General features: G+C 35.4%; 1 protein-coding gene and 1 long non-coding RNA gene across 2 annotated transcripts; one reads left to right on the plus strand and one right to left on the minus strand.

The window, feature by feature from the left end:
* Positions 1–6,195: 6,195 nt before the first annotated feature.
* Positions 6,196–8,836, plus strand: LOC127946064 (uncharacterized). The gene is made up of 3 exons (XR_008151012.1): positions 6,196–6,561; positions 7,660–8,007; positions 8,099–8,836. It is a non-coding gene; the product is annotated as an uncharacterized LOC127946064 (long non-coding RNA).
* Positions 8,837–20,450: 11,614 nt separating this feature from the next.
* Positions 20,451–200,141, minus strand: LOC128017734 (VPS10 domain-containing receptor SorCS3-like). The gene is made up of 27 exons (XM_052603204.1): positions 199,308–200,141; positions 129,701–129,768; positions 110,537–110,636; positions 104,221–104,379; positions 78,584–78,657; positions 77,155–77,219; positions 75,316–75,434; positions 70,774–70,863; positions 69,524–69,703; positions 66,150–66,296; positions 62,760–62,862; positions 60,950–61,026; positions 60,459–60,550; positions 57,818–57,925; positions 56,942–57,059; positions 56,728–56,861; positions 49,486–49,599; positions 48,219–48,390; positions 43,489–43,675; positions 39,372–39,505; positions 38,910–39,033; positions 37,785–37,897; positions 32,556–32,690; positions 31,421–31,520; positions 28,064–28,169; positions 26,767–26,927; positions 20,451–26,206 (listed from the first exon to the last, which is right to left on the minus strand). Exons 1-27 carry the CDS (start codon positions 199,998–200,000, stop codon positions 26,148–26,150), a joined length of 3,732 nt encoding a protein of 1,243 aa, XP_052459164.1. The 5' UTR covers positions 200,001–200,141; the 3' UTR covers positions 20,451–26,147.
* Between the last annotated feature and the right edge of the window lie 37,562 nt (positions 200,142–237,703).

Consider the following 237,703-nt stretch of genomic DNA (forward strand, 5'->3'; position numbering starts at 1 on the left):
AAAGGGGGCAGGGGCAGCAGCTCATTTGCATTTAAAGAGACAGGCACAAAACGTGTCCTTTAATTTCAAATTGGTCAGAAGGGGTGCAAATGTAATGGTAGGCTGGAGGAAATGTCCAGTACCTTTCAGAGAAGACCCCAAAGTTCTCCAGTAGAATAAAAATCCACCATCTCCGTATGATTGGAATGTCACACTGCAATACACAAAGAGAGATCTTTAAATATCAACTGTTACAACATCATAAGGTCAGTTACTTTAACTGATAACTACTTACAAATGTAAAATCAAAGGGTGCTCCCAAGATGTACTGGAAAATAACCAAAACTAAGAATATTCTCCCTGTGAATGGTACAAAAACCTTCCTTGTTCCTTATTTAACTAAATATTATTATTGAATATTTATTTAAATAATCACAAATAATCACGTCTCTACAAGAGATGAAGCCACACACAGTTATCTCAGTGATGACAAATGGGATCAAAAATAACTAAACTATGATGCAATATTAACACACAAACAATGCATATAACAGAGTATATTAAAGCAAACTATTTATTTTAATTAATGATAAATGTCTTCAAAACTTCACCGCAAGGCCCATTTATATCATGCGTATGAAAATTAATCGAAACATCCACAGAAAAAGTTATATTCTATGTATGACAACAAATTCAAGCTTCAATATAAGATAATAAAGCCAAGCACATATTAAGTACTTAGCTGATAAATGCTTAACGTAACATATAAGATAATTATTAAACATATTATAGCAAAAACATTATAGACTACTCACAGTGCTCTTTCATTGTCAATAACTCCGCCCCTCACTTCCGGTTCTGTGGCTGCGGTTCTGAAATATATCTCAAAATAGGCATTCAAAATTATATAATAAATTACCTGTGTGGTATTTGGAGCTGAAACTTTACAGACACATTTTGGGGACACCAGAGACTTATATTACATAATGTAAAAAAGGGCATAATGTGTCAGCTTTAAAATGTAATTTTTTGTCCTGAAAATTTTCAGCATCATTACTCCAGTCTTCAGTGTCACATAATGAAAAAAATAATTTGTTATTATTATCAATATAAAATATGTGCTTAACATTTTGTGGAACAGATCAGTTTGTGATCATTTTTATTTTCCAGGATTGCTAAATAAATGCATATATGCATTTTACTGATTAATTTTTCCCTAAACTTAATGCATATTTGACAAAAAAACTACACTTTTGTAATGTGAGTTGATTCAGAGATCTTATTCGTTTTGATGGTAAGGTATAGTGTAAGAAAAACACTCCACAGCAGGTGTAGACACTGGAGTTGAGAGTACCAGCAGTCTTCCAGGACTTTATCCACGCTTCATGTCACAGACTGATCGCAAAGAGCTTTAGTGTGTCTGAGAGAGAGAACGGGACACAGCCTGCATTCTCATTACCTGAGCATGCTGGGATGCCTGTTTATGTCACAACAGCTGTCGTGATGCTTCCCTGAGGTTTATTCACAACACCTTTGGAAACAGGAGAGCTTAAAAGATACAGGGAAAGGCAAGAAGTGCAGATGATCTTATGTGCACCCGTATCTTTCAGTACCAATGAGGACTGATGCAACATCTTTGCAGAAGTTTACAATCATGCTTCCTTGTACATGAAGTGCTCACACAATTAAATACTTTTATTTTTGTTATGTCTTACATTCAGGTATCCAACTAATACAAATATGTTAATATATATCCCAAAACAGTTTGGTAATTGACAGAAAACCATGTCTGTGAAGCCAAATGAGATGGAATGGTATATGGAAATAAATAAGTAAACAGTTTACTGCAGCTACGTTGCAGGATTAATAATCATAATCAATCAGCTTGTGACGTTGAAAGCATCCTCACACACAAACTTGCCAACACCTCTCCCCAGCTGGAGTACAGGTCTCTGTGGAACACTCATATCAGAGAGTCTACAGAGGACACATCTGTGTGAAGACATATGGGTGAGACCTGTGAGCACACACACGCTCACCAAACCATGGGCACCTGCGCTCCCTCTACGCTTTAATTACATTTACTACTCTATTTATGGGCACTGCAGCGCACACACCAGGTGATCAGAGACATCACTTTCGGCTCCTCATTTTATAGAGACAGATGCAGATGTGCTCTGCTGGATGGGACATGATGATGGCCTCAGAGGACTGGCTAGTATCACTACCCCCGTGAAGTGTTCAGTATTTCAGTTTAATTCAAGTTTATTTGTATAGTACTTTTTACAATACAAATCGCTGCAAAGTGACTTTACTGAAAATTGAGTTTCTACAATATTTTTAGTAGTCGCTTATCAGTGGTATCTGTCAGTTTATGTATATAGAAATGTATGGAAAAATCTATTAAAGGCGTAATCAATCCCGTGGGAAACACAGAGAAACAAATAGAGACATAATTAGCATAGCTATTTTCCAACCAAGTAAAATTAATTTGTTTAACCCAAGCTAAAGAACAGTATTTGCTTATTTGATCAGATATAACAGAACTAAATGAAATGCATGGTCATGCACCGCAATTCTATTTTGCATGCTGAAGAGAGTGGCAAAACTGGAGCAAATGAAAAACATAAAAGTGACATATATTTGCATTCACATTTTTGGCAGATTCTTTTTTAAAACAACTTTCAACGTAATTGAGGCTTGATGCTTGACCAAATGAAGTACATATATTCACTCGCTTTCTGTACACTCACTCAGTTACATATTAGTGGATTAATGTAGCCCTTACGAAAGGAAAATATATTTACCAATATATTTCTTAAAATATATTGTGATATATTGTAATATATTATTTTCCCTTTTTATTTCTAATATTTTAGATATTTTAATACATTTAATAATATATTGATGACACATATATTATATAATATATTGCAAAATATACAAATGATTGCCGCTTTCAATATATTGCAATATATTGGAAAAAATAAATATATGTAAGAATATATGCCTAATATATTACATGATATTTTCCAATATACTGCAATATATTTTTGTTTCATAAGGGAGGGAATAGTGAACCAGGGTGCAGGGGGTGATTTCAGACAGAGCCGCTGTTTGTGATTCATACAGAAATGAATGAGAAGTGCCATAAACTGAATCCTACAATCTTGCAACATTGCCTGCGACTCATCTTATAAAAAAAGCATTTTAGTGCACTGCAACAGACCAATCCAAACAAATGTTTACAGGCAAACATGGTGAAGATTAACCAGTGTGATTTTTGGATGAAGCCACTTTCTTAATGCGTGTCTTTATGAATTGGTCCATGTGGTGATATTAGGGAACATCAACACTTTTGCTTGTGTGATATTTCTTAAACAAGGCCTTGATCTAGACCTAGATGTATTTTAAGATGTAATTTCAAAATAAATATTGCATATGCTTCTTTGGTCTGGTTTATTCAAAGACCTCCAAAATGGCCAGTCATGGGACTAGATGTTTAGATTGCATCAAACATTGAACAGTCGAGAAGCACTGATCTCTTTATCTCTCCAAGGGCGCTTGTGTTGAAAATGTTCAAAATGACAGGCATTACTTGGCAAATACTTTTCATCCGAAGCGACTTATACGTAGTATGCTTACTACTGGAGACGGTCCCCTTTGGGCAAACCTAAAATTAAGCACTTCGCTCAAGGGCACAATGGTGATGTGGGATTTAAGGAGCTCTTCAGTTCATGGATCACCTTCTCCAGAGTTGGCCAGCTCAACACTAAGTTAGTGTTGAGACACTCAACACTAACTTTCACTCAACACTTTCACTCAACCCTAAATTAATTAACAATTTATAATGTATTCAGACATTTCAAGCATGAGAGTCATTCAGTTTTGGAGTATTTTCCCAAATTGCATGTGTAGTGGCTTGTCATGTAATGATTCAGCTCTCAGGGTCGCAGGAGGAGGGTTTGCACTCGGGTTATAGTGAGGACACATTAAAGTGGGCAGGGAAAATACTGCATTTTGGCGGTGTTATTTATATCCTTGTGATTTAACAGGTATAAATCAGGCTATCCTGCCTTACAGGCCATATCAAAGAAATACAATAGGTTGTGCGACAAAACACTACTTGAGGAATTAAACACATTGTTTAATAACGAGACTACAAGGGGTGAAAAGTACCTAAAGGCATTTTTTTAAAGAAAATAAGGTTAAGTGATCCTTTACTTTATTTATTTATTATTACATTTTTACATGCATAGTTTTCAGTTTGCATATTACAAATACAGTACTTCCTAAAAAACAAAAGAACAATTGTGCTTCTTCAGTGCATGGCTTGCTTTCGGCTTCGCTTTAATACAATACTCTAATTATTCTTAGTATTTCATGTTTTTTATTTTATTTATTTTTTTTATGTGTGCTGACCAATTCGTACGTATTTTACGAGGGGGCTTATTCGTACGAATTTGTACGACCTCACTCATACGATTTTAGACGATCCCAGTGATGGTTAGGTTTAGGGGCGGGGTTAGGTGTAGGTCATTCGTACAAAATCATGCAAATTGTGCAACTCGTAAAATACGTACGATTTGGCAACAATTGTATGAATTTGTACGAGTGTGGTCGTACGAATAAGCCACATTGTGAAAAATTTACGAATTGCCGTGAGATCGGGTTGGTGCTGACAGCATTTTCTTCCGGTCTATGACAAAGGGAGAAAATGCAATAGTGAAGAAGATGATGAAATATTCACTTCTTTTACTCCAACTGTTAAAATGTAATGTGTTCCCTTGTGTTTGAAACATTGGTTCTGACAGCTGGGATCTGTCCCATCCTAGCTCTCATCTGTGGCTTTCTGAGGCTAATACCAAACGTGTGTGTACACAACTGTACACACACGTCATACCATTCCACAAAGGGCAAACTGTTCTACACACATGCAGCTTTATATATTGCAGCTTGCCATATTATGGCTAAAGACATTACAGTGGAACTAAATAATTATAGATATACAACATATTAGTTATTAAGTCCTTAGAAAAAGTAAAATAGTTATGGGAGTGAATCTCTCTCTCTCTTGCTCTATCTTTGATAATAAATGTTTCTTGTACAGTAAATCAGTTTGAATGATTTCTGAATAATCATGTGACACTGAAGACTGGAGTAATGATACTGAAAATTCAGCTTTGTCATCACAAGAATAAGCTACATTTTAAAATATATTTAAATAGACTACGGTTATTTTAATTTCACAAAATTACTGTATTTTTTACAGTATTTCTGGTCAAATATGCTGCATTGGTGACTGTTTCAAAAACCTTATTCCAACAATTATTCCAAACTTTTCACTGGCAATTTTTCTATTTGAGCAATGATTTGATCTACACACACACACACACACAAATACATATGCAGCAATATTTGTCAAGGCTGCTAGACATACTGTTTTACTGGAAGCTTTAAGCTAATTTACATATAAGATAACATTATTTCAGCTCCAATCAACACTTCATGTGTAGTATTTATTATTTGCTAAGTGACTGTGTAATAAGTGGCTACTCTGCTTTGCTCCAGCGTCTTCATTAACCTGTCAGAGTTTATTTTGTGTTGATGTCCAAATGACTGTGATTATCCCTTACTTTGTCCTGGAGCCACATCCAGCAAGGCACTCCAGGGTTTACACACAATTCAGATCTCTCATCCAGATGTGTGATGTGTACACTCGCTGCAAAAACAGAGCTAATAAAGTTTCGGCAATACTGGTTTATGTGTATTTTTTCCCTCTTTCTCTGTTTCATAGTGGCTTTCGATTTTTGAAAAGTTTCATTTCACCCGTTTTGTTTATTTGCTTTTCTGTATTTTGTTCCGAACCAGCAGGACAGATTGTTGACCACAAACACAGGAGTCTACAGGGGATATTGACATTTACAGGCCACTGTTCGGCTGTGCCGGGATATTGAATGGAATCAAACGTTCAGTGTTCCTGCATAAGGGAATAAGGTGCCAAATGTTTTCTCCTGTGGAGCTGATAATGTTCACAAAAGAGACTTTTTTTATGGCCAGTCTTTCTGGTCAGTCGATTGGGACACACGCCTCCATCTGCGAAGCTCCACTAATTAATTCTTCTGTCCGTACGGAGTCATTTTGTATGGAATGCAAGAGGAAAATCAAACTTAATTGACCTTTGCATTGATATTTGATTTTGGCCAGATTTACGGTGTACATTTTAGGACATCCTCAGACCTCAGTCATCAAATGAAAAGGCGTCATGCCTCAGACTAAAAGGCTTCAGTCATCGGACAAAACGGCATCGCGTCTCCGACTGAAAAGCTTCAGGTCTCAGGAAAAACGACGTCAGGTGTCAGGTCTCATACAATTAACGTTAGGCATCAGACGAAACAGACTCAGAAAAAAAGTCATTAAACAAAACGGACTCGGACAAAGTGTCATCAGACGAAACGGACTCAGACAAAAAGTCATCAAACGAAAAGGACTCAGGTGGAGAATCGCGTTGCCCCGCCCCATGTGACGTCACACGCACGCCGTTAGCAGGAAGTGGTAATGGTTGATTGATGGCAAAAGGAGGTAAGCAGCGTCTGATATTTTATATTTTATTCAAATGTTACACTAATTAAGTTATATAGGGAAGAGAACATGCCTTTCGAGAGTCTTGTGTGCACGTTTAAAAAGCTAGTTAGCCATATTGCAACTAGCCAGCTTTTATTTTGGCCAAATAGTAAAATTACCCTTACGAAAAAAACATGATTTTACTATCAAAAACCACAAATAAATAAATAAATAAATAAATAAAACACATGGTCGATATAGTTAAATCATGGTATCCACAGATTAACCATGGTTTTGCTACTCACCATAGTTTAACCATGGTGTTTGTGGTAAAACTGTGGTTATACAAATGGTACGTTAATCATTACACTAAAAAAACTATGTTACTACACTTTTACTATAATAAAACCACAGTGCATTATATATAGAAAAACTGTTGTTTCATCTCATAAATAATTATAACAATTATACGTATAAAACTTATACTTATTTAACTTTATAATGGTTTATAAGTCTTATATCGTGACATTATTTATTTAAAATATATACAGTATCTTACTATCTTATTGATATTACAATAAATATTGTTAAAATCAAAAGTGCCATATTACACATTCATCTAATCAGATATTTGATATGATGGTTGTTTAAGGAAAAATAATATTTTTATTTTCATTATTATTGTTGTAATTATGTATAGTGGTATTTGCCTGCTTTGAGTAAAGTAACAAAACAACAATGCCAAGATATGAGACTTGTATTATATCTAAGGGAAACATTCTATTGTAAGTTAAGTGGATGCATTATATTCATTGCGTATTATAAATCATAATCTTAAATGCTATAACCACAAATAAGTAAACATTATAAGACATTAAAACTGTTGTTATGATTACTCATGAGATGATATGACATATTACAAAGTTTTTTTTCTAATACATTATGCATTCATCATAATGCCATAAGAATTCTCTTATAATTTGTTTTAAATACGGGCTTCATAGGAAGTGTTACCGTTAAGTTTAATCGATAATGTACTTCTTCACTGATGTTATACAATATCCTTATACAAATGGAAGAAAAATGTTTACAGCATCTAATGCTTTTATCTTGCAGTGAAACACATCTAAGAAGATGAATAAAATCAAGTGAGCCACAGAGATGGCATCGTCCAAGAGCACAGGCATGTATTTTTCTTTTCTGCATTGGTAAGAAAACTATTAACTCAAAGAAAGTATATGTAAACATTTAAACATCATATACTAATAATGAACAAGAGTGCAGATTAAGTAACAAATATATAAATGAAAACCACCCAAGATCAGTAAACGATCTTTAACTATTACTGTATTCATTTTATATTAAGGGAGTTCATCCAGAGGCAGTGAGTGACCTTTGTGTCCTGAAACCAGAATCAGTTGGGAAGAATGGAACCAAGTCTACCCAATTAAAAGGCTTACACAGGTAATTCACAACTCTGTTTGTGTGTGTGTGTGTGTGCGCACAGCTATAGCTTAATGTCTTCATGACTCATCATTTGTGTTCATTTCTTTAGGTCCCCTTCCAGATGCTGATGTCTTGGCTTCTGGTGCAAAACTACGTCAGATTAATCCCAAGCCTTTGCTGCCGTACATACTTGAGGGCATGTCAAAAGTAGAGTTGTACCTCTTGGCAGTCCACTTTCATACCAGTGTCCCCGTATAGCTGCAGGTGTTCCTGATCTTAATTTCCCCCCACTACCTGTGCTTGGTTTTCAGTTTGGCTGTAATTTAAAATTTGGCCAGACGGACGAGTGCGTGATCCATCTGAAACATTCGTTTGGACTAGTGGAGGTAAAAAGCACCTCTGCTGAAAACATTGCTCAGGTTCCATTTATGAAAATTCAAAGAGGACTAGCCAAACTTAAAGAGACCCATAAGTACTACTGGCAGGTACAAGGTCAGACTGCAGTGACTGGTCTACACTGGTGTGACTTTGTGACTGACACACAATCAGATTTCATAATACAGATGATCTGGCGAGATGATGCCTTCATAACATCAATGAAAGTACTGTTATAACGTTTATCTGGATGTGTATCTTTCAGTGGTATGAATGGACAGATTCTGTTCATATTATAGTATGAACCTAAGATTTATTTTTACATTCATAGTAAATATATACTTTATGTAGTTGAGTAGTATGTAGCATATTTTGTAGTAGATCTTTGATAACATATTAGATACATCACAAATTATAACAATAAATATATTGTACTTGCTATTAATTAGATAAATGTACATACCAAGGTGAATACTTTTTGTATTAAATCTTCTGTAAATGTATATGATATGCATATTCTTTTACTACTTGCGTATATTTACATTTGATACATTGTGTGATATAACAAAGATTTTTTTTTTCATGAGTTATTATAAAAATACTTTTCATTGTCAACTATTTCATTGTGTCTGTCAAATTATTTTCAGGGACATTTTATTTAAATAATTTCATTATACAAAATATACAATTTTACATTACAATAAAAAAAAAGGAAAAACACATTTAATGATGGTAGGTATGCATTGCAACTAACTGAAAAGGTAAAAAAAAATGTAATAAATAAAAAACTACTTTCAAATGTTAACACTGTAACACTACTATTGTAATAATATACATTCACTGCTCAAGAAACATTGGTCCCTGATAATAAACCATAAAACAGCAATTATGCCAGATCTGATTAATTCTTCCTGACAAGGTGAGTGGCACAACAGAATCCCAGATGTGTATTTCCTTGACCCTTCGAATCACTCTTTCCACCAGAAGTCTGAGGCGTGCAGTGGCCTGTGTTTGATCACACTCCTGTTTGCTGAACTGCTTGGCACATTTGAAAGGTGGAATGATCTGACTAGCACCAACACTGGAGAGCATATATTCAATAGTGAACCCCTTGTCTGCCATAACCACATCTCCACTGCACCACACAGAGCTACCCCAACCAGACCTTTGAATGTGGTAGTGCACTTATAACTTCAGAGTGGAGTTTCAGTGATGTAGGGCTTTCACAGCAGATTTCTGTACAGTCCAGGATGACATGCAGGTTTTGATTGAACGAACAGTAATTCTCTGGCATGGAGGAGCTTATTTGTTGCCTGGAAATCTAAATGGGTAGTGAATCTGGGTAATCGTCCTGCTCAGCATAGCCACGCTTACCCAGAAAATGTCAGCGATAACTTGATTGACTGAAACAAACAAATATATATTTAATTATAAGACAGAACCATTGTATTTACAAAATCATTTAATTCAACAACTGGTGTTAGACTCATACAGGTATGTTATAATTAGACCAAGATTTCAATCTAATAACTTGAAAGAATTTGCTTTACCAAGACGTAAAGTGACCATGGTTTTATTATAGTAAAAGTGTAGTAACATGTTTTTTTAGTGTTATGATTAACGTACCATTTGTATACCCACAGTTTTACCACAAACACCATGGTTAAACTATGGTGAGTAGCAAAACCATGGTTAATCTGTGGATACCATGATTTAATTTTGTGTGTGTGTGTTTTTTTTTTATATAGTAAAATCATGTTTTTTTCGTAAGGGTAATTTTACTACTTGGCCAAAATAAAAGCTGGCTAGTTGCAATATGGCTAACTAACTTTTTAAACGTGCACACAAGACTCTCGAAAAGCATGTTCTCTTCCCTATATAACTTAATTAGTGTAACATTTGAATAAAACTGTTAAAATATAAAATATCAGACGCTGCTTACCTCCTTTTGCCATCAATCAACCATTACCACTTCCTGCTAACGGCGTGCGTGTGACGTCACATGGGGCGGGGCAACGCGATTCTCCACCTGAGTCCGTTTCGTTTGATGACTTTTTGTCTGAGTCCTTTTCGTCTGATGACTTTTTGTCTGAGTCCGTTTTGTCTGATGACACTTTGTCCGAGTCCGTTTTGTCTGATGACTTTTTTTCTGAGTCTGTTTCGTCTGATGCCTAACGTTAATTGTATGAGACCTGACACCTGACGTCGTTTTTCCTGAGACCTGAAGCTTTTCAGTCAGAGACGCGATGCCGTTTTGTCCGATGACTGAAGCCTTTTAGTCTGAGGCATGACGCCTTTTCATTTGATGACTGAGGTCTGAGGATGTCCTAAAATGTACACCGTACAGATTGGGCCTTATCCTTTTAAATTGTAATTGCCTGTTCTTTTATATCAGCTTCTGTCCATAAATAACATCCTCTATCAACAGAAACTGAGATGAAGTGTGTGTTATCCCACAGAAACATGTGCAGTATGCTGGCTGGACAACTGATGAGAGATGCCTCCAGAGAGATCTAGTGTCCATGAGTTCAGTAAATGTCATTGCATCTCCACAGTAGACACACACCAACACATTGTGAAGAACATTTTCTAAATTTAACAAACTTTTTTCCACTATTAAGAACCTTCTGTGGAATAGAAAGGTTAAAGTTTCTTAATGGAATCATGCAAGCCAAAAAATAAGCTTTATTTTTTAGACTAAATGCATTTCATTTTCTCATGTTCATTTCGATTTAGTTCTACTTTGTTGCATTCAAATTTGATTTACAATTATGCTTCCTGTTTGCAACGTCATTTCAAATTCATTTAAAAGTAATTCTGAATTCAGGTTTATGACTGACCTTTATTTGACTTCACTTGTACCAAACTCAGTTCATTTCCCTCATTTATAAGTTACAGAATGAATCTTTTGCACAGGTGTAATTATTTAGCTTCAGCCTATAGCTAATTCAAACTATAACATCTAAACTAGACATTAACATAGATACCTATTTCATGATCCCCGTCTTTCATCCCTATTCACTCAAATTATTCCAAATATTTGTGTATCTGCTATGAGCTCATTGTTTTTTATTTATGCAAATTAATTTCTTGTCATACAAAAATCTTTTAATGTACAAGCCTCCACAGAAGCATGAGTAATCCTAAACTCATGCTTCTGTGGAGGTTCTTGTACATTAAACGTTTTTTTTTTTTTTTTTTTTTGTATGTTTAGGATTACCTTTAATTCTAAAGATATATGGCCTAAAAACCTGTAAGGGGACTTTGAGCAATCATCTTGTTTCTTAAATCTGATCGATCTTGAGAAAGATGCAAATGCGATTCAAGTTCAGTGACTTTCTCGCACCGCCGAATGTCAAATCTTAGATTTAGGAGACTTGGCTCGTTTGGTTCTGTAACACAGGGGAACTTAAGCAATCAGAGAAAACCAAATGTGGTTTTCCTTTGATTTTCTGTTGAATAAATTCAGCAGGTGCAACACTAGAAAGAGTTTTTATTTTATGATTATTAATTTCAGAAAAACAGGTACATTGAAATTCAATGTCAGTTACTGAGGATTTATCGTGGAAAACTTTAAATAATCGTTTCTAATGCAGGGACTGCCTTTTACAAAGTAATGTATGCATATAGCCACAACTGTTATTCATGAGTAATGGAATGAGCAGCAGTGTTTCCAATACAGCTCAGCATATTTTGGAGGCATAAGATATTAAAGCGGCCAAGACAGTTAGCCCATGGCAAAATATTCCATTACAGCTGGATAAATCAGGGTATTAAATGCATTATTGAGGTAATATTCTGAGGCTGTTTTTAATTTCAGATGTTAGATTCACCTTCACATCCTCATCTAATGGTGCATCAAGTATTAAAATGTGCAGCTACGCTCAGATCAAAGAGTCGTCAAAATGACAGACTCGAGCCCCAGCGCTTAGACTCGTTGACGTTGAGGTAAACACTTCTGCAACGGTGAGATGAAAATTCTGTGACAAATGTTTGAGTCAGTCTTTTAAACTGGCCTCCTGACATTCTGTTGTCATCAACTCCCCACCTCAAATTACAAATTTGTCTTTGTTAAACTTGTATCGAGGTTGTCAGGAAATGGTACCTCTGTATTAGAGCAGATTCTGTTGCATGCATTTGCCCGAGTTTGATTCGTCACTAAAGCTTAGCAGGCTAGAGTCTGGCTACTCTGTGGATGGTAGACCCTTTGACAAAATATAGTTTAATGCTGGATTTAGTTTTATTCTGGTCAGCGGGGGGGTGCTCATTCCCTGACATGTGTGGGTGTAATTTTCATAGTTTAACGATTTACTTCCAACTATAACATATTAACATTTGGATAAAAGTTAAACCACACTTTTTAAAAAAGAGTGTCCTTCAGATGAGGCATTTAACTGGCCTCGTGACATCCTGTTGTCATTAGTTCCCCACCATAATAATGAATTTGACCTGATTGTTTAAGCAGGTAGCGCATCCTGATAGCTGTATTGAGGTTGTCAGGAAGCGCTACCCCTCTATTAGAGTAGCTTTATTAAGGCGCCAACTACAAATGTAGCTGCTGCAGTCTGGTCCCTCACTAAAGCTAAGCAGGCCAAAGCCTGGTCAGTGCATCGGTGGGAGACTCTTTTTGAAAATGTAGCTTGCTGCTGCTGTAGCTACGTTTAGTCCAGACAGCAGGGCTGATACTGGCTTGAATGGGTGCAGACGTCCTAGTACAATGATGCAGATTTTAGACTCTAAAAAGGAGCATCCTTCAGATGAGGCATTAAACTGGCCTCGTGATATTGCCATCATCAATTCCCAACCTCAAATTACGAATTCTGCATTGTTTTCTTTTTGAAGCTGGTAACACATTCTGGTGGCTGGTAGGCCGCTGTGAAAAAATAAAAATAAAATAAGTACCTGCAGCTACTTTTAGTCCAGCCATCAGAGGGTGATCATTTCTTGACTTATGTGGGTGCAAAAGTCTTAGCATATCGTGCTTCAGAGTGTAAAAAGAAGTAAGCTTTTGATAAAGCGTTAGACTGGCACCTATTAACTGATAAAGCAGCTCTAATAGAGGGGTACGTCACTGTGTGCGAAGATTTGCATAACACCACCCAAAGGTGTAACTTTTATTCTGGCTGTTGTATTGTTGCTGCTGCCACCATGTCTTGTTTCATTGTGAAAGCAAAACTACTTAGTTTGGCCTTGTAAAATATGACACAACTAGAAATCAGTGCTTAGGTTGTATTTACAACACTTTTCCAGAACAGTTCAACCCAGGGAACACGGAATCACAGTATGGTATTGGGCATAACATTTCCGTCACACGCTTGAGGCATTTTGCCAATCACAACGCACTGGATAGCTGGCCAATTAGCATACATTTCGATTTTCAGAATGATGAGCTTAACAAAAATTGCCATGTTTCAGAAAGGTGGAGAATAGAGGAGATACAGTAATGTACGGTATGTGGAAAGGTTTATTATTAATATTTGTTGTTGTTTTTTTTACCTTTAACCGCATAAACACATTTCATTACAACAAATACACAAAATAATTTAAAAAATATCTTATTTTTAGCAATGTCATATGACCCCTTTAACCTAACTCCCACAAAGTATAAAAGTGGAGTTAAAGCTGCGGTAGGGAACTTTTGACACTCTAGCGGTTAATAAACAGAACTGCTTGCGTCTTGCTGAAGAACATCGTAGCCGGAACTACTTCTCTCTGTTTATGTCTATGAAGAATCACAAAGGTACTGGGTTACTCCGCCGCGGTATCCCCGAAGCAATCTAAAATAGTCAGAATATAAACACTTATTATAGGTGTACCCTAGTGATTCAGGACAAGCCAAAAACACGGTTTGGAAAATGGATTCATGGTGTACTCGCTTATTATATAAATTTTTGTACATTTTGAACACAAACAAAGTTACGGACCGCAGCTCTGATTGGTTATTTTTTACCGGGAGCGATGGAGTTTCTGCAAATGGCAATAGGACCACTGGGAGGAGCCAGAGGAGCTTGATTTTTTACAGATTATCTGTCTCATATTCTACTGTCAGGACATATTGACAGGTTTCATAAATATGTAAAAAATATTTTTTTTACAAAAGTTCCCTACAGCACCTTTAATGCAGAAAAACAATTAATACATTTAAATAAATATATTTATATGCAAAAAAAAAAAAAAAAAAAAAAAAAAAAAAAAATGCAAGGCGTTGTGGCTTCATGTCTTTTATTAATGTTAATTTATTCATGACCAAAATAACATATTCACAAAGAGTTCATTCAGTTGTCAGAGGGATGTTACAACATATTACAAAAACAGAACAATAGAAACACAACTTTCAAATATTTAGTATTTATATTCATGCTTCACCTGGGATTCAAGCCTAAAGTGACAGGTTCTGAAAATATGCCAATCATGTACACTAACCACTCCCCCTACCCACATGGAGGAATGACAAGCACAACATATATGTTATAGTTCATCAGTTCGCTTAACTCCTTTATTGTCAATGCTGTTCAGAGCAATACTTGAAAATGACCACTAGTTGTCAGTGTAGAGATGGGTGCCGAATTGTTTCGAAGAGTGCACATTTGCTTCGACTGTTTCAGTGTTTCATGAAGCCTCGCTCTGCCCACCACTAATTTAAATGGATCATATGATGTTGCTAAAAATAACATTATTTTGTGTATTTGGTGTAATGCAATGTGTTTTGGGGTTCATCAATGTTCATAAAACACTTTATTTTCCACATACTGTACATTATTGTTTCTCCTATATGCACTTCCTTTCTAAAACGTGTTGATTTTTACAAAGCTCATCGTTTGGGGAAGGTGTGCTCTGATTGGCCAGCTGTCCAGTGCGTTGTGATTGGCCGATTGCCTCAATCCTGTGACAGAAATGTTATGTCATTTACCATACTGTCATGCCATGTCCCAGTCAGAAAACACGTGCGACAAGACAAAAACATTAAAACCCATTATTAATGAGGCATTTGTTGCATCCAGTGGGGACATAATTACAGGTTATAATGAAAGGTGAATATGTGGTTTAAAAAAATAACATTACTTTCCACATACCATGAATAACTGTTTCTCCTTTATTCTCCATGTATAATGTGAATATAAATGCAAAGAGGAACATTTTCACTAAAACATCACTTTCATGTAATTGAAAATGCAGTTCAATAGGACTGACAAGTTCAAAATACTTCTAAAAAGTCGTTTTTAATGTATCCACTATGTAAGAGATGTTATCATTTTCTTATTATCGGTTCTAGAACAAGAACCTTTAATGCCCGAAGGATTAACAGTCTATTAAGATCAAGGTGGTTTGGGATTGTATTCTCAGAGAATACAATAACTTCAGACAGATTTCTTACGTCTGTTGTACTATCTGGAATGGAAAGTGAAGGGAGAGATGATGTCTGGAATCATTTGGGGATCCAACTTCATCAATAAGTTTTAGAACTCTCATGGAATTCCAAAAAAACCCTGTGAACTCACAACACATTTCCTGACTTAAATGTCTCATTACTGGTGTCTGACTACATGTGCTGAACATTTTGGAGCATTATTGACATTTTTGGGTCACCATCATATTCATTCTAGCAAGGAGTGACACAGCTATATGTCTTCTGAAGCAGGTGAACTGTTGCATGGAATAGTCAAGTCATTTTTGATAATTTGGATCATTTAAGAAAGCCAAAATTGAATTATTAATAGCATTGGATCAATATTATGTAGGCCGTCTGATATTTAAGGAGAGCTATGAGACATACAAAATTCAGTAATAGTGGCTGATAATATACTTCAATTTCCTAATTCTTCACACATGATTGCTCCTATCATTGTTAATATTTATTCTTTATATCTAAATTAAAATCAATGGGATGATGTTATAATCTGTACATCAGAAGAACATTTTCTTATCTGGAATCATCGATGTGCCTCCTACAGTCTGCTGAATATTACTTTCAAAGGGCATCTGCCAAGGTCATGTGTCATAGGATGAAACATCAATGAGATATTCAATGCTTTCCAAGAACCCCACTTATGATATTGAATATGAACTTATAAGAATAATGGACATTCATCATATAAACTAAGACCCTTTTGGTCACCTGTCACTCTGTGTTAATTAACACTGAATCTAGAGAAGTATTCATGTGAGTGAAACTAGGCCTTAGGTGAGACTAGGTCCATTTTCATTCAAGTATGTGTATGGGCTTGTGAAATGCTTCCACGAAATAAGCATTTCTGCATTTGCAAATTCTTAAACTAATGTGTGATGATAACTCCTGACTTTCCACTACTTTACCTGAAGGTAAACAATAATGATAAATATGTAATTTGTTGGCTGATAAATCATCGTTGGCTGATGGTGGTAACTGATCAAAAAGATTTACATTAATTTTCATGTTGGGCATATGTTGAATATTTAACACTTCCATCTGCTCTGTAGACAAGCAAGTATATAGTCATAAATAAATGTATGAACCCCCCCACCACCACCACCATCCCCGCTTCCTGACCTGTGGCAGAGATGATTGGAAATATGACATTTACATGCTTTAATCATATATTTCTGATAAACACCCAACACATTTTATAAGATCCAAACACTGTGCGATGTATCAAGCTATTTATAATCTCTTGGGAACCAGCAAAAATATAATTTTACCTCATTAGTGTTTAGATCATATAAAAAAATGCATCTGGATTTTTGGCAAAGAAGTCTCAACTTCAAATAAATATGCACTAACCTTTGCACATAGTTCCTCAAGTGTTAGGAAAGATATTACGATGTGATCTGATAGCATATCATTTACTTTCTGATTTATTTACGAAAGAAAACCATTTTGTGTTTTGTTTTTTGAGATGTTTATTTAAAAATGGATATAGTTAAAAGAAATACAAATAATGATTTAATAATAATAATACTAATAATAATAATAATAATAATAATGTACTCTTATGATAAAAAATAATTAATAAATAAAAACACACAACAATGTCAAAACAATACATAAAACCACAAATATAAATTTACTTATGTATTCCATGAAGAAAAACAAAAACACAAAGCATATAAATAATGATTACAAAACATTTTATTTTATTTTATTTTGAATAAATATATTCTCAAAAAGACAATTTCACACACACACAAACAAATAATAATAATAATACACAATGATTACAAAATAATGCCTCAACAACACTAACAATATTACACACTTTAAATAAAAGCCACAAAATCTTCGGATGTGATGTCATGGCTTCTTTAAGCTATGTCACAGAAAGCCCCTCACATGATCATCAAGCGTTTCACAAAGACACCACACAGATTCATGAGATCTTGAGTGTTTTCTCTCAAGGTTCAAGGTGAGCGAATAATAGACTGAGAGGGGAAAGAGGGAGAAAAGAGAGACCGAAGGGGCGAGAGGGACAGATGGAGGAGTATATTGGATATGAAAGGCGGAAAGCTATTGTGTGACTGTATGGGACAGAGAAAGAGAGAGAATGAGTATGTGGATAGGAGAAAGAAGGAAGGACAGATTGAGAGATTAATCTAACCTATGGTGTAATGAGGCCTCGGTCTGACTGTCTTCCTCCGCAGATAGAGAAAAATCGACTGTATTTATGCTAACTTGCCATCTAGCATGTCTATTCCATGTACTGTCAGCCAGTTGTACCCTGTACCCCCGCCCTCAAAAATATAAAATAATGAAATAAACTTTAACAGAGGTACGCCCTATTAACTGAGATAGACAGAGTACTTTCTTAACCTGGCAAGAGCTATCTCTTGGGTCGAGTTCTGAAATAACAATGTTCAATGACAATGCTGCCAAATTCCCTGACTATTACCAAGATCTGTGGAAAGCCATGCCCCAATCATTTCATTCCTGGAACGAGAAAGATAGTAAGCAACAGAGCAAATGCGGATAGGAAATCCAACATACACCCACATAGATTCAACTTACTTCCTGTTGAGGTGGATTTCAGCTGATGCCATGTTTGTGTGAACATGAAGAGTGTAAATTTCTGGCAGTAATCATCTGTTGAGGTTTGTCTCGTGCAACCCAAATTGTATGTTTTAAACATGTTTTCAACAAAATTGTAAATATTCAATGAAGTGATAAATAATGACAGCACTTGTTTTTTGTCATTGATCCTAGACAAAATATATGGGGAGACATATATATGTGACCTAAAACTAAACTAACTGTAAATAATTTTCAGTATTTGAAATAAAATATAAATATTACATGAAACATTTTAACCTTCTGAAAAAAGTACCCGCTTAAAGTACCAAAATAGTATATATATATATATATATATATATATATATATATATATATATATATATATATATATATATATATATATATATGTACACAAACACATTACAAAATCACTGAGACTAAAATTAAAATTTAAAATACAAATATTGAAGCTGATTTAGATACTATAATATAGGAATAAATAATAATAATAAAAAAAGAAATACTGCCACAGGCACTTTTGGCCCTGTGGGCTTTTAGAAAATGAATCATTAATTCAAAGTTTTCACACTGGCATGGCTACAAAAGTGAAATGAAATAGTCACATTAATAATAATAATAATAATAATAATAATAATAATAATAATAATAATAATAATAATAATAATAACAATAATAATAACATCAATAATAATAATAATAATAATAATAATAATAATAATAATAATAATAATAATAATAAATACACTGTATATATTCTGCTTGTTTGACAGAGTGTTGAAGCAAAATCTTGGACTAATTAGATTTTTCCAGTGTACTCAACAAAATATTTAAGCCTGGATTTAAGATTTATGTTTTTGAATTGCATATAAAATTTCCATCCATTTCTTTGCATTACACCATTTTTTTTTTCAGATTCTGTTGATTGGAAATGGCTCATAATAATTCTTCTTCTTCTTGATTTCCTTTTTCTTCATACATATTTCACATCAAGCATGTTCTTCACTGACACTGTTGTATCCATGGTAAACAAGTACAAAACTGGTTCTCCATGGTGCAAATTAATTGAATAAAACAAAACAAACAACAACTTAATTGCATATTCAAAAAAACGTAAATACATATTAGTCATTTGACACAGTTTACACACACACACACACACACACACAAAATAATAATAATAAAGACTGGTATTAATGGTATTAATATTACACTAAAATAAATGTGGTATAAAAAGACTAAAATACTCTTAAAAAGAAATTACTGGTACATTTCACAAACAAACACAAAGAAATAGCAAGTAACAATTTTAATTAAATGTGAAATTTAGACGTTTGAAAAACTGAAATAATAGTTTATTGTAAAATTTACTCCTTTAATTTTACAGCTTTGATTTTTTTTTATTTATTTTTTTATACAGAGTAAAACTAAAAAGTTGAATCACACAAACTGCTGCTGTATTTCAAGAAACACCCCTGGCCGAAAAGACGGAAAATATGCAGCTTTGATGAATGTGTTTGTTTCTGTGTTTGTTTCCCATATGTTTAAAGCTCCAAACTAAAAAGCTCTAGCTAGTGATAATTAAAGCAACACCAGTGGGAGTATCTTTCATAAATCAAAGTTTGATTACTAAATTCAAATCCTCTGCCACTGGGAGAATTTATGTATTTATGTGTCTGCAGAGCTACATGGGAACACAGCCTTGGGCTAAATATAGATTCCCTTATAAATAGCAACTATCATTTACACTGTATCAGAGTGTAGACATCCACTTGTCATTCCACAATTACAATTCCCCAGTCAGTTGGTGAAGGACACCTTTTGTGTGTGTGTGTGTGTTTGTTTGTTTAGATGAGTGAATCAGACCAAACACATTGAATCTGTTCCCTGATTCGCTGCTGTACCAGACACTGATTTTCAGTCATTTTCAGAAAGGACTAAGCAAATTCAAAGCCATTTCACCCTTTCACAGATCTAGCCAGCAAACATGTCACGCAGTCGCATGGCTCCAAAAACCCAAAGCACCTTTGTGCCTCTGTTTATAGAAAGACTTGAGAGGCCAGTGATGGCATTACAATTTGTCGCCTGAAGTTTTCCTTGTGTAGCAGCTCAATTTGCCCCCAGCTCACACCAGCTGTGCACATTTTGCCCAAAGACACTAATGACAACAACATATCATTAGAAACTCAGGATCCACAACTCTAGTGTGAACATGTAGTGTGAATCCCAAAATATAACAGACGGGAATCCATATCTGATGTACAAAAATACATTTATTTGAAACAATTCCAAAATGACAGTAGTTTTCCATAGAAATATTGAAATAAAGATGTAACAATAACCATGAGGCATGCAGCTGTAGATGCATTTGTGCGACGGGAGATAAGTTTTACAATTATTTGCTAGTCAAAACATTTCTGGTTTTCTATCACTCATAAATCATATGGCGAGTCTCGTTTCAACCAGCTTCATTTTGCTTTAATGCTTATAGTGTTGTTATTGTTACAAAGCCATGATTTGTATTACAAAGAGAGTGTCAGTGGAGCCAATAAAACCTGATGGATATCATACAGCTCCACTGAATGAGGGAGAGAGGGCTCATTAACACACAATGGCACTCAATAAATAAGCTTAAAGAACAGAGATAGTTGTTTAATGTCAGCAAATGCTTTTCTACATTACAAAGAGATTCTCATTAACCTTAGTTGGCAGGTTAGAACAAGTGCTCAGCTCTCCAGACTAACCAGAACTTTTACACTGAAGGTGAAAATGCTGCATGTGCGACAAAATCACAGCCAATAGGAACCTTTTCCTGTTTGACATACAGCTGTGGAGCTGTTGTCAATGCAACTGAAATGTTCCCAGGCCCAGAAAGGTAGTAATGTTAAAATAGTCCATGTGTCATCAGTGGTTCCACCTTAATATTATGAAGCTGCAAACATACTTTTAAACGCAAAGAAAACAAAAATAAAAACTTTGTTCAATGATTTCTTCTCTTCCGGGTCAGTCTCTGTCGGCATTCACGAGAGCTCCACGAAGCATGCGTGAGCATTCCTTTGCTTGTAAACAAGGAAGGTTCAAGCGTAATGAACACTTTTTTTTCTCACTTTCACTGACTGTCATATGTGGAAGCCGTTCCGGTGGATGACGTAAGACATTGACATTGCAGGATTAGTGACGAATGCAGAGACAAAACAAAGCAAAAAGCTTAGAATTAGAAACAAGGATTTGTAAAGAAAAATGACGAAGGATTTCGATATATAAGCCAAGAAGAGACTGGTTTTCCTTTACTAAAGTAAGGGAACTTTCTCAGAGGCACGGGTATGACGCATCCATCCTACGTCATCTGCCTGAACGTCTTCCGTATAGCACAGTCAGTGAAGTGAGAAAAAAGTATTCATTACATTTGAAATATGGATATTTATAAAAAAAAAAAAATGCAGGATTTGCTAAAATGATGACTTTATTCACCCACTGGGGCTGTGTGAGGGACGTTTTATCACGGATGTGTTCTCTTTATTTAACATCTTCTGAACTGTTGACAACCAACACCCACTTCCCCCCATTGAAAGGATCGGAGGGGCCAGGACAATTTTTAATATAACTCTGATTGAATTTGTCTATAAGAAGAAAGTCACATACACCTAGGATGCTTTGAGGGTGAGTAAGACACAGGGTTGAAGGGGTGAACTAACCCTTAAATGACATAATTTACATTTTTAGGTGAACTATACCTTTAATTGTTGGCCTTTTTTGAGTGTGGGTGCATCAGAACCTAAGGGGACAACAAAACACCTTGCTGCTTGTAAATTTTAATAGGTGAAGTGAACTAGGACACATTGTTAGATTTAGGTGAGTGGGGGACATGAGTAAAAAATAAAAAAAATAATACTAATAAAAAAATAATAATTGTTACTATTAGAGTGAGACAACAACTGTGGTGAAAGAGGGACACTAAGCTAACCTCAAGAGAATATGCGACAGGATGGTAAAGTACCAGCTTTCCACCGTTCCCTCAGCTCAGGGCCTGTGCGTAATTGCATGCTGACTTCAGCAAACTGTAGAGCCTCTGAGAAGTCGAGATTAAGGGTAAAACACTGTTTCATGTCACATGGCTTTAGACTATGCAGACGTCATGCATTAAACAAGTCCCTGTAGCCCATTTTAAGTTCTTTTATGGAGGATAAGCATATGTGTAAAGCATAAACCGCACGCCTGTATGCATCTGTAGAGACTATGCTCATGTTTTCAAATGCAAAGCTGTTTTCAGAGGCTAGAGTTATTCAAAAAGCTGAAAACAAAAGAAATGCCAAGTTTACTTCCTTAAAGGGTATGCAAAGTTGGCCTAGATCTGTAGACTTGAATTTGCACATACTCTACAGTTTGGAGTCAGTAGGTCTTTTTATTGTTTTTAAAAGAAGTCTCTGATGCTCACCAAATCTTATAATATTAGTATAAGTTATTTTAAAATGTCATTTATTCCTGTGATATCAAAGCTAAATTTTCAGCATCATTACTCCAGTCTTCAGTGTCACATGATCCTTCAGAAATCATTGTAATACGCTGATTTGATGCGTACTTAACATTTCTTAATATGATCAGTGTAAAAAAGAGTTGTGCTGCTTTTTTTGGGGGGGGGGGGGGCAGTGACACATTTTCTTTCCTGGATGCTTTGAACAGAACAGATTTGAGATATTATGAATAATATATAATTTGTTCCAAAACCTCGCTAGGTAGGCAGCATTTTAAGGCATCATAGAGCTCTGATTTTTAAACCCATTAATGCCCATTTATAACCCATTCATCTCAAATCATTATTCATTCATGACACTTCTGAACTGTAAATATACCTAAATGAAACAGCTTCTGTAAACAATGTTATAACCATTGGTATATTGTAAAATTAAAAAATGTGCAATAAATAACTCAATTTTAATCACCTATGAGTTGAGTGTCTTTATGGAGGAGCCCTATTTTATGACAGACACAGAAATGCTGCCTGAGGAGATAATTCCAAAACAAAGGTTATGTTTAAGACAGCTCAAAAATATAGTATAAACGTACGGTGCATCCACTAATTAAAATTGTAAAAATAAAAAATAATTTCATACATGTTAACATATGTTTTATACTTGTTCATATTTTTTAGTATAATAATTTACTTTTTAATTTTTAATACTATTACATCTGATTATTCTGTCTCTCACGGAAAAAAATAAAAAATAAAATATTTTTTGAATAGAACTTTGTACTCAACAGTGTTGGGGAAAGTTTCTTTTAAAAGTAGTCCATTACAACATTGCGTTACTCCATAAAAAAAGTTACTAACTACGTTACTTAGTTACTTTTTATGGAAAGTAATGCATTACGTTACTTTTGCGTTACTTTTTAAATCTGGACAGGGCTTTCTTGTTTGTTTTTAAAATACAAAAATTCAGTTTTTGGCAAATATAAAAGCCTTTTCACACCAAAAGTGAAATGAATACACCTCGGGCTGAAGGGAAAGTAAATTTACGTCTGTGAACTGTAAATATACCTAAGATTTCTCTCAACATGGGAAAAGGAGAGATGTCAATCAATAAATTGGGAAAACAAGTAAATAGCGTTACTTATTTGAAAAAGTAACTCAGATATTCTCTTGTAAATTAAAAAGTATTGTGTTGCTTTACTAGTTACTTGACAAAAGTAATCTGATTACGTAACTCGTATTACGGTTACTTGTAATGCGTTACCCCCAACACTGCTCATAAAACATTTTTTACCTGAAAATGAAGAAGCACAATGTTTCAGTTTGTACTGTAATATATCACTGATTGAGTAGAACAGTTATTAATTGTTTGGAGAGTTATTTTGGCCAAAGTCACTTATATGCTGAAATATTGCTACACATTTACAATGGGATCTAAGAAACCACCCGCTTATTATTCATGAATTAGATTCATTTTGTGTGACACAGGCGATCAACTCCTATACAAAATGTCTGACGATATACTGAAACACTGGTCCCTATAGATTCAACTTTAAATCTGAGGTCAAAATCCAAAATGGCAACATTGAAGCATATGCAATACGTATTTACTTTGTGTGTATGTGTGTGTGTTTGTAAAATGAATTAATAATAATAACAACAACAATAATAATAATAATAATAATAATAAACTATTTACAGCACTGGCGTATCTACAGCACATCAATGATTCACCCTCTTTCTGAAATGAATATCAGACTGTGTCCAGTGAAGTCCAGTCTTCACTATTATATTTACAGTATAAGATCATGAAATGAAACACACTTGCTGTATATACAAATAACTTAAAACTTCAGACCTATTGATAATATTGTACAATTCAATGTGTTTTTTTCCCAATGCCTGGGAGATGAGACACATAAAAAATGCATGTAAAAAAAAAAAATTAAAAATAAAATAATAATAATATTATCTAAATCATGGCTGTGTTAACATTTGAGCGAAGCCAGCTATCATGAGACACATTATTGAAAAGGCATTCTTATTTGTAAGGCATTCACTTAAAAAGCAAAATGATTCTTTAAGCCATTTATCTAGAAAATTTTCAAAAGAACAAGCTAAATGTAAAAAAAAAAAAAAAAAAAAAAAAAAAAAAAAACAGACTCATGAAGTACACATGGACAGTATATATGAGGAGCTTACAAGAAATTACATTTATCTGAAGGCATGTTAGATTTATAACATTTTCCAGAAAAATATCAAGCTCTTTTGTGTCTATGGTTGTATATCAAGAGATTTATTCCACAAAACATTCTCAACGTTTGATATTTCATGGACTTTTAACTAAATTTGAGCTCCAAAAAAAAGCTTTGCTATAGAGACGTGATTCTTAATAGTTATATTCCTGCTTTGTAGAGGTACTGTACAAAAAGCTTGCCTCCAAATTGACATTTTATCACAGTGCTTTTGGAAAGGAATCTCACATCTGGACTGAAAAGTTCCCATTTGAGTCCACATCTCTTCACCTTTATGTGAAGGCTAGATAGGCAAGAGAAATGTGTAATTAAAAGTTGAAATGTTTCAACAACCACCAATTTAGAAGATTGCAGTGTAGAATTGCTCACATGAAGGCAAAGCTGTAATATAGAGGGGTATATAAACATTGTTGGCTTGTTTGCATGCTTCAGCTGCAATTTTGTTCCCTCAGTTATAACAAATATAAAAATGACATGACCTACTGAAGAGATTAAAAACCCAAAATTAATATAGACACTAAATGTACTCTTCACAATGTGTGAAAAATTAGTTTGAACAGTTAAACGAACTTGGCATAAATAAGTTCTGACCCCCCAAAAAAATCACAATTGTTTGATACTAAAAGTCACTTTTTTCCTCCACAATGTCAATCTGGAAAAACCCATCTGACTCAGGCTAACAAATTCAATAACATTCAAAAGGAATGCACTGGGAAAACCCGAGAGCGATGTAGTGGCTTTCCTCCCAATTTTCCATTATGCTCATTGCTCTGTAATATTCAGAACAAAACTTTTGGAATTTCAAATGTTGGCAAATTTTCCTCATTTCTCAACCAAAAAATGTTTTCAGCAACTTGTACAGTTTAAGTCGATCCTTATATCCCACACAGATCATAACAAACAAGACACCCATGCACATCCGAACTCCTTAGAAAACTATTAACAATGACAGTGTTTTGAAATTACAAAAAGAGCAAAAAAGGAAAACTGTCAACCTTTAAAATTGTGATACCTCTGTACACATTATTACAATATGCCTCCAGCTTCTTTCCTGAAGTTTTCAGACACTCGTGCAGTTCGGGATCTCCCTTGTGCTTTCACAGGTGTTGATCACACCGCCTACTTGTTGAAAACACAGAAATGACACATTAGCTTTCAAAATTTAACTTCAACGAAACAAAACGGACTGTATGTATTTTCTTAACACATGTCCCTGGAAGATTATTCAGAGGAAAAAATATGAAATAATCTTGCATTTAATCTAAATAACTTTATGAAACAACTTATCTTCTACTTTTAACTCTGAATGAAATCTCACTGGATTAAATCAAGTCTTAACATGACTTCTAGTTGAATATATGGTTTTCCATTTTGAATGCCATTTTGTGTTATTTTTAAATGCTTGATTATACGCCCAACTATACATTACTCAACTATAAATAAACAAACTAGAATGTTTTTTTTTTTTTTTTTTTTGTGATAAGAGTCATTAAACATTTATCCTGGTGAAGGCAAGCAAGAATTATGTATATAATATATATAATTTTTTTTTTTTTTTTTTTTTTTTTTTTTTATTTAAAAAAAATACTGAATTTTAAGCTTAAAACAAAACAAGTTTTATCTTGCACAAATTATTTTATTATTATTGTCATTATTACTTTTCTAAACATCTCACTCACGTTTGGCACGGGCCTCCAGCTCTTTCTCCATCAGTTCTTTCTGGGTGGAGAACTCACTCAGGGTGATTTTTGGTGTGGCGTCATTCTGGCCCACCGTACTGATCATCTCCTGCTCTTTCTCATGGTTCACCTCCGCGTAGATGTTAATCCAGGGGATTTTTCTGCAGAACAAGTTTTTGTTGGGAAAATCAATCTGCGTTCTTTTTCAAATGTGTAGAGTAATTTATGTGCCACTGGTGGCACCAAACTGCACATTTGTGATCATTTTGCGTGAGCAGAAATAAAAAAATCTCAAATCCAATTACCAAAAAAGACAAATATGAAAAAAATGTGTGCCTATTTCAGTGGCAAATTGACATAATATGCATGACAGCACAAGGTGAGGGCTGTGCGCATGAAAACTGGTTAATCTGCAATAAAAGAAGTTATACAATATCATATGACTGCAATCACAATCCTTTATTGTTTTCCTGAAATAATGATAATAGTGATAATTGCTGATTATATTTAATAGAATTTAATTTAACACTGCCCAGGCAATCAGAGGTACCAAGAAGCAAAATGCATTCGCCACTTGTCTTGATAACACTGCAGGATAACCTGAAAGGAATTAGAGAGGTGTTTTTGTAATTCCCCCAAATTTCATTGTGTACTTTTCCAAAACACTGACCCCAGTGTAATGTGTTTGCTATTTTCAAAAGCTCATTTTATAATTTTAGGAATTAGAATAAGTGTCTCTGTTTTGCTTTTTTTCTGCTTTCAAATTGCTATTAATTTTGGGAGCTAATTGCTTTGTTTTTCCAAGTGTAACATTTCCATAACTACACTTCCTTGTAGAAAATGACTTGGGGAGGAGAAAAATTATATCCATTATTAATGATTGTTTCAACATTTCAATACAAGCCTTTTCCATTTGAATTATTTTGAGACCAAATAAATTATTCAAAGAGCTACAAAACAGATTTCCAGCAGAGGAACCATGGCTGCATATTAAACAATTCATTGATAATTTCCGGCACTTTCAGGAAACTGATTTTTATTTTTATTTATTTTTCTACCATATCCAAACTAATAACTACATTTTACAACTTGAGTATGAGTAAAAATAGCACTCTCGAAATATCCTATGTACAAAGGAAAGTTGTTCCTGATTCCTTCCCATCAAAATCTTACTTTATATTTTATCTTATAGAAACAAGAACTATGGTGTGCATGAAAATAAATTAAGTTCAATGGCTCGTGTCCTGGTAAAAAAAAAGAATAAGTGATGTAAAAAATTTTTTTTGCATGTATGTACCTCTTAAATTTGTAGATAAGAAATACAGCTAAACCCAAAAACACCACAGACAGAAGCATCAGCATAGCAGAACTGCTGTGTCTCGGGATGGAGTCAACCAGTGGAGCTGTGACAAAGACAAACACAAGTGTTAAGACATTTGGTGCAAATCTAAGACCTTTTATCATGAGCGAATTAAAGAACAACTGAACTCGAATCATTATAGCAAATCTTCTGTGACATAATTTCCACAAATACCCTTCAGCTTTCCCAGGGATTTCTGCCAATTGTTGGCCTGTTGTTGAAAAACAACATGGATCCTCTGACCTTTCCGAACGAATCCTGAACGCTTTCCAGAACTTTGGCTCACAAAAACCAAGAAACTGGCCAAGGAGGTGGCCAATGTTTCTCTGTGAGAGTGCATGGGTACTAGCACAGACCATGAATCATATAACAGTGAGAGAGTTTGCTCTCTAGTAGTAGATGCTATTATCACTGCAAGGAATTAGTGACCATTACCAAGTTCTGGCAGACAATGTTACAGGAGCCAGGTTATATAAATGTAGTACATGTTGGTAAACAAATTAGAGTGAATTCAGAGTGAATTTGGTAAAAGCACACATGACATATTTTTAAGATATTTTGGTTTCCAATTGAAATTATTTATTCATCAGTATGTGTATTCCACTGGCATCAAACAAATGACTCTTTCAGCCACCAGTTTCTACCAGTTCAGCTCCAGAAACGGATTCCACTTCATTTGGCTTCTGAATGAGTCATTTAGTTCTTATAACATAGTCAAAACACTTAATTTGTGTTAAAATTATCATGTGAACAACAATGATGATCATTACTGAAAGTTCAGTGAGAAAATCAACTCTGACTCAATGAGGGAGTCGTTAGATTGACTCAAACTGAAAAATATTGTTTATATATTTAAAAACATAAAAAAAAACATATTTAATATGTGTGATTACAAAGCTTAATTTCCAGCATCGTTACTCCACTCTTCAGTGTCACATGACTCTTCAGAACCATTCTAATATGCTGACATGATGCTCTTATTATCAATGTTGAAAAGTTGTGCTCCTTAAAAAAGAATATATATATATATATATTAGTGCTGTCAAAATTAGCGCGTTAACGCATTAGATTAATTTGAAATATTTAACGCGTAAAAAAAAATAACGCAATTAACGCGGTTGCAGTTTTTTTTTTTTCAGTTGTGGCCTATGTGTGTTCAACGTGCAAAGAAATATGGATAAGACCAAGGAAGGACTTTTAGACGGAAAGTTTCAGTATAAAACTCTGCCGGATTACTCTTCAGTCTGCCACAAGAAACATTACTCTTCATTTAGTCTGCCACAAGAAACAGCAACATTAAAATCATGAACTCAAATGTCATTGTTTAAAATAAAAAATAAAAAACAATGACTGTAACAGTGCGTAAATCAGACCTTTCTGTAACGCTAACGTTAATAAGCTTAAACGAAAATAACGAAATAATTGTGTAGCGGAGTATTTTTTGTACACAGTGCCGCGAACTGTCAATCACTCCTGTACGCGTGCATCAATGTCCTCCTCGCAGCTGCAGCAACTTGCGCTCTCTCTCTTCATCAAGCTTTAAAACAAAAAGGGGACAAAAAGATCATATTGTCTTTGTGCAAAGGCTATAGATTAATTAGATAAATGAATATCTAAATTTGTGCCTTGCCGTCTACGGTATTTTTTTAGAACTTAGAAAAAAGATGCTGCAGCCAATGAACAGCCAGCGGGGGCTGCAGGACGACTCAACCTCCGCAGACAGTTTTTAATGTTTATCAGACAATAAATACTCAAGATTTTGCTTTAGTATAACTCACAACGAGTTTCACACACCTTCTCCGGCCACGTTGAGTTGTTGACACTTAACAGTGGGAAAAGCGACACATGCGCTATTCACTTGTATAACTTAAGGGTGAATGGGTAATGTAGTTTCTGCTCTGGGTGGGATGAATTAGGAAGCTTGCATTGTGAAGGGCGCTCTGAAAATCGGCAGTGCAGGTAAAAGATTAAAACCTCTATTAAAACAGATGTCCAAATGAGCGTACCGGTACGCTACAAGCACGTTCTGGGCGCACGGAGAGGTGGCGGTACGCTCGAGAGCTATATTTGGAAGTGGCGGTACTGAGTACAGGTGCATACCGGCCCACTTAAAGCACTGGCAATGACTATACTTTGGAATTTTTTTGCAGTCCACTTAGAATTCAACATGGAAATCATTTTTGTTTTTTATTGGCATTGATTGTTTTGGAATTCAAATGGTACTTACATGCCTGTGTTTTTATTTCTGTAATAAATATGGCTTTCAAGCCAACAGTTAATTTGGAGGATATTGATGGTTTATTGCAGGTATGTTGTTTACATGAGAAAATCTGTGTTACAAGTTAAACAAAAATTCCAATAAACAATCATATTTTGAATTTAAATAGTTTCTTTGTCTTGAGTTTACATTAATTATTTACATTTTACATTTACATATCCAAAAAGTTTCAGTCTTTTAATTGCGATTAATCACGATTTATCGCGATTAATTTAAAAAAAAAATTGTGCGATTAATTAGTTAATTTTTTTTTAATCGATTGACAGCACTAATATATATATATATATATATATATATATATATATATATATATATATAATTTATGTGTATTTAAAATAGACATCATTTGTAACATTGTAAGTGTCTTTACTGTCAATTTTGATCAATTTAATGCACTATGACCGCATAAAAGTATTGATTTCTTTAATATAAGAAAAAAGAAAAGTTTTGTGATTTATTTATTTTATATTTATTATTATTTTGATGGTTTGTTGATTGTGCATTGACTTATAAACTGGTTATTGATTCCCAATCAGACTTATAATGCACAAATTTTTTTGTAGACTATTTACTCTACGAAACAACACAACATTTTTTTTTTTTTTTTTTTTACATATGGCCAAATCAAAACAATAGACCAGAAAACCCAATTCTAGTGGAGACCGTTTTTTTCCCCCTCTCTCATTCAGAAGAGAAGAGATCTTGCAAGCCATGATTGCTGGAAAGCAATTATCCAATTATCTTCCATAAGGCTTTCAGCATCATTGGTGGAGCATAAAAGCCCAATCTTTCAACAATATATAGTGCTGACAAGCTTCTGGTCTCAGGAAAGCAATCAACATAATTCCGTAGAAGAATCGAGGAAACAGTGTATGGCACCCAACAGAGGCTAGAGAGGGAGATCAACTGAAATACCACTATGTAATGTCATCAAATATAAACAGTTGAACAGTAGCAATGTCAACTAAATCATTTGAAAATAGCTACATACAGTATGTAGCACAAAGTTTTGTTACCTAAAGTTAATTGCGTGATGTAAACGATGACCCGGGAGCCAGGTTTCAACTCGAACTCCACAGAGACCTGATTCAGTGCATTAACCAGGATTTCTGAGATCTAGAAAGAAAACCACATACATTGCCTGAAGAAAATATAAGTAGTGTTCACAAACATGATATGTAGTTTTTGTATATCACTATGCATGTTGCTAAGATGTTCTAATGTGGCTAAAATTAAATGTAATGAAGTACTAATATTTATATTAAACAAAACAGGTCACAATTTCAGGTATCATATATGTCCATACTGTAGCAAAAACGTGCTGGATGTTTGGTAGCATATGACATGCTAGGGTGACCATATGCGCCGTTCATTTGGGACGCGTCCCGGACAGGATTTTAATAATGCCTAAAACATCCAGAGCAGTTTGACCAATAACATGCAGGTATTGTACATAATCGACCAATCGTGGGGCTGCATGTGAGAAGGTGAGATCTAGAGGGAACGATCAAAGCGATGCAAATATGCGCCCATGTTTGTTCGTTCAATTGACCTGAAGCGTCGCTGTGCACAAATCCCCAAAAAAACAAAAAAAACAAAGTGCGCCACAATGATTCAAATTAAATGAACGAACAAACACGTGAAAGCGATTCGAAAGCATAAGGAGCCGTTTGCTCTGCCGTTAGCTCTCATGAATTTTACACAACGATCAACCTGCACAGTGCAAATAGCCAACACCTGGATATTTTAGGCAATATTAAAATCCTGGCTGGGATGTGTCCCGTATGAACGGCGCATATGGTACAACTATTAAACATTTCACCCTCATAAAATGTAAGAATTTCAAGTCCCTACTGTAAAAGACCCTTGTTTTGACACATCCTTGTCATGTAAGCCTAATTAGACACGGGTCTTTCTGCTATTATCACAGAAATAATAATGCCTTTAAGGTTAAATAAAAAATAAGGTAATAGGTAGAAATGTCAAACAATTTTTGACACATCGTCTCCTTTTGCACTGACAATTACTTTCATTGCAGCCCCGGGTAGAAGCTGCTCTTTTATTCTGATAAAGGTCCATCATTCTCAAGCGCATTTCAACCTTGACCATTAATGAGAAACCATAAAATCTGCATCAGATCTCACATCTAACCTGCTCCAGATCCTCCTCGGTCTGTTTCCTGCCATCCGATTGGTTCCTAGGAGGAGGAAGCAGGAAGAGTTCGGCGCCAGTCGGAATGCCTGGAAACACGGCCACCAGCAGCTGCTCTTCTGGAATGTCAGCGACCTGGGAGGTGCAGGACAAAACGGTACTAATTACATAAGGCTCAATGATTTATGTGTTACCGTCTCCTGCATTTACGAGGGTTACATTCATTTTAAATGAGGCTGATGGCTTCCAGTAAATCAGATTTGATATATACAGAATGGATCCTGGCCAAGTTATTATTAGACACAAGCGTGTGAGTGCAAGCGGTTATACACACACTGAATCCCTAAAAACCTTAATCAATATCTTAGTCAAAGAGCCACTACAAAGCCCAAAGGTCTAGACATTATGGGCTTGCCTCAAAGCCAATAAAGGGAAGCCCACCATATATTCTCCTAGAGATACTCACCAAAGGACATTTCCCTCATAAAGAGGAAATTATCCATTCTCGGGTAAATAATCTTTGTTTTATTTGGTACTACCATGCAGGGCTCGAATGGTTATAAGACAATAGCTCAGGAATAGACAGCCTAAGCATAATTCATATGGAGCAATGCGGCCAGAGCTGAAGCAGTCTTAGGAATCAATACCCCGAGTCTACGTCTGTACTCACCGCTGCAATATTGGAGAAATAAAAGCCCTGGGGCTCATTGAAGGATTCAGCCTATGTGCAACTGCTACTGATATTCCTAATGATTAATGCACATCTCCGAACCCCAGCCTTTATTTCTATCTCAACACACCAGATTCAACGCACACTCCGTCTGCTGGCGAATTACGGTCAAAAAAGACAATTAGACAGCAAAAGAGAGGTATAATGTTGCAATTCTCTTAATTACACCCTGCTAATAGCTTAAGAGTCATTGTTGTAATTAAATTGCTTCATGTCAAAACATTCCCTTCCCAGAAGAACTTGCAGAATAACTTTAAAAGGCACAGATGCAGTAATCCATTATAGCAGAGGACAAAGTTGTTATTAAAGAGGTTGTTTAGATATCTGTTGTGTTTTCTGTCATTGTAGTTCATCTTTTCCAATTTAAGTGCTTGTCTGTGAATATTATTGACACTCTGCTAGAACGCAAATTAAGCTTTACAGACAAATTCAAACAATCCAACTTAAAAAAAAAAAAAAGAATTATGACATTTCCCAGTATTTTTCATTCAGATGTATAGTGCTATAAAAATATCCATTATTTTCATATTTAAAGCGACTATTCATTAACCAAACTCACAGATGAACAATTTACTGATAATTATTACTAAGCAAAACATTTTCACAGCATGGGCTGGGTTTTTGCTGGAGAATGTGTCTATAAGTGCACTCTGGTCAGGCTGAGAGTCCACATATTAGGTAAATATGTCTGGATGTGATGTGAAGGTAAATTCTGTTCCTCCAGTAACAGGAAGACACACTCACCTCTATATATAGACTGGAGTTTGAAGATGAAAGTATCTTCCTGTTACTGGAGGAACTGAATGTACATTCGCACCACATCCAGACATCATTTATTCAATATGATATACACATATATACCAATGTTTAAAAGTTTGGGGTCGGTAAGATTTAAAAAATGTGTTCTCTTATGCACATGCTCATATCTTTCTGTTTACTAATTATATCACAAAATAAATATGAATGAACATCAGAAGGTATTTTGTTTTAACTGCTGAAAGACGTCCATTGAAAATGAAACAACATTTTCACAAGTTCACGTCCATTGACGTTAATCTCCCGTTTGTCGGACAAAATGGCAAAAAAATTGTTAAGACAAATTTTGCATTATGATTGGTCAGATCACCTGTCAATCAAACTCGTGGTGAAGGGTGAATTACAGTTATTACAAATAAGTTTTCTATTGTAAGATTTTAAAATGTAATTTTTATTTCTATGATGACAAAGCAGAATTTTCAGTATCATTACTCCTTTGTCATAAATAAAGTCTTCAGTGTCACACGATCCTTTAGAAATCAAACTAATATCCTGACTGATTTGCTGCCCAAGAAACATTTCTTATTACTATCAATGATGAAACCTGTTGTGCTGCTTAATATTTTTATGAAAGGATTATTTGGTGAATAGAAATTGTATTTAATGAATTATGAATAGAACACTATTAATTACAAATAGAATGTTCTGTAATTCACTAGTTCACGCTTACATATAATTAGCTGAGGAATGGTATGCGTATTTGGCGTGCTGTCCAGGGAAGGGCTCCGAGCTCGGGAATTGCCCGAACCTAGAGTACCCCCCCTTCCCCGTATATTGTAAAGTGAACTTGAAGTGAGGAGATGGGGTGGAGGAGGGATGCTGATAAACCGTCAATGGATAGAGGTAAGTCAGCGATATTTATACTGTGGGATTGATTACTTCATTGTGGTCCACCTGTGATGATTAGGCTAAGTATCTGACGCGCTCCTCCCGAATCTTCATTGATAATTACATCAAGTGACAGTCTTCAATGTCACCCGATCAGTTTTACACAATTCACAATGAATTACAACAAATAAAGTTTTGAAGCAATTAAGTGCAATGCAATGCAATGCAAAAATCATAACAGTGGTCAATACAAGATATAAGAAATATTTGACATGTATTCATCATGATCTTTAGTGCAATGTCAGTCATTCAGTACTTGGGTCATTTCCTGATCCCATTCCCTTCTCTATTTCCTATTCTTTCCCTTTTATACCCATCTATAAAAGAGTCAAAAATACCTATATTAATAAACAAAACTTATCATTGGTGCTTCTTTCAGTATCCGAGTGTTTATGATTCAAGTCCTGTGCTGACTCGGAGGCACTGGCTCTGCCTTTAACCCCTGCTACTGAAACCCTCTATTCTCATCTCCTCAGGCTGTTATACTGCTATCGCCCGGGTGCACCAGAACAGACAGCCGCCTCCGCTCACCTCTCCTGCCCGGTGCTTCAAACAGCCATCTTAAATGGACCTTGACTTTGATTATGTATGAGCCTCACGCTCCCATCTCTTTTTAATACACTGAGCTGTTTATCAACAGCAGTATGGATAAAGTGTATCAGCTTCCTCTAGGGCACTACGGGATGTGGTTTAAATGCGAGAGGATAAATGAAGGGAAAAGGGGAAAGTGAGTCTCTTTACAAAGAGAGCTTAATATTAAGTCATTAGGCTTTGAACTTGATGATGAAACAAAGAGGGGGGAAAGTTGGAAGAGGGCAGTTTTACATCTGGCAAATTCTGGGTAAAGCCAGGGAATCTCAGGCTAGGAAGCCAGACTGCAGATAATGAGAGAGAAAGAGCGTGTGTATGAGACAGAGGTGTCTGTGCACTTTACGAGCAGATGTGAGATCAGTAGCCTCTTTGTGATCAGCTGGTGTGACTTTGTTCTCAGGCAGATTCTAATGCTCTGTTCTGGAAAAAAGGGAGTTTAGATTGAATTGTGATATTTAGGGATTACTGTATTTTTGTGCTTTATGTCTGAAAATGAGAATACGGCTGGCTGGATGAGCACAGATTTCATAATGTAACAGGAAGCTGAAAAGTCACTTTAAACCAGACTAAGCTGGTTTTCTGGTCTCAGCTGGGCTCTTCTGTTGAACTGTCGGAGGGGTTTTGAGCACTGTGGTTATACTTTACAATAAGGTTCATTAGTTAACATTAACATGAACTAAGCATAAACATTATTTCTACTGCATTTATTAATTACTTTGAATAAACATGAACTAACAATGAACAACTATATATATATATATATATGTATATATTTTTTTTTTTAAGATTAATAAATACAGTAATAAATGCATTGTTCATTGTTTGTTTAGGTTAGTTAATACATTACCTAACATTAACTGATGGACATTATTGTAAAGTTTTACCATAAAAGGTATACAGTACAATTTAAAAGTTTGGGATAAGTGTTTATTTATTATTTATTTTTAAATAAATTTCTACTTTTATTTAAATGATGCATTAAATAGACCAAAAATGACAGTTAAGACTTTTCTAATATAATAAAAGAGTGTTTCATTTTTCAAATAAGTTCTTTATTATTATTATTATTATTAAAGAAATATTAAGAAGCACGTGTGTTTTCAACAATAAGGTTATTTATTTTGTATTTTATTGTTATTTTTTTAAGAAAGAAACTTATACTTTTATTCAGCAATTAAAATTATCAAAAGTGACAAAAACTTTTCTTTTTCACACACTTTATCGCCCTACACCAACCCTACACCCTCAATGTAGGTCCCCATGGTGACACAAGTCCCCATGAGTTGGTGTGTATTCAGGTTGAAGTCCCCACCAGTGTAGAAGAACCTGTACACACACCCACAGACACACACACACACTCCTGCAGGCCTATATGATCACCCAGACACCTCCCAGGAAGAGAATGAGTTACTACCACTGAGTGCAGTTTAATGGCTAGCGATTCACTAGGAATTATGCAGATTGATTAATGCTGCCCACAAAATCACACATGACTGTGACCTTGTAAGTCATTTCTGAGAGCTAGGTGAGTACTGGATACAGTTTACTACTTCATCACTCCACCACCGTGATCCAGACCGTGATCTGAATTGGCTCTTCAAAATGTTCTCATCTACATGTCACTTCTGGAAATATGCCCTGTTATAACTGTTGCCAAGATCATCTCTTTAAAATGAAGTTTAATTCACAGCCTGCCTTCTGCGGGCAGTAATATTGTGATGTTAATTGTACGAGGAAAATAGGCGCGGAGTTGTGATATCTAGAATAAGCCTAAATAGCCTCATTTACATATAAAGGACATCATGTGTTCGTGCTGAAATGAAAGACAATGACATAATTTAAACACAGAGCAGTGCTATTTCAGTTTATTTATCACCCGGTTAAATGGATTGTGGGTGGTTAGCAAATAAGGTGCAGGTTTTTGGGATGCAATGTGACAAAAGTTTTCTGACTGGTAAGGGAATTCTTCCCTTAGTGTTAAGGAGATTGATTCCTCCTGAGAGACAAAAGAAAAATTACACAAATGTCTTTTTTTTTTTAATTAGTTATCTGTGTCCTATATATATATAATAATAAAAAATTGCCATATTCAGATATTTTTATGAAGACAACCGGAGATATTTGACCAGGATCTCTAAAGGCTACAGAGACGAGCCAGGAAAAGACAGCGAGTGACAAGATGGATAGAATAAATTCCCACTCACTTGGAGAACAGCCTTCTTAATTACCCGACCCACATCCTGTCTCCACTCCGGGATGTCAGGGTTGGCCTCGTCCAGATTCGGAGAGAAAGATAAAAGAAGCGATTTGAAGAATTCTGTCACAGAGGAAGAGAGAAGCAGAGACAGACCCTTAATTCTTTCTCTCATAAGTTGCCCAAAACCTTCTATCTTCTGTGATTTGTTCCAGATGATTTAGTCTAGCTGGAGCAGAGTTATCATTACTGACAGGTATGGAAAGGTTAGCGCTGATCACAAAAATGATTACAGTCTATTTGGCAGTTGCCAGAAGGGAGTTTTGATGACTAGCTTGCAGTGTCAAGAGACAATTTCCTGTAATTCCGAATGCTCTGAAAGCTGCAATAATACATTTCATCAAGGTTAAGGTTATTCATACATATACAGTAGATTACTGTTACCATAGAGGAAAAAGTAACTTGAAACATAAGCCTTTGTATGCAGCGTATATCATTCATTAATCAATTTCCTCCATATTAACAATGTTAAAAATGTTCATGCATGCATCACAGGAGAAATTTGTATTTTTTTCTTTTCTTTCTTTTTTTGTTGTTGTCAGAAAATCATCCATATTTCTGTGACATAACAAATCGAGTATTGTGTGAAAATATGAATTCTGTTGTCACAAGGATGGTAATGAAAATGACATTTAAAATCTTACGCTTATTTTTACAGATACACAAAATATTCACAAATATACAAGATTAAATCATATTTCCATCATTTTTCCACAAAATAAAAACTGGATTAGAAATAACCAATTTTAAAAAGAAACACACACATCTATCGATCTATCTGGCTACACACACACACACATATCTGTATCTATAAACAAATAGATGGATCTGTCCATCTATCTGGCCACACACACACACGCGCACACACACTATTTAAAATGGCTCAAATACTTGGTAAATGTAAATGAGTATTTATCAAGCGTGCAAGTTATTTCCTTGGTTTATTTTGTTTGTCTTTAGTTTTTATGTGACCTTGTCATAATATATATATATATATATATATATATATATAAATCTAAAGTGCAGAACCTGTCATCAATACTACAGTCATATCTGTCTGAACATTCTCACTCACCTTGTATGGTGATGCTTCTGGTGTCCTGTAGTATAGAGTCTCCTGACGAGATCTGAACAGTGACGGTGATCATGCCCTCAGTGCCGAACGTGTGGGAAACACTGCTGTCCAACGTAATTATGGGCTAGCACCACAAATGCAGTGGATACAAAACAAAAACAATCAAAACGATATCCAGTGACAGACAGAAAATCACATTTTTGTTGTTTGTAAGCTCAATGACTTCCTTAAAAGGAAACTCTTTTAAAATGAATAGCACCAACAGCTTTATTGATGTTTCAGGGCAAACAAGCATAAACTACAGAACACATATACTGTAAATACCACAAAAAAGACAAGAACAAGAACTACATTATTAACGGTTCATTGCTCCTGTTCTATTTATCTTCTACCTTAACATGTCTATGAGTCCTTTGCCCAACAAAGCGAGGGAGAAAATCTGTAATTAAGAGCTGGTCGTACCTCCGTGTTGTTCCCCAGCCACCAGAAATAGGTGAGCGTTCTGAAATGAGAAGGCCAGACCACTGCCGTCAAGTTCACCTCCTTATTCTTAATGACCACATATGGAGCCAGCAGCTGAATATGCTCTACAGGGCCTGAAACACACACACCCACACACACACACACACACACACATAGACAATACAAGAACGTCAAACAGGGCAAGGGGTGTGCAAAAAATAAATATTTAGCAAAATCAACTAGCCTGTGGGATGAATAACTAGTTGACTATTTGGTCCTGTATAATTAAGCTGGTTTCGGCTTCACCTTACCCTGATTGGACGCAGTTCAAACACAGCTAGATGGAAAGCAAGGGAATGGAAACAAAACACAGGGGTCTTGAGACCTGTTTTTAAAAGTTTGAGTATTTTTTTTTACTTGGCACAACATTTGAAAAATGCAACACAAAAAAAAAGAATGGAAGGGAACCAAGAGGTCAGTCAGCATGTGCATAGTTGAGTGGATACATTACTTTTTTAAAAACTATAATTTCCAAGAGACTTTTAATGGGCTAACAGTATAACACCAAAACAACAACACGCTAACTGAACCGGTCCGTTAGCAATAAAACAAACAACAATAAAAAAAGTATAGAAAGAATATAAACTATTTGGACACCTAGTCGACCATTGTGACCCATACTTGGCAAGTGTGCACAAAGACATGAACATTATCAACTGACCAAATGAATAAGATCATTCAAATTGGTCCTTACTATCATTTGTGTCATCATATATTTATTCATCTTTCACATTGTTGTGCAAATCTTTGTTTATTTAAATAGTCCAACCAATGTTTATTTTATTAAATAATTCTGCTTCAGTATTTAATACACATCAGGAAATAAAATGTGGACCTAATTGCTCTCATCTGATCACAAGTGCCCACCCCCTGTTTGTTTGTGAAAAGTGGAGCTAAAAGCAGTAATTAAGCACTGCAGTCTAACAGACCTGTGGAGTTGATGGACACATGCAGATTTTGGCAGAGCAACTATGAAAGTCACCTACCTAGAGTATTGTGCACAGTTTATGTTTAAGAAATGTTTATTCAAAGTTTGCAAACCACTTTATTGCCTGTGTGGCTAAACATATATATATACATATATATATATATATATATATCTATATATATATATATATATATATATATATATTTATTTATTTATATATTAAGGAAATTCATATAATTAATGCTGTTTTGACAAAAGCCACTTCTGGGATGGTTCAGAAACAACACTATCTCACGACCAATTTGTACGTAATTTACGAGGTGGCTAATTCATACAAATACATACGACCTTACTCATACGATTTTGACCCCAGTGACGGCTATATTTAGTGGCGGGGTTAGGTGTAGGTCATTCGTTCAAATTCATACGAATTGTGCAACTCTTAAAATAGGTACGATTTAGCACAAATCATATGAATTTGTACAAATGAGATCGTACAAATTCATACGAATTAGCCACCTCGCGGGATCAGGTCTCTAATATACTGGCAATTGACTCGACAGTGTGCGTACTGTAGGCCTACATCCTTTTAACAATCTCTAGATTATAAAGTAAGAAAGCTTTATTTCTATAGCACTTTTCACAGACAAAAAAGTCACAAAGTGCTTCACAAAATTAATTAAAATATACACTTAACAGATATACTCATGCACATAACATACTTATATACACAAAAACATACAAAACCATATTGCTAATTGAATGCTTGTCTAAAAAGATGCGTCTTAAGGCGTTTTTTAAAAGCTTCCACTGAGTCCAGCGCTCTCAAGGCTAATGGAAGGGAGTTCCAGAGCCTTGGTGCCACCACACAGAAGGCTAGGTCACCTCTTGTTTTAAAACGTGTTCTAGGAACAGTTAAAAGGTCTTGACCTGCAGACCTCAAAGAGCGACCAGAAGTGTATACATGCAGTATATCCTGAATTTAAGAGGGAGCTTGATCATGAAAGGCTCTAATAAGTAATGGTTAAAATTTTAAACTGTACTCTAAAACTGATTGGAAGCCAATGTAGAGTCTTAAGTATAGGTGTAATACTGTATGTGTTCTTCTTTTGGTCTTATTCAAAAGTCTTGCAGCTGCATTCTGTACCACTTGCAACTTGTCCATAGAGGATTTGTTTAAGCAAGTGTACAGTACATTGCAAAAGTGAAGACGAGAAGAAATAAAAGTCTGAATAAGCATCTCCATCTCTTTTTTAGAAAACAGATCTAATCTTAGCGATGTTCCTGAGATGGAAAAAACAGGAACGGACCTCAGATTTAACATGACTGCAAGAACACATAGATTTATTAAAAATGACACCCAAATTGTGCAACAAGGACAGTTTGTCCAACCTATCAGGGCTAAAAGATAAATATAATTGAATATCATCAGCATAACAATGGTATGATATTATTCCAAAACTACCAATAATCTTCCCAAGAGGATGTATATACAGGCTGAACAGCAGAGGGCCAAGCACAGAACCTTGGGGCACACCACAGGACAAAGGAGCAGAGTCTGACATATATGTTCCTACGGACTCAGAGAAACTCCTGTCTGAAAGACAGGAGGAAAACCAATCCAGAGTTGATCCAGTAATGCCCACAGTTGTTTTCAGTCTATCAATCATAGTGCAGTGATCCATGGTATCAAATGCTGCACTAAGGTCTAATAGAACCAGCACAGAACGTTTACCCCCATCGGCAGCCATCAAAATATCATTTGAAACCCTAAGGAGGGCAGTCTCAGTTGAATGATTTTTACAAAAACCAGACTGAAACTTATCAAAGATATTATGAGAATCCAAAACATTATTTAGCTGATTAGCAACAACCTTTTCAAAAATTTTAGAAAGAAAGGGCAACTTAGAAATAGGCCTGTAGTTTTTAAATGAAGCTGCATCAAGCTTGTTCTTTTTCAAGATGAACAGCATGCTTAAACTGCAGTGTTTTGACCTCTCAAACAACAGACACGGAAGAGATGACAATGCTGAATAAAGTTGTTTTTGTTATTTTTGGCAAAATGTATTTTCAATGCTTCAAAAAATTCTAACTGACCCTCTGATGTCACATGGACTACATTGAAGATGTTTTTATTATCTTTATAGCCATGGACAGTATAGCGTACACACACTTTCAATGGAGGGACTGAAAGCTTTCGGACTAAATCAAAAATATCTTAAACTGTGTTCCGAAGATGAACGGAGGTCTTACGGGTTTGGAACGACATGAGGGTGAGTCATTAATGACATAATTTTCATTTTTGGGTGAACTATCCCTTTAAGTAGATAAAAAAACCATGTTGGAGACGTGCTAGTGTTCCCAAGGCAAACAAGTTAAGAGTGGTTACAATCATCCGGGTTTAAATCGCGCTCAAATTAATTAGATTTTGATGCATTATTTAAACTGAAGCTGGCAGGCGGCTATGGTAAAGGGCGTGACATTTCTCGACCAGGTGCCGAGTTCACACTTTAGTAAATTCTTTTAAAGTGTATAATTTACATAATAAAAACTTTTCTTATACTCATACCTTTATGTAATAAATTCTTTTTCACATATCTACCAACATTTACTGAAGTTTTAGCTTGAACTAATTGACTAATGGGTAACACTTTATTTTAAGGTGTCCTTGTTAAACATGTTAATGTACTTACTATTATAAAAACAATTAATTAAGCATAACCCTAAGCCAAACCCAAATCCTAACCCTAAACATACAGTAAGTAAATGTAGTTAATTAATATTGTATAATCACACAATAACAAAGACACCTTGAAATAAATTGTAACCAACTAATGAATTAGGAAAAATAAACCTACTTCAAAATATATTTTATAACACTCTGACATTATTACATTTTACAGTGCAATACACATATAAATTAATCAAAGATGTTTAGATAATTTTACTAAAATTAAGAAAAAAAAATATAACAATATTATATTATAATGTTACCTCATAAAAATGATAACTTTTGGTACCTCAGCAAACTGGAGAATGTATTATAATGCACCTGAAATAACTTCTCAACTTCATGTAGACTAAAAATAAACACTGAAGTAGTAAATCATTTGTATGTGTGAAACCTACATGTCACATGCAGGTAGAGGGATGAGGTGTCGAACCCGAGGTTGTTCTCCGCCTGCGCTGTTACTCTAAAGATCCCAGCACTGTGGTACACGTGTCTGATGCCCTCCTGCGTCCAGCTCAGGTTGGAGTAGGACACAGCCGTACCGTCTCCAAAATCCAGCTGAATGTTTGTCCTCATAGAGTCGCCCTAAAAACAATGCAGAGTCAAGATTACAACAACTCTTTAGCACACTTTCCTAACCACCGAGTCTGGCAGCTGCAGGTACAGTAGCATCACCATTCTGCGTACACAGACATCGTCCCATCTGTTTTCAGAAACAAAGCATTGTTTTCAGCCCATGAGTTCATTCCTGCCGTAACTCTGCTTCATATGTGAAATCAGATACAAGAGCTGCTTATTTACAGAGAAAAAAGTCAAATGAATTACCTTTCAGAATATCCTTCCTGTGTGAACCTGTCATATTTCTTTTTATATTTAATATTATACTCTATTTTGTGTTGGTTTGGCTTATTCACTCCAGTCAATTGCAATCCACCGCAATCATAATTGCTGTTGATGTGATACAATATTGCATGGGGAATATAACAGTAAATATGAATCATATGGCCCTGAGTGAGTCTGCTCTAAAGTATTCTGCCCTTTTTGTAAGCTTAAAACTTCATAAATATTTATGTATTTATTTCAGTTTTCAGTTGAGTGGTTACTTTACACAATGGTCAGAAGGTGATTTTTGTTGTTGTTTTTTTTCGGGTCGAAGTGAGCTGTTGTTGGTGGACCAGACTTTCAGACCAGTTAGCTCTATATGTGACTATTTACACCTACACAGGTCATTTTGACATTGTAGAATCTTTCCATAATTTGGTGTCCTCTGCTCCGAGCTGTGCTGATGAAAAGGCTTCACTCGGTACAGATGGTATGGTGCAAGCCGGATACATATTACAAGCCTACTGGGGAATAGCTTTTCATTGAAGTTCAATGCACACATGGTCTCACATATTCTCTCGTGATTTCTTTCTCTCTCTCCCACACACACACACACACACACGCACACATGCTCACACACGCTCATTCCAGGTAAAGTGTTTCTCCCTAGGCATCTCACCACAGCAGAGTTGTCACATTACAGTATGATGAGATGAGAAAATGAGGGCTTATTCCTTTCATTAAGAGAGTGAGAGCTAGTAAAAAAGAGTGAGAGAGAGAGAGAAAGAGAGAGAGTGATGGGCTAAGAATTCCTTCTATTTATATTCATGAGGGTCAGAGCCGGGCTATTTCTTCAAATGGACCTTAATATTTAATGCCTTTAAGGTGCAACACAGGTTTTTTTTTTAATTTTTTTTTTTTTTTTTTTTTTTTGAAGTCAAGGTTTTTAGGTTGGAAAACATAGAAGCACTCTTTTGAAATGTATTGTATTATTGTATTATAATAAGTTTAAGTTTTATTAATCATGTGTTGATGTTTTTACAGGACAAACCGATACAAAAATGCTAATGAAAATCTTTATTCATTCATTCATTCATGCAATGAATTAGTTCCCTGGGGGGATATTGATGGGGGGCATTTCCAAAATGGCAGCAGCTAAACTGTGTTAACTGACTTCCCTCAAAAAGGACCTCATGAGCTCACCTCAAATTGTGACCTGACCATCATTATACAAACTGTTCCACCTGTCAGTCAACTCTTCCTTCCTCCTCCCACAGTGTAGTTATGATTTCTTTTTTTGCACAAAGTGGTGTGAAATATCTTAAAAGCAACCCGGTGCACATGCTTGCACAGAAACGCACAGAGGCGGACCACTTTTCACAGTCAGCAGTGCCTAAAAGGAAACAGACAGAACTAAACCAGCTTTGGATTTGTCATTATGCAGGGCATAAACACCCCCCTTCATGTGCTGCTAATGCAGTGTTACAAATTAATATCCCAATAGCATTAGGCTACAATGTGCTAATGGCAGAAAGAGAGAAAGGAGGAGGATTTGTGGATGCATAAGCACGGATTTGGGAATTTCGCGCACACAATCACACACACACACACACACAGAACTCTTCTCTTGTGCCCATAGGCAGATGTAGAGCCTGAAGGACAGGGTTTTGTGATGATTCAAGGCATGGACTCGATTTCATCTCAACTTCCTGATCCTCTTCTTTCTTTTCTCTGTTTTTGATGTTTTTAAAGCAATGGTTGGTTTTGGGGCAGATATGCAAGGCTTATAAGCCCAGATATCTGTGGATTGCTATTTGGCCTTTCTTCATATTTTCTGACTTTAATTCTGATTCGGAGGGAGGAAATTATGCATTTTTGAGTAATGAAGCTCTACATTTTAACGTCTGAGAGCAATTAAATTAGTATTTAAATTACTACTGAAATTTATATATATATAATTTATATATAAATATATATAAATTATATATATATATATATATATATATATTACAATAACATAAAACATTTTAATCCAGGATTTGATTTTCAAAGATGTATTATAAAATGTTATGTTAAAATGCTTTATTATTAAAAATAAAATCCCCAAAATGCAATAAATCCATGATACTTTTTTTTTCTTCTCAAAATAGAATAAATCCATTGAATCAAAATGAAAGTTATTTTTCATACGGAAACAGATGAAAATACACAATATAGTAAGTTGATCCACATACTGTATGACAACCTCTGCACTTGGTCAATACTAATCTTATATACAGGCGCACTGGACTAAAAATATATTCATCATACATCGCTCTCAAAACTAATTCAACAGGTCATCTTGTCAGGGCCATCGGCGAGAGAGAGAGCTCTGATTGGATGTTCAGTTTAGCGAACGAGAGAATTAAAGCAACTAATATTCATATATCTGCGTTTATCTTGTATACCTTTGTTTTGGTTTCTCCTTTTGATTGACGAATATATGCTATTAACAGCTACTGATATGAACAGCTCGTTCCAGCACAGCTTTTTGGTCCATCGCTGCCGACGCAAGGCGAGAACGCTGTCGGCTTTCATCGCCGCTAGTTCTTCTAGTCTGCTTATTGTGTCCCAACCTAAAGACAGTAATGTGCTTTACCTGGAAACCTAAAGCTGCACTAGGTATACATCACATATTAGCACAGAAACTTTTTTTAGCTCTCAATTGAAAATGTACACAACCTTATCAATCGAACTTGTTAGTCCAAATTAAGAACAGAAGCCAACTAAGATAAAAGCCATGATCAACGTAAGCACACTAATAGCAGAAGTGATTGTGGGCAGGTCAGACTCTGTTCGTATTTCATGGGCAGGCGGGGTTATGCAAATGTGTTACCTAGTGACGTATACCGGTAACAGGCAAAGGATTCGAAAATATGATGACTCATTAAGGCGACTCTGAGTTGACTCTCTCTTTTGAAAGACAGTATATCTGTCTTATATGTATATATATATATATATGTATATATATATATATATATATATATATATATATATATATATATATATATATATATATATATATATTAATGCACTTTTTTGATTATCAGCTTTGAAGATTGTTTCCATTTAAGGATAGCAACATTATAAACTCCAAAAGAGATTTTTCAAAAACCCATATGACCTGCTCTTTAATGCTATAAATTAATTACAGCAATAAAATTTCGTCATGAAGAATAACATGAACAACATTATCACATTAGACCACAGAAATTCCATAATGATATTTCCCTTACTTGTTACATTCATTTAGTTGACTAGTGCTATGTGCTGTATTAACAAAAAACATAAACGGCATTAATAAAACACTAAGACGGACAAGTAAAGCAATATCGCGTTCATAATTGAATGCTACCATTACTGTCTAGAGTACATGGATTTTCAACTACAAATCCAATGAATACTTTGTCCATATCAGTGCTTTTCAAATGGTGATTTGCAATCTAAAATAGGCTGCAGATCTGTTATGACATAGATGAGAATAGCGAATAAAAAAAACAATGTTAAATGCAAACAAATAAATTCGTCTAAATTTCCTAATATGTCTACAAAATTAAATAATTTTGCACTATAGCCTATAGCCGATGTTACAATTTCTTTAGATTAGTGTACATTTGATAAAATGATGCATCATTTGCATTCAGAAAACTTGGAATTCAAACATGTTTGCCCTTCTTAATCAGGCAAAAATGGTGATTAGTATTTTTGATCTATTATCTATTATTACATATTAGTAACTATTTACTTGGGTGTCTTGCCTTAAAATTGATATGACTATGATATATTTTGTTATTAATGCCAAAGTCTGTGTCTAATGATAACTTTATTATATTTAATAATAAATAATGATAATTATTACTTTATTTACAAAAAATGTTGTGTATGAATTGCACAAAAAATCTAATTCTGCACATTGCTCAGTCGACAAATACATAGGTATATACAAAAAACTGCATAACACTGTCATTTTAACTTTTATAAGAGCTAAAAATAAAATACAAATTTTTGCCACTAACAACTAGCTGAAATAATAATTTTATCTGCAACATGGACATCCTGATATCTGACCATTAATAACCTGCTCACCTGGAGGCACATCAATTTAATAATAATTATAATTTAGGTCTTGACTCAATACCAGGCTGATAATTAGAGCTTCTGGCCATGCAGCATTTTAAATGATCAGATCAATGAATCTGATAATGTGACTATCATTTTCCATTAGCTGAGTTCATCAGATTCAGAAGACCAACATTCATGATCTCACCTCCTCGAGCCGCACCAGGAAGGTCACATTGCTGCCCATGTTGGCTGTGAGTTTATCGTCACGGGTCGTCAGAACTAAACCTCTTGGGGGGCGGTACGGACACTGCTGTTTCCTGGCTGTGTACATCTCCTTCACTCCTTTCGTGCAGTTATTCGCAACCACTTTACGATACCTGAAACACACAATGAAATAAAAAAAATAAAAAACTAGTTTGAAATGTTTCTCTCTTTTGAGATGAATGATTTGATGGTTTGACATGATCTAACTCGGTGAATAATTATGAATAATTATGAGTCATTGTTTTTATTCATTTTAATACAACAAACCTGATAGATCCATTCTGAGCAGCCCCAGTAAATTTTTTTTTTTTTTTTTTTTTTTGTAGGATGCATTTGTTTTGGCCAGAATTCGTGTGGCAGCTCTGACACAATCTCTGAAAATGATAATCACATTCTTTCTCTGTCTCTTTCCTTGTCTGTAATTTCGCACTCTTGCTCTGAATGGATATGCTTTCTGTCTGATGTTGATTTTAAATTAGGTTTAAATGAAGTCTTTCCATTACACAGTGTTATCTGTCCAGCTAGGTCTCTTTGTATGGATTGTCTGTCTAGAAAGTTGTCGTAAAGACGGACACCACAATCTCCAGAAAGTTTAAAAACCTGCTCACGTCAATATGGCTTGTGCCTGCTCATCAGCACAGTTTAAATCATGGCTCGCCAAATTAAAAATAACCACTTTCCTAAAACAAGATTGGTTTAGTGCTAGTCTGATTGAAATTGCTTTACAAAAAAAAAAAAAAAAAAAAAAAAAAAAAACCTTTTCACTTTATCCCAGTGATCACAGAAAAAATATGACTACTTGGACATGGAATATACTCTAAGTTAGCTATTGTTTATATATATATATATATATATATATATATATATATATATATATATATATATATATATATATATATATATATATATATATATATATATATATATAATATGTACTGTACATACAAAATAGCGGGGTTTATTATATAAACTTAAGACATAAACTTATTTTAATTTAGTTTAACTTGGTGTACTAAAATACAAAATATATATATACTAAAACTTTACAGTGAAAATGAAATATGTCTCATACAAGATTTAAATTGCTATGTAAATATGTTTGCAGGTCAGATTTAGCCATCAGTGAATAAATGTCGACACAAGAGGAGTAAAATCCCACCATGATGAAATAAGAAGAGTCTGTATACTTGTATATACATACAGCTTACCCAGTGCTGTTGAGGTAGTTTTGTCCTTGGCTACAGCTTCGAGACAATGTAGAAGGGTTGAACCAAAATGCAGGAAGACAGTTTCCAATCCCTCTTCTCTCAAAACCATAATCACTATAAAACAAAACAAACAAGAAGAAAAAAATCTATATATAAATAATCTCACATACATTATAATTTCTTTCATTTTGTCTCGTTTGAGTTATCAATCCATTGTTATAAACATAAATTCACTTCAGGTATGTTTGACCGGTTTCATTCAAGGTCATTAAGTCAGATCTGGTTTTTGACATTTTCTGATGTCGTTCCGTGATTCCTATCCTGTAAAACATTCTCTTAACTGCCTCTAGATCCTTTCATTCATGCATTGCGCCACATCTTATATTCAAGCATGTCCCTCTGTTATGCCCTTGAGACAATTGAAGCTATTGAGATGTATTAATTATGGGATGACAAATGTCTTTTCTGCTGTGAGAGCTGCAGGCATCACTGTATGTCCTTAACATCTTTCAATTCGCTCTTCTCCCAGAAGCCCTGGAACCTGCTGAAGTTAATGTCTGTTCATATATCAGTAGTGACTTTGATTTATCAATTAATTACTGATCCACAACATAACCCAGCAGACCACATGGTCCCTTTTGGCACCACACATTTGAGTTTTTAATTATGAGCAGTTCCCATCCAGCACTCGGATGTTTAAACTGTTCAGTGGCGTCAAAGGCCTTTTTTTCCTATGACTTTTGAACATTGTTGGGGAAAGTTGCTTTTAAAAGTAATGCATTACAATATTGCGTTACTCCTTAAAAAAGTAACTAATTGCATTACTTAGTTACTTTTTATGGAAAGTAATGCATTCATTTCGCATTACTATTTCAATATGAGCGGGGCTTGATTGTTTTTAATATAAGAATCTCAAATGTAAAAGCCCTTTCACACCAAAAAGTTTAATGGATAAACCTCAGGCTGAAGGAAAAGTACATTAACTTCTGTAGAGTAGAGGAAGGTACAACACTCTTTAGCAGTAAAAAAAAAAAACAATGAAGCACAATTGTTAGAATTTAATTCATTTTGATGAATACTAAATGTTTTTTTTCAAGTGGGATGAATTAATGCACATTCAGATTTAGTCTAGAACTACAGTAACATCATGTACACACATTGTTGCACAATGCGTCTGTACTTCCAATTTCTCACAATATGGGGACAGAAGACTTGTCAGTAAGTTCATGGGAAAACAAGCCTCAGCCTAAGTTGGGTGACCTGAGGGCTGTCCTGCAGGCGAAGAATGCTTCAACAAAGAGATCCTAGCCAGCCTAGGTCCACTGTGGGCGGCCCGTCCCGTGGGGGAGTGATCAAGGTGCCCTGCACTGTCCGCCCCACATGTTTGCAGCCAGGCAGCATTCGCGTCCGCACATCGAGAATCATTTTCAGTTGAACCCTGCCGGAGATCCACTGATGCGTGGGATTTCCCCCTTTCTGGTCAATGGTCCCTGCCTCTGTTTAATTATTTTTATCCCCGTTGGGGATAAATTTACCCCCCCCCCCCCCCCCCCGGGCTCTGATAAAGCTGCCACTCAGCGTCTCTGTATTCACCACCCTGCAGACTTGCTCAATGTCCCGCCCACGTCGCTATCTGATTGGTTACACCTCGCGAGTAATAGCCTATCAACACTTGCGAGACGGTTGAAGCAGGTCCGCTGGGCAGTGGAGTTGCTTATTTGCTGACTTGCCGACAAATCTAGTGACTTTTTGGGCAATCTTTATTTAGTCTCTGAGATTCTCTCTGGTGCTGCCGCACGAGCGCGAGGTCTCTCTTTCTGAGCGCGAGCCTCTCTCTCTGCATCTGTTCTGTTCAGCGAGCGCAGAGAGGAGCAGCACTTTCAGTAAAAAAAAAAAGATATTCTGTTGCCTCTAACTCTATTTTTACAAGCAAGTATAGCCAACATCAGTCACAGCACAAGCACTGACTTTATCGTATGTGTATTTGATTTCATTAGTACAGATTAATGTTTCGGAGCTGGTTATGTAGTCTTAATGGACCGCGTTTCAGTCATTTTAATATTCATTCTCTTGTCATATCTGACAAGAGAAACTTTAAAATATAGTAATAAAAATAGTTTTACGCACTTACGTCATTACATAATTACGTCATAATTATGCTAATTAGCGCATTGCGTCATCTAGTTCATGTTCTCATGTTTATTTTTATGAATTAAAATGTTTCAAACCCCCCCCCCCCCCCTTTTTTTTTTTTATCAAATCGCACCCTGGTCTGGACTGTAGTCAAACCAGAGCAGAGTCGGGTTTTGGAACAAGAAGTAAACTCTCTGCTGGTAAAGGAGGCTATAGAATGTATTTCTCCTCCAGAAGGGAGTCTGGGTTCTATAGCCGATACTTCTTAGTTCCCAACAAGGATGGGGGGTTGCATCCAATAATAGATCTCAGGCACTTGAATCATTCTCTGAGGAGATTCAGGTTCAAGATGCTCACTATTCCAATCATCGTGAACCAAATTCAATCAGAGGATTGGTTTGTAACGATAGATCTGAAGGACGCATACTTCCAAACTTCCATCTCACAGTAAGTCCCTGAGGATCGCTTTCGGGGGCGAGGCGTACCAATATCGGGTTCTTCCATTCAGCCTAGCTCTCTCTCCTCGCACATTTACAGAATGTATGGATGCAGCTCTAGCACCACTGAGGCTTCAGGGTTTCAGGGTCCTCAATTATATAGACGACTGGCTGATTCTAGCTCAGTCACAAGAGCAGGCAGTTCGGCATTGAGATGTTGTCCTTGCCCACATCCAGAGCCTGAGGTTGAGACTCAACACGAAAAAGAGCGTGTTGGCACCAGCCCAGAAAACCACGTTCCTGGGAGTGTGGGATTTGGTCACAATGAGGGCACAATTGTCTCCTACACAGATCGAATCTATCCTGGCCACGGTGACCAGGATAAAGTTAGGCCAGGCCATCACCGTAAAACATTTTCAGAGAGTGTTAGGTCTCATGGCAGCAGTATCCAATAGAACAGATTTTCTATTCGGTCTCCTTCACATGAGGCCCTTGCAGTGGTGGTTGAAAACCAAGGGGTTCTACCAGAGGGGAAACCCATTTCGTATGATCAAGGTTACGCAAAGATACCTTCGTTCCCTATCTATGTGGAAGAGAGCAAGGCTTCTGTCCCAAGGTCCCGTGCTGGGAGCGTCATGTCACCGGAAAGCTGTCTCGACAGACGCCTCCCTCGCAGGCTGGGGCGCAGTCATGGACAGCCGCTTTACGAGAGGTCTATGGCAGAACCATCATTCCTCCTGGCATATAAACTGAACTGGGTCATAATGTCCTTGTGAGGACGGACAATATGTTGGTGGTGGCATATATAAACAATCAAGGGGGTCTGAGGTCTCGCCCTCTATGCAGACTGGCACATCAGATCCTCCTGTGGTCCCAGGAGAAATTGTTGTCTCTCAGAGCAACATACATCCCAGGGAATCAGAAACAGGGAGCAGACATCCTGTCGAGGCAGGGGCTGAGGCCCGGGGAATGAAGACTCCATCCGAGGTGGTGGAGTCAATATGTCAGAGGTTCAGCCCAGTGGAAGTGGATCTATTCGCGTCTCGAGAGACGACTCACTGTCCACTGTGGTTCTCCCATATATAAATATAGTGTAAAAATATGTACAAGTTCATGTTTAAAAAGGCCTCTTAACTGTTGACACTGTATATTCTGCAGTTATTATTAAAGGTGAGGAAATGAAGAATTCCTACAGTAATTGCAGATATCCTTGCAACAAATGTATTACAAATGTTATTTTGTTCTTCTGTCAGTATCACATATTTTATATCTGCAGCTAGAAGACATATATTAAATTCTAACCACAACCTAAACCAATAAACAATTATTAGATGAGCTCTCTGTGTCAGATCTAATGGAAAGAGACAACATATTCACAGAGTAATTACTTTGCACATCATGTCACTAGTTTATTTTGCATCTTCAAAACAAATTAAAAGTTCTGTGATTTCACAACAAATTCAGCAAAAGTTGTCTTGTTTTTCAAGCATTTTCCTATCTTAAAAATGCAGGATGAAATATGTGACAGTGGCCTGAACGGATCTGGACAATGAATTTGAGAAAATATCACATAAGCTAGTGGACTTAAATTAAACTGCTAAAGTTTTTCTCATTCAGAAACAAATCAATGGGAGAAAAAAAAGTTATGCAGCTTGGTTGTGTTTGGTAATTTAAGATAAAAAGAGAACTGGGTAAAATTTGCTAATTAAAAACATGCAAATGAAATCTGTTGAATTGTTTGTCATGTCTGTATCATCCAAACTACTACAAGTGCCAACAACACAAAATTCCATAAATTTTTTTTTTTTTTCAAAACATCCTAATTTATTGAGATGCACCTGTCCATATTTTTCAACAACATTCTAATTTATTGAGATATACCTGTACATACATTCATATATATATATATATATATATATATATATATATATATATATATATATATATATATATATATATATATATATATATATATATATATATTATTATTATTATTATTATTATTATTATTATTTTTTTTTTTTTTAATGACAAAATGCAGCTTTCTTCATATTTTAGGAGGGTCCTAGCAAGGGGTCCTTTCCTTTGATATTTTGCACAAATGATTGTTAATGAAAAAAATACATAATTAGAATCAAACTTACTGGGTACATGCAAGACCCAATAAAACTCAAGAAATATCCTGGGGATTGCTTGTATATAGAGAATACAAATGAACATATATCTGAAAGCATGTTGAGATTTTTATCTTGCAAAACAAGACCAAACAGAACAGAAGAACGTATTAAACACAAAGTAAGGATACACTGTGCATTGCTGAAAGAAGATTAAACACTTGGTCTGCGAATGTGATAAATGTTGTAGATCCCAAGGTATTTATATATATTTTAAAAGAACCTCCAAACAGACAACAACAGACTATTATGATAAAGAAGCTCGATCTTCTCTTTCTCTCTCAGCCCTGTGACCTTTAAAAGCTTTGAAGTCCAGCGACTGTCTGAATCATGCATCTTGATCCTCAATAAGGCACCTTTCCCACCTACACTGACCCTACAGAGGGGGTTAACCAGTGCGCTGGTGTAGAAACACTTTATCTATTCTGAGTTCTTTGAAAACAGCTCCTGGATCGCCAGTGAACAGAACACAGAGAGTTTGGAGATTTATAAAATATCTGTGATCCCACCTAAAAAAAGACTAGGCCACAAAACGGCACATCATAGCACAAGAAAATCTAGACCACACTTTATGTTTGCAGGAGTTTGACGTCTTGCTCGGATTGAACAGTTTGATATATTGACTCACCAAATGATTATCTGATGTTGTTTATAAAGCATTTGTGAACTGGTTCACACTGATAAAATAAAAGTATCATATCAAAAGTTTGAGGCCGAGAAAATTTTATAAGCATGTGTCTCTTAGGCTCACCAAAGCTGCATTTCTGCATTTCTCCAGTGTCACGATCCTTTAGAAATCATTCTAATATGCTTATTTACTGCTCAGGAAACATTTGAAATATAAATCTTTTGTAACATGTCTTTACTCTCACTTTGGATCATTTTAATACGTCCTTCTTTAATAAAAGTTATGGCCATACTATTTTGTTATGAGCAAGCATTTTGCAGCCAAACGTAATGGCATTAGTTGCAACCATGGAGTAGCCAGGCTTTGAAAATTACTGAGGTCCAGGGGGTTTCTATAACAACCCCCTTATTATAGAATTGTTCTATAATAACCCCTATAAATACAGCTAATTATATACACTAACACCTGAAAAGAGACAGAAATGTAGATGTTTTTGGAGGGATGCTCATTTTTAAATCATATTAATTGCATCAAAGTTTGTTAATACTATATTTATGGAGTGAATATTTTTATCAGCTGTTTATCATTCATGAAAACATACAGTATATATTGCCCACCAAACGGGTTATTTTCAGATAGTCAAGATTACAAAAGACAACACCTGACTGTCAGTGTGTGTCAAACATATTTTGACCTGACCGACCCGGGTTCGAATCTGCCTCTTGGACAATTTTTTTTTTACTCAAATTTCATATCACATCAGAAAAGCATTTATTTTCTGTAAATAGCTAGTAAATAAGTAAATAATCAAAAAGTTAAGGGTAGGTGTAGGGAGGGCTTTATTGTCCCAATAAGGTGGCATCCATTAAATTAGACTCAATAAGTTATTATTGCATACTATTTTATAATGTACTACAATACAGAGGTGCAGATAATTGCCACAATTTGCAGTAAGTAGTATAAATAGCAGAAAATCCTGCTATTTTAACATAGTATAAATAAAATCTATAGATATTTTCACTTAGTGTAAATAGCATATCACAAAAAATGCTGCTATTTGCATTTAGTGTAAATAGCCGCTGCCTTATTTAATTACTGCCTGACTGATGCAGGCAATGCAATGTTGCCAGATGTTGCTATTAAAATAAGCAATAACCTATAAATAAAAAATGAAATTATTTCAAATATTTTAGAAATTAGATAAGATAAAGTTATCGCTGACCCTAAACCGCAACTTCCTACTTTATAAGCTTTCTAAAGTGTTAAATATAATGGAAAAACAAGTGAAAAAAAAAAAAATGTTTATAATAGCTGGATCTAACGCTCTTGCTCACTACTCTCTGAAGACTTGTTCACTTTCGGAAGTGTCTCGCAGTATTTTCATACCACGGACGCTAAACATGATGAAATATACATTCAGACATTCATATGAGGAGTCTAGCAGCAAATCAGAGAACAAATTTTATTTTCGAACGTGAAAAATGTACCGAGGTCCGGACCTCGGTGACCTCATAGCTGGCTACAGCCTTGGTTGCAACCTCTGATTACTGTATGTTCAGACTAGTCAGCTTGTGAGATTGTGACCAGCGAAGCGAATGTATAAGAATATCCGTAATAATAATAAAATATCTAAAATAGGATCACATCTAAAATGATGATCAGCATATAATAAGACTCAGTTTACATTTGAGACCTTATTTAATTGGAGTCAAATCAAATTAATAACACAGTCTTTCTAAAATAAATGAAACCGTTTAAGACAATTCTTTCAGAAGCACAAGAAAAAATACACCTGTAGGAAAACACTGATGGATTGGTTGGATCAGAATCTCAAGCTAGATTAATTTGGTTAAGTGTGATCTTGACTCACCATTCAAAGTCGTGTGCTCTGCAGATGCAGGGTTCTGCAGACAAGATCCTGGAGTTTTCCCATCCCACCATGCAGTAGTTTCCGGGACGACGTTTCATGTATATCTGCTTTTGACCCATTATACACGGCTCACCCTAAGAAAATAACATCTAACTGAGTTGCAACCTATAATACAAATTCAGAAATTGTGTTTGCGCTTGTTGTTTTATTTCACCTGGTTATGCAGGTGCCAAGTTTGGTAGTCTCCCTCTGTGCACCTTCTGGTGTATATGGACTTGTAGTCAATTTTAATAAGCTGCCATTCAGAACGATGACTGAAGTGTCCGAAAAACCTGCCAAATGACAAAGAAACGTTAATTCTCATACTCCACCTTCATTAGCTGGTCCAGACATGTATGCGTTGGAATTAAACTTTGCAAAAAGGTACATCTCCAGAGGGCAGGCTGAGCAAACCTGGGTTACTTCATCAGCTATGTCTGAAATTGCTCTCTCCTATAAATTGACAATATGGTGTTAGTAACATTATTTGAATTTAGAGAGAACAATCCAATGCTCTATGTAGCTCATTCTTTTAAAAATGAACTCTGACATAGAATAGTTTCTTGACCAAATTGGATAACACACACACACATGTTGGGTTTCCATGTTTGATTGGGAAATTCCATAGATGTAATGATTTTTATACTGTAAAAACTTGAGCTGTTTTTGTCTGTGTGTAGCACCTACTGCTCTGCAGATCCCACTGTTAGCATACAGTTTAGTTTATTAACAATACATCTGTTAATATATGTCCTGTCTTATGCATTAATGTGCATTTAAAGTAATAATTAAAAAGTACAACATGACAGTTTACTATATACCATGACTGAGACATAATGAGAAATGTAGTTGCTTTACTGAGACTAACAACATTAGCTTAAGAGTCTGGTTAATTAACCTTTCCTCATGAGTGTATCTCTTGAACAAGACATTTTTCAGAGCTCAGATGAATCTATTCTCCTGTAATAAAATATGTCAAAATGAGGATGCACAGACAGTGTGCTTGTGTGGGAGAAAGATGATAGTCGAAAATAAACTTCTATAGACTTACGTCATGATCTGATTTTCTGCACCTGCCTCCACCAGAACACCATCCACAAACAGCGGCATGGCTGAGAAACTGTGACGCGTCCACTGACGACCCTCATCAAAGCTGATCCTGCAGAAGATATTGAGATGTGCAAATGTCAATGAATGACAAAACTACTACAACAACAAAAAGAAAAAGAAAAAGAATATTGTGCGGGCAGTGCTGGTTTGATCATTTGTATTCCATGACTGATTTCAAATTTCATGACACAAATTGTAGTTAGTAATGTAATCTATAATGTAATATAGTCAGACTATTTTTGTATAACTTTTAGATTACTTTTGACTTAATTCATTAACCACATTGATTTAAATATGATATTGTAGTATTGTGGTCAAGAAAATATGATCATATTACATCAATTTTACAATCTCTGCACTGTCTACCTATTAAGTTCCATATACGTTACAAATTATCATTACTTACCTATAAGGTCCTTAATGGTTTAGCTCCTGCGTACCTAACTAGCCTTATAAGCTCACAAAATGCTAAACTTTTGGTAGTATCTAGGAAAGCAAAGTCCACTAAAGGAGGTAGAGCTTTTTTTGCATTTGGCTCCCAAACTCTGGAAAAGCCTTCCTGATAATGTTCAGGGTTCAGACACACTCTCTCTGTTTAAATCTAGATTAAAATCTCTTTCGTCCAGCATTCGAATAATGCCTCTGATAATCTTGTACTACAGTTGTATCTGATCAAATGCGCATTATTATTCTTTAGCTTGGGTTATTAAACTAATAAATTTTACTTGGTAGGAACAGCAGCTATGCTAATTATGTCTCTATTTGTTTCTCTGTTTTGCTACGGGATTTACGTCCCTAGGATTTACACAAGCTCCAGTCTGGATCCAGAACACCTGAGAAGAGATGATGCTGACCATCAGAGGACCCCAGATGATGCTAACCCTGGAACATACAGAACTAACAAATATTGCTGCAAGTGTGATTGCATCATATAATAATTGCTGTTAATATTGATCATCATCTGGTTTACTACGACATCTGTCAAATGCACATAAACTGACAGTCACCACTGTTAATCTACTACTAAATATTGTAGAAACATAATTTTTTGTAAAGTTGCTTTGCAATGATTTGTAAACGTGAATTGAATTGAATTATTGATATAAAAATGCAAAGAGAAAGAAAATACATTTAATTTATTGTGATTAACAACAAGAAGTGCATTAAATATTACATGACATCAAGATTTCCCAAACTAGGGTTCATGAAAAAACTTCAGGGGGTTCTTAAGCTAATGATTAATTAAATAATGGAAATATAACATTTAAATAAATCATAAATAATAATATATATATAACTTGCATGGTTTCCCATACATTGATTAACTGACCACCAGAAATAGAATTTCCAAAAGACTTCATTGAATAAACATGAACACTCCACATTTCAAAATCAAAAACAAGTGAGTGTTTCTATATTACTGTTTTTCAGAAGGTAACCGATTGTATTTAGACAGCTTTCTGTTATTTTTGGTCATTTTCTTTTAATCTTGCATGTAATGCCCGATAAATCAGCATTTGTGAGCTCAGTGCTGCTTTACAGCCGTTATCGGAAAAACCTCTCTCTGCCACTCTTAAAGTGCCTCCTGCTGGCAGGAAATTAATTTGCATATACATATACAGTATATGGGGGCGGGGGAGTGCCATCACAAATAAGAGTGTAAGGCTGTGAGATACACTGACTTGAACAATCTGTCTCAGTTTTTAAGAGAGAATAAGATACACATCAAACCCAGTCTGAAAAGTGAGTTGAAACCAGAAAAAAACAAATAGAAAATAGCCATGTTTCAAGATCTTAATGTCTATAAATGTGGGAGGGAACAGAAGCAAGTAAAAGCTGGAGAACTTTCTTCCTGAAAGTCTGGCCATGACACTTTATCAACATCATGTCATAGCTGCAAATAGTAGGGTAGAATGTGTGGCAATGTTGCAACGATTCACAATGCTGCTGCTTCCAAGTTGTCTGGTCTGCTAAAAGCAACAGTCGGAGGAAGTGTTGACACGTATCCATTAAGTGAACATACTGTACAGTCAAGGCTGTTATCTGAAGTCATGCTAGCAGGAAATTACACAACTGCCCTCCACAGTTGTGACTCCACTTACTGTCTCGGTTGAGTTGTTTAAGAGAACTAAAAAAATGAAGGTGCCACACTTCAGTGGGCCTAAAACTAAAGCCAAACGCTTCGAGTGATAAGAGAAAAAAAGATTTAAGTCTCTGGAGGATTAAACATCACTGAAGCAAGACCAGGGAGGGCCAATTTGAAGAAGGAACCAATGAGTGAACTCGGGGAGGATAAGTGGGAAGCTTTAATATGGAACACTTCCCATGGTGCACCACGTAAAAACTTATTCCAATCTGTTATTTGGCAGCTTTCGTGTCCTGCAATGTTTGTTCTTGTGGGAAGCATGTTCGATCTACACCAAACCAACGATTGAATTTTTATTCTTTTTTTCCCTCAACGATCTTAATAGCACAGAACCGACCCTGTAAGACAGATGGATTTCCAACCAAAGTAACTGAAGCAGAAATTTCACCAAACCAGCATGAATAACCCTGGCAGAAGCAAGCTTATTTTCACCTACCAAAGATGTCTAGTGGGCACAGTGGGCTGCTTCACGGCAACCAAAGCTCCACCTTTGTCCAAAAACCACACGTTGTGCTCTTCCTCAAAGATCTGTATCATGGGAAGAACAACATGGGGTTATTTTCATCTTATTGCACAAATAGGCTCAAAAAGAAACTTTTGTATACAAATTTGTGTACTTTTCTCACAGTCATAATAGTTTTTCTAGTTTTTTACTCTGGTTTAAGCTTTCTTGTTGTGCAATGGAGTACTGCAGAGATTGAGTATTTTTGTAGGTCAAAACCCAGCCATAGTTAGCATTTTAGCACTTCCGGTTCAATCGTCCAATATGTTTTTGTTTTTGTTTGTAAATGTTTTTGTGGTATAGTGCCTGAAATAAGGTTCGTGTTTAACACAAGCTCAATACACAATTAAAAACCAACTGTGAATTTACATTGTTGCTAACAAGTGGCTAAATGGGAAGAATGAACCAATGTAAACCAACCATACCTGTCTCCAGTTATTGCCTGCATCTGATGAAATGAACATCGCCACATTATTGTAAGACAGCTCAGAGCCAATATTTCCTGGAAAACAAACCAAATCCAAAGAAATATTTGTGTTAAATAATGAAACAATGTAGAACAACAGCATTGTACATTCCAAAATCATAAATCAACAAATCTGTATTTGAATAAGCAGCTTTTGTAATTTGTAATTGTAATTGAGGTCAGACAGCATGGCTCAATATTTGCTCAATTCATGCTCATATAAGCTTAATATTATCACAACATTCATACAAACACACCCAGTTCTGACTGGTATGTTCACGAGCCCACAATCCGGACACATAATCATGTTAGACAAAAAAATAAACAGCTTATTTCCAAACGTCAGTGGAGATTTTGAAAAAAGAAAAAAAAAAAAAAGTTATCCATAATGTCTCACACTGTGTTCACAATTGCCAAGACACAAAAGTCTGAAATTAAAAATCAAGTGCCACAGTATGCACTCAAACAATTCTCATCAAATTCCTCATCCAAGACCAAATGATCTGAGCTGTGCTACCATACTCATTTTATATTTCCATACATTTACTCTCTGTCAACAATTGTCTGATTGTATGTCAAAGTTACTTGGAAGTTTTAAAAGAGAAACTTCTGAGCAATACCTTTTCCTCTATCGACTCTGAATTACAGAAGAGAGAACAAGAGAAAGATTAGGTATGAGTGCTACATGTTTGCAGTTCTACTCTTGTGTACTGTAGTTGAGTTGTGTTGTTTTACGCCTACGCACACAAACATCATGACTAGCATGAACCCACCCACAGTCGCCTCTGCTGTGTGCTGTTGCTTTGTTCTAAGGCTGTCACAATGAACTGAGGGGGAGTGATTGTATGCCCTTGAGTTGCTCGTGAGAAATTAGTCTATTACCTTCAAGTGACAACTTTAACAGCAAACCCACTGTGAAACTGAAATGAGAGAGCTGTTCATGTTCAAAGAACTTCCTTATATTTAAAACATGGGGCTATTTCAAAACTTTTTATTTTTTCAACATTCATAAATACGGAGTATACTTTTTTACATTATCTGTCCAGAAAAAGGGACATATTAGGTGGAGCACATGGCCATATTACAACTCAAAATCCCTTTTATATAATGATAATAATATAGTAAAAAAAAAAAACATACTCCGGATATTCTGTCGTTCAAAAGTCTGGGATCTTTTTATACAACTGACCAGGAGAGGTGAAATATGCAAACTATATGCCTACATTACAGGTTGTTCACCTAAAAATGAAAATTATTTAATCATTTACCACCGTGTCATTACAAAAATTCATTTTTTTCTTCCGAACACAAAAGCAGGTATTCTGTAGTATGTTGGTAACCAAATAGTTTTGTTCACCATTGACTTCCATTCCGCATTTCTCGTAAAAAGCTTATTTAATGTCCCAGAGAAGACAGAAAGTCATACTGGTTTGGGAAGACATGAGGGTGAGTAAATTTACATTTTCAAGTGAACTATTCAAAAGTTCTTGGTATTTGTGATTTAGAGTTATTTGCCTTTTAACAAGCTGAGTCGTTCTCCAAATTACATTTTCAATTGGTGCCAAAATCCACTTCCATACCAACTAAACAGACCAAACGCTGATTGCAACCAAACCTCCAAGGGTCCGCAACAAAAGCTCTGGATTGAAAGCATCCTTAGTGACCAGCCTGACGTAACAAGCAATGTATACGTTTCTTACAAACATGCCAACACACCAAACAGCAGCCGGACATGACAGTCCCACACGGCGCTCAGGTTTTTAATTTACCTGTAGCCACGATGACTCCCGGCGCTGAGCTCTTAGTGGAGATGGAGCCTGAGAGGTACGGGTTCTCTGACATCTGCAGTTGTAGATGCAGCGAGCAAAACGGCTGAGCAGAGAGAAAGTGACACATCCTCCATTAGCCACAACAAAGCTATAATGTAGCTGTCAATCAAAACAAGCCGATGTGATCCCGCAGGCATGAGAAAGTCTAAGACAATAAGCGGACGAGTTCTGCTGTGTTGGCCATTACGTAGTCGACTTTATGCTTAATATTACACAATTCATAATACAGAAACAACTCCCATAATTCAGTGTCATGAAACATGGATAATACTATGTGATCTATTGCATACCAGATACAGTTAATCTTGTGGTCGGAGATCTTCGTGTAAACAAAATAACAGAGCTCACGAAAATCAAGACGATAAATCTAGAAAACAAACTCAGCCAATCAAATTAAAGGATGATGGAAGACAATGCTGCATGAGATGGTATGCTTATCAAGACAACACAAACATAATTTATGACATTATACCTGTTGTGGGAATTATTCTGTTTCTTTAAAATTCAGATGTAGAGTACTCCAACCCGAAATGTCTTATTTTAGACCATAAAGGCCAAATGATACGACACAAAACTAAATGCCAGTAGTAATCTTAGCTTAGCAGGTGTTCGACTTACAACTAAGAAGTTGTCTGGAAACAAAATGACATAGAATAAACATTGCTTTAATGTGTTCTGTAAATGGACGATTATCAACATAGAGTATCTGTAATGATCCAGAACACGACATGGGATCCATAATGCAGGCTTTATTGTGAAGACTCGTGGTCGTGAAGGCAATGGTCGGAACCAGCAATCTCAACAGACACAGCAAATCAAGACTTCGCGTTTGAACTGTGGTGGAAGTCCAGCTTAAATACACAGTCTTGATGACGATGTGCAGGTGATCAGAGTCCAAGGACGGGGCTATTGGGAAGTGTAGTGTTATCAGTGTAAGTGAATGAATGGATGCGTGTGTGTCAGTATTCAGGTGAGGGTGCCCTCCGCTGGCCAGCAGAGGGACTCACGGGGTTCGTCTTCGTGACAGTATCACACCTGTTCTATTTATTTTTTATCATCACATAACATATCAACTATTGTTTGCCTTCAATTGACAGATGCTCTCTTTCAGTTTTTGTCGCGAGGTATAACCATTTAATAGTAATAGCAGTTGTACACTCAATAAGGAGAATTCTGTGATAGTTCAAAATGAAATGCAAATCTGTCTACTTTATTTGTCAGAATCGGAAAATAAACTAAGTAGCTATTTAATGTGTTTTGACTGAGTAAAAAGCCTACACTGGCAGTTTTATTTAAATAATCTTTTATTTCTATAATGTAAGTGCAATTGTAGTAACCGTGCCATTCAAAAGTTTACGGCCATCTTGTTTGCTACCTTGTTTGATTTTTTATTGATTGATTGATTGATTTTGCATTGAGTGAATGAAAACAAATATTCACTAAATTTATCAAAACTTTATCAACAGTAAAGACGTTCTAAACAATTGAAAAAAAATAGAATTCAAATAAATGCTGTTGTTTTGAACTTTCTGTTAATCAAACAATCATGATATCAATAATATATATCCGTTTCCATATATATATATATATATATATATATATATATATATATATATATATATATATATATTAATAACTATAAATAATATATAATAACTTTTTTCAACATTTCTATGTTTTTTAGCAGAAAATCTGCATATTAGGATGATTTATGAAGATTCATGTGACACTGAAGACTGGAGTAATGATGTTGAAAATTCATTGCATCACAGAAGAAAATTATATTTTAAAATAGATTCAAATAGAAAGCAGCTATCAACATTTCACAATATTACTCTTCTTACTGTATTTTTTTATCAAATAAATGCATTAAGCTTCAGAGACTTCTTTCAAAAACATTTAACAAATCCTTAACCAAACTTTTGAAGGATAGTGCACGATACATTTATAATACTATTGGTGCAGAGTTAAAATTATCCTTTTTTTTTTTTTTTTTTACATTTCCAAATAAAGCCGGATTTGATTACATGTTCACAGTTGCTGAATTGTAGCCTCAAGCTTCCAGATGAATGAACTGTGTTCGTAAATTTTCAGAAATAACATGTAGCTTCAATGTTTTCAAATGTAGACAGCCTCAAGCCATGACTTGTAGAAGTGTGTGTTTGGTTTTGTGATAAAGGGCAGGTGTGATGTTTTATTACTGTGTGCTATAGAGGTTATCATGAACTCATTTATCCAATACAATAAAGATAACAGCTTGAAGAGCTCAAATTAATAACAATAAGATATCGACTGTGGTTTCCACACACACACACAGACACACACACACACACACACACACACACACACACACACACAAAGGGCCAAATAAGGCTATATAATCATGTTTGGAGTGCCCTCTCTCAAGACCGCTACCCTTGCCTTAAACATTAATTGCCTTTTACAGTCATTGCCAGAAAAAGACAGGGATTTGACTTTAAAGCAGAGAAGCAACTCTCCTGGGGCCTCCAACATAACAAAACAAGAATTATATTTGCTGTCCATGCACCGCAAATTGTGATTTTCATCCCTTCAATGGATGGCTTGTCGTTATTACATGGATGGCAAAGGCAACAGGATTTAGAGTAGTAATTGTAAGGATTATAGGAGGCTAATGTCAACACAGTCAACACAGATTCAAGCCTCTTCAGTCTGCTGGATCTCTCTGTGTATGTGTCTTTGGCTTTGATTGTTTTTTTGTTTTTTTGTATCTAAACATGATACAGCTGCTAAATAATAATGAGTACCTATGCATATCAATACCCGGAAACAACCTCCCATTTACAAATAATATAAAAAAGTTATTATTTGAGTAGATCTAATATAATTTCTGATTATGCACTGACTAGTCTGTTGCCTTTAATCAAATCCATTGGAGAAGGAATATTACCTTGAAAGAATTAGACAGTTCATAGGCAGTTTATGTTTCAAATAACAAACCGAAATAACAAACCGACCCATAAAAAAAAAAGAATTTATAAAAATGCTGTTATTTTACTTATGTTTAACAAGAATAACAAACAGAGAGACCAAGTTAAAGGAATAGTTCAATCACTATTTCTATTTTATTCCTATTCCAATAATTAATCAATAGTTTACCTACTCAAAAAATATGTTAGGTAATAAAAAAAAATGTTTTTATAATAAAATAATTGTACTTTAGTAATGATTAACATAACTGACCGAGTTAAAAGAAAAGTTTACTCACTAAAAATGAAACAAATAAAAAAATGAAATGAAATAAAATAAAATCCAAAACGTGCCTTTTTGTTTCTCACTCTCATTTCTTACCAGCACACAATGAATGGGATTTCCTGCCAGGTCAGTAGGGGGCGCCTGCAAAAGCCTCCAGTCTCTGCCCTTGTTATAAGTAATGTACGTCTTCACCTGGTTCTCCACCTTCCTGTTAGCGAGGAGCATACCTTCAATCCCTGCTACCTGGGAACAAGGGGGAAGAAATAGGCTCCATATATGAACATGAACATCTACATTCACCGTTAAAGTGCTTTGGACTGTCATCTACTAAAGTCTCTTAATTATGCAGACACTAGCGCCCACTCCGTGATAGTCAAAGCTAGCTGACATGCTCTAGACAATTTCAAGGTATTACTCCAACTGACAAGCATCGAACCCAGTGCCAGGCTGCTCATCCTCAGCTTAAAACAAGCCCAAACTTAGCAATATTGAATCGTGACAGTGGTGCTAGCAACCCGTTTTAAATCGTGCCCCGTTAGCGAAGCATGCTCTAAGGCAGGGTCCGAGACTGTAAGTGGCACTAATAGGGACTGCATTTGACAGTGTCACAGTGACGGAGCTGCATTGGATGGACACAACTAATGAGGTCCCCTCCTCCGCTGGCCAGACGTGTCAATCACAGCGGTAATTATTTATTATCCTTTAGCTTCCATCTCTCCATTCCAATGTTCTCCCAGAAGAAGATGGATGTATTGGTTGTGTTAGAGCAGTTCACATTCAGCATGCTCTGCAAATCGGGTCATACGTGAGAGAGTATATCAGATGCTCATTCGTGTTTCCAATGAATTCTTTAGGATTATGTGTTCAGCACTGAGCAAACAATCAAAAGAGCATCTGAGCAAACAATGCAAATATTTTAACCCTGAATTACTTCTGTAAAATATAAAACAAGAGCAAAATGACCAAGAAGGTATTGCTGTTTAAACTATTTAAGAAGCCATTTGGAGGCAATCATATGCTGGTGACCAGAGTTTTCAACAGGGAGGAAAGAACATTTTTGGAAATTGACTTTCTACATCCACTTATAATAAACCTTTAGACCAGTTGGTAAAAGTAAAAATGTCTATTAAAATAAATTAATATTAATATTAATATTAATATTAATATTAATATTAATATTAATATTAATATTAATATTGATATTAATATTAAGATTAATATTAAGATTAATATTAAGATTAATATTAATTTGCATAAATTATTTGTATGCCTCTTAGTCTGATATGTAATTTAAAACATTCATATATAATTTACTGTCCATAAACCTTTTGTGTCCATTGTACGCTGCCATTCAAAATGTGTGCAGATAGTTGTAAATATCTTATTTGTAAATATCTTAATTGTATAATATTATTACATGTACAATAAGTTTTTTTTATGTTAAAAATTTAATTTATTCCTCTGCTTTTAAAGCTGAAAAGCTCTTATTATTCATATTATTATCAAACAAAAAAGTAGTTGTGCTGCTTAATATTTTAGTGGATTTTTTTTTTTTTTTTTTTTTTATGAATAGAAAGTTCAAACAACACTGTTGGACATACAATTTTTGTAATGTCAAAGTATGTACTCTCTCTTGTGAGTAAATAAAAAATAAAAATCCTTCCTAAATAAAAGTATTATAGTAAAAAAAAAAAAAAAAACTTTCAAATGGTAGTTTATATTTAAACACTAGTGTAGCCAAGGTAAGCAGTGTGTGTCCTTTGCACACAGCACGCCGCTGATGCCAATGCCAAAGAAGTGTGCACACAGAGTGCCAGAACCACAATATGCATTATCGATCATTGCTGTTATAAAAATATATAAAAGTAAAACAACCCCACTTCTCGCTGATCAGTAGCCAGATAAATATGACAAACGTCCAGTCACAAGCCGCATCTTAGGCTACAACTGGAGCTTCAGTGAAAAAAGCCAGTTTTCAGTGAGCATTAATGAAGGCTGCTGCAATCTATTAAAGATATGGATGGACTGCTGATTCAGTATTGGCAGGGTGAGCGTGCTATGAGCCAGCCTTGGCACAGAAGAGTGGAGATGCATCATAACCAATGTATTAATGAAACCATACTTGCTTGCACTCACTAATGGAGACTATTTTTAGCTGCCTGGACAAGGGAAGCAATGTTTCATTCCCCTGTATTTTTTGTGCTTGGTATAGGCTGCTAATTTTAAAGCAATATGTTATAGTATATGCTTAGAAAGACCATATTCTGATGGTAATGTCTTACTGTCGTGAAGGAGGAATGATTTCCTCGAACTCAATTGGCAAATCTATTCTTACAGAAAAACTACAGGCATTGTAAGAGTTCTGGGCACAGACAGGTGGATCGATCTTGAGATATTGATACTTCTGATGCTTAAGGTTTCCTGTGGGGATTTATCCTCACAAAATAGTATTGACTGTGATAGACAGAGTAGTGATTATACAGAAAATTAATAAGTATACTTTATAAATCATCCTGGTCTCATATAAATACGTACTTTTTATTCAACACCGCTTTTACGTATATACCTTATTGCACGTTCGCCACAGTTTCAAAGAGAAATGTCCACTTGCACTTAAACACAGGTTCAATACATGAACACTGGCACATTTTTATTATGTTGATATATGTACGTGTTGCTGTGCTTTTATTATGTTGCTTCTGATATGTATTGTGGCGGTTATAATTATTCGTATATTCTTTTCTTTTATTGGCTTTAATAAGAGTTCTTTCTCTCATAGGAGATTCTCCAGGAAAAAGTCTCCAATAAATCCTATAGACTGGTGTTTGTGCCTATAATAAAAACTCCCAACCTTTTGACCTTAAAAAAAATAAATAAATAAATAATAATAATAATAATAACTTACAATTATTGAATAGACCTAATTATTTTTCTTCTTCTTCTTCTTCTTCTTCTTCTTCTTCTTCTTATTATTATTATAATTATTGAATATTGCTCTTTTCTCAAGTACCAGTTTTTCTTAAGCAAGCTTAAGCCCAGCTAGAAACCGGTTATCATGCTCCAAAACACAGCTAAACTTGAGCTACATTTTTCTAGAGGGAAATAAGTTATGGAATCTCTGCATGATACAATGCACTCTTTTATCTTAAAAGATCAAGGGAAAATGTATCCCTTGTGATATAATCCCTTTATAGAAGGAGTCATACACAAAACACGAGCAGTTCCCATTGAATCAGCAATCTGGACAACATTTAACTACAACTCAATTCATCTCTTTGTCTTGAATGTGATCATTCATTTACTCTTGCTAATTCCCCAGAGCCTTAAGATAATGTGGGCTATGCTTGAGTGCCTGGGCGAGAAGTAGCGTCTGACATGAATTCTAATGCAGTCTGAGGAGCAATGAGCATCTAGCATGAAGCCTTGAAGGCTATTGTTAGCTTGTTAACAAGTTAGTGATGAAGTTATGCCTCGTAAAGGTCGATCATGCTGTTGCCTCCAAGGCCACGGCTGGTCCTGACGTTTTCCAGGGCCAAGGTGAAGTATACCCCACGCGTGTCAGATATGTACAGGTTGTAGGTATCGTTCTGGTTCCACTCCTGGACAGCGGTGAAAACCTGACCTTGATCTGTGCTCACGATATGCATGTCCTAGAAAACATAAAAAACAAAAGCAAGAAAGAAAGCACAAGTCATTATCAAGGACACCTGCTAGTTCTCAGTGGGCATGATTATATATATACTCTTATATATGCTCAACTGACCCAAGCAAGAAAACTGAAAAGATTTTGTACTTCAATTATTGAAAAATGTGCAGAAATGGGCTTGGCATTGGTAACTACTAGCCTTTGACCATTCATCCACCCCAGTAGGTGTCAGTACAAAACCACTAGGGTTAGCAAAGTAGCTAGGGGGTTGATGAATAGGTAATGAATATGAAATCATTAAAAAAAAAGTATATTAAAATAGATTTTTAAAATAAACAATCAAAATAAACCCCTTGCTATAAAAAAGAAAGAAAGAAAGAAAGAAAGACAACAATACTGGAGGGCCTTCAAACCAGCACGACTATGCCTCAGCAGATGATCCAGAATGTGGCAGCATGTCTGGTTTTCAATTAGCCAAAGAGAATTTGGTCACACTCCTCCTGCTCTCACTCGACTAGTTCCTAGCTGTACCAAAATCAAGGCTTTGACACTGGCTTCAGGACGGCTACTGAAACAGTCAATCTCCAAAACCTTCACCCTCTCTGTTCCTCTCTGGTGGAATGAAGTGCCAAGGCCACTAACATCATGACTGCTGAGAGCATCACATCTTACAGGAAGCTGCTGAACTGTGCCTTTCTCCTCTTCTCAAGCTTCCTTCCGAATCTAGCTGTCTTATAATAAATACAAATATTTTATTTGTCTTATCTGGATAATTCATTCTGGTAACACTTTAGTAAAGGGACCAATTCTCACTATTAACTAGTTGCTTATTAACAAGCATATTACTAACATATTGGCTGTTTAATACTACTTAAAAAGCACATTCTACAGGACCATATTATATAAACTTAATTACCCAGTGCATTAACTTAACTACTACTACTATACATTATTAACTATTAATAAGCAGTAATTAGGAGGTTACTGAGGAAAAGTCGTAGTTAATAGTTAGTTAATAGTGAGAACTGGACCTTAAAATAAAGTGTGAACCAATTTTTTTAAGTAGTCTCTTACCTTGGGCAGGGAGTATTTGGGGATTTTAATGCGTACAAAAGGTTCTCTTTGATAGGATACATAGTAGCTTGCTCTGCCAGTAGTCGTCACCTGCATGGAAAAGACAAAATAGCACATATATTTCAGATATTAAAAAAAAGCACTGGGAAATCTACTGACAGCAACTATAAATTTGTCCTTGTACTTTGAAGAAAAGTTTAGAGGTGGGCATTATTACCAAAAACTTCATCATGCTATGAGTAATTTTATGCAACACTAATGGTGTATATTGACATGTAAATATTAATGTTGGCTTTGTTAAATGTAGCTGGCAACCAGTGTTTGGAATAACGGCGTTTTAAAGGAACGGCGTTAGGTAACGACGTTATTTTTTCAGTAACGGGGTAATCTAACTAATTAGTTTTCCCGTCGTTACAACGCCGTTAACGTTACTGAACGTTAAATGCGGTGCGTTACTATGCATTGATTTAATAAACTATGTAATCTGAACGCACCCCTGGCTCACACAGCGAGTGAGGAGGTGGGTTAATAAGCGAGATAAGCGATTATGATTGGCTAAGGCAGAGTCATGTGTTTCATGGTAGCCAATCAGAGCCAGTGTTTTTACACACATGCCGGCACACGTGGCAGGGTCAGCGGCGCCAAACACACACACGCACACACACACACACACACACGCAACAGTCGCAGCAGCAGCAGAAATGGTGAGTCAGGAGCAATGCGATGAAAAGTTGGCATTTTCAAGGTGTAGATATAAGCACTACTTTAAATTAATTGTAGTCAAAGGCAAGAACGTGCATGTAATGTGTACATGTAATGTGTAACACGCATCTACAAAGCTAGTGGCCAAAAACACTTTTCTTACAAAGATAATACTTGAAGTGCAGGATAAAACTCTTGCTGTCTGTTGACGTGCAATAAATATTGAAAGTTATGTTCGAACACCTGTCTGTTCTACTCATTTCAACTGACTTGTGAAAACTGCAAACTTTTTTTTTTTTTTTTACAGTAACGCAAATATTTACTTCCTCTGGTAACGAGTTGCTTTTATTATAGAGTAATTCAGTTACTAACTCAGTTACTTTTTGGAACAAGTAGTGAGTAACTATAACTAATTACTTTTTTAAAGTAACGTTCCCAACAGTGCTGGCAACGAAGAACTGGGTAAAACAAGTTGGGTTAAAACAGGTATGTCCAAACCTGTTCCTGGAGGGCTACAGTCTAGCAGAGTTTAAATAAACCAATATCCCGGAGTAATGCATGCACTCTCAAACAGTACACTGACTGAACTGCTGTGAAGAGAGAACTGAAGATGAACACCGAGCCAAGCCAGATAACGAACAATAGACTGACTGACCGGGATATTGGTTTGTTTGAAGTCAGAGGGAGTGTCAGCCACATTAAAAAAGTGAACAGCTTAAGTCATTTGTGGATTAATGCGTATTAGAGATGCGAACCGTTTAAAACGATTCAGTTTGATTTGGTGAACTGAATGATTCGTTCACGAACCGGATATCCAGACTGCTTTGATTTGAACTCTCTCACACAACAGACACGGAAGAGAAGACAATGCTGAATAAAGTTGTCATTTTGACATTTTTGAACCAAAATGAATTTTCGATGCTTCAAAAAATTCGAACGGACCCTCTGATGTTTTTCTTACCTTTCTGGACATGGACAGTATACCGTACACACAGTTTCAATGGAGGGACTGAGAGCTCTCGGACTAAATCTAAAATATGTTAAACTGTGTTCTGAAGATAAAAGGAGGTCTTACATGTTTGGAACAGCATAAGGGTGAGTTATTAATGACATAATTTTCAGTTTTGGGTGAACTAACCCTTTAACTTCAACCCCAAGTACAATAAATACACCTGAACCAGCTAATCAAGGTATTTAGACTCAATAGAACCACCCCCCCCCCCAAAAGAAATGTGTCGGATCCGGTTAGAGGTAAACTCTACAGGACACTGGACCTTTATGGGAATAGCTGGACATAGATTAAACTATCCCAACACGAAGGGTTGTGCATTTTAACATAACAGGATTGTCATGTCTGCCAAACAAAACCAAACCAACTGCTATGTAAAACTATCCCAAAACTCTGCTGTATTCCCTTCTGTTGATGGTTTATTCTTTCGAAATTGCGTTCTGGGGGGAATAGTGAAATAGCGTGGGAGTGGTAGGGGAGAGATCACTTTAACCTGTGGACTAAAAAAAAAAAAAAACCGTGGCAAAAGTAAACCAATTCCACAGGAAAACCGCAGACTTGGCAACACCGAGGCCTAGCACACTCAATAAGAATCTGAGTAATTAACTAACTATCTTTTCCAGCACATTACACAATGCTGTAAATTCAGAGGGAATCTGAAGTTCAGTAACGGAGCTAGCAGGTTATATCTGGAACGACCTGTTTCAAAGAATCTCCTCACTATGATTTGGAGGATACTGCCTGGTCACGTTTTGCCGATGCCCTTTCCAGTTCAAGAGTGGAGAGCGGTAAATATCTTGTAGGACAATCAATATCCTCATTATTCTCTGTCAAGAGAAATCTTTGATTCTCGCAAGCAACGCGCCCGCTCCCACCTAGCTCCGAGGGGGATTGTTTGTGCTAATGATAGCGCTTATAGCAAACACACACTGGTTGTTAAGGAAGTGTCAGGAGCTTGTCACATCTACAGCTTCACACGGAGGAATGGAGAATGAAATAAATGATTATTCTGCAGCACAAAAGGTGTCTGTGAAAGTAGCAGACACGTTCAATTCCTCTTTTCATAATTTCAATTAGAGGGCATATATACACCAAACATGATTCTGATTTGAACATGGAAATATGACAGCTCCGTGATTATATGACAGAAAAAGTTATGTTTCTTAGCGGGTTATGTGCATTCAATAAATGAGGAGAGAGAGGCAAAGAATGAGAGCGGTGGTCTAGGGAAAGTTCTAAACAAACAGCATGCCCAACGTGTTTCCATAAAGCCGCTCTGCGTGCAACAGAAAGAAGGAGCAGCCAGGATCGATGGTTTCCAGGAGCAGTTGAACTTCGAAAGAAATTGGGATTATCGATTTTTCTGTTTCACATTCTTTGGACTATGATGTGGCATGACAAAACATTGGGGTTGAACGTCCACTTCTTATTTGCAGGACTTGTTATCTGCACTGCAGTTAGGCTTCCAAGAGGGTATAGTGAGTAAATATTTTGAAACTTGCCATCAATGTGAGGAACTTTTCTGTTGCCTGGGAAATCCTGTAATTTATCATTCCCAGTCTGAAGTTTTGGCCATGACTTCGAATGGAATTATTTGTATTCTATAGGTATAGTTCCCACCCTAATATGTACTGTTTCGAAGACAACTGTTTTCACGAAGATGGAAATTAATATATTCAAAAACTGCCCCGGATTGGAATTGGAAATGTAGGCCATTACCATTTCACTTTGTCCCTTGAGTTTAAGATTATTCTTATGATCCACTAGGGAGCCAAAAATGACACATTAACACATACATATTTACGCACACAAACTTTGCCTGAACATTAAGGAAACTTTGGTTTGTGACTGGGAATGAGGGTGAAGAAATTATGACAGAACGTTCGTTTGTGGGTGAACTAATTCTTTAAGGTATATTCACACTGAGAGTGATCTGCAACCCAAAGCAAGCAGAAGTCATTCATTTTCAACGAGATTTGGAGATTTGAGGTGATATGAGCGGTGCAAAGCGTTGCCGATGTGACAAAGGTGAGTAGAGTTCAACTTCTTGCAAATGAGCAGCAATGCCATGGGAGTGAAGACAGAGGGCCTCAGTATAATTAGATATTTTCATCAAGTACTGTATATGCCAAATTTTAGATCCCACTTTTTATAGTCTATATGTACTATATATCACACTGTGTTCCACATTTCATAATTTATAAATGAGGAGCAATGGGAATGACAGAGCATTTCGCAGTGGGAACAAACTGAGAAACACCAACAGATCAGGTGTTCTAGGAAGTCCTTATCTCAGAGACTAATGGTAAAGGGCTACACTGTTATCATTGTACTTTTTTATTTGAGCCAAACTTAACTTTATATTAATTGTGGATGTCATTTTATTATCCAAAAATAATTGCTTCTTTGCTCTAAAGGATTTCAGAAGATGCTCTTTATTAAAACAATAATTCCAGCACTGATTACCTTCCAAACGTAATTCTCTAGCTAAAAAAAAAAAAAAAATGCATAAAAAGGCTTAAAGGCTTTTTTCTGACGTCCAGACTTGCAGTTTGGGAAACATTTACAATAGTAAATGGATTAAACAGTAATACACTGCATATGAAGAAAAGAGAGACTAGAACAATAAAACAATTTTGTAGCAAACTATAAAAAAAAAAAAAAGAGGGGGCTTCTGGATTTTGGGGGACATATTTGTCCAGTAATACGCTGTACATATGAAAAAGGAGAAGCAGATAAAATACAGTATATGATTTTTTAAAATATTATTTCATATTTTAAATATTTGATATATAATTAATATATTAAAGTAAGTGATCTCTGGTCCTTACCTGAACAAACACATATTCATCTTGAACCACGAGAGAGTTGGTCTCAATATAACCAGAAAATGGATATGTCCTACTGGATTCCGAGCAGGCTTGAGCTCTGCATGTCACATACTGACAATCTGTTGTAAGGAAAGACGGAAAGAGGATTCTAGCTGTTAATCAGATTCTGTTTCTGGGGGCATGGAGTTCAGTAACCTCTGAATGCTCCTCTGAATTTCTCAAGGAACATTAGGTGGAAGATTCAGAATCATGTATCTAATATCAAATGGAAAAATAACTGAAACTTCTGGCATTATTTGTTCATCCTCATGTCACCCAATGTTGGTTTTTGGAAGCTTGGTTGCTATGAACTATTGTTATTGTTAACTATTGCTATCGGTGGAGTGCGAGAAAGCAAGGCGGAGAGAGTCCAGGTCCTATATTAATCTGCTATCAGATGGTGTGCTTATCATTACGGTAATACTGTCTAGCTGCCTGCAGGACTGGCTTTATCCTCAGCCTCAGAATCCATCCCCAAGCTCATGGGCTCTCATCTCATCTCTTTTTCTCCTCTAGCATCAGAACTGAAGGAGTAGTGTACGGTAGATTAATAGATGGGATGTGAAAGGAAGGTGGGGAAAAAGAGAATTTGAAATAACCTTAGTGTGCACTGTGAAGGAGAATTTCTTTGAATGAATGAGCAAACTACAGGAATGTACATTTTCACTGAGCCAGTCAATGTTTTCAGTCTGAACAACATTGAATGAAAATAGAGTTTCTTTTACCAGTATGTGTGTTCCTGTGGCTCAGTGGTAGAGCATTGTGTTAGCAGCGCAAAAAGCCGTGGGTTCAAATGTCAGGGAACACACATACTGAAAAAAAAAAAAAAACTATAACCTGAATGCACTATAAGATGTTTTGGATAAAAGCGTCTGCTAAAGGCATTCATGTAAAAGTACTCGGACATATTGTTTCAGACAAAGTGTACGAGTAAAGCAGGAGTAAAAATCAGACGGCTCTTTCTTTTCTAAAATGAATCAGAGTGAGAGAGGCATAAGCAAGAATCTGCCAGAACTTTATCAAACAAATCTGTTGAGTAAATAATAAAATTACTCTTATCAAATCATTTAAAATTTTTGGAAAGTTTTCTGTTTTCAATGATTTATTTACACATATATATGCTTAAACTTTATATAATATAATATAATATAATATAATATAATATAATATAATATAATATCGACTTTGATGTTCTTTTGATGAGTAAATTTGGTAACACTTTAGAATAAGGTTCCATTAGTTAATGTTAGTTAATGTATTAATTAACATGAACAAACAATGAATAATACATTTATTACTGTATTTATTAATCTTCGTTAATGTTAGTTAATGAAAATACAGTTATTCATCGTTAGTTCATGGTAATTCACAGTGCATTAACTAATGTTAACAAGCACAACTTTTGATTTAAATAATGCATTAGTAAATGTTGAAATTAACATGAATTAAGACTTATAAATGCTGTAGAAGGATTGTTCTTGCTTAGTTCATGTTAACGAAAGTAGTTAACTAACATTAACTAATGGAACCTTATTCTAAAGTGTTACCGTAAATTTAAATCAATTTTGAGAGATTTAAACAATATTTGCAGTCTGAAATGTAATAACAAAACAAAACAAAATAAATTAAAATAAAATTAAATAAAATAAGGGCTACATCCATGACCTGAGGGTCAGTGACGCATCTTTTTTTATCATTCTACATCAAAAGATTTGAGTCATTGGTATGAATTAAAATTATACTACTACACTGCAGGACAATGTTGAAGAATAGAGACAAAGACAGAGAGAAGCAACTCACGGCCATCAGGAGTGTGGGCCTCCATGTGCACCAGATCTAACTCCTTGTCCAGACTGGTTACTGACCTGCATTAGACACACCAGAGCAAGGAGAAAGCATTTTTATCACAGAGATGAAAAATCCATAACAGATGTCTTACTGAAGGTCCATTTCAGCCAACAAAGTAAAAAAAAAAGCCACATGATGGGGAACAGAATCAAAGTACAATTTGCAGCAGGTAACAGAAGTGTGTCTAAAACCCATGTATTAGGTGTATATTTGTGCATGATGGTGACAGTGAAGGAGAAATAAGATTGATGACACCTGTTGGGAACATGAGTGTGTGACGCACCAGCCCTTAAACAACCCTACCATTAACTAGACAGTGTCTTTTATAGCTCAAATAGGCTGTACCAGTGTACCCGTTTTCTGTGATTCATTCTCACATTGAAGGCAAACTTCGGATAAAAGCTCTGCTTTCGCACTAACAGTCTAAAACATCCTTCAGTGTTCAGAACTAAGTTACACATAGTCTTAGCTACTTCCTGTGGGATTTGACCACTATGGTAAGAATGCATTGAAAAAGAATGTCAATGTATCTCGTAATCCTTGCATTAATACTCTTCTTGCAATTGACAGTGTTGACTGAAAAAATGATGTAAATTTCTCAAAAATCACTGTATAAATCTGCATTAAAAAATATATATATAAATAAAATAAATAAATAATAAAAATAAAATAAACCACTTCATGTAAAATAGTACTGTTCCTGCTGCATTATAAAATAAAAGCTAAATTAAAGTATAGAATTATGATGATTATTATTATGATGATGATGATGATGATGATGATGATTATTATTATTATTATTATTATTATTATTATTATTATTGTCAAATTGTGCAGCCCCTAAAAAAAAAAGTCACAATTTGACCAGATGGCCCTACTGGAGTCTAGATCTCATGTGGGTTTGGATCAGTTTGAATTTATTTTTGTTGTTGTTGTTCAAAGGTACTATCCATTTCTTTTTGTGTAAACTTTTTCTCAATAATAAAAATATAAGTAAAATCTAGCAGCACCATGGACAATTCCTTTCTCTTTTGCTCTCCTCAGCCATCGTTATGCCTCTTTTTTCTTTCCATCTTCCTCAGCTATGTTTATTTTCTCCCTTTCCTTCATTGTCTTGATACTGAATAGAGTGGAGTTGTGCAACAAAGGTTTTAGACCAATTTGAGCAACTGAGAAGATGGATATGGTTGAATTATCCATCTTTTCAACTCACTCTTTCCACATATCATGAATGCGTCCATATATCTTATATATCTATATTTTCCACATTATCATGTCACCCAGCACTCGGCTAAACTCTGCCTGTTTGCCCATAAAATTGTAAGTTAGTGACATCGTGTGAGAAATGGAGATGAGGTGTGACTGTGACTCTACCACCTACCAGTAGAAGCGGTTTGGAGTCACTCGCTCATGAACTAGCTGCCACTTTCGGCCAAAGTCAAATGAGCTATACAACTGAGAGAAAAAAAGAGAGAGAAAGAGAGAGAAAAAAAGAAAGTGGCAGTCATTAAAATCTGCAATCATTTGCTCTGTTAAGTTAAAGCCATGTAACCATTTAGAGACAAAATTTCCTCATTTCATTCAACAGCGTTTTCTCTTAATGCAACTGAATTGTCATTGTAATTTGTTTTCATTATACAGTTATTGTGTGCTTTTCAAAGCTCTGAGCAAAAAAGCACAAACTTGAAATCAGTTGTCATGGGTTAAAGAGAACTCGGTTTGGTTACGGTTGGGCTTTTCTAGGTAATTGAACACAATGGAAAAGAAATATATGCCATTTTAATAGTGTGGGAAATAAAACCCATTGCACATAAACTTGGTGAAAGGGATCACATCATAAGGAATATATTTGTGTATTATTATTATTATTATTATTATTATTATTATTATTATTTTAATATTTTATTGTGGTTTAAAATATATTTTGTAAAATAAAACAATTAAAGGGAGAGAAAGAATTAATGTAAAAGTATATAATAAAATGTACTATATCTGTATATACTGTATATACTGTAAATATATGTGCCAAATATTTGCCAAAATAATTCATATACTTCTGTTAAAACGTTTTATTATTATTATTATTATTATTATTATTGAAATATCACTGAAATATTTCCTTTGAGATGCATTCAGACAATAAATCAGACAAATTGTATTTATCAAAACACTATCCTTCCAAATGTCTGTTATGCATTATAATAGCTCAAACTCTGAGATGTGTCAGACCAGAGGCATGCAACAGAAAGAAACAAGGAAAGACAACTGGCAGAAATTTAAAGCATAGATCATTCGAGGTTCAGCAGTCACCTGGAGCTAGCAGTGCATGAAACACAACACACATTAAAATGTGTCTAAATGGAATTATTTGGACTTGACTTGAAGCTGCAAGATGAATCTCAGTGGAATTCTAATGGATCAGATGAGTCCATTCAGGTCCGAAGAGAATTCATTGGGAGATTTCTGCTCCACTGTGCTCTAGTCAGTACACGGATCTCAGTCCATGGACTATACCTTCAATCTCAAGTGCTTTCTAGAGCCATTAGAATGGCAGATTTCAAACTGGGTTCAATAGATCCAAGCAGTCTGTCTCAAATAGCTAGAGTTTCTGGAGAATGTCCAAGCTGTATGAATACAGCAGAAGCAGATTAAAATGTTCTGCTGTCTGGGTTTCCCATTCATTCCCTCCATAGATATTTTGAATGAAGCATTGAGCCAAACCATTCAGCTCTGAAAAGTGAGATTGGGTCCTGTGAACAGTTATGAACTTATGAAATATGTCCTTGGTTCAGAAAACCCTGAAGGGATCGTTTTTCTATATTCCGAGACATTGTGTAATTCGCTACAAAAAATAAAATAAATACAAATACAAAGTGTCAAGTGTGTTCTGGAGTAGTCATCCTTTATTTCTAAAGAGACATAGATGTAGTTGTTCAAATTTCTAAATGAACAGACAAGAGTAAGAAAACATCTGAAGATTGCATTGTACGTCTTGACAAGTCACAGAACATTACATCAAGACAGCACAAAGAGAGTTACCATCACAAGCTGTTTACTGACAGGAGCTGGAAGCACCACACAGATGCTCAATACCAGGACTGGTGCTTTTGATGAGATCTAAAAGACTGTTTCTGAGAAGAGTGCTCCAATCACTGAATCAAACCCAGAAATACACAGAGTTCAAAAGGTTCATCTACAACAAGAATCCAAATACAGACAGCTGATATTTCAGTTCAGTTTAATTAAATATTATTCCTAAAGTGAGCCTTTGCTTCTATATACCGTATTTTCCGGACTATAAGTCACACTTTTTTCATAGTTTGGCTGGTCCTGTGACTTATAGTCAGGTGCGACTTATTTATCAAAATTAATTTGACACAAAACAAGAGAAAACATTACCGCCTCCAGCCGCCAGAGGGCGCTCTATGCTGCTCAGTTCTCCTGTAGCCTACCACTGAAAACATATATCGCCCTCTCGCGGCTGTAGATGGTAATGTTTTCTCTTGGTTCTAAATAAATGCGACTTATAGTCCAGTGCGACTTATATATGTTTTTTTTTCCTCGTCATGACGTATTTTTGGACTGATGCGAATTAGGTGCGACTTATAGTCCGAAAAATACGTTATTTGCAATATAGTGTTTTACAAACGGAAATAAACTACAGCAGGAGCCAAGGCATATCACTAAGCAGGTTTTTTTTTTTTTTTGCTGTTTATAACTAAAACTATTCGAGAAATATGTTAATTGAAATTAAACTGAAATTAAATCAAATATGCATTTAGAAGAAGAAAAAAATGCAATTTATAAATGTTGCCAAGCTTAAACACTAACATTAGTAACCTGAAATAAACAAAAACTGAAACTGAATTAAAACTAAAACAAAAATAAATAAGTCATAAATAGCAATAATTATAAAACAAACCCTGATAAACATGACAAAAGCACATACCAAATACTGAAATTCTAATTTTAATAAAAACATAAAAAATACATTAAAGGTTAAACTCTCAAATTGCTTAATCATAGACATGAGTCATAGACTTAATATTAAATATATTAATATTAATAATAAAAATATATTCCACAGTTTCCTGCCCCCTCCATTTCTCGCTGCCCTAATAAAACAGGCAAAAATGCACTAACAAACAAAAATAGTACTAAAAAAAAAACTTCCAGTTGAATGTGTCAAAGTGAGTGGGAAGTAGGAGAACAGATCCTATGACCCACAGTGTCATGTTTTCCATGCATTACCAGAAGCTTAACGCTAAACATATTGAACATAGTGCCAAAGAAGTACAGAAAGACCCCATACTGACTCTACACATCCCACCAACCGGCTACATTCCAGCATGACCCCTACATGTTACTAAACACATGGCCTAATTTCCACTGCTCTAATTGTGTATCTGCATGCCCAGCCGCACAATTAATGGCAAAGCTTGTCTTGTTCCTATTACACTGATTGATGCCACCGTTGATCGCCCCCCTGCCGGGAATAGAGCGTTGTTATTCTAGTCCAACAGTGAGAAGGCACCGACCCAGTCAAGCTCTACTCTATTTCAACTAAGATTCATCGTGATTATTGATAGCTAATGGAGGACAGGATACAGAAACTAATGCTCCTGTGAGCATTTCTGTCAAAGAAAAAGCTATATTAATGATTACTTCAAAAAACCCTGTTTGCCTTTATTTTGAACTATTCAGAATTGTTAATGTACAGTCAGTCATATGAAAGATGGATGGATGGATAGATACAGTAGATAAGCTTTAAAGACTTTTAACTTTTTATTTTTATTTTAAGAAAAGGGATGAGTCAGATTAAATAAAAAATTTAATTTAATTAAATTTATGCATTTAGCTGATGCAGTGCATTCAGGCTATCAATTTTTTATATCATGTGTTCCCAGGGAATCAAACCCTCAACCTTGTGGTTGATATCCCAGTGATCTACCAATTGAGCTACAGGAACACAGATGTATTGATTACTGTATTATGTGGGTGGATTTTTGCATTGGTCTGAACAAAAATTGTAGACGGGCTTATTGAACATGCAAACTGATTCTCTACCGGTAAGAGGTGCTTTTGGAATGCATAAATATGGAATATGGAAAGTCCACTGATGAGTTACCAATGCAAGTCTAAGCTGGTTAGTAAGTTAAACTATAAAAATCAATGCCTTCACAATAAATCTAGCCTTAATGAATTGGCAAAATCAAAGTTGCAGTGGAAACTATAACATTGCTAGTGTTCCTCTGTTGAATTAGTACTACTGATGTGCAAAATACTTTGACTAACCCTTTTTTTCTCACTGGGAAAATCAAAAACTCAAACAGGAGATTCAGTTTCCCATCAATATTTTAGACCTTTCAAAACAAGACGTGCGTAATCAGATCAAATCTCAAATTTTGCCAGGTCTTTCACATTTTACACAGCCTGTCCAAACACATGGGACAGACCGGATACAGTAGGTGAGGCTTGTATGTATCCCTTGTCGATGTAAGTGCCTATGGACCACTGGGTCCTTCATAAGCGTGGACGTTGACATATTGTGCTGCTGGGTGAACTCAACCTGTAGTCATTCATCAGCCGGATGACACACTCAATTTTAAAAGCTCGGAGCTGTCACAAAGTCGGCTTCATAGCTTCCCACTTACATCAATAAATCACTAGCTGCAGCAAGGACCCACTGCTGACAGTCACTGACTGCCAACAGAGAGACTCTGGGGCCTTCTAATAGGAGGTGAGGGGAACAGGGAGAGGAGAGCTGATTTTAATAATGTACTTATAATGAAAAAGAAAATCTATAGCACGTATTTGCATAACGCCCTGAACACTTGGATCATTTCCATTAAATTGTGATGGAGAGAAGAGGGAATATCAGGCATGGTTTGCTGAAGGAGGAGGGTAAGGATGAGCCATGCCAGAAAAAGACAGGAAATAAGAAGGCAATTAATCTGGGTATGTTTTAGAGACACGTGAAACAAACGGCTGCAGTTTGTAAAATAAATAACAGGCAAAAGTGATTCAACTGCTTAGGTTTTATTTAGCTCAAGTTAACTTACATAAGAAATAAATACTATACTCACCAATGGAAGCCCTGTTTACACAAGGCATCACCCTATCAAAACACAACACGTTTACATTTGTCCATGTCTGTATCCAGACAACTGATTGGATCTATCTTCTAAGTATTCAAATTAGGGCTGCATGATTAATGGACATTTACGGCATTCTCACAAGGATAAGTCGTCATGGTTGGGTGTACTTCAATGGTGGTGAACAAAAAATACAACAAATTAAATGTTTACGTCCTCATTGGCTCCAATGGCAAAATACATTTTAAAAAATCCAAAATAGCATTTCTATGACTTTACAAAAGACAGAAAAAAATTACGGAGTGACTGATTAAGTTGGTCAGAAGAGAGAAAGATGTCAAATTTCCCTTCACTCCTTCAGCCATTGCTTTGGAAACACTCATGCAGAAGTGTTAGTTTCAAATTTAAATACAATTTATTTATTTATTTCAGAAAGGGACAATGTACATTAATCAACATTCATGAATTTAAATGAACCCAATTTAGCCTAAAGGTTCATTTTCATTGGTAGTCCCTTTATCATTGATGAAATGCTATTTCTCATATGAAAGTTTATTTTTAAAAAAACCTTTTGCGATTCTATTTATTTTATTTTATTTTATTTTTACTTGTGATATGCTGACCGGATGTGAAGGTTAGTGAGTATTAAGACTTTTTCAACTAGATTTTGCCAATATGACATTTGCTATTTATGAGTCATATAACTAATTACAAATAAAAGTTAGAGAAAAATGTAATACATCTAGGTGGCAGTATGTTATGAATTATTCACATCTGTGTGCTGATAGCCTATGTAATTAATACATAAAAAATTGTATCAGACAAATGTACGACTGGTCAAATGTGTTAATGAATATTAACACGTTAAGAATAAGTAAGTGTTATGGTGCCAGGATAGTTCAGAGAATTTCAGCACTAACAGATTGGTCTCCAGAAGCTAGGCGTTCAGAATCTTAGAGATCTCTACAGTGTTTAAATGATCTGTCAAGCACGAAATGTTTATGCTAGCAAGGCAGATGGCAAGATTAGCCCAATTTATGACTCAAATTAGCGGCAGGAGGACACATTTAGCTTTCTCATGTGTGAATTTCAAGGGACTCAGATTGACTAAATCCAAAAGTAACAACTAGCTGAGCTAAGTTCAAAGATGCAGGTAATTTAGAGTTTATTTTTTTATTTTTTTTTTTATTTTATGCACAGACATTTATTTTGGGAGTCCAAATACAGATATTTCTCCATAGATTACAATGAGTAGATATGTTAATTCTCTGACGTTCACTGAATTTATTAATTTGAATAATTGAAAAAACAGTCTGAGTTCCAGTACCAAAACTCTAGAGGCTCTGAAGTGACACACTTCACCTATAACTTATATTTATCTCAAACCATTCCTCTGACGGTTTAATTAATCTATTAAAAAATTATCAGACGAGTGTTCACATGCATATAAACACCTCTTAAATACTTTCAGAGAATTTTCGCCTACTCCAGTGAAGTGTTGACCTGCCCTGCAGAGAAGGAGAATGAGTCAAAATGAGTAGGTTATGAAATTATGGAAATGAGCAACCAAGTGTTATTGTTCCTGTGTCTGGCCATTTTCATAATTCACTTTTATACCGGTTAATTGAGTTAGCTATAAATTCCTGATGCACTTATATACAGCACTCTAAATCATCTGGCGTCCTGTGGAGATAGCTTGAGATGGCAATAGCTGCACTAATCCTTTCTTTCCTCATTTCCCTTTCTAGCTAAGAGCATGCTCAATGATCATGATCCTGAGACATAGGCAGAAGGTAGCATGGTGAAATATGTGCAAATCGTGTATCACTGTTGTTTGTGGTTGGGGTTATCTTTGACACCCAGGCCAATAACTGTTCATTCCTCTAAACCTTCACTCAAGTTTGCCAAAACTGCAGTATGGCTGCATTCATAAAGGCTGTTTTCAACTACACAGCTTCTTCCCTGTGGACTTTGAAAGTAAACTTGAAGTTAGATAAAGCTTACAATATGTTATACCTTATATACTTATAAATGTTATTGTTCATATATAACAAAAATCACTTTACCACCATTCAGTTCATAAAAACCATACAACACTTCACACAAGATCTCAATACATCACAAGTCTTTACCTGTAACATACAAATAAAATACAATAAGATAACGAAATAAAGAGGCAGGTGGCCAGTGAAGACCCATCAGATTTCTACCCCACAGTCAATACCCATGACACACACACTCTTGTGAAAAATGAAGAACTGAACACAACAGTAGGTACCATGGCCAACCCCTCCCACTTAAATCCACACAAAACAATATAACTGACGGACCCAGATGAATTCCAGACAAAACTAACAAAACAGAGCAGAGCAGAGGTGCAGTCAATTAGTTGATGTTCGTTAGGCTTCAATTAAGATCTTTGGAAACCCCTGGACGTGCATTCAAACCAAGGAAATGGTCAATCCCCACGCAGAATTACAGCTACTTGCCCATAACTGAAAACTGGCTGACAGCCAACACACGAAAGACATGAGGATAACCCATGGTTAATTAAATATTATTACCAGATACATTTTTGTTATTATAATTATTATTTTATTATTATTATTATTTTAAGTATTGTTAATATTGTTCCATTGTTACTTTTTCATTGTTAACTAATGTTAACATTACTAATTAAGATATTTTAAATGTAGCAAAAACAAATGCCATTAAACGTTGTTTTAATAATAATCAAGCCCCGGGACATACAATTGCCTGTTGTTGAAGATGTTTCCTCTAAGTCACTATATCCTTTATCATTAATTAACTTTTTGAGTAGTTAATTCTGGGTTGAAATGGCACAGAATAAAAATATTTTCATGTAAAGTGTAATTTGTTTCATCAAAGTCAGGCTAGCTTCCAATGGCATGTGATTACTCAGTATTATTTATTTATTTATTTATTTCCCCCATGGAGTCTTTTTGAGTTTGCTTTGACCATCATATCAAACCTGGTTCAGACAGCGTCAGGTAAGATCAGAGAGCATCTGTGCATCGCAGTGGGGCAACAGTTGATGGGATGATATTATCTGCCCAATGAGCCAGTCAGCCCATGGAAATTAATAAATTGATTTGGTTATTATGGGCACTTTATCAAAGGCACAGTCCTCCAGAATCCTGTCTGGCACAGCACCGTGCCCTCCAAAGCAAATGAGGTAACCACAGGGAAACACAGAAGAACAACATAACATTAAAAAAGTACTACTGCTGAAAACTGCTTCTTCATTAATAGATGCTTATAAGTGGATTACAATAAATAAATAAAAAATATTAAAAAAGTGTGCATAACCTTGGCTTATTATGGAAGCAAAAGTAAATAAACACATACATACTTAATATACAAAGTTATTTAATAGTAATTTAAAGATGAAGTGTGTTATTTTTGTGCCCGATTGATTAAATTGTAAAGTTTCTAAATTAGTACTATGTACATATGCATTTATCCATTATATATAAAATATTTGCAAAATTCATCACAGTAATACAGTCTACAGGCAGGGGTGTAGCAACCAGGATTAAAAGAAGGACAGGGCCCAGTGACTGAGAGGGGCCTGACTGAGTATAATAAGAGAGAGACTAAGTAATAATAAGTAACACTATTAATGACTGAGAGGCAATAATAACTGATACCAATTAAAAATGATTTCTGAATGATCATGTGAGTCTGAAGACTGAGGTAGTGATGCTGAAAATTCAGCTTTGTATTACAGGAATGAATTCCATTTTTAAATATATTCAAATACGAAACATCTTTTAAATGTTAATATTTCATAAAAGTAATGTTTTACTGTATTTTGGTCAAATAAATGCAGCATTGGTGATCATAAGAGACTTCTTAAAAATATATATTATTCCAAACATGTTCCCAGCTCAAGTGCCATGATTAACTATTCCGCCATTACTATGTAAAACAAATACAAAAGACATGCAAAACTATTAGCCCCCATGAATATTCTGAGAAGTTGAACGGCCTCTTGGCTTGGCAATGGAATTGGGTTTTCCACATTAAGGGAAGTTCAGAACGCCTGGGAGGCTCCGTCAGGAAGCATTCACGCGAGACATGAAGAGGGAGGTTAGACACAGCGAGGTGACAGGCGGGAATCCGGCTAAAGATATGCGCCATCTGGATGAGCAGTGAGCTGAGAAATGCAGCTCTTAACAGCACTGAAACAACTGACTTAAACTGAGGTAAAGGTGCACACAAACACACACTCTAAAGAGAAGTCACGTAGAGACATACAGTACATAGACTGAGACAAGATCCCACACAGAGCTGATGGAGCGCATGCACATGTATATGAAGGTTGCTCATGTTTACATCATGATCCATGAGGTACGAGAGGCCATCATATATTGTGAAGGCCTTTAAGCACGACACACAGTGACCCATCTGTCATGAATATATTCAAAATACTGCACAGCCTCAGGTTCCTTATTGCTTTTATAAAATTGTTACCTCATAAAATGTTATTCTAATGTAAATCACTTATAAAAAAAAAAAATCATATAGGTCCCAAAATTAGTTGTTAAAATTGTAAAAAAAAAAAAAAAAATTCAAAATAAGTCTTCTATGGTCACCATGGCTACATTTATTTGGTCAAAATTACAGTAAAAACTTGTAATATTGTGAAAAAATATTACATTTTTAAATATTTTTTTTTTTCTGCTATAATATGTTTTAAAAATGCAACTTATTTCTGTGATTGCAAAACTGAATTTTCAGCTACATTATTCCAGTCTTCAGTGTCACATGTTCCTTCAAAAAACATTCGATTGTGCTGATTCGGTATTAAAGAGACATTTCTTTTTATTACTTTTTTTTTTTTTTTATTACTCATTTTCTTTTTATTAATTCTTATTATTACTGTTGAAACCAATTTTTGCTAATATTTTTGTAGAAACTGTGATGCACTACTTCAAATGTTTTGATTAGTCTTTGATGAATATAAAGTTCAAAAGAACAGCCTTATTTGAAATGTTGTTGTTGTTGTTTTTAAAAAGTCATTGCTATATATATAATGTTACACATCTATTAGCAACCAGATGGAATTAAAACCTGTTGCTACACAATTGTGAACGGACATCACACATGCAATTACACAGTAAGGTTGAAGACTTATGCTTGTCTGCTGTTTTACACAATGTAATCCTCTAAAAGGGCACATTTAGAGCTACATGCCAGATCTTCCTTGCAAAGTCATTCTGCATTACTAATCAAAGCAATGATGAATAAAAAGTGGTGTTCTAAGCTTAAATTACATGATCCTAAGCGCTTAGCATTAAGAGACACAAATCCATCTACTTCAGTTAGACATGGTGCATATTACAGCCGTTAATCTCTCGCTCAGTTTCTCCAGAACCGAGGAGTCATCCACTGAGAAACAGTTCACGTTATTATTACTATTAATGCCTTGTGCTGCTACTAATTCCAAAATGCAATTGTTTTTTTTTGCTGCTGCTGCAACAACACAAACTGCACTAAAAAAAAGATGTTGTGTCTAGTGTTTCATCTTTTGCCCTTCTCCCACATTCTTCATTTTCCAATGATGCCCCTGTAGCATCCAAGCTAGCTTTGCAAAAGTTACGATTGCGTGCAAAATAATTAACAGCGTACATTTGCATCATTAGTTGCTAAACATTCTTTAACAGTCAAAGAATGTTTGCATATTTAGGAGTATAAGAGTGCTAGACTCACAATCAGTTAATTGATCCCTTAGGGTAAACAACTTAGAAAACGGCTCGAATTTTTGCAAGCATTTTTGACGTTAGCAAACGTGCTTCTGAAGGCAAGCCACAACAGCAAATTCAATCTCCAGCATTTGAATGAGGGTAAAGTCATGAGGGAGATAGAACAAAAACAAGGCTTTTTTTTTTTCCTGTTCTGTTTTGTTGCCTCACATGTTGCTAAACCTGACAAATGCATAATTAATTTACTTTCCAGGTAGAGCTTCGGGAAAAACCAATCACGGTCTGTAAATGTGATGCTTGAATAGCAAAGCAGTATGTAAATCACCACTGTATCTGTGTCACATACCAACAAGCAGCATCTATCTGCTTAAACTAATCCTCACCTACAGCTCATAATAACTTACCAAACATCAATTTTTACAACCAATCATTCCATTTCGCACCCACTCCCTCTGAAAGCTAATACCTATAATCCTATGGGCATTTGTCATGTCAAGCACACACAGGTGTAGCAGCATCTGTCCAATGCGATCTTGCGAAAATACCAGTCTGGAATAAACATCCAGCAATGTCCAGCAAATCCATACAAACTGAACCGCTGAATACACTTAGGATTTTCGGATTTCGGAAATTACATGCCTGGGTGGGATGTCACCAACTAGTTCCAATCAAACCCTGCTAGGTCAACATGAAATAATGCTTATTTTTACTAATATAATAAACACATACACGCACATTTTGGTTTCACAATATAAATGAGGCAGTCTCATATCTCATTGCTTTTATATCAAGTTAATGATATTCCCATTCTCTATCCCTAAACAAAAACCTGTGCAAAATATTACATTCAGGAGATATTTGCACGACATTAAAAAAAATAAAAATAAAAATAAAAAAACATTGTATGCATTTTGGCCATTCATTTAGAAGACAATTGGATTTTGGGGGCCTGGAAATGCAAACTTTTGAAAACATGATTTCTAAGTGTGTGGTTTTGAAAATGATACCATTATGATGCAAATTTGTGAAAACTAAGACATAATGCACATGTTAATTATGTGTTTGGTTTATAGGTATATGTGAGGGACTATGTTGTCCATGTGTTGTCATCTCAAAACTTGACAAAAATGCAAAGGAAAAACTTTTCAGTTATTTCTCACATCTAATATGCCTCATTACTGTGCCGTCTTCATGGAATGTTGTGATAAAAGCAATAGTACAACTTTGCAACCAACAGCTGAGTGCTTGTTGGAATTGAGAGCACCGAAATCATTTGTAGTGAAAGTCGATGAAAACTTAACAAAGGCCAGATTGTGTTCCAGTTACATAATCAACACTTTCCCCAAAGATCCTACTATTTCTCAGGGAATAAAAAGAGCTTGCTCATTGTCCCCATAGCTTATTGCCAGCCAGCAAATAGGTTTCAGTTTGAAACACTCACATGCGGTGCATTCCGAATTAATGAAGCTGGTGGTGAGTTACAGTCATCAGTGGAATAGCAGGGAGTGGAAATGTAGACGAGGAGATGGACAAATTCACACACAGCTGGCTGGCAGCACTGCACAATGTAACTATAAATCTTGTGAGTCTAGATCCTTCCCTCCTTCTCTGACCATGGCATGGTTTTACACAGATGGCCTTTTCATTTCTCTGCCCAATTAGTTAATGATGATACGCTGTCATGGATGCCACACTTGTGTGTAATGTACAGGTCTTTGATAACTCTTTCTCTTTTACCGTAGTGTAGGGTGTTTCATACAGTACTTGGTCTGAACTCAAGCTCCCCTTCCCTTCGTTTCTGCAGGTCTCTTGTCACATAGTATCATTTGGTTTTGAACCACTGTACTCCCACGAGTACTAACGGCAGCTCTTTACCACTGTAGCAAGAGATGCTGAGAATGTGAGCTGCAATTTCTCAAAAGCAGCAACTACAAATGCATTATTCGATGGTATTCAAATTTTTCAGTCAAAGCAGGTTGTACTGTATTGCATTCATGCAATGACAAACTAGTGTTCACATTATAAATCATAGACAAGACCACCACTACATAATAAACTTTAAAACATTATTTTGTAAATCAAAAATAGTTTTCTTCAAAAGTGTCAGTAAAATCAAACAAGCCAACAACAAGACTTTCAAAGACCTTTTTAAGACCAAGAAAAGCTAAGAAAAAAAAAAGGAACAATATGCCTCTATGGTCTCAAAATGGTATTTTAATTAGACAAACTTGCTTAAGTTTTCTTATCCTCAGTTTGTTATCTGAAATAATTAAATCTTTATGTAGGGATGTTTAGATATCTGTACTGCAACATTTAACATAATAACTTTATTAATTTACGATTTTTTGCTTTAAGGCCTTAATTTGAGGAATGGTGAATTAAGATCTTATTAAAACCTGCAGAAACCCTCATTTATATTAATAATAAATAAACTAACTTTCAAAAGTATGGGGTCAATATTTATTTATTCATATTTTAGATTTCTTTACTGACCCCATACTTTAGACTTCCCTTGGAAAGCAACACTAAAACAAAATACTCTATGTTTCTTGCAGGATTCTTAGGATTTTTTATTTTCATATATATATATATATATATATACATATATATATATATTTTTTTTTACTTAATTTGTTTCGTTATCAAATCAATCCCACACGGTTTTAGTAATACTGGGGATAAGGCATTATGTGGCTGGTAACATTCACTCAAAGTAGGTCTTAGTTAAAATATATAATACGATTGTAGTATTATAATATATGATAAGATTGTAGTGTTGGAGCTTGTAATGTTGTTGAAAAATGAAGCTTTTGCCATCAGTCACTTTGCCCAAAACAAAACACTTTCAAGGAACAGCAAGGCATGATGAAATTCCTTGTTTTTGACTTCTGCTGCAATCCAAACCAAGATAAATATGCCATATGCGTCACAGAAGACTGCAGACATCGCCACGCATCTCAAAAACTCGTCTTTGTGAATCAGAAATGTTCAGATTTGTCCTTTACAGGACTTTCTGTCATTGGTTGCCAATCTGCGCTTCATGGACTTTGGCATAGCTACTGTAATATCCTCAGCTAGCTGGCTTTCTGCAAGAACGGTTTCTTAGCTGCAACAAGCCTTTCCACTCCACTTCTTAAAAGACTTCTCATGGTTGAAGTGTTTACCTTGCTGTTGGATGGTTCCCAGATGCTGAGCAAGCACTGCGATGGATTCTCACTAACCCTTAAGGAAGTGACCTTTAAGTATAGCGATACCTTTAACCATAATTTGCTTGGGTGGCCTTAGCCAGACATACATGCATGTCAATGTTTCTAATGAAGAAAAATATTTCCCTTTTATCCATTTTAAATGATATCATAAACAAAACCTCTAGAAAACATTGATGCAACATTGCTGCAATACTGTACATGCATATTATTTCATCTAGAGTTTGTGAGTTAGAAATTCTACTTAACATCCACTGATTGAACTCTTATGCCATCCATCTACATGCTTATGGTGGAACAATAATTAAAGCAGCAGTACAGAGAGTTTTTAGAGAGTAAAAAGGATAGTCTACCCCAAAATGAACCAAGCATTTTTGGTTCGCATTGACCGTTATATTTTTGTGCATTTAATGGAAGTCAGCCGAAACACTTTGGTTACCAACATTCTTAAAACTTCTTCTTTTGTGTTGAACAGGAAGAAGAAGAAGAAAAAAAATCAAATAGGTTTGGAATGTCGCATTTTCATTTTTGGGTGAGCTATCCCTTTAAGTTCAATAAAATTTATGCATTTATCCAAAGCGACTTACAGTGCATTCAGGCTATCAATTTTTACATATCATATGTTCCCGGGGAATCGAACCGCACAACCTTGCACTTGATAGCGCAGTGCTCTAACAATTGAGCTACTTTAAAACCATGGACAATACATGTGTACTGCTGTAAAGGTGTGCACATTAAGAGGTATTTGTTTTACACTTTGGGAGTCTTCATTTTGTCGTCTCTACAGTGTGGTGACACCAAGCTGCTCCTGTTTGTGCAAGTAAATGTCAGTCTTGTCTACAGCCCGTGTGGTCTTTGATGGCAAACTGTGATGACAGGTTCAGAAATGTAGGCACAATGTAGGAATAATACAGAAAGCGTGACAGAGCAGAGGTGAAGCATTTGAGCAACACAGCACCAAAAGACTGTCACTGTGGGCTTAATATGTCCCACCCTATGCCTAGCAAAAAGTGAATATATGATATGGTGTTAAATGTAAGAAAACTGCATTACTAAGTAAGCAGCTGAATTAGATGATTTTCAGCCATGTTTAAATAGGCACTCAAATATATGGGAACTTTCCCACAAAAAAAAAAAAAAAAGAAAAAAAAAAAAAAAAAAATCATACTCAATTAAAATAATCCAATTATGGCACACTAAATTACATGCAATTACTTCATAACATCTTAATTGATTAATAAATTCTGCAAAATAATGAAAGACAATATTTTGCAGCCACAGGAAAATAATAATAATAATAATAATAATAATAATAATAATAATAAAGAAATATTGGGTGAATTTGAAAACACATGTAAACAAATAGAAAAATATAAGAGGAATATTAGCAAAACATTTCACTTTGATCATGTCAAATATCACAGTTTACCTTTTCAGAAACCATTAGAGTGGGTATAAGAGGGATCACAGTACATGAAATTAGAATCTATGTTTAAATTGATTTTGGGGGTATTAGTATTTTCAGATCAGCTTCAAAAAGGCTCTTAACTATTAAAAGGCAGCAGCGAATCAATTAGAACCTGAAGGAGTTCTTACTGATTTCATTATTGCATTCAAAAACACGTTAAACAGTCCTGTCTGAATGTTTTCATCTACCTTTACTTTTTGTACTTTTTAATATGCCTCACAGCATGTTCTCCAATCTCGTTCTCTCTGTCTCTCTGTCTCCCTCTCTCTCTCTCTCACACACACTCTCCCTCACTCTCTCTCTGCCTAACACTCACACCCTTCCAGCAGTTATTATCTAAGATGACATAAGCTAAATGACAGCTCGCATCTTTAAGAGAACTGGTCAGGTAAAAATAATAATAATAATAAAAACAAAAGGTCAGCGCACAGATGAAAAAGCAACGTGCCCACTGGAGATATGAATTCTCAGAAGGCTGAAAATTATCTAACAAGGGCAAGGATCGCCAGTCTTCATCAGAAATATGCTTTTATTTGAAAACAAGCCTCACTGCAAGTAGATAATGTATGAAGGAGCTGAATAAAGCACAGATATTTTTCTTAATAAAATATAACTTACCATTTTAAACCCCAATCATGTCACCCTAAATTACACACAATTACTTCATAAAATCTTACAAGTGTTGCATTAGCCTAATGTTATAGCGTGCACACTGCAAATTCTCCTGAATCCGAGCAACCATGAACGGTTTTACGGGATGCAATTTAAATATGAAACCAGACACAAAATAAATAGCAGATTTTCCATGAAATTTAACAAGTGCAGTAATCACACACTCCAAATACACATTATACCAAAGAGCTTCATTGATTTCAAATCGCTAAAGAACCCATTTGTTTATCAGTGTTTCTACTGCAGCTTCTAACGCCTTTCGTTTTTGCTGCATTTTAACCACAATGCACCATCTGCTAAGCTCAAAACACAAGCATATGATTTCTCAGTCCAACCAAAGTGTTGTTCCATCTGTCTCTTGGCATTTTTATTAGATTTTTTTCCATAAAGCAAATCACTTCATAGGGAACCCTAATATAACTTTAATGGTAGCCATGCTTCCTTTATTTCAAGGTGCAATTGAGTTGCAGATGTGTGGCTGCATTCTTCAGAGATTCAACAGGCGTACATTCTCATCTGCCTGTCTTTTTCATCTGCATCCTCCACGGCAAGCACGGAAGAAAAAAACAATCTGGAAAACTTTGCAGATGTAACATCTTCTCAAGTTTATTTATATCTGTTGCTTATTAGTTAATACAAGCACAGCTTTGCCACAGCAACTAATATTGTATGCCTCAGTGACTGCTGTTGTCTTTATTATCAGTGTGCGGTTTATTCTACAGTCATGGCCAAAAGGTTTATATATATATATATATATATATATATATATATATATATATATATATATATATATATATATATATATATATCTCACAATTTTTTCTCACAATTCCAACTTATATAGTAATATTTTGAGAAAACCAAGAACCGTTAGATATAAACAGAATATATATATATATATATATATATATATATATATATATATATATATATATATATATATATATATATATAAGGTGGAAACCGCATTCCATAAGTTACACATTGAATTAAACTGAAAATTCTAAAGTAAAGTGGTTTCATGTGAATATTGTTTTTCTATGCTTATTTGCCACTTTTTTAACAGTGTATTAAAACAATGATTATTTTAAAGTTTGCTGATTCACCAATTCATGAAGGATTAAAAATAAAAACGTAACATTATAAATGTATAAATTCTCTCTGGACTTCCTGACACCTCTCCAATATTTTATTAGCTGTATAGGTCTAGAAATTGAGTGTGTGCGGTATCACAATTTCTTACAACAGACACATAAGTATGTATTGAAACATGCCCTCCAACAGCTCTCTCAGTGGATGTGATGCCATCCTAGGCCCTGTAATTAAAGTGTGATGAGTGGTTATGCTAGTGTCAATCATCTGTAATCTGTACAGCCATTAAGGGCGAACTTGTCACAGCGATTGATCTGTGGCGCCTCTCACACGCTGTTTTATTCTCCCGCAGTGAAAAGGCCATGGCATTAGATTGACAGCGTGTCTCCGCCTGTGTAACAACTTGCTAGCTAATGTTCCCACTAAAAGCAAAAGTCATCTTTCTCTGATAATCATGGACTGGTTCAGCAGGAGATGTTATGCGTATGTCACAGTTTGAAAAGGAAAACTTTAATAGTTGTATATACAGTACATGGCTGAATGCCTTGGCGGATGGGTATGCAGTGTTGTTTACTGGCCTACACAACATCAGGACTTGACAGGTTCTGCTTATATGCAGCAAGCTAATACTACTTACGATGATATTGTCAATCAAATGAAGTATTCCTGTTTAAAAGATATATTAAAAAAAGTGAACATGTAAGACTTTCTTTTAAACCAGTAGTCCTCAACTGATGGGTTGTAATACAATGACTCACCCATCTGTTCTAAATCGATTAGCGTAACTTCCAGCCCCCCCCCCCCCCCCCCCACACCTAAAAAAAAAAACAAATACAAAAACATGTGACCTATGAAAGGAAGCAAAATCAAAGGAAGAAAAACAAATCTAAAAATCACACTGATGCAAGTGCACACTGGTGAAGGTCAGCCTGATGTAACATTAAATTAACATATCATTTGAATGACCAAGTTCTTTTTTTTTGGGGGGGGGGGGGGGGGGGGTGATGGCTGGAAGTTATGCTAATTGACTCAAAGATGAGTACATTCATTTTTAAATATGCACCCCATGGGGAGATATCCAAAGAGGAGCTGTTGTACTTGTACTGTTGTGTAACAGTCAATGCATCGCAAGACATGTTATTCTTCTGTCGCTTTGAAGTGCATTGTAGGGAAAGCTCTGTTTGTCTACCAATGAATAGTTGAGACTCTCTCATGTCATGCCAGCTAACTCCGCTGGCATTGAGTCCTTGTCAGATATTTCACATTATTTGCTGATTCACTGTTGGCCAGTCAATTAAGGGGGCTGGGAAAATCCCCAGAGAACCGTACGATCCAGAGCCCCGTTTCACTTAACAGCGTTCTGTGTTTCTTCACTGTTGTGCAGGCTTGGCTCTTTAAAGATCTGTCTGAGCTACTATAGACCTTTACCCTGCACTGTCAGACTGACAGCATATAAAGTGCTGTTGTAAGCTGCCCTTCGATGTGAATCTAGGACTTGGAATGCGGTAGAGACCAAAGCTCATCTCAGAACTAAAGCTGAGAGGATGAAAGCGGCATAAATAAGAGAACGTAGACAAACGGTGAAAACTTGCTCTAGATAAAACCTGACCTGTATACAGAGTAGAGACTGGAAATATGGGACACTGAATGGGTAAATATGCATTTTAAGAAAAGGTAGATCATGGTTATATAGATTTATTTGAAAATAATAGAATTTACCTTTTTTTCTAAACTGTAAGAAAGCGGCGGATAAGCCTCAAAATATTGAGGCAGCATAATGCATTCATTCATTCATTCATTCATTCATGGAAATTTGTATTTGTTTATTTTATTTATTTATTTTGTATTTTTGGGGGGTGGAACATTGTAGTGTAATAATAATAATGATCAATGTTTTGTAATTATTTATGTATTATTTTAATCACACATTATGTAAATGTAATTATTGTAATTTATGTTATTAGTAGTAGTAGTAGACTACTACTTGAACCCATGACCTTTGGATTACAATTCTAACTCTCTAACCATTAGGCCATGTCTGCCCCAAATGTACTTTAGTATAATAGTACAATTAATTATAAAATGTTATAATTTAATGTTAATTATATTTTTGTATTAAATATAATGCTTTAAATAGAATAATTGTTTTGTTAAACAATCATTTAAAATAATTAAATAATTTAAATATTTTTTATTTTATTTGGTTTTAAAACAAAGACCTAAAAAATATGGAAGTCAAGATTATATGCGTTACTTTAATTAAATAATACCATAACATAATAGAACATAATAACTGAATGTACTTAAATATATATATTTTAATACTCAGCTTTAAATAGCATAGTTATTTTGTGAAACCAAATTTAAAAAAGGCCTAAAATACCTAAAAATAAATAAACAACTCTCTTGAAGTCATGACTACATGCATTATTTTAATTACAAAATGCAATATTTCATGTACTTTGAATTCCCCCATATATGTAAACACTCTGTTTTACATAGTGTAATTATTTTGTGAATACATAATTTTAAAATTCACATTTGGCCTAAAATACTTAAAAATCCCCACTGAGATCATAATCACACCCAGGACATATACAGTATCACTCCAGCTGTGTCTCTTCTAATTATCCCTGTATCGTTCTGGAAAGCATGGCATGAATTCCTATGTTTCCATTCCTCCCTCCCCGCGATCGTCTTGCTCAATCTCTCAATCTGTTTTCCTCTGTCAACTCTCTCTCTCTCTCTCTCTCTCTCTCTCTCTCTCTCTCTGTCTCTCTGGGGAGGTATTTCCAGCTTTGTGAATGATGCGGGAGGTCAGGGAGCACCTGAGGAGTTATCCACAGGCTTTTACGAGCCGCCTCACGAGGTAGCCACCCCAGGGGAGAGGTCAGAGAGCTGGAGAACTACAGGACTGACGATGTGACTGGGGTTTGAATATGGTTGATGTGTTTTATATGTCCACAGAGACTGATGCTGAGTACTCTGGGAGCAAAAAGGTCACAGACACACATATATGTTGCCGGAACACACATACAAAAATAAGACCTTGTTTGGAATGGCACACTACTCGTGCTATTTTCACAATGTATACTGATTTCAGAATGATCAAATATTATTTTCATTCAAATATAATGGGTGTATTATTTACAGTTGTACATTGGTTAGTTCTGATACTCAACAGTAACATAGTACTGTAGTTTCAGTGAGTGTGGTTAGTCAGTTATTATTTTTTCTGTGGGGGGGGGGGGGGGGGGGTCAAAAAGTTTCTGTATACATTAGTCATTAATTTAAAAAAAATTGTTCTGGCACACTTTTCAGGTTCAAAACAAGTGAGAAGTAACAACAAATATAAGTGAGCCAATGAATCATTCACTCAATCGATTTGTTCAGAAAGTCCACTTTGTTTGGAATGATTTTTGTTGGCAGAGCAAAAAGCTGACAAAGTAACTGGCAATATTGTGTCTAAAAAGTAAGTCTGTCGATATTAACTTCTTGTTTATTCTTGTTTTATTAAACTTATACCTTTTTGTTTTATTCTGAATATTAGCACTCATCACGAACAAGATTACTCACTCTTGATAAGCAGTGCAGTGAACGTTACATACTGCACTGTAAGTAATATTCCATTCGGAAAACAGCCAGTTACATAAATTGCTCAATATGCACAAATTCTTTCACACTCTTTTTCACATGCTTAGGCCTACTATTTTCCCTGTCTATCTCTTTATTTCAGAAAGGGCCATGCTTGGAGTGGGTGTTTTTAGCAAAAACAACTTTTTAAGGGCATACTTTCTTTTAGTGCATTCTTCTTAGTACATCTCTAAAAAAATATTATGAAAAAAATTATATATCAGGATACAAAAATCTGACAATGTAACATGCTCTTTCTTTTGGAAGGCAGGTGTTTGATTTAGATTCCATAAGACAAGACACAAAAGATGTTTCAAGTGAATCACGGTGGTAAACCAGAATGTTTATCTGATATGTCAGACTTTCCAGAAGTAGCTCACAATGACATGCCCCTAGCTGAACAGATTAATGCTTTTCTTGATGAAACAAAGCAACAAGCTCTCATAAGAAATCCGCTTTTATCCTGGAACATCACAGCATCTCTCTGGTGCTGTATTCATTTTGGAGGATTCCATAAATGGATCTAATCCAAATATTTTTATTAAAAATTCTTAACACTGAGAGCAGATTCAGTATTTTATTGTCAAACGTTAAAGATAAAAGTAAGATATAAGAGGTCACTGGTGGAGAGAAAGTCTCCCATCAAATGTCATTCTGTTGAATGATAACAAACACAATACTTGAGTTTTTATGATATTTCACCTGCCTGATATGGTCATAGGTGTGTACTCATAAACACACACACACACACACGCACGCACGCACGCACGGACACACACACACACACGCACACACACACACACACACACATGCATATATATATATATATATATATATATATATATATATATATATATATATACTATATATATACATATATATACATATATATATAGTCGCTTATGCTCAGTTTTATTTGTTTAAAAATACAACAAACAATTGGAACATTGTAAAATATAATGTGTCATTATATCATTTGTCAGATTAGAGAGAATGTCAAATTGCACATTTCAGTTCAATTCAATTCAATTCAATTCAATTCAAGTTTATTTGTATAGCACCTTTTATGATATAAATCACTGCAAAGCAGTGCAAAACAAATTAACAAATTACATTTCTACAATATTTAGTAGGATCTTATCAGTGGTGACTGTCAGTTTATGTACATACATATGGCAGAAATGTTGGGTAATATCAATTAAAGACGTTTCATCTTATAAAATATGTCAGTACATTCCTTTTGTAGTGTGGGTGCATAAAACAGCCTATAAGAACAACATTAAAAATGTGATATAAACAGCATGACAAAACAAACAAGTATATGAATATTGCAGTGATCCAAGGACACTGAAGCTGAAATGAATTCTTTTTAATCTCATTTAACAGGCACGATAAATCTGACGCTATAGCGAACTTTGAGACTGACATGTCTGTTATTGAGAGTAAAATGCTGGTATGATAGAATGTGGGTGTAATTTATTTTGTCATTTGTTTAGGCAACTCCTGCAACAAGAAGACACAACAGCTGAATTTCTTAGTAGAGACATTGATGATACATTTTTCTTCCATTTAAAATGGAGGATTAGACAGCACAAGCCAGTGTTGTGCCTGAAGGATAATGAAAGTTTTGTCATCTCCCAACCATCTGCTATGCGTAATTTAGCAGCTGAATTCTATTCTCAACTCTATGCTACTGGTGAATCAGTGCTGGGCTCTTCCAGACAAACACCCAAAGCTGGAAGATTTGCACACCAAACATATGTTCCAGGTAAGGAACGCTCTGGTGGACTCATGGCACCACAAGAACATAAACAGCCCTCAAGCACTTTATTAGCAGCTATTTTGAGTTGTGACGTCAAAGGCAGCAGAAAAAAAAACACTTTTAAGGGCCCTCCAGAAAGAAAATAGAAATATCTAATATGACACTGAAATATTTGCTTTTATAAATATTTCTAGTAAAAATGTTAGTTTGTTAGGGTACACAGACAACAGTTTGGGTTAGATAGTTTGTAAATGACAAAGGATAAAAATGCTTGCTATATAACCAGCCTTGAACCTTGACTCCATGTTTCCAGCAAATGACTAAAACATTCTGTCTGGTTAAGACCACAGTACTAGATAGATTTATTCCTGAATTGTTTTTAACAAGAAACCTATAATGAATTTGGACAAATGTGAAATTAATTTAAAAAACTTTTGTTTGTAGCCTACCAAGGTCAGAAGCCTCTCAAAAAGCTTTTTAAGAGTTTGTTTTTTCTTAATAAAGATTATCTGAGATAGCTGAAACAGATGTTTCAACAGTGCTTTAAGTGAGTCTTAAAATTAAATAGTAAATCATTGTTTAAAAATAATAAATAAATAAATTCCATCTTCAACCAGCTCAATTTACACTTGTGGCATAATGTTGATTAAATAATAATAATAATAATAATAATAATAATAATAATAATAATAATAATAATAATAATAATAATAATAATCTTGTTGTTGTCCTTTTGTCAATGTAAATGGGGCTAATCCATTAATGTTTCAATAGTGTAGCATGAGATGTAAACAAAATGCACCATAGGAAGCCTTAGTTCATAGTTCACCATAAAATGTTAATTCTTTCACCCTCCAATTATCATTTATTCACCCTTCAAACCTTTCAAGAGTTTCTTTCTTGTGTTGAAAACAAAAGAAGATATTTTAAAGAATGTTGGCAACCAAAGCTGTTAACATTTGACAGTAGCCATTGACTTGCATGGTATTTATTTTTATTTTTTCTTGCAATGGAAGTCACTGGCTATTGGCATATTTTGAATATGGATATTTTTTTCTTACAAAAAATGCATCAATTCACTACAAAGGGTGAATCGAGGGTAAGTAATTTATGGGTTAATTTTACATTTTTGGCACTTTTAATCTTAAAAAATGTGGACCCATTCACTTCCATTATAAATATTTCCTTTAATCAAAGCAGACTAAGTGCATCAAATTTAGTGAGGCTTTGTTTGGTGTACTTTAGGTAAAGTGAAGTGGCATGACATACTCTGTATTAGTGCTCTGCATTTATCCCATCCAAGTGCACACACACACACACACCTTATTAGAAAAAGATCATATTGCTTCCTTACTGTTGCATAAAGCCAGCCGTTTAGAGCCAGCTATCCGTTTCTTTAAAGACACTGAATGGCTTTTGTGGACGTTTGCTGGTCAATGAAACCTCAGTTAAACATACTGAGAGGGTGGGCAGGGATCAATTGCTATGTCTTTTGTCAGATTCCCAGAGGCCCCTTTACGTAAGAAGCCTGAGCTGGTGTTCTTCTGAGGAAAGGGAGAGAGCTGGGCCTAAACCACCATCTGCTTTTAATGAATCATCAACGAGTGGACCTGGCCTGCCTGACACCTCTCTATTAGACACTGCTTCAGGTGTTGACCTAATCCACAGCTCTGCTCTGCCTGTGATGAGTCTGGACACAGTGTCAGCCACCCCTTTTCGTTTCAGAAAATGAGACACTAGTGCAATGTCACCACAGCATTAATGTGTGTCATGTTTTGAACGAGTAAGCATTACTGTCTCCATGCACATTTCAGTATGGCTCTGGATAACATCATTATGGAAAGTGCAGAGACTATTGACTGAGATGTTCAATGTTTCACCTCTAAAAGTTTAGAGACAGAAGTGAAAAGAACCAGTGGCTGATTCGACAAGAACAGCATGATTTGTCTTTTTACACCCATGCCTAGAACATTAACCGAATGTTTCAGATTTGTTAATGTTTTTGAAAGAATGCTCAACATTGACATTTGATCATAAATACGGTAATATTGAAATGTCACCACAATTTGAAACAACTGTTTTAAAATGTAGTTTATTCATGCGATCAAAGCTGAATTTTCAGCATCATTAATTCAGTCTCACATGATCCTTCAGAAATCATTCTAATATGCTAATTTGCTGCTCAAGAATCATCAATGTTGAAAACATTTGTGCTGCTTAATAGTTTTATAAAACTACTTTTTTCAGGATACTTTGATGTACATATAAATATGTCAAATGAAAAGCATTTTTCTTATTATATAGAAATATTTTGTAGCCACTAATGCATGTTGTCGTAACATTATAATTGTCTTTATTTATAACTTTTGGTTAATTTAATGTTTTCTAGCAGTATTGTAAATATATATAGACGTACTGTACATTCAGAAACTATAAACAACATAAATTCCTATAATTCATATTTCAACAAAAGACAGATTAAAAGTGTGGACAATGATATATGCTTTTGATACATGTATATATTTATATACACTTCACACACTCTTTATTGGGTTTTCTTTATGGGCTGACTACGAATATGAATCACTGCCAAATGAAAGGAACCTTTAAAAGTTAAAAGTTAAAAGTATGTATTTTTGCTCTCTTTATATTTCTTTCTCATGGCCGGGTTTGTCCTTGGTAAATGATTATTACATTTTCAGCATTCCACAGAATGTATTTCATTTGAGAAACATTCAAGAATACTAAATTAATTAATTAAATTAAGAAACAGTCACCGTTGCCAACTAAATATCATGCCTAAAAATATTCAGCCTTATATAAACCAGCCATGTAGTTTAAAGAAGCACAAAACTCCAGTCACTGTTCACTTACTGTTCACTCTCTAATCGCTATTCAGTGAGAAAAAATGGTAGAGCCAGATATTATTTTTATCTACAGAGAATTAATAGGAGAAATGGATTAAATACCAAAATATAGCCATTCTATATGTTTGTTTGATAAAACAGTGTCTTAATGGTTATTTCACACACCCACACCCACACAGACACACACACACGCGCATATATATATATATATATATATATATATATATATATATATATATATATATATATATATATATATATACACACACACACACATACACACGTTTAGAAAGATTAGAACATTTTTCTTCTATCTTCTTCTATCTACTGCATTGCTGTGAAAACCCTGTTTTGGAACGTTTATATTTGGAATTACATGAACTGATGAAGCATCATTAATAAGACCAGGAATGTTCATTAAGTGAATTTGATCAGTTTTGATATTTACCACTGTTGGCTATTTTTGTTTTCTTTTTTTACACTGCCAGGCTTACCTTTTGATCGTGACTGTAAGCCAAAGCCCAGTCCTCTTGTGTGTGATGGAAAAGAAGACTTAAGACGAAGAAGTTCAAGCGGTACTTCTGATAACTGGCACCTTCATCCGAGCTGATGAGAACACTGCTTTCAAACTCTGGGTCAGTCAGCACCATTATCTAAGAAAAGATAGAAAGGCACAAAGGTTAACCCTGTAAGGTCTGACATATAAAATAATAGTCTATTATAAAATAATAGTCTATTAAAACATTTGTAAATATGAATTCAGTGAACCTTTAAACAATCAGGGATCTGTAGTTTTTATTGTTGGGGGAAACTATAATTATTAGCTTTAACATTTTAGGCATTTCAATTTCTTAGTGAACTTGCTATCTGGCACCCTGTACCTTAGCTCAGTCAACAACATTTAAAAAAAAAAAAAACTTTTCACACAAACAATAAAAATCACTCGTATTACTTTTTTTTTTTTTTCGTGTAATTACATTTTTTTAAGTGAAATATTCCTAGGCATTACACCACCAACTGAAGCTCATACTAGGTCAAGGTTGACCATTAATTCCATTCTAAATTGAATAATAATGAGCGTGAGCTAACTACAGTAGTTCCACATTAGCACTGACTTTGGCTTAGCTTCCAAACTCCTCTTAAATTGGTTCTGGTTATATGTATGCTCAGAGGAAAATCTGTGGATGCTAATTAAAACACAAATGCAAAACTATTCTGGTACTGAATGCGTTGCATTATGGAAAGTGTTTCTTTTTATGCTCATGTTTGACTGGGCGGTTGCATCTGATCTCATTGAAAGGGGAAGTATGTCTGCCTGCTCGTTAAATGGGCTCGCACCTGAAAGCCAGGCACTGTGTGCTCTGTCATTTGAGGATTATTACAGTGCTAAGAACAGTTGCACACATTTTCATTATGGATTTTTACTGCTTGAAAAGATATGTTGATGTGTCTTCGATCTTTCAATGAAACCAAATAGGCTCTAAAGCATTCCAGGGCAATATTAATTTAAGTGTGCACAGTTATGGTTGACATCTAGACATGAGAATATTTAGTAACCAAACGTAAGCTTGAAACCACCTCACCTCTATCTTCTCGCTCTTTCTCTCGCCTCCATCCACACTAAATGGCTGTTTTCTTCCCTCAACTGGATTTGAATTGGAAAAACAGTGGTGCATTTGTCACTGACAAAAATCCCACCCCTCTCTCCACAAGCTTTAACTATGAATCCTCTGGGGCGGTGATTTAGATAAATTGTTTTTCATTAAGCAACAATAAACAGCCAGCGAATCGCAGCCAGGATTTTGCTGGCCTGGGCTTTCCCAATTTTTACTGTTCATTATCGCTATAAGAAGATTGAAAGAGTCCCCTTGTGTCTGCTGGTGTCTTTGGGCTTGTCAGATGCAATTCCTAGATTTTGAGGTGTAATCATTTTCTGTAATAGTGCGTTGGATAACAACATTTGTTATCAAAGGGAAATTATTTTTCACTATCAGACCCTTGTTGAAGTTTTATTTAAATAATTTGCGCATTTCTAGAACCTAACACTCTTAAAAAGAAAGGAACCAAAAGTGGTGTTTATCAACAAAGCCATAAACTTGTTGTGTGTGTGTGTGCATGTGTGTGTGTGTGTGAGTGTATATATATATATATATATATAAACTGATCAAATAACCAAATAGCATTAACAACAACCTTGAAATAAGAGTGCAAGGTTTATCTGATAACTAGATGCATGAAAGAAAGTAGCATTCGTTGCTGTAGTGAACAGACATAATCTACCAATGGAGAGTAAAAGTTTGATACTATAACATTTTATTTCATAAAAAATAAGATGAAGACATGTTCAAACTGAAAAATAAGTGATCTTGCTAATCTGAATAAAAGCAGAATGAACTGAAACGTTAAGACAATAAATAAAATAAAAAAAGTATCAATTATGCGGTGCTTATTGACATTTATTACAGTACAGAAATTATTTTATTTTATTTATTACAGTACAGACTTTATTTTCTACCTTATTTTGTGCAGAAAATGTACATTGTTTGTAGTGTACAATTTTTTTTTAATCAAATTTACATTATGAAAAAAATATAGATTACAAATGATTGGTTATTGTCCACAGTGTTAATTTTGACAGCAAATTCGGATTTAGTCTTAGTCTTAGTCTTTTGAATAACACACCATTTAGTTTTAGTCACATTTTAGTCATCTGAAATGTTTTAGTCTTAGTCTAGTTTTAGTCGACTAAATATCATAAGAGTTTTAGTCTTAGTCTAGTCTTAAGTCTTTTAGTCTTAGTCTAGTTTTTTTTTAGTAGAACAAAGTCAACTTAGTTGACTTGACTAAATGTTTCCATCAGTCTGTTATGGAATGGTATTTATAAAATAAACATAAGGCCTGCTCTCAATGAAAAATAAACATGCTCTCTGAAAAAGATATGCATTCGTCCTGATTGATATGCAATGCATATGACATTCTTTCAAGATGAAGTACAGTATTATTGAAATAGACAACCACCTATATTATATTTGTATTGTATGTTCATTATATTTCTTTATTTGTGCTATTTACACAAATTCTTGTTAAAACTACAAAGTAATTCAATCAAGAGCAGTGAGTGATTTACTTTCATTTTCATACATTAAAGACACTGACAGCAGAGCTAGTAAATTAGGCGCGGTCACTTTAAGAGACAAATGCATCCATTATAAAGATACGCATCCGAGTTCTTTCCAACGCTTTACTTTCACTGAAGACATAACTACCGACTTTTTCGAATACACTTTCCAAGACGGGTATTTCCACATATTTAGTATGTATTTGTTGTCGGTACAAAAGCAAGAAGACTTTGAGACGCGTCTCTTGCTCCCTGAACACCAGAACGCCACGCTGCTGAATTGAGCTCTTTCACTTTTCGCTTTTTCTTATGTTTATTTAAAATGCGATTTGTATTTGTTCGTTCAGGGTGCAGGAGGATGCAAACGTCCTGAAAGAGAGCTCGGTTCAGTGTTACGCGAGTAACCAGCTGCTCTGCTCAGTTCAACTTTCCCGCATCGCGGGGCTGAAGCCAACTTGATGTGTTGAATGCTTGGAGCACGTTATAAAACGTATTCTTAAAATACACATTTCTGTTTTAATAAATGCTCATATTAAAACATAGCATTACACATAAGTAGGTACAAAAATAATCAGTGATACATTTACGACCCAAGAGCAAACTCATCTTTGTTCTCTTTTCTGTGTAACTGCTGCTTTGTTTAGCTGTTGCGCTTGCATTTGCCGCGGCTTTTTAAAATGGCTCGGCTGCTTCTGCATAGATCAACCTACCCTCAAAGATTCGCTCTGATTGGATCTCTTCTCCATTCGTCCCTCCCATATATTTTCGTCTAATTTTTATTCGTTGACTAAAGTGTCAGTTATATTTCGTCACGTTTTTCGTCATCATATCTGACTTTTTATTTAGTTTTTATTTAGTTTTCGTCCGTGAAAAAGGTTAGTTGACGAATATTTTTCGTCATAGTCTTCGTCAACGAAATTAACACTGATTGTCCAGCAGTTTATTTATTGTTCTTATAGCAAATTCAAAAGTAATATATAAGAAAATTTCTTGTAAAAAATAATAAAAATAGCATTTATAATAATACATACAATTATTGTATTTGACCTGTCTGTCACTTCTGAAATGATGGCTAAGCCCCTGGTGAGACAAAATGTTAGCCTAAACATAATATTTTTAAAGCTCTTTTTTAAAATCTTAGCTTACATACATTTTGACATATGTCATGTCATGCCATAGCATCATTAAACTAACATCTAACAATGGACAAAAATAGAGTTAGATGCTTATGCTAGCAATTCCCATTTTACCCTGGATATTAAATTAAGGGGTGAAGATCTTCACCCCTTACTGATCTAATTTGTGGATATTGGATTGACTGTAATGAACGAGTTAGAAAGTTCAAAAAATGCAAAAGTTTGCTACATTTATGGCATGTTCTGTAGAGCTGTAACCTTCTGACTATTTCATTAATCATTCACAGTATTTAGACAGACAAATAAGTCTACGGATGTGCTAAAATAACACACAGACTGGCTTGCATCACTGCTTATTATTTAGGATGTTGTTCGGATGCAACAGAATGAGCCACATCACAAAACAGACCCCATTTACACTCAAATTTAGAGCTGTCCGTGTTAATATCAGGTGTAAATGTGGCCCATAGGTCATGACTGGGCTGTAAAGCTCGGAAACCGCAAATCTGAGGTCAGACAGATACTGATTAAGCATTAGCAGATAATTACGTTTTCAAGCCACCAGAACATGACAACTGTGAACAAATGTTTCTCAGCTGAATAAAGGAGTGAGGAGAGTTGCGAAGCATAATCAATAGGGTTGAGGGATGTTATCTACCGGCACCCAGAAGTCTAGCATCCCGCAAGCTAATCTACATGCAACGCACAGTTAACAGCCCACACGTAGCCTCCCGCCACTGAATGAGATTGGCGTCAGCATTGGGCGAGCATTGTAAACAGCAGGAAAAGGACACACAGTCTCAAATTAATCATGTTATGGGCGATCAACTGCATTTTATAACAAATAGAGTGGTGGAAATATAAACAGGCTCATTTGTCGGCGATCTTCGCATCAGCGTGTAATCTCGTCTCTGTCGAGAGTGCTAAAAGAGCCTCACGCAAAGCACTTTGGATTATTGGCAAGCTCCCATTTAAGAGCTCAGGCAGGGCTGTGGAAATGTCATGCCCATCTCTCAAATGGAAAAGTGTTGTGCTAAAGGTTAGGCCTAAACTTAGCCCTATTTGAAAATAGCCATGGGATCTGCCAGAGTCAGTCTTTTTCTCCTGAATGGGATTGTGTTTGCCCACATAGTCAGGGAAAGAAGCCAACACATTAATCCAGTAGAGTAGCTATAGAACAACAATATCTTCAGATGATGCGCGTTGTGCACTAAACGACTCCATTGTGACCTTACAGTTTACAAAAGCAGCGGTAAACAAACATCTAGAGTAGGGAGGTCCATTTCAGTTATTTTTTTTCCTAACCGACACTCATTAACCGATTGTTAAACATTAACCAATACGATTATTTTAAATTGGAATGTAATTACATTAGAAACAGTATATATATATATATATATATATATATATATATATATATATATATATATATATATATATATATATATATATATATATCGCAGGAGCATCGCAGGTGTGTGATAATTAATAAATAGACCAATACTTTGAATATATCGAATATGCCATGATGTTATGCTAAACATTTTGTTTTACGTGGATATTGGAACACCAGTGAAGTAGGCTACATAATAAATAATAAATTGGCATTCAAATACATTGTGAATACGGAAACATTTGATTTTGTGTTAAATGAGAGACTCAGTGTTGGTTTCAGTTTAGTTTTAGCCTAAATTAATTATTTTTGGCTTGCCGTTTATATTGCTATAGCTTCCTATATTTTTAATTCTTGTTCTTTACTAAATACTGTTAATTGAAAGGCTTTTTTGTGGAGTGAGGGAAACTAAAACAGCCTAGCTATGTTTATAGTGTTTATTATAATGTTTGTAAACCTTTTGCGTCAGCATTTGGCCTATGTCTAAAAAACAAAACAAAAATTGTATACGCGTAGCGTATTTTAACCATGCATCCAACCTTTTTAAATATATGTATTTTTATATAAATTAATATAAGTTAATAAATAAATAAATAATTAAAATAATTTTTAAACCATTTAACTGATTGTGTTAATCGGTCAAAACTCTCACAGTCGGTTAACCGGTTAAAATAAGCATCCCTCCCTAATTTAGAGCTTTTCAAAGGTGACCATGCATCTGCTCTTATAGGAAATTCTACTAATGGGACCAATAAACAGTCTGAGGGCAGACGGGGAGGAAAGTTGCTTGAAGGAGTAGTATAATGCTGTGGTTATTTTGGGATAAAAAGAATCCTGAAGAATCCTGAAAGATTGGACTAATGGCTCCTGACAATTCATCTTCATAAATATGCAATGGATAGCAGTTATTTTAAAATGTAATCTGATTGTACAGTATTTTGATCAAATGTATGCAGCAATATGTGAGTGAGCAATATGTTCGTTATTATCAAATTAACAAGTAAATTGGACATCATTATTTTGGACAATAAGTGGTAATACAATTTATATAAATAAAGAAAAATAAAGAAATCATTCAGAATAACTGGCTTTATTTGAATTAGGAGAACATGGAGTGGTTTAAAGGAAAGAAAACAGAGAATAAGAAGCTGTAGGCATCTTACCTTTCTCTTGTTGGTAGGGCAGACATAGAGGTAACTCAAAACAGTCTTGACTCCCACTTTATCATTCAGCCTCTCATAAGTGCTGCCATAATCGGTTGATCTGCAAACAGAAGCAATATTTATTAATACGGTATTCAGAATGCATTTCGTTTCTTGTCTGTGTGTGCATGTGTGTGGATAGACATGCTCCATTCATGACCTGGACGAGTACATTCCCCAGCAAAATGATTCTAGATTGGAATTTGCAGACCTCAGCCGACCTCAAATGATTGAACAGATTTCAGCAAATTAAAATCATAAGAATGTTTCACAGGATTTTTTTTTTTTTTTTCCTGGCTATTTATATTTCCCTGATCCTCAGCAATGAGCAGAAAAGCTCCCTAAGACAAATACAGTCTGCTGAGCATATGCTGAGCAATTCTGCCTTGTTCTACAGATAGCAAATCTAACATCATCCTGCAACCCCTGGGCATAACAGTGACAACTGATCCAGAGAGTACACTGATTTGTTTAGAAAGGGTAATGATATTTACAGTCTTGCAGTGTAGACGGCATGGATATGTTCCTAACAAGGATAAGAGACTGAATGAACTCTACCTACATTTCTAACTGATGAAAGAAGTATGAAAGTATTTAAGTACAAGGAATGCTCTCTAGCAGGAGCTGCTAATAAACAGTTACATCAGAGGTGCTGAAAGATTTTTTAATACTCTTCCTTAAATACAAAACAACAACAACAAAACACTCCCAATAAATAAACACAAAACAGGACACATATCTACTGTATTAACTGACATAAATTTTTCGTAATGATTTTTTATAGGCGTCTTACCTGTATTTTAAATATAGTTATTAGAAGCATTAGCAGGATATATCCATTAATCAACTTATAATTTAATCTTACAACCACAGATGGCGATAAAGAGACCAAAGTTACATAATGCTCCTGTAAACACATACAGATGTCTTTATGTTTATACTATATAAAATAAACAAGCTGCTTGTAATTTTCAAATTGCAATATAGGGGGAGGGGTTTGGGGCATCTCTAAAACAAAAACCAAACCAAACCTAATCATCTGAATAAAATAAATACAAATAAATAAACAAATAAATAAATACATAGAAAAACTCAGGAAAGAGACCCACAGTTCTTCTGTCAACTCTACAAAATCAATTTCCTGTACCTGAGCTTTTTATGGGTTGAGAGCTTAATGGAGAGTTTTTGAAGGACCCACATCACTTTGAGATTTCCTTTTCTTGAACTCGCACTCCCCTCCAACCCTTTGTTTTATCTTGCCTACTCTGTCTTGCTATTCCTGCCATCTCTACTTTTGCTTCCATCTCACTTTTTCTCCTAAGCATTGCCTATTTCAGATGACTAAAATAAGCCTGTGGCCCATGTCATGCACACCTATTTCTCTCTTTTATTCAGCCTCTTTGTGGGAGGATAATGTTATTTACTATTACATGTACATGTAGTGTCGCTTTCTTCAACAAAAATTATGACTAAATATCATCGTCAACAAAGCGTTATTACGCATCAAAAACGAGAAGAGACGCAACGTAAATGATGGTCATGTGACTATGACTATAATCAAATGTATATAATGCAATATTATTGAATAAAATAAATATTGAATTATCGAATAAAACGAGACTAAATGTGGTTTACAAAATAAAAAAATATGCTAAAATGTATTTTCATTTTCGTTGACCAAAACGAGACGAAACAAAATGTCATAACGTCATTTTGTCTCATTTAGTCGCGTTCTTATTATTTAGCAGAATTCCTGTTTCCTCTATCTCACTTCAAGGGCTGCATCAGGTCGCAGTTCACAGACGCCGGCAACGTCACTCCCTCAAGCCCCACTCGCAGCTTTATTTAGACGATGACAACAAACAAAGTAAAGCGGGATTTTTACTTTTGCCTGGGTCCTCTGACTGTAAGTGCACCTTCCCAAACGGACAAGGCTTTTATTTCGTGTTCGCCGTTGTACTATTCTTTGAAACGACAGGGGAGTGATGAGGAGTAATTGTCCTCTAAAAACATCAGGAATCACTGGTGGGAAGAAGTAATTTGCCAGTACAAGTCTTGTGATGAATGAGTTGATGAATTAGTAATTTCTTTAAGTACAAACTTAAACCAGTCTTAAACTATTGGCTGTATTTTGCGTCAAACACAAGAGAACTGTAAGCAAATAGTGTATAATTAATATCTAAATGAATTTGTAACGATATTGAAACTCCATATACATTGGGAAGAAGGAGGCGGGAACCGGCGCACAATCAAAACACTTTAATATTCAAAAATAAATACAAAACAGCGCACCAGCCCATCGCGGAGGACTGGTGCGTGCAAATAAAAACCAAAACATAAAATAACGTCCCAGGCCTGGTCCTCTCTCGTCCTTCACTATAGTCGCTCCAGTTTTATATCCTTCCATCTCCTACGTGGGACTCGATACCGGCGGTGGGGCGCAGGTGTAGCTCATCTCCAATCACTACACCTGGCCTCACTCCTCGTTCCCACGCCTCTCGGCCCCGCCCCACTCGCCACAGAATTCTTATTCTGTTTTATACAATAAAAATAAAACGTACTTCAAATAAGATCACTTGGACAAACTATGCAAACATTATTATTTTTTTCCAAAAAGCACCTGATGGAGTTTTGACTTCACATTAAACTGCTTCTGTTTCACACAAACGGCGGCACAGATGGGCATGTTCGGCATGAATCGCCCTGAACTCGTGCATGTTTGGATGCGGAACTATGCAGAAAATTCGCCATGCGAAATGAGTTCACGCGCGCTCAAAGCAAACTTCCGCCAACACCGTGATATTTTCCTCTAATAGAATTTGGCCTCTAATATGTCATGTACAAATGCTTTTTTTTTTTTTTTTACTACTTTAAACAAATACTTACTACAAGTTAAAGTTGAAAAATATCAGACATGACAGCCCCGCAAGAAAAACATTCAAATTTCTTTGAGGGCCAACACATACTGTAGTAAATAATGTATGCTCTATCGATGACTTGCATGTAAAATATTACCAAAGCAAGTGAATAGGCCCAGATCTTCAAGTCTGAATAATTTAGTAGGAGAAATGATCTGTTAATCAACACAATCCTCCCCGACGCTCTAATACTTCTCCATCGCGTTAGCTTGCTGTTAACAGCAATAGTGCAAGACCATAGTGTTTTCAACACCATCATTGACTCCATACCAAAGTGACAGTCTCAGAAACACAGACAGAGGCACATCCCACACACCCCTTCCAAAACGGATTCAATCAAATGTAAGGCACCATGGAGGATTCCCTTTTTCCATCGTTCAATTCCATTTTGCCTCTTCCCAGGAACGGGTCCCCACACCAATAGGGCAGTAATGGATTAGAGTAAAATTGCAATGCAACCTTCCCTATACACTGTTTTATTCTGGAGTGGCAACAAAATAAAGGCACAAGGATTATTCACAGTAAAGAGACTGCCACTTCTCCTAGATATTACCGTAAGGGAAAGGTGAAGTGAGAAGTTAACAAAAATCAAAGAGTATATGATCTCTTCCATATACCACAGTAGGAAATTAGCTCATAGTATCTCATTTTATCAGAAGCCTCTAATTTAAGAAGACTGAGGTGGCTCATATAATATCATGACATTTTAAAAGAATAATGTTCATAATGTTCATGTTAGGGATATCATTATTTTTATGATGTCAGACGATACAGGAGTTGAATTATGAAGGTGTGAGCCGTTAAGCGTAACCTGCTTTAAGTGGTGTGACGGTTTCCTGCACTTGTACATCATTCTTTATACCCTTGTGACAAGATATTCCAGCCGAAATCAACGGGGATCAACTCAATCCTGCTAGAGAAAACGATCCGCAATTATAGTTGAGCATCTGTTCTTATAATGTTTTTCTTGCACCCAGTTAAAAAAGATGTGGTTTGTCATGTTATTCAATTATTTATTTCCCACCTGAAGAGCTCTGTCGAGATAGCTGTATAATTATGTTTATACACCTGCTCACGAGTTTAGAGAATTGTGTTTGGGACTTAAGAAAACCATTAAGAATAACCGAACATCAAAAAACAAGTCAGAGACTTAAAAAAAAAAGAATATGCCAGAAGCAGGAGGAAGATTACCACAGTCTAAAAACACAGCATGGTCCTTTCCAGGAGAGAAATGAATGCCACGGACTGCATCAAATCCCAGAGAGAATTTAAGGTTGGAAAATAAAAAGAGACTTTGTTCTGCGGTGGCACGTGTGAATGTTTTACACGAAAAGCCATTGGGACGGGCACAATTTAGTGAAGCACAGGCAATGGCTGGAAGGCACATTTTGCGTCTCATATGGTATCACTGTACCTTGTCTTCCATTTTCACGTTGAAGATTGGAAAGCACCTAAGGCATATCTGAGAAATATGGACAAAAAACCTGTTTGTGTTCTATAATGTGGAGACACCCAATGCCAAGTTGTGATTTCCAGCATTTGACCATGTGCCATCTTTGTTTCTGTGAAAATGGGTTTAGTCCCTGAATCCAGAGCTGCACGCCAACATGAAACTCAACTAAACACAAACTTCAGTGAATGGAGGAAATACGCGGTAGAGGGGGACAAAGACATGGAGAGAACATGAAAATGAGAGTACTGATGGCCAGGTATCACGTTAAGAATTGTCTGTGAAGAGAAGCCAGATGGTGAGGCAGTAAAGCAGAACAATATGGAGACATGCACCAGGCCCCAGGGATGGCAAAAAACAATGAACGCAGCAAACTTCAAAAACAAACCCCCACCTCACCACAAATTAATTCACAATAAACAGAATAATGGAATTGAAAACGTTAAATGTTGTTTTAATCAATCCCTTACTAATATGTATAACTCTAATGCATATAACACATAGAAGTGAATTTTGTTAGGCCCTAAGTCTGTGAAAACACCATCAAATCCAGAGCTACCCGACATACCTCTGATGTGTAAATTGACGAGAAAGGATATGCAATTTTTTTTTAAATCATGTATTACCTGCGTCTAAAAGGGCGAAAAGGGAGAAGAAATTAGAGTTGTCTCTTTTCTATAAATAACTAATTGATATCAGTGATGAGACCTCAGTGCAGTGCACCAAGCCTGCTCATGGTTAACAGAACTAGTGCAGAAAAAGCAAAAATAAATAAATGAATGGGTGGAGAATTTCAAATTTAGCTAAAATATTGATGGAAGCCAGATTATGGACGAATTTCAAAATAATTCAACGACTGCACTACAATGCTATGAATACATTTGCATTAATGAAGAAGCATTTAAAATGTTTATAATGATCATACTGTAGTTTGGACCATAGTTTCTAATTCAGATTACAGAGAAATTATATTGACATCTCAGCATAAATTTCAACACAAACTACATTACAGATTTGATGGTAAATGTACTATTATCATTTTTGTTGCACGGTCTTAGTAGGACACAGCATTAAAAAATAATAATAAAATAATTATTTGTTGCTTACACTGAAAGTGTGTGTTGTTTGCAGCAATTGGCAGACAACTTTCTTTTGCCTCTATTTTACCCAGTTAATTTCTAAAATATGTATTTGGCTATTATGGTATTACATATTATATAATTATATTAATTTATATATAAGGCTGGGGTAAGACTTTCTTTTAAATAAATGTTTATTTTTATTCAGCAAGGATGCATTTAATTCTTCTCACTGTTGCCAGGTCTAGATTCCAATTAGTGAAATAGTGAAAGATCTGAAAGTGCAGCATTGTTACTTCCAATGTAGGGTGTATGGATTTGATCAATATTAATTTACACATCTGCTGCTCCAGAAAATTCCCTCATGGACCACCACTGCTCATCAAGACGAACCCCCACAGATGTTGTTTAGACCTGTGTGATTGCACCCGAAAAACGGAAACGATTCCTGATCTGTTCCTGAGAGCACACACAAAGGTCTACTTCACTGATGTCAGCTGGCCACTGACCAGCAGATAGTGTCCGTGTTTGCTCTGATAACACCGGACAACAACACAGAGGGGAAATAAATGAATAAAGGTGTAGACAGCGGTGAAAAATTAAAGGAAGAAAGGGTAAGAAACTTGTTGGATCAATCACTTGACTTACATGCCCCAAGGTGACTGAAATTTTTTTTTTTTGGAATGGAAACGTTTTTTTTTTTTTTTTTTTTCTATCTGAACTTATGCCAGTAAGGTGAGACTGTAGAAAGACCTGAAGCACTCCCTCTTTGGCATCCCTTGGGCCTGGAGTGTGCCTGGAGGACAGCAAAACACATTATAGGCTATTGTTTGGATGTGTGGCTACAAAGGTGGAAAGTGAGCTGAACATTGGTGAAACGCAGGGAATACTGATCACTGCCGGCTTTAACATCCTGTTCTTATTATATTATGCCATTTGTGCGGTTTGAAATCACTGCTGAAGGAGGTTTGTGCATGAGGTGGAGGTTAATCTGACTCCAGGCTGCAGATGCTGATGTAAATCAAGTGTCTGCATTGACAGATACCTGTGTGTGGTGGTTTGGGGCAGAGAGACAAGACAGGAAGACAGGGAGGATTCAAACAGAAACATGCAGTGGACAACCACAACCACCTGTTTATTATTTATAATAATAATAATATGTTAATATTTTTTTTCAAATGGTATTTATTTATGCAATTCAAAGTGTTATTTTCAGCAGCCATTACTCCAGTCATTTATAAATTTAGAAAACACTTATGTTGCTTTGTATTTTTGTGAAAACCGTTTTGTTTCTTTCTTTCTTTCTTTCTTTCTTTCTTTCTTTCTTTCTTTCTTTCTTTCTTTCTTTCTTTCTTTCTTTCTTTCTTTCTTTCTTTCTTTCTTTCTTTATTTATTTATTTATTTTGCCAGGATTCTTAAGATGAATAGTAGAAAAAAAAATCTGTCTTACTCTCAGTTTTATTAAATTGTATGTGTGCTTGCTGAATAAAAGAAGTAAAGGGATAGGCTACCAAAGAAAAAAAAAAAGAGATGAAGATTCAGCCATTAATCACTCACCCTCATGTTGTTGCAATCGCCTAAGACTTTCATTCATCCATCTAAAATGTATGTTGAATCACTGAAGTAACATGGACTACTTCCGTGATATTTCACTACCTTTCTGGGTCTTCAAATTGAAAATTACTTAGGCTGTCAATGGAGTTTCAGAAACCTCTCAGATTTAAACAACATGAGGGTCAATAATTAATAACAGAATTTGCATTTTTGGGTGAACTATCCCTTTAATAAAAACATGAATTTCTTACAAATTCCAGCACTATTTGGAATAAAACCTAAAACTGTGCAGCATGCTGGGACTATTTTTACCTAGAATTCTCCAAAAGGCAGAAAAAGCCCTTAGACTTTTATTAAAAGTAAGTACTAGACCCAGAAGGACAAAGATTTCACTGAGACCTTGGGGTGAGCTCTGTTGACTTATGCCAGTAAGAAACTACCTAGAAACCACCCAGAACACAACTCTGTAAAAGTGGCAGGGAACGATCAAGTATAGTAAGCACTAGGGCTGCACAATAATGACAAAAACCATAATCGTCGATTGTTCCCTTGAACTTGTAATTGCATGTATTGCACATCATATAATCACAATTTACATTGAATTATGTTTATACCATTGTTTGAAGCAACCACATGTGATATTTTAGATGAAAATAAGCTGAAAAGACTTTTATTGGAAAACTTATATTGCTTTCTATAGTATTATGACTCAAATATGAACTAAACATTGGACTGGACTCTTCTTTAGATAATAATAATAATAATAATAATAATAATAATATATATATATATATATATATATATATAAATATATATATGGTATTATAATGTTATACTAAAACTAAAATTAAAACATGTAAAAACCCTTAAGAAAACCTGTAGAGAAAAAAAAAAGAAAAAAAAAAAAAAACCTAAGCATGCAAAACAACAAAAGTGGACACTGAACGATGACATAATTGTGGCATCCAGAATTGTAATCTCGATTAGAAATTGGTTTAATTGCACAGCCCTAGTAAGCGCCACCCTAGTTTGTTCAAAAGGACTGGTTAAAAAACATGCTGCTGTTATTTGATGATGCCACCAGGTGCAGATGAATATTAAAGGAGAATAACAGTGATGGGAAAAAAGACATGAAGGTTTGCTGAAACTCTTGAGACACATGATGCCATCTGACAGCTAGAACGTGTTGTGTTATAACAACTAAAAGCCTCCTGAACACTCTTGCACAGAGCGTCTCTGTATAGATCCCAACAGTTATTATCTCACAATTTGTGCATGTTATTTTTTAAAACTCTGGTAATGACTTTTAGCACCACACTGTCAGTATGGAATATTGCACCGGAGTAACACGGCAGCCTTTGTTAATTTTAAATCCTATTGTTGTATCGCCGCAGTTCCATCAGAGCTAAACCAGACTTGACTTCACACCCAGATGCATGACTGAAAGTTTTATGATGACTATGAAAATCCATTCTGCTAAAGCCCACACACCACAGACGAGACGAGGAGAGAGAGTGAAACAGGAGGGTGGAGACATGACGGATGTGTTCGCTACCAGGGTGTCCGAGGAAAAGGCAGCAAATAAAATTTTCATAATCTGGATTCCATTAGCGAGCTCATCTCAGTAAGAAGAGAGCTTTCGTATATGCTTTCATTGTGTTTAATTCTGGAGCATTCAAACCAATACTTCTACCTACATCAAGACTATAAAATATTAGTAAATTTAATGTAAAAAGACTTCGTTAGTATGTAAATTACCAAATCAGTGCTGTGTAAGGTTGAAAACTGAAACTAATAAAAATCATTAATTAAATTAAAACTGTAGACAACTGCTGTTGGCCATTTTGTTCTCGTGCGCAACAGTCTGTGATTGGCTACAATGATTATCGCTTAATAATTTAGTAATTCTAAAAATATATATGTATTTATGTTGGCTAACAGTTAGCACATTTCCAAATTCACATTTGATTGCTTTATACATTTCATATTACTCTTGCTATCAGTCTTGTACATTATAGAACACATACAAACATACATTTTGTATCGTTTAATTGCATGAGTTTAGTATTGTGTGTTAATATGTTTATTTGGTATTGTTCACGGAAACATCAGTGTTAAACATATAAAACTTTCTCACTGAAGCCACACACAAAAGCTGAAGTCACTCCATGAATTGAGTCCTAATTCAGTCTGTTACAATTGTTTGCGCTGTACTCCTGCACTTATTTTGGCAATCCGTGACAGTGGATCGGAAAGAAATGTCATAGGCAGGTTGTTTAGTGTGTCACCCAAAAAAAAATAGTCGGTAGGTGTGACACCCTCATCCGAAAGCGAGTTGGCTAGTGGGATGACGCCTTAAGCAATTTCCTGGCAAAAGTGTGACAAAGACAAACGTATATCCTCACACATACAAAGACGCTTTCAATCTGGCACAGGTATACACACCTTTCAATTTCCTCTCAGACACACACCAAAGACAATCACACACACACACATGCTCACACAGTTCAGGCCTCAGGCAGACTGTCAGTGGCAGCGTCTCTCCTCTAATAACAGAGCTCATTGAAGCATAATTGAAAATGACTTTGGAGAATTGCCACATTAAGGGACCATGGTGGATATCTGCAGGTGTTGAGGAGAATTGTGGTTGGGAAAAATAGACTGAGAGAGAGAGAATGAGATGAAAGCGGTGGAGGGGTTTCCTGACAGACGACAAGGAGAAGCTAAATGCAGAAAAGGAGAGTACGGTAGAGGCGATATGGGTCGGAACAGAAAGGAGATAAATAATAGAACATGACTATTTACATTTATAGATGGCCCGCAATCTGCAAATAGGTTCTGTCATGCTCTAAAGGTGACCTCAAGAAATGAGACACATCCTTCAGGACAGAGATGGGGAGAAGAGGAAAAACAATGACGTGAAGATTGCTAAAACGGCAGTTCCCCTGCCGATGTGTATTTGCGGGTGTTACAGAGAGGATGTCTAGCATGAATGTTGAAGCGAAGCTCTTCACGCAGACAACTTGAAGGTCAGAGAGCTCCAAAAACAAAACACTGAAACACAGGGACCAAAATAATACATTTAAAACTGAAAAAAGAAGCACAAAAGTGGGTTGGAAAGTACATTCTCCCTCTATTATTCACTATAAGCAGAAATAAACCCTAGAGTCTGTAAAAAAATAATTAAGTATTATTTGGAAATAATGAAATGCGCATTAAGGGCAAAGATCACACTGGTTGCATAATAACAGTCCTGTGCTGCCTAAAATTAACACCACACTATGTATAGTTCAAAGGTGTCGGCCAGTTTTTTAACTTTAAGGTCAAAATGCCTTACAGAGAACACCTATTTAGTCAGGAAAAGAAAGGCATGACCAAGCACAGCTTGTTGAATTTTTTAATGCAATTTAGTGTAATGGTTATCCAAAATGGGTAAATAAAATGGACACAGTGAATATACAATTCTGCTTCTGAATAGCTAGTTTCCTACTTAATGCTATGTCTTCAAACCAAACTCTTATCTTAAAGATTTGTTGCCACTATCCTGATAAAATTTGTTCTTCATCCTGGTACCTGGTCACATGACTTTCCTGAACGGCTGATGAAAAAAAAAAAAAATCCTTTATTTTGCCCATATTCTGGAAGCTAGGTAATAACAGCCAATCAAATTAGAGTTTGCCTGGTCAGTTCTGCTGTCTGATGCTGAGATTCGTGAAGAAACAAAAATCGATACAGCATTGAAGCTATTATGTTGGTATGATTTTGAGTCTGTATTATTATTGAAATTATTATTCTGCATTGACTGAGCATTGTTTTGATTTTTAGGTAGGTCAGCATACATAAAAATGTATTGCTGCTTATTTAATAGTGAAATAATATTTGAAAGTGAAATTGAACACACAAGTTCACCTAATCTGTTCAGCAATACAGATACAAATGTGCAATAGGCAAAGTAATGTATTATTTGAAAGCAATGCATAAAAAATATAAACATCAAAAAAGCATAAAACCTGCATTGAAGAACTGATCAACATAGTTAAACTATCTCAGAAGAAATGAAACATAGTGGGAGAGGTGGGAGTTGTGGAGGTTGAAATGTGGTAGTATAAGTTAAAGTATATCAGGTGTGTGTCATTTCCATGTGATTTCCTCTCTCTCTCTCTCTCTCTCTCTCTCTCTCTCTCTCTCTCTCTCTCTATATATATATATATATATATATATATATATATATATATATAAATAAATACAAATAAAATAAATATAAAACCATCAAGCGATCATTAATTTGGTACTACAGAGGACACATCTTTAAAAGCCAATTTAAACAAGTCAGTTTTGGTTGATTCAAATAAATAAATAAAAAGGCAAAAAGACACGGACACACACAACAACAGCAAGACTACAACAAAATATCTTCCTCAAATGCTCATCTTGTCAAGCATGCAGAAATCCTCTGTAGACCCTCCTTTGCTCTCAATGATCTTCAAGAAAGCTTTTATGCTCAGAAATGAATCTTTAAAATAAAAGCACCATTACTCTTGCATGAGGACTGAGACGTTCTCTGGTTGCAGCCGGAAGGACAAACATTGGTTGCACACATATGCAGATGCTAGCTAAGGAACTAAATGGGGATCAGACTGTGGTCAATTCAGGATCATCTCCGGCATGTCAACATCCAAGACATGGAGCCGGGAAGACAGACACAATGAGCTCCCTGTCTTTTGTGCAATTCAATTCTGGTTTAAGGCATCTGTTTTCTAGCCAACTTTTAAAGTACAGCATAGAGAGTGGATCTGAATACAGAGAGAAGAGGGATATGTCCGTCACCAATGACATAGAAATATCCTCTCAGGACAGCAGGACTGATATAAGGTGACATCTTCAGGTCATGAGAATTCAGGTCTGTGAAAGTGTAAAAGCTTGTTTCTGACTTTATATCGAGAAAGTGGGGCATGAGAATGAAAAGCAGAAAGGAACAAGAGAACGCTTTCATATAAGGCTAAACTGCAAGTGTTTTACGGCATTGGATTATTACTGGTTGACTTTACATAAACTTCCAGTTTAGAATATATAAGATTATTTTAATGTTTTGAAATAAGTTTCTTTTGCTCACCAAGGCTCCATTTATTTGATCAAAAATACAGTAAAAGCAGTAATAACTGATGGCAAACCTGAAATTTCAGCAGCCAATACTCCAGTCTTCAACATCTCATAATCGTTCAGAAATCATTGTAATATATAGCCTTTTCTATTACATTAATTAAGAACATTTTGAATTTAGATTTTAACATGACACTTCTGCCCCCTGTCTAACTTCTATCAATCAAATTATAACAGTAATGGTTACTGGAATGGTGATGGAAGTGGAAAATGAAGTACAACATTTTAAATACTGGTTAAACACTTTGAAGAAAACAAATATATAAATAGAAATATCCATATTATTAAGGTGCATTAAATGGTAAATGGTAAAGACATTTAAAATATATATTTATTTTAAAATAAATGTTACTGATTCATAAGATGCTTCTTATAAAAACAATAAAAAATCTTACTGATACCCCCTCTGTCAGGATCCTGCCCTGACAGCCCTGTCCATCTTGTCTCTGTTCCACGTTTCTCTGTTTGTTTTGTGTCTAAGCACATGGTTCTGTCTTTGTTTGTGTCTGCCACGTGCTCCCCTTGTCCCACCTCCTTGTTACCCCTGGTCACGCCCCCTTGTTTAGCCCTTGTCTGCTTGATTGTTTTCACCTGATCCTCATGTGTACTTTCCTATATATTGGGGTTTCTTTCCTTGTGTCTCTGCTGGTTCGTTTTGGTGTTTACCCATCTCTTAGCCTAGAATTTATCCCTTTGAGCTTGATAATTATTTTGATATCTTATCTAGTTGTTTATATCCTTTTTGGTCCTTAGCTTTGTCTAGTTTAAAAGAAAAGGAAGTCTTTTTGTGTATTCTAATCTAGTTTTGTTTCTCATTCGATTTAAACTTTCATTTATTCTTGCTTAAGTGATTCCAGTTTTGGATTGAGTTTTGTTCTTACTCTTGGATTATAGCTTTGGTTTTCTTTTGCTTTGTTCTAATTTTGTCTTCAATTGTCTGTGTCGTTTTGAGTCTTGTTTTTGTGTATTGTCCTGTCTTGGCCCCACTCGGATTTCCTGACCACTGTACCCCACTGCCTGGAAGCAGCTCACCTCTCTCACGTGTCAAGTCTCTGGTCTTGTGAGTCTCTACCTGGCGACTAGTCTGGTGACGTTGCAGTTTCACTTGAAGCTACGAGTTTCCTGTGTCTACCTGACCCTTCCTCTGGAGCTGCCTACTCTGTGCTTGGGCCTGTGGTCATCTTGGACTGTCTCAGTGGTCATCCCTCCTGCCCGTATTGTTGTCTGCCCAGCCCATCTGTTTGAACTGTTTCACTGCAAATTCCCCAGCTGTTCCAGTCTTTGTCTTGTTAATAAAATACCCTTGTCTGCTCATTCTGCATTTGGGTCCCATTTCTTGCAGATCCCTGACACCCTCCCCTTCTAGAGAGATGGAAATAAATAAATCTAAATCTTACATGTATAATTCTCCAATATTCTCTTTAGAATTCTCTGCCCTTGAACAGAACTTAGGAGAGCAGTGATGGTTCCTTCTAAATCCTCTCCAGCCTCTTTCTCACTTCATTTTATTTTATTATACCTCAACACATGCATACAGTATTCACAAGAACAATTTGACAACAAGAAACGATGCCAAGCCCTGCTAATGGAAAACAAGTTTTCATTACTATAGATGAGAGAAAAAGAAGAAGAGTAAGAAAAAAAGGGTTGATCTTCATGGTTCCTTTCCTCACGCCTAGTTTTCGGAGGTAGAATAAAAGGGTAGACTACAATAATAGGACTTTCATTTTCTCTCCCTCCTTTCTCCTTGCATTTCTTCTATTTTCAAGGGATGTGTTTAATAGTATGTTCATTCACTTTCACATCCTCCTTAAAACTTGCTATTGTGTTTCAAAGTAGTCGAGAGTCTGGTTGGTGTTGGAAAGGCAGAGCTCTGCAAAAGAACCACCCTCCAAGTGCAATAAAGTTTATTTTGCATCCCTTCATTTTTTTTTTTTTTTGTACTTTTCCCAGATATCTGCTTCTTTTTCCCCCAGTTAGAAGCTTTAGATTCAATCTGCCTTAACTTATAACTGTGGAAAGACTCTTTTGCTCCAAACTCTTTTGGAAAGTTTCCTCTCCATTGTTAAGATGTGCAAACCCACTGTCAAAGTTTTAAAACATTGAGTTGCTTTTAAGAAAGACATTAGTTAAGTGGTTCTATTTAAGGTTTGCAACCATTTAAGTTTGTTTTGGTTGTGCAATTTGTTGTAAAATGTTCCATTACCTTTATGCATTAGATGTTCATTATTTTACTTATTAACTTTAATTACTTTAAAACGATCAATTTGTTAATCTGGTTTCATTAATTAGTTTAAGTGCTAGCCAAATTAAGGGAGTAGAGATTACATTAAGCGTAGTTCATTCTAGGACTTGGCATCTTGAAAAAACTCCAAACTTTTAAACTTCATTGTGCAATACTTAATCAATACTTCAAACTATACAACTTGTTGAGGAGAGTTTGACCTATCAGATGACACAAGTGTCAGACAAATCTAAATCAAACAATCCCCCCCCCCCCCAAAAAAAAAATAAAATAAAAAATAAACCCCAAAAACAAAACAAACAGACAGTCAAACAAAATCAAAACAAACAGTCAAACAACAACATTACAACATAACGAGCAAGCAAATAAACAAACAAACAAAACAAAACAGACAGACAGACATAAAGACTCTGGGCTCTTTTGACTTGTGCCAGTAAGCACCTAATAACGTCCACGAACACCCTACTAATAACAAAGATGAACAGTGCTGAAAATGTTTTAGTAGTAATTCAACATTGTAATTATGGGTTTGTTCTAATTCCAAAGTACTAACTCCAAAGTTATTGTCAGTATGTGTGGCCAACTGAAAACAAGATGTCCTTTTGAGTGCCATGACACCATTTAATTTACGCAGAAACAAAAACCAAAGTCTAAAGCATTGAGCTACTCTTCTGCAGCACTTCATACAATTACATTTCCTTCCAGTCCAGGTAAATATACACAAGAGGATCAACAAAATTGATACTAGATGAATAGAAACTAATTATACTTTTTAATGTTCTGCAAGAGCATGTGCAGCTCAAAGGTTTCAAACCATGGCAACTGTGCATGCTTTCCTTTTTTCTAATGGTTCTGGTCTATATTTGTCTAAACAAACTGTTCTGCATAGCAGCCAGTGCTAATAAGTCAGTTGCTTATCTTCCTGACATACTTGAAACAAAAAAAAAAAGAAGAAAAAAAAAAGATTCCTCATCAATTGAACACTCAAATCAACAAATAATCTCTGGAGACAAGCACAATATGTCATTATAATAAATAATTGGGGCAATGATAAAAGGAAAATGAGACCTTTATACCTACAGTCTTTATACTGACAGAGATTATTTGTCAAGTATATGACTCTATCCTTCTGTTTAGTCTATTTTCCTTAGAATGAAAGACCCTTGGGGCCACTAAAGCAGGACAGGGAACGGTCCAACTCCCATTTCTGACACATCTGGTGTGCTGATGGGATTTTAATTTGATTACAGCAAACATAACAAGTACCTCTGAGGCTGCTTCGGAAACTAGAAAACCGCTCTCAAATCCAGTCTAGCGAGCCCATTCTGATGGCTGTTATGATATTCTCAATTTATTATTATGACAGACTCTAAATTAGAGCTGGCTTCAGGATATAAGGGGAAGTCCCACCAGAGTGTAATTAAAAAGGTAAGAATATCAATAAAAAATAAATAAATAAATAAAATAAAGTGTGGCAAATGACCTTCTGAATAATCATGGTTAGTGATTTATGATTGTCGTCAGAAAGCACTGAGAGGGGGTGAAGCGGGAGCCTGTAGAATTTTCATAAATCTTATACTGTATATATTTAATAGGGAATTATATTACTGAGGTTTATGAGGTATGGTCAAATATATAGCAACAAGAGATAATAATAGTTATTATTTTATTGATGAATAATGATATAAAGACATACATACTGTACAAATACTATTCAAAGGGAATTCTAAATATTTTTTTTAAGGTCAGAAGAGTTTAAAATACTTCTGCATACTGGAAATCAAGCATATGTCAATTCTATAAAGCCACAAATATGTAAGATGGACATTTGTCGTCCACTAATAAGAGATGGCACAAAGAGAATCCTTGGGGAAAATTAACGCCGGCAAAGTTCTTGTTTTTCTTCTCGGTGAGAGTTAAGTTTTGACTTCTTTAAAAGGTCAGGGACATCAGCTAAGTCCTGTTCTCAAAGATCTGACTGGTGTTCCACGCGCTGACCTGTGAAATATCAACTCTATATAGGACCTGCCGCTGCCAAAATGATGCACTTTGAAAGTTTGTCAGCGGTTACTCTTGAACCCCCAAGGCAGCAATGTCAGATGGAAACAAGCAATGGAGGTTGGTGGTCCTGAATTAACTATATGCCGTTTTAGAGCAGGTACATCAGATCATGTCATGTTTGAATAGAATTATCGCTGAATTCTATTTACTATCAGTGCAAAATAAACAGTGCAAATACTGATGCAAATACTTGAAAAGCAATCACTATATCTTAAACACACATTATCTTAAAAATATAGTCATTTCTACCAGAAAAAAAGCCTGATTAGTGCTTATAAAAACCGTTATCATTATTTATCTTTAAAGGAGCTGTATGTTTAATTTAGTTTAGTTTAGTTTAGTTTAGTTCTAAGCATAAAAATAATATAACAATTTCGCAGCTATTTAGGAAACATGCTAAATTCCCAATATTCACCAGAAAACTATGCGTTTCGTATCAGAATGTCTGTTTTTTGTTAAGGTCTGTGTGATTCTGCCCACTGTCAATTTACTCAATAGGACACTCTGGGTTGCCAGTTGCCGGAAAACACATTGTATTGCAGCCTTTGAAGCCAGCAAATGAACTGGGTCAGAGATCACAAATTCAATGACCTAAAAAAAACCTTGACATCCATCTAAAAATCTATATGACCAGAAGCAAAATAAAACATGGATAAATAAATGTATCAACTTACGGTATAAGGCTTATTGCCTTCAATTGACAATTGCGTTTGTTCCTGTTGCGTGTCCTCAAACTGGCAACCCCCATGAGCGTTGAGTCTGAGGAGGAAGTGGCGGTAGGAAAAACTCTTTCCAGTATTTACAATTTTGACTACTCATTTCATACATACTGCACCTTTTAAATAACTCCTATTGTATTAAAATGCAACAATGTTTCAGAACTTAAGAGTTCCGTTTTGCATCAAATTGTTGCTAATGAATTATAAATAAGGTATTAGGTGTTTCCTCCTCCTCCGAGTACCCAGGATGTTTGCGAGGGAAAGAGGCACAGTGCTTTGAGCAAAACAAGTATGTCAGTTCTATTACTGGCACTGATATTTCCTTCACATCTACACTCAGAGGGGTTCATTCACTTTGAATATTATCTGGAAAAATGACTGATCCTGCTCCATTGTTTAAGGTCATGCTGTTCATTAAAACTGACACGCCGTTTCTCAGAGCAATGCTCGTGCCCTGACCTTTCTCAAAAAGTCAACAGCTGTCTAGTTTTCTGCTAGCGGAACTAAACTTCACCAATTGCTCCTTCCAAATCCAGCTCCATCTTAATTGAACTTTGATCTCAATTAAGAATGAAGATGTGTGGGCCCTGAAGTATATTATACCATGAAACACCATCAGTGACCAAAGCTAAATGCAGACGCAGAAGGAAAATGGCAGTTAGTGTCAGGATTGTGCTTGTTGTTAGCTTGTGTAAATGAGCAAAGAACTCCCCAGAGGCCTGATTTGTGGAAAAGGAAGTATTAGCAAGCCATCATTTTGTCAATACATACTTTCATTGCTGTGGGAGCAGTCATTGTGATGTATTAAAACCGAGGCTGCACAGAGCCGAAGGGTTTAGCAGGCTAGACAACAGAACAGTGTGAGAATCCAGTCTTCATCATGACAGTCGGGTACAGTATGTGTTAGCATTTGAGGTACCGTTGATTAAAAGTGGAAAGGCTATTGTGTTTAACTACTCTTTTTTTTTCTTGCCATCTCTAGCTAATATTTTCTCTCCATTTTATCATTTCAAATCACATGCATGTGAGAAATGAAATAAAATAATTAAATAAAATTACATATTTCTATTTTAGTGTTATTAATGAGAAACGGACAATGTACTGTAGTGTGAAATCTCACATTCTTTAAAACTGAGTTAAAACTGAATATGAATTATATACAGTATAATTTACTTATCTTTTTGAATTTTACGAATTGCACAGTAATTGCTTAATTGCACAATGATTAAGGAATAATATAGAGCTGTCATAGCCTGTTCTTATATTGCATATAGAATAAGACGCATCCTTTACTAGGAAAATCATTCGGTGAGTTCTCAGAAAACCCATTAACCTTGAAACCCTTCTGCCCTATAGCAGCTCATCAAAAGAGCACTGCACTTGTCATCTCAAATCAGACGTCATAGCAAATTGTCAGACTTAAGCACCGCAATACAAAGCTTCTCTCTGTCCAAATTGAAGTGTTCAGTTGACCATGTGAAAGATAAAGCTGCTCCTATCGCTCTCAATCGCAAAAAGCATCCAAAAACACTGGTAAAAGAGAATTTAACAGAGGAAATAAGAATTACAAAAGATGACAAAATAAATTGAGTTAAGACTGTAAAGGACTTTTATGGTTTGGTCAAAGCTTTCCATTACCCCCGCCCACTTTAAATATGGAGACAGTTAAGAAACAGGCCATATATAACTGAAGAAAAAAAAAAAATAGATAAGATGTCCACATTAAAATGTGTCTATAAATACAAAAATTAAAAAAAAATGTGAATATGCCATTAATACTGTTTAATACATTGTGAATTCTTGCTGATGTGTGTCTTGGTTGAGATGGCAAAATCAAGCAACACAGCTTTTCCAGAGAGTGTAATGGAGAATGGGAAAAGCACTGAGATGGGAGGAAAGATGTGGGAGAGAGCGGAAGAGATGGTAGCTTTTAGCTCACCTCCATAAAGTGCTTTCCGTTACACTGCCAAGGTGAAAATCATACAGCTTGGTGAGAATCAGAATCACCTGTGAAAAGAAAATCAAAAATCAAATAAATCTATATATCTGACCTATGTATTTCTCTTATTCCACTCCATCACATTTATATTAACGCAGAATTACAGACAGCTTCGTTTTCTAGCCAAAAAAAAAAAAAGACCAGATACATGAGAATTCATTTTTCAAAGAGAAATTTCCAGGACAGGTACAGTAGCAAATAATTCAAGTTAGCAATAACAGTGCTAGAGCTCCAAATGCACTTTATGAGATCTCATGATCTTCAAGAGCTTAAAAAATAAATATATAAATTGCCCCACCGTATATTGACAGAAATAAACAAATTGGTGTTTTTCTCATTTTATATTGTCATTTGATTGACTGTTGTTTAATCAATATTAGCAATATTAAACAGCAGAAAGTATATTAGATTGTTTACACTGCATGTAAACCTTCTGATGCAATATTGTATAACTAATGTTAGCCCTCTCTGTTTACATTTACACATGATAACCTAACCATGTTTACATCAATGCATTGCCAAGTTGGGGGTTTTATTTTAATTTAACAATGCTAAAGTACTAAGTTTAACATCTACTCTTCAGTAAAGTTTAGAAAACTTCTTTAAAGCTGTTTTGAAGCCAGTGGCGCCTAAGGGCTGGTGGCTAGCTATGCTCATTTTCCAATAGTCCTTCAATTGTTTGTCTTCCCGACCCCCGTGATGTTGTGTTTACTTCTCTTTTGTGTCAACAAGCGAGACTCAATCGGCCTTCGAGGCTGTAAGCCAGGTGGGATTGAGTTTGATAGTTCTCAACTCTGACCTTGGGCTCTATGATCTGTGAGAGCTCTTAGCCTCAGGTGTCAGTGAGAAGACAGCGGGAGCTGCTGAACTAGCCATACAGAACGTCAGACACTCATGCATGCATGCACATCACACATTCACAGTGCTGACCCTTTGAAACACCTTGACAAATGAATAAAAGCTTTCTCTTAGTTTTTTTTCCTGCACTTTATGGTGGTACTGTAAGGGAGAGTGGGGTAAGATGTGTCACCCTCTTAATCTATCAAATACGCATTCATATACCAGTGCCTAGGCTAATTGAGATCTAAAGGCCCATTCACACCATGAGTAATAATTATAAACTATAATGATAACTATATCAGAACACAATCTGACAATGCCATTCTGTTTATTATAAGTGTGCACTGCTGTTCTGAAAATCGATTGACTGTCAGAGATTTCAGCTAGAAAAAAAATTGTTCTAACCAATGATTCTCATTCCTTAGCTGTTGTTGTTACAGTTTATTGTTATAGTATATTGTTAAAATTTAGAACATTATTATTATTATTTTATAATATCTTTATCACTGTTGTTATAGTAATCAAATGACTATTCCAAAATGTTGAAACATTCTCACTGCATTCAAACGTTTTGAATACTAAAACTATATATGGTTTATATCACAAATAATTTTGAATGGCATCATGCTTTAGTCAAAACAATATTTTAATTCATGCTTATTTTACTATTTTATACTTAATTAAAAAATGTATATATATAAATATATATATATTTTTTTTTTACTTGTATTTTGTTCTTATATGTTAATTAATTAATTTATTAAGCTGATTAAATGATACTGATTAATATATATATATATATATATATATATATATATATATATATATATATATATATATATATATATATATATATATATATATATATATATATATATATATATATATTCATGTTGAAAATATATCAAGTGTACTTTGGAAGTCAGTGACTATATCAGCAACTGTTTGATTACCAAGATTGTTCAAATTAGTATTTTGTGTGTGTGTTCAACAGAAGAAAGAAAGAAACTCAGGCAGGTTTGGCACAACTTGAGGATGAGTAAATAACGACATAATTATTATTTTTTGTTTAACATTTGCTTTAATGTGAAGTAAATCATCTTCATGTGGAAGATGTGCTTAAAGTTGTTGTTCTTACTGAGCATTTTATTGAAGATTGTATCCCTTTATTCTACCGAGTAACCAAATCAGTCATTTCCTGCATACACGGAATTATAGAAAAAATAGTGATCTTAAGACAATAATCACATCTCTAAAATGACTTCCAGAATGAGTTTAGCACAGTCAATACACTCTCAAAAATTGGAGATTGACTCCCCATGACTTGATTACCTTCAAAATCAAAAGAACATAAATAGGCTGCATCAAAGATGGTTATATAATTAATAAAGGGCTCAGTGTTTACATTTGCTTAACAAACACAAGGCGGAAGACAGCAACTGACAGAGGGCAGCTATGATTATAAGTCACCATTGCAACACATTAGCCCTCACGTTGACATTTTACATAATTGCGGCCATTTCCTTCTGTCAGCTGCTCATGAGTTTCTTGTACAGGTCTAGGTAGGTTTGAGATGATGGGTTTCATTTGCATATTCATATTTGTTTTCCTTTGATAGCTTTGCCTAGTGTAAAACAGCCCTCTTCCCTGAAGCCGGGCGACAAATAAGCTGTCACTTTGAGTCATGTTGGTAGTAGCGGCTACTCTGTGTCTGTTTCAGCTGATAAAAGTCATGAGCCATGAAAAAAAAAAATGTATGAGAGGGGGAAAAAGTAGCTTATGCCCTTTTCAAACCCTTTTTCTTCACAAAACGAGACTACTGTACAACCAAATGGCTTCAGCAAAAGCCAAGGCCAGCTGTGCCACCTAACAGACAGACATAGATATTGGTAACTGGGTAAAAATGGTGTCTAGCTCATGACCTTCCCTCTAAATTTGGAGAACAGATTGTTGAAACCAAGAAAGATCAGTCCACCACAGAGATGCAAGTCACCTAAATAAGAAGAGAAACTAATTATGGGAAGAAATTTGGAGGTCTTGCCCAACTTTGTTAGCAAAGAATCAAAACCTCTGAACCCTGTTACTCCCTATTAACTCTTGAGGACTGTTCAGAGACCCCAAGACCATTATATATAACATTAAACAATCTAACAAGGAAAAAATCCTCTGAAAATATGGACTTGATCTAGAAATCGAGAAAGAAGCACTTCAAAAGTCTTGGAGAGAGTAGAAGATATGCAGACACTGCAATATAAACCATAAGAAGAAGCATAAAAATAGATGTTTGCCATTAGCAATATAATGTAAGACTTGAATTTATAAAAAAAAAAAAAAAGAATTGAATATAGGGGTGTGAGACAGACACACAGAATGATTTCTTGTTGTCCCTTTGGGCTTCTTTTCTTTATTTTGTAAAAGCACAGACGACACAGCTGCAGTTGCATTTTACACAAACACAATGTGGAGGCTCCAACCTCTTGATGGCATTCTGCTTTGTATTTTCCATTTGATCAGCAGAACTTTTGCTGACAAATACAGCACAGATCTACCTCTGATGAATGGTGCTCAGCATAATATACAATAAAACACTGCAAAACAATCAAATATGAGTACAAGGTCATAAATGTTCCAAATCTGAATTTGAAACTGAACATGTTGTTGTGTTGACTTGTTCGGTCCATTAACGCGGCACCATGGAGTTAAAGTGGTGGCCGCTGCAAGCATGGAAGATTGTATCTTGGCTATCAGAGAACCTGTTGGACATAAGAGCATTTTAGCAGTGTCAAGCATGAGTAATGCAGTTGTTTGTTTTTTTGAACACTGTAGAAAATGCCAATGATGTGGCAGTAAGAGGAGTTGTAATTTGTGGCCTTTTTACACCTGTGCTTCCTCTTTCGACCCCGGTGAAAAAAGTTACTCTGTCCAATATATCCCACCTTTTACTAAAGATGAGGCTTTGGTTAAAGAATTGTCACTTTTTAGAAAGTTGGTTGCTCCAGTGAAAAAGATCGCGAATGGAAGCAAATCTGAGTTGATCAAATATGTGGCGTCTTTTAGGAGATTAACATATATATATATATATATATATATATATATATATATATATATATATATATATATATATATATATATATATATATATATATATTTTTTTTTTTTTTTTTTTTTTTTTTTGGACATTATACTATGCTGTTCTCTTTACAAAATAACATTTTTGTGTGTTTTTAATCATAAATTATTGTTAACTTTAGTGATGGTAAAATTTGATATTTTTACTGACTCTCTCGTTCAATCTCTTTCTTCAAAATGAACAATTTCTCTTCGAGTCAATTTGTTAATTAAAGTCTTGTTAAATGTTTTCAACAGCCAAATTACCCAAACAAATTCACCTATGTAATTTTGATCATATTCCAAATTAGGAAATCCTTATAGTGCAGCCAAATATATGAGGAATATAAATGCTTACTTTATCTCCCAAGACTTTATTCATTCTTTTGTCACATGGCAGACATAATAAATGAATCATTAATTTAGGAAACATCACTAGTTAACTTCATTGGAATGATCACAATGAAATTTAATGATGTTGTATCGGATATATACTGTATATATACACAGTATATATCCGATACAGCATCATTAAATATATCATTATATATATATCATTATATATATATTTATTCAGCCAAAATCCATTTAGCTTTTAGACTGCTGGTTTGGATTCCTGAGTCTCAGAGTTACATTCAGGAATCCCACCCCTCAGTTAATTAATTTTACTTGTCACATGGTTACTGTGTGTATTAGTAAAAAGATGACGCAAGTAGACACTACTCATTTAGTGATGCTCTCCACAAAACCCCAATTGACCTGCAATTAATGAAAGAAATGTCAATTATCCATGACTTGGATTATCATCAATTGGACTTTAATTAAAGCAACTGCGACAAACAGAAATATTATTAGCATAACTAAATGCTCCATGTCCACAAAGACCAATTTGAAGTGTCAAACTTCATTTCTCAGTGATGTGGTTTGCCCCACTACTAATGAAAGCACTATTGGCTTCTTTAGAAAAATGCCTCCGTCTCTCTCAAACTCTCCCTGCATCTCTTTTGAAGCATCTTGAATTCTTTTATCTCCTGTTAGCCAGAGGCTACTGCAGGGTCAACTACATGCTGACCCGTGTGGCCATAAATTAAGTATTTCATTTTAAGCAGGAGAGTGTGAGGCCTGTTTATGAATCTGTTGAATTTAATTAGCCAGTGAAGTCAGAAAGCATAGCCAAGATGCATTTTATGATTAACTCATCAACGCAAGAGTTTTTTTTTGTTTTTTTGTTTTTTAACAAACGCACCTGGAGTTAATAATGTCTAACAGACAAGTTTTTGAAAATGTCATCACTGCCTTTTGGCTGATATTTTTACAATGTTCACAAGACACAGTGGGCGTTGAACAGATTGTGTCTGCCTCTGCAGCAGAGGGCAGACTTCATGTTTCGGTGCCACATCATGTTAAAATAGCATTGCAGGTGGGGACTGAATTGCTCCCTATGGATTGGTGCATAGCATTAGCCTTTATACGTCAACATGTTTGATTTAGATGTTGCAATAGGAGTAGAGGACATATGCACATGGTTAGCCCACAAACACAAAGTAAAAGTACATTTTCCCCAATAGCCATTTTCCTTGTTGCATTCGCACTGCCTGTAGGAATTCTGAAGTTCAAGTAACATAAGCCAGCAGCGATACCATTTAAGCACGCCGTTCAACAATATCAACAACTGGAGGATGGAGGACAGTGAAAAGCCTGGATTTTGGCATTGGTTCATAGTTTTCACTGTTTTGCATGTTTGTGGAGTAAGTACTGTATGTGTATCACACAGTTTTTTAAAAATGGTGGGTGTCAGTATTTTGAATGGTGTGTGTTCAGTCAACCAGTATGTGTCTTACGTGCTTCAGGAGACGTCTGGCTTTGCAAAAACTTGCTGATCAGATCAAAAGATAGAGCAAAAACACCTGGATTCTGTTTTATTCGTTCTCCAGGACTTTAATAAAGCAAATCTTTCCCATCAACTGCCAAATTACAGACAGCATGTTACATGTCCCAGTAGAGGCAGTAATATACTAGATCAATATTACACAGTAATAAAAGATGCATAGCACTCCGTCCCAAAGGCAGCTTTGGGGCTCTCTGATCACTGCCTTGTTCATCTTATACCAACCTAAAGGCAAAAACTTAAATCTGCTAAACCTGTAGTAAAGACTGTAAAAAGATGGACCAATGAAACAGATTGTGGGTTTTAAAAGACTGTTTTCAGTCTCACTAATTTGAGTGTTTTGAAGCTACTCTCAGAGACCATAACATCCTATATTAGTCTCTGTGAGGATGTATGCATTCCAACCAGGACTTATTTAACATTAAACAATGATAAGCCATGGTTTACAGCAAAACTCAGAAATCTTTGTCAGGCCAAAGAGGATGCCTACAGAAATGGGAACAGAGTATTGTAAAAGCAGGCCAGGAACACATTTAATAAGGAAATTAGAGTGGCTAAAAGGAGCTACGCTAAAATGTTAGAAGATCCGTTTACTTCCCATGACTCAGCTTCAGTGTGGAAAGGTCTGAAACTAAGTCTGTGAGTCTGAAACTCACAAACTACAAGACACAGCACTGAAGGTGAATCAACAACTTGCTGAAGACCTGAATGAGTTTTATTGTAGATTTGAAACCCCCACAACCATTCTGACCATCCCTCTCCACAACCGTTTACACCTCCTGCAATCCCCAAAAATCCATACAGTGCCATATGACATGCAGTGATGCTAGATTGCTATTCATAACATAGTATAGTTATGTCAGTATGGCTGTAAACACAATATGAGGAGGATTTCCCATTAAAATGAACATGGAATAACCTATGCTGGTTCTCTCTCACACACATATAATCTATCTATCTCTCAGGGTAATTTATGGCATTTGCTGGCTCATAACTCAGCGAGAAATCAAATTCTTGCGAGCTTGTGTCACTCCACACAACCTTAAAACGAAACATACATACTAGGATCTATTTAAAATGAGTCAATTATACAAAACACAGTTGGAGAAGAGATAAGACCAAATAAGACAGAACTAGAGCTCAAAAATGCTTTTCTATTATTCTTTTTTCCTGTTTTTTTCATTTGTAATGAAAATTGTAAATAAAATACAAATAAAAAGATACAAACCCTTAAATATTCTAATCTCTAATTACCCTGATTGTGATCCCAGATCTGACCTAAAATACACACTTTTTAAAATGCAAAAGTAATTAAAAAAATATATATACTTTAAATTATAAAAGTAACAATTTCTGCAAAACAAAAACCACATCCTCCACTAACTAAGCATTACCTCCACACAGTTATTAATTAGCCGCTAATCAGAGCAACAGGCCAGGCTAAAACAGAAATCTGAGCTTGCTGCCCTGTGACAGTTTGACTAGAGGGCTCCTAACATAGTCTAATTAAGCTACAGCAGTTCACTGCCATTTGTCATCACACTGCATTCTGGGGGAAAAAAATGTTCAGCCGGTTGCTTTTGTCATTTCTAAGATCCTGTTTTCATTCACTTTAAGAGAAACCACACAGATGTTCCTAGATCACCAAAAAAAGTGTCACAACTGATAGAGAACCTATATCCGTAGCTCAGGGTATTACTAAATTAAAATCAATGTATGTGTGAAGAATGCTCATTAGAGTGGAACAGGGAGAGCTTATCTGCAGAAATGTTAATTAAGCAGATCTTTAAAATATGGACTTCGGCACAGCTGTCAATGTAGCTACAGTAGAAGCAATTTTAGACTTTTAATCTGTGGAAATCCAGTGACGAGAGAAATGCTAAACTGATCTAATGGAATTTGTTGAAGCAGCTTTCTACACTGAAGCTATTCAAGAAAAAAAGGCCAAGGCCACTTGTTTGATTTTCAGGGACAGAATTGTCTGATAAAATATGCCATGGATGCAATAATGCAACATAAAACATTTTGGATAAATAACGTCTGGAAAATGTATAAATGTAACTTGTAAAAATTTCCCAAATCCCAATTCTTAATATAAAACAAAATTTTGACACGCTACATGTTGCTTGATACAAAAAAAAAAAAAAAAAAAAAAAAAAAAATATTTTAAATGTTAAATATAAATTGTAGTCTGAACACAGTTGTGCTAATGCATTTTAGTTAGTAATACTCTTAATTAGTCACTCCTCAACACTGATGACATGGGTGATAGAAATAAGTTGTAAAATAAATACTTTATTGAATAATAATGTTCTCTTTCATTTTTTTCAAATGCTTTTTTCTTTGAAATCTATTCCTATCGGAGCCTTGGAGATGATAATGAAGAAGTCATACATCTAGAGTCAGGGTTTCTTTTTTCTAAACATCTTCACCCTAAAGTGGTCCCAATGCTTATGCACGTCTTCACTTTTAATCCATTATCCGGCATATATATATATATATATATATATATATATATATATATATATATATATATATATATATATATATGTGTGTGTATGTATGTATGTGTGTGTGTGTGTGTGTGTGTGTGTGTGTGTGTGTGTGTGTAATAGAGATTTATACGTAAAAAGCATTGCTGACACCACTCATTTCCCTCTTCAGTTCCTTAAGGAGCATATTACCATGGCAACAAGGCCCCCACAAAAATCAGTTTTTGCTCTTTAAAACTAGCTGACAACCATCAGGCATCCATTTTTTTGCATAGGAAACTATAATATTTACATGCATTTGGATGTGAGCATAAGAAAGTAAAGTAAACAGAAAATGTTATGGTCAGTAGAACTATGTAAACTTCACTGTCGAAAACTGTCACTTTAGATATGATCAACACGAAGGAGTTTTTTAATACTCTGTAACAAAAACCTGACATGGCTGCTTTGAGCCTTTCCTCAGAGAAAAATAAAAGATGTAGTATAACGCTTTAGTGGAGATCTATTGTGTTCACAAACCTACAAGCCTCTTGATGTCCCCTTGCAAAAAGGAAAAAATAAAAATAAACTGCAAAAAATGCACAGAGTAGTGTTTCTTCTCACTTATACACACTTCCCCTTTCCCAGGGTGCATCTGCGTCTCCCTGTCCGCCTCTCGAGCAAGTCGAGTGAATCAAATATTTTTTGACGGCCTGGAATACGGACAGCAGGCCCTTAGTGTGAGACAAAAGTTAGAACCCTTTTGTGTAAACCCTCATCCTCTCTCTCTCTCTCTCTCTCTCTCTCTCCTCACCAGCTCTGGATCGCCACTGCCAAGAAATCAAAACAGAAGCCCAGAGTCCATTTCTAGGGACATGTGCTGTGCAACAAAATAATTTTAAAGGTGATTTTTCTTTCTAAAATAAGTTTTTTCTTGCTGTAGACTCAGTAATGCTATCTTAGGTTGATCACTTATTCATTGAGAATTCCTAGATTTAAAATTATATGCAGTATCATACACAAAGGGTTATACAAAATGTGTGTATTTTGCTTCTTTTTTTTTTTTTTCTTTTTTTTTTTTGTGACCGTTCAAAAGTTTATATGCGGCTGAAAGGTTCAAACACTTACTGATGCTCCAAAAGACAAGTAAAAAAAATAATAATAACGATAGTTTTTCACAAAGTACACATCGGCATCCACTGAACTGGCATGCATGATACAGCATTTTTATCCATTTTCACGGATATGTGTGAATGGGGACCATTTCGACAACATCGTCATACGTATGTTAAACCTTTCACAAATGCAAAGGTAAAACTTGTCAGTTTTAAATTCAATTGCTATCATGTGAAGATACACTTAGTTTTTATGGAATTCTAGCTGGTTGGATCTGGTTTTCTTTTGTTTTGGCTTCCTTTGTTCCCATTCTATGGATTCTGATTAAACTGTGGACTAAGAGTTACAGTACATTCATCATCATCATCATCATGTGTTTAAATGCCCTGTTTTTTCAGTGTCATCTTTGTGTTAACGAAGCTGACAAATTCATGCCACAGTATTATTCTCTTTGTTTTCATTATTAAATAAAGTGTAATGCTGCATTTAGATCTGACTTGCCTCATCTTCCTCAACTGGCGTGACAATATTGCACACGGTACTTAAGTTTGTGATTGAAGAAATATGAATTTAATGACAGCTGGAAAAAAAATGTTGTGACTATAGTTGTGGAGGAAACAGTAGCTTTGAATTGATAACACTACGATTATTAAACTCAAATTAGTTTAACTCTTACATGACCTTATCAGCTGAACCACAGCCATGATTAAACACTCATCAAGAAACACAAACACTCATCTCTCAAGTGCAGAAACCTCATGTGCCTTCACTAAAATCTCTTTCCCCTTCTTCAGATGGAATCAGAGCAATTAGCTTTCCTTGGTCCTTGCTTTTTTCTTTCTTATCTTTCAAGCAATTATCTCCATTTCCCCAAAGAAAGAAGGCATCGCTTAAGGTTTTCCATGTGTCATTGATTTTTATTTTATTTTTATTCTGAGTCACACATGCATACATAGATCACACACACAAACGTCTGCACGCAAACACACACACACACACGGCATGTCTTCTTGATTAACGCCTTGAAACTTCCTCCTGTCTTAATTATGTCTCTCTTTTTTCACATCAAGCTAATGGGAAACACTTTCACCTTAGTGGAAGAGAGTGGGTTAAAAACATCTAGACGTTTGAGAAATGGAGACAAGTAACTAATACATCCAGACATCAATAAGATGAAATTAGAAAGGGAATATGTTGTCTGTTTTACAGCTGTGAGATATGACTTCTGCCCAGTAGGTGTTACCACAGAGACTGTTTGTTGTCATCCATCAGACAGTGATTCCTTGAGGATTATGGGATATTACTTGATGGCCGATGCACTGCAAGTTAGCAAAGGTCCAACTGACAAGGACAGCGTGATGTGAGAGCTAAATGGCGATGTTCTTCCAGAATCTATGACTAATGCTTGCATTTACTTGTATTACTTGATCTAAATGCAAAAACTCTGGACGGTTAGCACTAGTTAGTAAGTCAGTAAGCAAATAAGTAAATAAATAAAATGGCAGACATCATTAACATTTATGGAATAAAATTTATGGTTCCCTTTCAGTCGGTCGCTCTCAACATCACGCCGCTGACCGACAAATTGGGATATCACTCCGATAGACTAGTATACTTTGAGTGTAAACTAAGCGAGCCAATATGCACACTGGCATGCAATTATTTAATTCAGCTGGCAGCAGGTAGTGCATACCAGCTTTTCAATTCGGAGCCAAGTGACAGTATCGTTCTGCTCAACTGTGTGTCCACTATGAGTTCAGGATGCTCACAGAAGCTTCCTGTGTTGGAGAGACGGCACTTCAGTGGTGGTCGTTCCAGAGCCGAGTGAGTTGCCTCAGAACTAAAAGAGCATATTTCTTTAAAAGAGCTCCACAGGCGTGTTTTTAATCCACTATCTAGACGATTGGCTTATACTAGCACAGTCTCAGGATCCCAATCAGTGATTTGGTGCTCTGGCACCTCAGAAACTTTTCCAGAGGCTCCTGGGGCAGTAGACCATGTAGACCATAAATAAGATTGTTGTCTAATTTTATTAAGTCTACAATATTTATAAAAATGTATTAGAACATCTTTCAGGAAAAAAAAATACAGTTCTCAGTGGATTATAACAGATCAACCTCTACTAAAAAGAGAAAAACAAGTAAAAGTGGAAAAAGAAAGACTGAAATTGTCCATGTGGGAGGAACAAATGTAAAACGCAATGACTCAGCTCTTCACATGATGTTAGTCTTCCTAAAAATTCCTCTCTCCTCAGAGCAAATGTACAAAAAACAGGTTCACCATGTCTGGTCTACAGTTATTCAGTCTGACATGCACAGAGAGCCCTTGCAAGATCCGTACTTATGAGTCACTGCGTCAGCTCCACTGCACTAAAATTTACCCCTCATACTCAACCACAGAAGCAGAGAACATTAAAGAAGAAGAAAGGTGAACAACATATCCAATAGGTACTACGGGTTGATTACAGAGAAACTATTTATATAAGTATCTTATAAAAGAATTATGCATCTCATTGCATTTATGAATACATATACATCAATATATATATATATTACTCATACTGTGAAATCAGATTTGATTTCTATGACCATCCATACAAAATCTATATGCAACATGTTCAAGCAAATAGAAAACTGGATCTCATGAAAGTGCGTATAACAGTACACCAAATAAAAATAACATTTGTGGTATTGATACACAAAAATGTACTTTGCCGTGCATATGCTACACCATGGGTATGTTTAGGGTTGTGGGGTAGATGCGTATCATATGTACACAAAACCTGCGTATTATATGCATGCCAACAAATTTCGTATCATATGCATGCCAAAATTGTGTATTATATGCACGCAAAACACATGCATAGCATATTCACGCCAAACTCCATTTTTGAATATCAATACCATGAGTATTCATTTTTCTTTGGTGTACTATTTATACGCACGTTCATGAGACTAGGCTCAAATAGCTGTCATTAAAAAATTAAACATTGCGATAAAGCTCCCTGCAAAGTAATGATGAGGAAAAAAAGAGAGAAAGAAATCAGTGTGAAAATCAAGGCTCACATAAAACAACTTAGCAAAGGGCTACTAATCCATTTAGAATACAATGTTCCTTTGGGTGATTTTGTTAAAACCAATTAGAACTGGAAAGGTCAAAGGCTTAGATGGGGAAAAAACATCAAAGTAGATTGGTCCTTAGTTTAAATTTGACCAACAGAGCTAATGTTTTACAATTCAATTGTGCATGTTAATAAGAACACTTGAATTTAAGAGGAAGGTGGAAATGAGTTCAGGGAGGCAAGAGAGAGTGAGAGAGAGTTCAGTGGGGATGCAGTTTGGCACTGGCCTTTTTTCTGTAGCTCTCAAGTGCACACATTATCAGGTGGCTGTTTACCACAAGAACACTCATGTGCTTGTGTGGGTGGCGAAAAACAAAAGCCATCATCCAGGAGACCAACCTCTCTGCATATTTTAACTGAACATTCAACATGGTCCATCTGGCAGATACATAAATGACCATAATCATCTATCAGAGGGTGTGTTTTTATCTAAAGAGACTTACAATGCTGTAATTGAAGGGTCGGTCCACCTGGAGTCATGGGGTTAAGTGCTTTGTGCCAAAGGAAAGGCAGTAATGTGGTGTAGGAAGACATTAACTCCCAAGTTAGTGGTTTTTATTCTTTTGTGTCACCAGTTCAGTGACAGGAGCAAAAGCAGGTTCATGTCTAGATAGTTGTCCAGCAACATTTTTTTTTTTTTTTTTAAGAATCACATCATAATATAATGGAATATAAAATACAAAAATGATTCAGATATGAATAAATCAAGCAAAAATGACTCTACTAGTGAAATTTCACTGTTAGTGAAAAGTTTGGGCACAACATGTTTCTTATCATATTAAAACACCATTTGACCTAAACATTTATTGATCCAAAGGCTTGAAATTAGTTTTGTAGACAAATCGAAATAGTTAAACGAAGTTGTGCTAGATAGGGAAGAAAATGACATGCACAAAAAAAAAACATGCACTTTGCACTTTTTTGCACGATGCAATTTGAAAAGTAAAATATTTTTGTAGACTTCCAGTCTTGAGTGGATCAGTGTGCGGCTAGCCATTCCTCTTGTTAATTAATAGTAGAAATTTAGTCTGTAAGAAACATTTACATTTTCTCAATTTTGTTGTCATTGTCAAGTGTGGGCAAAAGTTAATTTCAAGACATGGATAGATGCCTAAAAAATTATAGTTATGTGAATTATATAACTGAATAATTTATTAAAGAATTAAAATCAATATAATTAAAATACAAAAGAAACCAGGAGAGACATCCACACACACACACATACACACAGACATACCATGTGTTTAAATGCTAATTTGTACCAATACTAGTCGGAAAAAAAATACAGCATCTTCTCTGGAACTCTCGGATTCTTTGCAGTAATTTATTTCTAAAGTTTTGAGGGGAAATGAAAAAGAAAGCAGTTTATATTACATCAATATATTACAACCATTAAAGCTTATTAGCCAGAACTTAAGCCTAATCAAGTTTCTCCTTGATACCGTATTCACTTTGAAGAAGTTAAGCAGACACTAAACAAGCATGCACAAATTCCCAGATCGGTATCATGTTTCACATTTATTTTGTCTGTCAATATCCTGAACACAGTCAATGCATCTCATGAATTCCTAATGCCTTTAGGCAACACAAATGACACGTTTTTCACAGAACAGCGACAAGCTTTTAGAAAGGCCTTCAAGTAAACTGTTTTGTACAAATTCTCTTTCTTATTCTGCACTCACCTTCCCATCCTTTTTTTTTCCATAATCTATTTGATTTAATGCATTGTTTCATTATTTATTTTTTTCAGCAAAGAACAAGAACACCAGAATGTTACACAACAATCAACCTGCACATTGCAAATAGCCAAAACTATTAAATTATATTATATTTTAGCTATTATTAAAATCCTGTCCGTGACGTGTCCCGTATGAATGCCGCATATGGCCACCCTATGATTTGCTGCTCACAAAACATTTATTATGAACAATGTTGAAAACAGTTGTGCTGCTTAATATTTTTCAGGAAACTCTGATACATTTTTTAAGGATTATGTGATGAAAAGCGAGTTAAAAAGAATAGAAGACTATTTTGCAACACCATAAATGTCCTTAAAGTTATTTTTTGATTTATTTTTGTTTATCAATAAAGGTATTTCTTTCTGAACTAAATAGTTCCTCATTGACCCCAAAACTTTGAACGATATTGCCTATTTTGTGGAAATCTTCTGAAAATAGCAAAAACACCCATTAAAGCTCTTATGTTATCGCAAGAATCTCTTATGTCGGATGTTTGTGTGTGCTCATTCTGCACTTCCAGTTCTGTTCTAATTCTAGTTCTGTGTGCATTTGTTTTTATTAATAACGCCATCAGGGATTGTGAAGAAGGATGAGAATTATATAGAGTATGTATAAGATGTGCAGATGTATCATGGGCTTCCAAAAGCTTGTTATCAAGAGAGAAGTAAACAACATGTTCTTTCTATTTCTATCCTCCCAGAGTTTCTTTGTTCATGTCTGCCTGTAGATTTTGTCCATTCGATATCAGACCAAAAGTATAAACACAAAGCATAAACAAACTGAGTTTATGCCATAAACCCAGTCATTTATGAAAGTGGCTTGGAGCTGTTGAGATTCTTTCTTATCAGCATTTCATCATGCTTAATGGGAGGAAATAAGAGTACAAAAGTAAATTTCCATATCTATGGGATAATAGGAAAACTTTGGCACAGATTTGTGACAGTCTCTGCACATCCCTGGATGATGTGTTGAACCCCTATTGTTTTATTGTGGAGGAAATGTCTGCAAACTGCCGCTTGGTTATGCGGTGAATAAAAGATGAGTTTAAATAGTGATTTTTTTTTTGTTCATGGTGCTCTCTGACTAAGAGCATATTGCACATATTAAGACAGAATACAAATTACTTCCTGTAATTTTTAGGTATTTTTTTCCAGGCAGGTCATGAAAACTATGCCCTGATCTGTCGTTTCAGTCTGGGTATCATTTGTCTTCACAGGTATAGACAATAAAAAATAATATCAATTATTAACAATGATTGAAATATAAATACATATGTACAGTTTAAGAGACATAGAAAGTTAAAAATACTAGGGACACTATTTCAAAGCAGAATTCTCATTCATGTTTAAATGATTGAGAAACTTTATTCAATGAAAGACTTTTTAAGGGAAAATACATTTATAAACGGAATTGAGATTCTGGAATATTAAAAGCAGTGAAATCCATTGCAGTTGTGCTCATCAATAAACGTGGTATTAAACATTTAATTAATGTTAAATATTCTATGAACCTCATAAATAGTTGTGTTATGGAGTTGCTGTAAATAGATTGCTATTGCACAGTTCAGCATCTATCAAAATATATTAAAATGCTAGAATTAGCCTCACACTTTTGGTATGAATACCTGCAAATACAAATGAGATCATGTTGATCATTACTGATGAAAATGATAATCGCCACAGATTTCTCTGTGGAAGGACCAAGAAGTCATTTTTGACACCGCTTTAGGCATAAAAGAGGGCAAAACAGTTAGTGCCACTTGACTGACCATTGCTTATAATAAAAACAGAATATGTTGCATGATCCATCCTCATTGAGAATCCAGTTTTGCATAGTTAGATTTTTCTATTCATCTTTCGGTTGTAAGAAGAAGAAGAAGAAAAAAAACTGGGGATGTAAATTAAATCAGTCAATTAAATTTATCTAGTGAAGCATGGAATAAACAAATAGTGGGGTGGACGTATTGCAAACATGATGGAGACAGAGAGAGGGACCATGGGTACATGAGCAGATGATGTGTGCAGTGGCCATGCATCTCAATTAATATGCCAAATGTAAAATTGGTTTACTTGTACTTGACTAGGTTTTCCATTTTTCTTGTGTATATTACAAAGAAATGTTTCCGGGAATCTAATTAATGTTCTGAACATTCCCTTAACACATCTGCCCTCTTATGCACCCATTTAATGATTATCTTTATTTAAAGACCATGTCTGAAAAAAACAAAAAAATCATTTAAGCAATATTACACAAGCAAATGTCTTGAGGCTACAGGTAATGCAAATCACAAACAAATATTAAAATAGTACAGCAGTAAATATTTTATTTAATTCTAACCGTTTGTGCTGCGTTAAAGTACACAATAGAATAAGTGAACAATTTCTGTCCTTTTCTGTAATGAAATACTTAAAACTAGTAGCCAAACACTTAGATCTGATCTGATTTAAATTATTAAAGACCAGACTGGATGCTGTTTTCAAATGTTATTAGACTACTTATTAAAATTAAAAAAATTGCAGCTTGCCTTTAGAAAACATGAGTCCTTAAAACACAGTATGGCATAACTCCTTAGGGTCACTGTTAAACTAAATATTTTTCTATATCACCACACTCTGCAAAATTACATTTGACCTCAGGCAGTCTTGAACAGACCTAAATAACACCTAACTTAGAAGTATTGAGAAAATATTTCCAAGTTAGATATAACGGACACCCCCGCAGCCCTGGGGGGGTCCAGGCTTTATGTGAGACCCGGATTATTGCATTTTGAGCCAGTTATATTATAGTTATGTGATTTTTTTTTATTTTTTTATAGTTATATTATAGTTATGTGATAGTTATGTGAATTTTCTCCTCTAATAAGCAGAGTGTTTAAAAATGCCTTTAAATGTACAATTGTATTTACACTGTAAAATCAAAATATCCTGAAGAATTTACTGAAAAAACAAAAGTTTTTGAAAAATACTCTAAAATGTTAGCCATCATAGCAGTGTTCCCAATATGAAAAAAATCACACCATGCACTGCAACAAGCTCAGTGAAAAAAAAAAAAAAAAAAAAAACGGATGCAAGTCAAATATTGATATAAACATTTATTTAAAATAATAATAATAATAATAATTTCAAACTTATTATGATTAAGAGAGCAGTTCATCTGTTAATGAAAACGTATTTTCATGTGAATCCCTGGAATTATCTTTTCTTTTCATAACCAGTACCCACACATAAGACTTCCCTGGCATAGTAAACTTGCTCTGTAGCGGACCTCGTACAGCACTTACTGCTCAGTTGTGTACTGTGAAAAACGATTCACTGTAAAAAAATAAAAACACCTTAAAAACTTGTAAAAGCAAGATATAATAGAATGGTTGCATCAGCAAATGCTTTATCTGATGTTAGCTTTTGTTAACACATTCTGTTAGGCTCAGGGTAGGGTTTAGTGCAGGTGGTACTACATTTTCAAACATAATTACATTTCCAAACTGCCACGATAAGTGCAACAACCAGCATAATAATAATATTTTTTTAAACTGATAAACTGATAAAACTGAATGCACTTTTTGTGCCACTCACTGGACATTTCATTTTGAAGTCTCCACAGGCAAGTATTTCCAGTAAACCTAGATTATCCATTCTGGTTAGGATGCCAAGGCAGGGTGTAGCAAGGTAGCTTTGGAACAGTGCAATATAAATATATATATATATATATATTTTATTTTATTTTTTTATTTTTTTATTTTTTTTTTGAAGAAAATCTATATTATTGTTTTGTCTAATGAAATTGTATCTACTTGTATGTTTAGTGAGGACCCCTATTCACTTTATTGTATGGACAATTTAAAATTAATACAACATTTTATCTTCCACAGAAGAAAGTGGCACAGGTTTGGAACGACAAAAGGATGAGTAAATGACAACGGAATTTAATTTCCCTCTTAAACAAACACGTACACACTCCTAGCGTCACTCCTTCATTTCTTTATCTTTCCCTGCTGCTTCTCTCAGGGTGGGTCTGTATCTATTTGTCAATTCCTCTGTCTCTCCCTGTCTCCGTTTCCCCCGAGGCTGACGCCAGATCAATGTTCATGAATGGCTAGCCTCCAGCACTTCCGCTGAGTCAGAAAGGTGGGGAAATATGGTTATATATATCATATATACTGATTTGCTCCTTAATAACTTTTTTTTCTCATTGTTAATGTTGAAAACAGTGATGTTGCTTAATATGTTTGTAGAAATCATGCTACTTTTTTTTTTCTTAACCATCAATTTCGATCAATTAAATGTGTCATTGCTGAATAAAAGCATTACGATTATTTAAATTTACTTATATAAAAAATCTTAATAAACCCAAACTTTTGAACAGTTTCTGCAAAATGTCAGCCTCGTTTGCCTAATCTTAAAAAACTAATGAAATTGCGCTTATGTTGCCGGAAATGTACAATATTCACTGAAATTGACTTCTTTTCGGTGTATATTGCAAAATTCTTCTTCTTCTAGAAAATGATTTCTATTGGTCACTGAAATTCTCCAGTAGTGTGAATGGCCTTTTTTTAAAACACTGCCTACGCAGACAGCTCACTAGGTTTAGGACAGAGCCACTGTCTGCATTCACTTATTTTCCTTGCATTCTCCCATTTCTCTCTCTTTTCGCCTTCGCTCAGTTAACTGTCCCTTTAGTTACTGGGAGCTCAGTTTGCACATGGCCGGTCTCCTGCATAATTGAACAGGGCGAGTCTTTCAGGACATTCTGGTTAACTGTGCAGGAGAAACTGCTCCCTGCTCCAAAGAAGCTGTCCAACCGTCTATCTCCCCATAACCGCAGTCTCTGTCAGCGCCCTGTGATGGCTCCGAGGATATAGCCTGTATAAACACAAACCGGGACAAGTGTCGGAGGTAATTTGTGTCATTGTGGGATGTTCCAGTCTGTTCGGAGTAAATCTGCACTCGCACACACGCTCGGTGAAGGATACAGTCAGCCAATTCGTCTACATTCATAATCTGTGATAACTTGGCCATGTTAAGATTTTCGGGGGAAAGAGTCTTTACCTCGTCTCCCTTCCCACTGCTTTGGGCTAAATGAAAACCAAACAGAGCATAGCGGTGTGTGCGCATGTGGGATAGAGATTACATCCACAGTGTTACATCTCTGCATGCTTTGGAATTTCCATATGTCTCTGTGGTTACTCCTGCCATCCATCACAATTGTTCTCTAGGCAAGACAGCTGTCCTCGCCTCGGGAATATTCACAGCCCACCAGCCCATCAAATTACATCTAATTCTCTTTCAGTCAAGCCTGAGACTCCAAAGAGAAGTTCCAAACGGCCTCTGACGGTTGCTGCGAGGGAATTCAGGGGCAGAGTTGTTGTTGTCGTTGGCACAATGTGACTCCAGCGGCGCTGCAGCCTTTTGGGGAAGGTGAAACAGTGCGGGAGGTAGAGGGAATCAGTGACATTTAACTTATTTATGGATAATATCTGCTAAATGCATACATTTAAGCTTGTTCACAATGCTCTTGAATCTTGGTTGCGCACTACTATTAGCGGCACACACCACAAAATATTTCTTTGCCCAATCAAAAACTACTTTATTAAGTCAAATGGCATTTAACATTTATATGGAGAAAAATATACACTTCCATTTAAAAATTTGGGTTTAGTGCGGAGTCCAGAAGTGTATTCGGGGGCAGAGTTGTTGTTGTCATTGACACACTGGGACTCCAGCGGCGCTGCATCGTTTTGGGAAAGGTGAAAAAGTGTGGGAGTTAGAGGGAACCAGTGACATTTAAGAATATTAGACAGAATCAAATTTTCTTTGTGTCTTTTCGTGTTTATGTAGAGAAAGAGAAGGTCGACAAAAGTGTGAGACATCATTAGTGCTTCATTTTAGGAGGCATGGAAAAGGTAGCAAGCAAACATCTATCTTCTTTCTCTGGAATGTTTTTATTCTTCCTTTTTTTTTCTTTTTTTTCGATGATGATAGAGGAAAATACAGGCTACTACCATATATAAATTTGGGTTTAGTAGTTTTGGGGTTTAGTCTCTTATGCTTATCAAGGCTGCATTTATTTGATTGACATTTTAGTATAATTATATAATTAGTCCAGTCTTCAGTGTCACATGTTCCTTCAGAAATCATTCTAATATACTGATTTGCTCCTTAATAACTTTTTTTTCTCATTGTTAATGTTGAAAACAGTGATGTTGCTTAATATGTTTGTAGAAATCATGCTACTTTTTTTTTTCTTAACCATCACTTTCGATCAATTAAATGTGTCATTGCTGAATAAAAGCATTACGATTATTTAAATTTACTTATATAAAAAATCTTAATAAACCCAAACTTTTGAACAGTTTCTGCAAAATGTCAGCCTCGTTTGCCTAATCTTAAAAAACTAATGAAATTGCGCTTATGTTGCCGGAAATGTACAATATTCACTGAAATTGACTTCTTTTCGGTGTATATTGCAAAATTCTTCTTCTTCTAGAAAATGATTTCTATTGGTCACTGAAATTCTCCAGTAGTGTGAATGGCCTTTTTTTAAAACACTGCCTACGCAGACAGCTCACTAGGTTTAGGACAGAGCCACTGTCTGCATTCACTTATTTTCCTTGCATTCTCCCATTTCTCTCTCTTTTCGCCTTCACTCAGTTAACTGTCCCTTTAGTTACTGGGAGCTCAGTTTGCACATGGCCGGTCTCCTGCATAATTGAACAGGGCGAGTCTTTCAGGACATTCTGTTTGTGAGGGAGGCTCATTCCGTTCCAGCTGTTGTGGTGCAGTACTAAAGCTCCCCTCGGATCCATCCGCACACCTCCTGTTCTGTCCTCAGTCGCTCTTTGTCATGTCTGTGCAAGTTTGTTGGGTGAAACATTGTTTACAGGGCTAATGTGCAGAGCGCAGCAGTATTAGAGAAACTAAAAAGTGGACAGTGTGCTTTTCGCAAATGAGCAGATGCAGCAGTTTTGTGATGCTCATTTTTGATAAAAGATGCAGACTACATCTGGGACGCTCGCGCCTGGGGCACTCTTAAAGCACGTCTGTTTTTAGCACTTTGTGTGTCCTGGCCGCCGTTACGGAGTGGTGAGGCACATCATCAGAAGACAGGGAAGCCGAGCACAAGCGCTAAGTGAGGAGAGAGTGTGGGAGCTGCATCATATCAGTTTTCTGCCCACTTCACATACTATGTCAGGTTCAAATGGGTTCCGGTTCCACGGGGGCCCACTGTGTTGGCTCACTTAAGGAAACAAGAGTGTAATTTATTTGATGTCGCATGGCATGCTGCCAGCCGCTCTTGATATTCCCGTCTGTTTTACTCTGCATTACCCTTCTCTGCGTCAGCTGATAGCAAGCAAGTATAAAAGAAACTACACTGCTACTTAGCGTGTGTGTCGCCTCTGTATTTGTTATGAAATGCATAATTGTTTATACACAGTAGAATCACAAACTGAATCACCACCATTGTCCATGTCTTTCAAGCTCCAAATATAAATAACTATAATAAAACACTGAGGCAGCGCTAATCCTAACAAAATAAATACTTTTTTTTTTTTTTTTTTTTTCGCGTCAATTAAGATACAGAGAGAGAGAGAGATTACCAATGTACTTATTTCTGAAGAAGGAAAGTCTAGATTGTTTCAAATAATCCAATCATAGTCAATCCTTTTGGGGATTAACTCACTTGAGCTGCTTCAATATATTACATTTCTGAATGACTGACTAAAATGAATGAATACTATATGATAAAATACTGCCAACATGTGACATACTTTCTTTAAAAGACAAAACTATACTACACAAACCTGTGTAAAAAAATAACACTGGTCTGAAAGACCTGTTTAAATAATATTAAACTAAACTCATGACTCAAATTAATTTGAGAAATACGTTTTGGCTACAACTAGCCTTTTTTATTAGGTGCCAGAAATCATAACTGGGTTGTCATGTTTAAGAACTAATCAAAGATGATCACGGAAAATGTCAATACAAACAACAAGCAATGAAACAAACAAGGGAGGTGCAGTCAGAATTTATTTGTATTTTTACCTAACAAAAAATTAAATTAAATAGATTCTAACCTAACTAAAATGTGCTCTTCTTCAAGTTATATATAATATTGTAAAATAGCCCTAATGTCCATGTCTACTGTGTCCATAGTGGTCAAAGAAGCTTTACGTTGAAAGGCTAGAACATTTGACCGAGTAACAGCAGGCAGAAAAACAAGACATATTGCAGGCATTGGGTTTAGATCTGTCTGCACAGCAGGCATACATTTCACCTCCGTGGTACATATAGCTCTGTACATTCCCCTGTAGTTTATATGTGCCAATCAAATCCAACTCTTCATTACTGTAAGTCCCTGGGCTATAGAGGTTTGTGTCCTACTGTGTGAGTTTCCAAACCTTAGCGGTCAAATGATGTCCTTTGGTGATTGGTTTTCTCTTTCTTATCAGCTATCAGTCTATAAACTGCCTGCAGCCTCATTATCAGCCCAGGGTTTGGTAACCGGTCTCATTCGAACCCGCCATTGTGCATTGGCTGTGTATATAAAGGTCAACGTTTGATTTTGGCCTTACATGGAGGTACACAGAAAGTTATGATAAATAAAACAGTCCTGAGAGCCTTGCTTATTTAGATTGATGAAGTCAGGATTTCTTTACCTGGTCAGGGTTCAGTCAATGTGAGAGAGAGAGAGAGAGAGAGCATGGCCATCCATATTCTTTTATTTATCCTCAATTTAACCATTATAATCTTCATCTTCTAAACACCATGAGGCCTGCAGTTGATAGAGGTAATTTGATGTGGCATTGTGTACACACAGTTAGCAAAGAACATTTGTACTACTACTACTACTACTACTACTAATAATAATAATAATAATAGTAATAATAATAATAATAAAAACTGCTCTATTATTGCTCTTGAGAGAAAGCAAGATTCACCACTGAGCCCCAGTCAAACCATTCAAATGTGTGATCTTATAATTAAGCTTAAAATATTTAAAAATGTAAAGATTATTTAAATGTCAAAAAAAAAAATAATAATTAACTAATAAAATTTAAATTAAACAACCAAACAAAACTGACAATCATTAAATAAATAGAAAAAAACTTAAAAAAAAAAATTAAGAAAAATGTCATTAAACCATAAAAAAATAAAAATAAAAAATAAAGCTGAAACTTCTTCATTGACATTTCTTTCATACATTCCATCCAATCTCTCTCTCTCTCTCTCTCTCTCTCTCTCTCTCTCACACACACACACACACACACAACTGAAATGTTTAAAGGAAGACACAATTGATTGATAACATGAGCAGTTTGGAACAAAAGTGGCACGTTCCGATGCATGCTTACTAGAGTGATCCTTCATTAACTGAAAGAATGAACGATACTGGAATGTATGGCATGTATGGGTTTATGAATTGATTTTCATTAACAACACCATCTCATCAGCACTCCAGCAGATTTCCTTAATGTTTTATTAATGCCATAGTCTGCCAGAGGGAGGAATTCTTTATAGCTATTCCAAACACACACACACACTTGGATATCTACAAACTAATATGCAATTATGTAATCAGTGTTACAGCAATTCAATCTTCTGTCTTCATGTCTTTGGTTGAAAAGAACTGATCATTATTTATTTATTGATATGGCAAAGTGGCATTAAAATATCATTTGCACTGAAGTGTGAAATTTTTACAAGTTGCGTTATTGATTTTGTTCGTTCACAAAACAAAAACTGTTTAAAAATGTTTAATTATATTCACTAATACAAGTGATACTACATCGATTTTCTTCAGTTTTTCTTTTTTCTTCCGCCACTAAAGCAGTTTTCTCACCTTCACAAGACTCTGCAATTAAATTTCTGCTCACAGAAAGCAAAGTATTAAGTTGGCTTGTGCCATCAGATCACCGTAGGGATGTTTAGTCAATCTCCCTCCACTCATGCACTTTTCATTGGACTTCAGTTTACCTAGATGAGCGAGGGAAAACAGAACCAAGGCCAGGACCATTGACTCTAACCTTTCGGCCAGCCAAGGAATCCAGTCTGCAGGAAAGATCATTCAAAGCTGCCTCAGCTGAAATCCTGACCCTGATGTTCACAACACCTCCTTCACTTCTCCAATAGGGCTCCATATTTAATGAGAAAATAAATATCTTCCTCCACGTTTGGCTTGTTTGTTTGTGCCTTGTTTATTTGCTCTCTTGCTTTACGTAACCTAACCCAATCCATCATCCACGGTTGGCTTTCCTGGCTTTCTGCTCACCTGTGCAGGGTACACCATATGTCGCAGACAAGTAAATGAATACAGATCTGCATTTGTCTTCATTTCACAGATTCCTAGCAGGCAATGCAGTGAAAGCAGCATTTTGCACCAACAAATTAAGAATTAAGATGGCTCTTTCGCTCTCCCTCCCAAAAACAATTTATTTAGCAAATGCAATGATCGCCTGAGCTACTTTTTTTTCCCAATACTTGTTTATCAGTGTCTTTATTTGTGAAAAGTGATGTCTTTGTTGCATGAATACACTACTGAGAAAAAGGGTTGTCCCAAATTCACAAGGTTAAAAAAAAGACATTTTTTTCCCATGCAAACACATTCCTTGGATATAAAAAGTGAACTTCCATAACCTGATGTACTAGAATATTGAGTAAAATAATGTAGGCCAGGATTTGATTTCATCCACTGGGATTTGATTGGATTTTAGAAGTAGGCTATGGTATTATTGGTTAATATTATTTTATGGGTTCACATTCAGGTAATCCGGAAGAGTGGCTGCAACTACAGATGTGGCTTCTGGAGATTAAACGGTTCCTGCTAAATTAATTTCTTAACACACAATCCCATGAACACCACATTATTTGGAAAATCTGAGTATGAATTTTAATAGCCTACTTACGTCTAAACACACTTTTAAAATAAAACAGCGAACCAAAGAAATACAATTGTCATTAGCAAAAGGAATAAAAAAAGATGAAACAATTATTTCTTACTGTAGTTTTAAAGAATATACAGTTGTATAAACTTTGGCATGACTGAGGCTGAGAACAATGTCAGTTGAACCTTTTTTAATGTTATTTCCAGTAATATTTAATGATTTTCTTGCTAAAAAAAATTATCCCCCAAAGATGTAAGGATGCAGTATGTATTCTTAGGTGTATCATAATGCATATTTAATCAAATGATGGCCCATTTACATTCACAGAGGTCTAGGTTAAGACTCAGATAACCACTGACCCTTCTAATTGTGGCCGTAATGACATCATAGGTGCCCTTGAGCAGACATCAAACCCCCAACTGCTCCCCGGGCGCCGCAGCATAAATGGCTGCCCACTGCTCTGGGTGTGTGCTCACAGTGTGTGTGTGTGTGTGTGTGTTCACTGCTGTGTGTGTGCACTTCGGATGGGTTAAATGCAGAGCACGAAGTCTGAGTATGGGTCACCATACTTGGCTGAATGTCACGTCACTTAAAAAATAAAATAAACAGGTGGATAAAACAAAAACTGTGTCTGTCTGTCTACATGTCAGGCTTCAAACTATATAAAACATACAGTATATAATCATATGCAATCAAAAATCATTAACAATAAGTTAACTATAAGGGATAAAAAAAATTTTTTATAATGATTTCACATTTAACTTCATGTTGAACATAACCAAACAACAGCTACATTAAAGGAAAGGATCTCTGATAAATTGTTTACCATCAACGCTGTAAATGTCAGCGAGTTCTGACCATTAAATTATGAACAGACACACTGAGAACATTTTTGTTTGCACTGTCATGATATTTCAGAAGGCCTGCGTTCCATAACTGCACTGAAGCCTAGAAAGATTACTGTAAGTCGTAGGACAAAGTTTTAAATGGCACTTAATTCAAAGTCCCAACTGGGGGATACGGCACGCATGCAGACAAGCATCGTTTCACCTCTATTGAAACACACCAAAGTCGGCTGCAATGCTCTCCGTGCACTAGTCCCGGGAGCTAACTGGGATTAGTTACGCTACAGTTAATCCATAATAGTTTTTTTTGTCTTATTCAAACACAGATCTTTTGTGTTGCAAACAGGCCTTTGTTTCGACCAGAAAATGTAATTTGCATCAGATCACCTAATTCATGAACGGTGTTGACTTTGGCATTGTCTTTACTTGTACAAACTAAATGATGGCACTAACCGTAGAACCTGTTTCTGATAAAACTTGCAGCTAGAATACATATCTCCCACATATTTCATTCCTTGCACTGTTTTGTTTCACCTTCATTTAGGTAGATAAGATTATGTAAATCAGTAGCACTCAGCTGAATTTTCTTCTGTACACTTTGAGCACTTGGTTTCTGAATGTTCCTTGAATTTAGATACATCTGGCAGCCAATAAATTAGTGCACTATATATATATATATATATATATATATATATATATATATATATATATATATATATATATATATATATATATATATATATATATATGTTGGCACAGACATCACTTTAAGTGAACTTGTATTTCATGAAGTCCCTGAGTAATTTTGTTCATGGTTTTAAAAGGATCATCATCAGCTTAATATGCTTAGATTCTATCAAGTGATAGATGAAATATCAAATGTGTGCATGGACATAAGGTTTTGACATTAACAACAAATGATATGATGAGCCAATTCAATTTGTTTTTGAAACACTATAATATAGTGCATTTTATCATTTGCATTTGTGTGTTTGCCTGTTGTCCACAGCCTTATCAAAACAGACCTATGACTCATTTGTAACATGACCCACCAGTTGAGAACCACTGATGTAAAGCATTAATGTGAAAGAAAGGAATCTAGTTTTCTCCTCTTAAAGTCAAATGAAGGACAAATAAACAATGTGTACTTATGCAGCTCATTAAAACAAGGATGTTTCATTAAAACAGGGGCGAGCAACTTGCCTTTGCCATCCACCAGTAAAAAAAAAAGTCTCTTTAGAGGGCATGAAAACCTTCCTTCCAGAGTTCTGCATTCATAACAAGATATTCTGGACTAACATAAATGACTGAATGTAAACCGTTGCAGACAAACTCAAGACAAAGTTTGAATGTTTCCTTTGGCTAAACTGGCCCTGTATTATCATACTTCACTTCAGCCACTCATTAACAGCTAGATTTAGGCAACCGTAAACAAGGGCCATCTAAGGTCTGCCTGAAGTGAAGGACTTTTTTTTGTGTGTAAGCGATCATGTCTCTGATATTTGTTTTTTTCCTATGGTGCAGGAAATTCTTAAAATGAAGCTTTTTTTTTTTTTTAATCCAACTATTTACTTTTTAAAGATATAACACCAGCATGGTATACATGTGTTACACACGTTACATGTGTCAGTATTTTGTTGAACAACCTTTTAGTTTAATCACATCCTTTAATCTGTCAGGATATGTCTCTGTCTCTACTAACTTTGCACATCTAGACTTCGCTGACTCCTCTTTGCAGAACTGCTCAATCATTCCTCGGATTTTCAATGGGGTTTCACTCTGGGCTCTGACTTGGACATGCAAGGACCTTCACCTTTTTCTCCTTCAATCACTGTGTGCTCAGTTTTGCTGTGTGCTTTGGGTCACTTTCATGTTGGAAGGTAAACCTTCTTCCCATTGACAACCTTCTGGCAGAGGGAAGCAGATTTTCCTCATGCCCCATCCATTTTTTCCTTCTATCCTGACAATTGCTCCAGGTCCCTGCTTAAGAGAAACACCCCCAATACCTCCATTTTTTTACTGTAAGAATGCTGTTATTTGGATGATGAGTTGTATTGGATTTCCGCCAGACATATTGTTTGGTGTTAAGGCCAATTAATTACATTTTAGTCTTATCTGCCTCAGAAACTTGCCTTGCCTTGATCAGTTTCTTCCTAGCTATTTCATCCAGTTTGGAGCGCCGTCCTGATCCATGGAGGGTCTGTGTTGTAACAAATACCTTCACTTATTAATAATAGACTTCAATGTGCTTCTAGACATTGATAAATCATTTTTTTATTTATCCATCTCCTGACGTGTGCGTGTCCACAACTTTATATGGTTATATTTATATAAATCATTCTGTTTCTTCAAATTTTTATCAGTAATTTTTATTAGGGTGTTTGTGATACAATTTTTGTAATTTAGTTAATGTTCATTGCATTACTTTAGTGAAGTGTTACCTTGGTGTTTTGTTTTTGTGTTTATGATTCTATGCAATTTTAATAACATAAAGGGACTTGATTTACAGTGAACAATTTTTAGATTTTCTGGAAAGCAAGAAAAATACTTATATAAACACACACAGTACAGTTAAGGCATGAAGGGGTATGTGTGTATGTATATGTGAAATATTGCAATTTTTCAGAGCATGGGCCAAAAGGAGATTAATACCATTTGACGTCGGATTAATTTGGTCGCATATTTTCTGGCAAAGCACATTATAGAAAGCCTGCAGAGAGAGATGATGAAGACAACATCTGACCATAGGCTGTAAATGAGCTTCTAATATTTTGATAATTGTTTCTAATACTTTCATGGTGAACAGGATTTTTTTTCTTCATAGATTAATTAAAGCTACAAGTCTTTCCTATGCTAAAAATGCAGATTCAGAAAATGTAAACACTGTTAGATGGATAGCAATGATTATGTAAATCTCCCAAGTGTGCATTTCCTCAACTCTCTCCACCCCCCACCTCTATATTCCACCCCCAACCCTACAATTATTCTTCCACTGATGAGTTTCACTGTGCCTAAACGAGCAGGATTTCCATCCTCATTAACCTCTCAGTGCTGGCATACCTCAGGGCTATGTTTGGGACCCTATATCTTTCACTCAATACACACACTCAATGTTACATCTCCACATCTATCTCTCCTCCACCTACCGATATGACTTTTACTTACCACAGGCTAGCCACAGATGGTCCTAACTCTAGCCTGTCTATCAGACATTGTTCCCTTCTCTGAGCCTCAGTATACTAGTATACTGAACGAATTAACAGTTTATAGCTTTATAACATTCTAAGCCTGATGGTGGTTTGTCCAACATTTTTGTTTTTACTCATCAACCCACATTGTTTGAATTGTGTTTTACTCCAACGTACAGTACAGTGTCATTTGCTTAAATACATAATTAAGAAAAATGTCAAAAGAAGCGGAATCTGCAAACAAATAAAGCTAGAAGCTATCTTAGAAATAACATTTGACTCCCAGGTTCAACAAAAAATGTCAGGATATGTATGTAAATTTGCTTTCACTTTTTTACATTCTTCAATATATTGTCATAACATTGATACATTTAAAATATGACTTAAGTATTCACATACATTTTGAAGCCACTGTAGTTCATAGCTAGACAGTTAAATTTTAGTAAATCTTTTTCAAAGTGCATAAAGTTAAACATCTCAATGCTCTCTCAAGCTTAAAAAATCATGCAATGTTAATGTGATTTAATTTGATTCATAGCATATCAAGATTTATGTGCATTAAAACAGAAGCTACATTTATGCTTTCTGAAACTTAACAAGATCAACAGAATTAGAGTCTATTGCATGGTGTGCATTCCAGGTAATTCCAAACGTTTTTCCTATATCCTTTGATTTTGTATTCCTGGGAGAAAATCCATGAAACTGTTCATCTGCAAACTGCAATGCCTTGGATTTAGAGCTCCAAGCTGGCTTTCTGTAACCAGTTTCCTCCACTCCATGCCAGGAATGTGAGGAAAAGCTTTGGAAACTGCCACTCTGAGCAGATGGAAGGGACAGCATTACACTGTACATTTCTTCAAAGGTAAAGCACCTGGATTCGGGTACTGATGGTCGGAGACCATACCAATGTTTGAGAATGTCACTCAACCTCAACTCTCCAAAATAAAGAAGTCATTAGTGAACACAAAATTTATTTGTGAGTTTGCTTCTTTGGTTTGTTCATTTCTTAATAAACCAAAATTCCAGCTACACAGTATGTCGGTGTATATCATGCAATATATCAGAAGCGGGGGAACAAAAAGCTATTGACAAAATAGATTGCATGTCTGGAGCACATTGATTTTTGATGTCAGTTTCTACCAATCATGGCAGCCACAGTGACCACTCAATAAAAGCAACAATTTTCAGTGTCCAATCTTGACTCATTACAACACATAGCAAAATGAAAATCCCATATTCAACCCCAATTCTGTCTTCATTTACTCACCCCCATGTTGTTCTAAACCTTGTGGAACAGAAAACAAGATATTATGAAAAAGGATTCTAATAAAGTCAGAGGGATTTAATATTGTTTTGGACCCCATTGACTTTCATTGTATATATATATAGCCTACTTTATACACTGCTTCCTGCTCTGATTTGAAAGCTGCAGATTAAATATGGTTTGATTGAATGTCCCACCTCTGAATAAAACACAGGTTGAAAATTTTGAGGAGGCGAATCAAATTTTAGGCAAACATCTGAACAAATCCATGGTGATTTTCCACATTATTTTCATGAAATACATTTGGTATTTACTGCATGTTATAAAGCCACATCACTTAAGGTTGTGCAAGTATCATATTCTCAGACTTGAAGCAGAAATTATAAAGGCATTCATTTGTATCCTATTTTAATGAAGTTACTAAACACAGCCTCTGGCTTGGATCTGAAGAGAAAAGTAATAAATCCATTACATGAAAAGAACACTTTACACAGTGCTACGAAACCTAATGCCTTTTCATGCTTAAATGCACTTCAGGTCCTGCTTGCACAAAGTAGATAAGGAGTCCACAAACGGTGTTTTCTATGGAAACACTTTCTTGCTACATGATGCATAATTGTTATATTCTAAAAAATTAGTGCAAGGGCTCATTTAAATTAAATTTAACACCAGCTAAAATGTAAATCCGATTTAGAAAAACTCATTAAGGAATGCTTTATGTGACTTTGAGAGTGTGTTGTATGTTGAAATACTGATAAATAAAATTAATCACTTATTATCAAAACGTGAAAATATCTCCTTTTCACTGCATAATCTGAAAACATCCACTGCAAATCAGATTAATTTCCGATTAGCATCTGTTATCTTACAGTCAAACAATTGCAGATGTCATTTAGACGTTTTCTTTCCCATTGTTGAAAAAGTAATAGTAAATCTATCCTTTAAACACTACATTAAACAGCTTTTTTTTACACAAGTCAAAGCTTATTTAATAGAAATACACCACTAGCAATAAATTCTAGATAAAAATGAGGATATTTTGAAAGGGAAAAATTCCGGCCACTTAAAATTGGAAATGTTACAGGAACATTTTTATTATCCCTGGCTCATTAGAGAACGCTCAGGGAGTTTTCCACTGACACAAAACACAGATGGCTTTAGAAATGGATGTGCTTAAAAACAAACAGCCATGAACATTGTGGTTTTTAAAAACTGTATATATCCCTAATGCTAAGAAAGATGGTGTATAAAAACATACAACAACCCATAAAACAAATCTCACATGAGATATTTGCACAAGCATTTAGCCATTTTATCCTCCATGTGTTTGAATGAAACAACAACAGCATTCATTTTTCATGCTGGTGAAGACTGGTTTATAAAGGTTACTATTGGTTTGGTGCTGGTGTAGCCGGCAGACCAGTATTGCCATGTTGTCCAGGAAGGTTCAGATAGTTGAAAAAGTATTTTAAGTACTTTGTGAAAATTTCATAATTAAAATAATTCATTTATATGACTGATTTCCTGAAAATAATAATAATAATAATAATAATATTTAGCTACTGACGCAAGACCGAACCATGACTACCTCTCTTCAGAGAGCGTATTTTGTTCATTGATTATGAAATGTTGCACTACTTCTGAAACATAAAGAGATATTTATATGCATTGTTTTAGGTTGATGTGCTGGTATACACTGTACTTGAATTTAAGATGAACTGTGATTTATAAAGAGGAATGCATTTAGAAACTTTTTTGTGGATACCGATGTTTTATAAGGACATTTTCCTGTGGCACATTTACATTTAGGATCATTATATGCGTCTTTATAATTGAGTTCCCTGTTGAGTCACAATTCAAAATAAACTAAATCTTATTAAAAGTGCCTTTTTTAATAACTTTCACATTTCTGGATCACTGAAAACTGCCATGTCAGCTGACACAACTCTTATCTACGCCAACTGACACTCACAACCATTCATTTTCAAAGAGTTCCTAATTAAAGTTATGATGATTAGAACAAAATGGAATTATGAATGTGACTTTGCATTTGTAATGCTAACCATAAAAAAAAAAAGATAGACTGGCAAGGGACATTGAAAATAAACTACCTCCTTTCATTACTCATCTAATATCAATGGAAAATATATATGCATACATAATGATAGCCTTCACTATCATTGTGTCAAAGCACCTTGTGTTCTTACTTTCATTGAATACATATTTGATAAGGTAGCCCATTTAAGTAAACTCAATTAGCATGAGCTGCTAGCCACTAATGATCGCAGGGACATGCAGTGGATTCACTGTGGCGCCTGACTCGATTGGCGCATTATTGCAAGCGGAAAAGGAACATAAAGTTCACTCACCACTAATCAAGTATCTTAATGCATTGGGTTGAAGCGCCATGATAATTAGCATAATTTGTCACAGCGCCATTAGACTGCTCTACATGGGTAGTAGTAAGCCTTGTGGAACAGCACTATGAGTACTTGTTCCTTCCGAGTTCAAATCTTCCCTATTTTTATTTGTATTTATTGTGATTTTACAATTAGGGTTGTGGGCAGTTCAAAAGAGAAAAGGGTTTTGAAAGAGTGTTAAAAAACAAGAATGAATCCCAGGTGATTTGAAAGGGCAAATACTGTCAAGTAATGCTTAGCAAGCTGAAGCCACAACCCTGGCAAAGTAAATCTTAGATTAGTTGCTTCCTCAAGCATTTATGAGGTAAATTAATAGTTATTTTGTGAGTCTTAGATGAATATTAAAACGCTACAAAAGTGTCAACAGTTTTCTATTTTCATATGTTCTTTTGTTGCAAAATGCATCAGATGGTGAGTAAACAGACTGTGGATACTATGTGGCAATGCCATTTGAGACAGAAACCAAGGCAGAGTGCATACTGTGCTTCCTTTTTGGACAGAAATGTTCCTTGTCAGATTGTATGAAGTGACCCCAGTAAGTGTTTGGGTAAAAGCCATGACAGATTGGTACATAAACTGTCATTTAAGCCAGAATGCACTTTACACATTTTTGCTAAGAGTTTGGCCATGATTGTCAACACTGACTGTGCTTTTTAAGTCACCAGTCTTTGTTTATTCTAAAACACTAATTTGCATGCAAAATTGAAATGGTACAGCAATTATTAAAATAATATATTTGTATATTATGTTTACTTAGAAGTAAAACATACAAATTCAATGCAACATTAAGATTTTTAAATGGCGACCTGCCAAGGAAATGTGGATGAATCTTAGCTATTGTCTAAATCTGGTACAATGCATTAAACCGAAACATTAACGTTAAATACATAGTCACTCTCTGAATAATGAGCACAATTCCACATAAATGCATACAAGCAACACAACTGTTTTCAACACTGATAATAATAAGAATTGCTTCTTGTGCAGAAAATCTGCCTATTACAATGATTTCTAAAGGATCATGTGACACTGAATACTGGAGTTACATTACTATAATATTGGGATTACATAATTGAAACATAATAATTAAATAATTAAAAAATATATAAATACTACTGTATTTACTGTTTTTTTTTTTTTTTTTTTTTTTTTTATCAAAATAAATTCAGAATTGGTTAGTATAGGGGACTTCTTTCCAATATTTAATTATATTTACTTATATAAACATATTTTTTTATTAATTAATGTATTTTATTTTTAAACAAATTTTGGTGGCAAAACCTTATTTGAAAATACCTTTAGTTATCCTCCCACAACAACACACACAAAAAAACCTGGAGCTTTAAATCTAAATCTAAATAGATTTAGTAATCTTCTAGGTTGAGACATATATTACAGCAGTTAATCACAGAAAAAATTGGTACCACCATCACTCAACCGGCACCGCTGAGGCTTCCTGTGCAGTGAGTTGATCAGTTTTTTTACATTTTTTGTAGGTTCACTCCAAGGGCAAGTGTCAGTAAAATGAAGCATGGCACATGGTCTCGTGTTTTGGGGTAAATTATCCATGTAATAGCTAAAGGGGATAAAAGAATCTGTTCTGAAACCCAGGCTTAGAGCTGCTTTATACACCCTCAGGTGTTCATACATATAAGAGTACTTAATGCACACAGAAATGCAATATCTGACACAACCAAATGACCTCAATAGTCACATATTTTAGTTTAAAGATGAATTACACAAAATGAGCTATTTTTAATACAGCAACAGCAGCAGTATTGTATTGAGACTGATGCACTGGTCTGACGGTGGAGAGCCTTTAACCATTAACAAGACTAGTGAACTCATCTGTTTCAATACTTATATTTACGTTATATCCACATATCACCTGTTAAAGTAAGTAATGGTTTTTGCTTTCTTAGTGTCTTTCTCTGAAGTAGATCAGGCCTAAAGAATTGGGTATGACACATGGCTAAAAATACCAACCCACCCACAAACAGTTTGATTTGAATGTCTTTTGAAGCCAAGCTACACAGGATACAAAGTTTGAGACAGTAAAACCTCAAAGATGTTCCACAGATTCTTACACAATCAAATTACAAATACAATAAGCAACAAATTAAAATTCTTACTGAATAAATTAATTAAATTCAACTGGTGTGTGCTCACAAGTGTGTAGCACTTTCCACAAATTGCTATCTCATACTTTTTTAGCACTGTTTTCAGTAAGTATATCTATTTGAATATATTATAAAATGTAACTTGTACCTGATACCTGATTCCTGATATATATACCCCAGTGATCCTGGACCACAAAATCAGCCTTAAGTCGCTGGGGTATATTTTTTAACAATGGCCAAAAACACATGGGTCAAAATTATAGATTTTTCGATTATGCCAAAATTAGGATATTAAGTAAAGACCATGTTCCATGAAGATATTTTGTAAATATTATACCGTAAATATATAAAAACTTAATTTTTGAGTAGTAATATGCATTGCTAAGAATTCATTTGGACAACTTTAAAGGCGATTTTCTCAGTATTTAGATTTTTTTGCACCTGCAGATTTCAGATTTTCAAATAGTTGTTTCTCAGCCAAATATTTTCTGATCATAAATAAACTATACATCAATGGAAAGCTTATTTATTCAGTTTTCATATGATGTATAAATCTCAATTTCAACATCAGTCTCAAAATCAATAAAAAAAAAAAGAATCTCAAAAGCATATACAGGTGCTGGTCATATAATTAGAATATCATCAAAAAGTTGATTTATTTCACACTTTCCATTCAAAAAGTGAAACTTGTATATTATATTCATTCATTACACACAGACTGATATATTTCAAATGTTCATTTCTTTCCATTTTGATGATTATAACTGACAACTAAGGAAAATCCCAAAATCAGTATTTCAGAAAATTATAATATAACTTAAGACCAATACAAAGAAAGGATTTTTAGAAATCTTGGCCAAATAAAAAGTATAAAAATTAAAAGTATGAGCAGGTACAGCACTCAATACTTAGTTGGGGCTCCTTTTGCCTGAATTACTGCAGTAATGCGGCGTGGCATGGAGTCGATCAGTCTGTGGCACTGCTCAGGTGTTATGAGAGCTCAGTTTGCTGTGATAGTGGACTTCTGGTTGGGTCTGGCATATCGCATCTTCCTCTTCACAATACCCCATCGATTTCCTATGGGGTTAAGGTCAGGCGAGTTTGCTGGTCAATTAAAAACAGTGATAACATGGTCCTTAAACCAGGTACTGTTAGCTTTGGCACTGTGTGCAGGTGCCAAGTCCTGTTGGAAAATGAAATCTGCATCTCCATAAAGTTGGTCAGCAGCAGCAGTCCAGTCCTTTTAGTCTTTAGATGCTGTGTGTTTTTTAAGGGTGGCTTGACACAAGGAATGCGACAGCTGAAACCCATGTCTTACATACGTCTGTGTGTAGTGGTTCTTGAAGCACTGACTCCAGCTGCAGTCCACTCTTTGTGAATCTCCCACACATTTTTGAATGGGTTTTGTTTTTTTTCTACCACATCTTTTCCTTCCCTTTGTCTCCCTATTAATGTACTTGGACAAAGAGCTCGGTGAACAGCTAGCCTCTTTTCCAATGACTTTTGTGTCTTGCCCTCCTTGTGCAAGGTGTCAATGGTCGTCTTTTGGAAAACTGTCAAGTCAGCAGTCTTCCCCATGATTGTGTAGCCTACAGAACTAGACTGAGAGACCATTTAAAGGCTTTGCAGGTGTTTTGAGTTAATTAGCTGATTAGAGTGTGGCACCAGGTGTCTTCAATATTGAATATTTTCACAATATTCAAATTTTCTGAGATACTGAATTTGGGATTTTCTTTAGTTGTCAGTTATAATTATCAAAAAACAAACAACATTTTCTTGAGTTTAAGCACATAAGCACTATTTTGAGTCCTACTTCTGTGCATATATATATATATATATCGTTTTTTTACAATGACATTTGAAAAAGTCCATCTGATCGCTAATTGAAAATCTATTTTATAAAGTAGTTTTTACTCCCCGCTGACTGATTATGGCCTATCAGTCACCCTCAATCAGTTCAAATTGACCCACAAAACTAAGGCTGGTAAAAAAAGATAAAACAAAAGCCCAAATCCCTCTCTATCCCCTGAAAGCTCCAGCTGTTGAGTGGTACTCGCTATATGGGGTAGACCTTATCTGAACTACCAATTAACCAGCAGCGCTCAGAAATTTGTGCACGCAGAGCTCTGAAACTCTCAACACTTTTGACAGAGTGTATCCGAAGTCTTATGTGAGAATTGGTAGAACACAAAAACCAGCTCCCCCACTTGTCTCTCACTTTTCGTCTATATTTGATGGGTGTTGTTGGAACATGACTTTGCGATCAGTTTCTCTTGACTGCAGTCAGCCTGCAAAAAGTGTCTTTGAAAGTTTTCTGTGACAATGTAGGTGCCAGATTTTAAGGGCTGAGGTACAAGCTTGCATCTTTAGTGATGTTTTGCAAGAGGAAAATGTTTACTAACGGTGAATGTATATGGATAGCTTAAAACAATCCAGAAATAAATGATCTGACAGAGGAAAGTTTGAAAAGAACCACTTAAGTTGACTAAATACTCCCATACAATCTCAACGCTTCTTTTAGTGTCAAGAAAACTGTAATTGGAATGCATGAACATTGCAGTTCCCACTGGAGAGCTTGCTTAGAGCAAAGTCACATTTAACAATAGTCTTTTATCAACACTGTGCTTCAGAATCAGTAAGCACAACTGCTAATAGGTTTTCTTTTCAAGGGATGAGGTCTCATGGAACCACTAGCTCTGAAACACACTAAATGAAACAAGCTGCAGAATTTAAATCCAGAGTAAGACAAGACCTACTTTGGCATTGTCAAAGTTTCAGTTTGTTATTTAATGAGGGGTCTTGTCAGAGGCGATCTTACAAAGCTCCAGATTGGTTAAATATTTAGGTTTAGCCTATTTAAATGCCACCACTGATTCTGCTTCTCTAACATTTGGACTTCAGAGAGACGAGGCTCTGAAAGTTTTGACGCTACCAGCAGACTATGATCTGACACTCGTTGAGGGCCAAAGAAAAAGAAAAGAAACTCAAGAGATTACTGAATGCTTTTAACCTGCATTCAGCACATCCTGCAGCTATGATTCACATTTTAATAAGAGAGAGGCTAGAAAGAGGGTTAAGGGGAATTATATCTTATTCTTAACTTATGAGATACACAGTCGCAATTACATTTAAAAATAAATCAAAATATCTCATAGCGAAAACAAGCTTTCTTTAACGTTAAGTTATTAATTTAAACCTATCATGACCCTGAGTCCTTCTTTATGCTTTATTACCCTGAAAAAAGATGTTCAACGGAGCCATGAAAGGAACACGGACAGGCTAAAATGACAGCCACTGCGACACTGTGGAGGAAGGTAGAGGTTTTGTTTGAGGAACCGTAATAAATCATCTGATGGATTGCAGTTTGCCATGTCTGAGTAACTGTAAATTGTGACTGTCATTCAGGATAATATTGCTGTGCAAAGGCTACTGGAAGTCCTCTCAGACATGCCTTGGGAGGAGGACGAGGCTGACAAGGAAGATGAAGAGCAAAATTATTTTCACCAGGCAGAATTGAGTAGCACACGTTCACTCCAACCTCTGCAAAAAACACTTTACCTGTCTAAATACTGTGTGTATGGTGCAAATAAAGACTTTTCTACCTCATATATTTATTCATTTATACTGAAATTGATGTAGGAAAGCCAGGATGGTTGCAAATGTATTTTTTATGAGGTGGAATTGGAAGAAGATCTATTTACGCTGCATTTTAAAGTCTAAGGAGTGTTCTGGGGGTCTTGTAGAAGGTATCAGCATGTAGCAGAACTGTTGATCTCTGGTTTAGCATTTCATTACATCTTTTGGATACATTTTCACAATTCAATCTTCCCATCTTTTAGGATTTCCTATAGCCCAACCATACAAACTGGTGGTCAAATCTGTGTGTAGAAGATCAAAATAAAATGTCAACCACTATATCTGTCTTCGTACTTTGGTGAAAATAAACAAATATGCTGTTTCTTAGGTTGATCTCAACTCAGACTTCTACATTGGAATCAAAATCCTGTGGTCACCCCAGTCACGTATTACATTCAATACTTCATCAAACAAGTCCACCCCCGTCTGGCCTCGACGATCAATCTCATCTGGACACCTTGCCCCCCTTGTTTTCAAATGAAGAGCTTGAGCAACCTCTCACTGTTTACTTCTCAGCCGTAGAAACAACAGGAACACCCGTGAGTAGAGCTAGCACTAGTTATATTCAGACTAGCATCAAAAATTAGCTCCAAAAGGTAAGAAATGTAATTAGTAAAAGATTTCTCACTCTGCTTAAAGGCAGCTTCACATATCCTCCACACACTATTCTGGAATGAATTACAACAAGCTCAGTTCATTGATAAATGTACAATGGTGGACCAGGTAAGAGAAATTTTGATTATTAACTATGCAAAGTCGTCACTGGATTGGTTTAATTAAACAGGATTTCCGGGAGACGTGTGTGTCACATTTTTTAATGTGTCGCCAAACCCCCTCACGAAAGAAGAACACCATCGTATTTACAACTGTCAGGATCAGCTAAATGCTGGATTCTCAAAAGTATGTAAAATATTTAAAGTTCGCAGCAAAGAATCCTTAAAATATGTACAAGAGTTTTTCACACCGGTCTATTATTGTAGCGACCCGAAACATGCCGCTGAATGAAACAAACTGTGATTGGTTTATGACATGTCAGTCAAACGGCCTTATAGGCAGGCGTTGGCCAAAGACAGCAGCCATGGATTCCAGACCTTTAGCCGTCAGTCTTAAGATCTGGCTACGTGAGACTAATGCCCCACTGACACTCAGGTTTTGGACATTCATTCAATACTTTTTTCGAAAAAGTTTGTTTTTACACAAATTCGAACAAAATCAACACCTCCTACAATAGCTTTGTTTTCTCATGAGTTTCTCCTTAAAGTTTCTTTGGCAACAACCATTTCCTAATAACTATGAATATAAAATGCTCAGAGTCAACTCTCTATGTCGTAAATGAACGAGACATTTGCTTTAGACTGTGACTGGTTTTCTGCTATACTTCGGCTCAGAGGTAATTATATGAGGTAATTAAAATAGAAATGGTTTGCCTTATTATAAAATGATGTTATTAAATAATTTTATGACTGGTTCAGTGACCAGCAGACATACATTTATGGAATAACCCCTCACACATATGCTTTAAGCTTTATTAGCAACCCTGACCAAAGTGATGCTAACATGATTTCAGTACACCTGCAACTCTGGGCATTTAGCAGCCAGTGACATTAATAAAATGGCACACCTTATATATATATGACATAAGATGACACAGAAATGAAACTAAACTGTACAATACTATACAGGGTAGAGAGTAAGCAGCCTAGATGAGAAACATGGCATGTGGGTGGATGATTTGAAAGAGAAAAAATGCTGGTTTTCTCTCACCATTATGTCCGCTGTGTTTCCTTCTTTCATCAACAACTTCAAAAGCGCTCAGTTTCACTTGCGTTTACTTTGTAGCCCTCACTTATTCCTTTCTGTGGGCTGTGAGTATAATGTAGTCAATACATTAGCGCCACAGCTAGCGGCCCTGCACATAAGGTCCTGTTGAAACCATAAGCGATATTAACCTATATCGATGCAGCCCAGCAGTCTTTGGAGAGCCAAAGTTAATGACCAATAACTTGCAGGTAGTCTCAAAACACTTTTTTCCTAATCATTTTTCCCCCTCATCTTCGACATCTATTGGATGTCCTTAAAAGGATCATTTTAATTAACTTGAAAAATTTACTTTTCTTTTTAAATTCCATCCAGAGGAGTATGAGATTCCAAAAATCGCAGCATATGCTAACAGGGATATGTGAAAAGCGATGTGGCGTATTTGAATCGTGAGAATTTACATAAAGCATGAACAAAAATGCAGTGAATAAACTGAAAAACAATCATGTTTTGTTGAGAATTATTTTGTTTGCAGTCCCTAGTGTTTTTAGAAACAACCGTCATTATTCAGGATAGCAAATACACACTTTAAAAACAGCAGCATAAAATAAATCAAAGTAAACATTGGATGCATGAGTACTTTTTTCCCATTTTATTCACCGTAGATACAACAAATTTTGCTGCTGGCTTCGCAGCACACCTGTATTAAATCGCAAATGAAAATGAATTGCATTTATTCATGTTTTATCCGAGATTTCTGAGACCCCAAACATAAGTAATGAAAGCTTTTCAAATAAGAATGTTTAAAGCAAAGGTTTAAAATTGAAGATTTCTATGTAATCAGTTCATAATATAAGGAAAAGTTAGCCTGGTAATACCAAAATCTTCCACTTTGCTTTGTTTGTCTACTTGTACCTTCCCGGGTGGGGGGGGGGGGTGCTTGTTTGAAGTTTAAAATCATTGGTTACCCGTAAGCCAATCACATAATGTTTGGTTATGACGTGTGTTATGTGCAAGCTCAGCCGCTGTAAACACAGGAAAGCTGCGAAAACAAAACCATCGAGCAAGTTTTACTGCCTCCTTAACCCGATCCTCCATGAGCGCAAACTAGGGGGACACAATTATCACCTTGCTGAACTTTGGCCTCCCCAGTATCTCGCAAAGACACAATGTTTAAGAATACTAAATATATTTAAATATCAGAGTTCGTGCATAAGTAGCTTTTGCTTTTGATACATGAGTTGAAAGTTACATATGCCGAAATTGAAAATGCTTGATGCTGCCTGTGTATTGATCCTCCCACTGAGCTTCCCACAGTTGGTCTGAGGATGGGCCTGAAATGAAAGACTTTAGACACTCGGTCAGATCCAGTGCCAAGTGTTCCCAGCCTTGTCCTGTGCCAAGCTAGGAATACTAATTGGCCTCTTTTGCCCGCTAATAGAAAGAGGGAATGTCTAGGCGTCGAGATCACTGATTAGTTTGACCTGGGGCTTCACGCTTTGTCTGATGTTGTTCATACCTACGCTTTCCACTTTTGAGGAGTTCACAAAATGCACAATGAATACTCAACTACGGTACTGACACATAATACGCACTGAAACCATCTGTATTCAACTCTGGAAGATCATTTTCAGCGTTCAATAATGTTCATGAAATCTGACACCTCGATTGTTCATATCCAGATATTATGGTGAATTATTACACTTATTCATTTTTGCATTCCGTATGCATTACTCACTCCATTCCTAAGAGAAATATTAGCTAGATTGTTTCTTCCTATATTATATAGTCACACTTGAAATGCATTACATCAACATATCTTGCTGACTGATGTCTGTCTCTCACTCACACACAGGAATAAAGTAGTATTTGATTGCCACCTTTGTTATGAAAGAAAAAAAAAAATCATCAAACACAAAACACAATTTCCAGAACCTGCAGTGCATACCCTACTGGTGAATCTCGAGCTAAATGAATCATAGCACAGCGAGAAAAGAGGATGATGGTGCCGTGGAGGCGGGATTCATCTCTGTGGGGTCTCTGGTGCAATTAATGATGTGCTGATATATTTATTTAGGTCTCATTAGAATCCAACCCCTGAGGAGCACATCCTGTCTCTGAGAACCCTCCCACTGGAGAGTACATCTTGTTTGGGCAACATAACAAAGGATAAATCAAGCATAACCAACATGCCCTCGGAGTGCCAAGCGTGCTGTGTTCAGAACGTTCTGTAAAATATGAGTTGTAATATATATATATATATATATATATATATATATATATATATATATATATATATATATATATATATATATATATATATATATGAAAATTTTGCAGAACCGCATGCATTCTTATGCTTTATGTTCATGCTGATTTAATACAGGGTTTGCTCAATGGTTTTAAATTCTCTGAAGTGGACCAATGTGGACTAAAAGTGAAATTACTCTTCAGTGTAGCTTATTCTTCAGATTTAATGCTAAACGTGTTTCATCAAATTCATTATAAAAAAAAAACATGTTTATATTATTATTAATTTTAAAGCATCTAAATGAATGTCATGCTAAATTAATGCTTTGTTTGTTTGGGTGAAATTCAAAACAGAGAGTGATTAATACTGAATTAATACTGCACTACAGCATTTACAGTAGAATGTAACAACATCTATTTCCAATAAATGCTGTTCATTTCAACTTTCTATTCATCAAAGGATCCAGCTTCCACAAAAATTAATTCAAGAAATGTTTCTTTCTATTCCAAATCAGCCAATTAAATAGATTTATGAAGGATCATGCGACACTGAAGACTGAAGAAATGGCTGCTGAAAATTCAGCTTTGTCGTGACAGGAATGAATGAATGAATACATTTTAAATAGCAAGACTTTTTCAAAATAATACTGCTTTAACTGTACTTTAAAAATGAATAAATGCAGCCTGGGTAATTAAAAGAGACTTCTTTCAAAAACATTTTAAAAATCTTACAGATCCCAAACTTTTGAACAGTAAACATCTAAAACATAATCATTTTGTTGCAACCCTGGCATTTACTTGTTTTACGACTTAAATATATGCAGAACTGAGTAGATTTAGTGGTTTCTTTCTCAGCATTTAGACTATATCCTGATTAAATATATTCAGATAAGAGAAAAAAGAAAAAGAAAAGAAAAATAATCTCTGATTATGTTACCCCATTAGCAATGTTCAGAACCACAGCAGAAAAAAAAATCCAATTAAAATAAAACGTTGTCAGTGCTACGACTAGAAAGTCACTGAACACTTCTATAGTGGCCAGATGTTTTTTAAGAGGAGATGATGAAGCATCCCAGCATCACTGTTATTTAAACCCAAAACCGTTTGAATCAACATTATACATTATAAAACAAACACATCCATTAAGCTTTTCAAAGTATAAAAGGGAAATCATGTGCAGATGTCCAACTGTGAAATAATGTTGTTGAACCCCTTTCTCAAGCCTACGCAACTGCATTTAAATAAGCCTAACATAGTTAACTGATATATCATATTGCATCTGAAGTATACAACTAATGGTAATCCTTCACATTGCAATATGTAAGACACATTTTCTTGCCTTTAAATAGTCTGGTATGTCTACATTTAATTAAGAGCTTAAAACAACAAAAATGATTAAAGGAATTTGAAAAACAATGACTTCACAAAAAGACATAACAGAGTCATTACAGTTGTCTCCAGCAATATGTCCTCCATTAACAAGAACTCACATTTATGAGCACAAATTTCTAATACACTTTCATTGTTAATTTCTCCCAAAATCTCTTCATAATGAGTTTAAAACTTGCTGTTATGAGAAATGCCACCAGGGAAGATTATTCAAAAGAAAAGTGCTGTGAACCATATAAACAGTGTTGTTTCAATGGTTCTTGTGACCTCCACTGTAATACAATATTTTTATTAATTAAATATACACAATTATTATTATTATTATTATTTTTTGTCACATCTGTTTTGTTTTTAAATGTTTAAAATTCCTAAAACTTTGTCGTCCAGTTTTAAATTAGATTTAGTCTCATATGTTTGAATTTCAAAGTGCTAGAAGGTCTACTGATGTTTAAATTAAAATCCATGTGGAACAAATCAGCAAGCTCAAGGCCTCTATATATTAGATTTCACTAAAGAGATTTTCACTAATCAATGATCTTTAAAATGAAGAAATGAACACGAGCGCAGACACTTGAACAGCAACAACAGCCATTTATGCGTCTTTACTCGGTTTGATATTTGTGTGCTCTCTTTTTGAAAAATCACATGACCTTCAGCTAGAGAGGTGGAGATACTTCACAGTTTCATCTTCCTCATCTCTCCAGGGACACCCTGGCCTTTATATCACCCCCAATAACCCCCAAGACTCAACAGATAAGCATTGCATCAAAGCCTTGCTAACACGGCCCAGCCGCGAGGATCTTAGTGCAGCTATCTGCTTGATCACGTTCACAGAGCTAATGCCGGGCTATCAGAAGCAGAGCAAAGAAACCTACCATGTTAAAGAGCTGAACACTTCAGATAAGAGAATACGACCTACAGAGACAAACCAAAGATTCCATTTCAAAGCAGTCGCAATTTTAACAATGAAAGTGCATTTGAAGAATTTCTGATTTATTAAGAATGTGCTTGTTGGTACACTTGAAACTCATCTCTTTGTATATTTTATGATTGCAACTAGCCTGTGACAAAAAGTCCCAGATATGTGTGTGTATATATTAGTGCTGGGCAACGATTAAATTGCAATAAATCGCAACACTGTCTTAGATTAATCGCAATAAATCACATTGTTATGCACAAAACTAATAATGCATTCAAAAGTAGTGTATTGTGCACTTTTTTATTTAAAAGTACTAAAACAAAAGTGCAATAACGCTGGTTTCATTTTAAACACTTAAGGTGCTTTTTTATAAACAAATAAGGTGCTTTTTTACAACAGTATTCCTTCTACATAGTAGCAGATATTTCTTGTAAATCTTAAATTATAACATTAATGTACTGTAATTAAATTAAATATAAAACAAGCTATTTGTCACTGCCAGGACATTAACGTTTTTTATAGAAAATGTTTTATAGTTTGATATAGAAAAACAAGTTATGCTCTGAGTCTGAGCCCAGAGCCTCGATCATAACATTATAACAGGCACGTTCCTATTAGAGACCGACACGATTACAAGTCGTGATTACAAGCTCATTCTTTTCTGTGGTTTGTGAATGCTGATGCTTAGCCTAAATAATTTGATCGGGAGCATCCCCTCCTGTGACCCATGATTTGTCTGTATGTGTGTTCAGAGCCAGTGAGCAACTGACGTCCATAATAATAAAAAACGGCGTTAATGCGCGATAAAAATAATTATCTGCATTAATCACTTACTGCGTTAACGCGATAATAACACTTTAACTTGCCCAGCCCTACACACACACACAAAAAAAAAATATTTTTGCTTTTACAACTAAAATAAAATCATATATATATATATATATATATATATATATATATATATATATATATATATATATATATATATATATATATATATATATATATATATATATATATACATATATACACGTTACCTATAAAAACCCCGGTTGGAAAGCATATAATGTATTGTTGATCAACATCTCATTCATGTGGAGTGAGATGTTGATCAACAATACATTATATGCTTTCCAACCAGGGTTTTTATAGGTAACGTGTATACTGTATATAGGTAACCTTCTTTGCTTTTCCCATTTAATGCCCCTCACCTTCCTTGTCCAGCCTGGCTTTTTCTCTTGTGTGTCTTCAGCCCATTCTACATTTCCTAGAATCTTCCCTATCGCCCTGCGCTCTGTTCTCACTCATGAGGAAAAGCTTTCCTTCTATGACCCATTTCAGTGAACTTTTTCCCCATTCTGCCTAATTCTGATTGGATCAGTGCCTGAGGAGGATTTGGGAATGACCGGCAGGTCTCTAAGAGGGTGCGTATGGCATGACTGACTTTTAATGCAGCATTATAATCGATGTGTGCATATCTCTCTAAGGGACCAGATCTGGATTGACGGGAGAGAAAGACAGAGAGAGAGAATTTTGCCACAGGGCTGCACTTTGAAATGTGCAATAGAATTTAATGTATTCACATTATTCTGCTGACTCACAATGTCGGTCTAATTTTAAATTTAAGCCCAAAATCTGAATTAAATGAGTTATTTGGATTCTCATTTTAGTCTTAATGAAAACATGTCTAAAGGCTTAAACGGTTCATCGGACCATCTTTGCTCACTTAAATGAAGCAAAAGACGGAATCATGCTTGTAATCATAAAGTCCTGATTGAGACATAAAATATTAAAAAATATATTTGATAAAGTTTGCAAGAGTGCCAAGTATTCCAGGTGGGGTTATAAACTGAGCAGGAAAAATCCTAAAAATGATTGAAGGATGAGACATTGCATATCTGAGAGCTAGAACCTGTCGAGTGTAGCCAAGCGCTTTAGTGCGGTCTATGAACATTTGATCCTTTCAGTGATGGAGGACAGAAGACAAGATGTTCCTTCTCAAGGTCACAGACAGAAGTGGAACAATCTAATTTTCTGAACAAGAGACTTAAAGTTAGCATAAAACCAAATTGTTGCCCTTTACTTTCTTTATACACGTTTCCTATCTTAATAATTGGTGCATGCAATTCCAAAGAAAACAAAAAAATTTGGTAACACTTTAGGATAGAGACAAATTTTCACTATTAACTAGATGCTTATTAGAATGCCTACTATTAATATTTTGGCTGTTTATTAGTATACATATTCTGCATAACCATATTGTACATTACTAATGCTACTCAATATCTAAACTTAAAAACTACCATACTAACTATTGAGAAGCAGCAAATTAGGAGTTTACTCAGGCAAAAGTCATAGTTAATGATTTGTTAATAGTGAGAACTGGACCTTAAAATAAAGTGTGAACAAATGTTTTTATAATCAAACTTATTCTGCCTCTGAAACAACTTTCCTGTTCATCTGACATAACCATTCCCTTACCACCAACCACATGTTGAAACTACTTTTCACTATACAGTCAATTAAGACTGGATCTAATTGAATATGCTACTTCTGCAAAATGTCATTTTGCACTTTGAAACCAATTGAGTCTATATTTTGGCTTCAGTGAAGCTTAAGTTTTGAAGTGATATGCACACCAGAAAATGGATTTACAATAGGGCTAATTACAATTCAATAAAACTAAAACCTGGTTTTCATGGTGAATGTTTGTGCTAAGGCTTTGTCAGATCTGTTCTGCTTAGCAATCAGGCTCATAATGCGAAGTGAATGTATAAATTATGTGCAAGGGAGTGAGTTATAAAACCAAAAGGGAATACAATTCAAAAATTGTATATATATAATTAAAAAAAAGGGGAAAAGCAGTACAAAGTGGTCAGGCAGCGATATTACGGCAGACTAGAGGATTTGTTTAGGAGAGCCGACCCTTTATCAGCATGCAGAGCACAACTTAACACTCTGACCTTATAGTCTATATTGTGCCATCTGAGTGATCCGCATTGCTGAGATTTCAGAACTTACACTATATCCTTCACAAATCCTCAGACATGACACTCTACTCTCTTATGGAGCCTTATGAATCCTGTAAAGAATATATCTGGGTCATATTTCACCACAAAATAAAAAACAGAAATTTGATATTATATTTTGCTTAAAGAAAAATAAGTATGTTTCGGGAGCACTATGATTTTTTTGCAATGTGACATTAACAATCCTTGAAGTAAAGCACAAAATAATGATATTATTTAAATTTGGTCATGGTTTGTTGTACTGGCATCAATGCTGCATTGATGCAGATTTTATTTATTTATATTATATTAATAGTAATGGGAAAGTAATAGGAAACTAATGTGAATCATCATTTTTGGGGAGAATTTACTCTTAAAATGTCTCTATGCATTATGAAAATTAGAATTTGGGTGAAATCGTTCCTAATGGGCTTTATTTTCTTGTCTTTCCTAATTATTATTTTTTTTTTTTTTTTAATATGGGATGAAATGTGACCTGGACAGCCAGAAAAGAGGAACGGAGACTATCTTTCCTGGCATACACCATAGGACAAGGGTGAAGTATTCCAACTAAAGAGAAAAAAAAATGAATTTGTAAAATCTGTCATGCCTTGTATGTGTAAATTGTAGATAGATCGGATGTGCAGATAGTGCAAAGGAAAAGTTGGTGAGGGGCACCACACAGATTAGCTGGATAAAAATATTGATTTTACACCTGATTTTCATCTAGAGGCAAAAACAAACTTCTTATCTATGCTGGAACAAACACAGAAGCATGAGAGACAGAAGGAGAGGGAGGTAAGTCTATGTGAGTGGTCACTTCTGTAGTTGCATGCATGCTGAACACACTTTGACTGTATCGGTATGCGTTAACATGTAAATGCAGACTCGCACGAGTGCAGTACAGTATGCAAGATATGAGCGTTTCTGGCTGGCTGATTTAGCTTTCCCATGCCGCCAGTGTGCATCGATGCTGGAAATGATAGCTCCAATGCTCCTGTGTATTTGCAAAATCTCCATATGTTCATCGGGCCTGGCACAGCCACTCATTTCCTTTCAGACACAGATCGCATTATCAGCCAGCAGATCTGTGTATTGGGCTGATGTTACAGGAGATTTTGGGAGATATATATTTGTCCTTGAGTTGCTGCAACCAAATATTGCTAACAACACTTTTTCTTTTTTTAGGCTGCAGTCAATAGTTTGATGTTTGATCAGCAATACCAGGTCAGTCTCATTAAAACATGTCCAGGTAATATTTACCCCTGAAAACTAAACTAAACTCATTTAGATTTAGGTAAACTACCGGTAATCTAAACTAAAAAATATATATATACATAATACATAATATAAACATTTGTCCCATTATTGTAATGTAAAAAAAATTAAAAATTAATTAAAGGGATTGTTCTCCCAAAAATTTAAATTAGCCCATGATTTACATCCTAGACATTCCTCTTTCAGACGAACACAATCGCAGTTATATTTAAAATTGTCCTGGCTTTTCCAAGCTGTATAATGGCAGTGAATGGTGCCCCTGTATTTGAAGCCTAAAAAACAGCATCCATCCATCATAAAACTACACCACATGACTCTGGGGTGTTAATAAAGGCATTCTCGCGAGAACCAAGTTTTGTTTACAGCACAGGGAAACTACATGAACTTCATTTATAGTTTGTGCTGCTGCCGCTGAAGCCTCATCCATCTCGCAGAGTTCATAGTCGGTATAGAAACAAGTATGGCTGGGCAAAAAATGTATTCTCTTCTTTCCTCATATCGAAAACCTCCAACATTTTTCACTCAGAACCTTTGTTTTATAGTACTAGTTTGTGAAACCAAAAGGGAAATACTGTCTCCAAACGAAGGATCTCCCACTGGATTGTGGATGTGATCCTTACAACCTATCAGGTTGGAGGCTTACCATGCCCACTGGGAGTGAGGGCACACGCATTGCTGCTTTGTCATCTTTTGCAAATCGTGCCTCATTAACGGACATTTGTAGACCTGCAGGTTGGGCTACACCTGATACATCTGCCAGATGCTTCGTTTTGCAAATGGAACTAGTTTCATCCAGAGTTTTAAACACTAGATCTTGAACTCAGTTGGCTGGTAGGGTGTAGAGCTTGTATTTAGCACTTTCCCCTGTCTGAGAAGATAATGTGCGCTTATTGAGTCCAGTTCAGTTCCTTCTTATGAACCCTGTCCATCACTCAAGCACTCTCTTACATGGCTGAGTTTAGCAGAGGAACTCGCTATAAGAATCCATTATGAGTAAGTTAACCTCGAGTGAACTCTCATAACATATTAGTGCTCCTTATATTGTGGCTCCCTTTGGCAGCCCCATATGTGTATTAGTTTACTGCTCTATTCCGAATAGGATTCAGTGTTTCCCCTAGACAGACAGTCAGTCTGTCGCTTGTTTCTGCGCTTGGTAGTTCTCCCTTTATGCAGTCCACCACAGAAACCCTCCCAATGTAGTACTCCCTTTGAGTATATAGGATGTATCTCCACATGTTATCTCTCCTTCGGGTAGGATGTGGTCTTCGTAGTGTTATTTTCCCACTTGGGGAAAAAGAATGCTTGCCCAATTGTCAGTATTGGACTTGTGCAGCCATATACTTTAGGTTTAAACAAGAAACCGATTCAGAAGTTTTAGAGAAAATTAAACAGTGTTGTCAACTGTTATGCATTGCTCTCTACAAGACTGGACACGTAACAGCAATTGAAACCTTTAGCCTTGGCTTGGCTTTGACAATATCAATTAATATTTAGCGAAGGTTACACGATCCATGTTCTTGTTTGCCATTTCAGACAGCTACCTTATAAAAATCTACGTTTCTAGGTAGAAACACTTTGAACCCCACCTCACTCAATCAAAGTGCATTGAAGTGTGCAAGACATTAATTTAAATTATATTGATTTACAGAGGTATATGATGTCACACTCGTCCATGTTTAAAGATGCTGCACAGCACAAATAAGTGAATGAATGCTTCGATGTGAGGTAAACTTCAACAGATTTCCCCTGCTCAGGGAGCAGGGAGCAATGAACAATTGGAACACAGTTCATGCATGGAGTTAATTTCTAATGAGCTGATTATCTGAATCAGGTGTGTTAACAAAGAGAACCGTGCAAAATATGCAGAGCAGTGGGGCGCGAGGACTGGAATTGAGAACCGCTGCCCCAGGGTATCCAAAATGTAGGTGATTTTGTTTCTTCAGTAGAACACAAACAAAGATTTTTTACTCAAATCATTGTAGTCTATCAGTAATATAATGGATGTGAATGGGAATCACGAGTCAATAAAAACATACACAAGATCAAATTAAACCCTGCGAAGATGATGATACATTGATGAGTAAAGACACGAAATGATTGGTGTGTACAGGTAATTGAACAGTATCTATATAGTTTTTTTTTTACCTCTATTCAGTGAAATTGTATAAGTGCATTACTGCCACCTATATCTAAAATGAGCCATTGACACTCCTTATTGAGATTGTAGATAGTGTCAATGTTTTATTTAAGAGATAGGTGGTGGTAATGCACTTATACTATAAGTCTGCGATCTGGCGTTCAAGAAGAAGACATGTCACGCACTGACTGTTGAGAATGTTCTTAGGACGGATTGAGTTAAAAATCTTTGTTTGTGTTCTACAGAAGGAAAAAAGTCACCTACATCGTGGATGCCCTTGGGGGAAGCAGATAAACAAAACATTTTCATTTTTGGGTGAACTACCCCTTTAAAAACTTAATTTTCCACCACAGTGGGTCTTTAAAATTACAATTATTTTACAGTAAATTGCCGTTCAAAAGACCAAATTTACTGGACACCAACACATGTTGTGTTTTAGTTTTAATTTCTAGGCCCCAACATGGGATAGTATCCCAGGTTAGTGCAGTATCCCAGTCCTGACCATAGAAATTCAACCTTACTTAAGCTAATTTTTCAGCTGGGATAGACCTCTCAAAACAGAGTGATCCCAGTCAGTTTTGTCGCTGAAAAACTTTCTGAGCGTAAGGAACTGGTTAACCTGCCTTTCTCCAGCCCTTAAGTCTGTCATATCCCACGCCGTGTGAGGGAGGGGGATCAAACAGCCCAGTGGCCTTTGAGCCCATGCTGACAACTCAGGACTCTTCAAATGATGAGGAAGCTCATGAATATTGCATTTGTTGCATCCACGCTGACAGTGACACAGAAGAACTGACAATTCTGAAGCAAATGTCTCGCTGACTTGTCTAGGTTGGATATTTTGTTGAGTCACTCATCTTAACTGGCTGACATGAAACATGGCTGCTTTGGTAAAATGTGGTGATGTCAAAATTTGTACGACAAACTCTAATGAAGCATATTATAAATGTAACAACTGAAGACAACAAAAGAACCTCAAGCCATGAGCATCACCTGTAAAGAGCCAAAATTGCCATTCGCTCCCAGAATGCTATGCTGTGCTTATTGTTTTGTTGCCGTTTCTGGTGCATGTGGCGATACACGTGAAAGCTTTGAACCAGACTAAATCTGTAGTAGTTGTCTGCATTCTGAGTCTTACCACATGCTGTTTCTTTCTCTTTCCATTTCCTATAAACCTTGTGATTATGGGGAGCTCAGCTTAATGTCTTTCTTCTTCTGAAAGCACAGCACAGAACTCAAACTTTCACTCCACCAGCACTGACTGACTTTTTACTTGAAAACTGGTCTCAGGAGCATGTAAGAGAAAAGCAGCCAGAGCGACGCCATCACAAAAGGAGCCATTTTAACAGCTCAGCAGGTGTAGAAAATGGGACACCTGCAAAAAAGAAAGACCATCCCAACTCTTATTGAGATATGAGAACACAGACACCGCACAATGCGTCTGCCTGTTCAGCTCCAAGCTGCACACTCCCCCTAGCGAGCATGTAAGCTTATGCCTCAGGATGTGTCTGTGGCTACCACACACACACACACAAATACTCCCAGGAAGGCCAAACGAGTGTGTTTGTGAGAGCACAGGCCGCGGGAAGCATTCTGAATAGGTCAAGAAATAATAACTACTCCCTTTCCCATCGTAGTTTTAACAAGCGCACTGCGAGCAACAACTTGTTATGTCGCTCTATGCGAATTTGAGGACTGTTAGGCAAATAATATGAGAATAAGTAAAAGTCACAAAATCAAGGAAATTTTGCTGAATGTCATAGATCATAGATCTGAATATATATTGATTTTGATTCTGTCTAAAGGAGCTTTTTTATATACAGTACTGTACACAGAAACCATCTCATCAGACTTAACTTATATTCATTTTTATTTTAAATATTCAATTAACTCTACAAAATTAAGTATTGGCTTCTTTTAGTCGAACTGTCGGCAAACAAACCAAAAAAACATTTAGAGGTCCATACGATTTGTTTTGAATAATCTCTTATGCATACCAAATCTGTATTTGTTTGATAAAAAATACAGTAATATCATATAACATTATTACATTTTACGAGAACAGTTTTCTATTACTGTGATGGCAAAGCTGTTCAAGAAACATTTCTTAATCAATGTCGAAAAAAATTGCAGCTTCATATTTTTTTTTTTGTGGAAAGAGTGATGCACTTTTTTTCTTGATCGTTTAATGAATAGAAAGTTTAACATAACAGCATTTATTTTAAACAGAAATCTTTTGTAACATTATAAATATGTTCACTGTCAATTTTGATCAATTTAATGCATTATTAATGAATACAAATATAAATTTCTCTAAAGGGGTCATATGATGCTGCTAAAAATAACATTATTTGGTGTATTTGGTGTAATGCAATGTGTTTATGTGGTTGAAGGTTAAAAAAAAAAACATTATTTTCCATATAATGCACATTATTGTTTCTCCTCTATGCCCTGCCTTTCTGAAACGTGTTGATTTTTACAAAGCTCATGGGTCTGAAAAGCAAGATGTGCTCTGATTGGCCAGCTATCCAGTGTGTTGTGATTGGCCAAATCTCTCAAGCGTGTGATGGAAATGTTACGCCCCTTGACATACAAACAAACAACAAAATTTTGGCGGCTTTATGCAAATCTTCCCACATAGTGACGTAGAGATGTTAGAACGTTAGAACGTGTTCGAATGATCTGTTTTAGGGGGGAGTGGTTGACTGTTAACTTTTATAAAGAGTATATCTTTGGATTTGAGACTTTAGTCTCTGCGACTGTACAGATCTTCTTTATGCACCAAGAGCTTGTTACACTCTAAATAGAAAGGAAAAAATTGTAATCGCATCATATGACCCCTTTAATATATATATATATATATATATATATATATATATATATATATATATATATATATATATATATATATATATATATATATATATATATATATATATATATATAATATGTAAATAAAATGAAGAAAAATGTATGTAATTGTAAATAAAATGAAGTTGTGTATGTGTGAAAGGTTGGAAATTAAGAACCGCCTGTGTGTATCTGTGTGTCTATGTTATGTGCACAACAATGAGCCACAAAAGCTCAAGAGGTCATCTTTTGGCTCATTGGCGTGTACACAACACAGAGACACACACAAATACCCATACTGAAAAAAAAAACAGATCTGACCTCTTGTGCCAGTCACGCTCAAATAAGATGAATTCTCCACCAATGGAGATACAGAGAAGCTTAGTTTCTGCTCAACTCAGACTCAACCCCTGTTCAAAAGTGAAAAACAGACTTATTTTCACACTCACACAAAGCAAGGTATTAAGGTCTAGGGAAGTCCAGGTTCACTTAGTTCCCTAGACATAACTATAACCAACACACATATACAATTTATGTAAAAAAGCAGTTTTATGTTCCTTTTATGTTCCTATATAGAAAAGTATATACAAGGGAGGGTAAATCATTTTTACAATTCATTGTAAAAATCTATTGAAGGTACAACCTATTACTAGCAAAGCAAGCAGTTGTTTATGTACAGTTACCATTGTGACTGCAGATATTATGCTAAATATGCTCAGTATCATATGTTTCCTAAATGAAGTCACCTATACTGCGAACGGCAAAAATGGCCTATTGTTCTGTAATATGCTCAAATTAAAATGAATGAGAAGGGAGGGTGAAAAATTACTAATTTAATGGTTTCCAGAATCAAAGGCAGTATACTCAGCACTGAATAATAAGCGGTAAATGAACTTTAAACTAGAAAAGCGGAAAATTATGCACTTTGAAAGATTCATAAAGCCGGCTATTTGCATACTTGCACACTTCCATTGTATGCTAATAAGATGGGCCATCTATGTATTCATATTAAAATATATTAAATCTGAGCCAGAATAGGTCAGATCCTGCTATACCCCTCACATAAGCAGTAAATATTAATTGACCTCTAACCATGATAATACACACTTGTGAATATGTATTCATCAAACTTGCTCTTATGTTGTTCCAAATCTGAATGATTTTCTTCTGTGAAACATAAAAGTAGTAACAATTCAATGGAAGTCAATAGTAACCAAAACTCTTAGTTACAAACATTGTCCTGTTTTCCACAGAAGAATGTTTTACAGGTTTGAAAAAAAAAAGAGAGAAATGTGGCTTATATGGGAGAGAGACATAAACCAACAGTCTAAAAGCTGGTTCAACAAAATATTGACACATGTAACACCTGTATAACACATATAATTATTATATATTATTTTGAGATGCTCTTTTCCATAAACAAAAACTAGACCAGAACCTGTCAAGCTCCAAAGAGGATATACAAGTAGTCACTTTGTCTTAGGTACTGTAAGGCATGTGGTATATTTCTTTGAGGAAATAATGAACTGAAATTAAGACTACAAAAATCAATATTGATTTCCACTGAATGGAGAAAAAAGTCAGCTTGGATTTCTGCTGTCACTATCTCCTTTTGTACTTACAGAAAAATGTAAATGGGTTATAAGAAATCAGTAAAGTATAAAGCAGAATGTATCATATAATTTAGTCACAGCCCAAAAATACTGTAACGAATCAGTAAAAAAAAAAAAATTAATAATAATAATTAATCTTGTCCTTGACAGGCTAACAGTGAAGTAAGGCTCAAATAAAACATGCTCTTAAGAGAATTAAAATCGCGGCGGTTCCAAGCATGCATCAGAAATGCAAATGGGTCAGTATGTGTTTTAATGAACCACTTTTCATCAACCTTTTAACTTGAAATCGTGTTCACTACTGAACAATGTCTGAAGTGCCAAGTTCCCTCAGATTGATCTGCCCTGCTGTGGCGAGATTGTTAGATACTATAAGATCTGCGAACCTCACGTCAGGCCACAGTAGCCGTCTCATTTAGACAAGATGACACACATGGAAGCTGGCAGGAGGGATTCAAAGGATTGGGCACATATCAAATGTATTTTAAATGCTTTTTATGAACTTTTAATGACATTCTGAGAACGACTGAACTCAAATGACTGGGTGTAGAGAACTGAGACTAGCAGGGTGATGTTACAGAGACAAAAAGTGTGTTAGCCAACCAGGGAATATTACAGCGTACGACAGCCATCGAGAAACAGACATTCATTTGGATCGATTGGATATATATGTATAGACAGATAGATAGATAGATAGATAGATTGACTGATAGATTGATAGATTGATAGATAGATGCAACGTGTTTTGGACAGAGCACAGTAAATAAGAATCAGACACTTTTAATTCACTCTTTCACAGCATTGCCTTTGGCAAACATGCTCGGGATCGTCATAGCAACAACCATGGTGCACAATTATAGTGCTTTTCAGTGACTGTGTTAAACTGGCAGAACAATCAAGCACAGCTACACATGTGTCTAAACAGGCTTGTGTGTTGCTATCCTTGGCCCTTTGAGAGCCGAGGCAAACACAAGTTCTTTCTTCTCCCTTGTTCTTGCTATCTTTCACTTCCATCTTTGTTTTGGCACCTTTTTCATTCATCTATGTATTCCTCTTCCACACTCTCTCGCTGTATCGCTGTCTTTCTGTCTCTCTTCTTTGGATTTGGAGTCTTGAGAGTTTAAATGAGATTGGAAACTTCCAGGTGCACATGGACAGTCAGACAAGTAATAAGGGCTGAAAGCAATTTCCTCCCTGCTTTATCGAACTCTGAGAGATGGGCAATAACTACATATAGTAAGCCCTGACTCTCTTGTTTATTATTTATATCAGGTTGATTGGGATCTGTGAGTCACACAATGTGTCGGCGAGGTGCCGTTGTTCACCGGGAGAAACGCTCACACTGTGAACAAGCACCTGATTTACTTATCCATCTGTGTGCATGCAAAACAGTTTAGATGAAGACCTGGCTGGTACTGTTACTGGGCAGGATGTTGAAATAATGCCCGCAAAGCAAAGAAAAATAAGCCAAATGAGCAGACAATGAACACGAAAGGACATTATGCACCATTTAATTCACACACAGTTCTTTCAAAACAATTTAACATTTCTTTCTAATAATTTATTAGACAGAACTGTTAAACAGAGACCATAAACTAATGAAGATTGAGGAGAATGGAAGCTGGTGTTCTCACTGCTGTTGATTTTAAAAGTCAAGTTCTAACACATTCTAAAATAAAAATAAAATCTTAAATTAAATCATGCTGATAATTTACCAAAAAAAATTACAGAACACTGGCCAATATATATTTAGACCACTAAATGCTTGAATTGTGAAAATTGTCTTGCTGGAGGGAAAGGGGTGAGAAAGTTATATTCTGGTGAAAAATTATTATTAGCATTAGTTTCTCCTTTAGAATGATGTTTACCAATAAATGTGTCATTTAAAGTTAAAATTTAGCTTTCATGTTAACATTTTGGAAGCCCATGACATTAAAGATATACTGCTTTTAGATCAGATCTGTTAGCTTTGAGGCCATCAGTATGCTAGTGTCCTCCAAAATAAATATATATATATATATATATATATATATATATATATATATATATATATATATATATATATATATATATATATATATATATATATATATATATATATATATATATTATTTTCTTCCTGGAAAAAAATAATGAAAATACTGATGCTATAATTTTAGTAGATTTTGTGGCCAATTAAATGTTCTCTAAAATTGCAATGCACTCTCCAACCTTAATTTTAACTCCCACCTGCCACTTATCTAGCTGTTTAATTCACTAAGCTTCAGTGACCTTAACCTCAGATGTATTCAGTCTTATCAAGTTCTACGCTGCAAAATATGGACACTTTGGCTTTGAATTAATAGTTAACCTTCAGTTGCTGGTCCCCATTGACTTCCAAAAAATGCTATGCAAGTCAATGGGCACCATCAACTTAAGGTGAACTACCCCTTGTATAACAGATACTGTATCAACATCATTAAATTATGTACAGTTGCTATTCTATTCAAGCCAAAATCATTCAGATGAACCCTGCTGTTATCCACACCCTGACCAATCTCCAAAGCCTCCAAAGGTTTACAGTTGTTGCTTTTCCAGGCTGTGGTATAAACTAAAGTTTGTTAAAAAGCCTTTAAGTATCTCACCCCGACTTCCTGTATCAAAAGGATCAACATTAAAGGGGTCATATGACGTAGCTAAAAAGAACATTATTTGGTGTATTTGGTGTAATGCAATGGGTCTCATTCATGAAACATTCGTAAATATACGAGTAAATATCTGAGTGATTTGCGCGTAAAGAGAACTTCCCGAAAACTCTTCTCCTGATTCACAAAAACTTCGTAAACGTCAGATGTGATAGTGAAATGTGTGTGTGTGTTAATGAATTCCAATCAGTCGTAAATGGGACGCGCGTGCACGCTCACTCTCAATTACCATAAATCCCGCCCATTAAATCCGACTGACAACTACATATGAGCATCATATTATGACACCAAACGAAGGATTTCAACATGTCTTCTCAAAAGCAACTGAAAAACAAACATTTCTCAGCTGCAGAAATTGAAGTTTTATTATCAGAAGTTCATTCAAAACGCCATTTAATTTTCAAGCGTACATAGTGGCGTATCAGGTCCTAAAAAAGGAAGTTTGGCAGCATATTACAGATCCTATTACTGGCTCTCATAATAAAAGTCAAAAGAAAAACCGTATGTAATTAATATATATAATATTTTTTCAAAATGCTGTGTAAATATGTACCCGATTAAGGTTAATTAAAATGCAGCCGTATTAATGAGCAAAACGTTCAGACGTTAAACGCACTATTTACGCGTGGCTGGGAGCAGGTGTAGATTTCTTTCGTACCAACTAACATTTGGAAAATACGAACGTTTTAATGAATCCGAAAATTTACGCCAAAACCACTTTACACGCGATTTACACAAAAATTCGTTCTGCTCGTGTTTCATGAATGAGACCCAATGTGTTTACTGTATGTGGTTTAAGGTTAAAAAAAAAAACACATTATTTTCCACATAATGTACATTATCATTTCTCCTCTATGCCCTGCCTTTCTGAAACGTGTTGATTTTTACAAGGCTCATCATCATGAAAAGAAAGATGTGCTCTGATTGGCCAGCTAACCAGTGCGGTGTCTTTGGCTGAATGCCTCAAGCGTGTGACGGAAATGTAACGCCTCTTACAATAGCGGTTCCCAAAGCCTAAAAATCCTTTAACGGATTTGTAAATTAGAAGCATATTAGTGTGTTATGTGTAAGCCAGTTTAAAGAGATTGGTCTTTAATCTAGATTTAAACTGCAAGAGTGTGTCTGCCTCCCAAACAATTTTAGGTAGGTTATTCCAGAGTTTAGGCGCCAAATAAGAAAAGGATCTGCCGCTTGCCGTTGATTTTGATATTTTAGGTATTATGCCCTTCTAGGTACACTGCCCTGAGGAGCCCCAGTGCTGATCGTACGAGTGCTGGATGTGAGTTTTTTCAGCCTCACTAGCTGCTGCCTGTCTGTCAGGAAGCTGCTGATCCACTGACAGACAGAGGTGGGCACGGAGAGCTGAGTTAGTAGACTTAATGCAGTCCCATGTTTACTGCATCGTCCACAGACCTGTTTGCTCCATAGGCAAACTGAAGAGGATCCAGCAAGGGTCCAGTAATGTCCTTCAGGTGGCCAGCACCAGTTTTTCACAAGACTTCATGACCACAGACATTAGAGCCACAGGCCTGTAGTCATTTAGTCCTGTAATTTTGGGTTTCTTCGTTTGAAGCATGAAGGGACTTCGCTCAGCTCCAGTGATCTGTTGAAGATCTGTGTGAAGATTGGGGCCAGCTGGTCAGCATAGGGCCTGGTATTTTTTTTTTTTTTCTTTTCTGCTTCCTGAAGACCTGGCACACCTCGACTTCACAGATTTGAGGTGCAGGTGCGGGGGGGAGGGGGAGGGGAGAGTTTGAATGGAACATATCTCGTTTTGAACTGGAATCATGGTGGAATATGCGGTGATGTCCATTTCACAAGGCACTTACGGTCGAATAGAACAAACATCATATGTGATAATAGGACTGGGATTGGGAAACGCTGCCTTACCATACTGTGATGCTGTATCCCAGTGTGACAAACAAAAACAGTACAACCCAATATAAACTAGGCATTTGTTGCATCCAGTGGGGACAAAATTACTGATTATAATGACTTATGTGTTTTTACACTCTGTGTTGTGTATCACACCACGTAAATATAAAACCATGTCTGCATTTGTGATCAGAGATCCGACATACAACAAATGCTACTCTACACTGCTCAAAACTCGCGTTTGAATCATTAGTGGCAAATTCTTTAAATATATAAATGTACTTTGTACTTACAGAATGAGAGTCAGAAGCATTAGATTGTCCTTCCAAAGTTGCAACTGCCACACTTTATAGAAACAGACTGGCATTGTAGACTACTCTCAAAGGAAACAGCCCTCGTCCTCTGTAAAATGCGCTGCACACAACTGAATATTTGGGTTGAATACAACAGTGTTGTGAATACAACTTAACCACTGATTTCTAGTTGTGTCCTCTTTTGGAAGGCCAAACATAGTTGCTTTGCTTTCACAACGAAAAACAGTGTCTCCACGACATGGTGGCGGCGGAAACAGAGAGAATAAAAGTTACACCTTCTTTCTTTGTATGAACATTTGGGCAGTGTTATGCAAATCTTCCCACATTGTGACATAGATATGTGGGGGCGTGTTAGTATGAGCCGTTTTAGGAGGACATGGACAAGTCTTACATTTTATAAGAATATCTCTTTTGATTTGTGACTTTAGTCTTTGCTACTTTAGATTGCATCATGTGACCCCTTTAATATAAGTAAGAAAGGTTATTCAGCATATTAATTTCCGTGTTGATGCTATCATGAGGATTTTTTTGTTGCATAGTGAAGACCTAGAGCAAAGCAGATGTGGTTTATATTTACATTCTGCATAAAAATGTTGGATAAAAGTTGTGGGAGTACTGTAACATCTACTGGTCTTTATTAGTAAGACTAAACACAGAGACTAAATATAAGCATATAGACAAGTTAATTGAGTGTAAAGTATAGGTCAAAGACAATGAAATTAATTAAGAGATATTGATTTTTGGTTGCAAAATCTGCTGAGGCCAGTGTTGCCATAGTGATAGCACCACTCAGCAATCTTTTGACACAGTTCTAGAATCTTTACCAAATGCATTTCACAAAATACAGAAAGACCACACTGCAGTACACAGATCTCTGCCACAGATAACTGCCTGAACCCGCCACAAGATTCTGCTCTGCTGAACTCTCAAACTCAGCCTATTTCCACTGGCATCTGCAGAAACCTAAGCTCACATATACAGAGACTTTTAAAGAACAAGAGCCTTTAAAAATTAATTTACATTTTCTATTCAGATCCTCATTCAGTCTCCATTAGGACTTCCAAATCCGTTACAAAACCATTAAATGTTAAAACGCAGTTCAAACCGATGGAATATTGACAGAAAAACATTTTTATGCTTCACACTTAACCTCGCCGTGTTTTTTTGCGAAGATCAAGCAAGTCATTCTATTAAACAAGAGCCTTTTACAATTTGATAAACTTTTGCATCTCACGCTAAATTATATATGTGAAGACTAATTTAGATATATAAAATATATTTTTATAAATATTCTACACTCGCAATCAAAGGTTTGGGTATTAGGTTTTTATATATTTTATATATATATATATATATATATATATATATATATATATATATATATATTTTTTTTTTTTTTTTTAATTTTTTTTTTTACTTTCCATTCATCAAAGAGTCCTGAAAAAAGTATCATGTGTTCCACAAGAATATGAAGCAGCACAACTGTTTTCAACATTAATGATATCGAGAAATGTCATCACACAAATACATTTTAAACAACCTGATAATTTTGTTCAAATAAATACAACCTTGGTGAGCAATAAGCGAAATACTTAGTTGACTGTAACACTGAAATGTTATGCAAATGTAAAAGTAGGCAATGCCTATTCATTGTCCATCAAAAATTATATTTACATATGTAATGGGCAACAAATGGCACTTGTTTTGTAGAGAGTAAAATACAGTGCAATAAATGTTGCACTAGCTAAAGCACCTTTGTTTGACTATAATTTATTTAAAGGCAGAATTCGATATTTCTTGGCAAAGCATCTCCTTTTTTCTCTCTATGTATACAAAGAAAACATTGGCCAGGTCCAACAAACTATCACATCAGCAAACGATACACATAATCCTTCTGAATAAGAGAAACCGTACACTCAACATGTTCTGTGTGCAGTGTTTTGGGCCAGCAAAGAATGAAACTTGCCAGAGAGTCAACAAAGCTGTCAAAAACAGTAATAATGTTAATGTAGCATATTTTGATTTTGGCCAGTGAAGATAAGCTAGCAAATTAGTTTTAATTAGACAGTGTGCGGATAGACCGCTGTTTCTAGGGAGGAATCTGTCAGCATTAGTCTTCATCAAGAGAAGCTGCAAATGAACATGAAACAAACACACACTCACAGTGATTCTCTCGAGCTGACTATGAATTACACAGTCTACGGTCATGTCTTATTCATCCATCTTTTCCCCTGATTAAAGTATTTGGGAGAGACACTTTCAGGGCACACATACAGTATACTCTCCCTGAGAGAGGTCACATGACCTCGGCCACACGACCCCGGTCTGGACGAACTCTTTGGCCACATTTACATTCTCAATCAATTCCTATTTCTTTAACATGCATCTGACGCTGATAAGATCTTGTTGTTATGCCATTTGAAAGTATGCAATTGTAAGATTGAATGTTTTTGCTAAACTTTCAAATGTTTCTAAATGAGATATGTATCTGACCTGCATTTATACACTTTATCCAAATCTTGTCTTATTCTGGGATTTTTCCATCTTTGTGACACGACCGATAGCCTACAAGAAAACATCACATGCACACAGAATAAAATATTAAATACATAACATACATAACAACATTAAAATACATTTATAAATACTGTGTGTGTATGTACCGTATGTACAGTATGTATGTATACTGTATATGTGCAGACATGACAGAAAGGCTCAAACAAAAATAATTAATTAATAGTAATAAAATAATAAAACACAAAGAGAGACATACAGTATTTTCCTAACTTTATACTTATAAATAAAATTATATATATATATATATATATATATATATATATATATATATATATATATATATATATATATATATATATATATATATATATATATATATATATATATATATATATAATTATAATTAAAATATAGTTACTTCAAAACACTATTCTGGGTTGTGCAGCCTAATTTATCCCCTAGATGCTTAGATCAAAATGTAACAGAGCTCCTTGCATTATAACACATCTTCCAGAGAGCACCATTTCCTTCTTATACTGTATGTATCTCATAGCACCACATTTTACAGCGATTTCAAAGAGATATGTATTTAATATCATAGTCGTTTTTTTATCTACCATGGAGCATAGACTATCACACTGCCAGTCTGTTTGAGAGAGAGAGAGAGAGAGAGACTACTGAGAACTCCGCTGGGGAACAAAGTGTTTAACGCAACAGAGATGAAACCAAATCACATCTGACACTCTGTTATATCAGGGTAATTAACATAGGGGGACAGATAGATGCCAAGACACCCTTGTTGCCTGCTCTGGTTCAGCGGCCAAGTGTGTGATTATGCCGGAATGTTCTCGTCTCTTGCGGGCCCAGTCCTTCCACTATTACTCCACTGCACCCAAACAACGGAGATAATGGCTACATTTAGGTGACTTGTAAGCCGTCTCTGTGCGATTCTGATCCAGCTGATGATGCTTTTTGTGATGAATGAGGATGTGTCTGATATGTTGATGTGGTATGTGACACACAAAGCTTGAAGTGCTGAATATTTGGGATATAAATGCCATACAAATGGAGAGGTAAATAAAAGGAAATTTTTGCAGTTCAGATTACAAAGGAAAGTGACACTTAGAGTTTGGACATAATAATGCATTTCAGTTGCATCAGCCATTTTTAACAGCTTTGAGTATATTTAAATGTGAAGAAGAAGAAGAAACTTTTTAGAATTTGTGAAATCAACAGTGCACTTCACCGTTACATTTCCCACTAACCGTATTTTTCATTGTGTATCCTCAAAATTAGTCTACTTTTACTTGGAGGTCGCAGAGCATGATTTTGTTCACAAATCATGGAAAGTCAGCCAAGACTTGGTCTCCAAAGTCAGTCCTAGAAATAAATCCCCTGACTGTACCGCCGGCTCTCACCAGGAAGACCTCAGCTGCATAAAAAAGGGCCGGAAAACAAATGTGTAAACACTAATTGGCGGCTGGGGGACATACTTCATTAGGATAGCTAAATTATTTATGACATTACATAGCCTCCTTTACTAGTAATTAGCATCCACACTAAATAAACGAAGAGTTTTACAGTGCATTAGTGGCACTATATCATGTTCAGGAGTGTGCAAGGTTGTAGAAGATTTATCTTGCTGTTCTTGAGTTATTGGTGACTAAATGTGTTTGGCTAGCTAGAGTGCTTAAAATATTGAAGCATTCTTAAAAAGTGTCAAGTTTCTCAGAAACAAACCACTAAAAAGCGTCTTTATAAATACGATCCAATATACACAACCTTTCAGTTGTTGTTGTTTTTTATGCTTTTGAAAGTAATATCTTATACTCTCCAATGCTGCATTTTATTTTTTATTTGTTTTTATTTTTTATTTTCAAAAGTTTAATGTACAGTAAAAAAAAAAAAAAAAAAATTGGTAGCAAAGCATCTAGGCATCTTTATCAACATATGTATTAATATTACATAATACAAACAAATATATGCACTACCATTAAAAAGTTGTTATTTTTATGCTTTTGAAAGAAATATCTTATTCTCTCCAAGGCTGCATTTTATTAAATTTATTACAGTAAAAACTGTAATATTGTGAAATATTATTATCATTTAAAAGAATTGTATTCTGTTTTAATATATTTTAAAATGTATTTCATTTTTTTACTGGCAAAGCATAATTTTTGGCATCGTTACTTCAGTCTTCAGTGTCACATTATCCTTCAGAAATCATTCTGATATGCTGATTTGATACTCAAAAAAAAAATTCTTATTATTATCAAAGCTGAAAACAGTTTTGCTGCTTCATATTGTCACCTTTGAAGAATAGAAAGTTAAAAAAAACAGTATTTATGTGAAACAGAATTCTTTTGTATTATAAATGGCTTCACAGTCACTTTTAATCAGTTTAATGCATCCTTGCTGAATAGAAGTATTAATTGCTTTATTTTTTAAACGGTAATTTAGAGTAAGTATGGGCCACATTCTAACCGTATGCAACTATATATATAGTTTAAACCTCTTAAAACAATTTAATTGAATTGTACAATATGCATTAAAAGTCATTTCTAAATTAATTTGCCTGAATGCACTGTAAGTCGCTTTGGATAAAAGTGTCTGCTAAATGCATACATTTTATTTTAATTTAATTTCTTAGGTAAAGAAAAAAAAAGACAACTCAATTCAAAATATATAATCTTCTAAACAAACAAAACTCATGCCAATGATTGAGCAAATTTTATGGAAGGCCTAGTCAGGTCTTCATCAAAGAGGTACATGACTTCTCTTTTGTCACTAGTGGTGACATTTCAACTTTTAAGAAGGTGCAGTTTGAGAAATCAAATTTACTGTGCTTTGTAAACTTTCATATCACAAACTTAATCTTTTTTAAACAGCCCAGCTAGCAAACACAACCCTAGTACATCTGAAGCCTCCCAACAAACTAAGTCAGAAACTTGAAGGATGCACCTCGATAACGTAAATAACTCCTTTATGAGCCAATATCGGTCAACACAGGAGGGCAAATACTTCCAGGCAGGACTTCTGGAGCAGATATTCTGTTATATAAAGACAAGGAGAACAGATGGTTTGACAGAGGAGTGAAGGAGGCCTTAGATGCGAAACTAGAACAGTCATCAACAACTCACAACGCTGTTTTCCCAATTCACACAGCAATCGAGATTCACACCAGGAGAGAAGCAATTCCCCAAGGTTACATATCAGAGAACCTCCACTGTCCTTCAAACTGATGAAGCCATTTGGATGTAAAAATGACCAGGTGGTCCTAAATAAATTCTGACTAGACATAGTGATAAATGCAGAAACATAGCTAAGCACTAAACTGGATAACAGTTTGAAACGTCCTGTTTTAAACCAGCTAACCAATGCCAAAAGTCATGCAGTTGACCACCATGATAAATTAATCGCATGAAAGCGCAAAAGAAACAGCACACCACTTCATGGATTTGACAGAGCTCATTTACTGCTTGTATTTTATACTTAGACCTTCAGTGAGGTGTTTCTAAGACATCCTTGGAGCATATGACAACTGGGTCTATAAGAATGACCCAATCTCAGTGAAGCAGGACTACATCAGAAGCCATTGATGCGTGCCAGGCTTACAACTTGAATCTTATGCAAATCGGATGCTTTATTTTCCTTTTGAATGCATGACATCAAAAGCATTATGGGATACGTGAATCATACAATAAATAAATCACACTCATCTTAAACCTCAAAACAACAGTGATAAGCTCCAGTGGAGTGGATCTTCTTCTCCACCTAGAGTCAGTACTTCTTTTGAGACTAAAATATCTCTCAAAGTGGTGATAAACATACATTATCAACAATTTGGACAAACTTCTATTCTTTACCACTTCCCAAATTTTAGAACTAAAAGTCATAGTAGCTATGATAATTGTGTAACCAAAAGTTGTTAAATTTTATATTTTAGCTTTTGGATTCTCTCAGCCGACTTCATGAAGTGCATCTTGGAATACTTCTGAAACAGAAATTTGCATGTATGCTGGGGACAGTTCAATGTCACAATTAAAAAAAAAAAATACTAAGAAGAAATAAATGAATATAGAAATATTTACAAATAATAATAATAATAAATGAATACATATTTAACATTTATACATATATTTATTTATTTATTTATTTCAGTATTTTCTAAGCATTAACCTATAGATCAAAAGTTTCAGTCATGCATGTCCAAACTTTTTACTGGAAATGTACCACAGTGCCTCCTGAGAAACATGGTAACGCATATCCTACATGACAGCAGTGATTGAGAACAGACAGCGGCAAATACTGCACAAAAAGTTTTGCATACATAATTCCATTGTTAGGAAACATTGCTAGGTAAAAAATAAAAATATAATTGCACACTCTGTCCTCGCAATCTTCATCCATCTCTCATAAAACCTCCAGCCAATGAAGGCAAAGCTCTCCAGCAGGCATGCAAGCAGGGAAACAGGACAAAATCTTTCAAAATGGCTGCCTCGGTCTGGAAGACAATTATAGGAGATTTACAGCTGCAGGGATGAGGGGCGGGACCTGGTGGGCAGTAACCCTTGCCTAAAACTGCTGTGGCTGTTTCACTGACATCTACTAAACAAGTTAATAAAGCTAGATGTTATACATCCAGACAGGGCCTGAAAATGCTGGACAATCTGTTTTGATTGAATATGAGGTGGATCATTAGATAAGGATGAGTTTAATTCATATAACTTCACCTCATGCCCCACTGCCTGTTGCTTCCAATCACTGCTCTGGGACAATTCTGCCAAAACCCCTGGTCTACCATCAGTTTCCCAAAGAGTGAACTAACAGTGGCTGCAGACTTCATACATATGTTACTGAAAACACTATCTTGTATGAAATTATTATACATTTTTAAATATAAGGTAATGATTTTTTTTTTTTTTTTTAAGTTCTAATAATGCTATATGCTATATCCAAATCCTACATTTAAATTAAGTCAAGAAAACATTCCTCAAGACTGACTCCTCATGCTGATTCCTTTTTGGCATCCCCTTTAACACCTTGTATGTTAATAATAACACCCAACCCAAAAATCATATGGAAAGATCTGCCTTCATTTAGTCATCATACTGTTCATCGTATGAATGAAACATTCAACCTGCTATTGTACAACAGATTATTGTTACTATGGTCCTGTTTTAATGCCAGCTTACACCTTAGGTTGCTTAAACATCATGCCTTGCATTTTAACAGCACTCTGACTAAAAAAAGATCTGAAATATAATATAATATAATATAATATAATATAATATAATATATAAGCACAGACATACACAGCTACACAGAATTGCTTAAATATGAAAAATGGATTGAAAATCTTGCCTTTCATTCTCCTCTCTCACACTCATATCTCACTCACACACACATATCTCATCAAACACCACCTGTCTGTAACAAAATCCAAACATCAAGGCAATCCTCTGCAGACTTGCCTAAATCCAAGTCCTCAGTAGGTTTAACTTTATCATGTAAGAACAAGGTTATATATTTAAGTTTTTTTTTTTTTTTTTTTTCTGGCCTGGTCTGTGCAAATCGACTAGATGGATACCTGAATTATTGAGAAGCTACGTATCATAACGTCTCCTATCTTGCCAATCCAAAAATAATCTTCAATCCCAAAACACAGACAGCACTGCAGATCCATGAGGCTCTACCCAACAACCTGCTCTACAAGCAAATCATTTCATAAAAAAAAATATACAAACAATGCAGAAAGATATTGCATTAAAAAGCATATTTGGACACTTTGCCTCTAGTCGATTTAACTAAGGCAGCAGAAATAAACTTCCAAACGTGAATGGCCAACTGAATGTAATCTTAGTAACATTATGAAGTACATTCCAGCTCACTGCTAGAGGTCCTGTGCTTGATCTCTTTGACAAACAGGTGCCTATCACTCTGAACAGGTGTTTTCTGTAAACATTTAGATCATCTCTACTCGAAAGACTAAGCTGGTTTGCTGGTCTAAGCTGGTTTAAGAGATTCTTCCCAAGCTGAAAAGTGCCAAACCCCTGTAAAACCAGCCTGGTAGCCAGCTTAGAATGGTTTAAGATGGCATTTTCACCAGAGTTGTTTAAAGCGCCATCATTTCAGGACAGCTTGGGTTGAAATGCTCATTATAAACCCTATGGATTCAAAACATGTGCACGGATTTATAGTGACAACAACTGACTGAAATTGACGAGAAACCTGAAAACTAAACAAATTCAGCATGGTCTAGATAGCTAAATAGCATATATTATATTACTGCAAAGAAGCAGAGGATGTTGCGGACTTACACTGCTGTTTTTTCCAGTCCAGTACACGACTGCGTGGTTGTGTGCGGAGTCTCCAGCCAGAGCAAAAGTGCTGCTGGTCAGTTTGGGTTCGTCTGGTCTGGAATCCGATTCTCTGCCATCGTGCTCATCATCCTTGTTCCAGCGAACTTCGGCGCGTTTACTCTGTCCATCCATCCGCAGACCGGAGGATTTTCTCTGCTCCTCCGAGCGAGCATCAGCGCTCCGCGCGCTCTCCAGAAACTCAGGCACGCTTCTTTTGGCTCTCCCGAATGCGACGTCCTCGGATTCCAATTCGGTTTCACTTTTCACATATTCATCCGAAAACAATTCTTCATCTAAAGCGGACTCTGTGAAGTTCTCCAAAGGCGCACGTGAGTGTATCCCCTCTGCGTTTCTTATCAGTTTCGGCGCGATCCCTGGAAAACCATCCACCTCTAATTCAGTGGGTACTCCAACATTCGGGTAAAGAACTGTGATCAGCTTGGGTTTCTTTTGATCCTGTCTCGGATATTTCCCAGAATCAGGCGGGTCACGCAGATGCTCATCCCCTGCGTAATTCACTTGCATTGGCGACATACATGGCGCGCAACTTATTTCTGCCTTTATATTTGGAAAAACACACAAGAAGGAAAGAATAAGCCAGGTAGAAAGAGTAAAGTGAGCGCCAGGGAATACAACCAGACGGGTCTCCATCGTTAAAAGAGATTCTGGGGAATGCTTCTCCCCTTCCTCCGACTCTCAGACGCGCAGGGGAAGCAACTCCACAGAAGTGTCGGGTTTTAAAGAAGTGCTCCTCAGCTACACTGCTCACGTTCAGGGATGTGATGATGGAGTAAGGCAGCACATAGGGGAGGTTCTGAATCTAATCTGAGCCGCTGCTGCGTCTAGGGAGAGAGAGAGGGAGGGAGAGAGAGAGAGAGAGAGAAAGAGCGCGCGAGTTGGGCATAACGACATCGTGCGTATTACGGTTGAAAGTCTTGTATTTAATTTTTTTATAAGTAACGTATTGCATTAAAATTAATTCCTATATACGCTGTAAAACCATTTTACTGTTTATGCACAAATAAATCCGCCAGGGCTAAATTACCTCTTCTCATTTCTGATGTATCCCTAAATATGCATATTTTATACATAGGCCTACACAAATACATAAATATTATTATAACACAAATTGCAATAATAATAATAATAATAATGTAGCCTACACGTTATATCATAAAGCCTATGGGAATGTATCAACTCTCCATGTATTTACAATGTATGGTAATTGAAGATGTCAATCCTCAAAAACGAAGAAAGGTAAACACATAAATGCAGCATTAATGTAGTGCAAACTCCAAACGACGTATGAAGATATAGCGATTATGTCTCACGAGCCGTTTGCCTGAAGTGGACCTTTTAATTCAATCTGTTGATGCAGTTTACCGACCGGAAGTTCATGTCAACTGATCCGGTTCTCAAGTTCGTCTCTCTAATTCAGTGATTCAGTTGCAGCCGATAACACCTCACTAAAGTGAAAGGATGTAAGTCAATTATTCTCTTATAATAATAATGTTTAACTTCAGAAGACTTGACACTTAGCCTGCCCCACCACATCCATTTAGACTACCTTTATTGTAGGCTACTTTTATGGTGAGTTTGCATCGTATGAGGATTTGGAGCGACATGAAGGTAAATGACGACAGAATCAGAATTTTTAGGGTGAACTGTTCCTTTAAGATGACTGTTTAAACAGCCCACGGTGCTTCAGTTGCTCAAAACTACATAAACTGACTGGATGCCTAATTTCATATCGTACTCCATTTTATTTTTGTTTTACCCAATAACAAGAAAAAGCACGTCATTCCAGAAAATGTGTTGTTTCTTCTTGTAAGACGGGGCAGATCTTGTAGGTTTGGCACGTGCACGCGCGTAGCAGTGGCATTTATTCTCCTGTCGTGTGCGAGGATGCTGTGAGCAGACAAGGAGCTCTATGTTGACAGGGACAAAACTGCAAGAACCTAGCAAGGATAAGCACATCCTCACACATCAGCGAACATGGGCTGTGACTGTGGGATAGCCTACCTTTCTTTAGCAGAGGCGGGAGGAGTTTTAGGTGATCACATGCTGCTTTCCCTTGTGAAAAAGAAGTGTGTTTAATTGCAGTAAAATTGTACTTTTTGTGCAATCCAATTATTAAAAGTATACTTTTTTTAAAAAGTGCATTTACAGATAATATAGTATAATTTAAATTAAATGACACTTAAGTGTATTTAAAGAGAGTACAATTTAATGACAATAGGTCTTAACATACTTAAGTGCACTTTTTTTAAATGCACTTTATAATAATGTCTAATAAAGTATTATTTAAACATTCATTTGGCATAATTATGATTTTATTGCTTTGAATAAGTACACTTATTTTGATATATTCATCAGTATACTAAAGCACAATTTAAATAAATTTAAGTTTATGCATATAACAGACGCTTTTATCCAAAGCGACTTACAGTGCATTCAGGCTGTCAATTTTTAATATAATATATACTATGTGCATTAATGCACTTGAAATGCATATTTCTTCTAAACTTAAATACACTTTCTTATTCAGTAGCTATACTCCAATAAAATTTTTGTTGAAATTTTCATCACTAGCTCTTTCTCTCTAAAAATTCTATGAAGTTTGATTTTTGACATATTATTTGACATACAGTGTCTTTTATACTGTATTTGCATGTAATAGTATTGTACTGTACATCTGTGTACAGAATACTTTCAATATCATTATTTTGTTCTAAGTCACTTAAACATTTAATTGCATTAATTGGAAATGAGCTACATATGCTCGACCCACTGGTCTCGATTCACACGGAGGAGATGGAAGGATATAAATCAGGAATGACGACAGTGACGGACGAGAGAGGACCAGGCCTGGGTTTTATTTTGAGTTTTGATTTTGTTTGTGAGTTTTGAGTCGTCCGTGAGGGGCTGCCGCGCTTTTGTATTTATTTTGTAAATAAAGCTGTCATTGCTCCTGCTTTATATCCTTCCATCACCTCCGTGGGACTCGAGACCGGTGGGTCAAGCAGGTGTCGCTCATTTCCAATTACTCCACCAGCCTCGCCCAGTTCCCATAGCTCTCGGCCCGCCCCACTCGTCACAGCATTCTGATATTGGAATGTATCGTGTGCGTGGACCATGAAATTTGACTGTTGAAAATATAATATTTTCAAAATAATGCTATTGAACAAAATTCAAAGATCCAATCTTGTAATGTAAATTTATTTTTATTTATTTTTATTATTATTATTATTATTTTATTTATTTTTTGCATTTGAATAGCGAGCTGTTAAGTTATTAAATGTAAAAGTGCTAAAATATTAAATGTTACATGTATAAAAATGTTAAAATGTTTGTTAAAATGTTATCTATTTTTAAGCCATGTGTCAGTGAAGATGGTGTGATCAGGAACCTCTCCCAGTATTCAAACTTGCATTCTCTAATGCTGGAGTAAGATTTTAGAAGAAACCTTATGTGCATGATTTTAGAAGAAACCTTTATGGCATGGTTTCATATACAGGGCTTACACTAAGCCTAGATTAGGCCATAGTTCAATTAGGACATTTAAGTAATTTTCAGTAAAATGCCTTAGAAAAAAACATTACTGGTGTGCATCTTGAGATAAAACAAAGGCACTGGTATTTTTAAAGATCAGTCAGTGCAACAGCTCAGAATCACATTCAATTAAATTCAAATGAGCTTTATTGGCATGACTTGCACAGTATTGCCAAAGCATTATTATAGAATTACATTTTAGTCTGGAGCTGGTCTTAAGCCTTGTCTGTGAAACTGTGGGTACCATTAACACAGTTTGGTAATGTTTTACAATAAGGTCTCATTTGTTGTACAATTTTGATTTAATTATTTTTATTATTAATTTTGTGTGTGTTAGTAATCCTATATGTTCGATCCCCAATGAGGAAACAGATTTACACATCATACAGAATTAATGACAAGATTAGGTACTTTTGTATGAAAGTGATTTTGTATTGTTCTCCAAACTCTTTCTTATAAGTGAATTAAAGAGTTGCAACTGTGTATAGTCTTGGGTTTTTCTTGTGCATCATAAAAAAAAGTGTTTTCATGTATTTGTTTAGAGATTGTTTTGTCAATAAATGTAGAGGGTTTTCCATTTTGTGTTTGTGTTGATTGTAACTAGGCAATTAATACATTGAAATTACATTGAAGCATATTTTAGTTCACATTAATTGCTTATTCAGAAGTAAACATTTACCATATTTCAAAGTATATATAAAATGTACCAAAGTCCCACTTAAGTGATTCAAAAATATCACTCAGAAGTTCAGCTAAATGCATTTAACGTAATTTTAAACTGTAATATATTTGAAATCTATTACAAATAACATGCAGGTGGTCGAAAACATTACATTTAATTCACGTTTAAGTCTATTCTTAACTGACATTAAAGTAGATTTTAGTTAACATTAATTTCTTGAAAGTGCATGAGTAGTGCACTATAACCATATTTTAAAGACACTAGAAGAAATTCTGAAAGTACACATAAAGGTGTACTAAAAAGTCCCACTTAAGTGTTAAAAATCACTCAAAAGTTCAACTAATTGCATTTAATATGTCTTTAAAATGCGATACATCTGAAGGTAATTACAAATTAAATACATTCAAGCGTCGAAAATAGCATTTAATTTGCCCGTATGTGAGTTATTTTAAAGCATATTATTTCTGCAATAAGTACACTTTATAAAAGTGTACTTCTTTTTCACAAGGGTAATGATGTGTTAGGGTCAGGTTTTGCCTTTACTGTGGAGACTAAATACTGCAAGTATAGTTGAACCAGATACCACCTACACACACAGTTGAGATCTGAAAACTCTTCTGAATAATAGAAACTGCAAACCAAATCTAAAAAGTTTTTAAGAGAGTTACGTTATTTAGATGAAGTTAAAAGTATCAAATGAAAAGTTTCATCTATGTTAGAAAACCAGAAATGTGCAAATGCATAGTTTACAATTACTAAAATGGCCCCAGAGGTTTGCTAAAAATGGACTCAATTCCCCTTTATGGGGTGTTCTAAAGGGTGAAACTGATTAATAAAAAAGAATTATTTCATAAACAAAGCATTTTTGTTATTCTAAAAATCCATTAAATGCAATAAATTGCTATGATTTGGCATGGCCAGTCTGTAAAAAGTCTAAACTGTAGTACTTTTCTCTGCTCTTCTGCAGCCTGGGGTGGACCAGAGGAAATTGTATTGATAAGCGCTTAGCATATGGTACACATGCGCTCAAATTATAAGGAAGATGGATTTTTTTGCCCTCTCCCACTGTCTTGGCACTAACCCCTACTGGTTACATTATCCTGCAAATTACAGCTGGACTGAGGAAGCAGAGTACTTCCAGGCAGGTTTTGGAAAGCTGATTAATACAGATCTTAAAATTAAGTAGATAAGATTTTAATCTAAAAGGATTAAGAGGGCATATTTCGAATCTATTTTCTTTTCCTTTTTTTTTTTTTTTTTTTTTTTTTTTTTTTGAATGTACAAAATTTGAAAGGTAGGAAAAACAATGACAAACAATGTATTTCAGGGAATAAATGTGCAATGCAACAAATGTACATTCATCAGGAAATGGTACATTTATTTTTGCTGACTGCTAGGTTTCTTCTTAAACACAAGATCTGTAAACCCCTCACTACTGACCTTTTCGCGTGATCTAGAGTTCTCAATATAAAAGATTTACAGCCCATGCTATTGATGGCTTGAACATGTGGTTGATTCCTCCAGTAAAATAGCAGCTCACACAAGAAATCATTGTTTTTGAACACAACAGTTTTCATCATGATTACAAGCTGTAAAGGTCCCATTTTTTAAATATACTGTGCTCAGACTGATCAATAACTTCCTCCACTAGGTTGGATCATTCCCTGAAAATAATGCCTTACCTGTCTCCAAACGACAGTCCAGGCTTCTTCAGGACATTCAGCTGGTCTTGTTTCTACTCAGTAAGCAGGCAGAGTGTGTATTATGTCACCTAAAGCTGTTTTAAAGATTCATTTAAGTGTAGTAACAAATCCATTAAGGTAGGATTCTCATTGTATAATTGTGCATTAGCACTGTTAGTCGTTCTCATTTTTAGTCACATTATGTATTAGCAGTGGCAGCTTTGACATATTTGATTTACAGGAACTCTATACTGTATGCTTAGAGCAGCAAAAGCTTAAAAGATTCACTGGAAGTTAGTTTTAGATCATCAGGTTAACAGAATTTTACAAGTATTTCTAAGATAAGGTAGAATTGCTTCTGATCTCATCTTATAACGCTGATGAATTTATCTTCAGTTTATTGGACTGTCGCATTTGGAGCTGTTGTTTTCATGAGGTTTGTATGACAATCTAATCAGAACTTTAAAGGCCAAGATGCTCTAAAGAAGAATAAAAACACCTTGGTCCTTCTTAGCCTAGATTCCTTAATTTATTTCACGAATCTTCAGATTTTTATTAAGCAGTGATGTGAGAAGCTCATTCTTCCACCTTCTGTGACCTTGGTTAATTTTATGCAAAACTTTTTACATTTATAGTCCCAAGTCGTGCATAGATTTAATGCCACTGCACATTGTACTGTATAGGATGGGTCTAAGCTAATGGATTCTCCTCAAGTGACTAGGTTGAATGTTCTGGTATATATTTATATGAGTTCTGTTTGTTATGTTCTTACAGATATTTAACATGTTGTACATCAAAGGCTGAAAAGATGCTGCGCTTTTCCAGACTGCCCACTATCTCACAAATTCATGCACCACGTACAACCAAACAACCTCTACATAAATGATGCGTGCTCATGCATTTTTATCTCACTCATTCCTTCCCAATTAAACTGTAAAACATCTTGCATCTAGACAAGGCAAAGCTTAAAAGCTGCTAATAAATTCTCAATGGATTCCTAGTGCTCCTCGCAGATATTTTTTTTTACCAATGATTTGCGCCAACTTCATTTACGGTGTGGTTTATGGATTGAACATTTTCAATTAGATAAGAGGGCACTGTTCTGCTGAATACATAAAATATGCATGCCGTTATTATTCTCAGTTGTATAAACTGAAATCTTAAGGACTAATGAGTGGTTTGTTGAAACTGCCCTTTTTGAACTGATGAGATGCTAGGTTCACTTTGTTTTTCTTCTTCTTTTTTTTTTTTTTAACCCAGCTGGCCAGTCATTATCTGCATCACAACTCTATACAAAAAAAGGAGAAAGCTAAATGTAAAACATAAAATGCATCTGATACTTTACTAAATAATAGGATTCTCAGTTCCTATTAGAGAGGGAAACACCTTACATATCTTCTGTTGTCAAGGCCATTTGTCCATCAAACTCTAAGGTACTTTGGCACAAATTCACCCTCGCAGTGCCAGCAGAATGTGGTAGTTGCCAACATGAACAGGTTGCATGATGTACCCTCATCCTCCAAAAAAAATAAAATAAATAATAATAATATAATAATCAGTGTTTGCTATTTTACTTATTTTAGTACAAACAAAAGAAAACAAATAAAGTTTTGATGCAAAATCATAACTCATTGTATAAATTAAGTTTTGACTTACTGCAACAGACTTTTCTATAATTACCAACTAACTGTTTTTTGTTGTTTTTTTTTTATTGTTTTATTATTATTATTATTTTGACATTACATATTTTGACCCTCTCTACAACATTTTTCAAAAGAAGCACCATTTTAATTCAGTTAGAAAACACACATTTGAATCAATGTATATCTAAATATCTGTTTGCTTGGGGAACACAGCTTTTGAGCTCCTTGGGGTTGCGTTTTACCAAGGCCATTTTGGAAGCATTGGCATGTCAAAATGTATCTTCAATAAGTCAATGTAGCCCGAGGGAACAAATGCTGATTGAGCTCTGATCAGAACACAGCTGAAGAAAAATAATAACAAATTGGAGACTGTTCTTAAAAAAAAAAAAAACATCCCAACCAAGAGGGGGAAAATTACAAAAAGGAGTAAACAAGACCTAAATAAAAGCTTGACTCTGAGAAAGACTTAGACTTGTGGAGGATTTCTAGAAAGAGAATAAGGGATAGCAACAAACATGACTGACATTTTGATGTTATGGATGCATTTAGAACTTATTTTTTCTATTTAAATATACTGTACATTGTAATTTATTTAAATTTTCAGCATCCATTACTCCAGTCTTCAGGGTAACATGATCCTTCAGAAATAATTCTAATATTCAGATTTATGCTCAAGGGATATTTTGTTACTGTTGTAGGCCTACTACAGGCTTAATTTTTATGAAAACTATGATAGATTCAATATACCTGATGTATATATGTATTAATAAAAGGGTCTAAGTAACATTTTACAGTCCATAAAATTACTTTTCACACCATTAGTTCGCAAATATTGTTCTGTGTTCTTATTTACACTGTACTTATGAGTCATTACAAATTATTTTTAAAATCAACATTTCCTTACACTGTTAGTTTTCTGATGCCACCTTTCTGACGTCTGCTTATCAAAATAAATCATAGATTATAAAATATTAAAAAAGACCTGATTTGTTGCAACGTTATCCTTCAATCTAATGCATTTCTGAAACCTTCCTCACTTATAGAGTTGAGCCATCAATACAAATCTACAACTGCCCAATTGCTTGTTAATGGAATCGACAGTTCAATCAAGGCATTATTGAGCACTGCCAGACCAACCTTGACAGGGAACGTCTCTCATTTTGAGTTAAGTAGGCTTTAAATGGGGAAAGGGTCTAAATGTCCAAATGCGCTTTAAAAGCCCAGGCAGAAGTCACTTTGCTCTAATCTTCGACCAGACGTCTTTCTAACACAATCCCAACTTTAATGATCACAAGGTAACCATGTAACCATTCTTAAATCAGCAATATAACTCCTAACCACAGCTTTGTCCCAAGCTTCTTTCCTCTGTTTGGAAAGTTATTTCATTACTTTGTGGATTCGGAGGATGCTTTTTCCCCTCTGGCGAGGTTGTGTGGGTTGTTTTGAGTCCCTGTCTTAATTTCCCTTTGCGTTTGAAAGAAGAGTTTCGGTCCTGACATATCCGACTCTCTCGTGAGTTTCTTCTGTTGCTTATAAAATGCCCTTTTTCTCACATTCGCAGTATGAGGAACCACCAGAATTTAGGAAAATAATATTTTGAGGCAATCTTTAGGGTGTCTGTAGGGCATTTTGCACTGGAAACCAAGTACACCTTACTTAACCGACAGCGTGATTCACTAGTTAGAAAGATAGTACGCCTTTATTACAAAATCCTTGAGGCGAAAATAATATTATCTGATGGAATACCCACCGATTGCATTGACTGGTAGAGTGATGTTGTACATATTAAGATTTTTTTCCCCTTAAGCTCTTAAAAGAAGGTCATGATTTCCTGGGTTCTCAGAATCAGCAGCTCATGAATTAAATAGATTTGCACTGAAAAGCAATTTCCATCAATGTCACAGAGGTGTTTTGTCATTTCATTTAATGGCTTTGTTTGTTTTAACATGAGTTTGCCTTTCTAGCCCTTGTGGTAGTGTTTGCGCACACATCTGAGGTCAACATACTGTATAACATCAGTGTAAGTGATAACAGTAATAGTCGCACTACAGCTGCGATTCAATGCCAGTGCTCATTAAAATCTCATTAAAAAAAAATCAGATTGGCATTATGATTACGCAGCAACATGGAAAGGGGAAAATGTTATTTCCTAATTCTGGCTGGATTCTTTGCTGTGTGACTCAGCATCACTGTGATGCTAACAGACTTATTTGCTAGTAGCAATCTGGGGAATACACACTGAGAAAAGGATATCCCCTAACTTCCCCCTCGGGCCCTCTAAATGTAATGTGGAACTTATTTGATCAACCTCTCTGAATCTGGATGAGCTATTCTGCACCAGCATTTAATCTTCATGCAAACCGCTCACTTAATAAACAGAAACTGCGGAAATAAACCCGCAGAGGGGGAAAACAGCACCCATTACATTTATCATGGGGAGGAGACACACTTCACAGACCCCAAGATGCCTCAATGTACAGCAAAGTTACAGATTTCATTGTTTAAGTATGTATTCAGAGAAAAGTTTAGTTTTTATTGAGCGTAGGGTAAATTAATTCAGCCTTTCCTGATGTCTTAATTAAACATCGATCAGTTTTCAGTTTGCTAAAGGCAATGTGCCTAACATGGCTACTGAAAGTGTATAGAAAGTATTTCACAAAACAAAAAGGCATTTCATGATAAAATGTCATGCATTTGAATGAGGCTGAGAAGTTGTTCACATCTCAACCTAAATCTCATATTTACATTTACATTTAATCATTTAGAAGACGCTTTTATCCAAAGCGACTTACAAATGAGAACAATAGAAGCAGTCAGGTCAACAAGAAAACAACAACAGTATACAAGTGCCATGACAAGTCTCAGTTAGTCTAGTACAGAACGCATAGCCAGGTTTTTTTTATTTTATATATATATATATATATATATATATATATATATATATATATATATATATATATATATATATATATATATATATATATATATATATATATATATATATATATGAAAGACAAGAAAAGGAAAAGTGTTAGTATTAGTTGGTTAAGTGCTGGTGAAAAAAGATGAATCTTTAGATGTTTCATGAAAATGAGTAAAAACTCTGTACGAATTGAGATGGGAGGTCATTTCACCAGCTTGGCACAGTCCAGGAAAAGGTCCGTGAGAGGGATTTAGAAGTTTTTTGGGATGGCACCACAAGGCGTTGTTCACTTGCTGAGTGCAAACTTCTGGAGGGCACATAGGATTTAACCAGTGAGTTTAGGTAAGTTGGTGCCGTGCCAGTGGTCGTCTTGTAGGCAAGCATCAGTACCTTGAATTTGATTCGAGCGGCTACTGGTAGCCAATGTAACCTGATGAGGAAAGGAGTAATGTGAGCTTTTTTTGGCTCATTGAAGACAACCCTCGCTGCTGCATTCTGGATCAGTTGCAGAGGCTTGACAGTTCATGCAGGAAGAGCCAGGAGAGCATTACAATAGTCCAGTCTGGAGAGAACAAGAGCTTGGACAAGAAGTTGGGCTGCTTGCTCTGACAGGAAGGGTCTAATCTTCCTAATGTTGTATAGAGCAAATCTGCAGGACCGGGTATATATATATATATTTGAAATGAACATCTGTATTTAATTTAAACTGGCTTAAAAACTATATAGGATGCTATTTAAGTTCTTTGTTTTCTCTAGCATTTAGCAGGTTGACTGTAGGTGACATAACTATAAGTTTCAACTTTTTCTCTTTTCATTGTAAGCTCAAACACTGGAAACATTGTCACAGTCTGTTTAAAAAAAAAAAAACATATTTCACTATCAAAGGCAAGCTTATATTTTCTGTTCAGAGTGCTCTTATGGTACAGTGGCATCTTATGTGTCTTTTATGATTTTTTTGTTTGTTTGTTTGTTTGTTTGTTTGTTGTTTTTGCCATACGAAATAAAACAAAATAATACATTAATCATTCTTTGGTAAACTACACATTAAACCCAATTAAACACATTTCATATCAATGGTCTCTGTGAACATATTTCAGTAAAAGTACATTTTGGCTCATTTTCTGTATTTTATTGAAAAATACTGCTTTGTACTGTCTTCAGTAGCATAATAGCACCACAAATCAAACTTATTGGCATAAAACTAAATCTCCCCAGTCTATATTTCCCATCACAAGGTGAGATTAATGTAACAATGCACAGTAACATCTAACAGGGTATGGCTGACAATATCTTATAACGATGTAAAGCTCTGGACCATATAAATAAGTTGATTTCTCTGTGTGAATGGCAAAAGTATACATTTGAAACTCGTCCACAGATAAAGGAGAATCAGTGTGACTTTATTAAATATTGATGACAATGCCAGCACATTCAATCCACTGAAGCATGCCGAAAAATGCTCAGGGTTAGTACCTCTGACTGGTTAAAGCAAGAATAACAATATAAAGGCCATCATGTCTGTGAGCGCCTGACCATCCTTGTCTCTAATTGCAGAAATAGTAGATTTCAATTCATCATGCTTCAATCACAGAGCCAGGAGGCTTTTTCTTTGCTTTTCTCTATCCATATAATAACACCACCCGGTACTGTGCAAAATAAATGCAACTCTAGACATGGAGAGGGAATGCTATTTGCCTTTCAATGCAATAAGCAAGGTAGCTATTTCCTTTGAGAGATCAACAACGTGGCTGCTATATTCCAGCAATTTTATTTTACTCTCAAGATCAGAGTCTCTTATTCTTTGTGATATGGAAAGATGGGGCAAAATGCAATACAATTCACCCTAATAAAGCACTTTGCGGTTTCCCATAATGCTTCTGGGCATTGTGATCTCCAGCATACCGTTTTGAATATTCACTGTTTTCGTGGTGAGCAAAGGAGGGTTAAACTTCCACCTGAAAGTCTGGTGGTTGTCATTAAAACATATAGGCCTCATGCATAAAAAAAAAATCATAAATGAGGAATTAATAAGAAAAATAAAAAAAAATAAAATCTGCCTTAACACAAAGGGATATTAAGAAGGGTGCTATGAATGTATAATCAGTCCTGAATTAAGATTTATGGTGAGCAAAATGAAAGCTGTGCCGCCTGACATTAAGGATTTAGTACAAGCATAAGTCACATGTGCAAATCATTAATTAAAGACATCTATAAAAAAGTGCCTCCATCCCAGTCTGTGTTAACTTTGTCTACTGCTACTTGGAAATTCAAATCAAGATATGTTGGAGACGATTAGATTCAGCATGAATATATGGGTATTGATGGAAAATAAGATGTGTGAATAATACATGACAATCATTCTGCCATGCTGTATTGCATATACTCAGCTAAAAATAATATTATATTTACTGAATCTTTTTTATTAAACCCAGCAGTCAAATATATATGCAACATATGTGCAATATATGCATTATAAATTATGGAAATGTGAAGATATTAGGGTTTTCGAATACCAACACTATCATTATATAAGTCAAACATATAATATATATATATTAAACAAATCATGAAAATAAAAAACAGCACAACTGTTTTCAAGATTAATATAAGAAAAGTGTTGTGAGCAGCAAAACAGCATATTTGTGGCTTAAAAGTGCAAATGATATTTTGCAACCACAATTTTTCTTTTCTTTTTGTTTTTATAAATACTGCTTATCATAACATTATTTTCAAGAGTTTAACAGGCAGTCTTTATTTATTCATTTCACATCTTTCAAAAGCAATAAAACAGCTAGGAGTAAAGAAAACTTGTTATATCTCCACTCTTCATGTGCCTCATGTAGAGAGAAAAAAAAAGAATGGAGTAAAGTATGATTTATCATATGTTATTACATGTATGTGTTAATAGCATCACACCATATGACTCAGGATTCTTCAGAGGCATTTAGCACATGGAAGTTTGTTTCCATCAGTGTTTAAATCACAGTCGCTGTAACTTTTTAATTCCTGCAAATTTTACTTCAAGAGCCCCATTTGGCAGAGTGAATGGCAAGCTACTGCTTTTACTGTCTTATAAAAACAAGTACCAAACTGTCATCAGAACACATGATGAGCACCAGCATTCACAAGCACTTAAAGGCAACTTTGCTCTGAGAGAAATATTCATCATCACAGCCTTTCATTCTTCATTTGTCTTAGATTTACTTACAAGCACAAGCAAAAGAAAGGAGAGGGGGTGTTATTTTGCTATATTGAATTATTTATGTCACGTTTTTCTTTGTCTCTGAGAGAGCGCCAATGACAAAGTGTTTCTTTTTGCTAAAGGAGGAAAAAAGATGCTTGAAAACCTGCCCACTTCTTCATCTAAACACTAGTGAAAATCAACTGAAGCTAAAGGAATGTACAAACAGCCTTGATCAGACACCCCCCATCTTCATCCCCAGGGTCCCTAGCAGATGCTTCGGGAAATAAAATCAAAACCAAAACCAATCCAAGTATGGTATAGATGTCAGCTCACAGCTTTCAAAAAGACAGTGCTGTCTAAAGCCAGACACCTTTGAAAGCTAAACCTCTATAAATGTGTGATAACATATAGAAACTGAGACCACAAGCTGTTAGCCCAGGCAGCATAGAAGAGCCTTGTAATATTTATGAAGCTTGTGACTGAGAATCTTTATGCATACAAAAAAACAAAGTCTGCTCATCAAGGCTGCATTTATTTGATCAATAATACAGTCATAACAATACTATTGTCTTACAATTGAAAATAACTATTGTCTATTTTAATATATTTAAAATGTATTCCTGTGATGAAAAGTTGAAATTTTAGCATCATTACTCAAGACTTCAGTGTCACATGATCATTCAAGTATTACTCTAAAATGATGTTTGATCCTCGATTATTATTGTTTCTCAGATATCAATAATGGTTTCTATTATTACCAATGTTGAAAATACGTATATAATAATAGTGATACACTTTTTCCCTCAGGAATCTTTGATGAATAGAAAGTTCTATAAACAGCATTTACTTATCATTATTATTATTTTATTTTATTTTTTCAACAATCACTATTTAACCTACTTAATGTGTACTTTTTTTCATAAAATTTTTATTAAACCAAACCTTTGAATCGTAGAGTAGCAAGGTTTAAATATTAGACGGGAAAATTTATTTTCAATGTTATTATTATTATTATTATTATTATTATTATTATTATTTAACACAAAATCATTATTTGAGACTGATTTCTGAAGAATCATGTGACACTGAAGACTGGAGTAATGAAGCTGAAAATTTAGATTTGCATCACAGGATTAAATTACATTTTAAAATATATTAAACTAGAAAACAGTTATTTTAAACTCTAATTATAGTAATAAATATATATATATATATATATATATATATATATATATATATATATATATATATATATATATATATATATATATATATATATATATATATATCAATGTAGGTAGAAAGATTCTGCTAGCATAACGTCCTGGGGTGGGCATTTGGAAATGAGAAGAGAAACAGAGAGGAGCATTTATGAAATTCACTGATATTCCAGCATAAATATTAATGTCACTGTATGCAATCCTGCTTTGAATCTGAACTGTTTTCATTGACCTCTGCCTTTTTAAACTCATGCCTTAAATTATACTTTTATTTCCCGCTTATTTCAGGCAGGAACCTACTGCAATCAATGATAATTATATATATATATTTTTTTTTATGTCCATATGTTTGCATATTTTTTTATGTGCATATTCCCTCCAGCGCTATTCAATCTAGCACTCTATTTGTAATAAGTGGTGTGCAAAGTGCATTTGCCATGATTCAATCCAACCTCTGAAACCATTTAATTCGAGTTTAAACATGTTAACTAGTAATTTGCTTAACCTTACAGTATTAGCCTACACAAAGTGAACAAAGTTGACTCAATTGAGCAGTTTGTTGAAAAGTGCTTCTACAGGTCTCAATGCATGGTTATCCATAGCAGTTAGCACATCCTCAAGGTTTGCCTGATTTGATTCATTAACTAGCAGATGAACAAACAAAGCCTGACACTTAAGATAATAAACTGAAGAAATAAGCATTTATTTCCTTATCTGTGATAGATAATTCACTGCTGTGGTACCAGGCCTCTTTTCAGCAATTCTCTGCTGCGTTAGCCTTTGTGACCATGTGGAGTCTCTGTTTGTTATTTCCACACCTAGTTTTAAGCTATTGTCAGTGTGATAGATCCATTCATTTTGTTTGGGATAGTGTGGCATGTCTGAACCCAGGCTACTTTAAATTCATCACCGTTTTGACCAGCGGGAGAAATGCACTCAAATCATGTATCAAGAGTGCGCTCTCAGACACTTTAGGCATGTTTTCAGGCAAAGGGAATATCAAAAAGACCCTTAAACCTGCTTGCAATGTAAGCCTACAATACTATACATGTTGAGGAAATTGTTTTTTAGTTGTTGTTGTTGTTTTGTTTTTTCAGATTGGTGCGTGTCAAAAACTTGTATCTTATAGAAACAGCACAAAATTACGGTAATCCATGTTTTAAACTGTTTTCAAATAATCAAAAGGTCCTACTTGAAATGTCATGTCTTGGAATTATAACTCAAATATCACAACTCCACATGCTTCTTTAACTTCAAAATCAATACAACTTATAATTTAATTATTAATAATTCAATATGTTCAAGTACAGAATTGCAGCTATGGAGAATACCCATAAGGCCTTGAATAATTTATGTATTGTTGGTCTAAGCATATATTTCTTAAAGTTTTATCTCTCTCTCTCTCTTTCTCTCACTCTCTCTCTCTCTCTTTCCCTCACCGAGTATTGTTGAAGTTTATTGTTTTCAATAGTTGAGTAACCAATACAACCAAATCAAATTCCACTACTACAACTACTACTAATACTGTACAGTTAATAAACAAATAAATATTGCATTTATGCAACTTTATGTAAGTTTAATCAATAATTTTACAGTGTATTTTACAGTAAATGTGACTTCAATTATAATAGAATTTGCTGTGTTGTTATATTTACCAACATTTGCCCAATACCATTTGAATAATTTTGTAATCTAACTAAAAACAGAACGATTTATGAGTGCCTATTAAATATGCCCCTAAATACAAAAATATCAATAACTGTTTCAGCACCTGGTAAATTGCACATTTGAATCTTTACTTAACTGCAAACAGATTAAAAACAGAAGCCGAAAAACATAATCAGGGAATAATAAACAGCAGGACAATAATAAATGGAGGTTAAAGGGTATTTGTTGCTAATGAGACTTTTCACCAAATGGGTTTGTATGGCAGCATGAGCTGTTCTTCTACAGATATTTCACTCCAGTACAGTCTCCTTAAAAGTGAATCATTCTGACCAGCAGGCACACAATCACACTGGAACTGTCCAAGGTGCTGGCTTTGTCTCAAGACACCCAATTTAAAGAGAATAATTTGGAGGGGAAAATAGGATCATGGAGCACTTTTGTTAATGTAAGAGTATCTTCAGGCAGACATTTTAATTTGTACCCCAAAAATGAGGCAGAGAGATCAATTAGAATGTGGGAATACAAGTCCATTTAATGTAGGGAGCAGGACAACCAGAATACAAAATAAATCTACTGGGAATAAACAGCATCAAAATGCATTTTCATCAGCATTTGAGTGAGAGATACTGAATGTCTGGAATTATTGATTGAATTTTCATTAATATTTAAATTACGTAAAATGCACTGTGAAAACAACTTCACAATCACACCATTAAAACATTTCCACTCCTTGGACTTGAACATAAAATTATTTCATGGTTCTTATTAAGATTTTTTACCACACATTGGCATACTCGTAGACACTTTGAGAATAAAACGTATGTTTACTTAGTGCACTTTCAAAGAAAACAAATAAACAACTACATTTGTAAGAAAAGTAGTTGGTGCTAGACAGCTTATGTAGACAAAATGCTGACCAAGGCATTGTAGGCTTTGTATTGGATACAGCTGGAAGCACAGTGAAATATGGCATTACCAAGTAGAGACAAAAGAAGAAACTACAGTATAAATCTGACCAAAAAAAATGTAAAATAATATATAATCAATGAAATCAAAACTGATTGTCCATTGCTGCCCATTAGTTCATGCCTGAAGTTTCCAAAGAGTATCTCAAGACATTTAGAAGAATGATTTTATAGCTGGATGAAACCAAAACTGAACAAGTTCAGCAGAAGAAACCAGGCGCAATCGTAAAAGCATTACACATTTGCAATGTTGATGAATGTATTTGGAGTACATATTTTTCTGACACATGATTTTCATAGTTAAGTTTTTATTAGTTTGTATACAGTTGGACACTATATTTTACGATGTATCATTTTATATGATAGTATATTTGTAACAGTCCGAGTTATGAAATAAAAAAATATATAAAAGTGAAGGAAAAAAAATATTAAACTTGTGCCTACTTGACAAGCATCTAATATTCTCACATACTGTATAATCATGGCTGTATGCTGCAATACATAACAAAGTGAAAGAGTCTAAGGGAGGAGAACATGTCTTCCAGTGTTTACAATGGTGCTATAAAACAGAAAAAAAGTTAAAATATCTACATCACTGTCATCACCTCAGTAAATAAATAAATAATTTCCAACAAGTTCCAAACACTGTCATTGGTCAGTACTATCACCATTGGTTGAGCCAACTATGTTGGGCTGGATGGAAAGCTCACTAACAAGAGCCTACAAATGGCTTACTTATAGTTGTTTCTGCATATTAAGCTGAAACAATGTGTATTTTAAACATACACTTAAAAGTGTACTCACCTTTGAAAAACGATTTGATAGCGCTTCAGAAAAGATCAAAGTGGTTACTTAAGTAGCTGTATTTCCTGTTAATTTAACATGGAACTTTAACCTTCTAATTTCTCTGATATAATCAGGCTAGCCTTTCAGAAACTATATTCGGACCACAACAGACTTATTAACTCCCTAACATTGGAATGGAGACTCTCTCTCTCTCTCTTGGTCTCTTGCAGGTCTGAGCTGAATAGCCAGTCTCCTGCCCAGTCAAGGAATTCATTACAGGTCAAAACGACCTAGCACTCTTTGAAACAGTGCCAATTATTCTTTGCTAGACATTTTAGGAGGCCTTACTTACATGAAGGAACACAACAGCTCTTGGGAATCTCATCAGATCTACATGGTTTCACCAGAGTGGGCTTCCTTGCGCCAAACCAGCTTCCCTTCCCCAATTTTTCATGCTAACCACATAAATAGAAACAGTCAAACTGAACTGGGGTCCGGTGATAAATTCTTGAAGACCTACTTGTCTAAATCCAGTTGTTGGCATTTGGGGTAACACTTTAGAATAAGGTTCCATTAGTTAATGTTAGTTAACTACTTTCGTTAACATGAACTAAGCAAGAACAATCCTTCTTCAGCATTTATAAGTCTTAGTTCATGTTAATTTCAACATTTACTAATGCATTATTTAAATCAAAAGTCGTGCTTGTTAACATTAGTTAATGCACTGTGAATTACCATGAACTAACAATGAATAACTGTATTTTCATTAACTAACATTAACGCAAATGAATAAATACAGTAATAAATGTATTATTCATTGTTTGTTCATGTTAATTAATACATTAACTAACATTAACTAATGGAACCTTATTCTAAAGTGTTACCGCATTTGGTCAGTCTTGGGCGTTGAAGAGAGACTTTACAAATATATTTGTTTGATACGAAAGCCAAATATGCTAATGGTTTAAGTGTCTAAAAACAGGCCATTCAACTTCAGTCTCTTCGTATTCATGATTTAGATTCATATTGCATAGAGGAGCATGTTTTTTGCACTCGTTACGTCTCTCAAGCTAAACAGCTTTTGACTGCTGTTTATATTCTCGCTCAGCTTGTTTCAAGTGTTCACGACAGGCCCTCACAAAACAACGGAAAGCCAAGGCTAAAGTTATCTTAGAAAACAAGCTGTCGAATGAGACCTAATTTCTATTCTAATACAGGGAAGAGATTATCAAGGTCGCACATGTTAAGCTTCCCACTCTCCCACACGCTGGCGTTTAACCATATGAAGTGAGTCATGGGTGCCCAATCTCACAGTACTCCGAAGCACAGCCCGTTTGTGTTGGTGCACAGCCAGCCATTCTTGTTTTTTGATAACCCTTTCAAACGGGTAGCGTCGTATTAATAGGCACCCAGCAGTGTGGCAGCTCGGCTGTTTATATATTTATATCTGCTCACAAAAGCATGCCGGCGTCTGTCCCTATTGATTTATAGCATTATGGGCAAAAATTGCTTTGTTTGAACCTTTTCTGACCTCGTGGCCATTCAGTGATGCATCTTTAAACACTCGCTTCCTCTGTTCACGACCTGCTGCTTATACGTTCCTCTGTCAAATCACAGTTGTTTAGCTTATCTCCATCCCTCCTCTGTAAGAGGGGCCCGCTTGGAAATAAACCCAGACTTTTGTGTTACAATAACACAAAAGCGTACATGGCCGCAATGCTAATGCAGAGATAAGAGGGGATGTTCAGATTTACAGGAGAGAGACAGATGCAGATGCGGATGTCCTTACATAGCAATAGAGATACTGCGAGCCGAGCGTTTATGCCATTAATGGCAGTCCTCCAATTAAGTATCAAGCCCAAAAATCGATGGCACTGGATTGAGGTAATTACAAAGAGTATGCAAATACCAAAGCTATAGATCGAGGATCCTGTGGGAATATGTCATTCTCATTGGGTTGGATGGGTAACAGTCTGTGTTCATTATGACTAACCTTTTAGGGTCATTCTTTGTTAAAAGTGCAGTCAGTTATCGCCTGTAAGAGGGAAGGTAATAGGGCAGATATACTACAACCTCCATTATCATTGAAAAGGATATTCCATATTTAAGCAATTAGGTAAAACAGTATGACCATGAGGGCCCTAGTGTATTGATAAAAAAAAGTTAATGCCTTTTAAGAAAGGATACACAATAAATATATATATATATATATATATATATATATATATATATATATATATATATATATATTATAAGTACATATATTTAAAAATATATTTTTTTTTAGTATTATTCACCCAGAAATGAATATACTCACCCAGTTGTTATTCCGACAGGAACTTATTGTGACTTAACCATGTGACAGACCATAAAATATTATATTTTGAAGAATGTTGGGGTCCATGCAAAGCAACATCGAAATATGTCATATGGATTTGGAATGACATAAGGGTGTGTAAATTACATAATTTTTATTTGCTTTTAGGGGGAGTTAAGTTCCATCCTTTCATTAGAATATATAGTGATTTAATGTAAACTATTGTGCAATGAAAGAGTGGACTCCAAAAGTCTAAGAATATATATAAAAATGGTTCAGTTTTGATTATTTTTTGTTAACAATTTATAATTCGATTTCTATTGAAGTTATAATATAATACCATATAGCATAATTTCAGTTAAATTAAAATGAATAAGAATTTAGTATGTCCTTCTTTTGTTTTAATGATAACAGCATTCAAGCTATATGAACTCCATGTATGATGGATACAAATTATGATCAAATGCAACAGATTAAATGAAAACACTGCATATTTTACATCATGAACAATTTTCTTAGATTACATGAGTCAAAAATTAATATTTTACACGTGATTTAAAACCTACATACTGTAACTAGTTGAATATGTTTCACATCATAGCTGTTACTTTGCATATTTTATCACAGTTCAATTAAATGTCAGTATATTTGTATAGTGCTTTTCACAATACAAATTGTTGCAAAGCAGCTTCACAGAAAATTATGTTTCAACAATATATTTAGTAGTAGCTTATCAGTGGTGACTCAGTTTACGTACATATGGCAGAAATATATGGAAAAATCAATTAAAGACATAATTAAACAGATAATGAACACTATTAAAAGCTATTATTTTATGTTGCAATCAAACTTGTAGATCATTTGTTAGTTCTGTATGTTGTTTCAGGGTTGGCATCATCTAGGGTCATCTGAGGGATTGTCATCATCTCTTCTCAGGTGTTCTGGATCCAGACTGGAGCTTGTGTAAATCCTCCGTGGCAAAACAGAGAAACAAATAGAGACATTAGCGTAGCTGCTGTCCCAACCAAGCAAAAATGTATTTATAATAAATAATAATTTGCATTTGATCAGATAAAACTGCAGTACAAGATTATGAGATGCATTATTTGAATGCTTGACCAGACAGATGTGTCTTTAATCTAGATTTAAACAGAGAGAGTGTGTCTGAACCCCAAACATTACTAGGAAGATTATTCAGGAGTTTGGGAACCAAATGCGAAAAAGCTCTACCTCATTTATTGGACTTTGCTATCCTAGGTACTACCAAAAGTCCAGAGTTTTGCGACCTTAGGTAATGGATTGTAACTTAACTTAACTGTGTTCCTGTAGCTCAAGTGGTAGAGCATTGCGTTAGCAAGCAAGCAAGCGCAAGGTTGGGGGTTTGATTCCCTGGGAACACATGATAGGAAAAAATGTATAGCCTGAATGCACTGTAAGTCACTTTGGATAAAAGCGTCTGCTAAATGCATAAATGTAATTTTTAATTTGGTAGGAGACTAGTTAGCTATGCAGGAGCTAACCCATTTAGCGCCTTATAGTTAAGTAATAATATTATGTAACGGATACAAAACTTAATAGGTAGCCAGTACAGAGACTGTAAAACTGGGGTAATATGATCATATTTTCTTGACCTGGTGAGGACTCTAGCTGCTGTATTTTGGACTACCTGTAGCTTGTTTATTGAGGATGCAGGGAATCCACCTAACAGTGCATTACAATAGTCCAGTCTAGAGGTCATGAATGCATGAACTAGCTTTTGCGCTTCAGAAACAGGTAACATGTTCGTAGCTTGGCAATATTTCTAAGATGGAAGAATGCTGTTTTTACAACAAGGGAACTATGATTTTCAAAAGACAAGTTGCTATTTAATATAACACCCAGATTTTTGACTATAGAACAAGTAACAAACCGTCTAATCCAAGAGATTCTGTGTAACTGTTTTCTTGGTCCAGTAAGTAATGTCTCTGTCTAATCTGAATATTATCCGAATCAAAGCTGGAATGTAATATTGACCAATCAACATTCATGAATAAAACTATAAGCATATTAATTACATTAACTGCAAATAACAATTCAAATGCTCTTAAAGTACATCCATTGATTTAGGGGGAAATCATCAATAATAAAGTTCCTCCCGCTGAAAACGGTTTAACCACTAATTCATTAAAGCTATTATGCAGATCATGTAACGGTGCAAGCGTTCCCATAAACTATATGCTTTTCCCAATCCTCTGAAGTGCTCGGTTGTGGATGATGGAGCAGACAGCTGTGATCTGGCATATTTTACTGTGACTGTGTTTGGATATATAACACTTGTTTCATATATAACTGCTTTCTAGATCCCAAAAAAAAAAAAAACATGTGTATGTCTCGTAAATAAATAAAATTCCCTATAACGCCTGCTTTCCATGGGTGGTAATAGCATTAACTGCCACAGGCGAAAAGGAATGGTGAATCTGCCTTTGTTTCACAAAGGCTTTGGGGAATAAGGTACAAACTAAGAGCCTAATTTACATATAATGGAAGTGTCTTTGTGCTGAAAAGAATGACTGACTTAAATACGGGTGGACAGCGAAGTCGCAGGTTCTCACCAACTCTAACACGGCACAACTGTTTAGTAAATTCATGTTATTCAATAGATAAATAGCAAAGACTTCAATTTTTTTTATTATTCATCTGACATTTGTCATGCCAGGTGTAATGTTAAAGGACCGTCAACATCTCCACAAACACGACTGAATGTCTTTTCAGCCGAACCACTCAACCAGAGGAGGGAAATAATTTGACTCTCAATGTGGATGTGATTCAGCCATGAGTCAGTAACATGCAAACACAAACCATGGCTAATCCGCAGCGAGGCCTATTTTAAGTGATATCTGTTAGAGACACCATTCTCCTCCTTGTTTAATGACGTGGCTTTAAACAGAAGAGACCTTTGGAGTCGTGCAACATAGCAAAAGAAACATCTGTTCAGTGCTAATCCCGCCAACGAAAACACTGACGTAAATGTTTGTTGTTAAATGATTTCTTGAATGTCGACAAGGTTAAAAACACTAAGGGACTGGATGTAAAAACAACCTTGAAGAACAGTATGAATGCACTAATAATGTTTTATTATGAGAAAAATATTGATTCCATTAATCCAATTATATGTTGATAACCCACATGAGATAATAGAGCTGTCGGAACAACTCATGCAAACACATCACACAAAACCAATACTTTAGCCAATCTGCTAAACAAATAAATGCACAAGTTAACCAGAAAAAAGTCTTTACTAGTTGTTGTACAGTAGTTATACTGTTGACTGTTAAAGTGGAAGTGAAGCAGTCAGTCAGTCAAGTTTACATTATTTACCTTAAAAAAACATGATTAATATAACAGTTACTTCACTTCCACTTTAATGTTTAACTCAGAAAATGTTTGTCATGTTGTGTCACATCTGTGAAATTAAATATTATTTAATTTGTTATTTGTGTGCATTATGAGTCTGAGAATGTGGCATACTGACATTTGATGCAATGCATCTGCTGTAATTTCCTCTTTCACCTGGGAGCATTTATGAAGGCCCAGTAATTTTCCACAGGTGGCTAACTTACAGCAACTCAGAGAGGTGTTTTTAACTGCACTTAGACAATCTTCTAATGTCTCTAAAACCACCTACTTAATGTGAGCAGTCCGAGGTCAGAGGGAGAGAAACACTCACTCAAGTATAACACTAAGTAAGCACTGCAGCATGAACAACACAAACCCGAGCATATGCTTCAAGAACCGCAGATTTATCTAGATATAGGATACACATTTCTATTTGACGGATACTATAAATCTGTAGAACTGAAACCATTTATCTAAACATGCCAAAGAGGTAATGGACTGATACCAATCTGAAAGCGTCAAGTGTAATACTGATTCACTTACTAAGCCAAGTAATTACCAAATGCCATGATTTTAAATCAGTTCTAAATTTGGACTGTAATTTTAAAAACCATATCATCTGCCCTGTATTGCAGACATCTAAAATATTTTTTGCTGTAATATTTTGAAAATTTGAACTGCTATTTTATAAAGATATTATACAGTGAATTCAAACTAGCAGTTATGATGAGATAATTATATATTAATTATATATTAAAAATCTCATAAATTAGGGCTTGAACAGTCAATTCAAAACCCCAGTAAAATCTATTGTAATGTTCTGAAAATAATTAGAATTTTCAATGTATTACAATGGATTTGACTGGGGTTTTGAATTGACTGTTCAAGTCCTAAATGTAAAGATCTCATCCATGCACTGCTGTTCCGCTCCAGGCCTGCAGGGGTCGCCATCCTTAAGGCTTCTTGGTTATGCTCCCTTCAGGCCTTCAGATGACATGTTTACCCCAAACCTAGTGCTCTCCACCCCTGCAGAGGGCAATATTGTACTTAATCTTGCTTAGTACTCTCCTCATTAGTCCGGATTCCCTTTTACTTTTTTTTTACCCTTTAAGAGGGTGCTAGTTCTCTGCTATTGTGTTCCAGTTACCAGCCTATGTGCTCCAGTTACCAGCTCTCAGTTAAGTCTGTACCTTATTCTACCTTTTTTGACCCTTATGTCTATTTTCATTTCTCTGTTTTATTGAAGCTAGGCTATCCTAGTTTATTTGTACTTGTAACCCTGGTTTCTCTAGTAAAGATTTTTTGTTTGGAATGCTCAAGTCCCCTGACTCATGACTCCTACTGCTCTTGGTTTTCTATACCTGGAAGTAAGCTTAGTAGTAACACTTAGTAACTTAGTAACACATCACACCTTCTACACCAGAGACCTGGGTAGGGTGGCCATTTGTGCCATTTTCGCAGGACACGTCCTGGCCAGGATTTCTATATTGCCTAAAATATGCAGGTTTTGGCTTTGGTTTCCTGTTTTCATACTTAATGATGGTAATGATCGTTTGACCAATAACATGCAGACATGGTATGTAATCGACCAATCATGGTGCTTGAGAAGGTGGGATCTACAGAGAGCGGTCAAAGCAATGCAAATACGTTTACATTTTATTGTTGGACTGGAAGTAGCCCTGAGCAGACTGATCGGTGTATTACATCAAAGTAACGTGAGAGCAATTCAAAAGCACAAGAAGCCATCTGCTCTCTAAGATCTCTCACGGTACTTTATACAACAGTTGGTCTGTGCAACGCAAACAAAGCCAAAACGTGGATATTTTTGGCAATATAAAAAATCCTGGCCAGGATGCGTCCTGCGAAAATGGCACGATTGACCACCCTAGACCTAGGTTCTAGTCCCACTTAAGGTGGCCTTGTAATACTACTTTATAAGATGTTTATATTATTGATTTTATATTTATTTTTATCTGACAACATTCATATATATATATATATATATATATATATATATATATATATATATATATATATATATATATATATATATATATATATATATATATATATGTATATATGTATATATATATGTATATATATATATATATATGTATATATATGTATATATATATATATATATATATATATATATATATGTATATATATGTATATATATGTATATATATATATGTATGTATATATATATATATATATATATATATATATATATATATATATATATATATATATATATATATATATATATACACACACACACACACACACACACACACACACACACACACACAAAATAAGCCCAAAAACAGGCATTAATAAAGTGTGTCGATTTTGAGACTATATTGACTTCAACTATCCATTATCTCTATATGTAAATCTAAGAAAACTAAATCTAAAAATTAAGTTCTTAGTTTCAACTAGATTTGCATTTGAGAAGAATTTCAGAAGAATACCTTTGTGCAAGGCAGCAACAGGTTTAGGGTATGCTTCTGCGTAAATGAAACGCTGCATCAGAACCTCAAACACTGGCATTGTCATGTCAGTCAGTGCACATTTAGTTTTTTGGTCAGAGCTCTAGAGTCAACAGCTTCTGTGATGCCTGTGCAGAAGAAAAACCTAATCCCAGTTCAGCATGCAAATGACTGCAAGACCAATCGCAAAATCAATAAACTGATGTTACCATTTTAAATCCGTTAGAAAGAGACTTGTCTTAAATTTCTGAAAATGAACAAATTTACAAAAACCAAAATAGGCAGCACACTCAAAACTGAACTTATATCTCACTTTAAACATGTTTTCAAATTATAGAATCACACGGTAAAAATACAAAGACTGCATTAAGTATAAAAAATAAAAGCAACAAAAAGTTTGAACCAGGTATAATAAGAGGTGTCCTTGTGTCAGCACGGTTGACTAGGACAGTGCGTCCACTGGAATTGACCGGCATGCTGACAAAGAGAAGATGATACATATATGTTCAAGACCATCTCAAATCCCTCAGTGTCATCTTCTCATAGAATGAAAATAGCTTCTGAGAAAGCTGTTTAGAAGCTAATTGAAACAATTTTCCCTTGCTGCAGGGGAGGCCAAATTACATCGTCTTTGAACTGCCAAACTGGGAAAAGGAAATTCTTTGAGTGAACTTAGAGGTTTGCAATTGCTCAGAGACTGTGAGAGGAGGCAATTGGGAAAACGACAGTTGTAAAGCAAATGGCCATTTCTCTGTCATTACCGTTGCTTTACATTACACTTTCATCATATGTGATACAGCACCGCTGCCTTTAGCATATCTCAATTGGAACGAGAACAATAGCAAAAACAACAACATAAATAATTATTGAACTGCAAAGAGAAGTCATACAGTGACTACACATAGAGAATGTAGTAAATTTATATACATATAATTCAATTGGGAAAGGTCTGCAGCACAAGGCATCACATAGACAAGGTAAGCATCCCATTAACATCATTGAAGGCTACTCAAAAGTTAATGGGGATACGGCAGTGCAGACTGGACAGAGAACGAGGGAAGGCATTTGCATTTAAATTGGAACAACTTCCAAAATCCTATCGACCCTCAGAAGTCGAGTGCTGGAGAGGATTGAGTGTATATAGTGATGGTGGGATGAAGGAGTGATTGTAGAGACACCATCAGTGTGAATCCACTCAGGAAGGAAAGAAAGACGATTATCCATAGATCCTCTCTAGGAGGCAATGGATATACTGAAGACTCATTGTGGTACCATTCATGTCCACTTCTGTACTACTTAAATTTACATGATTTATTTATTGATGTTTTTCTCCATCGTGGCGCTGTTAGGCATCTAATGTTGTCTCTAAAGGCAGACACCTTATTATTATTATTATTTTATTATATATATACAATGTGCTTAATAATAATATTTAATAACAGGTATTAAAAATTACTTGTCAACAAAAGTAGTATATTAAATATATAACTGCAGCAGTAAATAGTCATTGGAAACCAGTGTATTTAGCCTGTTTCCAATATTTAATATATATGTTGTCATATAATTTGAATTATGTATAAAAATGAATTACAAAATGTTAAATAAAAACCAGCAAAATATGAAAAACATTTGATCTGTTCTATACCACCATTATTGTTTTAATATATGATACAAATATAATATATATAAAATAGTATATATATTATATTAAATATTTGGATGGGAACAGTAAATTCAATGAAAATCTGTAAAATATGAAAATCATTTGATTTGTCCTTTTTGGGAGAGAGTCCCGCCTCTTGCCACGAATAAACCTTCTCTGGTCAGGTTCTGGTGTCTTTCTCCTCACAAAATAATTGACTAGTTTGTCAAAATCTAGCTGTCTGATTTTATTGACAAATGTAATGGATATATGTGTGGGCCCCAATGGCCCTAAAAAATCATCCCTTCTTCTTCCTTTTCCTAAACTCTCTCTTTTCATTCTTTTTCATTCTTTAAACTTCCTCTTTTCCTCATTTTTATCTCAAGACTTCCAAGCCCCTTTTTTTCTCCTCAAGCTGCTGTCATATCTAATTCCCTGGAAGGCACAATCATACACACCTGCAGATGGTGTGTTAAAGAGCGACGGCAGTTTCTCTTATCTCTATCACTCCTGCAGTTTTGCAGGGACACCCGTCGCCAATGAGACAGTCGGCTGCTTTGACCCGACTTTATCTTGCCCCCACTGGACCCTTCTCACCATAACAGGGCAATTTGCTACTCTCTTGAAGGCAAACAGTGGCTTCCTGCTAAGAAATGGTCAGAAATACCTCAGGAGCCCGTCTGTGTTAAAGGGCAGGCTGAGAGGACCAAATGATTTGATGATTGTGTGAGATGATCATTAGCATATGGTAATAAAGTGAGCTGTTGCACTTGTGACAGATAATTGCCATGTGGGGGGGGGGGGGTACCACACTAACAAGCACAGGGATGTTAATCAGATTAAAATTAAAAGCATATGTCACCCTCATGTCATTCCAAGCATTTATTACTTTCTTGTGGGACAAAAAGCCTCATAAATGTGGCCAAAATAAATGTAGAATAAATACAGTACATGTCGTAACAGTGCAGCTCAATGAAATATATGTTTTAAAAACTGAAAATATATTTACTTTCAACACTTCATATGCCAAAAACGTATTTCAAAATTTCCTGGGCAAGAAGATACATTTCCAGTCTTACAGTAGCCTACATTTTGGCTAAATGCGATTGTGGATGGAATAGCTAAATAGAGATAAAAACTGGATTCATTATGATTTAGTAGTGTTTATTTTTACATAATGTTAGGTTATATGTTCACGTCTTATAGACAACAATTTGTTATTTTTTTGTTCAAGCTTTTCTTTGCATATTTGAAATACACAAAGCAAAATATATTTTTAAATGCTTTATAATGTATGTATTGGTCATGCAGTCATATGCTCAGAGAAAAAAATAAATACAATACAAAGCTATGACTGATGCGGTACCCTAAGGTAAAAAATCTAAAAGGTACATTTTGTATCTTATTTAACCCTACTGGCACAGAAAAAGTTGTTTTTGAACAGTGTGCAAGCTGTGGTACATGGACAGTCCAGTTTTCTTTAGATCGGTGAAACATTTCAAGGGCCGGATGCAGGCAAACTGAGAGCGGAGTGACCTGAACCCTTTCCCAGGGAAAATGTCTCTATTGCTCTCTGCTAATGCTTTTCTATAACTACCTCCATCCGTGTCTATCCTTCTAGCTGATGGGCTGGTCAGCTTTCTCTCTTTCTTGTTTTCCTTGGCTTTCACGCCGGTCAAACCTGCTGAGTGCCTTGATGAGCACTTACAGACAAAAGCCACACACAGACTGCACATTAAACAGACAGAAAATGAAAAACAAAGTATGCTTTATTAAATTACAACAAATTGTAGGGTTTATAAAACATCTCTACAATATTACAGGTCAAGTTTCTTGCATTAGCATTCAGAATAGAATTTTAGTGAGCTGTACACTGTGTATATATATATTTATATACACGTATACATATATATATATATATAAAAAAAACAGTACATTGTATTATTATATAAAAATATAATACATGATGCTAGTATAATATTTATAACAGTTTGCATCAACTATTAACAATTAACTATTATCACATATTAATTACCTATTTTAAAATTTTATATATATATATATATATTTTTTTTATATATATACACACACATATCCTAATATTTATCATACCTTTACCTATTTTGGAAAAGCCTTATAACATATCAAATATTATACATAATATTAAACAAATAAACAAATGAATAAAGTACATATACCAGAAGCACCACACAGAACACCTTAGCAACTGTATAGCAATGTGTTGGAAACCACTTGTTTTGCACTGTTTGTCCTATTTTTAATAATAACATCTAACAACAAATTTTCACTTGGTGGACCAAAAACATAAATAAAATAAAACCATGCACACTTACAGGAAACTACACTTTAGCAACCGTGCTCAAATGCCTTAGCAACCACCCCAACATAATAGCAATGGGTTATGCACATTCAAGCTGAGACTCAGAACTAGATTTTTACAACAGGTCACAACTGAGTTCAGCTCACAATACAAACTCTTGCATGATCTATAAGCAGCAACACAGACTTACAACCTCCAAATAAGGTCTGAGAGGAAAGTCATTACACAAGTAGATGGACGATCAAATCTTCTGGGGCCTTCCTAGCCTCCCTGAGTCCCTGCTGTAATCAGTTTATTTGTATCTTAACGGCCGGCATGTGTGACATCGCCTGTCACAAGCCATCTAAGAGATCCTGTTTGTGTCGACCTGCTCTGGAGCTCAGTATTTCAACAGCATTAGAAGAGGTGCAGGTGTTATGACCCTTCTGATCTGAACCACACAGGACATAAGCTAGCTGACAGAAGTGTGCACTACTGTACTCGTCCTTGTCCAGTTGTTATCAGGTACTTTTTTTTTTGTCAATCTCTCAAAATGGTTAAAAATGGGATTATAGTGGTAAGCTACAAAATAAAAGGCCACTGAGAAGCATTATGTACCAATATATATTGCATTCAAAACCTTTGTAAAATAGCTTGTGACTATACATGAGTGTAAAAGAGATCTGGCTAATGACCTAGATTACCCTGACAAATCATTTTCAGGAAAACTCAAGTACCCTTCATCGACATCAGCCCTAGATAAGTGTAGCTTTTAAGACATTATAGTGGGAAACATTCAGCAGCTTTAATATTAAAGAGGGTAAAAAAACGACTTAAGGAGCTTCATCTCCCTTTAATAAGACACTTGAGCTTGTTTGTCTAATCACATGCTTTGACAATTCTGGGTGCAATCATGGGAAAACTATCCCTGGGAAAGCAGATTTAGTTGTAAATGGAATCCAGATGGAAGGCTTTAACAAATGTCAAAAGTCATTCAAAGATCAACAAGAATGAATTTTCACCCTCATATCATAGAAGTTAACACCCATGCAGATTAACATGCTTAGCCTATTCGGTTTTATTTAAAGATAATCATTTTAATTGCAATCTGTTATTTTAACCTTTTGCCCCAAGTCATATGTCCTGTTGTATATATTCTATTATTATTATTATTATTATTATTATTATACTTTCTGACAGCATACTGCAAGCATAAATCAAATTATTACAATTATTATTAAATTTTTATAAATTATTACAAAAAAGGCTATTCCTAATATAAAAATACAACACAGAGAAAAATCTACACAAACCTATTTCAAAAGAGCCCTCTATATGTATTTGTAATAAACTGCGAAAAATATTGCCCTCTAACAAGATTGAAATAACCATATACTGTATGTTACCATAAAGCAATATAGAATTTGTTAGTTTAATAAGTTTGTACATTCTCTGGATAGATATACTGATTGAATATAACAGGTTTCATTTGTGCTTGCTAGTTGCTTATTTAAATCTGTCAGTTCTTAACATTTTTTCATAAATCAACAATTAACACTATAATCACAGGTGTAACGCACAGCACAGGCTCCTATCAAACATAAGCAGCATCATGCATTTGTTTGCCACAGCTGCACTTAGGTCGTGTGCATTTGAGCACGTTTGGCCTTAAATCAATCTGTGCATTGATTGCGGTTCTTGATGAGATGAAGTGTTTCAGGAGGTCTGGCTCACCTGCTGTTTGCTTTATCAAACGGGCATGTTTTCTTCACCTATACATTCTGTAACTGCTCATCCATTCTCCTTTCCTTTCATTCTCTGTCCCTCATTCCTCCTTCTCTCTTTCTCATTATTATCCTGGCCACTCCACAGCAGGAGTAATTGCTCCGATCAAAATTTCTCCCAATAACGCAAACAGAATCATTACCCGTAATGAAACGAATAGTCTGAATGGCAAGAGAATGCTTTCCTCTGGGTTCATTTTAGATAATAAGGTGCTCTTGATAAGTCAGATTCATACAGATGCTTCGTTTTTCCCTTGTAGCGTCTGATGAGAATACAACTGGACTGAAGCTCCTAATCTGACGTCTTCAGAGACACAAAACCTGCTGTGCTGAAACGCGTCTGACTCAACCCTGTGTGTCCCATAAATGCACACACACACACACACACCTCCATTTGTACAGTACTCTGTCTGTGAGCACAGCTTGTTAACATCACTCCACCGAGCACCCTGTAGAGATAGCGTGAGAGCGAGAAAGGGAGGGAGAAAAAACTGCAGCAGTACCAGTTGCATTTAACAACCCTCTCAGCAGACAGAGGCAGCCAGCATGGGACGGTTCCATTTCACTGGCAGCTCATTGTCATTAGAATGCCCCTCTTTCAGCATCATCCACAGTCTGGTTTGTGGTCCTCCTTTGATTCGGCCTTAAAAGCTGGTTGTATAAGGAGAGAAGCAAAAGGGCTTGCCTTAAACACTGAGAATGTACTAAAGTCAATGTGTCAATGGCAGCACTGGAGGCAGAGAAGATGAATGTAGACATGATAAGAAACTGTGTACAGTGAATATTTCAATCATTTCTAAACAGGTGTGCAGCTTAGTAGTTAAACATCTGGAATAGATATCAAAAGGCTGAAGGTTCAAAACCGATTCTTCAGTCTTGCCCTTGATCAAGGCACGTAACCTGAGGTGACTCCAGAGGGACCGTCCCTGTGTCTTAACATGACGGTGCTCTATGGTAATGTTGCAGTTGTGTGGCGATAAAAAAAGAGCATCGCTTTAATTCCTTTGTTCCAGTGCAGTCTCTTTCTCTCACAGTTATCCTATACACTTCACAAAACCCAAAACAGATCTAGGCAAAACTGTCATAATGAAGCACAAAGAGATGAATGCTGCAATCATCAGCCACTGATGGATGATGGGAATCGAGCTCACTTTAGATGGCAGCCGCTGCTCTTTAACAAAATATCATAACATTTGATAGAAACTTGGCACTAGCTGTAACCATTTTATGGCACATCTAGTCTCTTTAAAAGGTTTCAACACTTCAAAAACGATTACGGCTTCAACTGGGAAGAAATGCAATCCAGACGTGCTAATACATCAAAAGATTTAAATACGCTTGAAGACAGCTATTTAGACTGAAGCGCTCAATAACTAGGATGTTTAAACTAACTGGATCCAAACACAACAGGGAAAGACAAGAAACATCCAATTCACCCAGTCATCAACTTGCTCACATTATAGCTGTTATAAAAAAAATAATAATAATAATAAATAAACACTTATACTAGGCATGATTAGATCATCCAGTCATGCAATACATATCAAAACCTGAAACTCTTGGCATTTTAGTGACTCGTCAGTTCTGTAAGCTGCGAGACAGAATTGAGCAACCTGTCAACCATGGCTCTTTTTTTCTAAATGTAGTGAGGTATCTATGTAGGCGGCCCTTTTAAGGCATCAAAGGTGCACTTCCAAAAAGATGCTGGGTTCAAAAGGTACGCAGCATGATTGAGTTGCCTTCTGTGACAAAAGCTCAGTCAGAGTGAAGCTATAGAACCCAAGTGCAACTGTCTGAAACGAACAAACTACAAAGCGAAAAGCCACAAATATCAAACAACAAACAAGGAACCAGAATAACCCAAAGAATACACAATGATTCACCAAAGGGCCTACGATACAAGCACATACTTAAACACGTAAGTGCAAGACTAGACAAAGATCAGTGGCAAACACTAGGGTGCTTGTGTGAGTATACAGTATGTATTACTTGGACGCCACCATTCATTTACATTTCTCAAAGGTAGATCATTGGCTGGTGGATGCCAGCTAAGAAGCATATGGCCTGCATGCTGCCCTCTTGTTCACAGGCACTCAGTTACTCCAGGAACATCATGTGACTAACTATTTTGGGGGTTTTGGAAAATCACAATGCTGAATGGTTGATGGCACCACAAAAACGTGAAAAGGCCTTCACTATAGCGACAGGGAAAATCGATTTCACACTAAAATATTGGTAGATATGCACATGCTAATGAAGACTAGGCCAGAAACAAGGAATCAAAGTCGAACAATAAGATGATTTCAAAATAAGAGCACGATGCAGCTGAGAACATAAATGTTAAATGCAAACCTCTATTAAAATCAATAAAAAAGTTAAGTCTTATTAAAGATGACTTTTTACCCAATATTTATGTGTGCTGTGATTGTTATGCATATTACAGTGTTTTGATGTTAGCTCATTAGTTTATGTTTATTAGAATATTTGTAATTAGTTTAACAACATCCTCAATGCAAACATTTATCAAAATCAATCAAAACAGTTCAGTCCTATATATATATACACCGTATTTTCCAGACTATAAGTCACACTTTTTTTCATAGTTTGGCTGGTCCTGCGACTTATAGTCAGGTGCGACTTATTTATCAAAATTAATCTGACATGAACCAAGAGAAATGAACCAATAGAAAACATTACCTACAGCCGCAAGAGGGTGCTATATGCTGCTCAGTGCTCCTGTAATCTACACTGAAGACATAGAGCGCCCTCTCGCGGCTGAAGACGGTAATGTTTTCTCTTGGTTCCTGGTTCTAAATAAATGCGACTTATAGTCCAGTACGACAAATGTTTTTTTCCTCATCATGACGTATTTTTGGGCTGACTTTTACTCAGGTGCGACATATAGTCCGAAAAATACAGTGTGTGTGTGTGTGTATATATATATATATATATATATATATATATATATATATATATATATATATATTAGGGGTGTAACGATACGCGTATTCGTATTGAACCGTTCGGTACGAGGCTTTCGGTTCGGTACGCGGTACGCATTATGTACCGAACGGTTCGTTGGACTAATTAATTAAATTTGGAAAATAAAAAAGGTGTGTGAAATATAATGTTATGCGTTCAACAAGGTAGCCCAATAACCCAAACGACGTAACAGGCAACGCCCCTGACACCCCCGAAGAAGAAAAAAAACACACTTATATGTTTATGTTAGGCTACTCAGTCAGGCGCTCGCTCACTCAGTACGCGCTGAAGGCTCGGTACCACGGAGCCCCGCACGTCACCTGTAGGAGAGAAAAAAAATCAATCCGTGGCGACGGTTTTGCAATCCGTCCCCTCAGTTTATAAACCATCCTCATGAATTAATAAACTGTTCACTCGGTTTAACAAATCGTACCCACGGATTAACAAACCGTGCCCACGAATTCCCAATGCGTGCGCTCAGATTGTGTAAACCGTACCCTCGGTTTTTGAATCCGTACCCACGAATTCATAATCCGTGCGCACGCTTTCGCAATCCGTTCCCTCGGATTTGAAAACTGACACGCATTTTACACTTAACAGTGAAACATGCATCTAACTCCGGCAGGTGGGGTGAGGTGGGTGGAGCTTAGTATAATAAAATCACAAAAATAAGTCTTCATGTTAAGAAAGAATTGTACACAAGCATTTCCAAAACTGTCAAAGGTTATTTAAAAATAAAGCAATTCACAAATTATTTTATGACAAACATTTTTACTGTCTTGTACTCATTTATTTAGCCTACAAATTAAAATGATAAAAAATAACTTTATTTTTATTTGTATCATTATTATATATTATTAAACAGGTTATGCATAAGAATCTTTTATCCAAAATAACTTACAAAAGAGGAAAAAATTACTCCAGAGTCAGTCACAATGCCAGGTTTATTGCACAATAATAATCAAGTGCTATTATAGATTATCAGCAATTGAACAAGATTTTAATGCGCATCTTTCTTATTAAATCTTTGTATTCCACCTCGTACTACACTTGATAGAGAATCACTTAAGGCACTTTGCTGTAAACCTATTCCACATAATAATATTCAATAAAACTGTATGTTAACACGTAGGAGTTTGCTGCATGAATCCGTGAGTACGGTTTACAAATCCGAGGGAACGGATTGCGAAAGCGTGCGCACGGATTATGAATTCGTGAGTACGGATTCAAAAACCGAGGGTACGGTTTACAAAATCTGAGTGCACGGATTGGAAATTCGTGGGCACGATTTGTTAAATCGAGTGAACAGTTTATGAATTCGTGAGTACGGTTTATAAACTGAGGGGACGGATTGCAAAACCGTCGCCACGGATTGATTTTTTTTCTCCTACAGGTGACGTCCTGGGCTCCTAATACGGACATCACCGCAGCGAATGGTGCATTTACGTTATAGCCGCGGATATGAGACCTTACTCTGTAGTGGAAAACGCAGGTTTTAAGAACATGCTTAATGTAATTGAGCCCCATTACAATATTCCTTCACGAGCCCATTTCAGCCAGACCGTAATTCCTGCTTTGTTCCAAAAAACATAAGCCCAAATAGAGAACCAACTGAGTAAAAACACACTCAATATAAAGAGTTATAGAGTTCAATATAAAAAGAGTTACATCTTTGTATTTGTTCATAACTACTACAACAATATTACATTTAATTTGTAAAAAATTTTTATAAGGAGCTATTTTTGTTTTATACAGTATGCTGCTAAGAAAACACCATAGAAGATGGGTAAAGAATAGCTCCATCATTGTTCAATGTAAAAAAAACAAAACAAAAAAAACACATACTTTGTTAGTTTTAATAAATAAAACATTTAAATAAAAATCAAGGAAATTTATCTGCCAATTTTTTCTTTTTGCTGTATCTAAAACGTACCGAACCGTACCGAACCGAACCGTGACATCAGTGTATCGAACCGAACCGAACCGTGAATTTTGTGAACCGTTACACCCCTAATATATATATATATATATATATATATATATATATATATATATATATATATATATATATATATATATATATATATAAATATATATATATATGCGTAAGTCTCATTAAAAATATGTGTGTTGTGTAATTTTATGCCTTGCGCATCTTGTTATTAAAGGGGGGGTGAAATGCTCGTTTTCACTCAATATCCTGTTAATCTTGAGTACCTATAGAGTAGTACTGCATCCTTCATAACTCCAAAAAGTCTTTAGTTTTATTATATTCATAAGAGAAAGATAGTCTGTACCGATTTTTCCCGGAAAAACACGACCGGCTGGAGGCGTGACGCAGTGTTGTAGTCGAGACCAGCTCATTCGAGTCCGAGTCCAGATCGAGTCCAGAGAGGGTCGAGTCCGAGTCAAGACCGAGTTCAGAAAGGGTCGAGTCCGAGTCAAGACCGAGTTCAGAAAGGGTCGAGTCCGAGTCAAGACCGAGACCAGAGAGATTGGATCTTTGACAAGACCGAAAGAAATCTTCAAGAGTATGTAAAATGTTTGGTGGAAACAATAAAGGTTAAAAGGGCCACATAGTATGTGGTGTAAAGGTAATTTTATTAGTATTATGAAGTGTTACTTGTCAATATTAAGTGCTCATTTTCACATAACACCGTTGTACCACTATACACATCCATATAACCTTTCTAGTACACATAATATTACTGTACGACTCTATATTGTAATTCTACATAACACTTCTAGTATAAGTAACATTACTGTACCACTATACCTGTAAATGTTCAACTGTAACAGCTTTTACATAACTTTTAACCTTGAAGCTTAACTAATGACTGCTAATATCCTTACAATGTCTTGGATTATGTGCACTTTAGATGTTGTGAAGATTACAGATGGGCATAATTACTTTTCAAAAAAATAAGTGAGGAGACCATCCAGCTACCCAACCAAGCACGATGTGGTCTCATGATCAATCCACCCCAACTAAAAACTCTCTCTACTGGCGCAGAGGAAGCGGGGACTGACAACAGTTACCATTTCATCACTTTCTGTAACAGCAACGGATAATCTACTGCTAATTTCCCTGCATGGTGCATTTTAATGCAGGGTAAAATACACACTAGTCGAAGTTT

This window comes from Carassius gibelio, chromosome A1 (genome assembly GCF_023724105.1).
Source record: "Carassius gibelio isolate Cgi1373 ecotype wild population from Czech Republic chromosome A1, carGib1.2-hapl.c, whole genome shotgun sequence".
NCBI lineage: Eukaryota > Metazoa > Chordata > Actinopteri > Cypriniformes > Cyprinidae > Carassius > Carassius gibelio.

What these genes read in the sequence shown, in the direction of transcription:
- LOC128017734 (XM_052603204.1), bottom strand. Translation starts at nt 200,000, where the DNA reads ATGGAGACCCGTCTGGTTGTATTCCCTGGCGCTCACTTTACTCTTTCT. An exon ending in CTTATCTACAAATTTAAGAG is followed by an intron (nt 26,928 to 28,063) that starts GTACATACATGC and finishes CTTGTTCTGCAG; the next exon opens with AAAAATCCCCTGGATTAACA. An exon ending in GCTGGAGGCCCGTGCCAAAC is followed by an intron (nt 26,207 to 26,766) that starts GTGAGTGAGATG and finishes TTCAACAAGTAG; the next exon opens with GCGGTGTGATCAACACCTGT.